Source organism: Chroicocephalus ridibundus, chromosome 2 (genome assembly GCF_963924245.1).
Source record: "Chroicocephalus ridibundus chromosome 2, bChrRid1.1, whole genome shotgun sequence".
In the NCBI taxonomy this organism is placed as follows: domain Eukaryota; kingdom Metazoa; phylum Chordata; class Aves; order Charadriiformes; family Laridae; genus Chroicocephalus; species Chroicocephalus ridibundus.
Window position 1 is genome coordinate 144,750,761 of NC_086285.1, and position 285,955 is coordinate 145,036,715.

Sequence of the window (285,955 nt, forward strand, 5' to 3'; positions counted from 1 at the left end):
CCCCAAGCCACCACCCCCGGCCCCGTGTGAGGCGCCGCGGGGTCTCCCGCCCCGGCCGCAGGGGCGGCGCGGCCCCGCTGCCGCTCGACCTCCGCCGCTCCCGCCCCGCTCGCTGGCTGCCACGTCGAGGTTGCTCTCCGCGCCGCCCCGGGCAGGGCAGGGCGGGGGAGGAGGAGGGCGCCAGGCGGCCGCTGAGAGGGCGGGAGGCGGGGAGCTCCGCGCCCGCCCTTCAGGCGTCACCCTCCGCCCCGCGGCCGTGGCGGCGGCGCGCTGCGGCAGCGGCGGGCCCTCGGCGGGGTGGTGACGTTGCGCGGGAGGTGGAGGGCGGGGAGGAAGAGGAGGAGACCCGGGCGCCTGCGGGGCTGAGGCAGCCGCGTCCCGCCGAGGCTCCGCTCGTGTCCTGTCCTCCCTCCCCCCCCCACCCCACCACCACCACTACTACCCGCGGCGGCTCCGGCTCGGGCAGGCGAGCGCGGGTCTCCCGAGGCCGCGATGCGCTCGGCCTGAGCGCTCCCTCGCCGCCCCGCCCGGTTTGGGCCTCTGCGGGGTAGGGGGCCGCGATGGCTGCGGGGAGCTGGCAGGAGGCGGCGGCCCAGCAGGCCGAGGAGGCGGCGGCCCGGGTGCGGGACGTCCTGTCGGGCGGCCTGGGCCTGCTGCGTGCCGAGCTGGGCCTCGAGCTGGGCCTCGACCCGCAGGGCCTGCCCACCTGGCTCGCCTTGGTCGTCCCGGTCTCCCTGGGGCTGGGGCTGCTGGGGCTGCTCCTGGCCGTGGCCTGCGGTGGCGGACTCCGTAAGAAGCCAGCGCGGAGCGCGGCGGAGAGGAAGGGCGACGAGACGGCCAGTGCCGGCCTGACAGCCGGCGGGGTTCAGGGCAAGGCGGCGGGCCCGGGCCCCGGGCAGCTGCACCTGAAAGGCGACGAGCAGAAGAAGCGAAACAAGAAGAAGCTGACGGAGAAAACGGCGCGGGTGAGGGGGTGGGGATTTGCGAGGGCCGCGCCGCTCCGGGAGGGAAGGGGTGAGGACGCGGTGGGGTGGGGGAGGCGGCCGGGCCCGGGCGCCGGCGGGGGAGAGGGGGGGATGAAAGGCTCATTGACAGCGGCAGGATGGGGACGGCGGCGGGGCTGGCGGCGGCACCCGGCCGGGCGCGGCGAGACGAGGCCCCCCGGGGCTGGGGGGAGGGGGGAAGGTCGCGTGTGGCGAGCGCCCCTTAGCGCGGCTGACTCTCCCTGGGGCTTGTCCCCGGTGCCCGCTGCTCGGCGAACGGCTTGCAAGTTAGATAGGCACCGGTGAGAAGGGGGACACAGGGTCTGGAAGCCATAGAGCATAGAGACCCTCCCCCCAACCCTAAGCCGCGGTGGGGTTCACCTGGGTGATATTTGCCTGTATGAGGAAAGGGTGGGGAGGGGGGTGTCCTGGCTGGCTGCTCCGGAGGTGACTCGTGTCGTCTGGGTTACTCCATTGCTTTGAAAACCTGGAGGAGCAGCGCGCACAAGCGGAAATTACACGTTAATAGTCCTGGGTAATGAGGAAAAAAAAGATCGCTCGTCTCTTTTTAGAAGCTTTTTAATTGAAACAATTATATGAAAGCATTAATTTTTTTTAATTATTATTAATCGAGTGCTTGCAGGGTTAGGAGCTGATAGTGGCGACCTTAGTGTGCGACCTTAGTATGGTGTAGATTTTCAAGCCAGGAGTTGCAGTCCAGGCAGGTACAGACTATTGGAAGTAGCATTGTAAGCCCCATAAATGCTGTGATGATTCAAACTTGAGTAAGGCTTTTCGCTGCGTCTTTTTAACAGAAGTTGTTAGCATCAGTCTTGTGGTGAGCTTGCCTCAGTAGGAATATGTCTGATTTAGTTGTTACAGTAAGGATCATCTTCTTTAATAAGGAAATCTGTGTCTTAGCAGCCCCTTAAAAACAGCTCATTCCGGTCTTTCTCTTTCTTTTTTTTTTTTTTTTTTTTTTTAAATCCTTAGTATGTGGTGTGGGAACCTTACATCTTTGACAGTATGCATTCACTTAATGAGAAAACTAGTAGAAATGCAGAAATTATCAACTGTCCTTTTGAAGTTTCCAGTTATCATAGTTTTGGGGTTTGAAGGGATTGCTTCTATAGCTTTTATATTGTTAGTGTGTTTGTAATCCTGTTTATGTCCAAATGGATTGTAGGAATGAAAGTGCAGCAGATGTCCCCTGCCTGTTATAACCGTGTCTTTTAATTATATCTTGCTCTATAAAATAGGAATTATTTACCTAATGACCAGAAAAAGAGAGAAAATGGGTCTGTACCTTTGTTTGAGTCTGTGACAGTATTGAAACTTGAGAAGTTTGGTGTGGTTTTTTTTTTTTTTAATGAGAAGTTAAGGCTAGAATATCTTAAAAACCTGTCTTTGAGCAGTGAATTACTGAAGTTGATTCTGGAAGTTGCAAGAGACTGAACACTGAACACCAAGAAGAGGAAGCATTGTGGTGCAGAATCTTTCCAGTGTAGCTAGGTCTCCATTTTGGAGAAGGAACATTAAAGATGCGTTGATTTTATTTTTTTTTTGCCATCTTGAACAGCAAATCCTTCAAGATTTAGTAGATCTGTTATGCCTTCTTGAAAACGAAGTCTAATCCTAGAAATAATTTAGATTTTGCTTGTTTTTTTTTCTTTAAACTCCAGTATGAAAACAAAGCATAAACTCTTGCAAGTCATCATTGAAGACATTAAAAAATGCCTCAACAGGAGATAGAGTGGGAGAGGTAGACACACTGTTAACTTGACAGTACTCTGTAGTGCAGGGCCTCATAAAAGCAAAGTTTGTATTTTATATAAAACTTAATTAATTGGCATCTTTGGTGAATATAAATACTTGTACTGTTTGAAGCTTGGTTTACTCAGGCACAAAATAATGAAAGTTAAGGCTATGTAAGAGCAAATATTTTCATAATCAAAATAGTCAAATATTTTTTCAGCTGTCAAGCTGTCATTCTGTATTGTTAAAATTTTTAAAGTTATTTTTATGGTATTTTGTATTCATTATTTCGGGGGGGGGAGGGGGGTATTGGCGGGGGGGGAGGGGGGTATTGGGGGGGGAACCCAAAAAAACACCTTTTCCATAAAGAAAATGCACAAACTGAATCATTGACTGTAGTGGAAATTTATACCAGTGGCAAAGTGTCATAGGCCTGCCTCATGCCCATTTTCCAAGATAAATTCATAGAGACCTGTATTAGCATGTCCCAATATTTTCCAACTTTCACGTGAAAAATTTTCAAAATAACATTGGAAATTTAAAGATGCAACAAAAATTCTTACTGATTGCTGCCTAGTCATTTTTGTCTTGTGTTTGTGTGTGCTGTGATGCTAATACTGAGGTCTGTGGAGGGAAAAGAGTAAGCCTATTATCAGTAGATTTACTACAGCGTTTGCTATGCCTGGGTCTAGATTTCCATTGCGGGCGTTTCAGAAAGCTTAGAGCAACTGGTCTGTAGCATTAAAGAGCACACTACAGATGTCTAATTAAAAGCTGTAGGGTTACTTTAATACAGAATTACTGAGCTCATCATATGGCAGGTGATGCGTCACTCTCATCATTCAGGATCAGAAATGTTCTTCCTTTCTGAGGAAGACTATTATTGCTTTGTTACTTGCACATGGCTTTATTCCGTTGCTGTATAGGTAGCAGTATATAGTATATAACTTACTGATATTTTAGTAAAATAAGTTTAGCTAAATAGCATTGTGTTGACTCAATATAGTAGCAGCTATAGGTTTCTGTTTATTTACTTGCTACGGGCAGACTGAGGGGAAAAAAAAACGAAGCTGAAGCAGTATAGCATTCATTAACACTATAGTTTACAGAGCCAGTTGTGGTTTTCTCCATCTGCTTGGAGCAAGGTAATATCATGGTACCCTTACTTTAGGTTCTGTGCAGTAAACCTGAAGTCCCTTTCTCTCTTTTTTCTTTCTGTTGTTGTTTTGTTTTGTTTTTTTTAAGCTCCTGGAGGGACGTAGCTCTTTCTCCTGTCACAATTCTTTGGCCCCTGTTGAGAATTTTTTTTCTTTCCAAAAATCTCTTGATCTGTGATTTTAATTCCTCTTCCTTCTGAATAATTGCTGTGCCTCTCTTGTGTACTTTTTAAACCTTCAGCAGAAAAAGGGGAAACTGTTCTTACATCGTTTCTGTACAATGTGCAAAACACCGTGGAAACTTGAGAGTGACCATCTTCTGTACTCTGTTACAGCTTTAGAAAGCAAGTCATACCATCTATTTGTAGATGCAGAAAATACCAAATTGACGATGCACTTCCTATTGTTTGAAGTACACCTGGACAGTAAATGCCACACATTTCAGTAAAAACATTTGCATTCATTTGAGAAAGTTTCTTACTTGATATGCTTGAAAGAACTTTTCATACTGTGACTGTTTGCACATAATGGTGCGCTTATTGCACTTAGAAATAGACTGCATAAAGACTTTTTCATACTTCCAACTGATATGTGTTGATTTTGTGTATATGTTAGTCAAATTACAGAAGTAGGGCTGTAGGATTCTCCAGTGCTCAAAGAGAAAATTCCTTATTTTCTTCCTTAAAGAGAAGCTTACAGAAAATATTGGCAAACAGATTCTTTCATTGGCCAAAGGTATGCTAAGTAGGCATATCTTTATAGCGTATAACTACAGACTTTGTCTAATACGGCTTTCGTAAGACTCAAATGATAGCAATTTCATTACCACCATTTGAAGTGTGAAACTGAGTTATCTGTTGTGCTGTATCATATTTAAAGAACAGTATTTTTCATTTTAACAGTATCAGCACAATCTTTATTCTATTTTCGTGTTACCTTAACACCCTCAAATTAATATGTGTGAAGAAGGGATTTTAAGGTCAGCAGGCAAGAAATGCGTTCAGAAATCAGTAATGTTATTGACAGCACTATTTTTGCCTTGTTGCATCTTCCCTATAGCTTTAAGGATGAGGAAAAAAAGATGGCAAATAATAAATTGCACCATTTGAATGCATTAATATTGTCAGTGGATGGTTAATATATTACCATGAAGTTTTAAACTTGGTCTTTTTGGCTGTAGTTGTCTTAAAATAAACATTTCTGAATACTATAGAAAAGCTTTTTTTCTTTCCCGCTTCTGTTACCATCTTTGGTATATCCAAAAATGGTCACATGAATTTTGGTTAAAATTCTATGATTCATCTGTGGGCAGAAAATAAATGTGGAAAGCTTCCACTGAAAGGAAACTACTACAATTCAGGGATGCATTCAGGGAGAAACGTATCAAAGTACAAGTTTTTCAACATATTTCTTATGGTGGTTGTTTACGTGATCAGATGGTCAGACAGCATTTTAAACAGTCATGTGGATGAATTTTTCCAGAGGGTTCTTAATGGATATGAATTAGTTTATTACTTCAAAGAAACATATGAATACTTTTTTTTTTTTAATTAAAGGTTAAAACTTGTATCTGTTGAATTTCTGAGAGGGATTAAGGTTTTCAATTTAAGGTATATCTATAATAGCAAAGAAGCAAAGCAAGTACAGAATTAAAAAAGTTGACTATAAACATTTTTTCACGCAAGTCCAATGATAGATGCAGCAAATCTGTTATCTAACTCTACTGCTAAATAACTTAGAAGTAGTGATTCTTTCTCCAGCTAAAGATCTTAAACGTCATAGGTACTAACCTGGATTGAAAGACATCACACCACTAATAATATGGCTGTGCGTAATCTGCAGAAAATACAGGGGTTCAAGAACTGATTTTTGGCAAGGGGTTATTTTCAAAAACTGAATACCAGGTCTGTGGTATCCCTGTGGAATCTAATATTGCGATGAGCTTTGTTGAGGGGAACTTTCAGAGAGAGTTTTGAGACGCAGATCTGTAAAAATATAGTTCGTGTTCGGAATGTTGAGGGAAATGTACTGCATCTTAGATATGAAAAGTCTAGTTTAAAGTTGACTGTTGCAGGAGAAGAGGGGTTAGGTGACCTGATCTTTCAATTTCTATTAATAGTTATGAAATAAGAAGTTGGCATGCTGGCTAACTACAGTAAGCAATATTATGTTGTGCGCTGGTGAAATCATGCCAAGGATGATTTGTAAGCATAATATAACATGGCAAGACTTCAATACCTGTACCAGTTGAACTGAGGATCAGTTCTGATATTTGAAGGGGTAGGTTGCACTAAGTTGTAATATGGCCTTTCTTTTACTTTAAAGCAATCGGGTCTGTGTGATGCAGAGCTACAATAGCTTTTGGTTTTTTAGTAACAAAAATAGCTGAAGGTGATATAGTTTGAACTTTATTTAAATAGAAATTGCAGAAATTAAAGCAACTATAAAGTAGTTACACTTACTGTCTAGTTTAATTTTCAGTCTTTATCTGACTCAATGTGAATCAGTATGAAATTTGTGTGGTCTCGGTATCAATTACTATTGACAATTATTTTTCACTCAGTGAATTTAATGGCTAACAGTAGTATAATGCTTTGCTTATTTTCATCTTTTCTGCAGTTTAGCATAGTAACTTCAGTCATAGCTTTTTGTTAACAAGAAACATGACTTAAAAATTATTACATTTTTGCAGAGTAAATATATAGGCTAAGGTGTATGCCTCTGCTGTCAAAGGTGATGATAAAGACCAGAGTTTTAACTTTGTATGTTATACATGCTAATTTTCTTTCCTTCATTATGTAGAAGTGAAAATGTTAAACTAATGTAATGCCTATAATCAAGTCTGTCTGAAAAGAGCAATGGGATGTCATGCTTAGTCATGCTTTGTGTTTGACTTCTAATTTCTGTTCTACTATGAAGTTTAACTTGTGAAGGAAGTGAGCTGTGAGGGATATGCATAGGTCGAAATTGCAAAAATTTGGTCAAGCTAGAAATGACTTTAAAAATTCAGCCCCTTGCTGAACCGCTACAAAGTGGTAAATGCGTTCATTTAGTTAGATATATTTTGGCACATAATTTATGGCACATACATACAGAGAACTGTAGCTGTTTTGAAAGTGGTAACTTTCAGCAATTTACCTTTTGATAAGCAAGTCCTGTGTTGAGTAGGATTGAGATGAAATGAGGAGACCTGTTCTCTTTCCTTTCTCACTTCTATGTTACTTTCTAAGTAAATATAGAACTGCAGTAGGTATTTTGAGCACCAGTCCATGATCCTGTCTGCTTTACTTAACAATCTTGTGAGCATTTTTCAGTCAACAAATAGTTGCATCTTAGTCATAGCATAATTTGAACTTTGCTTCATCTGCTTTCTCCAAATTTTTTATTATTCACACTTATTGTTTACACAGCCTAATGGACGGTCTTTCCTTGATGTATCTGAGGATGAAGTAATACAAAATGTCCGTAAAGAAAATACAAAGCAGCCTGTGGATGCAGAAAAGAAGAATGAAAAGGTCAGTTATGGATATGAAATTACAGTGTCAAAGTTTACTGCCTGTTATTTCAGTATCTAGTAACTCTACTTGTGATTTGAAATCCTGATACGTCAGTTAAGAGATATAGTTCTTACTGTGAAGAGTACTAATCTAATTTGTGTTGGAAAGAGCTAAAGTAGTATTTTCGTAACTTCTGAGATTGTGCCTTATCATTAAATGCTTGTATTAAGCAACCCCCCCTCCCTGCCCCCTGGTAAATACTGATATCTCTGTTCACCATGTGAAAATGTTAAGCCCACGAAAATTAGGTTTGTGTTTCATCTTTGCTGGCTTCTGTGGAGATGCAACATAATGATAGTATTGTTAAGTGACTTGTAAATGGTCTAACAATTGGGGGACTACTATTTAAAGGATTAAGACCATGTGCCTGTTTATTTCTTTTGTCAGATGTATCCATTAGTGATTAGAGATCTTAATTTCTGATGACAAATATGGGCTTTGAAGTCTGGTGTGAGCTTTTTGTTACGCAAATTGAACAGCTACATTAAAAATGTCTTTTTAAAGCTTGGTCTGTAGCTTTATCTAACAGGTAACCATACTAATGCCAATGTTATTTTGTGCACTGTGAGGACTAATATCTTCTAGCTTTATCACAAATGCTATCATTTATAGGCAATGTGGTTACACTTGTGATAGGTCTTTGACAATAATTTTTGGCTTGGTTCTTTTGCTAACATTGTGCATGAAATTTTCCTACACTCGTGGATGTCTGATTTATTTTCTTCAACAAAATGCATTTGTTCTAACCATACTGAGGAAAAATAAATGACTGTTCATAAATAGTCAGAAACCAGCAGTTGATTATTGTAATTTGTTTAGCTCATTCAAGCTTTAATTAACTTACTTGACTATCCTATAATAACATTTTCTTTTGCAGTTGGTATGTTGGATAAAAGACTGTATCCTGTTAGTTGGCTATAGGGCTTTAAACATCTTTAGGATTGGCAAAAAGGAAGACTTTTATGTGAAGTGGGTTTGCCTTAAAATTTCATATGGCACACTTCGTTCTCTTTACCATGTCTTGCATCAGATTGACTTTGTGGGTTGTTTTTCAATAACATAATAAAATGTGATCCTGAAGGAATAACTATATTTTTCTTCTTAACTTTCACTTTATTTCAAGCAGGTTTCCAAGTAGGTAAGGTGTTTAAATGCTAAACTCGAGCTTTACCTTAAAATTGCAAACATAGTGATCTGAATTTTAAAATGTTAAATTGAAACTGCAGCTCCAAGAAGTCAGTACCACTGCATGGATATGGATGGTTGTTCAACTAGTTATGTTTTTGTATCACTTTGGAGAGCCTTGGGCAAAGCATGATTGCCTCAGGAGTTGATTGTTACCCTTCAATTAAAAACATCCCAAGAACTACAGTTAACTTTACAGGCATCTAAGTATTTGGTTAAGCCTCTCAGGGCATCTGTTAAATTTGTAACATTGTAAACCTGCTAAGAAGATTGTAAAGGGTCCTGTGTTTGTGTCTTTGTATAGCTTGGGATGGGTGGTATAAGTCAATGGGTGGGATTTAAGAGGTACATGCGTGTGTGGGTGGGTGGGGTGTGTGTGTGTGTATATATATATATATATCTCATCTACAACCTGAAGGATATAGTTTTTTTGGGGGGAGACTTGAATATATGCTTTCAATCACACTCTCTGTGTTTCTGTATTAGCTGCTTCAGGGTTGTGAATTTCAGGCATGTTTTTTCAGGATGGTCATTTAGGTTGTGTTCTCTTGTTCTGCTTTGGGGGAAGGGAAGCTTTGGGTAGTGTCTGACTTGTGGCTCTTCATACACTTTGAATAGTTTCTTCCCTTTTTTCCATTTTAGTGACTTACGCAGTACAAGGTTTCTTTTTCGTTTTAGTGTAAGGGACTGTGTCTAAGAAGTGACCCTGTGGATGAGATTGCAGGATGTTAAAACTTCATTGCCTATTCTGTTTACAAGCTCTCAACTGCCTTGTCTTGAATAGAAATAGGCAGACCATTAGGGATGAGGAGAAAGGGTCTGTTTTTCTATTGTTCTTGGATGGGGGACAGTGCATCTTAAAGACTTGAAAAATTTTAGTAGGCTTGCTGAGTTCCACATGTGCTCTTTGCCTGGTGGCAAAGCCAACACTGGCAGATTTCTGTATTGCAGAAGGTGACGCTTGGAATGAGTAAGCTTCAGCAAAATGATCGGCTTGCCTGCTCAGTAACATTTAACATCTCTTGCTGTTTCAGTCAGTTTGTTACCGAGGTGACTGTTAGAGCACTAAGTTTTGCAGGTGGTGGGAAGATCAGATAACTAATTATGGTTCTGGTTTCTCAGATCATGTTCTAGTAACTCACAAAAGTAAATACATTTTCAAGATCTGAATTCTTGATCTTTTTAAAAACAGTGTTTGTTAGTAACAAATTTATTTTTAAAACTGTTACTTTGATGTTTTCATGTCACTATCTCTGTAGGAGCTAGTTATTTAAGAAACTGCAGTTACCACTTGGAGGAGCAGTCATCTTAAACTGCTGTCTGGGAGACTTCTGAAGTCATTTCAGGTGTTCTCTTAGTGCCAGAGGACAGTTAGGTTGTTACGGCTTTGTGTGTGGGAAATTCTAAGGCTGCAGCTTCCATTCTCAGTGTAGCTGAAAATGGGAGATGGTACAAATTTACTAATCTTTCCTCTGCATGAGCTCCAAGAAGAAATTCATAACTGTTTTTCCTGCTGTTTTTTGCTTTCCTTTTTAATCCTTTCCTTAGAAGGTGCACTGGCAAATAATTTGGCTAAGAGTATGAATTCTTAGAACCAATTCTTCTTGTGTTGCCTTTGAAACCGTGCCTTCTCTTTTGGAGACTTTTCAAAAGTTGCATAGCTGGTGTGTGGGTAAAGGTAGTCTACTGGGTAAATAAATGAGATAATTCAGTTTGGGTGTATCTGTGTTGTGGGTCCCCTAGTGCAGTAAACCATGAGTTAACTGTTCAAGTCAGCTCCTTAAGTATCAGAGGTGTGTTGGCACAGCATTGCATATTTTTTTAATTTCTGGTGCTGCACTAACAAGCTGTACTGCTTTCAGTACCCATGTTGAAGCTACATGGTACTTCTTGGGCATGCTAACCCAAAGGCATATGAGCTGCATGCCATTGTGGGCCCATAGAATATCTTCTGCAGCTGTGGTGGTAATTTATCTGCTACCTATTCTGAATTCCAGAGAGAATGTTGTACTTTCCTTGCACATCTAAGACTAGAAAATCATATAGTTTGAACTTGGGGGTAAAGCTGGCAATTGCTGGTCTTACTCTGGCAGAAGCATATATTCCAGAAGGACATCCAGCATTCTTAGAGTATCCTTATTCAAATATTCCAGAGACAGTGAATCACTGAATAGTTCCCCTTATAGCATTTGAGTGGATAACCATCTTTCTTTAAAAAGTCACTTTTTTTTTTATTTTTCATTCAGGTTTATCAGGTAGTCCTTATACCTTTCTTCACTGGATTGAAAAGCTTTTCAGTACTGTATTTTCTTTCTAAGAAGGTAGTCAAGTCAATTTGCCATAACTTTAGCTTATCAAAAGATGAAACACCAAGGCTTTGAGCTACACACTCTCCCAATATCTTGGGTCATTTTTCATCTTTTTTTCCTCAATATTATCTTTTAAACATTTCATATTGCTACCTGTTGCACCAAAACTGCTTGTAGAAGTAGTCATCTCCATTCCTCTTCGTTTACCTCTGCTTGTGTAGCCAGGAAGACATAACTGGTGAAACCTTGGAAGAAGAACCCTCTGTATCTGTTGTATGGACTGTAATCACAGTTCCTGTTTTGAAGTAGTTTTCCAAGCTGCAATTCTCTTACCCACTTTTTTTAAAGGAATCGCTGGCATTCTTTATTTCTCCATGTGTCACTTTACAACTGCTTCTGCACAAAACAGATTTTGCCAAAGTGGGATCTGCCTGCCAGACAGTTCATGCTTCTCTGTGACTGTGATGCCATCAGCATAGCTTCTTCCATCAGGCTTTGTGCTCTGTAGCATAAGTAATTGTTCCCCCCACCTTCCATTTATGTACTGCATAAGTTACTTCAATAGTCCTAACTTACATTTAGGAATTAGTATTAGTTAGTATTCCTTTCAAGAGACTGTCCATAGAGAGAGTTATTTAGGAAAATCTGTTTTAAATGTACTCCTGTATTTTGGTGGGGAGGAATTCTAAATCGCTGTGACAAATGATCACTAAGTAATTATTAAGATAATGTTTTATTTTTATTCTAGTCAAAGAAAAAAAAGAAATCAAAGGGAGATGCTAAAACGGTTCAGGATATGTCACGTCTAGATGGAAAGGAAGTTGATGAAGGTACTGAACATGAACACACACACACAAAAAATGCAATTAGCTTAAATGCTGTTTAAGATTTACTTGTATTTGCTTCATAAGGAAACACAAACTCATTTTGTCATAACTCCACAGTCGCATATTGTATCCGGAAATCTGATCTTTGAAACAGTATTTAGTAACTTCAACAGATTTTAAGTTAAACAAAAAATAAGAAAAGCTGTTAATAGCAGGGCCCTCATGTTGTTCACGTTTTGTTCTGTGAAGCAAAGTATTACTGCATTGCGTCCAGAAAAACTTAACTTTGGCCAGTTGTTCATGTGTTTAAACTAATGTTGAAGTTGACTGCCATGCCTGTGATTTCCGAGCTAAACCTGTACTCAAACTTCAACCTGATATGAAACAGGCTAAAACTCTTTCCTTTTTGCTCTCTGACTTATTTAGTGATGTTTTTATTTGGGGGATGTTTTAGGAGCCTGGGAAACTAAAATCAGTAACAGAGAGAAGCGACAGCAGCGTAAGCGAGACAAGGTGCTGACTGATGGTGGCTCAGGAGAATCAAATCTCCAAGGGGTGGAGAATACAGTTACTGTATCCATTGAACAACTGATGCCTACACCATCGCTTCCGGTTGGTCTGAGAAAAAATAAAGGTATGATAGTCGATAGGTCTGTGAACATGTTCTAGAAAGATAACTTTACTTGAATGCTTAAATAGTGACTGTTTGGGATGTATGGTAGGTATGTTTGGAGGTGTAACTCACAAGGAAATCATTCCAAGCTATGTAAAGGTACTCATTGTGCAAAACTCCCCAGTTTTTTGAGCCACAATTTTGGGGAAGCTGAGAAGAGAACGTTCTGGAGTAAGTAGCTGAGACGCTGGCCTCCATGGTGGTAGCTTCACAGCTGCACAGGCGTATGTCCTACTCCTTCACTTGTGCTTTGCTGACTCTGTCCTTTATGTTTCTGGAAATTTCAAAGGCACCTTCAGCACTGCTGCAGGCAGCACTAACTTCTTACCTTTTTGAACGCTTCCCTGTGGGAAGGTTATGCCCATGAGTTCTCTTTGCACATCATCCCCTGCTTAACATGTAGACATTTTTTCCAACATTGATTTAGTACTACCTGTGCTAAAGTGGTTCATAATGGTGGCGCACATCTGCCTGAGACTTAGTGATCAATTATTATAATGAAGGATTCAATAAGGCTTCTATGGCTGCTGCTGTTTAAGAAAAAAGTTGCATGGGTTGGTTTAAACCGTGTGTAGGCACAGAAATTCATATTTGGCTGCAACTGAGAAATGGTTTAAGAAGATGAAAGAATCTGAAGACACAGTTTAGCTTTCTGACATGCTTTTAATCTACTGATACACTTGGTGCTTTAATTAGACGAAACTCCAGCAAAGTGGCAAAAAGACCGAGCCTAGCAGCTGTCTGGTACCCTCTAACGATATATTGAAATTTGCATGCCTTGCCTAGTGTTTATATTGACACTTGTTTGAGTCTTGACTTGGGTGCATGGTTCTTGTCCTTCAGGACTAGATCAACTGTTTCCTCTTCCCCCCCGGCCCTGTCCATTTACACACATACAGCTTCACAAAATGGTAATTCCAACAGTCTACATACTCTGTGGCTAGCCACAGCTACTGTAACCACTCTAGCCAGAGTCCTTTGTGCATCATATGTTCTTATGTATCACCATGTACCAGACTAATCTGAAAAGAATTCAGCTGTATCTGGTGTTTTGAAGATAAGGTGGAAGTTAGAAATAGCTATATGTTTCTGAAATATTTGGAGCTGCCCTTTGCTTGAAAATGACAGCCTCTGTTTTAGATTTCTGCTCACCATTCTTGGGGAGCCTGCTAGAGTTCTTTGAAATCTGCAGTTTCTTGAATTATAGTTTTGAGTTCATTCTGTCTGCAAAATAAACACAAATAATAAAACATAGAGCACTTTAATTTTATTCTGAAGTTTTCTGGTAATGTGTTGATTTACTTTGAGGTATTGATGGCTTTTTTCTGAAAATATCAGTGATGGATACTCTTTTAGAAGATTTTTACAGGTGTTGCTTTCTGAAAAAACTTACTCTAGCTCCGTTTCCTCTTACTTCTTAATCAGGTGATGCACTTCTGAATGCGCAAGTTAGCAGCTCTAAGCCTGCAAAGGGGGAGTCATCAATTCCACAAGGTAAAAGGCTTTCATTATTACGCATCCTAATTAACTAGAAAAGAGTTTTACAGAAGTGAAAACACAAATTGTCAGTGCAGGTTTTTGTGCGGTTACTGATCTGGAACTTTATTACACAGCTGGCTTTTATGGCTATGCAAATGTATACTTCTAAGCTGTAGTTACTTTTTAATAGGTTAATAGGCGTCTGTTATATGTAGAAAAAGGATTCAGTATCTAGAATTTTCAGCTAGATTACCTATTATACAAATTGTTACTTACAGAACAGTAAATCTTATTCTCAAACTCAAGTTAAAAATTCTTTATGCTAGCTTTTCTAACTTAGTCACTTTTTTGTGTTAGTGAATTAAGTATTTGCATTAAGAAAAACCTTAATATAGATACCTGCAAGGAGCTCAAACATAGCAGGCCTGATTATTGTAAAGTTTGCACTTGTTTCAGATTGTATACACGAGTTAGTTCTTTACATACTCCTTTGAGAGGCATATTTTAAATACATTTATATTTACTTACTTTCAAAATGTATGTTTATAAATAAACATACATGATGTTATATGTGTCATACACATAATTGTTTAAATATTTGGCTATTTTTAGACTGTGTTTGACTAGTGAATCTTAGCGGTTTTCTGATAAGAGATATTACTACAGTAATACTTAAATTAATTTGGCATAATGAAATCAAAATGGTTGTTTCTTACTCATAGCCAACATTAGTGGCGTTGCTTTAATGAAAATTATTCAGTGCAATTGAGTAAGTCAACAAATGAGTTATTAAAAGCACCCACATCCAGAAAGTGAACTACTTTTCTGCTTTTGGAGAGCTCTGCTTCACGTGCAAAGTTCCTGGACCATAGCACAGAAGGAAGGAGCTGTATTCTTCAGAGATGTGTTATGGAAGGACAGGAGCTGATAATCAGGCTTCAGTGAGGGAAATTCTGACTGGCCGTGAAGAAAAAAGCTCTTCATAAGATTGCCCAGAGATGCTTTGAACTACCAGCCATTAGGATTTCCAGAACTTGAATAAAGCAGTGTAATTTTGAAGTTAGCTGTGGTTTGAACAGAAGACGGGGAACTAGGTGACTTTGAGAGATCCCTTCCAATCTTAAATATTCTGTGAAATCTTACTGGTCATATAGAAGGTAAATATTTGTGATGGGAGAGTCGTGTGATAAACACAGAATAATCAAGCTCCTGCTTAAGGACTTCAGCTGTCTTTTTGCAAGGTTGCAAAAGAGTTTTTCTATCAGCTACACTTTGGTTTCTGTCTCTGCTATTTTCTTGTTGCCTTCCCATAAGATGTGATATTACCCTTAAAGGACATTGACTGACACAAACAATGTTAGTGCTGTGGAGTTGTATAGAGAAAGGGCAGTGTTTTTAGCTACAGCAATAGTGACCTTACAGATTTGGAAATTATTTGTCTGACAAAATCTAGGCATATCTCACCTAATCAATTCCTTGCGGTGAGGCTGTCTTGAATATGGCCCGTTCATGCTGCCTGAGCTATGAGTTCATTTAAGGAATGAAGTATTTGGTCTGTAGTTTTTGTTGGCATATGATACCGACTTACTCATGCATCAGCATGTGCAGATATTTCTTAATCGTTTGTGAAGTTTTTCTGTTGTTTACATTGCATATATAAAAAGAGAGGCATATATAAAAAGAGAGATAAAGAGAGGATTTGATATACAGAGCCCTTTAAGAAAGATTTGTGATATATAGGAGGTCAGGCTGGGTGTACCAGGTGACCATTAGCCTTTATGTTTTATGGGGGCATAAATTAAAAATAATTAGAATTTTTGTAATGATCTTTTTGTCCCAATGTACTATTGACTCCCCTCAAAGTATACATTAAATTTGCTGCAACTAGTAATTCCCTAGCAGGGTAGACTGTTGCAGATAGACTTGTAGTCTTTTACCTTAATGTACCATAAAATATATTGCTTACGAATTCTTTTAGGCGTGTTAGCATGATTTTCTTTTCCTCTAACTTTGATGGACTCTATAGTCAGTATGATAGCTGTGCTTTTTGCAAGTACTGTGTAGTGTTTGGGAACCTCTTTCTAATTCTCTCTGCCTAGAGAACTGCTGTATGCAGCAGTGAAACAGAAATTATTCTTCATTTAGTGCTTTGAGCTTTCCACAAATTATCAACATACTGTGTAAGAGAAATTACCTGGCGGTGTTGGAAGCACCCCCACCCCCTCCTGTTTCTTTTTTTAATCTAGAGGGACTGGTTCACTAAGGTATCAGCCCTATAAAGAAGGGGATGCAGGAAGGAGAGTGCAGTTTGGTGCTGTTTTTTCCTCACTCTTCAAGTTAGTAGACAGATGGTGCATATCATCTGAACTGGAAAATCAGCTGAGACAGAGCGCAGCTCTTCTGTATCACACTGGTGTAGCAAAGCTGCTGTTCATTTGTACTTTTTTTATTGTTAAGTCTACATGCATGTAAGTAATATTTTAATTCTTCATTCAGTTCTTATTTTATATAATGCTTTCATTATGCTTGTGTTTAAGTTTCTCCAGCATTGAGTGAAAGCCATACAGTAAATGGAGGAAGCTGGAATGAGAAGTCAGTAAAAATCTCCTCACAGATTGGTGTAGGGGAGGAGAAATGGACATCTGTTCCCTCAACTGCAGCTGGGAAGAGGAAGACTGAGACATCAGCTTGGGGCCAGGACACTGGAGATGCTAATGGAAACGGAAAGGACTGGGGTGTAACCCTGGTGGGCAGGCCCTGGAAAGAGCGTTCTTTGTTCAGTCCTATTGGTAAGCTATTCCAAAGAAAACTTGCTTCACTTAAGCATTTTTTTTACATAAGTTTATTTTTTAGTAGTGAATCTCTTCAAGACTTTTTTCAATGTATAAACATAAAGCTATTTGAGTGGTCTAGTGAAATGTGAACTAAGCCATTTCTGTTTACTCTAAGTTCTGATGGCTTAAAATCTAAGTCTCTGTTTACAGTTCAACCGTGTTCTGGAGTTTATCTGAAATAAATTTTTTTCTGTGAAGGAATCAAATTTTTATATCACTTTCCTAAAATTCTGAAAGTAATTACTAAGTTGTTTTGAAATGTAACTTCTTTTTTAATGAATGTCTCAAAACCCAGGTCATAAGCTTATTCTGTTGATCCAACACAATGAAATCAACTGTGTTTGGTTTTGGCAGATACTTTTTTCGGCTCCAGGCATGAAGATTGTTCAGCTCTCATGACATTTAGTATTACACTGTTTTTTCTCATTAGAAATTGTTTGTAGTCTTCTCTGCTACCATTTTCTGCCTTGATCACTTGTACTGTCCATAATAATAATGGAGAAGAGAATTCTTCATTTCTGTCTAGGCAACGATCTTCAGCTTATTAGTAGATGCTGTAATTTGGTCCTTCCCACTGTTCAGTCTGTGATCCTAGTCTCTTCTGGAAAGCAGTGTTCCTTTGTAGTGAGCAACATTGCTTTAGTCTAGACCCCTTTAATTTGTCTCACGTATCTCCAAATGTGATTCCTGAGGCTGGACCTGCTATACTATTGGAAGCTTTACTGTTGCCAAGTAGAGGCAAAGGGCTTTTTTCATATTTCAGTTAGCTGTATGCTGCTGTATATTCTAATAAGGTAGTTGTTAGTGACTGTGACCAGCTTGTTGGTTTTGTTACTGAGAATACATCATGCCTGACTAGGCTGACCTGGTAAAATTACTAGTTTTGTGGGTGAGGGGAAGGCAGTGGACATCTCTTACGATGACTTTTGCAATGCTTTCAACATGGTCTCTCACAGTGTTATTGTATCCAAGTTAGGATGGCTGAAAAACTGGTCAGGCTTAAAAGGTAGGAATTAGGGAGTCATACTCTTCCTGGAGGTTGGTAACAAGGGGGATATCACAGGGCTCTGTATTTAGAACTGTCATATTTGTCACCTTTATAAATGACCTGGAGGAGGCAACAGAGGGTCATTCACATCAGATTCCCAGATTACACCAAACTTGAGTGGGGATGGGGGAACCAGTAGATACAGTCTGGATCAGGGGGCCATCCAGAGGGACCTAAACCAGGTGGAGGAACAGGCCAACAGGAACCCGAGGAATTTCAACGAGGACAAATGTGAAGTGCTGCACCTGGGTAGGAAGCACCCCTGGCTGGGGACTGACTGTCTGGAGAGCAGCTCTGTGGACAAGGGGTCGTGGTGGACACCAAGCTGGACACAAGCCAGCCATAGGCTCCAGCAGAAAAGGACACCAACAGTATTCTGGGCTGTATTAACAGGAGTCAGTAAATTGGGGGTAGTGGTTATCCACTTCTTGGACCACATCTGGATTACTTTGTCCGGTTTTGAGTGCCCACTCCTCCAGTTAAATAAATGTAATTCTAAATAAAAGCTACTAGTAATTTTTGTTTAGAATCACTTTCTAACCAGATATTTCTTTTGACACATTAGTGCCACTGATTATTTCTGCTTATTTTCTACCTTAGACTTAACAGTCAAGTATATCTTAATTTTTAAGCAGTATCTCCTACTTGTCAAAAACTGTTCTGAACTCAGGTCTGTTCTTTAACATATATGCAATTTGCTCCAAGCAAGGTTTCATCTACAGAGTTAATAAATAATACTTTTTAATAACTTAAGTGATTGCAATAACGTGAAGAAGAAGAATAGTATGGAGCTCAAAACAGAATTTTATTTTCCTTTGTGAGTTTATATATACAAAGGGCTTTAGAGGGAAAAAGATCTTAGAAAGCTTGAAATTTGTTTCAGGCTGAGTGTTTGTAGAGTCACATCTCTATCAGCACTAATTGTCTGATATAATAAGCAAAATAATGCCCTGAAGTTATGTGAAATGTTAACATTGTCAACTGTTTGGAATGTCCGCTGTTTTTCTGGCCCTATTCATAATTAAATAGCTAACTTTTTCAACATTGCCAGCAGTGTGAAGTTCTCTTTTTCTTTTTTTTTTCCTCTTTTTTTTTTTCTTTTTTTCTTCCCTCTTCCCCACAGCTGCTTGGAATGTGGATGCAAGGATTAATACCTCTGAACAGAATTCTGCTTCTTTCTCTTCTTTTGGATTAACTCCTGGAGTTTCTGGTATGTATGCCCTTCAAAAGATTTTTCCACTCTCTTCTGCTCCACCAGGTGGAAATAGGATTTGCCAAATGTTATTAAGATGTATCTTTCTCACTATTCTTTGAAAATAGTACCAGTAACTGGAAACAGGTGGAAGACACATTTTACGAAATCCTAGAAAGCTTTTTTGTTATGCTGAAATTATGCAATAAAGTAACTTTTGAATTGATGATCAAAAGCTAGATCAATAAGAAGGTGATACTTCTTGGTTAGCCTTCCAGTTTGTGTGTTGAGTCTAAATAACGGGCATGAGAAATTGCTCACTGTTGCTCAAGTTGGAGATCTGAAGATGGCTTTCTAGGAAAGTCTGTTTACCCTGATCATCCGGGAGATGTGTTATTCGACGGCTGGGTTTTTCCCCTTGAAGGAACTGAAGCACTACTTTCAAAGTATGCTCCATAGGCAGGATTTGAAGTCTTGGGTCTTTTTTCTGTATGATGGGTGGAAGAGCTGAGCTCCAGGGTTTTCTTTTTTTGAAGAGTGAAATTGCTATAGAGTGCAAACCTGGCTTCATAACAAATCTTGTGTGTTAAACTACTGACAAGTGCTACAGTGATTTATTATGCAATAAGGGGGTCATATGTCAGGGTTTCTGCTCTTGCTTGCTTACTGCAGTTATCAAATGAGCTTGGCACGTCCCTTTACTTTTAGGAAGTAGCTGGCCAAGTGCTTATGCACTTAGGCTGTGTTTACTTGTACTGCAGTTTGCGGTCTTTGAACGGTGGAACTCAAGCTCGGTGTCCTACAGCTCACAAGTACTTCGTTCTCTGTGCACATCTGAGCCAGGATAACAAAGAAGTTATAAATGCCAAGGTCTAATTTATCAGACTTTCCAAAGAACAGTTCACTTAATGAAACCTTGTCTAAAGAAAAAGAAACAACAAAGTCTTAATTGTGCAGAGTGTTTTAATAAAATAACATTTCCCAGGGAGCCACTTGAATTCAAGTTAAGTCTCTAGGCGAAAACTTAAGAAAACGTAGTTAATAAAGTAGGACGACTTTATTAACTGATATGAGATCCATCTGTAATACCACTGTTCCAACTTTAGAGAGAAGCGTGAAGACAGTGAAGTATATTTGTCATCTTTGCACATTAGCTAACAATGTTGTAATGCAAAGTGACCACGTGAATAAATACTTACTTCTTACTTGTGACTGGCTAGCAAAAAATTAGAGTGTTTTCCTGTCAAGTTTCCTGTCATCTGAGGTGTCTTTTGCAGAGTTGCTTATAAAATAGAGACACCCGGGTAGCTATGGTCCTATTTAAACTTCATTTCAAAAGTAACGTCTCATCATAAAGAAATGTATTAATTTCTTTAAGTCTCACAATTAAGTTTTTTTGGGTTTATTTTTTTATTATATGGTTTTGAAATGAGAATTGGATTCTTAGTAATGAATAATTCCTATATCTGAATGTAATTGACGAGGTTTCTTTCTAGTACTTTCTTCTTTTAAGCTTCTGCCTGTAAGAGTTCTTACTGATACAGGGTAATAATTTTACTACCCATAATATCTCATTGTATTTTTCAGTTTGAGGAGACTACTGCAGGCTTTATAGACTGCTGTTACTCACCCTTCTTATCTCTCTTTTCCATATTCTTCCCCTGACTTAGTTTTGTCTTCCTTCTTCAGTTCCCTTATTTTCTGAATATATCGCATTTTCAAGAGCCTTGTAGTTTTCCTGTCCTGTGCGGTCCTTAGAATCAGGCTTTTTTCCTTGAGCCCTTCTGTCTTCCTTTCCTACTTTGATTGGAATTTCTTTACCAAGAAAATTCAGAAAGCTTGTTAACTTACAAGTACAATTTTATTTATTCCCTTTCAGGATCCAACAGTGAGTCAGTTTCTCAGGCTGGTACTTCTGATTTTCAGTGGGATTTAAGTCATGCTCAACCCCCTGTTGATGACGAATGGTCTGGGTTAAGTATGTTCCTCTAAAATGTTCATTAACAAAATTTTATTAATTACCGTTACTTTAAAGTGTAGTTGCTTATATTAGCTACTTGTACTAGCCAGTTTCGAGCATCTGAATGAAAATCTAGAATGTTTCACTTCTGTAAGGCTAATTGACGGTTTGAAGAAAATGGGAAGAAGTATTTTGACGAATAATAGTAGAAAATGGTTAATTTTTAGGAAAAATACCTGGATATTGAAACTCAGAAATGAAAGAGCCCATACACTTTAAGGTAGTTCTGGCTTTTGCCAGAAAACCTTGGTAATCAATTAAAACAGTCTTACTGCAAATTATGAGAAATATCTACTGCAAGTCTGCAGAAGACGTATTTAGACTGTATTTGAGTCACAGAGTTTGCTTTTCCATGGTTGTACCTTACTGAAAACTTAATGTGATATAAGACTTTTGTATTCAGTGTAACTTACTTTCTCACTTAGCAAATGTTAGGAAGTTCTTACATGTATAGAAAGCAGATGCAGGATAGATAGAAATCACTGAAATTACTTGGGAACTGTAGTGGTTCTTACTCGCCCCTTTCCCTTCTCTACCAATTTTAAAATATTCTTTTAGTTTTTGCCACAGTCTCTCCCTAAACAGGGCTGTAGTATAGTAAAGTTACAGCCATTCCTAAATATTTACTAGCGAAACTGTACCCGTGAAGACGACTTTCAGCCTTAAAACTGCCTTGTAATTGATAGCTTTATTCAGTCAGATATAAAAATGTTCAAGAAAAACAGTTTAGTGCCTCTCATTACATCGTTGACCTGAAAAATTGATCAAAAAGTTGACCAGAAAAGCTGCTTTGCATGTTACCTTCTCTCTAAGAACAACTTCTTGTTTAATGACTGCAAAAGTGGAATGGAGTGATGCAGTCCTTGATTCCACCAGTTTTGGCACAGCTGCTCTGGTATCAGATCCTTTTGAAACTTATCTTTTGTCTTTCATCTGGGTTAAGGATAAGGGGAGCACGCTTAAGTTAATCATTTGAAAGTAATCAGTTTTACATATTATCAGAAGCATAATTTATTCACATTTCTGCGTGTATGAATGTTTATGGCTACAGCTTCTGTTAATAGACTAATTCAGTCATAGATGTCAATTAATTAAAGTGTACACTAAGAGAAGTAGGGAAATACGGAAGTGTAAGCCAATGTGATACACAGATACACCTTACTGCATTATCAGGTTCAAGACAAGGAAATAAACTGTATCTACAACTACTACTAATTTTTACTACTTATAAAAAAATTGATTTTTTTTTTTTCTTTAAGCAACTAGTGAGAGGGTAGTATATAAACAGTGAAGTGTTATGTTGGGCAGTAATTGTTTTTTCAAACCAGTAAATTTTAGTGTCGAAACTAAGTGTAATTAGGTAATATTTTTATATGAAAGCAAGAGGTGGAAAAGTATTACAAATAATCTTAAGGTCTTTTAGTGTATTTCTGGTTTTGTAATGTTTGCCAGTAAATTTAATTGGATTTATTACTGCTTTTCATTTTGACTTAATTTGCAAATGTTTAAGCTGAATCCCTCTGTAGTTGGCAGACCAAGTGTGCCGCTTCTCCTTCAGTTTGGCATATATTGAGGGTGAGAAACATTTGTGATGTTAATATAAATGTGAAATGAAAGATGATCTTTTACAAGGTGTTCTGTTTTAAAATGGGCTTGCTGTAATTTTCTACTAAACAGTCTAAGGCTCAGTTCTTCCCTTTGTATATTTTTAATTTTTATATAACTGAGCCTTTAAATCTGTCATTCCTTGTGTGACAGCATAAATACGTGCTGTCATAAAAAAATGATAGCAAAATGGAGTAGGGACTTAGAGTCTTAGAAAAAATAAGGTTATTAAAAGCGTCAGTGTTGCAAGATGACTTTTGGCTTGGTGAGATTTACACTTTCAGATATATCACTTGTAAAGGATTCTTACTAAGGTAAGATTGATCACTGTTACAGTTCATCTTAATTCTTTTCACAAACTAGGAAGGTTTAAGATAGAGAACAACTCTTAAATTTGTCCCAGATCATATAGTCTAGAAAAATGTATCTCAGAATGCTTTAATTGTATCTAGCTAGCTGCTGCTGTGAATAGTTTGTAATCTAATTTCTCTGTAAAATAACCAAGTCTTACTCACTGCTTACAAAAGTCTTCAACCTATCATTAAAATATTTTTCCTGTACTTCTGAAAAAATTAATGAATATCTATATCTTGATATCAAGAAGTGGGTTTTATGCATAGATATTTTTTTCTTCATTTTTAACCTGTCAAAGAGCACCTGTAAAGTAAGGAGACATTCCTGAAAATCTTTTTAATCTTTGCAGATGGACTTTCTTCAGCTGATCCCAGCTCCGATTGGAATGCACCAGCAGAAGAGTGGGGAAACTGGGTAGATGAAGAAAAAGTTGCTTCTGTTCCTCAACCTGAAGAGATATCTGATATTCAGAAGGTAAAAGGTGATATTTTCTCCTTAGCCCCAAGACTTTGCCCTTACCATTGCCATTTCTTAAAGTAACTAAAGGGTGATGATAAAGGTAATCTTGCATCTCTCTTACACTGATAAGAGTAGCGTGATTGTGTACACAGAGCAGGAAAATGCTGAATGTTGTAATTGAGAAACTAGAAGCCACTTAGCTCCATGTGAAATCTTACTGTCTCACCATAGTGTAAGGATTACCTTACCGTTGTAGACTAAGAGAGGATTTAGATCTGTTTTCAGAAATACTTCTTAACAACATTTAATTCTCTGTATGAAAAACAGCATTTCCATGCCACCAATACATGGTGCTCTGTTGCCTTTTTTTATTGCCAACTCCTGTACCTATATTACCAGATAGCATATAAAGAATGTGGACTTCTTAAAATGAACTGAACGGATAAGATTATGTTCATTTGTATTTTTATATGCAATTAAATTCCTTATAGCTGTTAATTTTTGCTTAGTCTATAGAAGGCATGTTTCATTGTCATCTTAAATGCTAAATACCTTATAGCTGTTAATTTTTGCTTAGTCTATAGAAGGCATGTTTCATTGTCATCTTAAATGCTAAATACCTTATATTCCTGTATGAAGGCTTCAGATAATGAAAGAGAAAAAGCAGAGCCAATTCTTCAGAGTTCTACAAGTGGCAAATCCAAGAAAAAGAAGAAGAAAAAGAAGAAGCAGGGTGAAGAAGCCAACTCTCCTGCACAGGTAAATTTAAGAAAATCTGGATACTCTGAAAGGCAATTGCGAACAATTCACAAAATCATCCTATTTTTGTATATTAGTGTCTTAAGCAAAAATTATTTTGGGGAAATGCGTTTCCTTATGGTGTTAGATTGTCTACTGTTGTTTCTCAAGAGTTAAAGTAATCCTTCTCTTACTAGTATTTCCTTTAACTTGGAAGTATTCCATGTTTGACTTGTGAACACATCATAGTTTTGCTGGATTTATGGAAAGCATGGAATATGTGGAAAGTATTTATCCTGAATTTTTTATTTTATAACAAATTAGGATTCTGTATTGTAGGGATGCTTTCAGGAGGAAGCATGGGAAGCCTTTTCCTCCTGTCTTTTGAAATACAGCTGCCGGGACGTAGTTAGCTAGGAGAACAGGAGAAATTGAAGTTTTCTCTTAGGCTGTCTTAAAGTATGATTCTATGAGATCGTAGTAATTTTCTGAAGTACTGTTGTAGCTTGATTTATGCAAAAAGGTAAGTATCAACGCCTTGAACTCAGTAGGTGGAGCTACTCTGTGAGTCAGACTTGAATGAGGTAAGTAGTATTTGCAAACCGAGGAGGGTTGGGGTTTTCTGTGTTACTTAAATAGCTTTTGAGGAATTACACTGAAACAGACTTGTAAAAATAGCAAAAGCAGATTGCACTTCGCTTGGCAATTGAATCACGTTTGAATAGATGAAAACAAGTACTTTTAAAGCTTTTAATAGCTCATGTTCAGAATACGTCCTGCTTCTGCTTGTAGTGACAGCCATTCATAATTTACATTCTTTACAAAATGTTAAGTGCTCAGTTGAATCGGACTAGGTCAGTTGGAGGGAAGGGGAAAGCGTTATTCTTGCTTTGGATTTACTTTTTATGATTATCATGTTTTCAGTCTGAGATCTTATTGAAACAATTTTAAAAGATTAAATTCCTATTACATAGAATTCTCTTAGTTGTCTATATTGAGGTGGATGCTTGTGTCAGCTTGCAGTGTTTCTTTCGAGGCAAATTCAAACAGAGTACCAGGACTGCACCATTTTTGTAGTTGAAATCTGTCGTGTTCTGATATCTGTAATGACTGTAAATGTAAGGCAAGATTAATAGGTTATGGTTAACAGGTGTTTGCGGAAGTCTTGAATGGATCTTATGGTCGTGGAGTGCATTCTGAAATTTTTTTTTTTTTCCCATTGCCTGTGAGCTGCCTTTTATGTCGTATATGTCAAATGGAATCCTATGGTCCATATCCGCATAATCAAATTCATTTATTCTTCCCGTTGGTCTCCAGCCATATTCTGATTTTGTTACTTTTTCTTTCGGTCCATCAGTCTGAGATCAACAGTTTAAAGATGAGAATTTCTCTGTATTAAATTTTTATGGAAAATTTGGCGGGGAGGGGTTGGTAATACATCACAGATAAGTTATCCTTGTAATAGCAGTTTAGTAATTTAACTTGACAATCCAAATTCGGACTCACTTAAAATTTGTATATTTATCCTCTGAAAATTGAACATGTTCATTTAAACAGCGTCATCTTTCTCATTGGTTATACTTAAGCGTTCACAGTCATATTTGTTGACTTCAGTGATTGTCAGGGCAGTGGAAGCTACCTTCAGAGCTAGATGTAAGGCAACATATATTCTTTCCTGTCAAGCATCAACACACTTAGGCTGTGAGACTGCGTTTTCACAATGTTCCAGGGGAAAAAAGTGAAGGAACAATTTTCCAGAGGTATTTCCAGCTTAAAATGTGAGACAAATGTAGTAGGACCTAGACTGAGCGTTCTATGTACTGTTCACCGCTACAGGGTTCTTCTTGTGCTGTAAACTAATGTAACTACTCTAATTCCTCATGTAAAATGAAAACTTTCCACCATGAGAGTGTTTAAGGAGTAAAGGTTGAGACTCTCAGATGCTTTGGATACACTTTCAGTTTCTGTAGCAAGAGGTTTATTTTACAGCATCATGGCAGACTAAACTGAATGGCAAAAATATTATGAAACCTTTACAGGTTAACATGCAGAGCTTGCATTTAAAAACATTTTATTCGTAACAAAGCACAGAATTGAGAGCAGTCAAGTCTCATCGTGATGCTTTTGCCAAGTTTTTGGAGTAACTTCATTTTAATTTTACAACCTTAAAATTTCACAGGACTGTGAAGCACAGTTCATTCAGAGATTGGGATTTTTGTTAGTAAATTGCATGACTAGTACTACTTTCTGGGCTTTATTGGGTTCTATGGGTATTTTCATGTTACATTCTATAAATTTTGAATGTTAGCATGGGCTAATATTAGCTCACAGATTTATTTTTTTAGATAGATTTTCTTAGTTATAGAAACTGATTATGGCAACAAAACAGATGTGCAGGGAAGAAGAGTCAGAACTTTACTGCAAACACAGGCTCTGTTTTTTTCCCTCCCACTTCCCCTTTTTGTAGGATGCTGAAGAACTGGATAGAGAAGCTGGAGAGGAATTTCAGGAGGATACCTCAAAAGTTCAACCACAGCAGGAAATAGCTTTTTCCTTGAAGACCATAAGTACTAGTGAACCAGCTAAGGTAGGGATACAAAATTTGGTTTACGTTACAATTTCTGATTTGGAAGTTCTCCAAGTCCATTGAAATGTTAATTTGTGTCGGTAAGGTTACAGTAAGAATACTGCTCCAGGCTATATGCTTATGAATATAAAGGTGACAGAGGTTGAATTTTAGATGTAGGTTGGTTAGGAGCTTTAAAAGGAATATCTACTCTGAAAAGCAGTATCTTCTAAATCAGTGGTCACTTTCATGCCTGTCAAATTATTTTCTTGTTTAAATATTTAAGCAATATTTAAAACTTTGAAATCTGGAAACCTAAGAACTAATAAGTTTGAGTGCAAGACTAATAGCATATTTTACTGTTTCATTGCAACTGAATGAGGTGTTACTACCGTTATACTCTGACTTAAATGCAGTCTAAATTTGGTTTGTAATGACTGTGCTGAGCTTAATGTTAACTGAATGAGAAAAGTTTTTATTTGAAACAATTCACAAACCGACTGTTTGCTTCAGCTCACAATTGAAACAAATATTCTAGAGAATACAAATTCTCTTTAATCATTCTCCAACTAGCAGCTTTTCTAGATACTGTTATCCTACAAGCATTGCGTTGTAGGAAGAAGTAAAGTATTTAATACTTCTAGCGGTATTGGTTTTGTGTTCCATAAAGAATGAACAATACAAGTGAGACAGCAGTTTGGTACAACAGAGTATCTGTCAGAATGTTGAGTTTTACTTCTTAATTGCTAAGCATTTGTTTTATAAAGGTAGTAGGTCTTAAGATTCAAATGAAAGTATCAATAGGGAATCTTTTATAAGAGGCTGCAGATCACCAAAGAAAAACTGCAGAAAGTGTTTATTTGAGAACACGTGCCTTGGAAAGCATATTCAGACATACTTTTAGCTTATTCTAAATATCCTACATTGAAGTAGAGCTTTTATTATAATTGTTTAATTTAGGTTCAGTTTAAGCTTTACTCAAGGTTAGCAACAGCTGCCTATTCTGACTAGTGCAAAGTTGGTTTTTGTAGGTTTTTTTGAAGCTGTATCTGAAAAAGACATCTGCCTGTGTGTGCAAGTAGCTTTATTCCTGGCAGTGTGTGTTTTTTAAAAAACTTAAATGTAAATACATGTTTTTGTGTTGGAGGCCACAGTTGAAAACATGTAGACAGAAAATTCATACTTGGGTTGTGACATCAAGGTGGTTTTTATGACATCTAGAAAGAGGTGTACTGGTGCATCCCAAAAGGCTAGCTTTTCTTGTTTAGACATATAAATTGATTTCAAAGATACTTTCCAGCTAAATGTAATGATTCTTTTGATCTGTAGTTAGATATCTTATTTTTTTTCTCATGAGATGTCGAGGTGTTGGCACTGCCAAAATAGCCCAGTTTCAGTATGATTTTGCTCAATTGTTTAGTGTTTAAAACCATACCAAACCTCCTAGGTGATTTGATGGCATCAGCACTGATGTAGACCTACACTGTGCACTATTTTGGGGGCGGGGGCTCGAGTGTTCCTATTACTCTTGAGTCTTAAATTCAGTCTGCTCATATATGTGCCTTTATAGATGTGTTAGTGGCCATTTTGTGAAACAAGACATAGTCTGTATTAAACTTGGTGTGGGGGAAAAGGACAAACAAAACTCTTACTAACAACATTCCCCGGGGGTTAGTTGGACTTGATAAAGGACAATTTGTGAATTGTTGTATCCGACAATGCAGATGGTGTATCAGTCTTTATCTAAAGTCTCCTTGCCATTAGATTGGGCTTTATTGTAATTTCACACATGCAGAGATGCCTTCTGATGTTGTTTGACTTGGCTGTTCCAAAAAGTTTTAGAAACAGTCTGTGACAGATGTGTGAAATGGGTGACTTAAGTTTCTAGGGTAGGTAATCTAGGCTTGAGGAAATGTTCCAAAACATGAGAACCACATATGAGGAAAAATAAACTGATCTTACAGTACAAATAAGTTCTTATCCAGAATATCCTCGTAAAGGCCAGAAACATCTGAATGTTGAAGACTTCTGGTTTTAATCTGGTGATGATGTTTTTCCTGTATTATACATTGGCTGTGTGGAAACCTTTGGCATTTTACCAGCAGGCACAGGTTTTAAATGAAGAGATGTCTTTGGAAACCCTTCATTTGTAACAGTTTCACAAATCAGTACTTCATTAACAAATTGTAGAATTATGCATATAACTGCTTACATTATCAAATAAGCTTTATTCATTGTTTCAGGTTTCCTTTCTGAACCAATTTGTTAACACAGAATATCCTAGCAGAGTAGTACGCAATTCTTAATGCTTGATACCACTATCTGCTTCCCCTCATCCAGAATTCAGACAAGTATGGTATTTGGAAAAATGTCCAGATAATGCTGTATGTACCTGTATCGTTGCAGTTGCAGTAATACTGCATGCTTTAGTATTCAAGCTGCAACATGTTTTGTTAGTCAACCTGAGACAGCTGTACGCCAGTTAAATCTTAATTGAGTTGCTTTACCTGCAGGTGGAGAGTGACTCTGTCCTAACAACAGTATGATACCATGACCTGAGTCAGCTCCCTTGCACAACTGGGAGCTTTAAGTCCTCCTTCTGTTTTAGAGGTCACATCCATTTTGCTAGAGTTCACATATTTATGTAGCTGATGATGGCTAACCAGTAGACAAAACAACATTAAAATTGGCTAAACTTGGAGATCCTGTGGGATGGGAATTCGTTTTATCAGCATGGATGATATTTTAAAAAAAAAAAAAAAATTCAAGATTACCTTATTTTCAGTAGGTTAAGAGGAAATATTGCAATTATAGTTATTAAAAAACTTGTTTCAGTTGATGTGTAAGGGCACAGTAAACTATTCATAAAAGGTTAGGGAACTGCTACCCTCTAAATGCATGTGTTGGGGTTTTTTAGCTAAAGCTGTTTAACTTCTTATGCAGTGTGATAAGATGAAAAAGAAAAGTAAAAAAAAAAAAAAGTGTTATCTTTTTGCTCTTTTGTGTATTCTGACTAGATTTTTGAGATGCTTACATTACAGTGATGGAAACAGTACAAATTGGCAACTACAGTGTAGGATCTGTGTACATCCCCATCAATGGCTGTAGACTTCGCTGTTTTGTGGTGATAGTTCCAGGTCCTGGCTGGTGTGCTACAACTACAGCCATGACTTCTTAATAACATCCTGAAGTTTGGGGTTTATTGCCTGACCGAGCACTGTTTTCTAATGCATTTTTATTTGAAGCCTTTTGTCAGTAGGTCACCTGCTGTGGCATCACATGGTTTCTATGTTCTGACTTTCCTATTGGAATGTCAAAATGTTTTTTGCATTTTGACTTCTGTTTTACTGTACTTTAATTCCAGTAGCAGTAAGTGCTACACAGTAAGCAACAGTTACGTCTTGTCTCTGTAGCGGGAACCTTCAAACTAGACTGGATAATTCAAAAATGCTAGGAGTATCTTTTACTTGGCAGTTCTTCCTACGGAAGTTTCCACTGAGATACTTTTTGCTCTCGCAAATACCTGTTGTGCGGTTATAAGCATACAGAGTGTAATGAGCAGTTGGTAGGAATGACTGCAAATGCTTTCTAAATACTATAAAAGTCTTGATTTATTTTGTCTTTTGGGTTGCATACCTGGACCTATTCAGCTTGCCTGTTTGCCTTGCAACCAAATGCATACTTGTCACCATTTTTCATCTATTCTGAATACGTATTCTATAACCTTTTTAGGATCTCGGTACTTTTTAGATTTTTCTCCCTTGCTTTGCATGTCCTATATTTTAAGAATTTGTGTGGTTTATCTTTGCTTGTCTGCAGCTAAAAGTTTTGGCACTAGATGGCAGTCATAGTCTTGCAGCCTCGATTCAAAATTTTGAAGGTTTTTAATATTGGCTTAATTTTTCAATGCCATCTTTCCAACAGCTGCTAAGTGTACTGCCAAAATAACACTGTATAAGAATGTTTTACTGTTGTATGACTTAATAAACTTTTGGATTTATTTTTTCTGTTTTTCAAATAGCCTGAGGAGGCTCCTTCGCTTGCTGTTTCTACTGAGCCATCTGTAATTGTATCAGAGAGCGATTCTGACAAGATCGCTTCCCAAGTGCCACAGATGCTGCAAGAGACAGATGTTTCTAGTCCCAATATTAAGCAAAACAGTGTGCCTCCTCCACAGAGTAAGTGTCTTTCGGTACAATTCATTCGTCTGAATTCATGGTGTACTTTTTTTCCATAGAGCCTCTATAGTCAGAATGCTTTGCCCTGAGGTTTGCATTTAGAGTGGCATATCAGGTACTACATGTTTCATTTATGTATCTTGCCATATTCTAGCTTTCATTGAAGTACTTTGACAAATGTGCTTTCACTATAAGGAAAAACTGGCTTTCTATGCTTGAGTGACTGAAAACGTCTGTTGGCCCTGTCCAGTCCTTAACAGACATTTGGACGTCCTCTTCACCATCAGGACTGGAGCTCCATGCTGTGACTAAGTAATTCTGCCAGTACTGTTTCAAAAGTCTGCTTGCGAGTCTTCAGTGGAACAGATGGGTACTGACATAGCAGTTGACAGGATGTTTAGCTACCAGAAATTTGGAAAAAAATATAAGCAATTCAATTTTCAACCTGCTGGGGGTTTTTTGGCTTCTCAATTTAGCTCATTAACATCTTCTTTTTCCATATGCTTCCATGAAATGTAGTTATGAAGGAAAACAGTTGCTAATACGGGAGTAGAAAGGTATTGGGTGATGCACTTGCTTTTGTTGTAGCCTAACAGCACATACGTTGGGCTTAACTACTGCAGGTATATTGCTTTTTAAAAATATGCCATGCCCAGAGAAGTCAAACGCATCCTCTGTTGTAGTCAGCAAAAGTGCTTATACTGGAGTACTCACCCAGTAACACGGAAGAATTAGAAGGGAAGTCAGGGTGTGAAAGGCATTGCCTTAAAAAAAAAAAAAAAAAAAAAAAAAAAAAAAAAAGAAAAGAAAAAAAAAAAGTTGTTTGAATTAGACTTTTTAATGAGATTAATAAATACTGACATTTCATAAGAAGTTCCTGGCTAAGTGTTGAAGTACTAAACCAGTTTTTAATGACTGCAGAAGAAACTATATGATTTCATAATTATAGTCTGCACTAATTAGCTTCTTGGTTTTGAATACATTAAACAACAGAATCTTTCAAGTCAATGTGTCAACTTGCAACTTCTTGTTCTGGTTCTAAAAATGAAGGCTTTTGTGACTGATTCGTGCCTCAGCAGTTGAAGTAACATCTCTTATGTTCAGCTTATAAGACACTTCACCTGATTTACCACTTCTGACAGCCAGCATGTTTTAAGGCAGTCTGTTCTAATAAAATAACATAGTGCTGCTTTATTTGATTATGGATTCCATGTAACCACATCTGTACGTAGTTCATTGTTTTTTAAAAATACTCTTCTGACATGTCACTTATCAGATCACACTGGTTTTAACCACTAAATATAAAAGTGAACAAGTAATGTCAATTGTGTACATGTATATTATTTCCAGTTAGCCAAAAAATAGTAATGAGCCTACTGTAAATAACACATTTACAACACGAGTGACCTTTGTTGTGTATCGCTCTTTGTGGTGTAAAAAAGTAGGTTGAAATTAGCAAATGTTGGTTTAGATGCAGTTCAAATTAGACTATTTGGGAGATGCAGGTAAATGCAACTCTCCTTCAAAAATCGTGCTAGTTGATTGTTCTAAATTACTTCATAGTAATATGTGGTGCACAGTCCAAGATTTTAGAAGTCAATTCTGTGTAAACTTTCCCAGTCCTAACACTGTAGTTATTTTCTGCTTTTAGCAAAGTCTGAAGAAAGCTGGGAATCCCCCAAACAAGTTAAAAAGAAGAAAAAAGCAAGAAGAGAAACGTGAACTTCCTGAGATGGACATGTGTTGCTGAATACTGTCATGAAGATTATGCTGTTTATGCAATAATTTGTGAACATGTACAGAATTTTATATAAATTGCAAACAATTTTTAAAAACAGAACTGCTGTGAACACAAACATCTTTAAAAAGGAATCAAAGGAAAGTAACTTTATGATATAGCAAACAGAACATGCTACATTTGAAAGACATTCTGAAGAGTCTGTTTTTCCAACTTTTGGAGAGAGATCTTAATTAAAAAAAAACTGGTTTTACAACACAGTGCCCTGTTTACAACAGATTATACTCTCATCTACAGCTGCGGATAAGATTGGTTTCAAGGAAGGGTTTTCTGTAAAAATAATTGTCTGTACAATAGTGGGTGTTTCTTGCCTCTCTTATGAGTGATGCATTAGAAGCACAGAATGTCAACCATTTGAATTTGTTTCATGCCTAAATCAAAGTGCTTTGATTAAATACATAATCTGCCATATCTTTACAGTAAGTTGGTTAGCAAGCCTGCTAGCTATTGCAGGAATCACAAGTGCAAATCATTAACCATTTGTACAGTCAGACCTTCATGGTTTATTATATGAAGTTAACACAATAAAACTGCTTTGGGTTAAAAGTTTGAGAATGTGATTTGAAACTTGAGTATGGTTCATGAAGTTATTTTTGATAATGTCTATTACCTTACTTGAATTGTTGAAGATAACAGTATATTTTTAAGAATGCAGTAATGTGCGTAAAATTGGTTTTTCTCCTTCGTTCCCTACAGTTCTTGGTTGATTCAAACTCCCATCTAAAACTGTATCCTTTCAACTTTTAAACTTATGGAATGAATTGAAATCGAATGTTCCCTTCCCTTAACGCTTTTTAACTTACCGTACCCAATTCTGTTCTGCCAGACCCAATTCTGTTCTGTTCTCTATTACTGAAACTCTGAAGAGTTATTTGGGATTTCAAAGATCTGTTGGAGAACTGGAGTGTCTTCAGACAGCTTTAATTGACATTGTCAAGACCAGTTATCAGGAACACATTTTTTTACTGCCTTAACCTGTAGTATGTAGAATGTGTCTAGACTTCTGGACAGGAGTTAGTGTTTTTATATAAAAAAAATAAAAATTCATGCAAGTATAGCAGTTGTAAAATAAAGACCATTTCCCGCTTGAAACTGTTAATTAAAATGGTGTTTAAGATGTGTTGTCATTTTCAGGCACTGTGTTATTACATGGTATCAAACTGGCAGATGTGTTTGTGTCTGTACGGTGCATGCTCGGCCATGTACACTGTAAATAGCCTTTACAAAAACTTGTTTGATAAGGATGGTAATTAACATCACCTGGTAAATTCAGGTAAAGAAGAGCCAAGATTTTTTTTTTTTTTTTTTTTTTAAATGACCGACTTCTGGTTTTTGTGGCACAAACAGAATTGTTAACAGCTGTAACACGTGGTACTGATCAACAACCGTGTACTGTCTCACTGTACTTGGCTGCAGTTCAACAGCGTTGCAAGGCAAGAATAGTTAATGCGGCAACCTGCTTTTAATCGTACTGAAAATGCACCTTGCTGAGGGAGAACTTTCCTAATAAATGGATACTAACTTGCACGGGTATTAACCCCTGTATGTCAGGAACATGTGAACACTCTGAATTGATTTGTTAAAATAAATTGAGCGTATTGGCAGTATTGATTTATTTACTGGGAGGGAGTAATGCCTGAGACTGATACCTGTCAAGATTAATGTAAAATAAATTTAGAGCTGAAGTACAGCTTTTCAAGGAGTATCTTAAGGCAAACACAAAAAATAGGATATTACAACATCATGCAGAACCCTTTGCGTGTAAATAAAATTATAATTTTACATGTCGTCTTCATAGCAAAGGTTAAAAAGAATACCCTTTGAATTCAGGTGTGTAATGTATGTCCCAAATGTCTGTTTCTAATCTGTATGTTGTGCTACGAGCCTCTTGTAGGAAATACGAAGATTTTATGTAATGAGAGAGACTGCCCCCAAAGGCTTTCACTGCATAAATTCTTTTTTTTTTTTTTTTCTTCTTCTTGAAGATAAAATTTGTGATATTTCTGGGTTAGTAAGCTCTAGCTCTTGAATAGCTTGTCATTCTGGAAAAAAAGAAACAAACTAGCTAACAATATAGGAACCCTGCTAATTAACAGCTACTGCTAAGCAGGATCGTATAAATACATAGCCTTCCTTCCAAAATGTTGTTACCTATTTAGCAGCACCTCTTACTGTTTTCTTAATGCGCAGTTTCAGCGTCTTAGAAAGTGAAACTTGCTTTATTTGACATTCATTAAAGAGGTAGTAACTGTATAGCATATTGTCTATAAATAGAAACTTGGTTATCTATGTACTGTCATGTTTCTAGGACTCAAGCAGTGGTTAGTCTTAATGATACACTGTATCCAGACTTTGGTACTTGGATAGAAAGAGAAAACACCATTTAAAGAAACTTAATCATTTTTTCTTTTTTTCTTTTTTTTTCTTTTTCTTGTTGAATGCATGGAATGGTTTCATAAATCAAATATGTTGGGTTTTTTTCTAAATACTCTGGAATTATTTGTATGTGTAATTTAAACTTGTGATGATGTGTAATGGGATAGTCATGGCATATTTTTATTTCTTTTGTGGGGTGGGAGAGGTGTACAGAATTCATATGTGCTTGTTACAAAGGTAACGACTGTGCATTGGTTTGGAGGGGGGTGAAAACTGTATTTCTGAAGCCCTTTTAGAAGTCTAAAGAAAAAAGTGCAAGAGAAAAGCACTACTTCAATATTTACTAAGAAAGAATGTACATATTAAAAACATTTCAAACTTTATAGAAATACTTCTAGTACTGTTGTGTTGTAACTGAATTGTATCTCCTTGGAAACTGCCTTACCAATCTTTCCTAGCCATGGGACTGTCCCGTGAATAAGGCCTTTGAGAAGCGCAGACATCAGAATACACAGTTTAAGCAGACTTTCGGGTATTATTAATCATAGTTGTTTTGCCTTTAAATGACTTCAGTCGGTTGCCGGTCAAGATTTCACTTGTGGGGGGGAAAAAAAAAAATGGCAAGTCTCTTACAGCCACTTGTACCTGTGCGTCGCGGTCTAGTGAGCACTGAGCACCAGGGAAGGACGGTTTCCGCTTTGGAGGCCAATGCTGAAAGATTTCTTCATTGTTCTGCTGTAAATGGAAGGGAAAAAAATAATTGAATTACTACTTAAAAGATACTGCTAAAATTATTTTACTGTGAACTGCTTCATTTAAGAGCATCCGCTGAGTCAGTTTGGGTGGGGGGAAGGACCAGGAAGGGCCACGTGGCCAGTAGTTCTTAACCTGAAAGTAGTGTGGGGTCACCACGGGTTTTATCCCCTGCAGGACTAAGAACTGCTGGTGGTTGGGGTGGTGGGAACAAAGTGGGAGAACATGTATTTTTGTCAGATGGGCAAGGTGGGGGGGAGAGGGGAGAAATTGTTGTTTCCTGTACTCAACAGCATGTTGGTATTGGTGGTTCACAGAATGTTCCTTGTGAAACTTGGTTGAACTGCTAAAATTGTCTAGTCTCCATACTGCGTCCCTTCAGTTTATGAAACTGTTGAACTGTTCTTTTAAATGTCTGGTAAGTTGTACCAAGCTGAAGGCTTCTGGTTCACTGGAAATCCGTTTCTTTACTGAAACTGTGGTGTCTTTAATTTTGGTGTATTCTAGAAAGGAAAAATGCCTCTAAAACTCTTAACACAAAACTCCTGGTTTCAGGGTTTCATACAATGCTCTTAATAAAACACACTAAGGAACATCTGCAGCTCAAAGCGAGTACATTTTCTGTGCTGATTGTAGCATCGAGTGACCTCTTAACTTGGCTTGGTATTTTTAATTCAGTCCATGGCAAGGGTAGGCTGTGGACCACTCGGAACCGGATCCCCACAATGAACTCATAAAACTGACTACTTCAAGACGGCTCCCTGTTTCCTCAGGGACAGCAAGTCCTTCACACGCACCATGTCTCCATTTAGCTGTTCAATAGGCCCTGACGTGGAGTTAAGTGGTTCCTTATTTCAAATATCTGATGAAGTTTAAACCAAATACTTCATTACTGAGCGCTTTGTTTCCAGAGGCCGTTCTGACTTAGGCTGCCCACAGCTTGTTTTTTCATGACTAAACTCAACCATCCTTATCGATGTAGCTGACGAAGGCAGGTTGTGCCTTGAGCTACATCTGCCAGTGAAGCTCTGGAGGGAAGAGAGCTCCTCTCTGCTGTGATACTGGCTCTCACTCGTTCTTGGACAGCCAGGCTTTAACGTGTCTTTTGAAGAGGCGTGCGGGGCTGGAGACCAGTGTCTTTCTGAGCCTTAGCCAGTGAGATAAAAGAAGAGGAGCTGTATCAACTGGTGGTCCCTCTGCTGTGGAGGGGCTGAGTGTATATCCAAGGAGACGCACCAGCTTTGCCTCTGCTCCCAGAAGCCTCCGAAGGCATCATGAAAGACGGGTCACCTTGGATTTTCTCCCATGCACGCAGGCTGCTGTTCTATGTGGGAAATACCTGCAGCCGTGCCTGAAATCACTACAGAAGGGGGTTTCTCAAGAAGTTGCTGTAGTTGGAAACTCAGATCTGACCCAAAACCAGTCCTTACACGAGCAGAGAGCAATCGTATGTGAAATCAATTTGATGGCTTCTCCTGGTTTATGGTCCCTGGTTTTACTAAAAACAAGGCAACATCTTTCCGAAGGCGAAAAAGATGATCCTGAAGCTGTCATTACAATTTATGAAGAGCTACAGGCTGGATTCTAAGTTGGCATGTAAGAGTTAATTCATTCCGATTTAAAGTTATGTATAGCTCAAATTAATTAATTTTCCACTCTTAGTTAGCTAGCTAGTTTACTAATGAACAGCTATGTTGAATTTCCTCTTTGTGTATACTGTGACTGGGTATTTTCTTAAGCTTTTCTTTACTGCCTTGAAAACAGAAAGAATTGCCTTGCAGAAGGCTGAGAGGAGCTCAGGCTCCATCTCCCTTCCTCTGAGCTCCCAAATGTGGCTGTACCAGTGTCTTGCCTGGGAAAAGAAGGGCTGCTTGAATAGGTGATGCTCCATGTATCCGTAATAATCCGTGCCTTGGGAGCCGAGGTATTTCAGAGTTGTAGCATGTGGTGGAACTCTTGTTTTCTTCATTCTCGGTTCATATTTTATTTCCTTATTTTAAACTGAAAGGCAGACTTTGAAGGTAATCCCTTCCTGATTAAGCTTGAAGTACGCCAACATCAAAATGTAATTAGTGAAACTGTGTTTGCTTTAAAGCTTCACTTTGTCCAATCCTGGCTGGTTATGCTTCCATATTGTATGAACGCAGTAAAATTATGACTAGAAAGCACAGACTACTGTAAAATTCCACATGACTGCTACCTGGCTTTCCCACAAGTGTTTGGATTTTTTCTATGGTATGCATAAAACATGTCTCGATAGTTGTATTTTCTGTCAGTCAGATCCCGCGTGGACTTTTCAAGGTGGTTTTCACCAGACATTTGGCTGAGGGTTTGGGAGGTCCGTGTGTTCTCCTTCAATGCCTGTACTGCTTTATATTCATGCAGTGTTAGACAGTGAACTTTTCATAGCCACCAACAGAGTCTAGGTACCTCTGAACTACAGAAGAAAGTAATCCATCACTATTTACTCTTCCGATGGTGTGGGGGGGGAAAACCTGTAAATTCAGTGAAAAAAGGGCTGAATCTTGGCCCAACCAAGTTTTGCCAGGGAGAGTTCAGGATGGGGGAGCTCCCTCAGGTGCCTATTTCAAGTGACACGGTGCAAGTAACTCTGCCGTGCCAGCATCGTTCTCATTTGACAGCAACGGTTTTGTTCCAGGTTTGCGCCTTAGTTACACTGGCCTTTAGCTTGGCTGGAAAGCTGGAGTCTTTCAAGTTCTTTGAAACTTTTTCAGGTAAATCTCTTTCTCCAGGCTTGCCAGCACCGTCTGAGTAGCCACTGCAAGAAGAACCAAACCTGAGCTTGCCTGGTGGCTCGCGCGTTCTCGCAGCCCAGCTGGCCACCACCCTACCGCAGCAGAGCCAGCTGCCCCCGTCCTGCGCTGCCTGTTTGGCTCACCTCCGGAAGGGGCAAGAGGAGCCCTTAAATAAGGCTGAGGCTGCGGTGGGGCTCCGGTGGTATTCCTACCCCAGCTGCCCCGCCAGCACCTCTGCTGTAAGTCAAGTCTGCGGCCCGTGTGGAGGGGCGTTAATATCAGTGTTACTTTAAGCACAAGACTTTCACAGTTGGTTTTAACGTGGGGATTTCGCCGCCTCGTAGATAACTTCCTTTTTTCTTTTTTTTTTTTTCCTGTCACAGTCATGCTTGGCCGATTATTTTTAAAACTTTTAAAAGTCTTAATCCTAGTAGAGATTTGAAATATTTTCTTCCTTTTTTGGTGGAATTCTTTTCTGCAGGTTCCAGGAACAGAGGTCCAAAGAGCAGTCTGCTCTGAACTAATGTAATGATTGAATTTAAAAAAAAAAAATTAAAAAAAGAAAAAGGAAATTTTGTTTTTTTAATAAGGAAAAAATAACGTTACATAGATTTGACCTAGGGATTGAATGCTTTTGAGCAGTAGTAGTAGTAAAATGCATTCAAGTGCTTTTCTGGAGTGGGCTCAGGATGCTCAGCACTTGGTAGAACCGAGCTGGAAAATCAATGCTGTGCTATTTCGTATTCATATACTCCAGAGATGTGGTTCAAAGTCATCCAAGTCATGCAGCCTGCTGTTAACCGCGGAACTTCTGTATGGTGTTTTCGGAGTGTGTCTTTTACTGCAAGTCCTTAGTAGGCATGCAGAACAGCAGATTTAGTGATTGGATTTGTAATGATTAAAACGCTTTTACTACCTTGAATATAAAAGGTACTTTGTGACAGAGGCACGTAACTGAAAGGTGCCAGGCTTTGGCATGTTGGTGACTGAGAGGTATGTAAAACATGCGGGTTTTACATACCCAAGGAGTGCCGTGTGTTTTGGATTTCTGTAGTCACATCATCCGAATCCCAGGCTATGGGAAAGCTGGGGTCAGGAGTCGTGTGTGTCACATCAGAAAGCAGCATTTTGCCTGCTCACTTCCAGGCAGGATGTCTGTCGTGCAGCACAAGGTCAACACGTGGTGAAGCGAGTGCTTCACTTTGCATTAATGATTCCATCACTAAAAATCTTGACTTTGTGCTAGTATGCCGCTGGGATTCACTGCTCTCTGCTGCCAGAGAACCTCAGGCTGGAACGCATTTTCTTATGTAAAGACTTAATGTAACGCTAACACCTCTTGAGAGCAACACACGCTGCCTTTCAAAAAATGTTTTACTTCTGCTTTGTGTTGCTGCTGCATGGAGGACATGATACAGTTTCAGGCTTTAAACTCTTTAGACTTAATTGTTCAAGACCCTTCTTGAGCAGCCCACCTCAAGGAAGGTATTTGGACAGGTTGACTGGGGGAAGAATTCCTAACTGCGAATTGTGTTCTCTATGTACGGCAGCCCAGCGGCTCAGCCCTGCCCCACATGAGGTGAGTTATCGGCAGCGTGTTCTGCCAGGGCTTTAAGGACATCTCCATCAGCGTGGTAAAAACTCTCACCAAGGGGTGCTGACTAGCGTGTAAATATTAAGGTGCCCTACGTGGCAGTTAGGTGGTTTAAGGGCTCACATACACTAAACATCAAAGGGGAAGGGGAAAAAAGGCAGATTTGCATTTTTCAAAGTAAGTTTGGCTTTGGAGAATGTCACGTTGGTGATCAGGTTTTTTTATAGAATCGTAGACTCGTCTAGGTTGGAAGGGACTTTTAAGATCATCAAGTCCCACTGTAAATGTTAGAGTCAAAAAAGGAAGTTGGATGCTGAGAAGCTGAGCAAACAGCGTTCGGTACGTCAGTAGCAGAGCATGCAATAAGGAGGCTGCAGGCTGTGTAGAAACGGCGTTGTGCTGTTACACACCTACCCACCCGCCCCAACAAGTTTGACTTAATTTCAGAGCACTTTCAGATTCAGAATCGGTTTAAACATTGTCCAAATGTTCATCGGTTCACAAATGGGAAGTGCACTGAGGTACGCTCATAATAAACCTCAGGCTGAATTTAGCGCTTGAAATCCCAAGTCGGCGCCTGTTATCTGAGCTCTAGCAGGAAGAGGGTGTAAAACACGGCTGGGTGAGATGCTGAGTCAGTACGGAACAGGAGGCGCTGCTCTCCCAAGTGACACGCGCGTATCGCTCTGATCTGCAGAGATGGGGTTTCCATGTGCCATGCCAAAGCCTCTTGTATTGCCAAGGTTTGTACGTAGATGTTTGACACTGAGTTGCAACAGAGATGACGAGTTAGAATTGTGTGTTATTGCAGTTAAACTTTCTCTGTACTTTTACCAGTCCATTACTGAATACCAATGTGAGTTGGAAGATCTCTGCAGCATTGCCTCAATCAGGATTTCCCAAAGTTGCTTCAGACTATAATCAAACATGTTCAGATGTGCATGCCTATAAAATGCTTTATAGTCACAGTAATATACTTTATGTTGATACCCTACATAGAGACACACAGCAGAACGCAGTATGTGTGTGTGACGTATTTGTGTGCTTTTTGAAGTGATGTTTACTCTGCACTTGGGGGCCAGTTGCCAAATAATGCTATTTCAGTAGAATGGATATTGGTATTTATGATACTATTTGCTATAATGTGAAGGATTAGACACTAGGATTGTTATTTAAACTATCAATCTTCTGGCATAAGGGATCCTAAGGGGACATTTTGGACATTTGGAGGAGCATATGATAAAGAGAAGCCAAGAGTATCCTTGGTTTCTATAATTAGAAGAACATTAGCAGCCTTGATCTGTCACTCTTTAGTAAAGACAATATAAAATATACAGGACTAGAGAGCTTCAGTCCCACACACATACACCTGGTACTGGTGGCTCCATCTCATTCTGATCTAATTTTCCTAGCTGCATTTCCCAATACATACGAAAGACTTATAAACTGGGACAAACTTCATCCAATTAAACTTTCTGCGCTAAGAGCACCCGAAAGAACTGTTTTCCTTGCTCATGGAGTAACGAATCCATCTGTGCTGTATCTCTGTACTTCATGAAGGACAGACCACGGGCCTGTAATATATACAGTGTCGGTGAGAGGTGTTACATTGCACGTATGCTACTTGCAGTTGGCCTCCCCATGGGCTGCAGAAAAAGGCAAATATGGGCCAACTGTGTTTGAATCCTTACCGTGTGCTCAGCAAGTCAACCATCGAGGGGATTCAGGACAGAATGCTGAAGGGGGCAAACCCAGCTGGCATTTTCATGGTATAAAGCCACCAGCTACTGTGGCACATTCTTCAGGCTTGGCTGGCAAGCAAGTGCTCTCCATTGGTGACTCCGTACCAAGCAGTAGATGGGTAAATTGGCAGAGGATGTGACACCAAGAGAAAATCAAGCGCTTTTCTTAGCACAGATAAAAAAGAATAGGGGTGAGGCTGGAAGCTTCTGTAAAGCTCCGTGGCAGACCTCTGCCTGCAGTGAGCACCCATGAGAACTGGATGGCGCGCCCTGGAGTTTGCGCAAGAGTCCAGTAAACTTGGAAGCGAGCAGGAAAAGAGGAATAACTCCATAGATACTCAAAGTAATGACGGTGGTGCTATTCAGTTGCTTTAAAATTGGCGGTAACTCAAAGCTTGGGTATTTGGTGTTTACCATGCTAAAGAACAACACGGACTAGGGGAAAATCTAAGCAGGCTCATGGTAAAGTGATGAGTTACTGCTTGAAACCTGACTAGCATCTAAAAAGACAAAGCTGGGAAGCATTTGCTGTGTAACTTACAGGCAGTAATAAATTACAGTCCTGGAAGATGTGTTGTTTTAATTCCTCTTGACTGTACTTAAAGATCAGTGTTGGTTCTCAATAGGATGGAAGAAAATGATTTATCACCAGAGTGAGATTGTTAATAAAAGTCAAAATGATCATGGCTTCTACTAGACATAATAAAAAAAAATCCAAACAAATATGTAAACAGAACATGCTCAACGAGCAAAACTGGGGGGAATATCTACATTTAAAAAAAAAAAAAAGCGAGTTTTTAAAAAAAGGAGGAGGAAAACCCATAATCACATAATGAAAAAGGGAATAAAATTTGGCCACGTTCCCAGTGTTGAGCCATGCTCAAATGATTCCATAAATTAAACATTAACTAATCTAACTAATGGAACTAAAAGGAAGTAAATACTATTTGATGTATATTAGCTTTTCTTAGAAGGTCTGCCTCTCCCATCAATCAAAGTCCTGTGGCCTCTCTGACCACAAATTCAACTAGGCATTAAAAACTGTCACTGAGATTTCCTTTGCTCAAGCAATCTGGCAAGCAGTAAGACGCTGCTGGCAACACGACCACCTCTTTATCCAACAGCTCCATCTCCTCCTCGTATGCTGTATTTCATGTTCTATAATTGGCTACAGACTATGGATAAAGTGTACCCATCTGTACCAGTCAGTTTAATACTGCGTCCAGCATAAGCGTTCAGGCCAAAAGGCCAGAAAACCTCCAAGCATGACCTTCCACTAGGTTGCTGTAGTAAAAGGTCAAGTATAAATCCCAGGATGTTTGAATCTGAGGAGTGAAGGCTTTAACAAAACTGGCTAGACCCCCACACTAGTAAGAGAAGCGATAAGCATACTTGAAGGACTGGAAGCGGTGTCTAAGTGAGGTTTATCAAAAAGGCTTGGAGAAGACTTCATGGTAGAGTAGAATTTATTAGGATACAAGGTGCTAAACGGCTCATTGCCCTGATGGAGGAAGAGATGATGACTTTCAGATGGATACAAGACACCTGTCCTTACCAACTTGGTTGATAACGGTTGGAAGCAAGCTACCGGGATTTGTGGTGGTGTCTCCACTTCCCAGTGTCTTCAGGCATGCTGAGCCAGCAGAGGGGACAATCCAAAGCTCTTCCCACCCCCTTGGTGTAAGGTGGGGCACAAGGTTCCCTACCTCTGTTTAGCTGGGAGAGCTAAAGTTGTTATAAAAATTCACAGACTTACCCCAGGTAAAAGGGGAGAGAATTGATGTTCTTTATTTATTGCGAAGGTACTGGTTAGTGGTATAGAAATGCTGCAGGGCAGCAAGTTTCAAAGAATAAACATGCTTTTAACACATCGTACTCCATCTTTAGATGTACTTTTCGGACTCTGTTTGACTTTATACACTTCACTTTCATGTATTCATCTCATAAGCATCTTCACTAACATCAGTTGGTACGTATATAACAAATACAAGTCATCTTCAGTCAAACTTGCATTAGCACTGGTCTGTTAGGGTGGTAACCTCTGTAGCCTGGTCAGCAGGGAGGAGGGATGGACTCCAGGGTAAGGGTATGTTCAATTTGTAGTAGTGCTGACTCCATCATCTAGTTCTAGGGGTGGAACGTATTGGGCATAAATTGCAGGGGTTTGGTAAAAGGGGGCTGCAGGGGTGCCCTGTGTGGGAGGACACGGTGCCCTGTGCTGGTCAGATGCCAGGTGGCTCTAACTCCAGTGTCAATGCCTTCTGCACGCCGAAACTTCAGTGAGAGGAGCCTGTGGCAATCCTGTGCCATTGTGCTTAAGAAGAGCAGGGGCAAGGGAGAGAAGAAAGGGAAGGGACACAAAAGAGCCACCTGAGGAGAAATGGAAGAGAAACGTGGTAGGAGACATTGTTGGGGACATGATGGAGCATGTACTTTTGTAAGGTGGCACTCCATGCTGGAGCAGGTATGCCTCTGAGGAGACCCCAACCCATGGACAGCATGGTGTATCTGACACTGAAGAAAGGCCTCCAGCACATGTTACCAAAATGCAGATCTGCTGCCAGGCAAATAATTAGATAATTGCCTACCCTGGTTTTGAGGTTTCTAGTGAATGTAGCACAGATGGTTTCTTCTCATTCAAAATGTTAAAATTAATCTGCGAGGCTAGCATGAATGGGAAGGCCAGAAGAAAAAAGGAAGAGCTGGATCTCAGTGTGGTCCAGAGCTCACCAGCCTTCTTCTGAGTTGTATATCTTCACAGCAAAACTGAGAGGCTTTCAAGTCAGAAAAGGGGAAAAGGAAGGAGACAGTAAGGCAAGCTTTTTCTTGGACAACATGTGAGCTCTTGGCTTTTCTGATTTACGAGGGCAACATATCAAAATATTCTAATGATACATTTTTTGAAATCAGAAATCATGAAGCTGTGGCCCCAGGGAGCTAGAGTTGCAAATGTAGTTTATCGTCATGAAAGAAAAGTGTAAGTATACCAGTTGTCTAAGAGATTAGAATCACTATCTTCTATAAGGTAAATCATGACAAAATATCCCAGAAGTGAGCTAAAAAGGTCCAGGCATTTCTCTCAACAATTTTTTAAAGGCCAAAACAGAACTTAAAAAGAAAGGGAAAGAAAAAAAAAATACGAGAAAATAATTTGTTGTCCATTTTTTGCTACAGAAACATGAGAATTTGACTAGCTCTGTGGAAGTGGTTGCACACCAAGCTGTGTCATTGCAATCACTCTCTTATAGGCTTCTAAGATGTACCCTGAGTTATAACATGCTGGAGAAAAATACTGCTCTCACTCTGATCTTTATTACACCAACCAGGAGAATGAATGACCTCTTGAGCCCCCTTTGAACTGTGGCAGCACTCGGATTTCATTGCACGTTGGCCAGCCTTTGTGGCAGAGATAGTGTCAGGTGCTTGTTGGGGGGTTACTTTTTTTAGAAAGCACAGGTGCTTTTTAAACTTTTTGCATTACATATTTCTGTAGCCCTTGAATCTTTTGTAGCCATCCTGAAACACAGGCTCTGAAGTGAGCTGAACAACTTGGACTCTTAAAATCACTCTTTACTACAATCCCAATTTCCCAACGTGGTCACTGCCCTGTGCCCAAGGACAATACCAGACCTTGGTTTCTAGACAATGTTTAACCCTTCTCTTATCTTCTCTTAACCCGGCCAAATACAAAACAATTAACAACTTCTTTGCTCACTCTGGAGCATGTGGCTAATCCTACAAGCAGAAGACATGGTTCCCTTGAGATGCCCTTTTGTGCATGTGCTGTAGGCAATGCTGGGTAACCCTGTAATTGAGTTATTCAAGGCCAATTGAACTGTGCTCCACCATCGCTGGGGACTGTGAGTACAGGCAGAAGGTGGGACTGGATCCCACTGAAAAGATGATGTATTTTTTCAGCACAACTAAAACAAGTGCTTCTGAGCAGGCTGTTTATTCACTTGTGTTTACACCACTTTCTGAGCAAGGCAGTGGTACTGGTCTGCTTCAAGTCTGGTGTATAAAGACAATAATCCAGAGTGTTTCTTGTACCTCTAGCAGCCTTGTTAAAACTCAGGTGTCTTCCAGTTCAGAAGCTGTCACTGCTGCATCTTAAATGATCTTCCACCATTCTGGTTGCTTTTGGGTGTAAGATGAGATATGACAGACTCACAGCCGCCTCTGTTAGAAGTGTGTGGTTTTTTAAGGCAAAGCGAATGGCACGGCGGCTTGCACTGCGGAGGCTGTGGTTGTGGCTCTGTAGCTGTGGGAATACTCAGGCTCTGAAATGATAGAAGAATAGAATCATAGAATCTTCATGGTTGGAAGGGACCTTTGAGATCATCGAGTCCAACCATACACACACAAAAAAAACCCCCTACAATCTCTGTCACTAGAGCATGCCCTGAAGTGCCACATCTACACGTTTCTTAAACACCTCTAGGGATGGTGACTCAACCACCTCCCTGGGCAGGCTGTTCCAGTGCCTGACCACTCTTTCAGTAAAGTAATTCTTCCTAATATCTAACCTAAACCTCCCCTGCCACAGCTTCAGACCATTTCCTCTGCTCCTGTCATTATTTATCTGGGAGAAGAGGCCAACACCCACCTCTCTACAACCTCCTTTCAGGTAGTTGTAGAGGGCAATGAGGTCTCCCCTCAGCCTCTTCTTCTCCAAGCTAAACATTCCCAGTTCCCTCAGCCTCTCCTCATATGGCTTGGTCTCCACTTCGTTGCTGTTGAATTTCTCGCTGGATGCACACTTGACAGCATACTTCTAAGGCCTTTAAAGGTGGGTGTAACAGTCCCAGTAAGTGGGTTTCCTTCTGCCAAGTGGTGGCTGCCGAATGCCATTCGGCATCGCTGCCAGTGGAGGGGCACACAGCAGCGAGGGGGTTGTGTTGGTGGTCAGGCCTGGAAGGAGGAGACCAACGTGGTGCCAGCAACTGCCTCTGGCAGAAACTGCTCCCTGGTGCCGATGTCCCACCAGCAAATCCTCCTTCCAAAGGGCTCACTCAGAAGCTGAGGCGAGAAAGCAGATTCTCCCCTGGATGAGGTTTTGCAGAGAAAGCTGCATCCTTGGCTTGCAACGGCCAAAGTGTCTTCTCAGAATCCATTTACCTGCATGGAAAATTGCTGTACTGTGGAGCCCAGTGAACCTCATGCTGTAACCCGTGTTGTGACCACCCCCCCCTTTTACTGCCCCTTGCGTCTTTTTGTTTTAATTCTGTTTGTGGCTATGTCTTTGCCTCCACAGCTGGTAGCAAGGGGAGTGAGCAGGGATGGGGGGTGGGTGTCCCCAAAGCCGGTGGGGCTCCATGCGAGCGCACAGCAGTGCTTGTGCTGTGCATGGTCAGCTGCTGAGGGGAGCTGAAGACTAGAAATGCTGCAAGGCAGAGACTAGGTCTTCCATCTGCAAAGTACATACTATGCCACAGAAATAAAAATAGAAAGGGGCAGATTGGACTTCATCCTTTCTCTAAACTCTGCCTGTGATTTACACTTCTCTGGACTTCTGGAGTTGGTTATAAATCAGGAGTGTGATACAAAACCTGATGCTTCCTGGTGTTTCCCATCAGGCTTTCTGTATGAAAATTAATAATTATACAGGAAACTACTCTGAAGTAATTAGTGTCTACCTTCTCATTCTTCCTTCCTTTTTCTTCTGAGGATATCCAGATGAAAGGCATTGATGGGAAACCATAAGCAAAAGAAGACATGCAGTTAATTTCTCCTTGCAGAGATGAGAGCTGCGTTGGGGGATGTTACACATGGCTGCCGCCTCCAGGGTTCCTCCTGCCCGGCTGCTGGAGCCCAGCTTGTTGCACCCATCCCGGGCTGATAGACGCGTCTTCTACTTTCCTGTTTGCAGGCACAGGACACCAGCGCAGATGGCCACAGACAAGGTGCTGCCTTCAGCTGTGCCTCCTGCATGTAGGATTTGCAGAAGACCTAAGTACAGACCACCTGGTCCAGCTTGACATTTGCAAGCAAATAACACACACACACACACAGTTTGGGGCAGGTACAGCCTCTCACCCCCCAGCAGCCAGCCCCAGGCACCCATGGTCCTACTCAGCCACCGGTGCTGAGCCCCTCGCTCCCCTCACTCATGCTGGTCCCCCCAGTAGCTGGCACTTACTCCTTGCAGCCCCCGCACACGCTGTGTGGAGAGTGAGAGCACACAGAGAGAGGGGTAAGGACGGATTTAAGAAGAAAGGGTCACCAGGCACTGGGCAGAGTCCAATAATGTACTTTACACACGACTGATCCCTTTTATACCCCTTTCTCCCTGATCCCCCCTTTGCTCCTTCCTGATCCCCTTCCCCTCATCATTCCTTCCTAAATTTTGCAGAGTCCCACAGGTTCCCCTTGAATATCCCAAATCCTTGTGTTCCTCTTGTTCACCCCTTCTTAGCACTCACAAAATCCAGGTGACTCTCTCCAAAGCTGCCCCTGAAGCTCCTCAATGACTCATCAATCAGTAACCAGAGGCTTTTGGTCTTTGGCATTGTCTCCGTTGTCCCTTGTCCCCAAGGTCTGTGTCCTTGTTTATCACTTCCCCCTTATCCCCTTTCCCTTGAAAAGATCAGGTCCTTGGTCAGATAACCTTAATGAAGGAGATGCTCTTACCTTCCCCGTACCCTTACAAGCCATACATACAAGTTTAGTCCTTCTGTCTTGGTCTCTCAAGGTTACCAGTGAGATAGTCCAGACCAGGTTGTTTGTGATTTTCCTTTGGTTTCTGGAATATTTGTTTTGTCAATATGGCTGTTTCATTTTACTAGAATTTTGGTGTCATTTTTGAATATGAATCTTGAAAATACAAAATGCAGTATTTGGCTTATGCTTATAATCTAGCCAAAATTATAAATTCAGGGCCTCATGGCTTTTCTCTTTATGCACAAAAAACAAACAAACAAACAAACAAAACCCAAAAAACCCAAAAAACCAAACCCCAACACCCAAAAAAACTTCCAACAACAAAAAACCCCCACCCATAAACAAACCCAAAACCCTGGAAGTTTTATGAGGACAAACTAAGAACAGAGGTCATGTAAAGCTCCTACTTAAAGTATTTTTAATTTAATTTACTATAGTGGCTTTACAAGTAGGGATAATGCATAGTTAGAAATGTTTCTCCTTGCCAAGTTAGCTTTTATCTTGGAGTTCCTGCTCTTTGCAGATGTATGTACGAAATAAAGAAGAGCCCCAAAGCAACCATATAGGGAAACATTTGAGTACTTTTCAATGTTACATTTTGATGATAAATTGTGGGATTTGGTAGGAAGCCAAGACAGATGGCAGTAAATAAATCATTCTTAGGGTCAGACTATGTGTACAGACCTCCCGGTAGAATTTTCTCCATTATTTTCTGTAGAGAATGATACAAATCTCAAATAATAGACTATGAAAAAGTCTGATGCTTGGTAGGAAGTTTAGCTTCTACCTGCACCAGTGCTTCAATACGCAGCACTGGGTCCTTCCTCCTAATGCTGCTTCCCGCACCACCATCAGGGCATTAATTCCAGGTAGTGTCAATGAGGTTAATGTCAATGTGTATCAGTTACGTGAGGCGATTCCAGCCTCCTTAATAGCCGCGACTTTGCGAGTGGATTAGGAGGGCACTGTGAAAGAAAATAAACGCTCATGGCTTCAGAATTTGTGGCAAATCCAGGGCATTCCGTGATCTCCCACGGTGTTCTCTGTCTTTACAGTGGAGTGTGCCGGTAAAGCTTTGAGAAGCTTTGCTAAGGAAGTGCCATGGTGGGTTCGCCCTCATCACGCTGATTCCAGGAGCGGCCCTGCCTGAGGAGGGGTGGGCAGGACCACCGGGAGAATGGCGCTTTCCCACCCCCCCGACATGCCGGGGAGCGCGGAGACCAGGCTGTCAGCCCGCCGCATCTCCTCGGTTTAGTATTTTAAAATCCTCCCGCGCTTTGGCGCGGTTGCTCCGCTGCTCTGGGCTTTCTCTCTCTTCCCGGGCACGGCGGGGTCGGAAGGCACGGCCGCCACCGGGGGACCGGCGGGGACCTCACCCCCTCCCGCCGCCGTCTGGGCTGGGTCCCTCCGCTCTGGGTCCCGCCCGCCGGGAGGGGCGGCCCCGGCCCCGGCCCCTGCCCCGCTCCGCGTCCCGCCTCCGCGGAGCGGCGCGGTGAGAGGCGCGGAACGGCGCGGAGCCCGCAGGAGCCGCGGAGATGCTGAGCTCGCCCTGGGCGCGCTTTTACTCCAACAGCTGCTGCCTCTGCTGCCATGTCCGCACCGGCACCATCATCCTCGGCGTCTGGTACCTGGTAAGAGCCCCCCGGGCTGTCCCCGTCCCCGTCCCCGCCGGGGGTGTCCCCCCGCCCCGCTCGCCGGGGCTGCTGCTCCGCGGAGGAGGATGCCCACGGCAGCAGCTAAGGCTGCCCTTCGCAGCCCAGGCGTTTTTTGGAGATAACCCCCCGAGGAGCCGTGTTATTATTAGCAGCGTAATGCCCGGCGAGTCCCAGCGCTTCCCCGCAGCCAGCCCACGGGCTGTCCCCCGGCGAGGCAGAGCCTGGCGCTTGGACTCTGTCTAAATTGGGAAACGAAGGATGTGCGCGTTTTAAGGGTCAGGGGAGTGGGAGCAGGAGGCACAGCACGGAGACAGGCTCACCAGGGGCTCCAGCGAAAAGCCGTTTGGGGGATGACAGTGTGACGAGCGAGTTCGCTGGTGCGAGGGGATTTCCTGGCTCCCCCAAACTTGGGATCAGTGTTTCCCCGGCCAGGGTTCACTGCAGCACTGGGGCCCTGCTGGTGCTTTAGCTCTGGCAAGGCTGCCCGGACCCTCACCACTCTGCAGAGAAAATCTTGTTTTATCATCTCTGGTCTCTGTTTTGTGAAGAAGCCGGGTGTTCTTGTCACTGCTGTTCCTTGTTTGTCAGATAATTTTTTGTCAGTACTATCTTGGTCCGACCGTCAGAGAGCTGAAACCTTTCAGGCAGCTGCTGTCAGGTACTAGAAAGGCTTCTTCCCTCCATCAGGGTTGTAGGACATGAGTGAGGAATTCAAGGCACAGCTTTAATGGGTTATCACCAGTCCCAGAGGCTGTTCGACACCCAGTTATTCAGCCAAGGGAAAGACTCGGTGAGGAGGAGGGGCATTAAACCCTCAATTCTTCCCCCGTCTTTGACAATCTTTTCTCAATCCCTTGGGTAGCGATGCGGGAAAAGCGGCTTTCCCAGAGCCGGCCCTGCCATAGTCGCAGGGTTTGCAAACGTGTCACAAGAATAAAAAGAGCTGGTTCGTTGCTTTGGGTTATGCAGATGCACTTCTCAGACTCCCCTGTTCCTTGGTGTGAGAAATCAGTCTCCGTCTGAAGCCAAGGCCATGCAGAGCTGTTTGCCAAGCATCATTTTTCAAATGATTGCAAACGGAAGCAGATTAGACCCAGGCTTATTTGCTAACTACTGAAATTCCCTTCAGAAGCAAGTGAAAAATGCAGGGCTGGCCTCCATTGTAGGACGGCTCATTAAATAAATTCAATCAGCATAATAAAAAGGCTAGGTTGACATTTATGTCCTAGAAATGATATAAAATGCTCTATGTCATATAAAATACATATTTCACCACTGAGAAAATGGTGCGTTAGTTGAAATATTTCTTGCTCCTGGTTTAATAAAATATGGCTAAATGCAATATCCACAGCTTGCGGTATCTGAAATACTGACCGTGTTGAAAAAGATGCTCCTCTTTGCCCAACTGCAAAGAAGTTTCAAGAAGTTCAAGAATGATCTGAAAGCTTTTGAACATTTCTTCCAGGGTGCTTGTTATTTCTTTCTGCCTTCAGCTGAATGAAGCCTCTTCACATTGTCTCCACAAAGACAGGGACACAGATATTTTAGCTGTTCAGTGGACCTAAAGATATTTGATGCAGTGGGAATTAAGTGCATCAGCTGGCCTTAGATACAAAGAAAAGCCTGACAGCTTTTTAGATTTTGTTACCTATTGAGTTACTAGCATTTGAATACCAGTGCCCCAATTTCACAATAAATTTTTCTGCAAAATCTGTTTTAGAGTTTTCTTTCCTAACTAGCAGATATGCATTTCTTCCTACTTTGCTTCTTTTGCTTTATAGATTTTTCAGGGCAGATTTCTGAATGCCTTCAAACTGACAATAACTCACAACGTGTCAGGGTGCACGTTTCTTTCTGTGCTTTCTACTTTACTGCCAATATTTAGGTTTTTAAGGTTAACTATTAAGAATAGAAATTTAGATGCACATTGATAATAAATGCTAAATCTTTTTGCTAGCTAAACCTTTTTGCTAGCTTGCAAAGTTAGGAAGCAAGAATTAAGGAAGGTGTAGCTCCTTGAGTAAGAAGCTACCCTGGTTGAAAGGTCTGGTTTACAAAGTCATACACAAAATATTGTTTTGTCTCAGAAGAACAATTATGATTTGACACCCTGTGCTATGGAGGGTTTACATAAAAATAGTTGCTGTCCTGGCAGCAAATTTTTTCTCTACATGCATTATGGGTGGTTGCACTATTCCAAACCACAGGTGAGCTATGAGCATTACCTCAAATAAAGTTCAAACAAAAGCCACTTTGATTTTTCACCACGCCAACATGTATTCTGTATACTCTTTGCCATTATGCTTTACAGGAGGAAAAAGCATCCCCCTAGAGAATGAATATTTTTCTTGTTTTTTCATATCTCTCTACCTATGAAGTACAAATTTTATTAATTCTATGACTATGAATGTAATGATTCAGGAGTAGCGGCTTCTGAAGGAGGAAAAAAATAGTAGCTTAAAAGTTTTAGTAGGTTTTTAAAATAACATTTTCATGTGTTGAACCAGTTTTGAGTTAGTATAATTTCAGGAGGCAGAATTTCATGTCTGAGTAAATGTGAAAAAAACAGTGCATGTCTCTGGGACAGTGTTTTAGCTCTTCAGTTTTAATGTTTTAATGGGATGTTTGGGATCCTACGAATAGTGGAGAGAGCGGGGAGCTGAGTGCAGGTGGAGTCACCAGGGCTGGATGACGGGAGCACTTTCCCACGTAGGTAAGGGGAAGGAACGCTGTGCGGACTTCCAACACACACCCAGCAGCCACGGACACTTACCACGGTCTCATAAAGTATCAATAGCTGGGAAATAAATATTTAACTTTGCTCTATTTTAGGACATAATGGATCTCAGAATGCTAATGTTTCTACAGCTCCTGTGTTTCAGTATTTTCCTCCTAGTGGAGCCGTAGTTACTGCATCTAATCTAATACAGCATTGCATGATATTGCAATATAATATACCTAATACAATCCACATACTAGCACAGAGCACTGAGGCACTTCAATGCAAAAAGTAACTTGTAAAGGATGGAGCAGCCAGAGGAAATTTCCTGAAAAGAATATGTAATCAGGTTGCAGGAGAGCCTGCACTTCAGGAACTCATGTGCTGCTTTGGGAAGAAAAGCTTAACAGGAGGTGCTGCAATGTTGAATACAAACATTATGCTGAAGATTAAAGTGGCGGTAATATGGCTGTCTGGGGGCTAATATTTATTTCAAAACCTGAGGACCAGTTTGGTTCGGCTGGTAGGTAATCTTTGTTTTTTATCCCGCTGGCATGGACTTTCCACTTCTCTGTATTACAGCATGAAATCAGAGGTCACAAGTAATAACACAGAAACATTTTTGGGCATAAGAGTCTTACAAGTGTCATATTTTGAAAAAAAAAAATTAAGGAAAACGAGAAAGTCACTTCCAGCAGCTTAGTTTTGTTCCAGAGAATTGTATTGGTGTTCTGTTGAAGGCAGTGACACCGCTGGAATGAGACAACTTGAGTTCTGATCTCCCCCGGGTGCTGGAATCCAGGGGAAAGCCGGCATTTTTGTCGGTTCCAAGTGACCCAGTCAGTACTGGTGAGTCAGAATAACATCCCCATTGGTAACTGCAGTTATAAACACAGCATGTCTTCTTCCTCAGTAAATGGACTCCCCTTTCTTTATCTAAAACACAAACAAGGAACAACATCAGATGTGCTGACAGTGTCACGGAAGGATTTCCCATTCTCCCAACACACAGAAGGGCACACCCTGAGGCTCCGCCGACACCATGTGGGACAAGGGGAATTATTTCCCATTGACTTGGGAGTGAGGAAGATGAAACTTTAAGGCATCATTTCAGGAAAAAAAATTCAAAATGTAAGTTAAAAGAAGGAGCTTTCCTCTTTGAGGAATGTGTGCCCAGTGCCACCTACTACCTGCTTCGCTGCAGCAGTGTCCTAGGCACGGGCTGCTCCTCCCCCGTGTCCCCATGGTCCTATCAGTCCCCCGGGAGCCACCATCGGAACTGCCCGCAGCTCAGCGCTGCCTCCCGCCGTGTTCCCTGGGGCCCAGCAGAGAGGGGCTAAAAATAAAAACTAATGGAAGACCGAGAGCCTTTTATAACGTGCAGTGAGCGAGTTGTGCGGCTGTCTCTGAAGGACGTGTGGTAAGGACACGAATAGAGCAAGCCAAAGCTTTTCGCCAGGGTGGCTTCCACATTTGTGCTGCTATTTGTGGAAAGCTCAGTGTGAATTGCTAGTCCTGGCATTTCGGTTCTGGATTTTTCTGAATATACAGTTGAAAGCGTGCATAATTTCTGTCTGCACCCCAGTCATTTTTTAATAAAAGGATTGAATGCTAATGGATGAAAAAAATGTACTAGTAGTGGCCATTTTATACTGTAAAGCAAAAGAAAATCACTGCTTGCTATGGCCTCACTGATTTACAGGTTGAACACCCTGCTGACATCAGCAGAGTGCACTTAACCTATGTCAAAAAGAGAATTAAGGTATACATTTTGCGACTGGGCCACACTTACTCCCTTGTCTTTTTCAAGCCCCATGCAAAATAGCATGTATGGCAATGGGCTTAAATACCAGCTAGAAGATGACTGAAATCTTGGCTTACTTGGCAGGGAGTAGAGACCAGCATGGCTGCTCATGTAAACAAAATATGCCTACACTGGGGTCCTCCTAAGCTGCTCTGTCCCCACTCCTGCAACTTTTGAGGGTCTGAGACTGCTCACAGCAACAAGGAGCTGTTAACTGTGGGTCCCTTGAACAGGGTGGAAAGGCCCTTTCAGGGAAAGTAAAGAAATTCGAAGAAAAGAAAAAGCTATTAGTTATTTTTCAAAGCTGCGAGAATCAGGAAATACTGATAACTGAAAAAAGAATTGAAATTGTGAAGAGGGGAGAAATTGCACCATTAGAAAGCCTGATGTTACAGGGACTTGGAAACTTTGTTATCCCAGTGCCAGGTTGTGGGAATTTGCATGGATACAAGTATGAGGCCTTGTATTTTGTTTAGAAAACTAGCTTTCTTTGTTTTTACATAGAGTGAAATTGGCTAAGAATAAAGTATATACAACTTTTTCTACATATGAATGGTCATAGTAGATCAGCCAGCTTACTGAAGGCTCTATTCCTTCATAACAGCCAGGGATGTCTCTTCCCATCTCATGCCACTGTGATTTAGCATGGGTGTTGGGTCAGGTTATCCTGCAGGCAACACCGCCTTTATCCCTTCCACTAATTGTCCAATACTGGTAGCACTGGGGAAAGAAGTCTTGCAGAACGGAGCTTGCTGTGGGTTCACCAGGTGATTGCCCCTCCATGGCCCAGACCTGGGCAGTATATTCAAAGGGAAGAGCTGGATGGTGCCAATGACACGGCTAATTCCCAGCCCTTGGTAGAAGATGGAGTGTCAGCCGCAGGGGAGATTTCTCCACCGGCAGGTGAAGGTGTCAGCATATGATCTGAAATCAATTGAGAATCCTGATTCTTGCAGTGGAAATGGCAGCAGCAACTAAATATTTATGTCCCAAGTGCCATGTCTATGGACTTATCATTAGCTTTTTGGTACTTCCTTTCATAAATTAAAAAAAAATAATAAAAAAAAAGCAGCTGACATTTAGATGAGATATCAGGAAGAAATTTTTCACTATGAGGTGAGACACTATGGTGAGACACTGGAACAGGTTGCCCAGGGAAGCTGTGGCTGCCCCATCCCTGTAAGTGTTCAAGGCCAGGCTGGATGGGGCTTTGAGCAGCCTGGTCTGGTGGGAGGTGTCCCTGCCCATGGCAGGGGGGGTGGAACTAGATGATCTTTAAGGTCTCTTCCAACCCGAACCATTCTATGGTTCTATGATCTTGGAAAAAATAGTGGTAGCATTCCCAAGTAACTCATTGGAGACTTGCTGCTTTGTGCACGTGCTTTCTTTTGAGGAGAGTAGGGAGGGTACTTGGAATTCACTATGAATAAAGAAAAAAAATGAATCCTACTTTCAGAGGCTTCCCGGTATGATTGATGTACATGTTGAATATCCAACTGAGACTGGAATCAGAGGAGGCTGAGGGTATTTGCTCTTGGAGTGGATGGCAACCATTTCATTATCTTCTTCAAGACCAGCAGGAAGTAAATGACAGATCCTGCACACAAATACCTGCTCAGGGCCTGCATGGTACTTTCTGAAGAAACTGAAAATATATGTATGAATTTTAGACATGATAGAGCAAAGAATAAAGGCCACCACTGATCATTACCATGAACAAAACATATCTTGTCTGAAGGACCATTTCAATAACTACGTTCTTATAGTAACTTATCTAGAATGACAGTAGTAAATAACATAACAATTAATTGTTTCAAAAATGGCTTCTGGAGAACTCCCTATATAACTCCTTCCTACCATGCGCAAACCCAGGTTGTGGCGCAGGACCTTATCCCACCTCCTTCCCTCCTCATCCAGTTCGTGTTTCAATGGCTCTTCAGTTAAATTACAAAATAAAGTACCATATGGGAGGAATTTGAATCATACAATCAATAAGACAGCTCGTGAAGACCCTAATCACTCACCTCGGTGTGACAGAATCAATCCATGAACAGGCCAGAAAGATTATCTGAAAAAAGGATGGATTCATAGGTTGTATTTGTGCTTTCTGTTCTGAGTGAAAATAGCAAGGTTTGGGTATTTGCTGTGTTGCATAGAGGAGCAGAAACAGCATTTTGTCAGTCCTCCGTCGCACATCAGTGTACTTGTTAATGTTCTTGTTTTAAGAAGTTTTTAAGGCATTGGAGGGCTAAAATTTCTTCTAAGCATCTTTTGGAGAGTCCATGCATTTACTGAACTGTTTATTAGTCTGTAACACAACACAAGGATTTCTGATAACTTCTTTAAGCTCTAATCTCCTTACACTTGCAAGTTTTCTTATATCCCCAAATACCATGACAGGATTTTTCACAGAGTATATTAATCATTGCAACTATAGCTGATAATCTGCATCAGTTGTCCAGGATAATGACACAGTTCTCTCTTCTAATCGGCACAGTTATCAATTCAGAAAACTTTTGTAAAATACCCTTTTTTTTTCTTGGTAAGGGCTTCAATTGGATAATAAATTCACTGTGATTACAAAGAACAGTTGTCTCCTTCCAGTGAGAAAACAGATGGTTTGTTGTAAGAGGAGCAAAGTTTACATAAATGCTCGTTAAAGGGAAGAAACCCATTAAGAGTCCAGTATGCTATAATTACATTTGTTTTTTATACAAAAATCATGAACATATTTATAGAAAGAGAGGAGGTATTACATTAATCAAGTAAAATGTGTTTAGAAGTTCTGTTGAAGGTTAATATGTATCTCCTCGTGAGCCAGAGGAGAACACATTAAGCTTCGTAAACTGATCGTTGATTAGACTGACGTCAGTGAAAATGCAATTAGTCTTATATATTCCTGGACATATGGAACGGATGTTGCAAAATAGCCAGGAATTAATTTCCTTGATTGCTTTATTTTTCTCTGGTTTTACTGTGGGGTTCATGCTTTGACTGTAGAGCTCTGGAAGCTTAAAGTGGCCAAGGCTTGAAAACGTGGACGGGAGTTTCTGTGACGTTCTGCAGCTGGGTTGCAGGTTTCAAGCCCCAGATCTCCAAAGAGCAGAATAGGAAGAGAAAAAAAGCCGTGTTCGTTGCCGAAGAGGCAAGAGAGTCCTCCTGGTTGATCTGAGGTGGTGCATCTGCCAGCAAGGCATCACCAAAGAAATAGTTTGGACTTGAGCCTAGTGTGCTGTTCCTGGACCTCCTGTGGGTCCGCTCTCTTTCAGATGTCTGCAGTCAGCTCTTGACTACTGTCATCCTAGTCCTCTGCTTTAGAAGAGATTTTAAAAGTGCTGTGGCTGTTTTTCATTTCATTGCTGGCTTGTGCTGAGCAAGGTCTTGTTCCATCAGGAGATATATTAAGCTACTTAAAACAGACAGGACAAATGCTTTTGGCAGAAACACAGGTTTGTGGGAGATTTTCACCTTGTGGAGGTGCATTTCCCAACTGTGAAACAGCTGTGCCCAGGCAGATCAGATACATGTGATCATGTTGTTTGCTATTTCCGTTACTATCTGCACTGTACCATCCTTTGCGGTGCGCCCGCTTCTTCCACGCATAACTAAATCCCTGCCTTGGGTTGCGGAGGGATGCAAGGGTGCAGTTTGCTACTGACAGCCCTGGTCCCTTGCATGGCTTCTGTGGGTATTGCCTGTGGTGACCACACAAGGATAATTATGGAAGGTTTGGTGTGTTTCGGTTGTGTCTTTCAATTCAGTGGGCATATGTCAAAAGTTGGGGCACACTCCTCTCACCAGCGCAGTAACACATGTCCAAAGAGGCTGGAGGTGAGTCTGAGCACAGACAGCATCACGGGCTGGCGTGGATAAGACACAGTAGCTGCTGGCCAGGGCCGGCTGCCTTGGGCAATCCAGCCCAGGTCCTCAGTTACAGCTGCGTTGACTGCCCCATTCTCTGTCACGAGCCCACACTAAGGTTTTCAGACCCAGGGGAGCTGCCACAGCTCACACCAACAGCAAGACTCTAGCGGGTCCACCCTCAACCTTTCACAGTCACCTGCAAGTCTCAAAAATCCATTTTTGGCAGTTAAGGACAAATGCAGAAACCAAGCAAATCCCAACTGACCAGCTGAACAACTCTTTTTCTAATAAGATTTTAATGCATACCGATTCTTTGCTAGCTCTCCACAGCATCCTGAACCAAGATGTGCTTTAGCAGAAACTGTGAGTTGGTCTGGCAACGGCATAACTTGAACATGGGTATATGATTACATTTCCCCCGGGCTGGGCAGAAAACCTCAGCAATCATTTTCAGGGCTCTGCTCAGATACAGGTTCAACTTTCTTCAAATACAATGTAAAAGTAAGAAAGAATCCACTGATAAATTTGCATACAAACATCCTATTTCCTTAAACCATGAAAGGACTAAGATTAAGTGTATAACAAATTAAACTCTGTCTCTAGGGAGGCAGAAACCTCTAGTGTGCATCCTGCACAGTCTGCCCATCTAATTTTTTTTTCTTTAAATTTAGTCATTACCATATTTCATTAATGACAGACCTCTTGTGGTTTGGGTTTTAGGACTGTTAAAAGGCTGGCAGGAGGCAGTGGTTGAGTCATTTGTATAGAAGAGTGCTGATAAATTATGCTGGACTTCCCATATCAATTTAATCAGCATAGCCTTTGAAGTTCAGTGCTTAGTGTCATTATAATAATAAAAGTTGAGATTATATATAAAGTCTGATTAAAATATTTTACACGGCTTTCTATTATATGCTCTCTATAGTATGTACTCTGTAATATGCCAGGCTGAGCCTCCCTGGATCATTCTTTGAATTCTCAGGAGTAATATGGAAAAATAAGCAACAGGAATTGCAAGCTCTACCCTGTCTTCTCCGGATTAAAGAACATAAAAACTTAATTGCTACTTTTGATCTGACTAATGCTCTCCCTATTCCAGTGGAGTATTTCAGGTAGCAGCTGGAAACACGTGCTTTAAGAAACCACACAGAGAAGTAAGAAAGAATGACTCGTGCAGGGGAGACATTTTATTTTATTCTACTATTATTTTAAGGTTGGGCAACAACTTGAAGCAGGAAGGCCTATATTTTGGTTTTAAGGTGCTTTGTAGTACGACTAGGCACTTGCGTTTCCTGAATAAACAGCTCATCGTTTTCTGTACTCCTCCAGCCTTTTGGCTTCAGTAATAATGTCTGATAATGAGTTTCACTGGTGAAAGGGGTGAAGGATTCCCTTTTAACTTAACTCTACGTGGTCATCTTTCTGTTTCCCTTCAGACTGTTATGTTTCATTGGGTGAAAAGACGACTAAGTGCAGCTGGGTTCCCTTCCTTGGACCATTCACTATTTTGTGCATCGCTAAAACATCTGCAGTTTTTCCCCCAGCGTTGGAGACCTGACACGTTTTCATTAGCATGAGGCAGAAGGCTTACACAGCAGAAAAAAAGAGAGAGGTATCTACTCTGACAGCCACTGTTCTCCTGCTCCTCCTTTCCTAGGAGTTCGAGCCACTCAGTGACGTGCTCAGATGTGGGTCCTGGGTTCTGTGTGCCCGGAGGAGGATGACTAAAATGTTGCCGTGAGATCTGTAAAGAAGCTTGGGCACACAGGGGGGACACCTCGTTCCTTCTCACATTGTTTGCCTGCTCTCCATGGCAGTCAGACTGCTGTAAAACCTTAATTGCTAAAATTGCCACCTCATTTCCTCTTTAATCAAAATTCAGGAAAAAAAAATATACTTTGCCTAACAGGGAGAGAGAGAGAGAACAGATAGAAAAATCTGCCTGTACGGGGCACAAACTTTAACTCGTCATCAGTGACAACAAAAGAAGTTTGGGAAAGGTGCCTCAGCACAAACCTACCCTGAACTACTGAGTTAAACTTGACTTCTTTTTTCCCTTTTGTAGGGTTCTTTTGGCCTCTTGATGAAGAAAAGTGTTCTTGCTTCCATGCTAAAGAAAAAAAGCAAGAAAAATGCAAAAAGCATGCCAAGTGGGGAGGCGAAGGTAGATGGAGAGAATTAAGGTTGTTGACTTACCTTAATTATATATTTTCCATACGTTCTTACTTTTCCTAACAGTGATACTGATTTCAAATACCCAAATATTCTAAAATACTTACAGACTTCAGCTGTTTAGTTTCAAGGAGCAAAACAGTTTAAGATTGGGGTTTTGTTTCTATAGGAAACAAACACCTAGAGTCATAAACTTACCTTGAGTTTTTGGAAGGGGGATGCAGGGTATGTGGTTTTGCTCGAAACTTTCTTCAGTTTTATTAATACCATTTAGGAATCCATACTAGCAAAATTAATGTCATCGGTGACTTGCTCCAATAATATGTCTGTAGAGGGCAACAAACTAAATCCTGCCAGTTTTGTGGGTTTTTAAAAATATGCTAGAATTGCATGCGCCAGTTCAAAGCCTGGCTAAGGTTTAGGAGCCTTGGTCAGCAACACCCTGAGGTGGCTCACTCTCCAAAGTCCTCAGAGAAATCTGCTGTTATTTGTTGTTCTGAACAAAAACCCATTTTTGTTCAGAAACGTCATCTCCTCTTTCATCTGGCAGCTCATACCATCTCAGGCTATAGAGTAAACTACAGTGAAGTTACAGAGTAGTTACAGTGACGATGTAAACTACTAGCTGCCTCTATCAATCCCAGTATTATAATTCGCTGATACAGATTACAGAAAACGGGGGGGGGGGGTTTACCCAGAATGACTGTGTTTTCATCAAATCTATTTTTTTCATTATTTTCTACAAAAACAAAGCTTCTCTTCGCAGTTTTCTGGTTTTCTCCCCTCATTGAAAAGTATGGGGGATTTATACCCAAGTGTTAGCGCGATGTTCACTGCCATTAAAACATCTCTCTGGAACTGTAAAGGGTCCCCGACAGGGAGCACAGGCAGTGACTTAGTGCTCCGCCAGCGCAGAGATTTAAGGAGCGTGCTTAAGTGGATCTCTCTTGAGTTCAGTGAGGCTGAAAACAGACCCAGAATTAACAGTGTGTGCACATCTTTCGCCGCATAGACAGCAGCCAGACGGTTACATGCATGGATTCAGTTATAAATTGAACCCTCAATATAAATAAATCTAGGGGCGTTTCTTACCTTTTTCCTATAAATATAAGGACCTCTCTTCACTGCATTAGAAAGTCTTGGGAGAACTGTAGTAGACTATTTATAGAGGGGACCCTGTGGACTTCAGTAGAAACACTGGCGTATTTTTAATGCAGTGTATCAAGTTAATGTAAGCTTAATATTTTCTCTTCTATCAGCAACCTGGTCTAGTGGGTGGCATCCCTGCCCATGGCAGGGCGGGTTGGAACTAGCTGATTTTTAAGGTCCTATCCAACCTAAACCATTCTATGATTCTAAACTCCTTTATCAGAGCAATTTTATTCCAACACTTGACTGTAAGCTGGAGGAGAGCAGGGGCAACTTAAGCCATTGTAACTCCTGAAAATTCTTTTAGTATTTACAGACATCTATGTAAGTTGCTGGCTTGGGCATTTCTCTGTCTGCTTGAGTTAGGAACCAGCAAAAGATCTGTGTTAACGACATGCTCTTAGGACCTACTGGAATTAATTTTATTTTAGACGAGCTGGGATAGATATCATGCAGCTGCACTTCTGTGAAGGGTCTGAAATTATAGCGGTACTCATTTTCTCATCACCTGTTGATGCAGTGGTTCCTGACACCTTCCCTCCCCTGCATTTTATCTCCATGGGTCACCACAGTTCATTGCTGGTCTCTGGAACAAATGATGGGAAAAGGCGGCAACTCACTCATTGGTGGCAGAGGTCTGAAATTTTAGCGCATGACGTAGTTTCTAAACGCTGGGTGCTGTCTGTGGAAGACATGGGGTTGCTTCCTTGCATCCTAAACGCTGCACGTTCCCTCTAGAAGAGCTGCCTCACATCACACATAAACTGCTGGTTCTTTATCAGGGTACAGATGGAAGCAGCAGCAGTGGCTGGCGGTGCCGGCCCTAGTCTCAGCACATCCCGCCTTTCTCCCTCGTGCCTGCGTGCACCTTCTCTCACACAGTTGTTGCTGTTTAAAAAATCTTCTACTCCAATCTGAAATTGTGTTTTGTAAGCCCAGAGCAGGAAATCCAAGTAATGCTCTGATATTTGGACCAGCTATCTCCTCCGTAATATTTCCTGTTTTCCCCTTTTGATTATACATTTCATTAATTCCACAAAGCAGAGCTATTTTCCTCCTCGACATTGGTGAGAAGGTGGATGTATCCCATCTGGATGCCAGAGAAGCAAGATTTGAGGATTTTTTAAATGATTAGTTTATTTCTGTATCAGGGTAAGAAATACCTGGGTATTTCTAGGACTTTCTGCGGGATCTTTGTCCAGTCTCTCATTAGGGCACTCTGGGCACCATCCTGCAGGGGCTGAGGCCAGGTGCAGAACTGAGGGCTGATAATGAGGGTCCATCAACAGCCCCCAACGTGGCAGGTGATGAAGCAGAGCCAGGGGCCATCTAGTCACCCCAACCAGGAACAAAAGGGGATAAGACCAGGGACACAACTAGAGAGAAGCTACAACACGCATTCAAGGGGTCCATCCAGGAAGCATGGCTGGAGACCAGCACTCCTGTGGTGCCCCTGGCGCCGGGACTGAAGACCCCAGACTGAGCTGAAATGGGGTCCTGCGCCATGGGCAGGGTGTGGGGAGGCCCAAGGTGAGGGTGGCAGGGCCACTAAGGCCTGTTGGTGGCCCTGGGGCTCCTCTCCTCTAACTGGGTAGCAGCAGGACCCGGTGGTCATAGTTCTGACTTGATAGTGCAAAATCTTGCATTTTATTCTTACCACTTAACACCACCCTGCTGCATGTTCATGAACGTTTTTCTGTTTCCCTATCCATAAACGGAGAATGACGTGTCTCATTGGGAACGTGTAGGGCTTAGTTGTTTGCTGAAACCTTGCATAACGGGTATGCTTCCTAAGCATTGTTAATTAGTTGTTACATTATTTGCTGCTGAAGGAATGTAAAACACCTTGAAGGAAATCTTGGCCTTATTGAGAGAGCAGGAAAATCTCCTTTGCTTTTCCTAGAACAGGGATTTCAACTCTCATGCCAACCGCATATATCAACAGAGAATCACTTAATGCTCTTGTCCTTGATTATGTGTCCTTGGAAGATGCTACATCAGTAAGTTTTTAGGCATGTTAAATTTATGCATTAAAGCATTTTTCAAAACTCAACGGTCACATCGCTTTCAAAACAAAAGAAAAACCCTAACAAATACAATACACCCAACTGTGCACACATTTCTTCTCAGAGAAGGAGGGTGAGCAAATAAACACATGGTGTATTTCACTTGTGCTGCTGACAGCACAGTTGGAAGGGGCTCAGAGATCGTTATGAGGATCTCAAGAGAACAACCTGGTAGAACAGAAAAGTGATGCAGTAAAGAGCATTAGAGAGATTCCTACTGACCGCAGCAGACTTCAGATCAGGCAAACACAATCTGTGTCTTACACAGAGACTTAAAGGCAATGCTGACAAACACGTAATCTGAATCTGGACATGTCCGTATGGAGAAATTAGAGTGCCCAGGTCAATATTTTATGAATCTTCCTGACTATATCTGTACAAAAGATTAAACTTGTATGCCTTTAAAATAGCAACACTGTATACGCTTATAGTTTCTGATTGCTTGGTTATTTTGAGTACTCTTCTTAAGTAACATGTTTATTACTGGCATCCTCTAGCCTCCTGAAAAGGAAGATCAGGCAAGAACTGGATTGCAATATAAAGCTATACATCATGTGAAAAATTAGTAGGGTATATAGAATGTAACTTTGAATCTTGACAGTCGTCTGATCTGTCTTCAAACCAGGACAAGACCATCTATGGCTACAGCATTCCTGACACAAAGCTGTTGAACTGTTCTATGAAAAAATGCGGTAATGAAGATCTCTAACCCCCTCCAGACAATCTCTTCTGCTGTCTGATTGTTCTTATTGTTCAGCAAGCTGCCTAACCTAAATTTCCTTTTGCTGTAATTTAAATCTGTTACTTTACTCATCTCCCAGCGGATCTGGAGAAAAGTCTGTTGCCTCCTTTTCCTCGCCTTTCTGCACGTAAGAGACTGAAAGCATCTCCCTCCACCTTCTCCTTGCTAAACAACTCCATTTTTTTCCCTATCAGTCACAGTTTCCAGATGTCTGATCACGCTCTGTTCTGTTGCAGGATCTTCCTCAGGGTTTTTCTTGGTACATTTTAGAAGGACTTTGACCTGGGCCCTTTCTGCAGAGGCCCTGGGGAGGGCAAGTCGGAGGATGACTTGTGCATCTAATACCCAGGTTTCAGCAGTACTGGCCACCACCATGTAGCTGCAAAGATGAGCTCATGGGGTGGCACTGGGTCATGTTCAGTTCATTGACTGTCATACCCAGGCTACTTTCTAAGGAACTGTTACAGTTATTTCTCCTCTTGTTCTTCTCCACTTTGTCACAAAAGTGATGCTCTATGCTTGCAGGTACTGAATTGTGCTCTGTTGTCTGAATTCTGCCATAACTGGTCAAAATCTTTTTTAATCTTATCTCCTAAAGTGCTTACAGCTTGGCATTGTCTGAAAATTAAAGAAAGGTATAAGTCACAAGTGACTTGAAAGCCCAAATCTTTCAATGATACCGGAAAGCCCTGATTAATTTATCTACTGTGCTGGCTGCGAATCCTTGACAACTATTCTTTCACTACAACTGTTCAGCTGGCCATGCACTCACCTTCCTGCACTTTCAACCAAACCCGGTGTTCCTAGCTCATTTATGAGAATCTCATAATGTCAAAAGGCTTGCTAAGATGCAAAGACACGATATTTACTGCTTTTTCCCTGTCCACAAGGCCTCTTCGCCTGTCAGAGAAGGAAAACAAGATGAATTAATTATCGTTTGTCCTTGACAAGCCCATAGTGATTGTTGGTTATGACCATACAAATTTGAAGTGCTAATGGGGAGACTGCTTGATTGCCTGTTCTCGGATTTATTTTGTTCTTAAACCTCACAATCTAGCTAGAAATTCTTTACATGGCCTTCCTGCTTTGAAGCGGCAAAACCTGTGCTTGTTCTTTCCCCATTCCGTGAACGCAATCTATTCTCAACTGTTTTTCAAAGATCATTGCTAACAGATGTGGTATCAGCTAAACTTGTTGGAATTTGCCTATCAAAAAGCATTTATCTTACCCAAGAAATTCTCTGGTCTGTTAGGTCTTATAATAGCCTTTGTTCCCACACCTTTTTGCTGCTGTTGGTAACCTGTGATCAGATTAGAGTGACTTCGAAGTGAAAGGCAAAGCAATAAAAATCCATCTTTTCCAGCATACTCTATCATCAGCTTTCTTCTCTCCGTTCTCCTGTTCATCAGTTATCCTCCTAGTTTTGTAGAATAATCTTTTAGCCAGGCTGCATTATTTCATGCAGAGCAATCTTCTTTTCTGCAATTAGCCCTCTTCGCTTCAGAGCGATACAAGCATTTTGCTCAGATTTGTTTTAAAATATAGCTCTTGGCTACCTCTGTGCCCCTCTCATAGCTGATACTTGGCAACCTGCTTCTACTGAAGCACCTGATACTATATCCTTGCATTTTATGCACTCATTGCATTTCATAGCCAAGGCCTCAGGGTATGTGAATGTCCATCGGTGCCATATGACACAGGAATGTGCGCATCAGACATCAGGCTCACGTTGCCACCTACTCCGGTCCCCTCAAAGACCTCCTCGTCTAATAGCTCATGTAAACCAGCTCATCACTCACGGCCTCTTAAAATTCAGCCTCTTCCAGCAAATCAGCCCCTCTTTGATCACCTAGCCATTTCACAGGGCCTGTCCCCAATTCTAGCTCTGCCTTGACTACTATAGTCCTTGACTACAGCACTCATTTGTAATAATCTCAAAATGATTGGTTTTAATTGATTTTAGTTTTTGCAACAGAACAAACCGAAGTGGGTGTGCTAACACGGTTTATAATCTGAAAGAGCAGCGGTAACTTTTCTGACGGTGCGGGAGAGAGTCAGAACGAAAAGGGGTAATCCACGTTTCGTTTCATTTTCCTGCTGCCACTCGGGGAAGAAATACGTCCTATTTACTCGGGTCCAGAGAAACTAATTGCAGTGTTAGTTAAATACTACAGTTATACAGTTGGAAAACAACCTCTGCCATAGTTGGCAGGGACCGTGGTGTGTATACGGTGCCCAGAGGTTTTTCACGGTTACTTTCACAGCCTGACCCTTTTCCCTTTTTTCTCTCTGCAGATTATTAATTCGGTGGTATTGCTGATTCTGCTGAGCGCCCTCACCGACCCTGACCAGTACCACCTAACCAGTGCTGAACTGGGAGGTGAATTTGAATTTATGGATGACGCCAGTAAGTACAAACTGCCTAAAAACTAGCACTCTTTGCTCCAGCGTTTATGTAACTCTTCTATCATTTCACTGATTACTGTCCTTTGGTTATTGCTTCCCCTTGCTATCTTACAGGTGCATTTTTATTAGTAATAAATATTAGTAATGTTAGTAATATATATAACACTAATATTTTTATTAGCAAGCCATCTGCTCTGCTGTGTCCTGGCTCGGCAGGGGCAGAGCCAAGCCTTGCCATGGAGATGTCATCCCTCAGCACGATGCTGAAAGCCCCAGGGGGATTTTGCAAGACACAGGGAGACATGGAGCCTCTGCGCCTCCCAGCACCACGTCCCGAATTGCCTGCACAGGCACAAGAACCCGTAATGCTATTTATGTAACTGGCGGAGTGTCTTCATTCAAGTTGTACATATTTACACACCCCCTCATGTGCACATGGCATGACTTGCACAAACCTGTTGTGATAGATGCAAGTATAAATATTAGCTGTATAGTCACAGGCGTATCAGTGATAACACAGGGCTGCTTCCTTCTCTCACCAAAGGACACCATAGAAAACCTTCAATACAATTTCAGGGAAGGGTGAGCCAGGCCATTTGTGTCTCCTGCAAAAACCTCTCCTTTGCAAATGCTGCTTTCTTCCACGACTGTTCCAAATTATTTGTTGATGTTTGGTTTGTTGATTTGCTTTAACCATTTAATTCCTATCCACAAAAGTTTTCCCGCAATGTGATTTCGATTAAAATGTCTGTTTATTTTCACTTCTGCTCTCAAGATTGTTGCATTCAACATTTTTCACAGTAATCTTAAACAAGGTCTCCTGCTAGCTACGCTGGTGCTCAGAATCACACCCACCCACAGCAAAAGGCTCAGAGTCATTTCCTCATTCCTGCTGAAGTCAACAAAAACATCCGTAAGAAAGGGAATAGCCCCACACGTGAGAAAAATGATTGCAGCCATGGTGTGTCAGAGCTGCTGCGTATCAGTTAGGGGATGCTTATTTCTACAAGGTCTTAAGCACAGATATGCCTTAAGGGTTTACATTTAATTAATAATAAGGGGCAATTGCTACTTTATTGTGTCTTCGTTGAAAAACCACCTACAACTTCCCACTAAAAATCTTTTTATATAACTGGATTTAAGAAAGTAAGGACCGTAGTAGATACAGATGGGCTCCTAGCTGATTCTGACATATTAAAACTGACTGCCTTGTCCTAATTCTCAGAGATTAACCTTGGTAATAACTGTCTGTCAGTGTGGTTTTATATAGCTGACATCAGAGGCCTGCCAGTGCCCAAGGCTTTAAAATAGTAATTCTGTTTTGTAATGCAATAGCTGTCAGATCAAGTACATTGGGGATTTCCATCTACACTTGAAAATTGTATTTTCTGTATTTTTTTTTTATCAAGGCTTCTGAAGTGAACCCTGCAAGACTGTAAAAGGATGGCTTGTGGGCCAAGCGACCTCATTTCCATTCAGTAAAGGGAACATTTCACAGGCAGTTAAATTACGAATGAACGTTTGAATTAATGTCTCCTTTTATTCTTTGACTCCCTCTGGTTTAGTACGTTACTGAGTAAAGGCAGCTCAATCAAGCTACTGGCTTTTATAGTTACTGGAAATAGCTGGCAGGAGATATTTTTTTTTCCTTCTTTTCTTTAAGTATGACTGTATTTGTTCAAATCCAAAGAAATGTTTTCTTACGAGATAAAACATCAGACAAACCTCCACATGCTCGTCTCTTGTCCTACTTTTATTTGTCTTTTTTGAAGAAATGTTTCCCAGGTTAACTGCATGTGCTGAAATTCCTAGATGTGAAACCATGTGTATGAAATACAGGAAGATACATTAATTTTTGCCCTAATTAGAGTCCCAAAGTTGTTATCTATATGTACTTGTGTTGATCAATAGTAATGATGGTAATACCAGTAGCCATTATTACTTATTTCGATGCTCCTATTGATAGCTAAAAATAAAAAAAAAATGCAGACACAGAGTTTGCATGTAATATTGTCACTGCCTTTCCCTCCCTCCTCAAATAGGCTTTTTCATAAAACAACTGAAAATATCAGCTGGAAATAAACTTATCAGCTGAGTCACAACAGTGGAATTATGGCCAGCCTGAAGTTAATGACAAATTTCTCTCGACTTCCAAGAAACCAGGATTCCCACAATATTAGTATTCATATTTATTTCTGGCCTGATTTATGGAGAATTTTCAATTTTCTGTTCCAGCAGCGGGAAAAATGCCTGCCGCCTGCAGAGCCAGAGCCAGTCTAGTGCAAACTGCTTGAAAATGCCGGTGCAGCATCCGTGCTTCCGTGAATGGCTGCTCAGCCTTAGCTTCAGGATTTCCTGTGGTGCCCGGGGCACTGCCAGAGGCTCCAAAATGCCTGTTTGATTAAACAGAGAAAGGATTTACCTGAGCACTTAGAAAAAGCTGTAGGCTATAGCTTTTCCCTTCTATTCTAGAAAAGGAAACAAGGGGGAAAAAAGGCTGCCAAGACTTGCCATGCAGCAGATGGAGGTACTGGAAGACACCAGCGTGTGCGGTTTGGCTGTCTCTCCGAGACATACACCTCGGAGCTGGGGAAAGCACTGGGCATCCTCCTGTGCTGGATATTCAGCTGAGCCCATTTAGTCTCATCTTTCTCTTTATTATTTCCTTAGGGCCCGAGGGAGTTCATGAACTAGAAGCTGCACTAGGAAAAATTAAAAACGCGTGAGCTGCCCAATGTAATACTGCTGCTGTTAGAAGACTAATAATCTCTACATAGGAGATGGAAAAACCCTATAAATCATTTTGAGTTCATGGAGTGTTTCACCTGAACCCCCTGCTCAGCTTCTCTAGATACACAGACCACAGTCCTGACAGGTCAACAGCCCAAACGAGCAGCGAGTGTTGCTTGGTTTTATTTACTGCCTTCACAGTGTCACAGATGTGCGTGGTACTTCATAAGCCACAGGGACTGAAATCCTATGTATGCCCTATAGAAACTGAGGGGAACTTTGACAGCGATGTCAGCAACTCAGGCCAAAATCCGCCCGTGTCGCTGCCCTGGGAGGGGAAGACGAGACAAGCAGAGGTCTCAGGGCAGGGCAGGATAATGTGATGGATGGTCTCTCTGTCATACGTGACATGCATCCAGGACTTAAAAAGATTAGTTCAAATAGAAAAATTTTAATAGAGAAATCTACACACAGCAGGCTTGGACTTCTGTTGGGGGGTAAGTGGGAGTGGTAGAGCAGACACCCTTCCTGCCCCAATCCATCAACGCCACCCGTGTAGCATGAGCCCCATGGCACAGGGAGGGGGTAAAAACTAGATCCCGGACCCAGAATAGCATATTCAGGGCTGCACCATCCCCTCTAGCCTTATCCTCTGGAGTAAATGAGCTGGGCTCAAAGATGCAGAAAGCTCCTTCCTTCTCATTGGCCTCCTTCCTTTGCCGGAGAGAAAATGCCACCGCGGCACAGGCTGCGACCCAGGAGGCTGCACGGTGGCTGGCAGCAGCGGCACCGAGCTTGCACAAGCAGCTTGGGAGGAGAGAGCGAGGCAGTAATCCTTAGCTGGCAGTAAGGAGCCCAGGCTGCTGCATAAATAAGGGTAGGAGGGTGGGCAAAACTGCCTGAGGATTGCAGGCTGCTGATCAGCAGCTTTCTGGCCCTTGCTGTTGGAGCTGAGAGCCAGCGATTAACTCCAGGGCTGGGGCAGGTGATGAGCTGGAGGATTTTGAGGTCTCCATCATTCCACACAGGTCCTGGTTCAGGGACTGGCCTCACTGGCTCCTCCTCCCTCTCCCCGCAGCACCCACCACCAGCCTCCTCTGCGAGAGGAGAGGGCAAGGCAAGGAAATACTTGTGAGATGGGTTCGAGGGAGCTCCAGCTGCAGAGCTTGCTGTGCACGCAAGCACCCCATGGCAGGAGCTCTGCCCAGCCCCAGAACCTTGTCCCCAGTGCAGCAGGAAGGTAGGACCTCACTGCAAGGTATAACAGGAAAAAAACCCAACTGCTTTCTTTAAACTCAAGCAGAAAACTCAAAAAGCCGTCTAGGACAATAGGCTGTGTAACCACCGCATTGGTCCAAGCACAGCCCTTCTAGCCACGGATGACACGCAAAGTACAGCATGGCTGGAAAAAAATTCACACACTCTTAGCTTCTCATTTAATGTGCTACATATCTAGTTTCATGCTGATTAATTGAAGCCGACACATCTCAAAAAACCCAATGAAGCCTTAAATGAGAAAGAACCAGCTTGAGCCAACTAGGACTTGGCACGGCGAAGCACAGCTAGAGAGACACGGGAGACGGGGAGTACGAGTGGGTCAGACCAGAACTTCAATGTCAAGTTTATCGCAGTTTGCTAAGCTCTGGCTCTGAACCAGTACTGCTGTGGTGACCAGCAAAGCGAGGCCTGTGACTGCTGCATCTGCTGCAAATGACAATGACAGCAGCTTCCCCTTGGATACAGGGAGTAGGTGACTGGCACTAAGAACAGACAGAACAAATACATGAGCAGTGCCTTCAAACTGAGGGTTAAAATAAAAATATAGATCCAAGAAACTCTTTTACAAGAGGTTCAATTGTGGTTAGTGGCTACAGGCAGCCATTTCCACTTCTCCTTTTCTTTCATTACCTCGATTGTACCTGGTCTATTCAAAATCATTTCAATTTCACAGGATGTATGTGGGCAGCCGGAGTAAATGGCCACACAATTAAGAATGTCTGAAGAGCCTGCAGTACCTTTTATTAGTAAAGGTTTGTTTTGTGGGTGCTTCTTCCTCTTGAGGGCAGAATTCGGATCACCTCTAACAGGCATGGCACAGCCTTACAGCTCCTAAAAAGCTGGAGACTGGTCATGGCAATGCAGCTCAGTCGTCTGTGGTGGACGTCCAGATTCTCTACGCAGTCAAAGAGGAGAAGGAGGTGCCTCTGAAGAGCAATTTGGGATGAAGAGCAATTTGGGATGCACTGAGATGTCACCCCTTCCTGAATTACCTCCTGCTACCTCCTGATGGTATTTCCAAGTGCCCACAAGCCGAGATGCATAAAGCCACTGGCTAGGAAGCAGTGAGCTGAGTGCTGGTGCCTCTCCTGGCTGAGACCTGCTTATTTTGACAATAAGACAAAGATGCAAGCACTTGCATTGTGGGTAAGAACATCTGGACTCCAGGCCCTCATCAGACTACAGTGGTTTAAATGTGTTCCTCCAAGTGCCCAGAAAAGGGGACCCATTCACTAAATCAGGAAGTAGCCTGCAACAGGGCTTCTTTGGTTGCATTTGAGTCCTTGTGCAATCACAAGGACAAAATCTGGGGCCAAGAGAGAGAGGGCAAGAGTTCTGAAAGCCAGGACACAGGCAGTGTCCTGGAAAAGGGGAGACCTAGGTTCCTAAGTCCTTGATCCTGCTGTTGGTAGGCACAGCACACAAGGAGCCTGTATCCCAGTGTACATAAGCACCCTCTGGACATGCCCTCACCAGCCAGCAACAGCCACTGCTTGATCATTTTTCCACAAGCTTCGCAAGTATCAAGTTCCTCTGTTCCCTCAGGTAGATGAGGATCAAGGACTGGGTCCTTTGTCTTCTACATGGATGATCATAATTGTAGACTGGAAAATATGACAGACAAGATTTAGTGTCTGTCCTTCCTTTTCAGCCATGACCAGGGTGAACCGGCACTGCTGCCTGGTGGTGGTAGGTGAGACCTGTCAACAGCTACCCGATCAGGACCTTTCAGGGACTTTGATGCAGGCTCCAGGGCACCTACCCAGAACCTCATTTTGATGCAGCCAGGGAGGTGGAGGGACTGTCCCATGCTGTGGGATGCTCTTCATCACATGCTGAGTTAGATGCTGTGGCAACTCTGTGATCAGATGGAGGCATCTTCACATTTTGAGTGCCTCCAAAGTCAAGCAGTGATGGGTAGTGAAGAGCTTGAACACTGTCATGTATTTGTGTGTCTCAAGTCCGCCAAATGTCTCATCAAGGCAGGTAGTTTAAATGCACTTGATGACAGCAATGCGATCAGCAGGTACCTCACAGACACAGACAGAGGTGGGATGTCCTATATACTTCATGTCCTCTCTCCTCTTTGTGCACTGGCTTAGCCTCAGAAAAGTAGTTGTAAACTTCAGTTGCGCTCCCAAATGCACTATAAGGTCAGGCTCAGAAATACACTTCTGATATCCTGACTGTGGCCTGTAATGGGAGATGTATACAAAAAGACCAAACATATGTAATTTTTTCCCCCAGGGTCTCCCTCCAGCTGTATGTGGCTTAGGAACTCCTTAAATCCAATGAAAAGTTATTTGAAATCTGAGCGGCAATAGAAGAAAAAGATAGGAGTTCTGTAATTACTCCAATCAAAACCTTAAAGAATATTTTCCTTCAATTACTACTTCACCTTTCCTGACAGTTAATATACTCATTAATAAACGTTATATCTCTGTAGTATTCTTGGTTGAAATGAAAATTTCCAAGATGTTATTTCTGCTCTAAGATGCCTCTACCTGCCAGTTTTGCTTTTAAAAATTCATTTCTCCTTTTCCGGAGTTTTGAGAGATATGTGAGCAATAGTGAGCAGCTATTAGTGCAAAAACAATCTGTAGTGCAGAAAAGCAGACACTTTCTGAGTATAGATGTCATTATCACCAGCAAAATAGTCTTCTTGTCAAGACTGCTTCTGATTTTTGAAAAACCTCAGAAAAATTAAACCATTCATGGTGTATCAACTGCCTCATAGAGGCTGCAGAGGTTTGAACGCTGTAATCACTGTCTGTGCTTCTCATATTTAGGAGGTTTCCCACAAGACCCAGAGATTTCCTCCAGCAATGGCTGAATGATGCACCCGAGCCCATTTCCACCCACTTCCCACCCTGCCCTTTGAGATGTTCTGCACGAGGTAGATGGCAAAATAACTGAACCAATCTCTGAATTTGTAAGCAATCATTTTGTGTTTCTCTTCCAGATATGTGCATTGCCACAGCAATTTCTCTTCTTATGATTCTGATCTGTGCAATGGCTACATACGGCGCGTATAAGGTAATCCATTATATTCGGTCAAGACAAGAATTAAGTGAACGATACAATCCCGTAGAAACAAAATTAAGAAAATTGCTTTCTAGCAATTTCTTGTTTAGTTGCTTAGCTGAAAACTGAGAGGGGAAAACAAAAATGTCCAAGAGGCAGCAGAAGTGATTGCTTAGATGAGTGGTACCCCACGGCCCCGTGCTGCAGGCAGGAAGACTGCCCGGTTGTGTTGACTGACTGCAGTTTCAAATATGAGTACGCTCTGGGCAAACCATGAATTCAGGCAACTAAATCTTGTTCCTACCAAAATTAAGGGGATTTTTTTCCCATTCATCTCCCAAGCCTGTGGTTTTTTGCAATATTAATCCTATTAATTAGGGGAAAAATAACTGTAATGTGGTTTCTAAATGTCCCAGTATAACAAGTCTTGGGACTTACACCACGCATATTACTGCCGTTCAGCAGCCAAGCTGGCTCGGCCAACCCTTTTGACTGAACGTCATATTTCTTTTAGCTGGTTTAACAAATTCTTTTCTCTTATGGCTTCATGAAATGTAATGCATTCTGTCCAATATTCCTTATATTTTAGTGCAGAAAGACATATATCCTTCTATTTTAACTTGTGGCTGATGAGTTTTTAATGTGTTTCCTTTTTAGCAACATGCAGCTTGGATCATCCCTTTCTTCTGTTACCAGATCTTTGACTTTGCTCTCAACACGTTGGTTGCCATCAGTGTACTTGTCTATCCCAGCACAATTCAGGACTACCTCCGCCAACTGGTAAATCACTGGATGTTCACAAGCCTTTGGGGGAAAAAAACTGTGCAAGGTGCACTGTTTGTCCTGTCTTTCTAGCCAATGGTTTATTGCGGACTTCCTATTGACTGAAGTCCTTGAAAAGTCCTCTCAGTCTTTGCTAGTCTGTGTTCAACACCCTTGCAAGGTTACATTGCTAACTTATTCCAATATTTGTGTAGAGCTCTGGTGTTTTGCAATGTTGTGGAAGCTCTCAGCACTACTTCATTTGGAATGAGACTTTTATTGCAAGACATAGATAATAAGTAACTGCTCTTGGATTCAGAGTTAATGTATTCATATCCAGTGGCTTATTTTTGCTGCTATTTCAAGGATGTTTTGTTGCTCCTTTTAACTTATTTGGTGGCATTAACACAGATTTCATTAGGCAGGAGTTTTTATTCAAGGTAGGTTTATCTTTGCTAGAAAATATTGTGTCTTAGGGACAATTAGAGGCTGCCTTCTTGCCACGGTCTACTTTGGCCAAACACACATAGCCCGTATTGTGCAAGCTTACAGGATGTGATTGCAACCACCTACAGCAAAGACAAGAGCCCATCACCCTGTGCCATCGCAGGACCATGTGCCCTGTCTGACAAGGTTCAGGTGGAGTTGCAGAGCTCTGGGAGAAGCAAACGCTGCTGCCGCATCTGAAAATCTGCCTTAAGAACCTGAATACAGATTAGCTTGGCTGTGAACTTTGTTATGTGGATGGAAAACTAGCTAGGGCAGTATAAATAACAGGTAATGAGAAACAGCAGGCAGATAAGTAGCCACACAAATCTGCGGGAAGAGGCAATCTGTCAAGCCAGCGAGAGCTGGGATGCATCAGGGGCCTGTTATCCTTTGCCTTATTTAACACCCGCCAGCATTCACAGCTGATGCTACACTGGAAGAGAAGCAGAGGAATAATTCAAGAGGTTCTCAGAGATATGAGTGGAAAAGAGCAAATTATGGCCATGGCTTGGCGAGTGCTTGTAGCTGGCACTGCTGCTGGCTGGAGCCCTCCTGCCCGTCCTTCCCCTGCAGTCCCTCGCTCCTGCATCGCTGCCAGCCCCGCTCTTGTGGCAGCACAAGCGTCTGTGTGGCTGCAGGAAGTCCCCCCCTTCCCAAAGCATCAGTCGCCACCAGGTTTTACTCAGCCTGGGTCACTGTGCGAGAAGGTGAGGGGAGCAGGCTGGGAGCTGCGCAATGAAAAGCCCCAGCTCTTCTGCTGAAAACCGGGTGCCACATGGAGCTGGCTCACCAGGAGGGCAAAGAGCAGCTAACTCTCTCAAAATGTCTGCTGAAACATCACTGTCGTTCCTGCAGGTAAAAAACCATAGTCCCTTCCGTAGCAGAAATACAAGGAGCAGACTTTGGAAGGTGTTGGGAATGGTGCAGCAGAGCAGTTTGTGAGCCGCCTTGCTGCTCTGGAGCATTAAAGCCTCTAGTCGCACACATCTTTGTCTTGCTGTTGTAAATCATTTTCCGGACTGGTAACGAAATGTCGCAAGACTTCAGGAGTGCTAAACTGTCAGTGCTCAAAAGGGCAAGGGGGATTTCCGGGATAATTATAGGCTGATTAGCCTGACATTGCTACCAAGCAGAATAACAGAAGTCCTGAGACGAGAGTCAATTGATAAAGGATTAGACCAGAGGAATATGAGTAATGGCTGCCAGCACAGTTTCACGAAAATCAGTCCTGCAGGCAAACTCATTTTCTTTCACTGACAGGATTACTGGCTTCGTCAATAAAGAGGTGCAGGGGCACAATAGACTTTTGTAAGATGTTTGACTTCGCAATGTGATGCTCAGAGCAACAATAAAGCGCTAGATCGATAAAGGATGTATCAAATGGATTAGGAGAGGGTAGCTGTCAGTCTCCAAAGGGTCGTGGTCAAGCCAACCATCTGCCAATGAGTTTCTATTTTGGGCAGAGGAAGGTCTCCCGGAATCAGCACTAGGTCTTATGCTCTTTTTGACTTCCATTAATAACCTTGGTACTCAACAGGCCATTCACAAAGGCTAACGTCAGCCTTGGGAGAGCTTCCCCAGTCTCACTATATAGAGGGATCAAGTCCTCTAGTGGGAGGTTGTGAGCAGGAGCTATTCTGTGTCATCCTCTGAAAGACCCTATTGCCCAAAGTGAGCACGTCTCTGCATTTCCCAGAAGCAGTGCTTGTGCCTTTTCCCAGCAAAATCACTTCTAATAAAACCTGTGGCTGACACAGAGACTAATGAAGAAGTAAATAACACTAAGGACAGAGCCATTAATCAGTGTGAGCTAGACTGACTGAGAGCCTGAGTTCAGTCATTAATGTGTGCTACGTTGCTAAGCGAAAAAAAAAAGTTAAAAAAAAGAGGAATATAAATGAGCATACAGTATGGCAACTGTACCTGGGATGCAGTGACCCTGTAAGCAGTCTAGGGAACCAAGTGCCAAAAGAAGGGTCCCCGGGTTTTTTGCTGTTCCCCAGAACTGCTCATGGGCTTTGTGGACAGAAAAAAACAGCAATGAACAATAACGGAGAGGACACTTCCCTTCTGGGGTGGTGACTAGATTTCATCTGTCTGTTTATGGGTATAAAGAACAATGCTTAAAAGTCCAAAAACATGCAGAAAAGTTCTTCCAAAAAGCTGGATACGTTGTAGCGTGATGAGAGACAATCGGCTTTTCCTGCTTCATTTACCAAGAAATGAGACCAAGAGGTGATGCCGTTAGAGTTTTCATATGCAGAATAATGAGGTATTTAAAGGTTGTTTAAGTTAGATGAGAGGCATAATGATAATGAGCAGCTAAAATCTAGTCCAAATTAAGTTCATTTAGAAAGAAGGAGTCATTTCTGTTTTGTCACTCACAGTGGAGATTAGTGATTGGCAAAAACTAGCAAGAGCTGTGATGAACTTTGCACAGTTAATGTCACCTGTTCGACAAAGTTTTGAAGCAGTTTTGAAGCTGTTCTGCTGCATCAGCTTTGAGGCTGTTTATGCCTCCTGTGTCTTAGCGGTGGTCCCAAGCACAAGAGGCTCAGCAGGAACCCCTCGTACCCTTACCCCGAAGGGCCACACCAGTTGGCAAAAGGTTGTTGTATTTGGTTCAGAGCAAATACACTCTGTCTGAGGGGGCAAAAGCAAAAGGGAGAGGTGAAGATCACATCCACTGGTGTCAGATACTCAGACACACGGCGCCATGAAACTAAAATCAAGCTTTTGAAATTTTTTGCTATTATGCCATCAGTGCAGTGCCAGCACTCAGATATTGTTAAACAAGCTTCTACCCACAGACCTGTTTCCCTGGCTTTTAATAATACTCATGTTAAACAGGTTTGTCATCTCAAACAGCATGTTTAGAACAAGACTGAAGTTAATACCTTTGTCCCTGTAGGTGAGACCTGAGTCATGCCACTTGGGTGTGATCCCTCCTGATGATTTATAAATAAGTTCTAAAGTCATCTTGCCCTCACCCCCTTCGCAGAGGTCTGCCAAGATAGGCAGAAAGCAAGCAAGGGGACTGTGTTTCTTCTTGGCATTCTTACAGCTTTTGGTCCTCTAAAATGGCTTTGAATTTGGGGAATAATATTTTAGGGAGCACAGGTCCATAAGGGAAATGAAAAATCCCAATTGTTCTTCATATCCATTATTGAATATCTGGAAGAAGGTATGCATTAGGTAATGGAATATATTTGGCAGTCTCAGAACATTTTTTTCTTGCTCTAAGGTGAAAACCCCATGTTTTTAACCATTTCTACTTCCCTACGCTAGTATCTGGAATTATGTTATCCCTTCACTTCGGTGCACGTCTGCCAGATTTCAGTCTACCAGTGATGAGTTGCAAGCTCCTGTGAAACCCTCCATGTACTTTTAGCAGGATAATAAATGAGCACCCATCAATAGGCTAGGCAGAGCCCTAGCTGAAAGTGTTGCGATTGTAAAATAGAGAGCATTGTGTTCACAGGGTATTTGGTAATGTCAGCCTATACTGGCTGCTTCTTTCAGAGGCACAAGTGTCTTTGGAAACTTCATGTTGCCTTTTAATACCCAGTCGCACACAGGTGTGCCACTTAATTCCCATAAATTGCAAGAGCATCTCGGCATGAAGGGTTATATAAAATAAGTAGATGTTACAAATCTAGCATTTGAAATGTTGGGTGGTGATCACATGATAGAACTTTCCAAGGGTCATGTTGGACATCTTGGTCATTATCATTGTCACTAGAAAAACAAAACCCTTCACATACAGTAAATCCAGCATGTGTAAAGTAAAAATCATTTTGGTTCTTGGACCAGTGTAGTGGTCTAAAGCAGTTTGACCTAGAGCACATTCCTTTTCTTTAGCCCCACTAAATCTTTGATATATGAGCTTTCTAAAGCCTTCAAATTAAACACTTCATCTTCTGTCATTTGATAACAGTGTACGAAATGAATTGAAGCGGAGGTGCAGAACAGGCTAGTCTGAAACTGAGTTATGCAAACTTGTTTTTTATGAAAGTACAGGACTATTACAGTTCACCTAAAGAAAATTTCAGAGTATATTAAATAGCTGTATTGTGGTGCTACCTGCAAGGCTGCTGTCTAACAATTCAGGTGGCATCAGTCACACTTTTAAATCCCAGGGAAAACATTTAGAGAACATAAAAGAGATTAAACCTTAAGAAATTATTCCCATAAATTAAAGCTTAGAAAAGGAATATTCTTTCTGATGTTTTTAATGCCACTTTGTAATTCCAAAGAAGAAGTACTATTAGCTCATGGCAGAGCTTTAAAAATTCTACGGACACATTACTTTTTCTTTCAGTTTTGTAAGATTGTAATATTTGGAGGTCTGTAACTATTGAATGAGAATCCACACCATCTTTTAAAGTGGATTTTTTGTTGTCCAAGGGGAAGGAAAACATGAAAGGTTATGCAAGCAGGCTGAGGGAACGAGAAGGGGCTACAGCCTTGGACTTTTTGTTCTTGTGTATTTGTACAATGTTGATGCAGTAGAAATATACTTTCATTTTAAGTGTCTAATACAGCTTTGCTACGTATAAGCAGGAATTTTTTTTTTAAATTGAAAGTTTACAGGACATATTATTATGTATGCAACCCGCTCCGTGTCTGTGACAAGGTTATAAATGACACTTTAATTATGACTTTAGCATGCCAGTGCCACACCACTACAACTACCTCTTGTTTGTATAGAAAATTTCATCATGTCCTGCTGCAAAATCACTCCTGTATTTCCAGCAATGGGCTTGATTTTTCCCCCCCAGCCGTATTTCAGTCTCAGCTTCATCAAACCTTGCACAACATTTGACACTGAGCTTTTCCCAGAAGTTGCAGCACTGAGCCTGGTGCCCGGGGCCTTCCCAGCAGCAGGATTTCAGCTGCTGGTCCCCCCACAGGAGAGCAAACCCCACACAAAGGAGCAGAATTTCTCTTCCCACCTCCTACATCCACATTGGTGTTCAAGCTTATCGCTGCAGACAGTGAAGGGAAATAGGAGTTTGATTCATCTGAGCAACTGTTGGTACCCATTTTCCGTGGGAGTGAATGAGACTTTGGGAGCAGCTGCTGCCCTGGGTGGACCCCAAGAGCAACCCGATGGCACCAGATCTGTGACGGTGCCTGGGCCGGGTGAGCCTGGAGCCACCTGAGATACTTCTCATCATAGAATCATAGAACTGCCTAGGTCGGAAGGGACCTTTCAGATCATCTAGTCCAACCATCAACCTAACTCTGACAAAAAAAAATCACTAAACCATATCTCTAAGCACCACGTCTACTCATCTTTTAAATACCTCCACGGATGGTGCCTCAACCACTTCCCTGGGCAGCCTGTTCCAATGCTTGATAACCCTTTTGGTGTAGAAATTTTTCCTAATATCCAGTCTAAACCTCCCCTGGCACAACTTGAGGCCATTTCCTCTTGTCTTATCGCCTCTTACTTGGGAGAAGAGACGGACCCCCACCTCTCTACAAGCTCCTTTCAGGTAGTTGCAGAGAGCGATAAGGTCTCCCCTCAGCCTCCTTTTCTCCAGAATGAACAACCCCAGTTCCCTCAGCTCCTCCACGTAAGACTCGTTCTCCAGACCCTTCACCAACTTCATTGCCCTTCTCTGGACCCACTCCAGCACCTCAATGTCTCTTTTGTGGTGAGGGGCCCAAAACCGGACACAAATCATCACCTTTCCTGCTTCTTTGACAAAAGCTCCAGGTTTTATAAATTACTTTTCCTACCTTGCTGAATTAATTTGTAGTCGTGAGTCAAGATCAGGCTGCTTGCAGGCCTACCCAGGCAAGCCAGCATTAAACATCTTCTGGTCAGCAGGTGCCACCATCCTGGTTAGCAAACAAAGGGACTTTCTTCTGTGCTGACCCAATGCCCCTGGGCTATTCATCACAGCCCTGGAAGCTTTCTCTCCCACACAGCAAGCCGGGAAGCTCCAGGAGGGGTCAGCTTCAGTTTTCACTCCCCACACCAAGATCTCCCAGGTGCCTGCGGTGGGGGTGGCCACCACATGGATGCAGCACCCACCACCTCGCTGGGGCTTGCTTACACCTCACATCTCTTCAGGACAGACACCCAGAAATCTGAGCCTGAAGGGGACAAACTGCAGCATTTGCTCCTCACGTGCTCTCCTGGCTTGCAGCTTTCGGTGCTGAATTATTGTCCTTTCACCTGAAACGCTGCTGGTGTAAGGGAGGGCCAGGCACTACCTTGCGGCACGTGCTGCTCCCAGCCTTGGCCAGGGCTCATGGTTCCAGCAGATCTTCCTGCTCTTCAGGGTAGTGGGAACTTTCTTGGTCATTTTCCTGCCCTCCTCCTGCCCCCATGCAGATCCCAGTTGAGTTGATGTCTGGAAACAGGCCATTAAGTTATAGCCAGGACCCCGGCATGCAGTCATCCAGTCTTTGACTAGTTCCCAAAAAACAGAGTGTAGGAGGATCAAAGCCTCACTAGGAGTTTTTTATTACATTTACAAACTAGTTTGACTAGCTTTTTAATGGTAGGTCAGTAGTAAAATATTGGTTTGGGGCAGTGTTACCGTAACTGTCCTTAACTGACTCGACTTTCTAACCACGGGCATGGCCTCTCTCCTGCAAGCAGGAGGGCAGACTGTGGCGTTAATACTTCAGTTTTCTGCACATAAGGCTTGAGTTTATTTTTCAGTGCATCTTTTCTTGGCATATACTCTTGCTTTCTTGGTCTCTGGGTGACCGCATCCACTATATTTAGCAACTACCTTCTGCGGAAAAAAAAAAAAAAAAAGCCATTTACTGAATTATAGCAATCTAGTTTCCTACAAAAGCTGTACCTTGACAAAGAAGATAGCGTGATAAAAACTTCAGCCATGAAATTCAGTGCAGGCACAGAAACATTGCTGTCAAGAAGCGGAAAATGTGCTTATGTAACGTTTTTCTGCAAACGGTTACAGCTGCTGTTGACGTTAACCACTCTGAACAGTTCATGGAAGCGCTAAATAAAGAGCTATTCTCACCAGCAGCTGTCCAAAAAAAAAAAAAAGAGAATTTCCTGATGCACTGGGCCGAGTGCTGGTATAAGGGGTATTAAGAGGTTACTCTGGATTTATACCATCATCACCAGAACTACAGTTATAGCTCGGTCTAGTTAATTATCCTGACAAGGATGCAGAGCTGGCCTGGTTAAGTAATTAGACCTGTAAGGGAAAAGGGGGTTGTGTGTGGAAGGAGATAATGCATTCAGTTATAATGAGCGAGCGTTGCAGCGGAGCTATCTTTTGTGGAGAACAGCTCCGTCTGTGAACAATGGTTTATTCTAACCAAAACAGGAACTCGTGCCTTGCAATATTTCAAAATGATTTGGAACATTCGTTCTAAAGGGTGTGTTTTCTTTAAGCAATAACAAATACAGGAAAATATTTTCAGAGGTTGTTTTTCAGCCAGTGATCCTAAACTGTTTCACAATTGTAAATCACTAGAGCCTATGCTAAGTAGGAAGATTAATTTTGTCACCTCTATTTCACGTATGGGATAACAGAAGGACCTGGAGCACGTTTAGGTTTGAAATCATGACATTGCTCTCCTGTAGGGCCCATGCCTTCACAAGGCACACGCTCAGCAGCACTAACAAGTGCTCCTGGAGAAGTAGCTCAAAATTCGCCAAAATAAGATAGAGCAAAATAGACCCAATATCTTTTGATCAAATATTTAGGTCCAGCTTTTCCTGCTTTGACTTTCTGGAAGGAGCTGCTACTGGCCTTTGGCAACCAGTGCCAGTACAAGATAATGATTAGTTAGTACGTACAGGAATTGCCAGCTGTTGCCCAAGATGGCAGATTTCCTGCTGCAAAGCTCCCAGAGAGATGTCCTTTGCTAGCTTGTGTCAGATACAAACCCAATGTGCACAGAGGGAAAGACAGCCCACAGCACACACAAAGAAAACGCAAACCCCCCAGCCCTCCGGTGAATGTTCGGCAGCTGAGTCTTTGCAATGCCATTTCCAGCCAAACTTACTGAAACTGGTTATTGGTGCAGAGAGCTCCAGATTTAGTAGATCACAGCAAGTTTTGTAAGCTGTTAATTATAGAGTGCACTAATTGAATGGCTCTTAAATGACTCGTGAGATTAACTTACAGTGGTTTTGCTTATTTTTGCTTATGCAGCCCACCAACTTTCCCTACAAGGAAGAGATTATGTCTGTGAACCCTACGTGTCTGGTTGTGATTATCCTCCTTTTCATAAGTATCATTTTGGCTTTTAAGGTAAGTGCGTTACTGTGTATAAAGTCTACTTCTGGTCGTGGGTGGAATGTCCCTTGCTGGGAAGTCTGGCTTTAGAAGAGATTTGGGGCACTACAGGCCAGGCAGCCTGACAGCTATACAAAGCAAAGTGATAGACATTGTGGAAAAAAAGCAGAAAATCTCATAGACAAACACATGAACATATAGACCACAATGGGGAGGCGTAATGCTTGTAGGGGGAACTCATGACACATAAATCTTTCAAAGGAGCGAGTCATCCAGTGGACAAGGGAGAGCCCATTGATACAGACTTCTTTGTTTTTCAAAAGGTGTTTGGCAGAGTCTCTCATTAAAGGCTTTAAAAAACACCCTAAGATGTGTAAGGACAAGAGGAAAGGTCATCTCACAGACTGTAGCTAGGAAATAGAGAATAAGGATAAATTATCAGTCTTCACAACAGTGAGACCCGTGCTGTTCGGTAAATTCATAAAAGATCTGGGAAGGGAAAGGAAATCTAGCAACACTTTTTTGCAATGTCATTCAAAATAGCTTTGCAGAAGGATCTCATGGCACTCATTGATTGAGCGATGAAATGGCAGAGAAATTCACTGGTGATAAACTCTAAGTGGTGGGCACAGAGGAAGCACAACCTTGCTTCACAGACACTGCAGTGGACTCCGAACTAAGTGTGACCACCCGAAAAAGGGATCTTGTAACAGTAATAGATAGACCTGTGAAAACATTATCTTACTGCTCAATTCTGGTCAAACAAGTAAATCAAATGCTGAGGATATTAAGAAAGGAATAGAAAACCCAGAAATCTAAAGATTTCTTTGCCAGTTTTGATGTCTACTGCCTCTGGAAGTGTGCATTCACTTCTAGTGCCCTATCTCCAAAAGGATGTTGTAGAGCAGGTAAAAAGATCCAAACAATCCCTCCTGGGAGGGACAACGTAAAGAACCGTCACACCAGGCAGCAAAGGGACCCAGGGAGTGATGATTTAGTTGCTGTTATGCAAACCTCACGGGTGAGAGGGCTGGAGGTGGCAGGTACCAGACAAAGGGGAGATGTAGAATCACCCAGCACAGCTGGAAAGGGCTCATGTGAAAGCCCCGCACCCAGGTTCATGGTCCAGCCAGGTTGGCCCCCACCCGCTGTGCAGGGCAGGAGTCCAAAAGGAGCTCAGAATAAGATCAGACAAATCAAGGTATGAAAAACAACCACCTGTGGCTCAACTAGTCCCCTGAGCCTTGGACCTCCTGGAAAGTATGCCGGTATTTTTGCCCTCTTCTTGCACCCTTCTGCAAGTTTCTCATGGCCCAGTGCTGCTGCTCTTGTATTTCTCGTGTTGGGTTTCATTTCAGAATAGTTCTGTCTCTTTCTCTGCAGAGCAATTACGCATAAGATCAGAGAAGTCCCAAAGAGCCACAGTGGCACCAGGGATGTTGGTTCCAGACAACATATTTGACAACATGAACAGGGAAAGTTATTGTGACCAAAGACATTGATTAGATTATTGAAACTACTTCAAAATTGAAAACAATCAAACAAACAAACCAGATAGGGTATTTTAAGGTGCTTTGGAAGCAATATCCACTTTTCTTCTATGATTTAGATATACAGTTTAGCCCTCTGGCTTTACATGTTCACAGCCATACAGTTCATTCTGTTTGCAGCTTTAAGAAATACGTATGAATGTAATAAATACCTAAATCTGTTAGGTGCCATGAGGGATGTGCCTTTACATTTCTCAAATGCAAACATTAGCTCATTTTTACCCCATGTATGGCTGGAGGAAGTATGATAAGGAAGCCTCAAGCTTATAAAAAAAAATGCAACTAAAGTCAGAATGGCAAAAATACTTTCTACAGAAAAAAAAAAAAAGAAAAATAAGAAATTAATAGTGCAAAAGACTTACTTTGTTTTAAAGCGGCTAACACATGTTTTTTCCAAGAATGTATGTGGCTCATATAATGCTCATTCTAGCAACATATTATATCGCAAATGAGTCACAAAAAATATGACTCACACAGAAACACATGCTAAATTCCAGTTAGCATTTTGATTTGAATTTCTCTTGTTTCCAGAAGAGCTGCTATGCAGATTTATGGAATCTGCTCCATGAAAAGAAAGCTGGACACTATCAGATGCATCACACTTTATCACTGATAGACTTAACAGATGGTACCACGTTTATATACTAAAACTGAAAAGGTACTGTGCATAAAAATATGCCTGAGTTCCCTCTCCCTCTGGAGTTTGACTAGAAATAGGGAGAGAAACCAAAACACTGTAACCTAGGAAAAGCTGCATTCAGATGGTGGGAAATATGAAACAGAATCACATAATTCCTCAGAAACATTTGGTGTTATGACACTTTTGTTTTGGGTGAAGTGACATGTAAAGCAAAACACTATTGAGCAGAAATCAAGATATAGCAGCATCAGGTGGTGGGTTTCTGCTTTGCACTCGTGGGATTGTGGAAAGGGAAGTGGGGGAGAAGAGAGGGGAGTAAAAAAGCGAGCCAGCTAACCACACGCAAGCACTTGTCTTTTTAGTCCTTAGGATTTACTTGGATCCAAAACAGCTAATGGATATTTCAGGTGCTTTCACACAGAATCTTTTTCAGAGTCGACCAAAATGTGCTATTCCATTTACTGTGTTTGTCTAGAAACTGAACCAGAGTTACATACCATGAAACATAGGTGCTTCCTATCTGGCTGAGGAAGGACATCCAGCAGCATAAATGTATTTATATATGTGTACACAGGACTTCAAATGGCATATAGCCAACACAGTGGCTTTCAAATCGCGCCCTCCTCTGCAGCTGGTTGGGGGAACAGGGCTTTGGCTTCCTCTGGCCAGCCCCAGCTGCTGAGACAGAACGGTTGAGACTTCAACTTCCCCACCATGGGCAAAGCCCCCAGGCCCAAATGAGCTTGGCTCAGGTGAGCATAGTCACAACCAGAAAAAACCCTTCTCCAAGCTGCCTTGAGCACTGTGCAGCCTCTTCTTCTCTTCTTTTTTGGCCTTTCTTTTTCTGGAAAGTAGGTAGAAAGAGGCAGTTGCCAGCAAGGCCGCTGAACAGTATCCCAGCTCAGTGAGACAGGCTGATCTTCAGCAAACTGAATATTAACCCTGGTCTCTGTGATATGCCCATAATCTCTGTGTATGAGGTGCTGAGCCTGGGAATGAGACCACTCTGCATGTCCTGGTGTCCTCAGCAGGTGGGGAAGGGTGATACAGAATGAAGTTTTATGACCCTGAGAGAAGTTTTATCGGCCTGAAAGATTTCGTGTCTCAGCCCAGGGGAAGCCTCCTGGCAGGGCTGACCCTGACCTGCAGCACATCGCCCCGGCATCTGCTGCCTTCCCACAGGGGTGATGGAGCAGCAGTCGGGACCATGAACACATCCCCAACAGCCAAGCTCTGACTCCCGCCCACAGAAATGGCCAGCACAGAGCCATGAGGTTGCCACCTGCTCCATGAAAGCCTGGGGCAGGTCCCAGCTCTGGGCTTGCTGGTGGCCAGGTACTTATAGGACTGACTTACCCCTCTCCAAAGCAGGGGTCACTCGCTTTAAATTGTGTGTGACTGTGAGCCAACAGATGATGTCCTGGCCCATATAAGGTGCCTTTTAAAGTGCCGCAGGCCAGTGGTTTGGTTTGACATCATTAATTCCTTTCAGTCACAGCATTTCTTTGCAGTTATAAGGAGTAATTCTTGTACAGCCTTTTTATGCTCAGAAGATACACATTCTATTGTGCTGAGAAGATGGATTTAATTGCAGATTTCATCAGCACAGCAACCCATTGTTTCTTCTCCTTCTGCACCGACATGTGAAACACACGTGGCTAACTGGTCCGCCATTAGCATCCCTCTGAAATCTTCACATACATTCCTGTTTGTCTAGAAATCTTTATCTCATTTTTACCAGTTACTGAAGACCAGCCCAGCTCTGTAAATAGAAAATTCAAAGCAGCTGGAGAATAAAACGGGACTCAGTGCAGACGGCTCCTGACCCGAGGGGGCTGTGTCGGGTCTGCGGCGTTCACCCCACGCTTGCTGCCAGCGAGGCAGCTGCCCAGAGGGCTGCCGTGACCCAGATCGGTGCCGACTTTTCCTTGCTGCATTATAAGAAACGGCAGGATACAGCGACCTTTAAGTTCCACAGACATGCCGGTCAGTCAGCTGGTCAGGCACATGTCTGATGAGCAGAAATTGCGCAGTACCTTACTGTTGTTTTGCAGCTTAACAAGCGCGTATGCAATACCAACGGCGAGGGGCAGGGTTGTAAAGTTTTGTGGGTTTCAGTTCCTCAGGGATTGAAGTCGTTTGCCACCATTCAGACGGGAAGACTGAAAGCTGGCGGAAGAAGGCACCGTGCCTGTTTCCACACTCAGTCTTGCTTGCGCACCCCTCCTATCAGGGGGTGGCTGTTGGGGCTGCCCCCCCCCAACGGCGTCTGTCAGCAGCCTGTGCTGTGGTATGTGGCAATACCACCAAGGGGGGGATCACGCTAAAGTGACTTTAATGCCTTTTACTTGGGACCTATTCCAACTGTGAACATTGGTCTCCTGAGAGAAAAATCGATATATTTATATACTGTGTGTCCAGCCACACATTTGAAAGCAGTATTGGAAACCTCAGCCAAGTTTTTCAGGAAAATACTGGTAACTGAATCAGCAATCCCATTTAACGGTGCAGCAGCATCAGTAGAAAACAGCAATTAGGAACAAAATTAAAGAAGAAGCTACAGGTTGAGGAAATGAGTTTCCATGGCTCCATTCACAGGCCAGCAGTACATATCCAAAGTGCTTGGACAAGGACACGCTCTGAGCTGCTGCCACTCTCAGCCATATGTGGGTCAGCGTCTCGGGTCCAATTACTTGGTGTGTGCTGGCTGATGACCTCTTTAATTCAAAGGCTAGAACAGACCTCACCCACTGAGAAGCACCCCGTGCATGCAGGAGCAGGGCTGATAAGAGCTAGGGCGCAGAGCTGGAAGAGCTGTAGGGGTTCACTGTGTGGTTAAATGTGTTTTATTCACTGCATGTAACAGAATTGGGAGCATTCAGAAATAAATCTCCGACTAGCTTCTCCCAGATAAGACAGTATTATCTGAAACAAAGCTTCCCTCAGTTTGGATTTTAACAGGAGGAGTATAGAAATTGGTTTGCAAATAGGTAGGCTTAATGTAAAGGGTTTCTTACAAAGATGGGTTGCATCCCCCAGAAGTGTATGTATATGCCTTTACAGCACTTGGTTCAGTAGCCTAGGGCAGGCTCGCATAGCCTGCAGCTCAGGCTGTAGAGCCAGCCTAACCTTCTCTTCAGACTCAGCTCCCTCCAGAAGACTTTTACTCTCCCCATTTTATGGTAGAAAGTATTACCAAAGTCTGCAACAGCTCCAAATCATCCAGGGTCTGTAAGATGCCATAAAGAAGAGGAAGCAAACTTACGGGATTTCAGCCAGCTCAGCCCCGGTGGAAAAAACTCTTCCTGCTCTGCAAGCGAGCCATCAGTCAGTCATGTGGCATCCCGAAAAACACAGCTCATGTGTGACAGCTCTGGAGAGGGAGGAAGCACAGGGCAGCTCAAAAGGATAAGAAGCTTTTGGAAGGTCATCAGTGCAAGTGAGTCACAAAAACATGACTCACCCAGACTGAGACACACATGCAAATCCAATCAGCGCTGGCGGTTTAATTTGCACGCGCTAGGTTTCTGAAAGAACTGCTATGCAGGACCTACTAAGTAAAAATATAAGTTGGGCACCATCTTGTTGTTCTCCTCATCGCTGTCATGTGTGACTATGTGGGAAGTGGAAAGCTCCAGAGGGAACTGCTTAGTCCCATCAGCCTTGTCCCTGGCATACTGAGGATCTGACTCCTGCACCTCCACAGGTGTTACTGCCTCCTGTCTTCCTTCCAGTCACTTTGCTCAACTCTGCTGGCCAGAATGGAATAAGTCCTACTGATGAAGATGATAGATGTGAGCACTTTGCCCAACCGGATCAAAAAAAAGGGGAGACAACTAGTTGTTTTCTCGGCAGCAGCCCTACCCAGAGCCAAGTGAGCTCCAAGAACAAAACTAGTGAAGTTTATGCTACCATGGTAGGACTATTGCTGCAATAACAGTTTATTCTTTGCGTTATACTGAAAAAAAAAATATTTTTAATAATGGTTTAAAGGTCAGAAATAATTTCATGTTTCAATCAAAACTTTTTCACTGGCAGTTTTCTCTAATCAGGCAAGAATAGGAAGACCCCAGACCATTCCAGTCACATGGAATAGCTTGATTTAATGTCAGATTAAGTGAAACAGAGTACTGAAACAATGCAGGTGATATATAGAATCATCACATAGTCATTGGTGAGGCTTCCACTCACAAGACAAGGTGGGTTTCCTGTGATTTGTTTGATGATTCTTCAGTCCCCAGTGTGCTTGTGCTCTTTATACTGGGTTTTGCTTCCACTTTCTAATGCTACTAACCTCCAGTTGATGATATTTAAACATCCTTACCATGGAGGAATACAAAATTGGTTTCTTTTTACTTTTTGCTGCTGTCCCTGAGACATTCTGTGTCTGCAGCACCTTGTCTTTTTTGCCACAGTCTAACTTGTGCCTTCATTTAATGTTGTAAAACTCACCCCTGCTGGGGTGCAACACCACCTGCACAGCAACAAGGTGTCCAACTGAACTCATGCCTCTATGTATTTCTAGAGAGGTGTAAGAAAGCAAGCCAGCATATGTGACCCGCTCATTTAAGTAAAATGGAGGTTAGATGCACAAAATGATATATCCAGGCCCAGAGAAAGTGTTTCTTTTCAAAACATTAAGTACGCTGTAATGTTAAATATCTGGAATAGTAAACTTCATTCAGATAGGTCTAGATTGCAGTATCTCTGCCTAGATGGAGTGGCTCTTAGTGCAACACAAGTATCCATAACCACAGAAACATATAATCACAGAATGGTTTGGGTTGGAAGGGACCTTTAAAGGTCATCTAGTCCAACCCCCCTGCAATGAGCAGGGACATCTTTCACTAGATCAGGTTGCTCAAAGCTCCATCCAACCTGGCCTTGAACACTTTCAGGGATGAGGCATCCATTATTTCTCTGGGCAACCAGTATCACTGTCTCACCAGCCCTGATCGCAAAAAGTTTCTTCCTTATGTCCAGTCTAAATCTACCCTCTTTCAATTTAAAACCATTGCCCCTTGTCCTGTTGCTACAGGCCTTGGTAAAAAGTCTATCTATCTCCATCTTTCTTATAAGCCCCCTTTATATACTGAAAGGCCACAGTAAGGTCTCCCCAGAGCTGCCTTTTCTCAAGACTGAACAACCCCAAATTTAACAGTGTGAGGAATGGTGTTGGATTACTCTCAGACCCCCTACACATTCTTACAGTCACTGCAACCAGCAAAGCGACTGTCCCGTGCTTCTTTCAGGCTCATATTCTTATTTATATAAGAATAGAAACGCTCTAAAAGAAAAATGTATATCGTTTATTTTCTTCACAGAATAATAAATCCCTTTTCTCTGCAGGGTTACTTGATAAGCTGCGTGTGGAACTGTTACCGATACATTAATGGCAGAAACAATTCGGATGTGTTGGTGTACATTACCACCAATGACACTGCGGTAAGGATGATGAAACGCAAACATTTGTCTAATGTTATGTATTTAATGTCTTTACGTTATATCAATTTCTGACTCCTTAGTTTACCATCTACTTATTTTGAGTCCTCATCTTTGGTTATGTTTAGACTTGAGATTCAACAGTCTGGTGTGGTACGGTTACAAATCACATTTATTGCTAAAATGCTGGTTTTATTTTATGCATATAGTCTGTTAAAGAATCTGTGCTAAACATAAACTACAGCTTACCTCGTGGCCTCAGGAATGACCCGCAGCTCTGAGCTCTCACCTGTGTGATGGTCTGGACCGTGGGGGGACTGATTAGGACCCAGGGATGCCATGGGCTACACCTGCTGTGAAATGTGGATTTAGCTATGGAAACTGTGATTTAGGACACTCAACATCTGGTGCAGTGCTTTACACACTCACAGAGAGGAGCTAAAAGGCAACAAAAGTTCAGTGATTCATCTCCCAGCGCACGATGGGTGTTGCATAGTCAGGAAACAGAATGAAACAAAGATCAACGTGAAAGAAATTAATAACCAGCCTTTAACCTCAAAGAATGGAAAGTGTCAGGTCACTTTATAGTAGTTTAGTGCTGACATGGACATGCATATGTGCAGGGCACAACTGCTAACCAACGTCTTGCTTGTTGCAGAAGGCACTGAAAGAATACAAGGAGAAAGAGTCCCTGGAAAGAGCCAGTTCTGTTTGCAGCGGTATCTCCATGGAGCTGCTCAGTTCCACCCAAACTACACAGTGAGGGCACTGTGCCAAATCTGTCCCTGGGGTGGCTCCACTGGCTGATGTAACGAGGGTCTTTACATCATTTACATAACAGAATGAGGAGCAGCATGAACTTGGTCCTTTGGATCATCTGGGTAAAATTTCACGATCGCCTGCCTCAAGTTTTCCTAATTGTGGGTGGTCTCCACACGCTGAGGTATTAGACCATCAACTTTAAACCACTGGTGTAAGTGTGCAGCCACAAGAGCTTAGAAAACTATTACTACTTTTACTTGAAAGTTGTAACTCTTGCAAAGTTATTTCTCTTCAATACCTGGAGCTTGAAGAAAAGCATAAGAATTTTTACAGACTATGATCACAGCTGGCAACCAGGACATTTAAGTATAAAAATATGAGTTTATTGAAAGCTGAGAAGTATAACTACTTTCTTTACTGGAATCTACTTTGAGTAAAACCAGGAGTTTTATGTGCAATAATTTTGATAGCTCTTTTGTTCAGCCTGTGGGTAGCTGTAACTCAGCTTCAAACATTGCTAACTCTACAACCGACAGAACTGGCAGTCTTGGTGGTGGGAGACTGTCAACTGGATTATCTGGGAAACCGAACTTATCAAGGCTTTTTAAAAGCTGCATTAAATCCACCTGCCCCACTGCTGCCTTTACAAAGCAGAAGACTTTGGTGTTCAGAGATGCCTGGTTGCCAAAACTCCTCTTGGTACTTTTGTATTTAGTAATTACCAAAGTGCTGTGAGCTGCCTCCTCATCTTTAAAGCACTTTTAAGTGTTTCTGTGAGGAAAGGAAGCCCTTTTATCCTGTTTACAGATGACATATTCTTGCACTGAGAGTTTAATTTAATTTTGCTTGTCTTGATCTTACAAGACAGCTACGTCAGAGGCAGGTTTTGAGAAAGGCTATGCATTACTAGCTACTGCCCTGACCATTGGACTCCTCTTCTTTCCTCAATATTTATGTCTCCTTAATTTGAATACAGTCAGAATCTTGTGCTTTCAGGTATGATGCGTTTGTTGTTCATTCATTCTAAGTAAGTTCAATGAGATGGTGTTAGATCGGGTCCTAAGAAAGAGCGGTTTGGGAATTTATCAGCTAACCAAAAAATTCACCCAAAAAGTCTTGTTCAGGAGTACAGAAAGGCCCAGGAGCAATCCTGCTGGGGAAGAGTTTCTCAGGCCCAGCCAGAGAGGCAGGAGGAGACAGAGTCACTAACAGCCTGGGGTTTGAATTATTTATTTGGAGTGGAGGCAAGCTTCATTCAAACCTACGTCTAGCTGTGTCTCTCCAGTCAGGCTGGGTTCCTGCATTCCTAGGTGGTGCAGTCAGTCTCCATTTCTTTCACATCCTTCCCTGACAAGATCCATGGACACCCACCAGCAGAATGCACTCAGCGATGTGATGGAGGAGCTGACGTGCTCCTGAGCAGCCCCTTTCTTTCTTCCGCTCATTGCTGAGCAAGGAACAACAGACTTTTTTTTTGTGTCTACATTGAGAGACATCAGAAAAAAACAAAAAACAAAAAAACTATTCACATGACTGTAAAAAAGTAAGCTCAACACAATTGGATAAAAATGGTTTCAAAATGAAGTGTGGAAGAATAGAGCTTTGACAGTTGCGTGCTGAGGACCTTTGAGAGTTTAGGACTCTTGAAGAAACCTCATGAAATTTTGAAATGCTGTGATAGGCCACTGCTGTCTGTTGAACTGGATAATATTCCCAACACTCAAGTGTGCTTTTGTATTAAAATGATGTTTTTTCATTCTTATTGATGCTGGGAAACTTCTCTCGGCAGGGGTCCTTCACCCCAACATCCCTTTAAATGACAAATTACAAGTTTCTTAAAAAATGTGGGTCAATCTCTTCCCTCTGCTTTGAAAGAAACGTGTCATTTTTAGAAGCAAACCTGCTACCCAAATTCCAACAGAGCTGCAGGTCATATCTGCAGGGCATATTCTCATCTTCAGGGATGGTTTTTGATATGTGCTTATCATCAGCATTAGCTGAAATAATACCAATCTGTACAAATGGAAGTGAAAATTTAAGCTTAAATATGGGACTGGGCATAATAGCTACAATTCAGAGTAACAAGTTTTAAATATAACCCAACAATTCCAAAATCTAGAGATCAGATCCCAGCTGCTACCTGCTAGTATCCCTTGTACTGCATAGTCTTTAATGCATCTCATCTACTCTCTACACACAAGATTATTTTTTTTAATGTTAATAGGTTTGCAAGTGCTAGACACTGCATTACAAAAAGCATTTAGTGTGGAGTTTAGATACATGCTAGAGTATGGGTTAGTTCATTGCCAAACTTAAAAGATCTGGTTTATATATTAGGATGATTAGAAATTCAAAATCCTTCTGCAGTTACATAAATATTTTCAATGAAGCTAAGAAATTTATAACTACAAACATTTTATTACCATGTCTTACATTTTTTTTGGTACAGCTGTCTGAAAAACTTCTTTAAAATGAAATTTATACCTTATTTCTATTATAATTTGCACTCGGGGGAAAAATAAATCTCTGCCTTCAATAACAAATCATCAACAAATTCATCCTTGAATTCAAAACTCTATATATCTGCAGTATTTGTACTGAAAAAGGAAAAGGAATATGTAAAACCCTGTCCTCTAAGAACTCTAATTACAGACAGTTAAACAGCCATAAACAATTGAATTTTTGTTATGATTACTTGATGATTGTTGTGTGCCATTTTTTGAAGGGAGGCCTATGTCTGTTGTAAGAGAAGGCATGTCAGCTATGAGAGTTATTCTTATCTCTGGTCTATTAACACCTTGGCAGAATCAAATTCTTGGATATTCCACTGCCAGATAAATACAAATTTACGTATATCTTCGTAAAGATCATTATTTGCCCTCTTCTAACTTTTGAACTTGGAGTTGCCTATTTTACCTGCTCAGAATCCTTGAAAAGTATATCTAAGAGTTTCAATTTAAATGTAAATATGACTTTAATGACTGAGCTTTTCTCGAGAAGAACAATCAAATCCTTATTAGTGGGGATGCTGTGCAAGAGAGATAGGAAGGGTCCACAGTTACTTACTGGCTGCAGCAGCTGTGAACCCTTCTGAGATGTTTGAATTACGTCTCCTTCTTAGGAAAGAAGGAAACTTCTTTAATATAGATCACTAGGATTGGTTCAAAAGAGTAAGAAGCTGTGATCGCATATTATTGGTTCTGCAATCCAGAAAGTTGTTCTGAAAATAATAATCAGATTATTTTTTGGTTTACTGCATTTCTTAATTTACCCCTGGCAAGGTGTGTAAGCACACTTACACATCACATCCAGATTCGATTAGGAGAAATGATAACTCCCTAAGCACAGCCATGCATGCCTGCTTCTTGTTCCTTGTTCCTTGGCTCTCTGCATTCAGGAAGTCCTTGCTGGGTCTCCCAATTAGTTTCCCCTGTTTCTATCTAAAGCAAGTCCATTATGGCTCTGTAAAATCATGTTGAGAGTGCACAGGTCCCAACAGCAGTATTCATCTGTTGTCTTCTTGGCTGGTCATGTGGTGGAAATCTACTGGTATGTCCTTCCAGGAGATGAGCTTTTGTGTTTTCTGTCCTCATGCAGGACTGCTCTGCTGGCACTCTCTTGCATCTGTCGTACCTTCTCTCACGCTCCTCGTGAGATCCTCTCTACAGACTCCTCTCTGTTACCAGCCCCCAATTCAGTAACACTTTATTTTTAAAAATATTCAGCTGTCTCTGCTTTCCTACTAACTGCCTAGTTTTCACACTACTAAAAGCCATAAGAACAACTTAAGTGTGCACTGATCTCCGGGGGAAGATTCCCAGCACTGAAATTTCCAGTTAGTTCCCCCTGATCAAGCTGCTCCTTATAAATAGTGCTCATAGACCTGAACTGTAACTAACCTGATAGCTACAGTTATCGGCTACCAGATAATCTGATTTTTGTCACTCAATGTAAGTAGTTTAAGCCATCCTTTTTGCAAGCCTGCCATCTGGAACAAACAAACGTCCTCCCCACTGCAGGCTGTGAACGGCTTATTCCTGCTGCCCCTGTTAGGTGAGAGGTCCTCCTTCTGTGTCCCTTCATTGAAGTTTGACACCACATGAATGTCCACAGCTCAGCTCCATGAATAAACTGCATTACGGGTGGGGGAACCAGCTGGTGCTGGGCTGGGGAATGCCCTGAACCCCAACTGGTGGGAAGACCTCACCTTCTTATGCTCCAGGAGCTGATAACACCAGGACCTGGGGATCCAGCTGTGTACCTTAGTCACGCCCGCAGCAGAGTCACTTGGGGATGTGTTATCATGTCCCTCTCAGTTTTTTTCCAGTACTTCTCTCCCCTCAGTTTCTGGAGGTAGGAGATTTTGGCACGGCAGTAAGGTGGCTCCCCCGCAGTGAACCATAGTAACCTGAACATTCTTTTTTCCACTTTCCCAATCTGGGATTGCTTTTTCCTGCCAACTGCTTCAAGCAGACCATAGAGGAAGATTAATTTTCTACGCTAATTTAAACTGTGACAGCAGTACCATGGAAATGTTCGTTCAATTTGGAAAAATTGCCAGCATATGAGTGTGGGAGATAACCCAAAGTTAGACATTTTGTACTCCGGAGCAGGAACAGATCCTTTGTGCTCTTTGATAGTCAGGGGATTTAATTTTGTTTATTTTTAACTCTCACTGAAGCCAATCAATGGAAGTTTCATCTCCGGTCATGATGCCAGTGGGGATAAAATGTAAAGCCGTAAATCTCTCTTCAAAGTGGGATTTACATCCTTGCATACTTTACCAAATCACTCCCATGGATCCTATCTGACACACATTTATCCACAATGGTTAATAAGTTATTTGTTTTTTCAGCACAGATACTTTCCTTCTGTGGATATTACACCAACTAAGTAGACTGTAATTAACCTGCCAACACTTTTGTTTACAGCACTCTTGGTTTTGCTTTCTCAAAGCAATAGGAGACCTGCTTGAGAAGTGCAGAGGCAGGTCTTTCATTCCAGCTGGCTGATTCCTCTGAGCAGAAGAGGAATATTCTTTGGTAAGGTCGGAAGAGCCATGCTTTGTGTTATGGTGTTATTCTACATGTGTGGAAGGTGACTAGTTTGTCTACAGCCAGAGAGAAGGACCCTTAGACTCATGCCAACTAAACAGCCTGAAGTGCAAGACAGAGCCCGGAGGCAGACAAACGATGCACAAAGCTCTAGTTTCTGATAGGTGCTTTGGGACCTGTGATTTCCAACTACTGAGCCAGTTTTGGGATGGTGCATGTCAGAGTAGAAGACAACTTGGATAAAAATCCTGGTTTAGAGATATTTTCCACAGCGTGGCATAAAAATCCTTCAAACATGGCAAAGTTCACCAGGTAGCTGATCTGGTGTGGCAGTTTGTATGCATAACGCTATTACTGGGCCACTAGATCAGAAGCATCTTTTTCCAGTGAGTAGTAACCATAAACATACTTTAAAGTGAGTGAACACCACAAATGAATACCCCTGGCATGACTCACTCTCTCACCCCTTCTCAGGGCCTCCAACGGAGTCCAGGCAACGGAGCTCTGACCTTCCCTAGTGGAAAGTGTCCGATAAAACCTGCAGGAGGGAAAGCAGTTGAAATGGGAGGCAGAGAAGAGGAAGAAGCAGCAGGGACAGGGAAAAAGGAAAAGGATATAAGCAGAACTCCCCAGCGCTTGAAGTAAAGACATGCAATAGTTTACATGAGACTCGGGAGTGTGGTTTAAATGCTGGATCTGTTTTTCTGCAGAATGGTGCTTATAAACATTCACAGAGCAATGTTTTTAATCAGTGAATCTTCAAAGGGCTCAGGCTCCACGTGGATGCCAGCGTTCACATCTTACCAGAGTGCACGTGCAGCGTCTGCACTTCCTCTTCTCTCTGATTTTGAGTAGCAGAGCAGCATCGTGTCAGTCTGTGTCTGCCAACAAACAGCTTTTCAGCTGCTCCAGCATTTCACATTTAACCTGCAGCGAAGTCCCATCTTTTGTCATTTGTCCTTTAATCTTACCAAAGAGATTGTTTTTTCTTCTTTTTTTTTTTTTTTAACTTCCCCATCTTGTCATCTATACTCAGCTCCTCTTCCACTGCTTCCTTCTTTATGGAAGGATTTTGTCTTAAAATTCAGCATTCCCTGCGGTCTGAATTGCTTCATGCTGCATGTTTGCTCTGTTGCCCAGTGCTATTTCCTAATCACACCTCTTGTTATAGGTCTCACCTATCACTAGGTGGCTGCTGTCAGAAGCCAGCTGTGCTGTTTGGAACGGGCTATTAATGATGTCAGTTTGGGGCAAATACCCCTTTAAGCTTAAAAATAAGATTTCCAAATCATTTTCACTTGTCATTACAGTCATCAAATTTACTTACAAGTTAAATTACAAGATCAAAATATACATGTTTATCTATTTTCCCCAGTAGATTTTAATTTTAAACACAAAGCCTGTGTTTATGTTTGCAGTTCATATACTGGAATTATTCTAATACACGACAATTCGTAAGAGATTTGCAATAGGAATAGACAAATCTCTTCTTAGTGTTCATAATTAAATTAAAAAGAAGATACGAAATGGGGATGTGTGATTTAAATCTTCCAAATCTTTTTGATTCACTAATTGGGAGTGTTCCAAAGTAGGAAATATCAGTGTTTATAAATTTGCAGTTTCCTTCCAGACCCTTTTTTTCTAGCAGGGTTGATTCATTACCATCTGACAGCTGCCGTTTTGTGGGCTTCAAAAAACGAGTCGAAGTCTTCAGTATAATTCCAAGAACATGTATCAGTGTGGCAAAAGCCGATGACAACTTAAATCCCAGTTGCCAAGGATATATGGGTGTATCAGCTGAGCCCTGTGTGGATTTTCCAGGTCAGGCTTAAGTTGTAGTTACACCATGCAGGGAAGGATGAGGGAGGTACTGTTCAAACAGGGAAATGCTGCAGGGTGCAGGAGGCCAAGTCCCGGCGGCAGTGAGCCACGCTGTGGCTTTAGAGCCATGTAGTTGGCCCACACTAGAAGCCTTGCTCTTCTGCAAAGTTGCTCTTAGAATCATAGAATTGCCTAGGTCGGAAGGGACCTTTCAGATCATCTAGTCCAACCATCAACCTAACTCTGACAAAAAAATATCACTAAACCATATCTCTAAGCACCACGTCTACTCATATTTTAAATACCTCCAGGGATGGTGCCTCAACCACTTCCCTGGGCAGTCTGTTCCAATGCTTGATAACCCTTTTGGTGTAGAAATTTTTCCTAATATCCAGTCGAAACCTCCCCTGGCACAACATGAGGCCATTTCCTCTTGTCCTATCGCCTCTTACTTGGGAGAAGAGTCCGACTTCCACGTCTCTACAACCTTCTTTCAGGTCTCCCCTCAGCCTCCTTTTCTCCAAGCTGAACAACCCCAGTTCCCTTGGCTGCTCCACATAAGACTTATTCTCCAGACCCCTCACCAGCTTCGTTGCCCTTCTCTGGACCCACTCCAGCACCTCAATGTCTTTTTCTGCAGTGCAGGGCCCAAAACTGGACACAGTACTTGAGGTGGGGCCTCACAAGTGCCAAGTACAGGGGGACAATCACTTCCCTAGTCCTGCTGGCCACACTGTTCCTCATACAGGCCAGGATGCTGTTGGCCTTCTTGGTCCTGCCTTCAGCTCCAGCACCAGCTCATCTGGTATCTTTGCATTGCATCCCCTTGCACAGCAGAAGCCTGGCCTTTGCCAAACAGAGGAGGAACTCCTTCTACGACCCAGTTCCTCCAGCCCCAAGCCTCTGCACCGAAACCTACCCAGCACCACAAACTACGCAGATGCAGAAAGATCAGCCAGCAGTTAGGTGGGAGGGAGGCGCTGCAGCTGATGGTTCAGTAGGTGGCATTGTTCTCCTACAGATTGCATGAAAGCAAAGTTCAGCTCCCTACCAGGGAGGAGCACCCAGCTGCCGTTGCTTTGCTGAGGGTGTGACAATAATCAAGAGGTCTGGCTTCCTGCAGTTATTAGTGGCTTCTGGTGATTTCTGGACCATTCTTTCAGTCTGATTTCAATTCACTTTAACAGCTCTGTGCTATTCTGTGCTCTTCGGATCAACTGTGCTCTTCCCAAGATTCCCTCAGGACTCCTTATGGACACAGGACTGACTGTCCACTGCAGTCTGTCCTGAGCTGCGCAGCACTTGTGCTTTCGATCCTCTCTCTTCTGAGCAACGAGGAAAGTGAGGTCTGCTTTAAATGAACTCTGTGACAAATGTTCCTTAGCTTCAGAAAAACACGTCTGAGTGGGCATTCATGTGCCAAATTTAGAAGATCTGCAGAAGTTGGTGGGAGTTTCAGGTTGACAGGTGCTTTGCAGATGTGATTTACTAACATTAACAGATTTTTATATAAACATAAGACTTTTCCTTCAAGCTGTCAGTTCATCACCTTTCATGACACTAGTACTTTGTAGTTTTAACACAGTATTATAATAATTAGCTTATAAACAAAGTCTTCAGCATTCACTAGGAAATGCCTAAATGCACTGCACAAGAAAAAACGTATTTTACATGACAATATTACATCCTACTTTTTAATACTGATACCAAAAGAATGTGTTTGTATAGAAATAAAAATTAGTGAAAAATATTTATGGAAGACGGAACTAAAGATTGGTCATGTCAAAATCCCAGATCTTACTGCTCCCAAACATTATGAGGCTTCAAAATTTACCTCCAAACTTTACAATTGGCCCATCTCTCTGTTGTGCTGCCTAAAGACTGACATTGGGTCATCCCATGTCCCTAAGCATACAGATAGGGAAAAATGGTCCATCTGCTGGGAAGAAGATAAGATGGAAACCTTTCCAGCACTATCTGTAATGAAAGCACAGCTGTGATAACCACACTCCTGGGAGATGAGCAGTCCTGTTAAACAATTTTGCTGCCCCATGTGAGCTATTCCTAGGTTCCTGTCTTGTTTATTCTTGAGCGGGATACACAATGTAATTGTAAAAGGAGATTAGGTTCGAAAGAGATGCAGGTTAGTAATTAAAAAGTCCATCAAAAGATAAACGCTCTATCACAGTCTCTGCACTCAGGACAGCACATCAACCGTTTGTTACACAAAGTATACTTCTGCGAGTCAGCAGTACTGATGACGTGCAGGCAAGTGCCCCCTGAGAAAGCATGTGATCATCCAGCAAATGCTTATTTTGAAAAAAAAAATGAAGGAAAAATTGAAAAAATAAATATGCTCTGTCCATACGGAATCATGATGCGCAACTAGAGATGCAGCTGTTGAGGGCTGGCCAAGAGGTAGGAAAGACTTCTGTGGCCTGAGGTGGACTATCCCTCCATGCCTTTGAATGGAGAGGGTAATTACACCATTATTCTTGATGACTTTTATGAGGTTACACATGATGGAAAAAGACAATAGCTTCCTGAATCCAATTTTCTTCCCACGCAAGGGTAATCACAATCTGTCCCTAAATATTGCTGTGTCCTAGTAATATATACATTTATTCCTCTATCTGGAGTGCTGCAAACATTGTGCTGCTTCATTACAGAAATCCATAAACTTGTGTAAAGTTTCTTAAATAGTGTCTTGGAGAGCTGGTTGCTTGGAATAAACAAGCAGTTTTATCAAAGGGAAACAAAAGATACCAACTTTAACTTTGTACAGATGATTGTGCAGCGTTGGGGCCTACTTCTTCGCTGAATGGGGTTATAATTTATTTCTGAGCTATTCTGCTTCCAGTTACTCCATCTGTAATCATTCTAGTGTGGTTTCTAAAGGAAATGCATACACATAAACATGAAAATACTTCCTGTCCATGTTGAGAGGAAGGTTTCTTGGGATTTATTTGACAGATAATATGTCATGAAACCCTCAAATAGTAATTAACTAGCACGTTTTGGACAAACTTTTCAAGCAAAAGCATCTGTGCCTAAAGCAAAGTAAAACATCTCTCATTTCATATTAAATATGATTTGGCTTGGATATGAAGCTTTGGCCCTATACCCAGGGCTTTTTTTATCTGGCGACAGGAGAAGGAGAAAAAGATGGGAAAGGTTTTTTGTAAACGTCGCTCTCTGACTTCTTCAGAAACAGTTGCTTTGACTGGACTTATTTGACCAGGGCAGCCATTTACATTATAAAAAGCAGCCTCTGAAGCAGATATTTATAAGAATTGATTCTGAAGGGCAGTTGATCTCATCTGGAAGAACATCTAATGCAGGTCCGGTGGATGAAAGTCCCTGCTGCTCTCCAGAGCATGAAGGAAGCTCCATCCAAATGGAGGTCAGCTCCCTCCCCGGCACTCTCCTGACTGTAATGCTTCTCCACATGCCTGGTGTTGGAGTTCTCTCTTCAGCTTGGACCCAAAACTGTTGAGTTGCTTAGTATGAAGAAACTAACTGTGGACTGCACTGCAGGGGAGCAGAGATCCTTAATGGGATGAAAGAGGGATAGAACAAGAGAGAATATGATAGAAGTCTTTAAAATCATGAGTGGCAGAGGAGGTAAGGAGGAACAACTGCCCACTGTCCTAGAAAAAGAAGTAGGGGACATTCAATGAAATAGCTAGGTTTCATAGCAGACTAAAGAAGGTTTTTCTCCACATAACACCTAGATTAGCTGTGGGACTGCTTACCACAGGACATTGCAGGTGCTAAAAGTCAACATGGGTTCAAATGCAGGTTAGAAAAATCAGCGGAAGAAAAATTCCTATACAACATGTCCAGTAACTCAGCAAGTCCTTGACATTCAAGTATCTGACAGTTTGGAGAATATTCTAGGCAAGTTGTGACCATATATGCTTGCACTGCTCTTTCTTCATTTCTTTTATTGTTCTGTCCTGCACTTGTCTTTCTTCATCATCCGTCACTAACTGCCGTGATCTGGACGGACCTTTCACCTGATCCGGTAGAGCTGTCCCTGCATGCATGTGCTCAGCTAAAGCATGATGAAAACTAATCCCTACTTCTTTCTCCAGTGCTTTGCTTGTATGCAACACTTGACTGCTTCTCACAGAATTATAATTATTCCTGTTTCTTCACTACTACAAAAAATCTCCCTCTTCCGAAGGCTGTCAGTTTTTTCATATAGGCAGTGTAAAGTGTGTCTTCATGTTGAGGGATTAAAGAGAAAACTCTGAATTCTCAATGGATTTAGTTTTAATACTTCCTAACTGTTTCAGTCAATTTCTCTCCCTTGATAATCTGAGTGTGCACGATCTACTGTTCTTCAGCGTCAAATATTACCTACTTTTCTGAAGTTACCTCAGAGATGACCAGATCAGATGATGCAAAGGTGCAGTTTGCACCTGCAGTTTATGAACTGAAATTTTAAAAGTAGTGGAAGATCTTGGGTGACTCATTTCTGAGAACACCTGAAAAGCCTGGGGCTTAAAAACTCTTGGGCACCCATTGTAGAAAAAACACATTTCTTCAGAAACTCTTCTGAAGAGTTCTACTCTTCCCACCCAATGTACAGAAACACTAGAAACTTTTGAAGAGTCTGCCTCAATAAAATCATATATATAGTAACTTCCAGTAAATTTTGTACAGGAAATAAAACATGTGCTACATTAATAGGCTTTTTCCCTTTCAAATAAAATACAAAATTAATTATATAATTTCCATATAGTCCAGTGCTGCAGTTGTCGCACGTAGTACTAAGGGAAATAGCTGCCGCTTGGTGCCTTGAGTCTCCACAACAGTGGTCTACTGAGAAGATCTGTATTTCTGAAAACTTTAATCAAAAAATACAGAGAGGGTTTCTTACCCTATATTTCAGACAGCTTCTTACCAAATATTTTGTATGCCAAACATGATATTTTCAGACAACTCTACTCAGTACACTAATAATCACCCTAAACCATCATGTTACCCCATCTTAATTTTACATTTTCCTCTGTAATATCAGACTTCTCAGAAGACAACCACATTGTCAAACTTCTGAGGAAAACGTTGCAAAGAGAGAATTATTCCCAAACTTTCCTCCAGACAGAGTGAAGCAATCAGCAGGCTATAGCTGTTTACGCACACATAAAACTTCTGTTTTCCCCAGGTGATCTTCATTATATGTGCATAGTCAAGAGCCCAACAGCAGGCGAGGGCTGTTGGGACTAACTTGAAGTGGGGAGGTGGCCACCTCGGCAGCCTTCCTTCTAGAGCTGTTTGTGAGCTCCCTCCTTGCTTCACCACAGCTGAGCATCGTTTAGGTTGCAGTTAATGGCTCCTCAAAGCACCACAGCTGTGGGAGGAAATTCCACTCCTTTTGGCTGGGTGAGTGACAGGAGAGCAGGGAAGTAAACATGGAATTAGTAAATGTGATTGCATACCATTAAACCCTCTCCAAACTGCACAACGGTATCAGATTGGTGCAAGTCGGTGGTTGGTCTCGGGCTGGAATCACTGAGATGAAATGAACCCGGAGTAGAGAACTGGTGCATTTAGGCATGTGCCACTTAAAACCTCTTCTTTCAATTCAGTTGTCTCTGAACCTAAGGCATCAGCACTGTGCCATGAGGAGAAAATTTATCCTGAATTAGGACAGGAAAGGCATGCAGTGACTGTATTTCAGCCTGCAGCTGTGTCAGTGTTCATCCCATCACCAGGCCAGGGGCTGCACGCTGGACAGAGGATCCCAGACGAGGAAATTCCTGTGGTTCAGCACTTCCACATGTGAAGCGGTCCAGCACTGGTTCTGGCACACTCTCACCAGCTGCCTACCGCTGTTCACTTTGTGGTTACTCTCCCTTTTTAAGTAAACAGGGAATAAGGCCTGAACCCACTGACACTTTGTATGTAAGCTGTCTGAAAGAAAAGGCTCCTTTTGGCACCTCTCCCTTTCCTCCCTGCGTATTCACACAGGCCTCCCATAAGGATTCCTGGTAGCGGTTTGGGTGTCTGAAATGTAAAGGTCACTTCTGCAGAAGAATGATATGTAATGCATACATAGCTGTGCTGAAGAGGTTGGGGGTAAACATTTCCAGGCATAGGTTGAAATTTCTGCAAATATATATTTAGTTTGTAAATATTTCCACAATTTAGTCCCCGTCTCATACAGTCAATATGCAAGTTTCATCCAACGGAGTTTTAAATCTGTCTTAAGGTTTCCAACACCTTTAAAGAAGTTTCGAATAACATCCCTGTTTTACAAATGGGAGATCTTCCTAAGACAAAGTCAAACAATTTGTCAAAGCTCGCAAGGTCAGCAACAGACCAGGATTAGATTGCAGTAGTGATGACCCTAATTCCACTCTACTATTCATTGTCACCTGTCCCTGTATTGTGTATTGATGCAATGTGAAGTCCTTCCGCATAAAGGACTGGAGTTTTTATTGAAAATCTAAAGTTTGAGAAAACATCCTGAATGCTCACTACAACCACCAGCATTTACCATAGACTTTTAATCTATAGGGTTTTTGGCATTATCAAGTGCATTTCTGTTGTAGAAGGTGTTAGAGAAAAGTACGTTAGAGCTATCTCTAACAAGATATCAACAAGGTATTTTGCCGTGGGAACTCACAACATTTTCTTACAGCCGCCAGCCAAAATGCTGTTCAAACTCAAAACTCTTATGTGACAATTGTACCGTTCCACCCAGTGGAGATTACAAATAGCTGTGGGGAAAAGTGATCCAAAGCTCTCTGGAGGCACAGAAAGATTTCTGTTGAGTTCAGTGAGTTTTGTGTGAGACCCCTAAGAATGCAGAAGTAATCAATTAATCAAATATTTAAGTTTACTCAAGGACTAAACACATCTTCTCCTCTAGAAATGTACTAGGCACCACACAGATCTAAGAGCTTGAGTTCAAACAGGAATAACTGCAGCAATATGAGAAAACTTGCACATATGCTGAAGAAAGAAAATTTTCTACTGAAAATTCAGGTAAATGTGGAATCAGCTACAAAAATATGGAGTAATAGTTGAAATGATGCAATTTTACCCCTCAAAAAACCACCTTCGGGCCATGATTAATTCCGAACTATTTGAATGTATAGATATTTGCCTGTGTTTCTTCTTAGGCAAATTTCTAGCAATGCCTTTAAAAACGTCTTCTCCAAAACCAGATTAACCGGGATGTAAAAAATAAGAAATGACATATGCTTATATCAACTGAATATGTTATAGCCATTGGCAAACTTGTGCAGTAATTATTTCTTCCAGAGAAGGTCATCCTGTATCATCTGCTTTACAATAGAGAGATGCTTATGTAATACAATTATCCAAACCGTTTGGATGACACCAGCTAAATCAGGACCCGGATTTCTTATGGGTCAGTTCTGGATTATTTCTGTGCATTATACAACAAGACTGCTTATCACAAAATGCTTAAATGGTATTGGGAGCAAAGCCCAGGACCCAGGACTCTCTGTCTCTCTTAAGCACCCTAACCATGGGGCTACATAGACATACTTTCTCCCATTTTCTTTCTTTACCCACAGATTCTTGCATACTTGGCTTCACTGTGACAAGAGGGAGGAAAATGGTCCTTCCAACCTAACTGAAAACCTTGTGTCTGGAGCATTCATATGGCAGATAGGAGCTCTGGGTTTGAACCCTTTTGTTTTGGGAGCCCCTAGAGCTCTGATATCAGAGTCCCTGTGCAATGCTTTTATCACCAACTATACAAACAATGAGTAATGTCACCTCCTCCTCTGTCTGTATATTAAAGGATGATGTTAAAATACTACATGGTTCTTTAATACAGTTACAGGGGTTGTGAAAGAAGTTAGGAGCTTCTGTCCTTTGGATTTTAGGCATCCTATAGTACTTAACCCTGCAACCATCTTCCAATCTCGCTTGTTGGTCTACCAATAAAAAGACCGAACTTCTTTTCACAGGATCACTGAGTTACAAAAAATGGGTATCCCTCGAACTTACTTTTTATAGCAACTTGTGAGTGACAATCTCAAACACTCTGTAAACATTAGTCCCAGGGGAATTAACATACATTTTTCTCAGTTCACAACAAACAAGCAAGGAAATGCTCAAATGTAGAGCCTAGGAAGCAAAATGCACCAGTTGCGCTAGTGCATATTCTGCCTTGGGGATACCATGAACCTAAAGGATGCATATATTTTTGACCTTCATGAATTATTTTAGACTGCATCCATTCTAATTAGGTTCTCAGATAAGACTGTACTGTGAGTTTCTGTGAATTTTTCCAGTTTCTGAATTCACCCTTTGGCTCAGTGACTGTCTTCCATTTTATGTCTCTGGAGAGTATAACATATTGCCTGAATAACTATGCTGTTTTATGTCCAAGGCACTTATCTGCTTCCATTAAACCATCTTGAGATTTAAAATTAACACAAGAGAAAGGAAAATTACTGTGATCCAGATTTTCATCTCAGCTACTTTGGTATAAATCCCATAGTTAAAATTCCAATGGAATTCTCTTTTCCTTGAGATTTTTGTAAACTGTTAACCATTTCAACAGTTAACAGTTAAAAGCTGAGGTAATTCATGTTTTATCATATTTCTCCCTTTTGCCAAAATAGACTTAATTGAGAAAATATGGAAAAAATATTAAGGGAAAGAAAGGGCCTGAAACTCTGTTCTTGTCAAAACTAATTAAAAGGTAGTCTTACAGAGGCAGAGTTGCAAGATTTGTAACTACAGAGTGGTTGAAGAGTTATTCAAACTGTCCTGGAAGCTGAAGGATGATTATTTAGACTTATAGTTGACAGATGATTAACTGTAACAGTAACACAACCACATTGACTGAAAGTAAAACAGGTAAATTAGCCTAAAGGATTTTTACTATACTAGTGCCATGAGGTACTTCGGGTCCCAGTCGGTATTCCACAAAATCCAAGTGTCTTTGTCCAGGTGTTGTCCATCACATTAACTCATCTTAACATTTATTTAATATCCTGCCCATATTTTCTTTGTCTAACTCAAACACTGCTAGGTACAGGTAGTAATTTTGAATTCCGCTCATTCTACACTCATCATTTTTTGTCACTATTCAGTTCCTGTCAGGGAATGCAAGATCAGGATATTTAAATATTTAAACACAAAAATGTGAGGGGAGTAATCCTGTAAAGTCGTCATGGATAGAACTGTTCAGGCAAATAACCTTTTCCAGCAATAAGGTCACCCTAAACCTTACAGACATTTGGCAAATACTCTTTAGCCTTCCACTGTAGATATTTTCTCGTGAAACTTACTTAGGAAACTTTTTTGTGGTCTCCTCAGTTCATACCTCACATACCTTGAATATTCTTATTGAAATCCATATGCCTTGGGATTTAGTCAGCGCCTTCTCCAAAATGGCTCCTGTAGGTAGTCCTATCTCCCCTCACTTCTTGTTGAAGTGTTGATAAGTGACAAAGTGTCTTCTAAAGGTTCCTTGGGGCCGTTGACCCAAGTATTAGTTTTGGGTCCATAGAGCAAAGGGGAGTGTTCACCTCCCAGGAGGTAAAAGCCTCACCAGGAGGCTGTTTTCCTACCAGAAAGGTTTTGTTTCATACAGGAGCGAAGGGAATGAAGAAGCTCACACGTATGAGCAAATAAATCCTCCAGGAGACCTACTGCAAATGACAGAAACCTCAATGCTGGAGTAGTAATATTGATTTAACTACAGTAGTCTTAGGACACATACATCTAAAAGAGGATCAGAGCACAAGAAGAAGTGTTGTCCTTCATTAATCAGCTCGTAGACCTGGAAGACAGACAGCTTTTTGGATTGCGTCTGCTGTCATTTCTTACCACCTCTGACAAAATGGACTCTGAACCTGAAAGGAATGGACTATGGTTTGGGGCTTAGCATTACAAGAGTGCAATAAAATGGCTAAATCTTCGCAAAGAGAACCTCATGCATTTTCGGAGTCATCTGTAGATCAGATTTTATTACTAATTATATTGCTTGATAATCAACCAATGAACGTGTTTCAGTACATTTAAGAAACTAGTGCCTTTTTTAGTAACACAAGAACTTTACTAGAAACCCTGTTATTAAACTAATGATCACCACTAGGGAGAGGATCTCAATTGTAGTGTTTTTCACAGTTTACATGCTTTAGCAGTGTTACTTACTGAGGTTACATTGCAAAATATATTTTTGATTTTTTATCACAATATTTATTTGAAGTTCTATATGTTGTTCTAATTTCACTAGATAAGTAGACTGCCATAAGATGTTTGCACCCTTTAAAGTTGGCATAATTGATTAAATGCTTTTTGATACAAGGCTTTTTAGATTATGTAGTGGATATATGCATAGTATATTTCATTTACAAGCTCAAACATACAGTGTTAATAAAGAGTGATGGCCCTGACAATTTCCTTTTCTAAATAATGAAATGTTTTGATTAAGGGATGAAGACGCCAAGGTAGCCACTCTGTAATCTAACAAGCATGCGCACGGATGTACTTGAACACATGGTCATCAATGCATGTCTGTAAACTTACATAAGTATAATGTGAATCACCCTCGGAACCATCCCACAAAAGCCTGATGCAAAGTCTATTTAAAACTATAGAAAGATTCCCACCGATTTTTTTTAACGTTGTGGACGAGGTCCAAAAGGGATGATTACGGATGTTTCTTTGCAGAAGACAGGTTATCAACTTCTTTAAGAACTGGCGAAATCTTCTCATGGCAAAACTTCCATTGACTTCATTGAGATCAGGATTTTCCCTATGTATGTTTAGACAATCAGCTTTATGTGCTTTTTAATGACTAAGAAGCAGTGCTGATAAATCTGGAGTTTCCATCATGAATAACTGACCTTCAGCTGCATAAAATATCCCTGCCAGTGTACTACAGCTGATATTCTTACACGATATTGAGATATTTTAGGCAACGTACACTCATTCTTCATTCAGACATCTACTTTATCCTCAGCCTCCGCCGGGATTCACAGACCACATGAACTTGCTTAAAGAAGTAGAAATCTTGGTTCAAATCCCTCCGCTGCCCTGTGTGGCCTGAACTTGCATCTCCCATGTCCAAGGAAGCTGCCTGGCCTCCTATGAATGGGGATGATATATGATTAAAGCTGTCCTAATTTCTATCAGATGTTTAAGTATTCACTGAAGGACTTATGGGAATGTAGGTCTTCCTTCTCCCAGCTGAGTGCCTCAGAAGCACAAAACTGGAGATTTATTTAGACATTGGGTAATTTGTTCTCCATTTGCTTTCTTTCTCCTCATCTCAAAATAATTATTAGCTATTCCAGGGAGACCTCAGAAAGAGAGGGTTTGGGGACTTTTCTCGCTTTGGCTTAGCAGTTTGAGCATTCCTCCAGGAGACATGGTTTAAGCGCTCTTGACAGAAGAGAGCTGCAAAATAAGCAGCTACTGTCGCTGCCAGATTGAACAAATTCAGGTCCCAGCAATGAATGGTTGTTGGCTGAAATCAAGCTGTCGCTGGAGTCAATAAGAAATGAGAAGAAATAATGAAAACAGGCACACAAATTGGAAAGGAGGAACTTCAAGCTAATACTGTTTCATTTTCTAACTATTCTGCTCCTGCTTACTAATTTACTCTTTTTTGTTATTTTTTAGGACAAGGCCTTAAGGGTTTTATTTGCTGTAAATTTTATCAGCTGGCTTCTTTTTTAAAAATATAACCTTTTTTTCCTTTCCTGCAGGTTCTGTTGCCACCATATGATGATCCTGCAAACGGAGCTGCTAAAGATCCACCGCCACCTTATGTGTCAGCATAAGTGAGAGAGTGCTGCGTACCTAGGGAGGATAGCTTTACTCTTCAGACGTTGGAGCAATAGTTTGATAATTTCACTTCCAGGATATAACCTCTATGGGTTATACATTGCTGTTTTGCTGACATATTGAAAACTAAATTCTATGATTAAAATTCTGTAGATAGTTTTAATAATTTGCTGCAACTACAGTAGTGTTTCAGAAACTAGTGAACTAGTTTCACAACAATTCTGGGTAGTGCTAAGGTTACGGTAGTCACTGAATAGCTTTTTCCACCACCTCTGACATGCAGTGCTAGAGAACATAGAACTTTGCATTCTCAACGATGTTCAGAGTGTAATATTTTTATTTTATTTGTAAAATTTCCAAAGCATTACAAATGTGTTTCTCAGATGCCCACTTTCACCTTCAAAATACAGACCAAGTCCAAAAAAGTAACATTCCACTTCATTCCTGTTCTGCAAGCATTTATGAAGTTATTATGCTAGGAAGGATGATCATTGCAAGAAGAATGAGTCTTACGCACTATTCTCATCAACCTGGCTTAGGGAAAACAAATTTAGTTGGGAAGAATAAGTATAGGGAATGAGAGCACACAAAGCACCCTGTGATGTGTAACAGGACAGAACCTGTGGTCTACACAGACTCACTTTGTCCCAGCCTGCAACCATTCTAACCATTTTAACACTCAAAAAAAGGAGTTCTTACCAACTTCTGGTAATTTTCTTTTCCTGCCTACACGCCTTTTTCCTCCCCACCAACTTCAGAAATAGTATTTTGAGGTCACAAAATCCTTGCTTTTAAAGTCCCATGGTTAGGTGACAAAGCTGTCTCTCTCAATATGCAAATGTTTTCCCATTGGAATGTGCCTGTAAATATTGCAATGTTCTGCTGAGTGTGAACTAAATTATGCAGATTCTAAGATATATGTTCCCAACCTATGGGAAACTTATGCATGTAACTTCCTCAAGCATTAGAAAATATGTTTTCATGTTTCTCATATACATCAACCTGGGGGTTTTCAATTCCTTTTATGACTGAACTGGTTGTGCTGAGAATCTTTCTCATGGGACTCATCCATCCATGAATGCTTGTGTGAGGTATTAATTCTTCCCTAGAGAAGTGCCTCCTGCACATGTAACTTTTTGTTGTTGATGAAGCTCCTACTCTTAACTGAAAAGGAACAGGAAAAGGGAATATAATGTTTGTCTCTACCTCTCATTGTTTTCCCCTGTGTTGTCTCCTCTGCATTTGGGGTGATTGAACAGGCTGAAGCTAGACTGATGTTGCTCACTGCCCCAGGTAAAGGGCAGTGCAGAGCTGAGACACAGTTTGGAGGGCCACCAGAAGAAACCAAGGTGCTGTCCATCCTGTGACTGAGTCCACACCCTTCCTAAGGAGGACACCCGTTCTCACCCTCAGTGCATTGACTCCATTCTGCAGACTGAAGAAGGGTGGAAATTTTCCTGCCTTTTTCTGGAAAAGAGCTTTCCAGGGGAACACAGGACCAACAACTTCTTTTCACTGAGGTTGCCACTGTGACCTGTCCTTGCAGAGGCCAGGAAAGGAAAGGACAGACTGTTTCTGCCCGTCTTTTCCACACCCCTGGGAAAAGACAGGTCCCTGTCTGCTTGTTGGAATTTTACTTTCATGTTCATCTACTCTGTGGTCAAACTAAGCAATGCTTTTGACTAAACCAGTCTTGAAGTCCATCCGTTGATCTCTGTCAGAGTCCTATTGCTTCCTTCATAATAATGTGTTATTATCTCATTATAGTTATGTTCAGGAATTAATCTGAATTTGGGGGTTGGGCTGGCTGGCTGGGCTTCTGAGCTTCATTTTCATTCATTCTTGACAGATTTGTGAAGGATTTTAAACAGTCTTCTGTTTGAGAAAAGCTGATTGTAAATACATCGCATCTATGTATACAAACTTCTCTACAATAAAAGGGTGTTTCCTCAAGACTATGGAATCATTTTTGCTGTTCTTCCAGGCACAAACGTTCACAAATTCCTATCCAGTCAATCTGGCATGGCAGGATTTTCACTGTAAATGACCTAAACAACAGTTTTTCACTCCACTCACTAGTCCATTTGCCAGCTTTCCCTCCATACTGTATAAAGGGATAATAGAACAGTAAGTTCTATAATTTATTGTACAATAAAAACAAGAGATAATTCAAGCTTTTGGTTCATTGTCCAGAACTGCAGGCAGTTTTCCATGTCTGATGAAGTGTGTAATACAGAACAGGGCTATACTGAGCTACACCGAAAGCTGGGGCTTCTTTCTCTCCACATCATTATAGGGATAATGTTGTGCTAATTCACATGAAATTTCTGTAGACTTTAGCTTGTCTTACTAAAGAATCAAGACTCCTTCACACACACCATACGTGCATAAGTGTGAGTGCATGTGTCCTGCCAGTACTCCTAAGACTTTTTGGATTTTGTCCAATTTGAGTTAAAGGAGGCAGGGAGGTTATGGTATCAAAACCATGGCATTTCTGCACATACTGTAGATAAACAGCTGGGTAGGAGGGAGCAGATAATGCAATATCAGTTCATCTCTGCTGACATATCAGAGGATCCACGTGGGAGGTGAGTTCCCCTGCTCCCAAAGAAAAACAAGATTCTCTGGGTTACATGAAGAGACACGAACTCCAGCTGAAGGGATTTTATCCTCAGTTGTTGAATTCATTCTCCATTTCCATGTCTAATCCTGGGGAATTTACTCCACAGCATTTCTATAATTCATTTTAAATAGTCAATCATCTGTGACACAGAAATCCGTTAAAAACGTGGCTTCTTAAGTTTCTTCACTTTGGGAACTGTCGGATCCTAACAGTGCTTTTTTTTCACTATTCCTTGCATTTTTTTCCTTTCTCCCAGATATTAGGAGCATGTGCTTACTCATCTTCTCTCCTGTTTTCTTATCTTAAACTCTAACATAGCAGTTTATTATTAATAATTTCTAGTAACTTAAGAGTGGAAAGAAAATATTTTCAAGGTATGTTGGCATGGAACATCGTAAATATGGGACGAAAACCAGTAAGCAGGAATCTAAACCTTGATAGTACCAGAAACATAAGTAGATCTTTCGCTGATTTTTTGAAATATCTGCTATAAGGTATTGCAGGCTTCACAAAGCCTACACATATTAAGGCACAAATCCCATTTCTCTCATCTGTGCCTGATGCTCTTATTCCTGATGGAACAATGCAGCTTCCTTTTGCCGTACACTCATCCATGCATCGTATTGGAGAAAGCAAAGAGGAATTCATAGTGGTGACCCAACAGCGTGGCACTCATGCTTGTAAGTACATTAGATTTTTTAAAACAATTATTAACGAACATTATTTTAGGTGTTAGCCTGTCTGTACTTCTTTGGGAAAACCTCTGGTTGGTAAAAACAATCCAGACTTGATACATTACCAAAAGGAATATCAGATCGATTTATGGCCAGAGAAAAGCTTGGCAAGGAAGCAGATGGAATGATAACTAGTCTGAAACAAACTCCAAATTCTGTGCTTTCAAAATAGTGCACTCACCACCACTACCCTGTTGGTCAAAGGATAGCAACTAGGGACGCCATGGACAGTTTTAACAAATTTCTGCTAATATCAACAAGCCTGCAGACTGATGCTTGGAACATGCAGGATGGAAGACTTAGTTACTGGTAAGGGCAGAATGGAGAGAAGAGCAGCAACGGGGACAGAGCATGGGAGGGGAGAACAGTCATGTATGTCCTTTAAACAGCACAGAGAGACAGATGTCGTTGCATTGACAGGGTTCAGCGCTACAAACCTGGTTGGCTTATGTGCTCTCTTTCTCCTGTGATACGGTCAGGAGGAAATATAATTGCTCCTGTAACTGGTTACGTTAGCTGTTATGCAGCTCCATTTCAGGCCTTTATCACTGGAGTGGGTGATACCTTGTCATACTTGTTATAAGGCAAAGACATCTACAGATTTATTTTTCTAAACCTAAAGGAGTATTGATTAAATTCCTGCCAAACTGTATAATTTGTCAGAAAACTCAAAGCTGCTTCTCTGGAGCTAAGTTACATCCTTAGAGGTTCTCTCTTTAGTGGCTACTGTCCTTAGAAGATGTTTCTCTGGAACTAAGTTATATCCTTCCCGCTTACACATCTCTATTAGCTGCAGAAATTGCAGTCAGGTACCATGAAAAAGCATTTCTTGCAAAATTTCAGTGTCTATGGCCAGAGAGATATTCCAGCACTATCTCTGTCACAGCTCCGAGAAGCCCAAAACAGCAGCCATAGCTGTCTAAAGGGAGGCTTGGCTCTGATAAATCAGGATTAGAGTTCTTTCAGGGAAGGACTCTGGTATTTGTAAATGATGTCTCCACACCCATGGATTTGACCCAAAATGGTTCTGCAACGTGGTCAGTTTTTCAGCTGAATAGCTCATCAGGGTGTGGAAGCCAGATCTGTGACCTTCTGCCTGCAGCCTGTGTCTACCTCAAGCAGATTAGGATACCAAAGCAACAGGAGTCAAAACTTCATTGTCACTCAGCCAGCAGATACAAAGTTTTTTTCAAAGCAAAAAGGCGGTTCTACAACTATATCCTCAGCAATGAGCTACAACAGTAGTTTATTTTAATGAAGAACTTACGTGAAATTTAATGCAGTGACTTCCTTTTTTTCTTTCAAATTATTCAAACCTTTCAAACAGGAGGGTTTTCAGAAAGTCATGAAAGGTATGTCCTTTGTAGCCATAGCTGGACTTAACTAGTTCGTCTGAGCAGAGAACACAGGGCCACTTGGAAGGCTGAACAAACAGCCAGGAGATGCAGGAGGGCTGGCTACATGGCTTTAGAGAAGAAGCAGCATGCTAGCCTGCAGGGACAGAAGAGCCGCAAAGCTACTCTGAGAGAGGGAGCTGCAGCACAGCAGGGTCTCTGCAGCCATTTCAGAGGACTTCTGCTTGCTCTCTGAGGTCAACATGACCAGCGACAGCACGGATGAGCCACACACATCTTCTTAGCCCAGAACCTGGGCTCCATTACAGTACCTCAGTGCATCCTGCTAACAACTCTGTGTAACAGATTTCTGTTTCCATATAAACGTTGACTAAGTATCCAAACACTTCTGAGTTTTTTCACTGGCTGAGAGATTTTTTTGAGATTTCTTCTACTTCATCATGAGGAACTCTGGGGAGCTGACCACCTGTAATTTTGAAACTGTTTCCCTCCAAAGTGCCCCATTTCAGGTCCCTTCATGACAGCACAGTCAAGGATGCAATTAGAAACAGAGGTCCAACATCAGTAGACTTCTAGCATCAAATGCTCTGAGCACATTCAGTGTCAGGATGAGCAAGGTGTTCTTAAAAATACAGATACCATCCCAATAAGACAGATATGTCCTACTTTATGGATGGCAGATGTTTCAGGCTCCTCTGTGGGCCTGGGACAAGCACAAACAGGCGTCCTGTGTCTTATGGAGAAAAGCCGCCTGGACAGGTAATTACTTTCATACTTAATTTTTGCAGATCACCAGAACACCAGTTTAAGACTGCTATATAAATAACAAATTGGTGGGACACTCTGGAAGATCGGTACTATTTATATGAGTGCAGTCATTCTCGGCAGTATCAGATGCACTCACCTGAGGGCAGCAAGGGAAATAAAAGTAAAGAAACAAAGGCAAGAGCTGGCAATTAGTTACAAATATTTATCTTTTGTGAGTTCATGAATTCTTCTCCCCATCAAATCGTTAGAAAATTGGAATGGGTTTAATTTCCTTCACTGCGTTAGAGCTGAGGATGAAATTAGCTTTATCAGTTGCACAGGCCAGCTTAAATTTCCTGATATTGTGTGATCCTGCTTCTTTGCTTCTCATAAAGAAAAAGCAACTAAAAAAATTCAAAATGCATTTAATGAACCAGACTACTCGATACAGTAGCTTTTGGTGTTTTGCTTTTTTTTTCCTCAAAAAGCATTGAAGTTTGCCCCTTTCTTTAATGCAATTGTTTTCCTTTTAAATAGAGATATTTAGTAAAGGTATCTGTGGCCACATTTTCACCTTAGGAACTGGCTGTTTTCTGTTTCAAAGATATATATTCTTTGTGGTTTTTTTGTCTTGTGAATTAGCAGAAAAAAAACCCAAACCCAAAGCTCAACATAATACATCGTTATCTTTTGGTTGCTTTTTCCTCTCTTTGAAATTCAGTTTTTTCAGCCTGGATAAAAATGTTCTGGCCCAGTGGTTTGAAAAAAATAAAGGCAAAGTATCATTATGCTGAACAGACACTGTAAACGCTCCAGGGATCTAGAAAAGCAGACCTCCTATGAAAAGGTGAAGCTCAGAACAAGTCGTCTGTAACTGTTGTACTCCTGTTAGGACTGAGCAACACAACATATGTTTCCATAATTGCCACTGTGTGGCTGTGCGGCAGCAACATTTAGGTGTGGGCTGTATCTATCCCCCGGAGCAGCCTTATCTGTGAACCTTGTATGAGAGGCTGCACGATCAGCATGGTCCCAGTTGAGCTGGGACCAGTTCATTTTGCACGAGCAGCCTGAGGATGAGCTAGAAAAGGGGGTGTCTGGGGAAAGGAGGGAGGTGAATGTTTGAGGAGGTATGGCTTTGCCATAGAGACCAGATAGAGTCACAACCTGGGAAGGTTTTGAGATGTGATCCCTGATTGTGTGTGATGTCTACATACACCCAGCATATGACGTCTTTTCTGGACATTTAATAGTTCCTAACTAGCATTATTGCATTATACTTACCACAGATAACAAAGTAGATAATTGATTCTTCTTTGCTTTTGAAGCAAAAAAGGTTAACTCATCTTATTGTGAGTGCAACTTTTCCCTTTGGGTTGGATTCAGTGGCAGTATTAGGAGTATCCTTCTATGACCCAACCACGTTTAACTCAGCTACAAACTGTACCAAGGTTACTACAGATCTTCTTTGGCATTTCATACTTTTTCTTTTACTGCAGTTTTTCTCTGATGCCTTTTTTGTTTGAAATACCGTCTTACATTTGGATGGATTTTCCAGATATTTGGGGGGAAGAAGGGTTGAGGACTTTTTTTTTAACATTACTAGGAACATATAAAATTAAGACATATCTGTAACCGTATAGTAGTATTTTCAAGACGTCTTTCATCCTTCATCCTTTCCCTGCAACTTCTTTTTCAAAGTTCTCTTCAGTCTTTAAAAGCACTGTGATCTGGTGCAGAGCCAAAACATTGGCACATGACACCACTGCCACCAGTGGTAATCAAAAAGCATGTTGTGGAGAGTTCCCAAATTAGAATTTTTAGACTTCAGGTATAACAGAAGATTCATCATAAATTCATCACACAAAGGGCTATAACTTTAAAAGCCTGAACACTGTCCCTGGGGATATTTTTAGGTCACTTCTATCTAAATTTTTCCATAATTCTGTCATTTCGTGCATTACACAGCAAACTGATTATAGAACACAGAACTGCTCGGAGAATCAGACTTTTTCAAACTATCCTTTTTTCTTTTTTTTTAAATGGGGTTAAGAAGTGGATCAATATGGGGTCAAGTGTAAATGTTATACACTTGGAAATTTCTTAGGCACTTTACCTGATACAACACAATATTTGACTAGGGAACTAGAATGTTATAGCAACAGCATTGCACATATGAAATAGATTGCAAAACAGCTGATAAATCTCAGCTGTATGTGACCAAAGAATTCTCAGTAAGTGAGTGTGTTTCAAGAGAAACTCTGCAAGGATCAGTTTTTGACTCCACGGTGCTTAAAATTCTTCATCTATGATTTAAAAAGAAAAAAGCATAAATCATCATTAAAATGGAAAAAAATATATATATTGCCTATACCTTAAAGCTGTGAGTAATTCAAGCAGAATGCTTAAAAAACCTTGGAGTGGGTTAGCAAAGAGCTGAAAGAACCATTACAGAGTTGGAAAATATGCCATCAAGCGAAAAACTCAGGAAATGCAATGCCTTTAATAACTCAGATTTAGGAGGTGACTTAAGGACACCATATAAGTAAGTACATAGGGAACAAAACTTTAATAAAAGGTGTCTTCAATGCAGCCAACAGAAGTGTAACAGCACCTAATGATAGAAACCTGCAGCTAGAAAAATCAGATTAGAAACAAGCTCGTTTTCTGCTATCCTACGTCTCTGTCCTTCGTATTTGGTAACATTTTATATGGGATTTTTTTCTCCTTGGCAATTTTTTGAATAATAAAGGAATATTATTGTAAGGCAACTCATAAATTAATTCAGGAATTATTTAATTCAGGGAAATTCTGTATCTTTTGGTATGTAGAAAGCTCAAAAAATAACTTGGATATTTAATTCTAAACCTGGTATCTAGACAACACATTCAAAGACTGACCAACCTTACAAATGCTTCAACTTGCTCGATGTTTCACTGCTCCCTTGGTGCCCACATTTCTGCGTTGTGCACTAGGTTTTCTCCAGCCTGTGGAGCTCGACATTCGCCTAGACTCCAGGGGGATCTGGTAAGGTAAAAGACATTATATTTATGTTTAACACACCACCAGTTTGGACAAGGCTAAGCATGCTGGTGCCCAGCTCATGCACAAGCTCCATGAAGCCGTACAGCCACCTGAGTCCCGCTGTGTGCTTTTACCACACACCCAGCACAAACCAGCAGAAATCTGCTCCTCACAAAATGCAGAAGTGGCTCCTACTGTCTTTTGCAGGACAGTCCGAGGTGCAGGTGTGGCTTGGCTGTAGCTAACTGCTGTTTGCACAGAGGCTTGGAACATCCGCCCTGGAAGTGTGCCCGAGAGCGAGCACAGGGTGACCAGCACAAGGACTCACGGAGGGCTGAGCAGACCTGCCATCCTTTCTGGGCTCCAAGGTCCTCTCAACAGCCCTGGTAGCAAGGACCAGACTTCTTGTCTTACGGGTGTTGGAACAGGATTGGCAACTAAAGGAATTAACATTAATCTACATTTCCTTATGCAAGGAAGTTACACCGAGTTTTCCAGGGGCCATTGCCACAAACCTAGGTGTTGCAGGGCCAAACACTCAGGAGTCAAATATTTTTTAAGGTGATGATTTTTTTAAGAAAACAGCAAAACCTCTTGTCATGGTTTAACCCCAGCCAGCAACTAAGCACCACACAGCTGCTCACTCACTATCCCCCAGCAAGATGGGGGAGAGAGCTGGAAAAGTGAGAAAACTCACGGGTTGAGATACAGTCTAATAGGTAAAGCAAAAGCCACACATGCAGGCAAAGCAAAGCAAGGAATTCACTACTTCCCATCAGCAGACAGATGTTCAGCTATCTCCAGGAAAGCAGGGCTCCATCACATGTAATGGTAACTTGGGAAAACAAATACCATCACTCCGAACATCTCCCCCTTCCTTCTTCTTCCACCAGCTTTATACTGCCAAGCATGATGTCATATGGTATGGAATATCCCTTTGGTCAGTTGGGGTCAGCTGTCCCAACTGTTTCCCCTCCCAACTTCTTGTGCATCCCCAGACTACTCGCTGGTGGGGCGGTGAGAAGAGCAGAAAAGTCTTTGACTCTGTGTAAGCACTGCTCAGCAATAACAAAAATATCCCTGTCTTATCAACGCTATTTTCAGCACAGATCCAAAACATAGTCCCATACCAGGCACTGTGAAGAAAATTAACTCTTTACCAGCCCAAACCAGCACACCTCCGAACACATGCTTAACTTGAAGACCATGAGTAATCTCCTTTTAACCTAAGTTCAGTACAGGCTATGGTGTCTCCTATTATCTTCTCAAGATGGTTCATGAGTCAGACTTAACTGGGGGTCAGCATCATAACTGTACCATAGCCAAAAGAAAAGGTGATACCAGTATGCAATATTTAATCAACACCAAAATGGTTCATAATAGCCATAGTCCTCTGTATTAATTTATACGCATTACCATAATACCCTTTTAACAGAATATATTTCAGCTGGGTCATTCAGAGGCAGGTAAGTTTCACTAACCATATTTTTTGTATTAACTTTTTTTTTAGATACAGACCAGCATAAGTGTTTAAGTAAGTACTGCATTTTTGTTGATGCCTGCTACAAGACAGTCTGCTTCCTTTTTAAAGTACTAATGTCATCAACTAATTTCATTAAAGATGAAATCAGGGTATATCTCAAGTCAGGAGCCACAGCAATGGCAGATCAGGCAGGCAGGTACTTCTGCTGCAAATGATACCACAAAAGCACCCGGGAATCTGGCTGAATTGGCTACCATTTGGTTACTTGGCATCTGAATCACCATAATTTATTTAAATGTTGATGTCATTTACTTTTTTTAACCTTGAGCTACATATTTCTGTACGAACATCATTAGGTGAAGAGCCAGACTGCCTAAATTCTGCCGAAGTTGTAATTCAGATGAAATTTGGATGCCTATTTTGAGCACAACACAGGCATTACCTAAGATTCATGAAGAACCTCATTATTTCACTTAAGATCCAGACACGGGTGAAAATTCAAACACATCGCTATGTTTAGAGTATTTTTCATTGTGCAAGGACTGATTTAGAGCTAGCAACTTGCACGCTTTTGGGATCATGTTGTAAGATATAAGTTCAGTTCATTGTGTATGCGATCTCAATTTTATCCCAAGTTTAAAAACGTTAAACTGAGTTAAACCAAGTAATGTAAACTGAGTAAAAAAAACATTGTCTTGGATTTTGAAGGAAAGGAGAGTTGAATTTAAGCATGACATGGCTTAAATTACCAAGGGAAATGCTGAAAATGCAATTTTACTGTCCACGTGTTGAAAGTTACAGCAAAAGTAAAGCCTGTGAATATACTTGGCAGAGTGGCAATACCAGGACAATTTTTCAGCTAGTTAAAGTAGATGAGTGCTGTCTGCAGATTAATTCAGTACGTGTTTTATCAACAGCATATAATTTCATTGAGTGCCACCTCTGATGATATCATACATCAATTGTTTTTCACCAGTAAATATTGTCCAGTCTTGACAGTAATCATAAGGTACCACACAATTCTTCTGAGGGAAATTAAGAAAGGACATAACCTACATATAAGGCAAATGCTTGCTTTTCAGGTACCAGCTGCAAGAGTTCTTATTTTCTTCTTCCAAAATATTTTGAAGGGTCAAATGGAGTTTCCAGGAGAATTTCAGTATGAAAACTTTGTTAATTGCAACATCTGGGCTTCAATAAGCAAAACTTTTTACTTTGGCCCCTTTCTCTGAGCCATTGCAGGTGACTTTAGCTGCTCTCCCTGGCAACCAGAAAAATGGAAGTCTGCAGTGGTACAGGGACAGCAAAGCAAAAAGGGCTGAACTGAGGCTGTATATTGTCTGGGCGTGCACACCAGTGACTTATTTGCCTTTTTCAGATGCCTTAAGAATATGAAGTGATTCTTAGAACTAAGCAGAGAGCCAGCCAAGATCCTAATCCTCAAGCATCTGTAACTAAGACACAGCAAAATCAACACAGAAGTGTGGGAGAAGAGTAAGTGCACTCTTTACCAATTCATAGTCCTTCAGACCCTTTGATCTGTTTCAGTTCCCCTGGTTTTATATATAATAATGAAGTCCACAAACTGTGAATGGAACCTTGCAATTCACGTATTATTGGTCCATCACTAACACTCAGGTGAGTCCTTTTTACCATAAGTGAGAAACAAACACTTTGTCATTACATCTGTGTTTGAATCTTTACTGATTTTTTTTTAACCCACAGCATGTTCCTGGAATTGTGGAAAGTGTCAGCTGAATGGAGAGGATCCATGTAAGAAAACAGTATCGGTTTTCAAAAAATATCTCTCTCTTCATTTATTTTTAGATGCTATACAATGTACTGTGTACAAATTAGAATCATGTCCGTGTCAAGCAGGTAGACATAGGAACAGGATAATGGTTTTGCAGGGATGATGAGATATAGCATATTATCTATCCTCTTCTTCAGGAAAACAGATCAGCCATAGCCTTGAACCCCATATCCCTATCTTTTATTAAAGTGATTTTAAGTGATAACAACGGAGAATCATAAAGTAATTGACAACTACTGACCAACTGTAAGATACCTGCTTTACATGACAGTAGTTTTAATCACAACAGACATCTAAGAAAAAAAAAAAAAAACTTTAAAAAAATCTGTTTTGCTGTAACTACAAGGAACTTGCATTGTATGTTTTTTAAGATACCAAGTACCTGCTGATCCAGCACTTCAGGAGTCAGTGGAGGCAGCTTCATTTCAGTGAGCACTGGACCCAGGAAAGAGTGTCTCTTCTAATTATATAACTAAGGATCATGCTTCCATTGATAGACTCCAATTTGCATATGCATTGGAAACTGTGCTTGGTTAATTGCAGTGCAGCATGGCTTATAAACCTTATGAGTTAGTATTACATGTACATTATAACATTTCCAATCATAAGGCTGTCAGATATAAACTTTTGAAGTGATTTTAAAAATATGGTTTGATTTCTCTATAGATGAATAAAGACACTTAATAGTACAACAGCTTTATGATCTTGTTTATAAGCATTTCAAGATTTGCATGTCGATAAATAAAAAGCTGAATTCCTCCACTGGCAAAAGCCATAGACTTTTTGTTGTATGAACAACAATTTTTATGCATTTATTTCAAACATATTTACCAAGGTATAAATATTTTCTTGTTTACAATAGAAACTAACAAAACTTTTATCTAGGCCTTTGAGAAGCCTGTCTTGCTTCTGCTTGTCTACACAATGTTAAAACTTTGCTATCTATAGATATTTTATTACAGTCAACACAGACAAAGGCAGGATAATAAGTGAGAGCAGCAGCAACTACAAGCAAGGGAGACATGAACCTTAAAACACATTCACATCAAGGGGAGCAGATAATTTCCATCTCAAATGACAGCGCAGGTATTTTACCAAATTTTCTTAACAATTGGACTGAACCAGAAATGGTGCCCAATGAAAAACGATTAATACCTTAGAACAACTTGATTTATACAAACGCCATCTCAGCTTTTATTCTGATCCAAGTAGTACTAAAGAACAAATTTGGAAGCAAAGAATAATTAAAGATGTTGTGAAACATGAGCAAGTGATAAATGCACCATTAGTTTCCCGGCATTAGGTTGTGCCCATCTAACCTGCTTTTTTTAGGCAAAGGAAATGCAGTCAATCTAATCTGTCTGCACTTCAGAAAAGCATTGCCACAGAGGAAATTACTAAGTGAAATAGGAACCAGGAGAAGGACTGTGAGTTAAGTATGGACACAGCTCACGGCAATAGGAAGATGGGATAAGGGAGAGTGTTCAAAGGGGAACATTAGATAAAAAGTTATTAGCAATTTACAAAAAGATCAGTTTGGGAATCTAATTTAACATTTAACTTTTTCATTCATTAAATTGGCAGGCAAAAGTGGAAGTTTTCTGATAAGACATATGAGAGTCAATAGGCATTGTAAATGTAAAGGAGGAGGATCTCTTTTGGAAAGAACTGAATGAAAGAACAAGAAGAGAGATGAAATACCAGAGTATAAAAGGAAAGATCATGTATTAGATAGGATTCATTCACTGGCAAACAGGTGCAGCTGCATGTGTAAACTGAACACAAAGATGACCATCGGCCATCAATGGTAATGCGGCCACTGAAAATGATAATGAAATCCTAGACAACAACTGGCAAAGTACTTTCAGTAAATAGAAATGTTCCGGTGAGAGCTCATACAGCATATCATGTTCAGTTCTGCCACATGCACCCACGGGAACCAGCTCAGCACATGTACAGCGAGAACTTGCTTATTGAGCAAAACAAGAGTGAAAGCTGAAAGAGAAAATGCTTGGTGTCACTAAATACACTAGCTAGACAAGCCCTGGAGAAGATAAAGAGCTGTTTAGGTTGAAAGACAGTGTTGGTACTAGAAAACAAGTATAAAATGGCCATAAATACATTTAGGCTGGAAATCAGTAGGAAGTGTCTAACTACCAGGAAGGTCTGAAACAGTCCCCTAACAGCAGGAGGAAAACCAATTCACTGCTGTTTTACTAAAGCACCTGCTTTTAAGATGGAACGTACTTTCTGAAATGTGTTTTTTACATTATGTGGTTGCCTGTGATAATTCAAAAGCAGCCTACATCACAGAGAGTTTCTTCCAGACTGAGAACTATCCTTCCAGGCACTGAGAGAAGCCAGGAAGGGAAAGAGGAGACTGAGAAAGCCTCTGCTAACCAGTTAGCAGTCTTCAAGAAGCTTAATAATTTCCTCCAGATCAAAGAATGGCTTGAGAGAAGCCTCCAGCTTTTTCTAACGTAACATCTTCCAACTGTCCTCTACTCATCCTCCCAAATGTTGGCAGACTGAACAATGTCTCTCCCAAATCAAAAAGAAGTCACAGCGTGGGAGTGAAGGACAGAAGCTCATCATTTGAGGAAGGACAAGTGGTGAAGAGACAGTGAGCCTCTGTAATGTGGGGAATACACAGAACTTCTGGTACAGTATTAAACAGCAAAGTTGATTAATAAAGTCAAATAAAAATTCCCCCTTCTTCTAAGCTGTCTCTTATGAAACAAATAGATGCCTTATTGTGCTGACTCACTGCCATCACGCCCCTTCCTCCAGTCTCCAGCTGGGATACCTTCCGTGTGTTCAACCTGCCAACAGCAGCAGGCTGCACAGCCTCTGGGAAGAGCTGGTGTTGGGATTTCTTATGTGTAAATTGGAGCTGGAGCTGCCAAGCTGAGCATTTTGCTGGGCATTCACATCATCTTCTCACCACCACACTTTCTCTCCTGCCTTCTTTCTTCCTCCAGCAACTCAGCTGGTACTTCAAGCTACAGGACAGTGAAATCCTCAGGGGTACAGATGCTGAATTTTGAGGTGATGGAGCATTAATTGGGACCGTGGCTGAGGCCTCGTCCTGTGACACATTATAAAGGATGAAACAGAATGGGTGAACTGTTCTGCACCTGGCTCTGCTGGCTTTGCTATAATGTCTATCAGTGCTTGGCTGCCTTTTTAATTTTTTCCTTTCCTCTAGCTACAGGAGAGGTTCAGGAGCCATTGCTCAGAGCGAAGGACAGGGTGAATCTGGACCTTTTCAGTTTGAGATTTGCTTGACACTTACACCCCCTTTTTAGGGATTAGATTTTGTACACCCTTCTCACAGACAATTAATTATGCCTTTCGAAACTTACCCAAATTATCTCTGCCGATTTCCAAAGTTTGCTCACCGTCCCAGCAACTCTGGGGGGTACAAAACTCCTCTCTCGGACCACGCCGGCACTTGAGGCACTGGAATTGGCAGGACTTGGTGATTTTATCCCTTTCTTATTGGACATGTCTCACCTCTGCATTTGGAATGTCTTTCGCTGTTGGGTTGTTTTTTCATCCAGGAAACAGAAATCACAATTGCTTTGGAGCAAAGCAGGAATTTTATTTTACTCCTTTTTCATACATAATAAAACTGTAAGTGATGATATGAGCCTCACACTCAGCTTCTTCCACCTGGGGACTACTGACCGCGCCGCTGCCCTGACGGCTGTGAAACGACGATCCCTTCGACCCGGCCCATTTATTTCACGCCTCGGGCAGCGTTTTCCCCGGGGGAGGCTCCCACGGGCTGGCGCCGGTGGCGGACACCCGCCTGATTTACCGGGGGAGACTGTTTGCCTTGGCCCCGGAGGTCCTTCGCGCGGGGAATGGGATTTCCATTCCCCGACGTTTCCCTTGGTCGCCTTCCCTGGAAGGGAGCGCGGGCCCGGCACGGGGAGCGGGGCGCTGTCCGGGGAAGGATGCTGCCGGCCCGGCGCTGAGCCGCCGGACCCAAACCACCCCGCTTTCCTCCAGCGGTGGCCCCACGGCCTTCTCCTGAGGGGACGACCCCCTCGACCAGGGCAGGCGCTTCTTCTCAGGGCTGCAGGAGCTCCCCTCGCCACCCCCTCGCAGCGCAGGGCCAGGTCTGACAGGGAGGAACCGGCGGCGGGGCCGAGGTGCGCTGCGGACGCGGGGCGGCGAGGCCCAGACGGGGCAGCCGGGAGCCCGGAGGGGCGGGAGGGAGCGGGGCCGGCAGCCCGCGTCCCTGAGGGGAGGGACGGGTCCCGCGTCCCTTGTGGGGCAGGCGAGAAGGCGTGGGGCCGACGGCCCGTGTCCCATGAGGGCCGTCGATCCCACTTCTTCCCTCACGGCAGACGGGGAGAAGCGGGAGGGCAGCCCGCGTCCCTCACACGGGGCCGGCGGGAAGGAGGGGAACCGCGTCCCTCAGCCGGGGCCGGCGGGAGGGAGGGGGGCGACAGCCCGTATCCCTCACGGGGCAGGCGGGAGGGAGCGGGACCGCGTCTCTCACACGGAGCCGGCGGGAAGGAGGGACCGCGTCCCTTGCACAGGGCAAGCGGGAGGGAGCGGGGCGACAGCCCGCGTTCCTCACGAGGCCGGCGGGAAGAAGTGGGACCGCGTGTCTGACGGCGGAGGCGACCGAGGAGAGAGGGGCCCGGCCACCCGCAGCTGCCGCCCGGGGAAGAGCCGCCTCTGGAGGTCTGGGTCCCAGGCGGGGGAACCCCCCTTTCCCTCCCCTCAGTCCGGCAGAGCCGGGCTACGTCCGCTCGGGGATGGGGCTGGCGGGAGGCGACAGCTCCCGGAGGGGCGGGAGGGGGAAGCGCCGTCCGGGGCCGCGCCGGGGGGGAGGAGGCGCTCCCGCGCTCGCTCCCGGCCGCCGCCGCTCCCCGCCGCCCAGCGCAGCGGCCCCGCCAGCCCCTCAGGTAAGCCCTGTTCTGCCGCCCGCGCTGCCCTGCCCTGCCCTGCCCTGCCCAGCCCTCGCCTCTCCCGCCCGGCCGTCACCCCCGCCCGGGAGCACCGGCTGGGCCGAGCGACCCCGGTGCCGCGGTGTCCCCTCCGGGATGAGGGGGGCGGCCGGGGAGGGCCTCGCGGGCGGCGGGGGCCTGACGGGGAGCGGGAGGCCGAGGCGAGGGGCCGCGGCAGGGTCCGGGGCTGGGTTAGATGGTCGCTTGCTGGGTCCTGCTGGAGTGGTTTGTGCCGCTGGTGTTTCAGCCGCAGGAGAAATGTTTCCCTTTCCTTCCGACTGCATGGGGCTGAGCAGACCCCCCTTATGTCCTCTTCCCCGTGCGTGCTTCAGTAACTCTTTTAACAGTAAGGAAAAGCCATGCTATGTTTTAAAATCAGTGCAGAATCGGAGCCAAACTTTAGCTAGAAACATTTGTTAGTGGGTAGCCTGCAGGTGTCTTTACCAGCTTCCAGCAGGACAGTATGCGGCTCACCCCGCTGCAGCAGGTACAGCCCTGCAGGTAGCCCTGCACTGGAGCAGTGTCACCTCTGTCACGCAGTGCGGAGCTGCCCGGACTCCTGAGAGCAGTGCATCTGCTGGAGACAGAAGGAGTGGAGAACAGTTTGCTGCATGTCATATACTTGCCCTGGAAACCCAACCTAGATGGTGCTCTTCAATCTTATAAAAATTGTTGTGGCATCTTTAATGACTGCATATTCCTGTTTCAGAAGACAGTTCTTTCTGTGTCAGATTGGCTGCTGTCATTGTTTAACCGTGGGTTAGTGGTGACTGAGAGGGAAGAGTGCAATCTACTGATTTATGTAGTACTTCCTAAATGTTTGGGTTTTCTTTTGGGGCCGTCATTCAAGGGGTGAATGATTCTGATAGCAACCTGCAAAGGTGACGTGGTGTGTTACGTGTTATAGATGTGCTACTGTCAGGCAGCTGACTACTTCAGAACAAATCATCACACTGAATCCCATCATAAATTCTTCTTAAATCAAGAGCTTAATAAAATACACATATGGCTTTTCCATACAAAATCTACAAAATAATTTTTGAATTATACACTTTTCATATAGAAGTGTCAGCTTTAAGCTCTGGATTTTTTTAAACTTTTCCTCACGTACTATATATCAATATGATTATAAATATATTTATCAAATTAAATTTGATTTATTTTATATCTTAAGAAAATTTAACAGTCAGTTACACAAGGCTGCAGCTAAGATCCTCAATCTTGCACTCAATATTCACACCTAATTACTTCATGTGAGTCTTTCCACTGACTTTGTAAGGATTTCTCATGAACAAACTAATGCACACTCTAGTGCTTATGAGCTGGGACCCTGGGACCCAGCTGTAATAGTAAAATATGTTTTAGTCTGGGCAAACTAGGGAAAGGCTAATCAGATCTAAATACTCTCCCTTGACTTATAAACTATCTCCATGGGAGAATAAAATGCTAAGCACTGCTATTTAATTATAATCTGGACATCATTATCAACCTCCTTTTATATAGCATACTCATTGCTAGATCATGTTTTCATTACGAGCAAGGAGTATTTGGAATGGAGTGGTTTTGATCCCCAAATTACTGTTTTGTGCTGGTGCTGGTACTGGGGTCAGTGTGGGTTTGCAAATAATTTTCAGAACTACTGAATCCTCTACTGTAGCCTTTTTTTTTTTTTGAAAAAAAAAAAGAAAAGCCTTTCTGCTTGCAATTAACAGTCTGTTATGGTTTGTGACTGTACTTCACAGACAAAACTAAGCAGCCCACATATGTATTGTATGTCATATAATATATGCTTTCATATAAATACCTACTCTTCATGGTAAAAGTGAAGTTTCTCAGTTTTCCCATGCTACTCTTCTGGGAACTTTGTGGAAACTCTGATGTCTAGATCAGATTCGGAACCAGAAAGTGCAAATGAGCCTTCCCCAAAAGAACAAGATAATGAAAAGGTCTATTGTCCAAGTGGCAACGGAAGAAAATCATAACATAGAGACTGATGCTGTCATAAAATAAGAATTCCCACTGCTAAAGCTTGCTGTCTGACCACTGGAAACTATGCAGAGTAAACCATACTATGGGTTCAGTGTTCTACAGCATCACCGTTAACTTTTATATGGCAAGTTTCTGAAATTACTGAAATGGTCGTCAGCTTCAGCTCTGAGCAGGGGTTGGACCTGGTGACCTATGGAGGTCCTACCTGACCTAAATTATTCTACAATTCTATGATTTAGTAGTTATTAGTTTTACAACAGCGATATCAGGAAGTCTATATGTGATTTAGATGAATGACTTAAAAATAACTAATAGATCCCTTAATGTTCTTTTATTTCATTAGAGTTGTAGAAAATCAAATTACAGATCTAGTGCACATACTCTAAGCCCTTTAGATAATGGAGTCCATTGTGTAAAAGGCCTACCATGATATTTACACCTCACAATAAAATTTAATGCTGATCTTTGCTCTTTCCGATACACTGTATGTTTTGGTGTGTATACTCATCAAGACACGTGTGTGCTTGTCTGAGCTCTCTGCTTGAATAGGCTTTTCTTCCCCCATCCCCAAGGCTCTTCTGATGGCTTCCAGAACGTGGTTGCCCTCCCATATCCTGTAGTGCCTTCAGCTACACTCTGCATACTGGTACTCATGTACAGTTCTGGGTTTGTGGGAATATTTGGCTGACTACCAAATGTCGTTCCCCTCCCTTCTAGGAACTGCTCTATAATACATTTTTGGGTCTTCCCTTTCGTGTTTCAACATGCAAGTTAATATAGTCCACTGTCACATTTGACTTTATTAGTCCAGGATACAGCTCAGCTGTGGCCATTTGTAGCAGCAGTCAGAACAGTTAGGTACTGATGGAGTTTTATCTGCAGCCCGATTGCTATACAAGTCAGGGGGACCTCTCAGTACAGAGAGCTCTGGAATATCTTTATAGCTGCCCAGGTAGGGATATGTGCTGGACAAAGAGAACCATATGAAAGCATAGGAAACAAAGCTGGAAGACTGTGAATCTGTGGTTGTCATCCTGTCCCCATCACTATGCAGACATGTCTGGAAAAGGCAGATTGCCATCGCATGTTAGGATCGTGTCCTTCTGCGGACACAAAACAAGGATGTGTGGCCCTAAAACTTCCTGTCAGGAAGTAGACCTTCATGGACCCATGCGAAGGATTTGTCCAGTCTCCTTGTGCTGGAGTACACAACTTCTGGTCCTAAGCCCACTGCAGATTTGTGTTACTCTTACTGTTTAGACACACGTTATTTTAGATTGATAAAGAACCGTTTCATGTTGCCAAGTCAATGGTTAGTTTTGTTGTCGTAGTTGCCTGCTGTGCTGTTAGGAAAGCTGTTTGCATTTTGGTTGTCTGCCTCAAAATACACCCCAATTACTAACTGACTTCTAGATAATTGGTTTCCCAGATCCATCTGATACTACTGACAGCATGAATAGCCAAAATTAGCCTCTTAAAAGGAGCTAATGAATGTGTTAACAAGGGAATACAGCTCTGCTGCTTTGCAGGACTTAGTGCAGTGGTGGATGGGTTTTACCTGCTTGAGTGCACATAGTGCCTGCCATCGGGTTTGGGGGGCAGACAAGGAATTTAGAAACTTAGAGCACCTGTAACCTTATTTCTTAATGATTTAACCATATCAGTGAGATGCAGTTGACAACTGTGATTTTAGGGGATTTCTACCTGTCCTGTGTTGCTGAGCCTAGTGAGGCCCTCCTTGTGCAACAAGGAGACACAGAAAATCCAGTGCATCATTTGGCGGAACAGGATGGCAGTACAGTGCTCCTTTTTAAGGATGAAGGCAAGATGGTGCTTTTTGTTGATGTGCTAAATATCATCCTCTTGATTGTGGGCAGCAGCCCCACACCTGCATAGCTAGGGACAGATATTTTACATTGTGGGACTCTGCAGGACTCTGTAGCTATTTTGCAGAGCTGGAAAATTCCCGTCTCAGCAGTCTGACCCAGAAAGACAGGGGAAATTATTGGTACTATGTCCTGACACTCATGCCACACACAGTGATTTTAATGATTAATGGACTAGTAATGCCTATGCTGGCTTGTGGATACTGAAATACCTTGGAACATGTTATAACTGATAGTTGACAGACTTTACAGTGCCTGCTCTCCTTGATTTTTTTACGTTCTGAGGTGATGGGATTAAGAATGAGATATTTTGTGGCTTTCATGTAATAAGAGCTCATTGGTTTTCCAAGTAACTTACGGTGCTTGCTAACTGGGGGACACAGACTCTGATTTTATTGATTTACAGAGGTCGCTTGCAGTTTCTTTAACTTCAGTAAAAGCTTTTGCTATAACTGCAGTTTTCTGCTATCTTAAAAATGGGTAGATAATAAGGAGTGCTGAAAGAACTTCAGAATGTTTTCCCTTTTATGCGCTTATGTTCTTTATAACTTAAAAACACTGAAGTTAGATCTGCTGGCAGCTTAATGAAAGTAAATGTCTGTCTCTCTTAACTATCAAACAAGGAAAACTGAAGACAGCCTCTATAGTGGTAATAACTGCTGCCTGGGGTGCTTTTTTTGTCTTCCCTTTCCTTCCCATCTATGATGAGAAATTATATAGGGTTCAAGAGAGGGGATATTATCTGCAGTTACTAAAGGTGTTGATGTTCCAGGTAACTGCTGAGAATTGCCCCTTCTGTGCATTGTGGCAGTTCTAGTGGCAGCTGGAGAAGGTGGAGAGGAAGGGGTTTGTGGAGTGCAGGAAGGGGTTTGTGGAGTGCATGTTTCTGATTTAGCCTTGGACTGCAAGATGAGGAAGAAGACCACCTAGAGGAGCAGTAAACATGAGCTGAAACATATTACTTCCGAATTTTTCCAATTTCTTTTTCAGCAAGATCTGCCCAGCAAAGACAGGTACGTTTTTAAGGTACCTGAATGAAAAAGAGGTAGCCTTCCAGGCCAGTGGAAGGGTTTCCCAATTCTGTGTGAAAGAAATTTCCCTGAAGTGGGGTAAGAGATGGAAGGACACTGACTTCACCATGAGCCACAGAGTATCTCTTCTCCCTTGACGTTACTTAAGAGTTATCACACTGAAGAGGACAAATCTTAATAACGTGCACCATGCAGTGGAGAAAGTCATTGATTTATCAGCACAGCACTGAATATTCAGTAGTGCCTCTGTCCAAAACAGCCATCAATCCCTTATGAGGAGACTTCCATGGAAAAATATTTGAAAGGGTAGAAACAGGCTTGTGTTGTTTGAGTGCTGTCCAACAAAGGAAGTAGGTATTTTAAAGATGAAGTCACAATTTCATTTTTCAGTATTCTTACACTGTAGTTCATGGAAATTGAAAATCCATAACAATGCATCAGAAAATTTATTTTGTTGCATGGTTATATGGCTAAGCAAGCACAGGTAAAATTGATAAGAAAACACCATGGAAATATTTAGTTCTTGACTAGCAGCCAGTTAGGGACCAAAGGAAGCCTGAAAAGAACAAGAAAGCCTGTCTATTTACTTGCCATCTTCTATGAGAATCTCCTTTATACCAAACATCAAGACAGCTGCAGATATTGCAAGCAGCCGTCTCCAGATTGTACCTCTGTGAGCAGCAGTTGCCTGTTTACTCTTAGGAGCTTCTTCACATGTCCAGCAGACCAGCGTGCTGTGCTGACTGCTCCAAGGTTGCTGTGAAAGCCCTGCATAGGACCCTCTTCTTCCTCTCTCTACGGGTAGAAAAATGGAGTAGAGGAAGCCATTGCATCTGGTGCTCAGCCTGGTGGAGCCCCATGTATTGCTCCTCTTGGTGTCTTTTGCTTTTGAGGTTTTTGGGATGTTTTCCATGCTGTGACTTGGTCTTGGGTCTGCCCGTGGAAGTTGGCTCCCAATGGCATAATGCTGAATACTCCTGCGGTGACAGCTGGAATTGAAGTGCTTGAAACATATTTTCCAGGTAGCCAAAAAGCCATGTTTGTAACATTGGTACTTTGGGAATATGTTCTCAGCTTGGTAGACCAAGGCTTAGCCAGCCTGGATGTCATGTGAAGCTGCAAAGGGCTGTGTCAGCAGCCTGGCTTAACCTGCTGGGAAAATGAGGTGCTAAATACCAAATGTGGTGCAAAACACCATCCAGCTTCCAGAGTGAAGACAAGGGATCTTGCAGAAGACCCAGAAAATCAACAGAGAACTGTGGGAGGACTGTATGCAGAGAAGCCATGCAACCACAATGCAAACTGGTCATGTAAAAATGCAAGCAGCAGTGGACACCAATAGGTACCTGGAACTAGAGCAAAGCACACAAGTCCAGACTGTCATCACTTCAGGAAAGCAGCACAGAAGCTTTCAGTGTGGATGAAGGGGCGGCAGCGGGCTTGGATCTGTGGTTACCACATACACAGCCTTTGGCTTTGGGAACTTGTTTTTTTCCTCATTGTGAATGGATGCAATTTCACTTTAATTTTTATTTTAGATTATCTTATACATCAAAATTGTAAGAGGCAACTAAAGCTGCCCTCTGTTAAGCATTGCTTTCTCTTGAAACAGCATTTTAAAATACTGTTTGTGAGGGTAGGAGTATGTCGATAATATTTTTTTTTTTTTTCAATGAGAATTGGATCTTTTTTGGTGGAACTGTAAGCAAACTTATTTTCTGGTTATCAAGCTGGTAAGGATAAGGAGATCTAAGGATCTAAGGTTTCTGAATCAAAATGAAGTACTGTTGAAGATAGAAGTTATGCTAAGTTTGAATAAAAAGATCCCCAGAAAACTAGGCACTGTTATTCAATGCTTTTGTTTCTTTAGTACCCCTTCCCTGTTACTTTTCAAAGGGACTGGTAAAATATTCAAAATTGAAAATTTACTGCGTTAGCATGTTTCAGAATTTGGTGACAACTAATGAATGCTTATGTAGGCATTTCGGTTTATATAATCGGCTAATTATAGGATATTTACATGCTCTATAACCATTTTTCTAACAAAATTCAAAGACTTAAAATCATAGCAAACACTTTTTTTTCCCTTGTTTCTGAAGTTGCTTGGGAATAGTTGTGAGCCCAGTGAATTTGAAAATTGCTACCAAATATCAAAAATTGCTGCAAAGTTATAAAATATGCTAAGTGCCAGAATGTAGGAGAGTATATTTTGGGATACTTTGCAGAGCTGGTAGGACTGTCCCGAGTTACTTCTTTATCATGTTTTTTTTTGGCATCGTCCTTTTAGTGGATGGTTCAGTGACATGTGAATGTGCTCTGCCACAGTATTGTTGGTTCTCTATTAGTGTGCCATCAGGAACAGGTAAAGTGGCTTTAGCCCAGTCCCCGCATCTGTTTAGGATGGATAGGAAGGAGACATGGGTTAGGCCGCTGATAACTAGGTAACAGCCAGATCAACCCTTTGAACAAGCTGTTCATGCTTGGTTCCTGTGACAGCCTTGCAAATAAGCATGAGAAATATTTCTCTACACTCCCTAGCGCTCTGAGTGTGGCTTCTATGTTTCTAAAACAGTGGTGCTAGAACCAGCATCTATCCTTGAGGTTCATCTACCTTGTGTGCTGGAGGAGCAGGCCAGAGAGAAGGGAGGTCTTGTATAGCCCTTTGTTGCTGCAGTCCTGAGAGGTGAGAAAACAACCTGGGAGAAGCTTTCGACAGTAATCTCTGGCAGTAACAGCTGTTGCCTCCAGATTTTCAGTGGTGTGAGCTGTTTGCAGTGTCCATCTGTTCCTGACTAGAGCACCAGAAATACTGGTGTATTATTAGTGTATTATTAAATACCAGAAAATTTAATTTTTGTTGCCACTATTTCAATCGTCAGCTATTTACATACATCTCTTTCCTAGTTTGAATGTCCTTAAATCACAGTTTACCTGTTACTGAATAGTATTAAAAGTTTAAGCAAGGCTGGGCATTTTGAGTGCAAAGATTTGGTTCATTTTGCTCTCTGGCATATACACCAGAACATGGTGTTCGCGTTTGGGGATGCTGAGTGGGATACACAAAAGGAAAAATAGATTGATAGACAGAAAAATAGAGCGATGTGTGATGGTCATGCTGGACAGACTGAAGAATGGTGTATAAAATCCCTATATTAGAGAGAAAATACTCAGAATTTTATGTTCTGCCAGTTCCTTTTCTTGCCTTAAAAATAATTGATTATTACGAATGACTGTAAAAATCAAGACATTTTAAATGTTAACTATGAACTTCAACTGAAAATACTTATAAACACTATGCAGGGTCTGCTAACTGCCGCTTTATTATGTAGATCTTTCTTGAAGGTGTAGGTATTGTTGCATGCCAGTATATCTGCATGTGTGTATGTGATGGGAGGGAAGCAATGCAGCTGGGTGGCTGATACGGTTACAGCGTGTCTTTTTGTGTAATCAGAGCTCTCATCTCCTCTTCTTTATTGCAGTTTCACATCCTTGAATGTCCCTCTATTTCTTGAAGATGAAGAAAATGATTGCATGCTTCTTTCTGCTATTCGGACACACTCTGATTTCCGCTGCCTCTGTCATGGCAAAAGATCTCCCTGGAGGACATTTCACCCGAAGACGGGATGTTAACTCACAGTCTCTACTAGGTAAGTTATAAAAAAAAAAAAAAAAACACCAACAAAAACCAAACACCACCACCTCAAATACAAATGATAAAGGGCATGAGCAGCTGACCCAACCTTGGCTGAGTTAGTTTATAATAAAAAGGAGGTTGACATTTGCAAGCAGGAATAGAGGAAGTTTGTTAACCAGTTAGTAGCTGTTGAAAGGTGTTTACTTTTGGGGTACTGGATCCACTTTATGTAAGTGGTACGAAATAAATTTTTGCTACAGGACTGTTGTCTTGGAAGAAAGACCTTATTTTCACTGTTTAGAGAAAATAGATATTGATTCATGGAGGTTCTGTCAAAGCTGCCTTTTACCATGCCAGCAGGTTTTAGCTGTCTATATGTATGTGCTGTGCGTAAGGATGACTGAACGGAAGTCAGTGGCTATTGAAATGGGGCTTATCATGACATTACTTTATGTTAATCTCTTCATTTTCTCAGGTTAATTTTATTTGTAATGAGTAGCTCATTTTTGCTGAGAAGAGGATCTGGCAGTTTTAGCTTGTGGCTGTCATATTTTAAAACATGAGGTTCATCTCTCTCTTGTTGATCGTTGCCTGTACATCATCAAGCAGTTTGCTGGTCAACTTTTTCATCTGCTAACAGTTTGTGACTTGGAATAATTTTCTTTTGCCCACTGTTTAAAGTACTTGTCAGATTATGAAAACATAGCATGGATGAGGTTTGGACATGACCCATCATTAGGGATTCACGATGCATATCAATAGTAGATCTCTCTCCTGCCAGAGGGAGATCTTAAGTGGCCTTCCTTGCCATAAAGGTCACCTAACCTAGGTGAACACGAGGAATGTGGAACGTCCTGCAGAAGGTGTATTGGGAAGAAAGAAGAAGAAACAAAGCCAGAACAGGGGAGAATGGGTGACAGAGAGGGGAGCACCGAGTTTTATTAGCGAAACTCTTCTCCAGACAAAACCTAATCCTTTAAATATGTAAAATTCCATAAAGTACCATTCACAACCTGTCCTTTGTTAACTTAAAACCATTGGTTTTCAATTCCTATAGAATAGATATAATCCAAATGACAATACGTTTCCCTTTCTTATTCGTATTTCTCAAAACTAACAGATGGGGTTCTGCAGCTGAAGGCTGAAAACCACACTGTGGAGATCTAGTCCATGAAAAAATGTGCATGTGGAACAGCAAAGAGAAATATGCACATTCACACCTTACTCAACAAGACTCTCAAACTTTCTAAAAATCCTAAATTCTAAAATGTGATTAAATAGCAGCCCCTCCTGAATATTTTAGGGCCCCCAGCAAATACCCTAGGTGAGCTTATTACTTTAAGAAATAAACTGTCTCTCTATAAAAATTAATGCAATAGCAAGGTGTAATGTGGAGAAACTGAAAGGTGTCACATTTCTCAGCTTGCCTTTTTTCCCTATGATTTTAAAAATTGCTTTTATAGCCTCTTTTTCATATTTTAAATAGTGGAAAATATATTAAAAGAATTAGCACTCAATATAAATCAAAATGTATAGATGAAATTATTTCTTCTTTAAAAAGGCAAGCGATTTGTGGTCCCTGTAATTTGAAAATTCTGGATCCCTATTCAGTTTGGCATGTGCAGGATGCAAACAATTCTTGCAGCTCTGGCTGAAAGAACCTTTTCAAGACATTAAATGATGCAAGAAACTTGGGACATTCTCTGGTCCAGCCTGGAAAAGTACGTGGCAGTTTGGAGTCAGACTCATGGGCCTTGCATTCTATTATAATAAATTAGGTCACCTGCTTCAAATTCAGCAGTGCATATAAACAGTGGCATGGTTAAAACGTGCCTCTCTATAAAGAACAGAATGTGTAAAATGCATGCCACTCTCTGGAAAGCTGTAGTGTTCCTTAAATGACATGAGAAAGAACGGAGCCAAACCATGATCTCAGTGACATCAAGTCTATTGACTTAATAAAATCAGTCCAGACTTACAGCAATTTAACAGGGATCAGAAGCTGTCCCATTCAATATAATACGTGTATTATAAATAGTGGTGGTGATGACAATCGCTGCTGTTGTGGAAAGACTTGGTTGGCAGGCAAAAGTGAGCAATAGAGCTGCAAAGAACCAACAGATACCTGGAAAAGTAATAAAAGCTCAGGTTGGGATTTTTTGGGGGGTGGAGGTCTCTATGTTTCTAGGGCTAAAATGAAGGATTATGCTATGTAAATAGTAGTAGTATTAAAATAATTGTATTCCTTTTTTCTTCATTTTACCAGTTTTTAAAACAAAAGTGTACTGCTGTGGCAACTATTTACTGGTAAAATACTAGTAGTGGCTATCTACAGAAGTAAAATTCCTTGTGCCAGGAAACTGACAGCATAAATAAACAAAATGGAATGGACAAAAAATCCTGTGGGATTGTCCATATAGAGATAACAGTACTTTGGGATCCAGCTTTAGGAGGTTTTAATTTTTCGGCAGCCATGCACTAATACTGCATAGATTTCTTAATCGTCTTGTTAGAACTAATAGCCTATCTGCTTTAACGAAGGTTTCAGAAGGAATGAGCTATCTTTTCTATGTTTTTCTTATCACCAGTCTTTCTGCTAAACCTCGGTATGTGTTGTCTTAATTTGGCAGATCTTTGCATCACTTCTTGTTTAACATGATACCTTTACAGCCAATTATATTTGTATATAGCTAATTATTTCCATTGAAGATCTGAAATTTTTTGTGCAAGGATCCATTGAACATAAAGTTTTGGAACTCTCTCTTTGGCCCTTGAAAGCCAAACTGCTTTGAATAGGTTTGACTTTTCAGGCTTTTCTTTTCTTAAACACTGAATCAAACTTAAAAGTATTTAAAACTTGTCAATTGTGCCAATTTAATTAAATTTCTTAACACTTCCTTAAATCTTGCAGCATATTAATTGTAGAACATATGTAGCTGGTTTAGTGTTAGAATATACATGTGTATTTCTTATAATAACAGAATTTGTATTAGATTGCTGGAAAATAATGTTTTAATGTGGGTGGTTTTGTGTTTTAAAGGATCGTTTCCATAGTCTTGCAAAATCTTGTGAAGTAACAGAACGAAATAACATGGTCCATTTGTCTTTCCTGTGGAAGAGGGCGGTCACCTCTCCCCTTAAGCGACATATGAATTAAATTTTGCCTTCTCTTTCCACTCATCAGTAATTTGATCCCAAGTATTAGATCTTTGGCTTTATCCTGATTCTTTAAAGGAAATTAATCTTTTGGTTTAGCATCTTCTCTTTTAAAGGCTTTATCAGAGCTCTGAAGAGTTTTTACTGAGCTCTGTGACAAAACCATAGTTCCTGCTGAGTGCAGCTGCTTTGTTAGATTACACACAGATCATTGAAAGCACAGTTTGGCAGCTTAGCATTAGGGTTTGGATACTAAAGAAAAGCAGTAATGGAAATATAGTTGGCTACATGGTTTTAAATATAAAATTATGTCTATTACGTTAGCTAATTCCATTCAGATATAGCTGAAATGGACTTCAGCACCTAAACACGCTAACCAAGAGCTGTGTCAGTTGCCGAGAGTGGTGAATCCCATACTGTGATTTCAAGGCCACGGTCAGAGGTCCATGGCACCTTTCAGCAGGTTCCATGCTCAGAAGCAACAGGTACCCAGTCCTTGAAAGATGTAGCTTTTTTGGTGTTTGATGATGTGGAGTTTTTTTGGTGGAGGGGATTTGGGACCTACTCCCTACTGTATCTTAATAATTTATTATAAAATAAGGCAAGGCAAAAAATCAACACTGTGGAAAAACCACAAATTTTTGTGTTTCGTTTTTTCTTGGTGAACTCTGTTCTTGTAAACTGGGCATGTATTTCATGTCACATGGGCATGTTTCTGTGGTGGAGTGGATGCATGGGAATAATTGAATAAAGTGTGTAATATTCTAAGCAATAACATTTCTTCTGTGCCTTAGGAATACAAAACATGCACCTACCTGGTTTTGAAAATAACTATTCATGTGAGGAGAAAGGCTCATTTAGAGAGCATTCGTTTAGATACTACATGATATTAGAAGAAAGAAACTACAAGAGATTAACTGATACGCGCAAAATTGAAACAGAGAGGGGAAGGGCGGCCAAGAAGGAAATGTACTTGGCTCCTGTTCAGTAGAAACTGCTGCTAAACACAAATGTCCCTGTCTGTGTTAAATTATATTTTGCAACAAAATCTATAATGATTTATCTCTTGGTTGTATGTATATGATTCCACTGATAATACGGAAGGAAGAAATATGAAGTACACTGAGTGCTCACTAAATTTATGTGCTCACTCACTACAGTCAGTTAAAATTATTCCAAACATTCTTGTAACCAACCTAGTTTTTAAACTCGTGTGTATGTAATTTTAGGGCTCAAGATCATTATCAGGTTAACCATTCTGGGTTAAATTTTAGCTGCAAATCAGAGGGGAAAATATGTGACAAAAGGGAGTCTGGTCCATGATGCTACTGAGGAGCGCAGGTAAGATTTCTGTTTAGTTTTGGTTGAATTAATTGTACATTTATACACTAAGAGCTGGCCAGAGATCTCCAAATCCTGCTAATGTGGACTGATGAACCGACATGAGATGATAGCTGCTGTAAGAAACTCATTCACAGCTTCAACACATGTGTGTATGCGTTATTTCTTTACAGACGTACATCCCTGCCAGGTTTTTTTGTCCTCAGAGACATTAAGTAGACTCATTGCAACTGAAGCCTGCATTGTAATTGAAGTCAGAATTGTGTCATGGTAACTATATAACGTGTTTGACATACTATGCTGGTATAGTATTTGGAGAGATCAGAACTGTTCCAGGCAACACATACAGGTTGGAAGAGGCTGCAAATTGCATCTTTTGAATGATCATGTGTTTAGTTAAAATATAAGCAAAATCCTTTTCCAATTAAAAGATAACTAAACTTTTATAAGGATACAAGGTAATCAAATATATATCAATTTAGACCCTCTCTAATCAAAACATAAAATTGCCGTATAAATATAGATGTCATATTTGGAAAGAGAGAGAGCAAAGCATTTTACAGTCTGGTAAATCACCTGTTTCTTCCTTCTGAGGTGCATAGGTACGTCTTAGAAACATTGTACCTCAAGGCATTATTAGCAGTTGTATGCTTTGCTTCCCAGTAGTGATTGTCTCAATAGCTGAGAGATCTCCTGTGGACTTTATGCCAAGTCTTTAAACTGCAGCTTTCACCTTAGTCTCTCAGCTGTCAGCCTCTCCTCTGCAATAGCTGTTGTCTGTTATCTGCCTGGCTGGGGTCTAAAACAGGAGCAGGAAGGTTGCACTTGCTCAGACCACCCCACTCTTTCAGATTTCTGGGATTTGTTCACAGTGGGAGACCCTCTCTCTATGGCTCTGAGCCTTGGTAGCCTGGCTTGTGCTGAGGCTGTGCCTCCCAGCCCCTCACAGGGATTCTGGAATCCAAGAAGATGAGATCTGAATGGTGATCGTATCTCTGCCTGGCCAGTTGTTCCCTGAAGAAGCTATAATCCCCTAAGCAGGACCAACTGATGAGCTATGAGGGCTAACTGAGACCAGGACAGACCCAGGGCTTTGTGTCCTATTCTGAGTACACTCATCTGCAGCCAGCTGTCATGGAGATCAGAAAGTCTGGATTTTGGTCTGTGTTGGCAATTTTTAACCTCATAACAACATTATGTTTGCTGACTTTGTATTTAGTATTCATTATTAATTTTCAAGTCATGTGTCAAAATAGTATTCACTTTTCAGCCACTTAAAGGGCAATTCAGTAATTAATGCTATCTGAGATATAATTCTATGTCTAGCAGCGCAAGAAATTTTCTGTTTCAGCAGTATTTCTTTAATGTGTGTTTCCTCTAGCAAAGCCTTTTCTTTTCCCTCCTTCCTCCTTCCTCTCTTCTCTCTTCTCTTTGTTTTCATATTCCTTTATCTTTTCCCCCATTTTTTTCCCTTTTCGCCTTCTCCTTTTTTTTTTTTTTTTGAAGTGGTTTGTAAGTTTTCCACAAGGAGGAAAGAGTACTTGCTGGTGCAGAAAAAACTGGGTCATGTACTAAACTGCAAATGCTCGTTGTGTTTCTGAAATTCCTACAGCCCCCACAAATTACTGTGAAATACCATTTCTGTTTGAAAAAGAGTTTGCCTTTACAATAATTCAGTGAGTAAAATTATGAACTCTGGTTATATGTGTATATTCTCAAAGCCTCCGCTCTGTGTTTTGTCTTGAAGGAAGATGAGGCCAAAAGAAAAAATACTGAGTGTTCAAAAGTGTGGTGGTTTTGCCTTCATTGCGGGTACTTTTAACTTAATAATTAAAAAAGCACATATGTGCAAAATTAACTTGAAAATCCTGGAAACAGCATTTACATAACTTAAGGAATGTCTCATTTTATAGGCATGAGTGGGTAATCAGACACTATTGTGATGGAAGACAACATGCCTTTAAATTGATTTGAAAACTAGAAGACACCGTCTGCTTATTTAAGTACTGATGAAGTGGTAAAAATAATGGAATGCCAGTGGGCATGATGTCCCACATATTTTGGGGAGCAAAGAGACATGGTATACGGCACTATCCCATGGTGCTGTTTATGAAACTGTTCTGGAAAAGAGTCTAATACTAAGACTGTTACCAATGGATAGAAATATTTTGTTTCAGGTCAGCTGATCACTGAGTAATGTTGAGGTTGCTAACAGCTTTCCTCGTAAACAAAGACATGAGCGGCTTTAAAAAAAGTATGGATACAAGTTTTTAAAACATTAAGTTAGTGTCCTGAAAGGAAACAGCACAAACTCATTAAGGTCACATTTTTTCACTGTGTTTGCTACACTACTACTAGCAGCTATTTACTTTTTCTCTTTGTTTCTTCTCTAATAACTTGTGTGTCCTTCCAACAGTGCCCCAGGTAGCTCAGGCAAGATGGGAGTTTCAGATCTTCAAGAAGAAAGATACAAAGATCATCTTCCTCCATGCAACAGCCACCTTTTTTTGGTGTTGGTTGTGATTTGTTCTTTTCCAGATGTGTGCAGGAAAAGACAAGAGTCACAGGCACAGTAAATGCCTCCAGGCTGTCTGTGGGAACTGGATTCAAAGTAACATTAACTGTGTGTACTAGGAGGCTTCTCCATCATGGCACAGAAAATGAATTCCTCTCCTCTCATGGGTGCGAGCTGCGCTCAGCTGAGAGCATGTAACATTTGTTTTTCTTGGGAAGAGGTGGGTAGATGTTGATGCTGCTGGGCCTGGCGTGGGAATATCAGGATGCTTCATTCCTCTGTCCAGGTGTTCCCCCTGCCTGCAAGGGAAAGCTGCCCACTCCCTGGTCCTCCTGACCATGAAAGAAGGCTTCACTCCTGTCAGGAAACCGAGCAGTTTCCATCTCAGAACACCTGAAATATACAAAAAGAACTAAGAAACTTGAGAGTATCCTTACACCATAGTCTGGCTTCATGCCAGAGACAGCACCAATCTCAGTAAAGAAATGGAGAAATACTAGGAGTCAGTTTTTTTGGGACTTTGTATTAATAATGACCTTGATATTTTGTAAGGATGACAGGAAAGGAGTAGAAATAGTGAGGTGAAACGAGAACAAGGTAATGGACCCTCCTATAGTGACTGATAATGAAGCGTTTGCATATAAAAGGAAATGGAAATCTTTGGACAAGAGCCTACTGCTGTACAGTTCTCCCAGAAATTTTGAAAGTTCAGAAAAGATTTTGTCAGAGGCAATAAAGAAATATCTGGAGGCTGTGTTGCGTTTAGAGAGCGTTCCCAGATGAAGAAATTTGTAAGGAGGAATGGGTGAGCTGCCAAACTCATAATGAATCTTTGGGTTGGGGCCAGAGGCCCATGAGTTTGGGGAACGGCGCAGAGCAGGGATGAGGCCAGGGAACAGGGGAGCAGGTCTTGGACCCAGGGTATGTCCCAGAGACAGTAAGAGGTGGAGTCACCTGCAGAACGGAGTGCCGTACATATGTGTGCCAGGAAAGAGGTACTGAGCAGTTTCTCACATTTACTTCAGGAACTAGGTGTGATTATATCTGAAATGCACTATACCATCCTTTGCTCTTCTTTGAATTAAAATTAAAAAAAAATAGGAGAAGTTAACTTGCACAAAATGTCTCATTAGAGTCAAGAAGTGCTTGGAAATACTGCTATTCTTCATTTACTGTTGGCAACAACCACAGAGTGTGTTTTCCAAACAAAACCAATGTTACAGTCACTGCTGTGTACTTCATGCTTGGTCTTTGCAAATGAAGCTACTGCAGTTTCCTAGAAGGTGTATGTAGGTAATAAATAGATATATCTTTCTTCCCATCAGAGTATTTTGCTCTTGGTATATTTATGAATGAATTCCAAATTTGAGTATCCTTTATTTGTATGATTGTATGGCAAGAAGGAGTTATACCAAGATTTATAAAGAAAGAAGTTGTAAAGAAAACAGAGGCAAGTAAGGGTGAGGGGTAGAGGGAAAATCAAATAATAAAGTGGCAAAGAAAGAAGAGAAATTTCGGAAGCAGTTTTATAATGTGCTAGCTGGGAGAATCGTTTTCTCCTCTTTTATTTAATTCTGAGTGAAGACTTTTGTTCTGTTGCTCAAAGATAAAATCTAAAAATAAACCTGGTATTATTGCTGGCAATGTCGCAGGATGTGTAGTTTTTTGTATATACATTACTATGGAGTGAGCTAAGAAACACAATATATTGAGTCTTAAAATTGCCATTATTGCATTGCCTGCTCAGGCAATAATTTTTCTGTGATCTCATTTTTTCTTAGCTGATCTCATCCTTCCTTTTTGCTTAAATTGTCTTAGTCTATAAGAAAAATCTTCATGGAACTAATATTTACTTGTTATAAATTACTTGTTCAATGTCATAACTTTGCTGTAGTATTTACCAAATTGAGCTAACCTCCTTTTGCTTTGCATACAGTAATAGCCTTCTTTAACATTTATCCATTCTCATGTATTAAGATAAAGACCTACATAACCAAACAAGTAATATCCATATTTTTAAAAAACTATTAAGGAGTCATAAAGATGTAGGGCAACAATAGAAAATAAAGAACTCATTTTTAAACAATCAATCTTTTCAAGGGAGCTGGCTTGCAAAAACTTTTGAAAATTTACCGTCTAAAATTTGTGTCCTTTGAATGTGTTCGGTTTGAATATCCCAAAATGGAAATGTCTGAAGAAATTAAACAGTGCCAGGGGACATTCTTGGGCACTGGGACTTCACCATTATTGTTGCTGTTAAATTGCTGGAGCGGTCTCTGGCCCACAGCAATCATCACTCCCTAGGCAATCTCCATGCATGGTTCAGAGGCTACAGGGGACGGGGATTATCCTCAGTAGGCAGTTTGCATACAGCCACTCTGTTTTAGTAGGAAGGTGGGTTTCATACCGTGGATGCAGGCAAGCTGGCCTCTGAGCTTAGCTTGTAGCTCTCTGGCACTGAGACCAGTGGTATGAGACGGCCTGCTTCTGTACTACTAAATACCCTGAGTTTACAGAGTGGTTGCATCCACACTGCTTATTAGGATGGGCCCCTGGCTCATGAAACTTCCCATATCGTGCCTGAGGATTGTTTGAGAAAATGTTAATTGGCCTAGGCCAAACAATACCAGGAACTGTTCTAATGATTTAGCAGCTCAGAAGATTCAGTTCCAATGCCCATAAAAACTCCCTGGCGCTGCTTTAGTTATATTAAGGCAATGTAGCATTAGTTAGAAATAAGCTGAAAGGGTACAAACATACTCTCAGAGACCCTGGGTGGGTGAGCTAAGTCAAAGCAGTGTGTGTCAAAGCCAAAGTAGGGGTTCAGGACTGAGCATGATTTGCTTTGAGAAAGAAGCAGAGGGAAACCTTCAGGCATCAGTGAAAATAATTTAATGGAATTTTCATCTTTAGAGGAAACTAAGATGCTCAATGTGAAATATTCTTTTAAGCTCTATTTTATGTGTCTAGGTAATTGGATCCCAGTTGGATTCTACCAGGGAGAACTGAAATTTCATTTCACTGTTAATTTTGTGAAGGTGGCATCACTGTAACTGTCATTTACAGACAAACGGGATATTGAGTGGAGGAGGAGAATATATTTACTGTTGACTTAATCTTCTAAGAATCATAGAATATCAGGGTTGGAATGGACCTCAAGGATCATCTGGTCCAATCTTTCTTAGCAAAAGCACAGTCTAGACAAGATGGCCCAGCACCTTGTCAAGCTGAATCTTAAAAGTGTCCAATGTTGGGGAATTCACCACTTCCCTGGGGCGATTATTCCAATGCCTGATTGTTCTCATTGTGAAAAAGTTTCCTTTTGTGTCCAGTCTTCCCTTCCCCTTCCTCTTCCCTTCCTCTTCCCTTCCCTGGCTTTGGCTTGCCTGTCCTTGTCTTGCCTTTGGATAATACAACTCACATTGAGGGGTTTTTTAACTTCTGTGTTGGCAATACAAAACCTCTGCTGACTTAGAAACAGGTTTATGGATGAGTAGCTCTTTTCAATGAGTATGTCACTTTTCATAAGAAGAGTGGAAAGGAATTACTTTTGGGTATGAGGATGTTTGCCAAAGTTGTGAGAAGTCCTGTGTTTAAATGTGAGAGCTGGTAGGAGGAAGAGGTTGTAGTTTACAAGGCAAGTGCAAAAGCATGTGACCGCTAAAAAAGTATCACTCAAAATTTATCTGAGGGAATGAGTGTTCAGATCTGTTAGTCATTACAGGTTGCCACTCCTCAAAATACCACCCATCTGGAGTTTTGCTTAGTAAGAGAGTTACACTTTATTTTTCATTGAGCCCATCTCACCTAAATCAACATTAATAATTACAAGGTTATTAAAAATCCCCACCAAGTCAGAAGACAGAATTTAAGTACATTTTAATTTGGTAATGTTTAGTATTTCTATAGACAGAATTTTGCTGGTGAAAATACTTTCAAAATGTACTGTTACATTCAGACTGATAGGTTTTTCTTAAGTAATTTAGCACAATGTGGTCTGTTTCTGGTAGTACTATCCACTAATGCCGTCCAGGTTTTTTCCCACCAAGACTCATGCCTGACTTCAAAATACATAACAGTCTCTTCAGACTGGGATCCAAATCTTTATATTCAGATTAAAAAGATTCAAAACCATAGGTCTAGTTTTGAATTGTTTTAAGGGAAATAAAATAACAGTCATTTTACCCTTCTCCCTCCTCTGTCCTGCCCGTCATGTATACGGAAATATTCTTAGCCTTTTTTCCGTAATTACCTTTCTTTCCACTTGCTCTGCTCCCACAAATCATATTATAGCGTTTTCTTTGTATTAGTTTGTATTACAACTGGAATATTTCATGTTATATTAGTAAAAATAATTAATAATTAGATATGCCACTAAGATAATAAGATAGAAAATAGTTAATATGTCAGGATATCTGTATCCCATTAGAACTGGAATTTTGTTTCTGCTCAATTTGGCTTGCATTCAACATCCTCTGATTTTGAAAGAATAAGCAACTCGAGCATATTCCTACGCTTATGAATAAAGCCAGACTGTAGACTACACATGAATAAATCCAGGCAGTCATTTATATTGTCATCAAAGAGCATTTTTATTCTATGCCCACAAATGTTCTTGGTAATCTGTGAAAGAGGCCTCTGAGTTAACAAGTGAAAACAGGCATCTTTCTCACCCCATGCCTTGGCAGAAGCACATGGTTCGCATTCATCAGCAGTCACAAGTGAACTCATGTAAAGGCTTGTCTGCAGACAGATGTTTTTCCAATTGAGTCTTTGATTGGCCCACTTCTACTTGTGCAGTATGACATGACCTTTAATTATACAGTCAAATACTACTTTTCCACCACCCATTTGCCTCATTCAGTGCACAAGATGGGTGAGAGTGCACCGGGAATTGAATTGGGTTGGGCAATAGGAGAGATTACTGATTAGGGCTATCTCAGTTTAGTAAAATGAGGATGCCACTGCAGTTTGATGATCATTCTTGCCACAAACGGTCAACTAGCTACCTCGCAGTTTTATTCATAGCCACAGGAATTTAAGAACATGGGCAGACACACTGATTGAAACTGTAGCAGACAGTGTCCTGTCTGTGACAGTAGTCAAAAGTGGATGCATAGAGAAAAGTTTAAGAACAAGACAACACTACCTACAGGGTATTCCCCCAACTGACAATATTTTTGTGGCTCAGGAGTTTCCTAATCTGGAGGGGTCTGTAATGTAGGTATTGAATCTCCGTTGATTTCTCTTCACCAGCATCCCATAAAGCTCTTTAAAGTCCTTTTCATCTCTTGCCATATATTTCCTACTGTGGCAAGGCTTGTGGTTCACCTCCGCCTGCTCGCCTTAAGCCTGCCAGGTGCTGGCTTTCTGTGAGTGGTCAGTCCCTATCCATTCTCATCATGCAACTCGCGCATATGTCTCATATTCTTTCCAAAAAGAAGGATGCTGAGCAGAAGCCAGAGGATCTATACCCAGAGTCCCAGAAATCTGGTAGCATGCCCAGAAGGCAGACAGTGTTCACTTCTACTGTTATCCATGACAGCTTGGCCTGATTGTGCGATTGTCAGATATAGACATACTCTGTGGTATTTCTGCTTCAGAGGCTTTTGGAAAAAAAGACTGTTGATAGCTGAAACAGAAGATTTCAGGAAGCATATGAGTGGTCTTTTGGCCAAGTTGAGTGCCACTGTAGACAACAGGATTTTCTCTCTGATGCAGCCACAGAATTTCTGTGTGATGCTGAGCTAGTCCAATAGACGAGACTTTTCCCAGATGGCCATTAATTATGCATTTGAAATCATGGGGTTTGATTTGCAGAAGTGCTGAGCACTCACAGCTGCAGTTGACGTCATTGAGAGCTGTACTTTCTACATGCAAAGTCCTGCTTAATGCCAAGTTCCCTGAAAAATCAGTCCCTTCACGTCTCGTATCAGTCACTGCAATTAGCAGATGCTTTTGACCTGAATTTGTGTTCTGTTTTGCCTGTTTGAAATGGAGAACTGGTACCCCACTGCCTCATTGGAGTGTTAGATTTCTAAATTCTCAGGCATTACCACAAAAAGCATCACAGTGCAACCCACTTGAATAGTAACTACGTAATTCAGAGGGGGTTTCCATCCTACCTGGGGTTTGAGGTCAAAATCTCAACAGCACTGACAAAACAGGGTACAGCACAAGTATCTACCCACTCCACTGCCATTAGCCCTTCTGAGCACTGATCTCACACAAAAAAATTAAAAAAGTATATATATACTGATCATGTATAACAGGCAGCTTTTATTATTTACTGGAGGCCAAAGTTATATTGTTCAACTAGCCTTGTTCTGGCATCTCCTATTTTTCCTGTATTTTCCCAGCACTTGTCGGGGTGTTTGTTTAGACAGCATGTTTGAGACATCAGGTCAGCCTGAACCGATTTGCATTTTTAAATTCTTGTAAAGTATTTTTGTTTGCATTTTGCCTTCCAGAAAATACTTGCAACAGTAAACGTTTGGACCTTGTCTTCATCATTGACAGCTCTCGCAGTGTACGTCCTTATGACTTTGAAAAAGTGAAGGAGTTCATTTTAACCATCTTGCAGTTTCTGGACATCAGCCCTGATGCCACCCGAGTAGGTCTGATTCAGTACGGCAGCACAGTCAAACAAGAGTTCTCGCTGAAGACTTTCAGGAGGAAGCAGGATATTGAAAGAGCAGTGAAGAGGATGATGCACCTGGCAACTGGCACCATGACTGGCCTGGCTATTCAGTATGCAGTGAACATCGCATTTGCAGAGTCAGAAGGAGCTCGACCTCTGAAGCAGAATGTGCCCCGAATTATCATGATAGTGACGGATGGGAGACCTCAGGATCCAGTGGCAGAGATTGCTGCTAAAGCTCGTAACTCGGGTATCCTGATTTTTGCCATTGGAGTGGGAAGAGTGGATATGAACACGCTGAAGTCCATTGGGAGTGAACCGCATGAAGAGCATGTGTTTCTGGTTGCTAATTTCAGTCAGATTGAAACACTGACCTCTGCCTTCCAGACTAAACTTTGTGGTAAGGTTTTTTGTCTATAGATTTGAATGCATAGATGAAAGCAAAACACAGAAAAAAATAGGCATTATAATTACATTTTTTTTTTTTTACATGGAGCCTTATCTGTTATAATATATATATTGAAAAAAAGGGAGACTGGCCAGACAACATTCAGAACAGCAGTCATACATATGGGGAAAAACTAATTCCACTGCTAAGTGCCATAAAATGTGATCTAATTCCTAGTGGTCATAAGCAGTGAGGCAAACACACATACCATGATTTTCCTATTCATTGCATAATAGCAATAAATTTACAACCCTCTGCAATTTGAATATTATACAAGTTGTTTCATCTATAGATTTTAAATGTGGTCTACCTTAGTACCGAAACTTCAAACTGATAAATAGTATTTTGGTTATTTAAAAAATTCTAGGGAGTTCCTGGATTCCTCTTCCAAAACTTACATGTTAATTCTGCGCAAATAATTGTCTCTGTGCATGCCTTGTGACTGGAGGTGAGACACAGAGACATGGTAGTGTTTTTTTCCATACCTTTTAAATACAGAAAGTTAAAAAAAGCCATTACAGTGATATTATTCACTCATACAGTAAAGTAAATATTTTAATAGACCATAATTTGCAACAGAGAAATCACTTCCATCTGTAATTCCCTGATAAGAAATTACCTTTTACAAATATTGTGGCATACATAATTTGTTTTATTCCAATTTGTGTACTTAATATAATTTCTTTTTTTTAGTTTTTCCTGAGATAAATATGAAAGATCTTCATCCAGATTTGGCATTAAGCTCAGGCATTTTCATCAGAGTCCAGAAAAAAATGCATAGTGAGATTGAATGCTCACTCATCTCTAGGGATGCTTTTGCCAGAAAAGAACTGAGGCTTATTGTCAGGATAGTCTGGAGAATTTTCCTTACTTGGTCTTTTCCAAAATTGTTTCAAAGAGCAACAGGGCTCCAGCTGAACCGCATCAGCAAAAAACACCATCACAGACATTCATCAGATAATAGATTTTTTCCTCTTTCTTCCTTGCCATATTATTAGCTGGCGTAGTAAGATACATTTAAAAACCAAGAAAGAGTAAACTAAACATGGATTGCGAGTTTAAATGGAATGAACAGCAAATGCTTCAAAGCTTCATCTTACTGGATTTTTTTAATTGCATTTTAGAAACAAATCCAGTACGAATAGCACTTAATAATTTTTTTTTCTGACTAGTGTTCAGTAAATGTATTAGAGTTTTATAGCTCACTTTTAATTCAAATACATGTGGTCCTCAATAAAACCATCCCTCAGCAGATGGATAAGTATAGAAGTGACAAAGATTGCTGCTGCCTCATTTTCTCAGGAATGCCTCCACAACATTTGCTGTGTCAGGAATTGAAGGTGAGATCCAAAAATGCACTTAAAAACCCAGGCCCAGATGCAACAGAGAATTTGCACTGTTAGATTCTTACAGATTTCAACTTAAATGACTAAATTGCAGATAGATCCTTAATATTTTATTGCGTCTGGGCTGTGAAGCAACGTTCAGCTTGCCGAATTTCAAGACAGCAATCTAAACATCCATAGCCTCTGCTTCCTAGAGCATCTACATTCCTCCCAGGAAATGTCGTTAGGTTTTTTAAGTCCTCCCCAGTGTGGACCAGAGGCAGTATCATTGCAGCTGAGTCGAACATATGGACACCTTGTTTCTTTGCTTGAGCAACTGAAGGCACCCCTCTGGTCAAGTCTCTTGGTGTGCAGTCTGCTGGGCTTCAAGCTGTGGTAAAAGATCTTGGCACCTGAGCTATCCATGTGTCTGGATTGCCCTTATGTCTGTGGCAATGTGTCTTCATGGACCCTGTGAATATAGGAGAAAAACCTGGCTAAGTGATGAAGCTCTGTGGGGAAAATAAAGAGTAAACCAAATTAACCACTTTTACCCATGGATGGCAGAGATTACCCACTACCTAGTAGATATATTCTCAGAAGAATCCATACAGAATCATAGAATAGTTTGGGTTGGAAGGAACCTTTAAAGGTCATCTAGTCCAACCCCCCTGCAATAAGCAGGGACATCTTTCACTAGATCAGGTTGCTCAGAGCCCCGTCCAACCTGACCTTGAATGTTTCCAGGGATGGTGCATCTACCACCTCTCTGGGCAACCTGTTCCAGTGTTTCACCACCCTTATTGTAAAAAATTTCTTCCTTATATGTAGTCTAAATCTTCCATCTTCTATTTTAAAACCATTACCCCTTGTCCTATCACAACAGGCTGTGCTAAAAAGTTTGTCCCATCTTTCCTGTAAGCCCCCGTTAAGTACTGGAAGGCCACAATAAGGTCTCCCAAGAACCTTCTCTTCTCCAGGCTGAACAACCCCAACACTCTCAGCCTGTCCTCGTAGAAGAGGTGTTCATCCCTCCAATAATTTCTGTGGCCCTCCTCTGGACCTGCTCTAACAGGTCCATGTCTTTCCTGTGCTGAGGATTCCAGAGCTGGACACAGTACTCCAGGTGGGGTCTCACCAGAACAGACTAGAGGGGTAGAATCACCTCCCTGGACATGCTGGTCACAGTTCTTTTGATGCAGCCCAGGATATGATTGGCTTTCTGGGCTGCGAGTGCACATTGCCAGCTCATGTCCAGCTTTTCATCCACCAGTATCCCCAAGTCCTCTCAGCAGGGCTGCTCTCAATCCCTTCATCCCCCAGCCTGTGCTGGTACTGGGGGTTGCCCTGAGCCAGGTGCAGGACCCTGCACTTGTCCTTTGTTGAACCTCATGATGTACATAGGGGCCCACTTCTCAAGCCTGTCCCTCTGGATGGCATCCCATCCCTCAGTAAACTGGCTGTGCTCCATCCTCTGCTAAGTCAGACTTTCCCTACAGTTGCTGCTTCTGGATGCTAAAGAATTGGGGGTGTCAGAAACAGCAGTTGAAGCCAAGGAATCCTTGGGGCCTCTTTTTATTACCAGTCAGCAAGGTAAAAGAGAATCAAACAGTATCCTGGAAAATCAGAGGCATGAGGAGTGAGGCAAGAGTTGAAAAACAGGGACAGAATCCAGGGAAGGAGGTGCAGATTGAATAGAAGAGTGAGAAAGACAGAAGTTAGGATGGAGCAGTCAGGAACAAATATAAGTCTTTATTATTCTCCTGTAAAGTAGATGGTGGTGTCATCCTCATTTTACATTGGAGGAATGGACGCACAGAAACAGGTTTAAGACTGTCAAGATCGCACACTAACTTTAAATATTTGATTCAGTGCAATTCCAGATGTGATTTTCTGGGACATTTAGCATTTTTAAACTAATATAACATACCAGTCACAGCTCTACAGCCTTTGCTTGCAGCTGAGAGCCCTGCTTTCTTGCAAATCCAGATTCAGGTGTCTCTAGCTGAACACATGCAGTGTGGACGTTGCTTAAAGATTACGATATTGGCTTGCCCACAATCAAATAAGGACCCTGTGACAAAGAGATAAAATCTAATTCACAAGGTTCACATTCAAATTCCTTAACTATCAGATCACTCTTTCTATTACTTCAGTCCCTGGCTGTGTCCACCAAACACCTCCTGCAACAAATGAGGTTGTAGAAATCATACAGACAGCAGCCTCCTTCACCACAGAAATTTGACTTATGACCAGAGTACCCCTGATGCTTTGAAATGGGTGCAACAGAGACACTTTGGGAAAAATTTTATGTGATAGTATATCAGAAGATCGGTAACAGATGGTAACAATATATTCTCAGAAGGGACTGAGTTATTGGAACACCTATCATTGAATGCTGCTTTTTTCTTTTTCTAGTACTCTGTTTTGCAACCTTATGTTCTTTTGATATGGGAGGACTGACTGTTTTCGGAGTAGCGTTCTATAGATTCACATTCTGTAGCATTAGTATATGGTAAGATATTCTGATGCTTAAACTGCTGAAATGGTTATATTTTTCCTTTGTCGTATTTGAAAGTTCTTCTTTGGTCATAACGAGCTATACCTGATGTTGAAAGCTAGTGAAATATAGCCAGGAGAAAACTTCTTTTTAGAAAGTATCAGAGGTCATAAACTTCATTTCCAGAATGACAGAAAGAAGAAAAGACAAGAAGTCCAAGCAGGTCTGTATTCACATAAATACAAGTACTTGAGAAGTTTTATTATGGCAGAAAATCATGAGATCCAAAAAGCTGATTAAGAGATTTGGGTATTGTGGTGGTTTGTATATTAGTAATAAATACATAATTCTGGTAACCATTCCAAAGACCAGATATGTATTATGTATCTTAAAACCATTTTTTTTTTCCACAAGTACCACACATACCACTTGTTAAGCTATTTATCAGGCTTCTGTTGTGGCTGCTAGAAGATTACTGTTAATATCTAACCCATAAATTTTGAGCTTTGTCGACCTAGGACAATAAGGAGCACATAAATCTCTAATTGTTGTTGAGCAAAATATATTATTTTCCATACAACATTCTCTGAGAAGTAATTCACCTATGTATTGTAGAAATTACATACAAGCAATGCTGCATTGGAAAGAAAACATCAAGGAGATTTCTTAATTCCCAATTACTGATCTGGAGAAAAATAGTTCAGCAATGAATTTGACAGAATGGGTCCACTATTCTTTTTCTTTCTTACTGTCTCAGTCTGTTGCATTTTTCTATTTACTATTAGAGACGTAAATTACGATATTTAAAGATTAAAAATAGACTTAGAAAGACCTATACTCTGGAGTGTAGCTCAGCTCAACTCCCACTTACTGACTCTTAGAATCATAGAATCATAGAATTGTTAGGGTTGGAAGGGACCTTAAAGATCATCTAGTTCCAACCCCCCTGCCATGGGCAGGGACACCTCCCACTAGATCAGGTTGCTCAGAGCCCCGTCCAGCCTGGCCTTAAAAACTTCCAGGGATGGGGCTTCCACCACCTCTCTGGGCAACTTGTTCCAGTGTCTCACCACCCTCATGGTGAAGAACTTCTTCCTAACGGCCAGTCTGAATCGTCCCATCTCTAGTTTTAATCCATTCCCTCTAGTCCTACCATTACCTGACATCCTAAAAAGTCCCTCACCAGCTTTCTTGTAGGCCCCCTTAAGATACTGGTAGGCCACGATAAGGTCTCCTCGGAGCCTTCTTTTCTCCAGGCTGAACAACCCCAACTCTCTCAGTCTGTCCTCATAGAAGAGGTGTTCCAGCCCTCTGATCATCCTTGTGGCCCTTCTCTGGACACATTCCAGCATGTCCATATCTTTCTTGTAGTAGGGGCTCCAGAATTGGATGCAGTACTCCAGGTGGGGTCCCATGAGAGTGGAGTAGAAGGGGAGAATCACCTCCCTGGACCTGCTGGCCACGCTTCTGATGCAGCCCAGGATACGATTGGCTTTCTGGGCTGCTAGTGCACACTGACGGCTCATGTTGAGCCTCTCATCCACCAGCAGCCCCAAGTCCTTTTCTTCAGGGTTGCTCTCAAGCCAGTCACTGCCCAGCCTATATCGGTGCTTGGGATTGCCCCGACCCGATCTTGGAGATGCGTGACCTCAGTGTCGTCATGTATTGCTTGTATGTTCCTCAACAGTAATAACTAAGGAAGCAAGATTCTTCATCAAGCTGTTTTCTAGTCATTCTTCTTTAGTATTGTGCTGTGTGTTGATTTTCCTCATTCAAGAAACTGAATGTCCCCTAGAACAGTTTGTACTTGAATTCCATTTATTTTCTAAATTTGAATGTGGTGGGTTTGTTTCATTGTCTTCGTGGGGCCACCAAGTAATTAGTGTTTCCAGATACTGTATTGTATATATTGTTTTGTTTATATCTCCATTCCACATGTAATTTCATGTCCAAAAACATGCCACTAATGTCAACCAGACAGAAAATATCTGAATTCCTACTTTTTTTAGGAATAAATAGTTTGTTAAGGAATTTTTTGCAGTTTGGCAGGCTTTAGCTTCCATTTTTGTCTTTATTGTCAACAATTAATTTGAAATTTCTAAATTATTTCAGTAAAATTTTATACATCTTTTTTTTTTTAAGTTGTGACCACAAGTAAGTGAGACCAGCAGTTAATAACGCTTTACTTTTTTTCTTTCAGTGCCCCATATGTGCAGTATAGTTGAGCATCGCTGTGATCACTTCTGCATAAACATCCCTGGCTCCTACGTATGCAGATGTAAACAAGGATACATTCTGAATGCTGACCACAGAACTTGCAGCAGTATGTTGTCTTTCTTAACTTTTCTCTTTCATGCTCCCAAATAGTGCTTAACATCACATACCCTTTTTATTGGGCTCATAAAGAAGGACTGAACTCAGTATATAATGAATGGTAATCGTCAGAAAGAGTCTGAAAAGGTGAAGTTGTAATTCTTTTTCTTGTTTTCTGTAAATGAAGTTCTTATAAGCCTTTCTGAAATACATCAAGTTCATTTTTATACACAGCACTGCAGAGGCACACTGTAACTACATAAAATTGCGTTCAAATTTTATTGGTGTACTAAGTTCAGCAGTGAAGCAACAAAGAAAAATCTCACATGAAGTGAATCCAGCTGCTTTAGTAACTTGTCTAGATAGCAACCAGTGCTAAATAGTACAGAAAGGTGCATTAAACCCCGTACGAGAGAACTGTGAAATAACTTGCTGTTCTGAAAAGCTCTTCCTAACTGCTGCTTGAAGTATAGGGGTTTTCAATCATTTAAAGAATAGTTTCAAAAGTCTTGCTTATACTCTCATTTCCTTCTTTAAAAGGGTTGACTTTTTAAGTAATTGGCTTTATGGTTTATAATAACAAACTGTATTTCATTTAATTGTGATCTCTGTAAGCAGTATTTCTTTGTCCATTTTAACTTGCTTCCTAGTAAGTAACAGCAGACTGCATTAGGTGGGTATGCCAAATTTATTTCTGTATCCACCATTATTTTAAAGAAATTATGTAATATTATTTTTAATTACTTGTGGAAAACATGCTTGCTAAAAATTCGGTTTCTTATCTTGTGACAGTGCACGGATTCAAGTGAAATTTGCCAAACTGATTTTAGCCAGAAGAAAAATTTTGGAAAACGTATTTTCAAAAAGCTGGAGGAGACAGTCATGGTGAAAGTATAGGATGTACCCTTAAAATTGATGATATAGAATTAAGGTGAAGAACGCAGGCTCAGATCCTATCCTTGTGTTTGAACTCACATATTCCACATTTGAGGAGAGTGCTGTAAAACAATCAGGTTCAATTAGAGGGTTCTTAGTCTCTCTTGCTTAGCGTTGTATTTTATATCAACTACTTAATGACCACCAAAACAGCAGGAGTATGTCAGTATTTTAGACAACTCTACAGCTTGGGGATTAAAGTCCTTACATGTGCAGTGGGACACATGGTTTCAGTCAGAGCCACAGTAAATAGGAATGGGAACAAAAGAATGTCAGCACCGAAGTGAAACGGGCATTCTCGCTGCTGCATGACCTACAGTGGGAAACTCCTTTTGAGCTGTTCACCTCCTATGCTGTCGAGCTATGGGATGAGTTACTTTTAGGAATCTGTTTTCTAGACCTTCTCACCAGCATCCTTCACCAAATGTATACGTTTGTCATATGCATGTGTGTGAATTATAGGGGAACGTTTTGTGTTAAATGGAACAAATTTAACACTTTTATTTGTGCTTTTGTTTCCCCAAGAAGATGAAAATTCAATCCAATATGGAATATTTCCTAATTATTTTTTGGTTTAGCAGCTAAGCCAAGACAAGAATAGTGAAAGGAACAATTTTTCACACGGCTTATTTTCTCTGCTCCTGCATATTTGCTATAGCTCTTCAGAAGGAGCGTGGTCAGAATCCCAAGTGACAGCTCCAGCTATGTAATCACATTTCAATAATATTCTCTAACCTATTCTTTTTATTGTGTCCCTCTTAAAATGCTTCTCATTTAAAACTTTCGTATCCTTTAAACCTTTCCTTTAAACCCTCCTCATGCTATTAATTTTCTTAAAGAATTTTTAAGAAAGAATTCTTTTGCTTTCAATTTTCTGGAAGTTATTTGAAATTCAAAATTTCTCTTTTTTTTAATTTCCTCTCACACATTTTCCCCATCCTCACCTCTAACATCAATTTTGACAATTGAATTTTTTTGTGAGTCAATTAAAAAAATTTTAATTACAAGTATGAAAAATTCTTTCTTTATCGTGTCTTCTTTTTTATTGTGTTAAATTTCCATTGTTTTTATCAGCCACTAGTTCAGCTTTTAGGTACTGCACTGCTTCAAATTACAGATTAATTTCCAAGAGAGTTTTGGAATTGTGTGTAGTTTTCCTACTGGTGACCCATGTACAGTAGACCTCAATATTCCCTTTCTACCATTTTTGGATGTCCATTGCTGCATTGCTTTACTTTTTTTAGCTATGACTCAGTCATATTAGTTTTCCCCACGTACCTGTCACACATGATTTGCTTGACTCTGTACTTGCTTTGATCATCAGTTAGATGATACTAGATTGCAGTTTGCTAAATATGAAATGGAAATGAGTCATTCAGTGTGTTTGTAGCCTACTTCTAATGGACTTTTTTCAACATCACCAAACTATAAACTAATTTTAGCAATTAGCACTGGAAATCTAATATTGAGAGCCGTCAAACTGGCCTTAAATGTGCTAGGATGGTGCAAGTCATTGGTGAAGGAGGGAGATGATACGGTAACAGTCTAGACGAGGTCAGACCATTATGTCTGAAAACTCCCCAGAGAAATAACAGAATTCATGAGGAAAGGGGACCAAGCCTGGACAAACTGGACAGCTTGTTTCTGGAGGTAAGGGGAAGCATGGCGATAGAAAAACCCATAATCTGTAACCGTTTTAGTTACCTTCATTGGCGGCTGATTGTCCGCAAGTGCACAGAGACAACATGTTCCTCAGTAGACATTGAAGTAAAATAAATCTTCGTCATGTTTATGTTTAGTGCAATACATGAATACAACATAAAACAGATGTATTTATCCAAGGTTTGTACATATTTGTCAGCTCATCAACAAATTCCTTACATACATATTTTAACACTTTCTAAATTAAACACTGCAAAAAAAATGACTGGTATGTACCTTAAGTTATACTTTCTTTTCATTCTTCTGTACCTAAAGTTATACCCTTTTTTCGGTCTTCTGTTCCCCTTTTTTTATGTTATAAGAATACATCTTATCAGTATTCAGTTCTTAAAAGCCCTTAACCAAATGGCTTCAATCAGCAGCGAATTGACAACTTTGCTTTAGGCTGGAAAAGGGTGCATTTTTCTTTTGAATAGAAGATAGTTTTGTTCCTTGATACATTTCATTATAACATTATTTCTAAAAAAAGTATTTCCTTGCATTGAAGGAAGAAAATCTGCCATACTTGTGATTTGTTGCTTTCTATGTGGAAAAAAAGAAAAAGCAACTTGTCTAACTTCCAGAACAAAACTAGGGGAAAAGAAGTTCTTGTATTTAATTTGAAATATTCTTACATTTATTTTATTAAGATGGTTTTGCATCCATACAAAGGACGCTCCTTTCACGTACTCTGGTCTAACTTTTCTAGAGAAGGGTGCTTGTGTCAGATAATGGCTATTCTTTACTCATTACACTGCATTTGTTTGTTTAACTTAATCTCTTCCATTCTTCTCTAGAGATGTTCAAATCTTACATTAATACACAAAGTAGTACAAAAGAGGAAATGTAGCTGAAACAAGCTGGAAAATTATCTATTTGTGGGTGTTTATACTGGAATAAGAGAGTTAAACGACTGTTTATACTGTTCATCATGCCACTTGATATGAAGCAGACAGCTATAAAAGAAAATTCGTATTTGCTTGGCTAGTTTCCTCAAACATGACCCAAAAGCTTTTTTTATAACTGTAAACAATCATTATGTGTTGAGCAGTCTTTGGGCCTGATCCTGAGCAATGCAAAGTACTCTGCTTTCCAGAGATTTCACTGGGGAAATCTGGGGTTCTCAGAAAGCCTTAGTCTATTGAAAGGAAAGTCCGTTGTGCTTCATCGGGCCACGTGCTGAACTGACATAATTTGTCATAGTAATTTTTCTAATGAGATCTTTTGCTGGGGAGGGGTAACTTGCTATGCTATTTTGCACAAAACTGAAAAAAAACTCAGAAATTAAATGCCCCCAAGTCAAAACAGCTCTAAAGAGCTGTTCATTACTTCCTGAAATTTATTTTTGATCTGTAGTGTAGCCATGCATTATAGAAGGTCCAAGGATTTCATATTCATGCAATTATGTTTTGTAGCTCAGGACCTTTGTGCTGTGGAGAAACACGCCTGTGAGCAGATTTGTGTGAACACACCTGGGTCTTACGTCTGTCAGTGTTATGAAGGGTATGAGCTCGATGCAAATGGAAAGAATTGTGTCGGTGAGTATGAGTTTAGCAATTTGCATTTATCTCTTGACAGAACCAAAGGGAAATTTAATGTGAATTAATATCCAGTTTAGCCATAGACAAGGATGGGAAGTTCTCTTCTTCTATATGAGCAGCAGATAAGGAAGAATACGTATTGGCGTGTTTGTAGGCCTTTACTGATAATGGTGACTTGGGAAAATTGTTCTGACTAATTTCACACAGAAAGTAACATTGCTGTTTTGAAACAACACACCAGATGTTTTATTCTGGATCCACTAAGTGGCCAGCACGGTACTGGCATGATATATGTGGCCATTAAAAAGCAAACAAAGCCAGACAAACTCGGTAGCTCCTCTTCAGACAGAATTTATACATGGAAAACTTGAAAGTGGACAATTTTTTGCCATTTCTCACTTGGTTTTCTGGTCATGCTGGGGGAGATTTCAAATTCCTTTTGGGAAGATGACTTTAAGGAAAGTTTAGCCCTCCTTAAGAACCCATCCACTGTGTGCCTTTTATTTTCGCTATGGGCAGTAAAGAAGCAAACATCAGCTCTAAGAATTGCAACTCAAAAGAGTGAGTGTGGAAATACAGTATAATAATTTTTTAACACAAAACATCCTTCCCTCTCTATTACCATATAAGTATCTGACTGTTCTTCCCCATTTATACACAGTAAATACTTTTAGGATAATCTTTTTCACTAGCCTATTAGCCTTCTTGTAAACTTTTCATCCTGTGCTGCATTTTGGGAAAATACTGTCTTCGGGTATCCACCACAAAAAACCCCTAATGAGTCCTTGAAAAAAAAATTGCCTTATTTGTTAGGTATTCTCTTCAGGCATGCACTTAAATGCATGCTTAATTTCAAACACATGCTGAAATCCCATGGAAGTGAATCTTTGGCCCCAAATCTGCCACAGGCTGCCACAATGCTTTTGTCCAACAGCTTACTCTTTCTTGCCATCTTAAACAACTCTAACATAATATAATCTGTCTCTTATTACCTTCACGGAGCTATTACCTTGCAGGATAATCCTATTTTGAGATGCAAAATAGATGACAGTTTATGGAACTGAACTTTCTGCATGTAGTTCCACATGGGACTCACAAATGAGGTTTGGAGGTCTTTTAGATCTAGGACAACATGCAGTTTTGAAGAACACTTACTTTGTACTTACTCTTCAGAAATGTTTCCCTTACTTGTAGGAGCATTCAAATTTCTCCACGTAATTTATCCTCAGCATAAATTGGCAGCTAATATACCATTTTCGTCCCTGCTTACTGCAGGGGGGTTGGAGTAGATGACCTTTAAAGGTCCCTTCCAACCCAACACATTCTGTGATTCTATGATTTTAAGAACCTGCTTTCTGAAGTTGACTTGTTTTGAAAACGCAGCTAATCATGGCTATTTAGGCAAGAAGGCCTGTGTGTTCTGGCCCAAGTTTCAACATCTAACACTCCACAGAAGTTCATCCAATAACCTTAGCTAATCGTCATGACCTTTACCTATGTTAGGATAAAGCATATATTTCTCTGCTATTGATTTGAGTATATCCTGAGACAGAAAATCCATTACTCATGTTGATAGGTTCTTTCATCCCCAGTTCTTTCCTACCATATATTCTAATGCAAAATATTCATGCTTAGTATCATCAGCTGTTGTTACTATTTTCTCTGTATTAGTTGAAGGGTCCTTTACAGCACAAGATACTCTTACCAGGAAGGTAGCTACCACCGCATCATAGGGATAAAAATAAATTTTGGTGAAATTCTTTGTATGTCAAACATAATATTAGCCTCTATAATAAATACAAAGTCTATTTTTCTTATTAAAAGCTTCAAAATATTTCTATGCCATTTATTAAATTTCTCAGTGGCACTAGTTTTATGCCTGTTAATAATTTGTCTGCAAAGTCTGAAGAGTGCTATTTGGAGGCATGGTACATATTTAACATTTTTCTTCTACCTCCTCACTGACCCTGTTTGGCATGGAGAGACACAGGCCTATTAATAAGCTCTATTGATGACATTTGAAGCTTTCATAGTCTCAATTATTTTCAAAATACAGTTCATACATGGGTTCGTTGTGATATCTTGCATTTTATAGCTGTCTTTCCTCTCCTCTTGATTTCCTAGTTTAGCAAAAAAGCATGAACTCCTGCTATTCATACCACTGCAGGAATTAGCAGTATCAATTATGGTTTTAAAGCACATTATTGGAACTTCTATTTTTCAATTTTGTTTTGCGTTATTTGACCATTTAACTTTTTAATTTCTTACTGATGCACATGAATAGTTCAATGTTTATTAATTATGTTTTACCCATGCAGAACATAGCCTCTCCACATTTCCTGAACAGGAAAAGATTGTCTGGGTAATTTGTGGTTTTGTTAATAATTTGTCTGCAAATCCTATTAACTGCCAGTCTCCAGAATTTGCCTTTTTATATTTGAACAATTTGAGATTTTTGAGGAGTATGCTACTACCAAGAATGTACAGCTTCTGGGATGTGATTACCAATGGATAATTATCCTTGATGGAAAATCTTTTAAAGGAGACTATGTATAGTACTGAATCAGTAGTGATAACTTAGTTTTCATTACTCTTAAGTTAGTTAACCATTCTTTTCTGTGAATTATTTATTATCAAATGAGCAGGATACCAGAGACCACTAAGCACAATTACAATTTCACAAAAAGCAGTGACTTCATTAAGGTTACTCTCTCCTCTTCATCCAGAGAATGAAGAGAGAATTTCAGTAGGACATACACATTGTGGTTCTCTCAAAGAGCCGAAGGTTTCTCTCTAAGATGTCGAAGACTTCTAAAATTTTAACTCCAGCAAAAGTAAATGAGAAAGTGCAGAAAACTCATTTCACAGGCCGTTTTATTAAGTTTTCTTCCTCTTTTCTGATGCACTAATTTCTCTGGCTAAGGATCAAAGGCAATAATAATTGCTTCGTTGACACATGTGTCAGCGAGTTACTTGAATGGTAATAATTAAATAAAATCTCACAACCAGCAGCTCACAACATATCCATTAAAAGTGACCACTGAATGGCTAACCTCTCTGAGTGTTTGCAACACACAGTTTATGAACAAATTTGTAGACTAAACAGTATTTGAAACTGCTCAGTGATAAGTATGGCTGGCAGAACACTATCACTTTGCCTTTTTAAACAGCTTTCTATGTTAACTGCCCTCCTTTCACATGAAAAAAAATACACCATCAGTTAAAGTTTAGTGATAATGAGCCATTCTTTCTCCATCACGCTGCTGGACATTCAGTCTCTCCACTTTCTTGGTGTTGCTGGACGTGCTGTCCTCTCTTTCCTGGCTCTGGAGCTACGCTGTCTCTGTATTGCTGCAGCTGTTGGGCTTGGGACCTCTTCTCCTGGCAGTGGTTTGGCTGCTGGCACCTCTTTGCATCCTGGCACCGCTACATTTTTTTGGCTGCTTTCTAGGTTCTTATGAGTCTTCCATAAGTCTTCTCTGCTCTTTCCCCATGTTCTTTTTCATCCTCCTTATGCCTTTACTTATTCTGTCACCTTTTCTTCCTACCCTTTTCTTCTACCCTTCTCCTGAACTTCCTTTGTTCTCCTAAGCCTGAAAAACCTATATAAACATCACAGGAGTAAAACAACAATAAAAGTGAAAGATGACCCATGGTGTCCACAGTTCAGAGAGGCAATGTAAGCACCTGGAGTGCAGAACTGGTAACTGGAATTAAAGATGGCTCTAATCACTTAACCAACTAATTCCAGGCAAGAAAAACAGGGTGGAACCAACATCAGGAGATAACAACTGAATTAATTGCTTGCTCACTAAAAAGGTCATTAATTCATCCTTTAGAAAAGTTTCTTATTGACATAGGCATGGGCTAACATTTAAAACAGTGAGATATCTAATTTTTCACATTCCAGTCTATATCTTGTGACTCGGTACAGAAATATGAAAATAATAAAACTTAAAAAAAAATAGAGAAATATTATTGTGCTTTGCTCTTTTACAAATTGTATATATTTTCTGCATACCAACTAAAGGATTACAGTACTTCAATATAAGAAACATAGATTTATAATTTTTCTCAGTTTTTTCAGGAAGATTTAACTCCATGGACAACTTGCCTACTTGCTGACTGGAATACTGCTGAAAAGTTTCCCTTCTAAGCAAGTACCACAGAAATGAAACATGATACTAAAAGTGATACGAATTTGTAGGTCAATTACTAGTGCCAGTTGCAAGACTAAGCCTGCCTGGAATTAGGGCAATTTGTATACAAAAATTATTGGGAAAAGGCAATGATACTTATCTCCAAAAGCAACTGTCACGTGAATGTTCTCACTTCTTAACTATGTTAGTGGAAAGGCATTATTTAAATTGATATGCTCATTATTCTTACAGGCCAACAGACCTAATTCTGTGAGTAAGAGGTCTCCAGAATGACTGTAAATGGAAAAAAGCAAATGTGGAAAAATTAGTTATTTCGTTGGGTTTTTTTCCTTTCCGTCCACAGTACATTAGCAGCTGCATAGACATAAGAAGGCACAGTTCCTCCCTCAAGAGATTGTCATCTGAAAGTGCTTAGGATCGTAGTTGCTCAGATTTTGGTAATAAAGCATTCTGAGACATATTCAGTTGTCTCTCAAACAGCAAAGCTCGTGAAAGGGCTGGAAGGAATGTCCCGTGAGGAGCAGCTAAGGTCTTGGGGCTTGTCTAGTTTGGAGAAAAGGAGGCTGAAGGGTGATGTTATTGCTCTCTACGGCTTCCTGAAGAGGGGAAGTGGAGAGGGAGGTGCTGATCTCTTCTCCCTGGGATCCAGTGACAGGACGCGTGGGAATGGTTCAAAGCTGCACCAGGAGAGGTTTAGACTGGACATTAGGAAGCATTTCTTTACCAAGAGGGTGGTCAAACACTGAAACAGGCCTCCTTGAGAGGCAGTCGATGCCCCAAGCCTGTCAGTGTTTAAGAGGCATTTGGACAATGCCCTTAACAAAATGCTTTAACTTTTGGTCAGCCCTGAAGCGGTAAGGCTGTTGGACTAGATGACTATTGTATGTCCTTTCCAACTGAAATAGTCTAGTCCTGTTCTATTCTATTCTATTCTATTCTATTCTATTCTATTCTATTCTATTCTATTCTATTCTATTCTATTCTATTCTATTCTCAGCTTTATAATTATTAGTTGGGCAGTTGCAGGTGTTATGGTAGAAATGCATTTTGTTAGTGTTTAAAGGAGAGGTTAAGGCAGAGGAGGAGGTGACTTTATGGAGCAATCCGTATGGGCTGTTTCCCAGGTATGCTAGATAGAAAAAAAATATATATTCTTTGGCCTAGTTATTTCTTAATGTGTCTTTTGAAACACTTGAAAATATGCATGTGGTTAGAATTAATTTAAGAGGAAAGCTGACTAATTGTATGACACATTATATCCTTGAAATAAATACTCAGTAAATACGTTTTTATGTAAAGCTATTCAGTCTGGAAACAGAAAGGTGCTTGCCAGGAACATGGTCTCACATAGTAGCCAGTAAGTAGTCTAATTTGACTTGATTCGACACAAATATTCTGAAGGGTTAAAAGAAGCTCTTTCAAAGTAACTGAACGGATTCTTCTTTTTCCTGACTAGACAACCTTGACTAAATATCTTAGCACACCTGAGTATACACACGATTTGCAAAGGCAGGGCTATCGAAGGAACCAATTTCATTAAAATGATTTACTGTCTCTTAAAGCAATTTGGGAGGCTCAGCAGTATAAAGTAATAAAAAAATTACTTATTTGGCAAAAAAGGGGAAGCTGTCTCCTTAAATGTCTGTGTGAAGCAAAGCACATTACTGTCTTCTTCAGACAGAATCAGCTAAACTTGCCTAATGTGGGCCTGGCCACTCTTTGGGGACAGAGCACCTGCTTTGTGATTTATCTTTAATTTATTCTAAGACTTTTTTTGTGAAGAAACATCTTAACCTGCAAAGAAATAAAAAAACAAATCATTTCACTTCTTTAGCACTTTTGAATGGGCTTGACTGAATAAAATCTAAAGTATTACCTTATTACCTTTGTCAATCAATCTTGTAAATATGGGTTTGTGTAATAGATGGCTGGACTAATGAAATAAGTGACTGGACTAGCTATGGTGTTTTATTTCTCTCATACAAAAGGCATTATGTAAGCAAAATATCAGTGGTGAGTATCAGCCTGAAGCTCTTAGGCTTCTTAGCTGCAGCTGCTTTGTACAGGATGAATCCGGAGCACGTTAGAGGGAATGAATGTACTGTGACAGTAGAAGTTACTGCCATGGGTCTCCTACATACTCAGGCTACAGCTGAGAGGGAACTAAGGAAAAATAGAGCAATTCCAGGACTGGGACTGCATAGACAGAAGACAGAACTAAATCAAACTTTGCTATGCCCTGGTCTACAGTGTGAACATCTGGACAGAGTTACTGACTGAGGCGTGGTTTCCAGATCCGAGAAAACATGTTGAGAAGGCTCCTGATTATCCGAGCATTTAAACATTCAAAGGGTAGGAGAAATGATCTGGGACTCATATAAAATCTGGTGTACCAACTGGTATTGAATGTGCACTACTTTTTGCAGAAAGGCTCTTCAGGACATAACTTATGTCAGCTTTTCCTTTTTTTATAGCTGCTGTTTGTAACTAGTGCTGTAATCTCTATGCATAATAGTTCTAATTTTGTTTTTCTAATTGTATACATGTTGGTCTTTTTCAGTTGTAGACTACTGTGCTTTGGATAACCAAGGTTGCCAACATGAGTGTGTTAACACTGAGGACTCCTATTACTGTAGATGCCACCCAGGGTTCATATTAAATCCAGACAAAAGAACTTGCAGAAGTAAGTTGTGGTAAGGTTTAATTATGAACAGTTTGTACTTCTGTCTTCTAGTTCTCAGCAGTGACACTCCCACTGGTCCTGGGAACACTGAATAATGCATCAGGTATAGAAAATGTTGGACTGCCCTCGAAGCCAAAGCTCATGAAAGCAATGAAAGTTCTTTTGGGGCGCAGTTTGGTTTTTGGGGAGAGGAGGTAGAGGTAGGGGTCCTTTCTACGAACGAGAAGCTCTTAACATGAGACCAGGCTCCTTTTTCAATAGTAAAAGCAAGCTTTGTCTTGCATAGTCTCTTTGATTATCCAAATTTTTCATAACTCACTTTTGGGAAATGTGAAAGGAAAACCTTAATGTACATTCCTAGTTACCTTTCTTCAAAAATATGTATCTTGGTAAAGAAACGTTACTATTGTGTCTGGAAGCAGACAAACTCCATTAGTTTTAGGTGAGTGGAACTGCTGATGCCAGTGGTGAATTTACCCCGTATTATTGAATAATGTCTACAAGCATTATTTCTCAAAAATGCATCAATATAGTACTGCAGTTCTGTGCTTTTTTTGGCCTTGAGGGCATTTCAGTCTTTATGATGACAGACTATGTAAAACCTATAGACTGTGTTGTGTATTATGTTTGGTATCTATTTCACTTAATTTAACATTTAGAAAGAAAGCATCTAATCCAGGCTGTACATCTGACCTTATGATCAAGGGAAAGAGACACATACTTGTAGACAGTGATTACTCACAGCTTTGACACAAATTTATGGAAGTGTCTGTATTTTCCTTGACTATGCAGGGAGCCTGGATGACTTGCCAGACTAGACACCTAATTTTAAGATGGCCAGAGTCAGGGTAGATTAATTTCCCTCCTCCCCAAGGGCCAGAGTACAGTTCATACTGGTTCACGTTGCTTATAGCTTGTATGAATTCACCCATTTGTCAAGCATCCATCAGCTGAGGGATGACTAAATTATCTTACTCTTTTGTATATACTTCTACATACATATATTTTTGAAATCTTACTATAGTGTAAGTGCTTTCCACTGCCCAAGCAAAAATTCTTGTTAATTCCTTCAATTTAAGAATGTGGATTTTAAGCAAGGTTTTCAGTTTGAACTGAACAAACACCCTAAAACTGCACAAACATTTTATATGACTTAAGTGGTTTTTAGCTTATGATCTAACTGTATGAATCATTTTAACCTGTTTAAATTGATGATCCACAGAATGATGGAAGCTGAGAGTGTGTTCTGGGAAAGTGGTATTTCAGGCTTGTCCTGTCTCTATCCTCTGACTTAGGTATCTATTGCTTCAGACAGCATATTGGGCTGCATAGACTGTCAGTCTGACCGTGAGCTGCTGTCTATATGTTGGAAACACGAAAGCTTTCAAATGCTGGTTGGACAGGATCTCTGGAAGTCTTCTGTAGCCTCCTTCAAAGTGGAATGTCCACAAGCTGTGGATGGGGTCAATTTATGGTTTTGTCTAGCTGAGTCTCAGAAAGCTTCAATGGAGAGTCCACAGCCTCTCTGGACTACCTGTTCCACTGCTGTACTATCTCTCTAGAGAAAAATTTTCCTTATGTCCAACCTGAATCACCCAAACAGGTGGTGGCCATTGTTCCTTGTTATATATCAAAAGGGTTTAGCTCAATCACCTTTGTAATGACCTATAAGAAGTAATTGTAAGCTGCAAGTAGACGGACACCTTCCTCTTCAACAAACTAAATAAGGCCAGATCCCTCAAGCTCTCTGCACAAGTCACGTGGACGCAGTCTTCATAGGTCTCTGTTGAGCCCTCTTCGGTTTATCCCCCTTAACTGGGGGGAGAAGGGGAGAGATTGTTCCAGAACTGGACAAAGTATGTCAAGTGCAACCTCAGCAGTGCTGAGTAGTGGGGGATAGTAAATTCTGCTTGCTGTGCTTCACCTGTGTAGTCCAGTATGAGGTTTGGCTTATTTGTAGTGAGAGCACACTGTTGGCTCAGATTAAAGCTCACACTCTGTAAACCCTAAGGGACTTTCCATCCATCACAGCTGCTACTCATCCAGTGTCAGGGCCACGAGGACACCAAGAGGCTTCACCAGCTCTGGACAGCCTCCCTGGGGCTTCTCACCCCTGCCCATGGCCCAGGTGCCTTATTTCAGCTCTGCCTGGAGCATTCAGTCTGTGCCCCAGGAATGCTCTAGAAGTGCCAGTCTCCACCTGGGCCTGGCAATAGTCCTTGTTGATCCAGACCCTGACCTACGGACTGACTTCCCAGCTTGACTATGGCCTTGTCCTGACACTGTGGACCTGCCCAGCAACGATTGGCCTGTGTCAGACCCTGGCTGCCCTCATCCTGACATGCATGCTGGCTTCCTGGCTTGACCTCAGACCTGCTGCAGCAGCATCTACTTGTCTGATGATCTGGACTCCTGGTTAAACCTGGCTGCCATTTCCAGGCCTGCCCTGCTCACCTTGCTTGGGTACTGCAGGGTAGTCCCTCTCTGGCAAGGCCCCTACCCTGCTCAGCTGTATTATCACCCTTGGCACCTGGCTCTCCTTCCCTGCAGGAGCAGCTTGCCTATGCTGTTCCCTGACAGCAGGTCACTTTCTCAGTCTGTACAAACTATGGGATGTTTCCCACCCTCGTGCAGAACTTTGCAATTCTTGCTGAACTTCGTAAGACATCTTCCGGTCCAGTCGTCAAGTTTGTCAAGGTTCTGCTACTTGCTTTCAGTCATTGTCTGTAATTCAGTCATTGTCACTGCAGATTTGCTAAGGGTGCACTTCGTGTCATCACAGAATCTTAGAATCATAGAATGGTTTAGGTTGGAAGGGACCTTAAAGATCATGTAGTTCCAACCCCCCTGCCATGGGCAGGGACACCTCCCACTAGACCAGGTTGCTCAAAGCACCATCCAGCCTGGCATTGAACACCTGCAGGGATGGGGCATCCACAATTTCCCTAGGCAACCTGTTCCAGTGTCTCACCACACTCATAGTGAAAAATTTCTTCCTGATATTTAAGGTAAATCTATCCTCTTCCAGTTTGAAGTCATTACCCCTTGTCCTGTTGCTACACTCCCTGATAAAGAGTCCCTCCCCAGCTTTCCTGTAGACCCCCTTCAGATACTGGAAGGCCGCTATAAGTCTCCCCGGAGCCTTCTCTTCTCTAGACTGAACAACTGCATGTATGTCACTGATGAAGATGCTTAGCAATGTGGCCCCCAGTACTGTCCCCTGTGGTACTCCATCATTATCAGCAACCAGCCAGAAAGGAAGCCATTGATCACTATCCTTTGAGGCTGGTGGCCTGACAAATTTTCACGCCACCTAACAGTTCTTTCTTCCAGGCTGTACTTCCTCAGCTTCCAAATGAGAATGCTGTGGGAGACAGCATTAAGAGCTTTACTAGTAAAGAGGTGTTATTACATCCACTGATCTTCTCTTGCCCACAGATGCAGTCGTTTCATCATTGAAGGTGAATGTGTTGGTCAGGCATGGTTTACCCTTAGTAAATCCTTGTTGACTATTTCTGATAATCTTCTTGTCCTTCATATATTTGGAAATTGATTCTGAGAGAATGTGCCCTGTGATCCTGGGACTGAAATGGTGCAGATTAGTTTATAGTCCCCTGGTCTTTCTTCTTGCATTTTTTTAAAGATGAGTGTAATGTTAGCCTTTTTCAGTTATCAGGGACATCTCTTGGTCCCTGTGAATTTTCATACATGGTAGGCAGTGGTATCACATCGACTAGCTCTTTCAGCACCCGCAGGCTGAAAGCCTTCCCATGAATCTGTGTATATCCAGTTTCTCTAAGGAGGCATTAACTGGTGTTGCTAGCCTGTCTCCTTCCCAAACTGTACTAGTACCCATAGAAATCTGGGAGCTGGCTTTGTCTGTGAGAACCAGAATAAAAAGAGCATTATTTTTTCTGTGTTGTTCATTACTAGACTGTTCCCCCAGCCAGCAGATCCACGTTTTCTGTAACTTTCTTTTTGCTACCAGCATATTTGTAGACTCCCTTCTTATTACCCCTAGTGTACCTCAGTAGTCATAGATCCAGCTGGGCTTTGCTTTTGTCCCAAAGTACCTAAGCAATGCTTTTTTTCTTGGTCCTTCTTTCTCCCTCTACTGTTTTCCCTCTTTGTGTTTTAGTTCAGTGAAAAGCTCTTTGATCATCTAAGCAGATTTTCCAGTATGATGGAATCATTTGTTCCTGAGCTCTTAGCAAGTTTTCTTTCAAAATCATCAAGCTCTCCTGGGCATCCTTTCTCTTCTTGGCTCTTTCCCAGGGGATTCTTCCTAGCAATTCCCCGAATAAGCTGAAATTGGAGCTTGTAAAATATGGACTCTGAATTCTGCTGTTTCCCCTTGCAGCCTTCTGGATTGTGAACTCAGTCATCTCAAGCAGCAAGCTTGAGATGCAAGTCAAGCAGCAAATCAAGAACATCACCCCTCAAGAATTTGTGTTAGGGACTCGTCACCAAGTCTGTGCAGAAACCTCCAGCCTGCACAATGCTGTCTTACCCTCCCAATAGGTGTTTGGATGGCTGAAATTTACAATATGAACAAAAGCGTATGAGTTGGAGGCTTCTGCTATCTGTAGAAAGCCTTATTCACTACATCCTTTTGGTCAGGTGGGGTCACAGACTCCACAACTGCATTCCCATTGTCATTTTCCCTCTGATCTTGATCCCTCACATCTATGGTTTCATTTTGGATCTTCATAATGGAGGAGACCTTTAACATGTAACACAAAAGTACGCTGTTCTGCAAGGGAGTGCAAGCTGGGAGCCGAGGATGGCTACAAGGCAAGCAGGGTCAGTAATCTCTCTGTCAACAAGGGCTTTGGTCCCACAGTACCCCATGAAGAAGAACAAAACAGGTCCTATGGCAGTAACCAGGCTCAGCCAGCTGTCCAGTGATCACCAGACAAGTCCATAGTGTCAAGAGAGGTCTAAAGTCAATTCAGGAAGCCAAGGGTGAGAACCTGACAGTAAATGCAGCTCCCAAGCCATGGGGCAGAGGCCACAGACAAGGCTTCTCACAGCTCTGTGCATCTCTGCCACATTGTGTTGGAAATGCTTTGAATTAGTTCAAAATTAAGGGAGAAAATTCCATCAGGTTGCAATCAGGGAAAAATCAAAGTGACTGGAAACCCTAGGCCATAGAGGTTGATTCAGAAGGAGTAGTTGGGGAGGAATGAGCAAATACCATGTGAAATCATTCTCTTTCATGATGCATGTCCTGAATCTAAGCATAAATAAAACTTACTAAGCCACTTTTCCATACACTTGATATCTTTGAGCCTTGCTAATAAAATAAAGCATGAATGAAAGAACTGTGTAGCTCTTAATGCTGCAAAAGTCAAGACAGCATGAGCACTCTTTAGAGCAGAAGTGTCCCCTAGCTCCCATATGTTATGAATCACGCTGCCTTTGAGTCAGCATGAACATGAAGAAACAAACTTCAGATCGCTGGATTTAAAATGTTTGTAAATTTAAAACCTTTAACATAAATTTCTATGTATTTGGCTTATGTACTGAATCTCAGGGATGATGGCCAACTAGCCAAGCCTCACACCCACGCCAGACCAGAGCTCTGCATCAGCAAGCAGGCCTGGGCCCGGGGCGCCAGCTCCCAAGATCTTGTGATTATCTCTGAATCCTGGATTTCCTTTCAAAAACAGAAAGTAAGCTTTCATGCTCATGGCTACAAAGAAAAGCTTGAAAATGTAAATGTTATCAGTGTGGTCATGCATATCTGACAAATGTTTTCTCTGGGAATTACTCCAAACTTCTCAGAATGAAATACAAGGAACACGGCTCATGAGGGCAACCCTGCCAATGCCGGCAGAGTACTCTATGTGTGGCAGGAAGAGACGAGAACAGCAAATTCAGATTATCAGTGAGGCAGGTAGAAGTAATTCCTAGCTACTAAGTTAACTATTAAGGGGACTTTTGACACTCTTGCTGCTCCCTTGAAGAGGACAGATGGTAGTCTCTGCTTGTACTTAGGGGTGCTGAGCCTCAACTCTTGTTCTTTTGGGAAGGCTCAGGTTTGAGTTGTGGGTGGATTCACGTGAGCTGTAGCTGGTAGAGGCTTTCTGTTAGCATCCTTAATCTGGAGCGTGTTAATGAAGCCCTGTGAAATGTGTTTCTAGTTTTCCCAACATAATAGCCTCAAGGTTTCAACAAAGATAATAATACATATTTTTCAACTCTTGTGGTCATCTTCAGAATCAGTTACACAGGAAAAGTCTGTACTGTGCACTTCAGTTAGCAAGGATTTGAGCAGATAAATGCAACTCAGCACTGAGTAGGACTAGAAGGCCTACAGCTATATTCCTCTGGTGCACACACGTGGCTTTATGGTTTCTGTATCTTTAGTGCAGTCTTGAACAAACCATGTTTTCTAATTATTTTTTTAGTAAACAGATAAGATATCCCTGTGTCGTGCATATGTGTATGTGCATATGCTGTCATAAAAACCTTTGGTAAATGAAATGTTCTATAAATATATGAAGTGGAGTTCATAAATGATAAAATACTCCTCTCAGGTTTTCTTACAAAGTCACATTCCACTTTGCTTGTCCTGAAAATATATTATTATTATTATTATTACTATTATTACTACTACTAAGGCTCAATTGCATTAGTCTACCACACATACAAGGAAAGAACAGTTCCTGCCTCAGGAAGCCCATTACCTCTGGGAATAATAATTAACTTCTGAATGTCAGTTTTCTGATTGTGTAATGAGGTGTTCAAAAGTGCGTGAATGTCTCTAAAAAATGTGACTTAGTTGATTTGTGACTTGTTTATTTTTAAGAGTGCTGAGGAGTTAAGACCTTTCTTTCATTAGTATAAATTAATTAACTCCACTGCTATAAAAATAAGTGATGGCCAGACACTACATCTAAGCGAATGTCAGTTTCTTTGACTTCATCAATAGTGGTAAATACTATGTGGTAAATATCGCAGTGCTTACTGCGCTTTCCTTTTTAAGGTACTTCATACACAAGTACTAGCTGTTTCTAGAATTTGCTTGTCTTCCCTTTCATGAGCATTTAAAATGTAAGAACCAGGTAGCAAACACCCAGAGCTGTTAAAAAACCAATGCTCCTGATGACCTGATTGTCCTGCTTTGATCTAATGAACAGCATTCAAAAGCATATATACTTATTACAGATCATGTCTAACTTGCTCTGAGTAAAATAAAGATGCAATTTTGAGGTGGCAACGTATAGGACTTAGCTGCAAAATGTTAAGAAATATTTAAGATTCTAACTTTTCTACTGCGTGTAGTACATGTGTTCTCAAAGAATTCATTGAAGTATACATATCTTATATGTATACCTATAGGTATACCTAAGTATAGCACATATTTGGAAAAAAGGAACATTTTATTTTCATAGTATGAAACAATATGGTAAAAAGTCAGAATGATGCCTTGGGGAAAAAAAGAAAAACGCTAAAGAAAAGAAAACAAAGTAACTGTTATTTACCTAGCTTATTTCTGAGGAATTATACTTCTCACTGGCACAATTTTTTCCCCATTTAGGACCAGACTATTGTGCTCTTCAAGACCATGGCTGTGAACAAGAATGTGTTAATACAGATGATTCCTACTTTTGTCGATGCCAAGAAGGGTTTAGACTTAATCCAGATAAGAAAACATGCAAAAGTGAGTAATCCTTTGGACATACTGAAGTTCATCTGCTTTTATTTCTTAAACCTGCTGTGAATGGCTTCCTTTCTGAAAGGATGAAAGTTTTTTCTATAATTAAGGTTGAAACAAATGTTTCTTTATAAACTTGAATTTTAACTGACCCAGTCATGCTGGAAAATGCTGTTTGCTGTTTTGTAGACTAGATTGTGTATTAGACGTTTTCTGAAGAGATTTATGGAAACCTGAGCAGTATTGTAGGAACCAAAGCGGCTCAATCAGTTCATCTGAAATTTTGTGACCTTGTCTTGTAGTGGCATAAACAGCTTTTTTTAAAAAAAAATTCACCTTGCTTTGCCCAGTTCGTTTAGCCAAGGACAGATGTATTTCACTAGCTTGGGAAACTATTAGACAGGTAATGTAGTTATTAAAATCAACTTAAAGTCACACGTGAAACCCCACAGTTTCCTAAAAAAATTGGAAAAAGAGCCTCAGCAATGTCAGGGTTCTAAACCAATCGCACATGCTGTTTACTTTAAAAGACTTTGGTGTTATAGCTCTTCTTGAGTTGGGCCATGGAATCACAGCAGATTTTCAATGTAATGTTGTCAAAGTTTAAGGAGAACACATTCAGCAAAATGAACTAGCCTGATCTGGTGACTCAGTTCTTGGTGGGGAGAGTTGTACTGCCGATGTTTTATGAATAGGAAGCTTGCCTGCAGCAACATGATTATATTTCTAGACGCCTATAAAATTTATCTGGTTTTGGAACTGAATTTTCTTTTAGTCTTAAAGAGACGTTCTCATGAAGCACCTTTGTTGACACACTATCATTTTTACAGCAATCATCTGTGCTATTCTATTTTTTATTCTCTATATGGTATTTTAATACATTCAGATTTTTATAGATTGGATGTACCTTGGTGAGTATAGGAGCAAAAGAACAGCATTGTGTAGAATGTGTAATTGTGAATTAAAGGCAAATTGTAATTCCCATTTTGGGGTATTTTTCCTTAACCTTAGGGGGTTTTGGATTTGGCTGTAAGCCTGGTGACATTTCCAGGATTAAGCTCCTATTCCAAAACTTGTTATAACAAGGCTCGTGTTAGATAAGCTTGTAAAATAGAGCACAACATTTGCATATATGCCCTCTTTATAAATCAGGGAGAATGCATTGCTGGTGAACAGTACCAGCCATTCCTCCTTCACCATGATGCATGACTTCTGATGACTACAGGAGCAGGTCTTTGAGAGTTAAAGCGAAGTCTTGTGTAGCCAGTATTTGCAACTTCCTCTCAGGTCCTCAGCTCACTGTCAGGTGTCCAAAGCACAGAATCCAGTATCACTTAAGAAAAGTAAGCCATTAACTTCAGAATCCTCATGGCTGGCTTGAATTCTTCACCATTTTTCTCTCCATGGAAGTAAACTTCTGTGCTTTAGGTCAGCATGACTGTGAACACGAATGTGTTAACATGGAAGAGTCATTTGTGTGCTAATGACATCCTGGATACGCCCATCGCCATGATGGCAATATGTGCAGAAATGGGGGTGTCTCATGAACTGCAGCGACTAGTTACTGCAGTCGGGCGAGGTGTGAAGAGAATGAGAAAACGCTCATGGGTCCCTTCGGAGATCTTTCTGACCTGTGCAGACCTATGTTACTGTAAAGTCCACCGCGAGCCAGGCCTGGTGAAGTAACGCTATAGTGAGATCGCTGATCCAATAGAGAACTAAAGCATCATCTCCAATCCAATAACTGGGAAAATGTGTTCAGTGAAGGTGTCTATCACAAAGGCAGTGCTTACTGTTGAACATCTGCATCATTGCTATGCGCTATGTAAACTGCAGCACACCTGATACTGATGTATGCTGATATGTAAAGACTTCTCTTTTCCATACGTGTACACTTGCAGTGAACTGTTTGATAAAATGTCCTCTTTTAATAAGAATGTTACTAAATGAAGGATCATCATTGCACCAGAAAAACCCAACAACATTGCCCACTTCACATCACCCAGTTTTCAGAAGATACTTTTATTGCAGAGAACCATTTTGTACATCATCTAAAATATTGGCAGCATTTTCCCTGATGTACTTATGACATGTTTTTCCAAAGGAACACTCAGTCACTGAAATGAAAAAAAAAAAGGTGATAGGCCAGGGAGTAATTATTTCTAAATAAACTGTTTGTGATAAAGCCATATTTAAGCAAACTTGGATGCGTTGCAAGAGCTCAGAACTTTTTAACAATTATGGTTTTAGCCTATTGCAAGTTGAATATGTAAAAATATATCCCAAGACACTCATTGTTTTTAAAAATAATGACCCTTCCCCTGTCCCTTCCCATTCTTACTTTTTTTTTACACATGTAATGAAGCGCACATGATGACCAAATTTACAGTTACTAATTTCTAAAGCCCTTTCTAAAGGTAATTAGCAGCTTTGTGATTACTCCACTCTTTGAGACAATGTGTTAAAAGATTCTGTGTGAGAACCCAAAGTGTTTAAAAGTTAAAATTCACATTAGTGTGGGTGTTTGTATTGTAAAAGAGGGTGCCAAACAGATGCAATTTTTCACAGAGAATACTGGGGGGGGGTGGGGGGTGTATTTTCTTTTTTTTTTTTCCACATTTTGTATGTGCTCTGAGAAGTTACACAAGCCTCTTCATGGTGATGTAAACTCTTGGAAAAAGGAGAATGTTCCAGCTGGAACTTGCTTTAGCTAGTAAAAACTGACACCTCAGCTTCACTTGTTCAAGCCAACGTTATCTCTGTCTATGTATAATGGTAAATCTGGACCGCTTACTGCAAACTCGATGCTTAGTTAAATAATAAACAGTGATATTTAGAACTAAGTAATTTTACATTAAGTACAGAATTTTTTTTCTGCAAACAAACAGCTGCAGACGTGCCTGTTCACATCTGTAAATGATTTGCAAACAGAGACATATGAGACCGTGTTTGTGTCTGAGGGAACTCCACTATTTTTGATCAAGTTAAGCTAAAGTGATTTGGACCTATATAACTAAAAATAGCCATTAACAAGTTGGCAATAAAATATTATGAGGAAGTTCAGTATAAAGCTTTTTTCCTAAAATGTGCTTTTTCTATACTTACAGAGTCAGCAGATTACATAGTACATCTGCAAGTGCACGTATCTCACCCTACCGCTTTGCTGTCCATTCTAGGAGATAATATGATTTTTAAACCCAATTCACACCTTGCTCTCCCTTCCACCACCCTTCATCTTTCACGCAACCAGCTGCATACAAGACTTAAAAAAAATAATCCATTTTATCGTATTTGGAATAGGAATAGGAAAATCAAAGAAAAGGAACATATTAAGACACTTTCACACTCACAATTTTTATCTGTCCCCCACTAGGCTTTAACTGCTTGAACCTGTTGGCAGGTTTGAATTGGTGATTTCTAATCCTGTTGAAAAAGAATTTACTGTTTATGAAATAACCTGAAAGCCATAATTTCTATTTTAAGAGTCACTAATATTCATACTTTATCTCTGAGAAAATTTATGGTGAACAAAAGAGAGAGTCTTGCTTTTTAAAGAAAGAAAGCCTGATTCTGCAGGTAAGACCAGGTGGGACTTCAAGGTTCTTCTTTCACTCCACTTTGTATTAGTTTCCCTTTGTGGTTTTTGGCAAGAGATCTGCACTATCTGCCAAGTGGGGTTGTTGTATTAGTTTCATGTAGGTGTTGTTAATTAACTAGGGTTACTCAAATAAGTGGGAATACTGCATAAATAAAAAGTTGTACTGACTTTTTTCCCTTGCTCTGCGAAGGCATCGTGTACTAACTGCAGTGTCATAGCATATGTATCTACGGCTGAATGTGTTTAAGACTCGTTTAGATGTAGTGTTAAGGGATATGGTATAAGGGAGAACTTTGTAGAGTGGAGATGATGGTTGGACTCGATGATCCTAAGGGTCTTTTCCAACCTAAATGATTCTATGATTCTAATGTGATTTCTTCAATTATTAACACAAATCAATAGGAGTGGACCACTGTGCTGAAAGCAATCATGGCTGCGAGCAACTGTGCCTAAATACTGACGTCTCCTATGTCTGTCAGTGCTCTGAAGGATTTGTTATCAATGAGGACCTAAGAACCTGCTCACGTAAGTCTTATGAGAACCTCCAAGATCTCAGCTCACCTAGGAAAGGTTTCTGTTTTCATACAGAAAAGAGGACACATCTTCGATTTATTCTTACAGTCTGCATTTCGATAACACTTTAATAACGACTTGAAAGCAGAAACAGACAGAAAAAGGATTTGGAAAAGGATGCTTGTCAGGATAACTGTAAATCCTCACATATTCAGAAAAGTTTTGGAAGATCTGTTCATCCACACGTGTTGAGGACCATTTTTCAGTCACATGATAAATGTGTCTGACTGACAGGTCATCTTGACAGCAGTGTCCCCCAGGCAAACCGCATCAGTTGACCTGGAGCAGGAGGAGAAGTGAGTCCCCCACACTGAGCTTTACATTTTGCATGGGAACCCTTAATAAGTGAAAGAAGTTGTCCTGACAGCTCTCCACCCTTTATAAATCTCATGATCATGGAGAATCATTGCAGTTTCATAAATAGCTGAATTGCCTCCCTCACTGGAAAAATAATAAGTAGAAAGGGCTGGGAAAAGAGGAATGTGAATGCATTTTGCCTATTGACTTTTCATGGACCTCTTCGATGAGAGGGTTTTGGCTACTTTTTCTACAGATTTTGGAGGTACATTATTTTTGAAGCTTGTTGAGTGTTGGAGCTGCTCCAGAGTTTGCTCCGTTTCTTGCACTCAGGCAACACAGTTTTAACAGAAGTCAAACTGCAAGTACTCAGTCAGAAAAATTATCTACGGAGAAGTGAGACAAATCAGCCAAGGCGATTTGTCTTTGTCTTTAACGCTGTCTTTGCTGCCATACTAACTCTTTTACCCCCATCCAATACTTTGATAGAGTTTGCTTCCGTCTGCCACTGCAGCTCTCTAGAAAGGGCCAGACAGTAATGCAAAAGTAGAACTAGTGTACATGTAAGAGCGACAAGGTCTACTAGAAACAATTTATCTAGACATTTATCTAAAAGAACCACTGGAAATTTAGAAACAGCCAAACTATGGAGTTATATCAACTTGCAAATGGAAAATCCCTTTTCCTTTGTAGTAAAAAGAGGTGGATATTTCACTCTTGAGTTATTTTCCTCCAGGCCGTACTGTGCTGTGTTTTTTGGCATCCCTATATGCAATGAAACTGTGAGCCCTTTTGAATAGCTCCTCTTCTTGCCAGCATACGCCTCTCCTCATATATATTTAGGAAAGAGATTTGTCCTATTCCTGAGCTACAGATGGGTTGTTGAAACCTCGTGGACATTTCTAGGCTATCATGAAAAGAGTTTTGGCACTTGGATTTCCTGAATGAGCAGTTGAATGGAAGGGATTAGCATTTAACATATGCCACTCCTAATGGGAAAACATGTGGGAATTACAGTTCTGGTGTGATATACCCAGCGCAAGTATTTTAAGACAGCTGTGGGAACACCTGAATGGTAAACAGATTTCTACTCTGACAACTAATTACAAAAAAATGAGTGACACTGTGTGTGTAGCCAATAGACAGTAGCAAGTGCTGCCTGCAGGATCCCAGGGGTCCTATGTCTTCGTATTACAGAGAAGAAACACATAGGAAATTTGAGATGAAAAATGGACCATATTTGACAGTCATTTTCAAGTCTTTGCAAAATCTTGAATAGTCTAAGCTAAAGCTCAGTGAGGTCCCTGAGAGGTTTTCTGCTTGCTGCTGCACGCGGCAGCTGGGTCAGGCACGCAAGTGGGTTCTGGGGACTGCCATCTTCACATCAGGCCATTTAGAAACTGTATTTAAAGAACGTTCACAAGGTAGCTTTTATGTCTTTGCCACTGTCATATATAAAATCACTGCTGAAGTCTTTTGTTTTGTTTTTAAATTCAATTTGTAAGTACTGAGACGTGGACTCTGTTGAGCTATGCTAAGCATAGGAAAGTATGATTTCTGAACTCTGCTTAAAGTAAACGGTGGAAAGTACACCACAAGACCCTTTTATATTTTATTGAAGCTATATGTATATTATCACATAAGGAACTGGATTGTTGTTTAAGCAGTTCAATGTATTTATATTTACTTGCTTATTTGCCATGCAAATACTAGAGATGAAAAATAATTGATTTGTTCTATTTTTTTAATAACTTCAATTGCTCCTGCAGGAGTTGACTATTGTGCTCTGAGTGATCATGGCTGTGAACATTTGTGTGTAAATGGTGACAGATCTTACACTTGTCAGTGTTTTGAAGGATACAGGCTTCGTAACGACGGGAAAACATGTAAACGTAAGTTATTATTCAGCAACTCAGAGTTAGATTTTTATTACACACTTAGGAGAAATCTGTAAGGTAGGATTTGATTGTCTAAATGTTGATGTCCAGTGTCATTTTAAATGCTTGAGGATTCCAAAAGTTCATAGTTTCCCCTTTGGTCTGATGTTTGCCAGAAGTATGCCAGTATCTTGGATATGCTAAGGCATCAAAAGTGGTACATACTGTTGGGCACCTGAATCACACCCTAAATGTCTGTGCCATTTAAAAAGTAGCCCTGAAATTTGACTGTTGTGAATACAAAACTATTTTATTCTCACTTACATCCTTGTATGGGACAAATGTAAATTTCTTATGAAATCAAGGCAAAAATATAGGATGTTTCCAAAGTCTTATACAGCATGAAGCTTGCAATATTATTAATGGAAAGTTCATTTTGTCCAGCATGGAATAAGGAGGATTGCAAAAGAGATATCATAACTGCATTACACATTTGACTACATTATGCAGTTATGATGAGTGGCTGATATCAAGAAAAATTTCATTGCAAATTTTTCTCCATTTTTATAGCTTTGATCGCTAAGTGATGGAAGAAGAATCATGGATAAGTAAGTCTCTGAAAAACACACAGGCATTAAGTATTTTGTAACTGTAATCCCAATAATATCCATAGATCTCATCAATATCTGCTGTTAAAAAGCATTTACGGAAAAAAAAAGTAAAGTCATCCAGACATTACCATGAGAAATGAAAAGCTCCTTATTCTCAGTTTGTGTATCACAGCCACACCCTACTTTGTTATTCCGTGGAAGCAGAGACAAATTCTGCTTGTTTCAAAAAGCACTGACACCCTAAAAGCAAGTGAAATGTTCTGTCCATGTAGAAGTCTAGAGGGATTTCAATAGATTGGAATGGAATTAAATTTAAGAAGTCGAAATGCCAGATACTGCACCTGGGACAGAGTAATGCCAGGCACAAGTATGATTTGGGAGAGGAGTGGCTGGAGAGCAGCCCCGCAGAAAGGGATCTGGGGATGCGGGTGGACAGCAGGCTCAATAGGAGTCAGCAGTGAGCCCTGGCAGCCAAGAGGGCAAACCTCATCCTGGAGTGCATCAAACACAGCATAACCAGGCAGTCAAAAGAGGTGATTATCCCGCTGTATTCGGCGTTGGTGTGGCCTCACCTTGAGCCCTGTGTGCAGTTCTGGGCCCCACAACTGAAGAAGGATGTGAAGGTCCTTGAATGAGTTCAGAGGAGGGCAACAAAGCTGGAGAAAGGGCTGGAAGGAATGTCCTGTGAGGAGTGCTTGAGGACTTTGGGCTTGTCTAATTTGGAGAAAAGGGGGCTGAAGGGTGATGTATTGCTCTCTACGGCTTCCTGAGGACAGGAAGTAGAGAGGGAGGTGCTGACTTTCTCTCCCTGGGATCCAGTGACAGGACGCATGGGAATGGTTCAAACATGCGCCAAGGGAAGTTTAGACTGGACATTAGGAAGCCTTTCTTTACCGAGAGGGCGGTCAATCTCTGGAACAGGCTTCTTAGAGAGGTGGTCGATGACCTAAGCCTGTCAGTGTTTAAGAAGCATTTGGACAATGCCCTTAACAACATGCTTTAACTTTTGGTCAGCCCTGAATTGTTCAGGCAGTTGGACTAGATGATCATTGTATGTCCCTTCCAACTGAAATAGTCTAGTCTATTCTATTCTAAGTCCTTGCAGCAAAATAAAGGGCGTGGGGAAGAAAGTGAAAGCAAGATGTTAGTTTATCTAACATTAATTAATAGATTATATTTTATTTTATTTTGAAATATTAATTGTGTCTAAATTCTGTATCAGAAAAGCCCACAGAACATCTGCTTGCCCAATTATAGCTGACAATTTTTGAGAATTTCACAGCAGGATTATCTTTTTCTTTCTCACTAGTCTTAAACACTACAAATGCGAACTTTTGTAATCCTACTTTACAGAAAGTTGACAAACACCGTCTGAACTTCAGCACAGAGGAAGAAAAAACCTAAATAATTCAGGTTTGAGCAGGTTCATTACTGAAGATAAAAAGATGATGATAGAAAGATCTGTTTCTTATCAGAAAGTTTTTATTGAAATGTGGATGTGGGATCTAGGTGCCTTTTGAAATCCCTGTGGGTCACTAATCTACATGCTAGAAACACGTGAAATTCTACAAACTCTAGAACTGGAACAGTGCACTTTCCCTTAATAGTAAGGCTGTAAAATTTGCAGGACAAAGATTTACCTTTTTGTTGCAACAACAACAAAAAAAAAGACAGTGGGTGCTATAAAAGATTTGGAGGACTGAGTCCAGCGTACTCGCAAGGAAAAGAACATTCAGCAGCTGGGAATTGTGAGACTTTCAACATCTTGCCCTTAACTAACACAAATTTTTATCTATTAAATTATTCTCAGGTAAAAATGTCTGCAAATCAGTCAACCATGGCTGTGAGCATATTTGTGTTAGCGCTGACAATTCCTACATCTGCAAGTGTCGCGAGGGATTCATATTGAGAGAAGATGGCAAGACGTGCAGAAGTGAGTGACCAGTATCTATTGAACACTTTTGCATGTGCATCAGGCAAGGAAAGAAAGGGATTTTTCACTCTTCTTGCTGGAAAAAAAGAAAACAAACAACCTTCCTATTGATATCTACATTTTTTTAACATGTTTTCATTCAAAACCTATGTTTATATCAATCATTTCCAGGACGAGACATCTGCAAATCAGTCAGCCATGGCTGTGAGCATATTTGTGTTAACGAAGATGACTCGTATGTTTGCAAGTGTCATGAGGGTTTTCTGCTGAGAGAAGATGGGAAAACATGCAGAAGTAAGTACTCTGATAATGAGTCATAGACTTCTATCTACAGTACATAGATTTGTGGAAGTGTTCTAACAAATGCAACAACAGTTTACTGTTATAATGTAAGAGTGTAGTATTATACCTGCCTGAAGCTTGTAAGAGACTCTGTGGGCAGAAATAGTGTATTTTAGTAGCCAAACTGATATGACTGGAGACAAAAGTGACTCACAATTTTTCAGGTGCCAAGAGTTCGAAGTGTTTGCTGCCTAAATTTTTGCCCATTTCTTCCTGTGATACCAGTAGACCTAATAACATCTATTACTTCTCCCTGCGTGATACATTTGCTGTAGGTGTGATTTAACCAAATATCATCAACTTTTCTCAGATAAAGACATTTGCAGTTCAGTTGACCATGGCTGTGAACATGTTTGTGTTAATGCTGATGAGTCGTACATCTGCCAGTGTTATGAGGGATTTGCCCTAAGGGAAGATGGAAAAACATGTAGAAGTAAGTATTCTTATCTTTAATAGAATATTTCCTTTATAATCTGTGCATTCGTAGACATGTTTTAAATACCGGCAACCGTATTTTTTTTCCAGATAAAGATGTTTGCAATTCTGTTGACCATGGCTGTGAGCATGTTTGCGTGAATACTGATAGTTCATACATTTGCCAGTGCTATGAGGGTTTTATATTGAGGGAAGATAAGAAAACGTGTAGAAGTAAGTTATTTTATTTTACTATATTTTTTGCACTCAGGGACTCAGAGATCTACTGAAGAAACATACTGTGTTAGAGGTAGGTCTTCTTACAGGGGATTTTGCCTGACAAAAATGAGGATAAATTCTTTATTTACTAGGAGTTTATTACTTTTAGTCTTTAAAGTTTTGGAAATGTTCTTATTCATCAAACCATAGTAAATAAAATCTAAATTATTCCTAGATAAGGACATCTGCAAATCAGTCAGTCATGGCTGTGAACATCTTTGTGTTAATAATGACGATTCATACACTTGCCAATGCCATGATGGATTTGTACTAAGGCAAGATGGGAAAACATGCCGAAGTAAGTAGCTTATGAATAAAAGAAGAAATTTCATTTTCCTTTTATTAGGGCATTATTCACTGATTGATAGCATTCAGAACTGAATATTGTTCTCTATAGATCATAAGACTTTTATGAATTAATTATTGTTTGAACTAAAAATACATTTCAGAAAATCAGACAGTTCTAAGGTTTGAATGTAGCTTTTAAATCGTGAACTTAATTTCTAGATGAAGTACGTTGAATTTTAATCTTGAGCATAGGATGTTGCTGCATTTTACTTTGATGGGTTGAAGTTCTAATTGCCATTGTGTTGTTCTGTGTATATTCATGCAGATCATGACTTAATCTGTTCCTTAACCTCTTAACATGTTCTTTTGTAAATGATAAGCAGATGAAACTCCTTCTGGCTCTTTATATGTTTTCTAGTCTCTTCATAAGTCTCTTCTTCCTCCCCTAAAATCTCTGCTATTTGTTAGCATCCTGAGCTGACCCTCAGTCACACAGTTGTCCCACAGCCTGTAAGAACAGCTTTCATTCTTAGTTTCTGACTGTATAAGCCTAATTCTGGCTATTTTAAAATACAAATGATTGATTGGCTGTTATCCAGCTTGCAAAAAGATTCATGTCTCCTTCTATCAGCAGCTGCTGTATTCTGGAGTAACCTACAAACTTTGTCAGTGTATACAGTGTATACACTGTATACTTTGTCAGTGTGTACAGTGTTTTGTATTTTCTTTTGGGTTGTTCATAAAAATGTTAAGTAGTAGAGGAGCAAGGCAAATTCATCTAAAGCAAGCCACTTCCTGTTCCCCCGTTGACAATTTATTCTGAAGACTTCTCTAGCCAGTGTTAATCCATATAATGTTCGTTCTTTAGTCTGTTTTCTTAATCAAAAGAAATACCAAGACTGCCACCTTACTGAATGCTCCATTGTATGAATAGCATGAGCTTTATGAACCAGCCTCATAATCAATTAAAAAAGATATCTATTTAGTTTTCCAGGATCTACTTTTCCATAACACCAAGTTGATTGATATTCGCTTTCTGTGATTTTACTCTGAATCAAGTTCCACATTATCTATTCCATTACTTTAATGCAGATCAACGTCAAGCTGACAGGTTTACTCTGTCTACTACTACTCACCCTTTTCAAACAGTAGTATTTTTTTAGTGTGCATGCATACACTGGGGATGGAGGCTGCTCAGTGTTTTGGGGCTTCCTCGGAGTTCTAAGTTACTGAAAAATAACACTAAGCATCCAGGGCGTTCTTTAGCCAGGTCTTTTACAACTTTTTGCTGCAAGTTATCTGGAGCTACTGATTTAAAAATATGTGTGTGTTCGGTAGGTGCTCTGTGACCTACTTCTCAGCTGATGAAACTCTTCACTCCAGCAATATCATGGGTAGCCTGTTTCATAAGTTCAGATCTGAATTCACTAAATATCTGTAACATTTCTGCATTAAGACTGGCAATTCTACCATTTCTATGTATTAATTAACAATACATTGTTAGAATTTTTTTTGTTCCTAATAGTCTTTGAATAACTTACTTACCCACACTACCCTTTATTTTGTTGGCCATGCACCCCCTTGTCTTTTATCTTATTATTTCAGTGTTTTCAGATTTGTAATATTTTTATGTTCCTTTCTTTTTATGTTCCTTTCTTTCAATCATTATTCGAATCTTATAGCTGTTCTCAATTTCTAGATGAGGTTGCTTTTTTAACTACTCTGGCATTCTTTTTAGATTATGGGACTACATTTTGGGGGGGTATCTAGCAAAATAACCTTAAATAGTGCAATCATTCACTTCTTTTATTATTTTTTGTATTATTTCCCCCACATCCCAAAATAGTCTGGCTCATATTTGCTTTCAGCTATGTAAAATTCATCCTTTTGAAGTAATAGCCATGTCTGCTGCTGGTTTGTATTTGTTTCTATTTATAAACAACAAATGTGTTTGAGTTGCACACAGCTATGTACAAGCTGATGCTAATTTTTACTTAAATGATAATTTCTTGTTTATCTGCTATAATGGGATCTAGTTTAGATTGCTATGTCTTAAATGTAATACTTGTTGAGTTAGAAGATTGTCTTCTCTAGTAGGTTTGGGAATTTTTGTATTGGCAGCATGAGACCTCCAGGTAATTTGGCTCAGATTGAAGTTCTTGTAAAAATATGGTTTTCTTCCCTACACATTAAACCTAAGTATTTTGCTGCAGAGTCAATGTAAACATGGCTGTCAGTACTGTTCTACTTCCTGTGGAAAGGTAGTTCTCCATTAGCAATTGAGAAGATTTTCTTTTGTGTGGCAGTGAAAAAGAAACAGGGAATGCTGATAGATGGCTCCACTTCTGTACTTTCTCCCCATCTGTCCTTCTTGAAGAGGTTTTAACCAACTGGTTTTAACATTGCAGTCATACAAATCCTCCCATCAATTTTCAGCAATACCAGTTAGATTTTATTTATCCTCTTAAATGAGTAGTTCCTATTCTTCTGGGGTTTGTTTATTCAGACTCTTGGCATTGATGTAAGGATGTTAAAGAATTATTTTTCTTCGTGTCCTGTGGTGTTTTGCTTAGTTTTGGTTTTAGCAGCACGAATTTGTGCTAAATGACAGTACTAAATTATTCCCTCCTTTCACTCTTACTGCTCTTAATGTAAACTCCTCCTTAATCTAGTCAGATTAGTCCTAAAATGATTTATTGTCAGTGGGAGGCCATCAAAACCATGCAATTCTTTCTGCTCAGATGGTAAAGAACCTATGCTCCATGTACGCTAAGCTGTCTATCATTTAACTAGCCAGAGATTTGCTTTCAGTTTGCAGGCTTCCATCTTTCTTTGCTCCTGGGATTACCCCTACAGTCTTTGTACTTATAAAAAAGTTTAACTAGCAAACCACATTAAATATTATCTAACTATTCCAGGCAAGGATATTTGCAAATCAGTCAACCATGGCTGTGAACATGCTTGTGTTAATGCTGGTGATTCATTTGTTTGCAAGTGTCAGGAGGGATTCCTGCTAAGAGAAGATGGAAAAACATGCAAAAGTAAGTAGTCTGATATTTATCAGCATACTTTTTATCTGAGGCTTATGCTTGTGTAGAAATGCATTAACCAGCAAGAGCTGTCATGTGTTTTCAGATAAAGATCTTTGCAAATCAGTCAACCATGGCTGTGAACATGTTTGTGTTAATACCGATGATTCGTATATCTGCAAATGCCATGATGGGTTCCTACTGAGAGAAGATGGGAAAACCTGCAAAAGTAAGTAGCATGAGAACTTAATTTGATGAATTACACATATAATCAAGGCCTCTGATGATGTATGTTGACTACCAACTCTTCGGTTTGCAGACAAGGATGTTTGCAATTCAGTCAACCATGGCTGTGAACAGCTTTGTGTGAATACTGAAGATTCCTACGTCTGCAAGTGTCGTGAAAAATTCATACTGAAGGAAGATGGAAAGACATGTAGATGTGAGTAGCCTGCGCTATAAAAGTATGTTTTTATTTAAGTATGTATGTGTTTATTTTATTTAAAGTATGTATTTATTTTATTTAAAAGTTGAGCCACAACTTTTAAGTGTTGTGGCTGTGAGTGTTTGCACATGTGTACATTTGTGATTTCCAACTATTTGAGCTGATTAATAAAGGGTATTATCTCTCCCTAACGAACCTCACCTCACAAACGCCATCCTCTCGTCTCAGATAAAGATGTTTGCAACTCAATTGACCATGGCTGTGAACATATTTGTGTTAATACTGATGATTCCTATATCTGTAAGTGTCATGAGGACTTCACACTGAGGGAAGATGGGAAGACTTGTAGGAGTAAGTTGTTTAATCTTTGTTTTGTACTTCCTGATCTGTTAATGAAACACAGTATGCAACGGCAGTGTGTTATTTGTGTCTTTAATATAGAATCAACTTAATGGAAGTGAGCTCCTTCATGGAAGATTATTGCCATAATTTTTACATTTTGTGAAAGTTATTTACCTAGCTAACTGTGCTAAATATAATTTTCATTATTCCAAGGTAAAAATATCTGCAAAACAGTCAACCATGGTTGTGAACATGTCTGTGTTCCAACTGGCGATTCATACACATGTCAGTGTCACAAGGGATTTATATTGAGGCGAGACGGGAAAACATGCAGGAGTGAGTAGCTGAAACTTTTATGGGGAATATGTTTTTTCAGTCATAAAAGAAATAACAGACTTAATTTCTCTCAAAGCTTGTGCATGCCTGTTTTGCATTTGAGAAATTGTCTAATAAGGAAATTCTCTTAAAAATTCTCAGATAAAGACATGTGTAAATCCATTGACCATGGCTGTGAACATGTGTGCATTAATAATAACAATTCATACAGCTGTCAGTGCCATGAGGGTTTTGTCCTGCGACAAGATGGGAAAACATGTCGAAGTAAGTAACTCAATATGTTCTTCTCTGGCATTGCTACGTAAATGAACAAAGATGTTCTACTCCTTTGTCACACATTCTTCAAATATCATGTTTGGAGTCTTTGAATTTATAAATACGTTAAATAGAATACATATAAATATTTCAATTTTTTTCTAGATAAAGATGTCTGCCAATCGGTTGCCCATGGTTGTGAACATATTTGTGTTAATAATGACGATTCATACATCTGCAAATGCCAGGAGGGATATGTACTAAAAGAGGATCAGAAAACATGCAGAAGTAAGTACATTTTATTTAGAAAGCATTTGTTTCTTTGATTTCTAAAATTAGTTGACCTCATGTCAAATACCTCACTTCAAAAATTATATAATATTTGAAAGCCCAAACCACATGTGAGTGTGATGGAAAATGCCTTGAACAATTAACTTGATGCTCTCGAAAGCAAGAAACAATTGGAACAAATGGAACAGTTGTTTTGGTATAGCATCAAGTACGATAATAATTCTCTCCAAACATCAGGAAAAAAGCCAAAGTGAAATCTTATTACCAAGGAATGTGCACTTTAATCAGATTCGTATACTGTGGAGCTTTTATCTTTATATACTCCATTTTAAAATACCATTAATTCTGTTTGCTTATCTTCTAACATGACATGCTTAGAGTATGACATGCATTTATTTCATCACCCCGTAATACTTGGAGGAGAAATTCTTCTGCTAGAACTCAGTAAAAACATTTATTCTGCAAAAATGGATGCCTTAGTTGGGGAGACTGTTATTACCAAAAGAATGGCCTTTGACACCGTCCCCCACAGCATTCTCCTGGAGAAGCTGCCGAATCATGGCATAGACAAGTGTACTCCTCACTGGGTTAAAAACTGAATGGATGGCCGTGCCCAGAGAGTTGTGATTAATGGGGTGAAATCCTCTTGGCGGCCGGTCACCAGTGGTGTCCCTCAGGGCTCAGTTTTGGGGCCAGTTTTGTTTAGTATCTTTATCAATGATCTGGATGAGGGGATTGAGTGCACCCTCAGTAAGTTTGCAGATGACACCAAACTAGGTGGGAGTGTTGATCTGCTTGAGGGTAGGAAGGCTCTACAGAGAGACCTGGACAGGCTGGATCGATGGGCCAAGGCCAACTGTTTGAGGTTTAATAAGTCCAAGTGCTGGTCCTGCATTTTGGTCACAACAACCCCAAGCAACGCTACAGGCTTGGGGAAGAGTGGCTGGAAAGCTGCCCAGCAGAAAAGGACCTGGGGGTGCTGGTGGACGGCCAGCTTGACATGAGCCAGCAGCGTGCCCAGGTGGCCAAGATGGCCAACAGCATTCTGGCTTGTATCAGGAATAGCGTGGCCAGCAGGAGTAGGGAAGTGATCGTGCCTCTGTACTCAGCATTGGTGAGGCTCACCTCGAGTGCTGTGTTCAGTTCTGGGCCTCTCTGTACCAGAGGGACATTGAAGTGCTGGAGTGGGTCCAGAGGAGAGCCACCAGGCTGGTGAGGGGTCTGGAGACCAGGTCATATGAGGAGAGGCTGAGGGAGCTGGGCATGCTTAGTGTGGAGAAGAAGAGGCTGAGGGGAGACCTCATTGCCCTCTACAACTACCTGAAAGGAGGCTGTAGAGAGATGGGTGTTGGCCTCTTCTCTCAAGTGAATAATGACAGGACCAGAGGAAATGGTCTGAAGTTGCGGCAGGGGAGGTTTAGGTTAGATATTAGGAAGAATTACTTTACTGAAAGAGTGGTCAGGCACTGGAACAGCCTGCCCAGGGAGGTGGTTGAGTCACCATCCCTGGAGGTATTTAAGAAATGCGTAGATTTGGCACTTCAGGGCATGCTCTAGTGGCAGAGATTGTAGGGGGGGGTTTTGTGCGTGTGTGGTTGGACTCGATGATCTCAACCCTAACTAAAACCATTCACCATGAACCGCTGCCCTATCTTGACTTAGGCAATGACACTGAGGTGGTTCTGATATTCATGTTCATTGCATTTCCGTTGCCTTCGTATGCATGAGACATCTTTTCCTCAAATGACTGCAGAAAGGAATTCTTGGACAGCAGTTTTAAAACAGATCTATTGTCTAAGAAAAGCCCAAGCTTTAAAGCTAAAAAGTCCTTATTCCTATATTGACTTGGTAACAGACGTCTTCAGTAATTTCTGCAGTCTAAGTAACATCTGCTGTATAATTCTCCCTTGTATAGCGGGTACAGCATTCTTACTATACAAATATCAGAGATGAGTGGAGGTCAAAGATCATTTGGTCCGGACTAAGATGCAAATCTTACCTTTCTTAGTATGGCAAATTCTCCCTGGAAGTTACATTGATCAAATCAGAGCTGAGCATCTCTGCAGCCAGACCCTTGCACAAAGCACAGCAGTCTAATGCCTGCTGGGGCAATTGCTTTCCAGAATAAAAAAAATACCTGGCAGAACCAGTCTGCAGCTTCACAGACATTCTTCAGTCCCTAAATTCCCCAACCTTGTCATGGATGCATGGTGCCTACAAACTGCTTTGATTTTTGCATGTGCACTTGCCAAAAAGTATAAGAACTCCAAATTTGTCAGTCTCCTGACAAACTCCCAGCTTTAATGGGTTGTCGTGGTTTAACCCCATTTGGCAGATAGGACCACGCATCCACTCGCTCACTCCCACTGGTCGGGATTGAGGAAAGAATCGGAAAAGTAAAAGTGAGAAAACTCACGGGTTGAGATAAAGACAGTTTAGTAAGTAAAGCGAAAGCCTCGCCTGCACGCAAAGCAAAACAAGGAATTCATTCACTGCTTCCTGCCAGCAGGCAGGTGTTCAGCCATCTCCGGGAAAGCAGGGCTCCATCACACCTAACGGTTACTTGGGAAGACAAACGCCATCACTCTGACTGTCCTCGCTTCCTTCTTCTTCCCCCAGCTTTATACACTGAGCATGACGTCATATGGTATGGAATATCCCTTTGGTCAGTTGGGGTCAGCTGTCCCAGCTGTGTCCTCTCCCAACTTCTTGTCCACCCCCAGCCTGCTCACTGGCAGGACGGTGTGAGGCGCAGAAAAGGCCTTGAGTGCTTAGCAACAACTAAGAACACCAGTGTGCTATCAACACTATTTCTCATCCAAAATCCAAAACATAGCACTACACCAGCTGCTAGCAAAAATGTTAACTCCATCCCAGAGGAAACCACGACATGGGTAAACCAGAAAAGGTTAATTTCAGCAATACATAAGCCTTCTAATTACAAGAGCTTTAGAGAGCTACAAGCAAAAAAAAAATTATATAAACAACTCTGATCCATGTTTAGCAGCTAGGCACGTTTCTAGCATTTATTCTCTCACCTATAGTTTTTTAGCTGGTTTTCTGCCACTAGAGGTTTACGTTTGTGCTATGAAAACATGTGCATCATCTGAATTTCATCTCCAGGCTTGAACCTCATCCTAAGCTCTAGGGCAGGCTACCTAACCCTTCTCTTCTGGCTCAGCCTTCCCCAAGCTCTTTAGCGTTTGCCTCACTGTTCCCTGTCATTCTAAATATGACTCCTGGATTTTCACCTTATATTTTCACCTTATATATTTCACTGACTCATTTCTTTGTACCACCTTTACTTTTTTGCTACTTCTGCAACACAAATGCAGCTCCAATGGTTCTCTTCCATTTCTTTCAGTGCTGGTCATCTACACAAATGTAAAGTTAGCATACTGGCCTATGCCTGGAAGAAAATTATGGCAACTCTGTCTCTATATCCTAGCTATGTTCAGTTATACAGTTCTCTCCACTTAACAGTCATTCTTAAAATTTGCTGATTGTTGCTGTATTTTTAAGAGTTGTAGTATTCTGCAAAGTAGTATGTCTCAGTAAGTATTCACTGTGATTATATTTTTGTTAAACTCTTGGTCATAGGCACACCTCTTAGCTTTTGATATAGACTGTACACATCTTTAGACACACTGGCAAAGTCGGATGAGCCAGGAACAAGGTACTCTAGATGATCTCTGACTTTATCCAGTCCCTGGGTATCTAGGTCCCTTTTTCAGCTTGTGGAGTTTTTTCATGATCTGGACACTCTGCTGCTTATTTCACAGGGTGCACTGAAGGCCCAGTTGACCTCGTGTTTGTGATTGATGGATCAAAAAGTCTCGGAGAGGATAACTTTGACATTGTAAAACAATTTGTCTCGGGAATCTTGGATTCACTTGAGATTTCACCCAAAGCTGCTCGAGTTGGTTTGCTTCAGTATTCCACTGAAGTTCGCACAGAGTTTACATTAAGGCAGTTCAGCTCAGCCAAAGACATGAAGAAAGCTGTATCACAAATGAAATACATGGGGAGAGGTTCCATGACAGGACTGGCTCTGAAGCAAATGTTTGAGAGAAGCTTCACGGAAGCAGAGGGAGCAAGACCATTTTCAGCAAACGTCCCTCGAATCTCCATTGTGTTTACGGATGGACGAGCCCAAGATGAAGTCTCCGAGTGGGCTGCTAGAGCAAAGCAAAATGGTAAGTGGAGATGGTTTTGACTCATTCTAAAAGGCAAATATTGTTAGAAACAAGATGTGGTAGGAGTATGGATGTGCTACAGTATGTGATAATCAAGAGAGGATTTGCCATAGCACCCTGGCTAGTACAGTGACCACTGTAGCAGAACATTGGATCTTTGGTGTTCAGAGGAGCCTTTGCTAGAAGGCACGTATGTCATCCCTAGTGTGGGACCCATGATGAGTGTCTCACCACTGGGGTTCCGTGACACCCACCTTGCATGCCATACAGTCCCCTGAACAGACCCACTAAGGGTAGACATTTCATACAGAGATTTGGGAACACTGGGAACTTCATCAAAAATTTTAACAATAAAAAAACCCCACCAACCTGTCTCTTCAAAACACAGAAATCTATCCTCCTGAGAAATACTATGGTAATAATTGATTATGTTATATTTTTATTTACATATATTTTGTATTTTTAGTCAATTTTATAGTGCCGATGGTGTTCTGGAAGAAAGATGGGTCATCTTTACAAAAGGATACAGCTGTAGTGCTGTCTATCTTTCTGTTTCTATGTGCCTTATCAGGTGATATGCTGAAATGTGACTGAAAACTGGTGATTTTCAATTTAGAATATGTCTGGGCAGAAATCCATCTTCTAGGACACCTGTACCAGAAATCAGAACTTTTTCAGATGTTTAGCAGTCAACTGTAAATTTTCAAAACTTTTCAAGAAAATAAAGGATACATTTTCTTTGCAAAACGTTTTTTATTTTTTATAAGAAACTGCTTTAAGAACCATAGCGGAGAGCCCACCAAACAGAGAAAACAGCCAGACTTTAGAAGATGCTGCACATCTTTTTGCTGTTCTTGTTTTATTGACTTATCAATCATAACTTGATACATGATTAGTGTAGTGTTGGCCAGGACTGATACCTCTCTGTAAGGAGAAAAGGGAAAAATGCCCAAGCATACGAGAAGACCGTGTTCTAAGAAGGGTGACATTACAATGAGGTAAAAACAAACTTTTTTTTTTAAATATTAAAAACAAAAACAAAGATGTATACACTAACTAGTGAGATCTGGGAAAGTACATGGGGGATTTACAGGACTGAAGAAGGAAAGAAATGCAAGCCAACCTTGCTTACTTGCTGAATGAAGCCTCAGCTCCGGATTGCTTACACTGATATTTGTAATGCTACAAGCCAAATCCATCCCCTGTGTAACTGCAGCGTAGGCAATGTAGTAATGCTGAATATGAAATTGGCCTTGAATGCTTTATCACTGATATCTCCAAGTCTTTAAAAAGCAACAGACCTCAGCATGAGTGGCCCATTCATTGAACTGAATCAGCTTCTGGTGGATGTTTTACTTTCCTGGCTAAAGTGCAATGCTAGGCAGATTCATGACGAAAAGTAAGGAAATGCTTACGTTAAATGTTAAAGAGTTGGAAAATGCGTGTTTTATGATGTTATCAGGTGCAGGATTCTTCAGCAAAAAGGTTAAAGTTGCAATTCAGTGAGTGTGTAGCAGTTACTACCCCATGATAATAAAGAGTTACCAAACATCCTCATCCCATTTTATCTGAAACCAACTAGCTGAGAAGGCAGCTTCTGCTCTTGAATCCTATAAAAGAGCTTGAAATACCATGAAGCTAATAGTTGTATTGTGAATCACAAAATCAGTAATAGTTCTGGACAGTTTCTAAGCCAGAACTGACATAAAGAGAAATGTTATATCAGATCATATGTTCACGAGAATAAAAACAAATAACTGCCGAAAAAGGCAATATTGAAGATCACTGTTTTGTATTCAATGCTTGTTTAAAATCTGCCCGGTGAGAGGGCTGTGACCCACTTCTTCCTTCCCTGCTTTCAGAGGGAAGAAAACTACAAATCCTCACTTACTTTCTCCATAGCACCTCTGCTGGGGAAATGCTTGTCCCGAGCATCCCTGTTGTGAGGCTCTTTCTCTGGTAGCCCCACAAATCAGCTGTTTTCCCCTGTTCTTACCCTCATAGGTCTGGGCACTTTGCAGTGCCTCCCAGCCCACTAGTGTCCCTTAGAGTGCAAGAATATTGTCTCAACGTGCTCTGAGGATTTTGATGAAACACTAAGTATTTATATTTTTCTAAAAAAATTACTGCCATCTTTCAGGATTCTGCCCCATTTTCTAATATATAACAGGTCTTCCCATCAACCCAGTAATTAGCTTTATTGCACACACCCTATGTATCCAGACACACACAAACCAGGAACTTTCCGTGCAACTGTGAGGCTGTCTTGTGTGATTCTCTTCGATGTTTTGCAGTGCTCTTTCTGGCTTCATTTACTATCAGTAGTGGCCAGGCAACTGTCATCTCTTTAACTTAAAAACGATTAAATTACAGCAAAGCAGTGAGTGTCTACACATCTCTCAATAACTTACACATATTAAGCCTGTTCAAAACCTATTTTGAAGTTACACGGCACATACATTTCTTGTGCTCTCCTTTCTCTCTTTCTTTAAAACGACTAATGCTCATATTTTCCTTTTGTGGAAGAACAAGGGTTTAGAACTGCTGATGTAATAATTATGTGCAATTTCTTTTGAATCTAGGTATAATTATCTATGCCATTGGAATAGGAAAAGCAATTGAGGAAGAACTGCTGGAAATTGCTTCTGAGCCATCATATAAACATCTCTTCTATGCTGAGGATTTCACAGCTATGGAGGACATCAGTGAAGAGCTAAGAGCCCAAATCTGTGAAGGTAACAGTATTCTGCTTTCACTGAGATAGAAGAGGAATGAATGCTTATAGGTTTTCTGCAGGCCTAAAAAGACAATTAGTGTCATACCGTAGGTGATAGATCATTGGTGTCAGACACTGCAAGGCATAAGTCATTCATGGTACTTTTTCTGCCCTTTAATATGTGAGGAATATTGACCCTTATTCTATCACCAGGTAAAGGTATATAATAATTGTCTTTCCTCTATTTTCATAAAGGTTGCATAAAACGTACACTTCTGTGCCCAGAAGAATCCATTGCTCCCTCCCCTTTCTGTTTCTACAGTTAAGTCAGCCATGCACCGAACCCCACCCCGCCAAAGAAGCATGATCTACTTCATTAGGAATGTGGAAAAATAATCAGGGATTTAAAAATGTCTTAATGAGAATAAAAAATTACTCTTAAGACCAGTGGCAAAAATCTAAACCACAGCAAAACAAATAATCAAGACCTGTTGTGCATATTTATGGAAGACTAAAAATAGTTCCCTGAACATACATTCACAGCTACAAAGAGCGGATCTCAGTTATGCATAAGCTCCAAGTTTTACTCCACAAATGTGGGAGGTTCGTTCCAGAAAGCACCCTTTCTCACTCTGGCACAAGCAGCCTCTATATAAACATTCCCAGCTGAAGTTTTGCAAGGGGAAGGGGGGATGTGAGCTGGGACGAAAGCTGTTCAGCCAGAGAGAGGACAATAAGTCTCTCCCACTCACACGTTCCCAGGACTCAGTATTATTTGTACATTCAAATTGGTACCTGAAGTAAAATTCAGAAACGTCGCTGTGAATATAATAGTAGTCATAGCACTAGAATTGTGCAAGATGATTTGATTTTCACTAGATTTTATTTGGTTGTTTTTCTTGGAATTAAATGCAAACAGGTTTTATTTTCATCTTTAACGTCACTGTGTAAAATTGGCTGGCAAGCAGCAGTGCATTTCTTCCTCATACACATGTCAAGGAACAATCTGGAAAAAAAATTTGAGAATGTTTCCTAGCTTGTATATTCTTTGTTATTCTCTCTGTCCTAAGAAGTCCTAGTTCCATCTTTCTGAAATTCAAAATACCACGATAACACGAAACTAAGTCTGTTAAATTAACCTTCTTATTAGGCAGATAATCTGCTGATGACAGCATGTCATCTTAAAAGCCTGGGGAGACGCCAAAGCCAAAACTATCTGGCAAGCGGTATAATAATTCTCACTCATTAGCAAACCCCAGAGCTCGGTGATGGAAATGCATCCTTCAGGTACCCACGGCAACATTTAGCAACCATGCTTTTCTTTTCTTTCTCTTTTTTTTTTTTAAACTACGTTTCTTACCATATGAAAAGTAAGTAAATCCTGCCCCTTTGTGGCAGTTTCTAGACTGCACCTCTAGTAAGTGGGCAAAGCTGGTGCCTCAGCCTCTGTCCTCCTCTTCCTCTCTCACCAACCAACAGGCAATGCCTCACACCTGCCAGCTCAGGACTGACCCAGCCTTGTTTTTCTGGACACTCCAGGACTACTTGTTGCTCATCAACTCACTCCAACAGAAATTCGGCCTCCAACACTGTTACACAAGCTGAAAGTTCATTATTTTTTTCCCCCCTCTGTTTTGGTTTACAACCAAAATTATTTCCTTCCTTTGCAACAGCAGTAATTTCATTTTTACTCCAGCCTTGGTCCTTAACTGAGGACTTTGGAGGCTCCAGCCTGTGAGGGCAGTGGGAGACCCTCTGAACCTCATGGACTCCACTGACAAAGCTTCTCATCCCCAGTCCCAGCTGTGGATGGGCTGCATGTTTCCAAGCAAAGCAGGAGCCCTTCAAATCTCTTTAGGGGTAAGGTTTTTTCCTTTCATTCTGCAAGAAAGCATCAGCCTTGTAGAATAGCTGCTGATTACTATTAATTATTCTTGATGACCAGTAGCAAAAAAAAAAAAAGGTGTTTTCTCTTTTGCCTCTTATTGAGGGGAATTCAGTCGGAAGGTTCCCATTCATTGCTTTGGTTAATGTTCATTTCTCATCTGAGTGGAAGCACTAACGAGGCTACAGCAATGTCATATATAATACGCACTCATCATGATTGCCTCTTCACCCCTGTTCTGAGCATGTGCATTATGGAAGCCTTTAATTACATGGTCACATACTGTTTTTGTCACAAGACCCCATTCCTGATCAGATGACAGTACTCAGCAGCCTGCTGGTTAACATTCTGTTCTCCTTCCAAACTGCGGATCGTTTTCACTGCTCAAATAGTCAGCCACTGCTTTTGAAGACACGCTTTTTTGAAGACACTTTCTCACAGGCTTTTCCTAACACAATACTTAGGTTTTGTTAGAAAACAGACCACTAAAAACAAACACGCAACTTCATCATTGTTTCCCAACAAAATTGAATATTTACGTTCATGGCACTGACTGCAGCAAGGGACTCGGTTAGAGTTAGCAGCCTTTGTTGCTACTTGTCTGATTATTCACAGCTTTACAAAGCTGATGAGATCAGAAATCTTTGGGCCCCAACCAGTTTCTGAAGCCTGAAGAGGAGGTTCTGAAATGCCCAGTTCCCATCCCCAACTGGAGACCTTCTGCCACACCTCTACCAGTGTATCCATCAGACTTCTCTCCTGGCCCTCACAGCTGAATCCCAATTACTTGTCTATACCAGCCCAGTGTCCAAAGCTCAAACTTTCCAGGTCAGTTCCTTTTCTCTTCCTAGACAGCCTCTAGACTTCTGGAGCAAGTCATTACCCAGGGTCAAATACTCAAGGTTCATCTTAGGTTTCTTCCCTCCTACACTGGAAATCTCACCATCCTTGTTCCCAGTTGATCATTCTTCTGCTAGACTCCTCACCCAGTTTGTTTCATTCCTTACCTCATGATCTTATCCCACACCTCTCTGCCCTGAACTCTTCTCCAAAACCTGTGTTCCTTCCACCAGCTGGCTCCCGCACAGACTTTTTGATGTATCCAAATATTGTAGTTCTGTCCACCGAACTCTTCTTACTCAACCACTCACTCATCTCTGTTCATTCCCTGTTCCTCGTGCTCAGGCATTCCAGCCCCTAGCCCGGAGGGTCTCATCTCCTTCCCAGTGCACCTTAGCACAGCTGCATATTATTGTGCATCTGTCAAAATCCACCAGGCCAACAGAGATCCCAATAGCTATAACCAACCTGTAGGGCCCAGAAGCACCTTCCACCTCTCCACTGCATGTTCATGGCGTATCAGCAGAGTTTGCACCACCACCTTTTACCCTCACACGTTCACTTTCAGTGAAGGAACTCTGGGTATATTTGCAGGGAGGGAGTCCCACATGCTCCATCCACCCCCTGGCACAGTTGATCAAGTCGTGCAGTTGTTAAATGTATGTTCTTCAGCTCATCTGGGCCACTGAGGGCTCCACAGTTAAGTGAGGGTGAAGCATTTATTTTCTAGAAAAGGAGCCCATTCCTAAGGAACCAAAGCTGCCTCTACATGACCCTCTTGCGGCAAGAAAGGGATAGTGCACAAAATGACTTCTACATTTAAAACATAAATATATATATGTACATATGTACAAAATAGGTTTCCATTTCTCTCTGGATACCCTTTGATTAAGAAGATGGGTATGTGGAGTCTGAAATAAATTCCTACATTTTAAAGGCCATACTTCGTGAATTAGAAATTTGTATTCTTGCTTATAAGTGTAGCGCATCAAACAAACTCTACTGCACCCCTCTCACCTACACACTCCAAACGCCCTGATCGGTATTTCCCATTATAAAGGGGAAAACTGAAGGAGAGCAAGAAATTTCTTCCTTCTCCAAGCAGTTTTTATTCTTATACAGTTCACCCAAAAGGACTGACAGATGACAATGAAACATGCAAGAATTTTCACTAAGGAACAGAGTAGGTTGCTGTTATTTCAGATTGCTTTACTACTGATTATCTATTTGTAAAGCACTTCTGGTTTAGGAAGAGCTCCTCTGATAGTCCGAGTTGAAGGGCGTGTCCTGGAGTTGCCATCAACACTGGACCTCTTCTAAACTGCACAGGTATGGGGCATTGTCCAAGTGTTATGAGAGACAAATACCAAGTTACTGGTGAGAAACATCTCCATTTCTAGGGAACGTGAACATTGAATACGAACATTTTTATTGCTCCTTTTGTGATCTCCTTTCTTTTGGCAATTTCTTTCTACCAGCCTTGAAAGAGTCAGCTCACCAGCAGGATCCGGCATCTGGGAGGTTTCACAAGACTGGTCCACAGCCTTCAGGTTGGCTGTTTTAACTCAGTGTCCTGCTGTCTCCCCAGATGATTGCTAAGTTGCCTCTTCCTGCTGCCTTCTATAGAACCCTAACAATTAATCTATGAGATGTGTTCGTCCCATTCCCCTTCCCACCCCACTCCAAGCCACCCTCCTTTCTGCAATTCAAATCTACTTTATACAAAAAAAATTTGAGTGCCACTGTAACAAATGCATGGCCGCATGCTTCTTACACCATCCAAATGAATTACTTCATGGGGAAACTTGTACTTCAAAACTGTGCTTGATATTTTAAAGCATGTTCAGCTTTCAATCACTTCTGTTTCTCACAGGAACCTTCACAACTCCCTTTCAGTTCTGCAATCCACAACTTAAATCATGTATACAGTAAATACAGCCTAACGGCTAGGTTCCTTCACATGTTTGTATCCCTAGTCCTCTCCATGAATGATCCTCACTGCAATCAGTGAGATTACTCACTAATTAAGGAGAACTCTGTGCATGTGAGTAGAAAAAGAAATGCTGTATAATTAAGTGAAGTGGGTTTGATTTTTAGACTTTTGGGGGGTTTCCTGCAGGACCTGAATCAACCACAATAGCCATCACAGATGTCATTGCCTGTCCCAATCTTGCAGTACACCACAAGTATCTTTTTGAAGACAGTCACACTCATTCAACAAGAACAACAGGTAATCAGGTGACCTTTGTTTAGAATCATCCAGACCGCTTTTTGAATATATAGCCCTCTGTGTTGTGTGCTGTTTTATGCTATTTACAAAGTCTGCCCCAGAGCATTCCTTTGGATGTTGACCTGTTTTGAGAACAGGAAGCTGTATTAAACCTGCTCTGCATTTACAAGTCCTTGTCATTTCCTTACCCACCCCATTCGATTTATTCAGCATTTAGTCTATGCTTGACTGTTTCTGTTTTTCAGCAAAAGCTTCAAAAGATAAAGATCAGTGCAAGTGTGAAAACTTCATGACATTCCAGAACTATGCGACCAATGAAGTACAAAGACTCACCCAACGATATATCCTTTCAGAATAATTGTTTCTTACATATGAGACAAGGGGGGCAGGTTAAAAGAAACAATAGTTATAGCACATCAAGTCTAACCTGTCTCCATAGCTCAAATCAGTCTACTATAATGAAAAGCTAAACTACTTAATAGATAGCGTTAAAAGCCTTGCTTCTTGGAGATTAAGACTTGAAATCTGCCTCTCCTTCATAGTAGGGACCAAAACATCAGGATATATAAGGATCTTAACTTTTAATAATCCCTAACAGTAAACACTTTCAGGGACAGCAAAGAAATGACTGCTCAAATTCAAGACTAATGTTCTTTGCTTTGGATTAGTTCTTCAGATGGTACCAAAATAGCATTTACTGGTGGCAGGAGTCAGAATACAGGAGATGTTTCCCTTCTGAACTGCCTGGTGAAGCACCAGATGCAGTGAGTCATTTAAAACAATACTCCAAATAAAGAGGGATTCTGAGGACTGATTAATTTTGCATAAGAAAATACACAGATAAAAATTAGCTATGTGCAGATCAATAGCTTTTTTCCCCCCCACAAGTTAAGTTTGTCTTTTTGAGGGAGCTGTTAGTACAGTAGCCTTTACACCATCTGTAACATCCACCAGATGTCTCAGGAGACAACAGCAGCAGATTGGCAATACAACTTTCTGCAATATTTTGCATCATGCAGTATTTATGCAGGAAATTCCTCTATTTTCTTCATGAAAGCTGCTTCTGCCTAATCAAATAAACAGCAAGATGACATCACATCTTCTATTTAAGTTTTGTAACTGTGTGCAAGATCAACAAGTACTTATTTTCTGCAAAGCAGAGTGCAGTGACACCAACAGCTCGTAACAGTGTGTTTCCTAGACAATAGCAGCTTCCGACTGAGGAACCTGTGGCATTAACAGTCTGTCCAGAGTAAGGGTAACAGAGCCCTTGGTGGTCATGAGAGCAGGCAAGACCAGAGAGCACTCTTAACCTGATGCAAAATATTGCCTACCAGTTCGGACCTTACCTCCAGCTATTTTGTATAGCTGCAGCAGCCAGCCTTACTATATGTTCCACCTTCCCAAGTGAATCCTTCAGTGGGTAGCTTAAGGAATCATGTTCTGATGACTTGAGTCACGTTAAATTGTTTGATGCAAAGTAGAATTACTTCATAAAGGGGGAGAAAGCTATTGCATAAGGTTATTGCAAGGTGCTTCAAATGCTCATCAACATTTATACTTCTCTGAAAGGACTTCTCCAAAGTCTCAAAATGACTTTGGAGAAAAATCTCTAGGTGATTTCCCACATCCTTTAGAGCGTTATCCAGACATGTGCAGTTCCAACCTAGCTGCTGACAAGAAAGGAGACCACTCCTTCCCCCTTCAGCAGAAGCATTAGCCTCTTTATTGTAATCTCCTGCAGCAGGGCTATGAGGAAGTCTGAGCTTACTCAGAATCAAAGAAAACAGGTTAGCAACACGTGCCTTTTTGCTTTCCAATTTGAGCAGGCAAACCTGTGATTTTTTTTTTTGTTAGAGTCCAAGAAAGACTCCCACTCTTGCTCCTTACTAGCAAGGGGATATATTCTTCTGCTTTCAATGCGATGGGAGTCAGGGGCAGCACAAGGCTGAATTCAATTTGCCTGTCTACCCTAACCAATTTGTAACAGCCTCTTGTCAAAGATCCCACTTTTGTATGTTCAGGTCTCCATTTTGCCTCATGTAAGACCTTAAAACATTGAAATCAAGACACTAGACAAAAAAGCAAAGAGTGGGGTGGAGCAAGTTAGTCCTTTTAAGGTGGGCCTTCAGTTCTCATGCTAGGTGCCCTCTTCCTCTCAGCATCCCCTAGCTCCAGCCTTACCATGGCTCTTGGAGAGGTGTAAGCAGTATGGATCTAACCTCCTCCTGCAGCACATAGCATTCCTGTCAGCTGAAGGTGCTTACCGGGAAAGCAATGCTTATCACTGCTTTGCATTGCTACAGTTTACTTCCAATGGAGGCAGCCCTAGGTCCCATGGAGCTTGTTGTGCTCTACTCCACATCTGTCTGTAAACCACTGGCTTTGTAAAAACAGTACCCTATGCTACACCACTACAGGGCAGGAATATAAGATCATGAGCAGACATTCTTGCTGCAGTCATGGAGCTCCATACAGTTTTATAATCTACTATTAGCTTACATGTAGTTTCCATGTGATTAAGTGAAACATTTTTTAAACAGCATTACTTAAGATAAATATTCAGCTTCTCCTTTACAATAGAGGAAAATGGGCGGTTTACAGAACCACCAGCCTCTTTAATAAGCTGCAGCCTGAACGCCATGTCAAGGTATGCCCATTAATGAATGGGGCTTCACATAGCTTTCTCAAATCAGCTGATCAAAGCAGAACAAGAAAATACAGGGGAGTATTAGATCAGAAACTACCGGGAGTCAGAGAGAGTAACAGAGGAGAAACAAGAGCAAGTTTATGGAGCATAGCAATCAGGCAGCTGACACTGTTTTTCTATTAATGCCTGCTGTCAGTAGCTGTCTTTCCTTAACTTTTGTCTACTGGAAGAAATGACGAAGAGAATGGAAGACTTGGAAAACAGGCTAAAATACTGATCAAAATATATACTGTATATTTATACACACAAACTTGTCAGAGCTATTTTCTTAAACTGGTTCAAAGTAAAATAACAAATCCTTGTGTCTGAGACTGAAAAGAGTATTTTGGATCCCTGCATCTATATACTACGTGTTCTGTCTTTCATTGATTGCAGATAATAATGAATTTTTTCTAAATATAAGCAATTTAGTAACTAGCAAAAATTCTAACTAAGCAGAACTAAATAACTGAAATAAGCTACGCAAAATAATAAAATGCTGTTATTTTTTTTGAAGTGAAACCTCCATGTTTTGGAGTACTTTGAGGGTATGAATTTATTTGGCTTGCTTTTCTGTATTTCCCTCCTCCACTCTGCTAGCATTTGAAGCACTGTGTGGATACATACAGTTCTATATATACATACACATATAAAACCAGAACAAGTTGGGACAGCATTCACAGCAACTAGGTTTCACTTATATTCTTCCAACCAGAGTAGACTACTGAAATCAGTTGGAAGTAAAAATAGACATTTATATATTTGTGTCGGAACTGTGATGAAAGTAAGCGGGCAAAGTGGGAAGTTTGCTGGATTATCACGGTATCAGAATCTGATGTTTCAAGTACTTTTCCTCTTACCACATCCAGACAATGTAACTTCTCCCTACTGTCTTTGTCAGCATGCAGCTATTCCCTAACTTTCCTGAATGCAACTAATATTTTAATTATGAAATCATTCTTTGGGCAATACAACTAGCTATACGCCTGTCTGTCAAACACAAACGAAACCAGCAAATTGCTTCCAGCCATTCTGGCCAACTGAAGTGCCTTAATGTTTTACTCCTTCCTCTTGGCAGCAACAGCACTTTGCTGCTAACCTTCCTTTCACACCAAGAGCAATAGCTGAACTATCTCTTGAACTGACCCACACCTGTGGCTGAACAGGTAGAGACACCAGCGCTTCCTCCTTTGCTGTAACACACATTGGTTTGCCTCTTTATTATCTCTAAATGGAAATATACAACTTCATCCATTCTGTACCAGAAACAGAAGTAGTTGCAGCAAAAATCTCAGATAAGCTAATGAGAGTGAATGGATACATAACGGCAAGCTTCAAATATGCTTCAGCATACTTTGGCAAACAGAATGCAAGTTCTGCAAGGATACTGGTACATATTGATTTTCATTATGTGTTTCTTTTATTGCATGTCAGCCAAGCACTGGCACCTCAATTAATAACCACTAGTAAGAAGCAACATCCTGCAGTCATGGTCTCACACAGAACAGGCTCAAATCTGTAAGATACCAATGTCTTCAGCAATGGTAACTTGAGAACACCAACTTATCTGTCTAACATAACATCTTCAAAAAATTTTTTAAAAAGAGGACTAATTTAAAATCAGCTGAGAAGTTAATTGGTATCTTATTGAAATGTTACCATGTCTAGCAGCTATCCTATTTGCTATCTGACAGATATATATTCTCTTGGAATGAAAAGACAAAAGGGATAATTTGCAGCAGTAGTACTGTGTAATTGATTTGGTAAAAGTAGTGCAAATATTTTTAGTGTAAACCCTTTTGGGTCCCTCCACCAACCTCCCAAATTTGCTACTATACCTCACATTATGACTTGTTTTTGCATTAGCACTCCAAAAGCAAAAACTAAGGAAGCCCTAGCCTGTTGAGATTTGGCACCATACTTGCCATGATCAAGCCTTACTCCACTTACCTCTCAAGATCCACAACTTCTAGAGACAGAAACAGGCAAGTTTTGTCCTGTGAAGGTTATTTCTAACAGAACAGGAAACACAGCAGTAGTAACGAATCTTCATTTATATAGTTTGTTCCCTAAAACCAGCAAAGGTGTAATACAAATTTTTCTTAAAACAAATCTGTAACCAGTTTTATTGCAGAAATAACACCTTTACAGCATTTACTTCTCACTGGCTTGTTCTGGCATGCTTCTAATGATGTCAGAGTCACCTGTAAAAAAAACACCAAAAAAACATTGTTACAAGAGGACCCACAGAAAGGTCTCTTTTCAGGAATAAGTCAAAGAGTTAAAAAAATTAATCAAAATACAACAAAAAACCACCCAACAACAAACTGATTCTACAAACAGAAAACAACTTAAAAGCAATACAAAGACAGTCTGTTTAGAAAAAAAGCAAGTAATTTTCATGGCTTGATAAAAAAAGTACTCGTAACTGTATTTTGCTAATCCATACACAGTATTTTTACAATAATTATGTACCTGTCACTAGCATTTACAAAACCAGTACTAGAGGAACAATCTAGTCCTGGAGGACACAATGCATAGTTTTAATATAGCGAATGTCTAGCCTCCCCTGATCACGAAAATATCAGGACAGCGAGAATATTCGCATTACAGAGCAATAATATTTACTTGCACACAGTTAGCCCCCCTTGCCCAACCTAAAAGTAACATTTTGAAAATTAAGTTTACAGCTGGTATTTGAATACAAGCAAGCTAAATAAAGTCTTCTGAAGAAACAGTGAATTCAAGCTGACATCACTTGGAGAACATTCTGTGAAAGTTATTACAGACATCATTAAATCCCTGTGCATGCATTTTGGTCAACAAACAGAACAAAAGACCGATTCTTCTCTTAGAAGATTTTGGAAAGAGAATGAGAAGTCACTTAATTAGCGATCTCTGTGAGGAACTCGAGCAACTTTCTTGGACAAAGAGTGCTACTGAATCATAATATTTACACGCAGATTTACAGTTTTGAAATGTTTAATATAGTTTTCAAGCCTGCATTAGTATCCACCTGCATATATTATTTTTGTATATAACACCCTGGGAAGCAGAGCAACTCACAATCCTTTGTCTTAGATTAAGACCAGTCAAACAAGGTTGATGCCCACAGCATGTTGCACAAGCCCATATTCAAGCTGTTGGGCTCAGAAACACATACCATGAAGTTGCTTTCCAGCACTGAAACCTCATTACAGACCGAAAGGCAGACAAAATGCACGCTTACAGCATTTAGCAATAACGGGAGCTATGCGCAAATATAAGCAGCAGTAATTCCAGGTTCTAAGAACCTAGGACTCACAAAAGAACTGAATCTTTGTCAGAGAAAATTACAACTAAGAATTAAACCCAAAGCAAAAGGACAGCAAAGTATGTCATCACCCCTGCACATTACTTGCTCAGTTCAGTGCTGCTCCTCACAGGTGAACAGAGGAACCACTGATCCATACCCATTTGGTCACTACCCTGCAGAAGAGACATACCTGGGTCGATGATAGCCAGCGTGCACACTCTGTAGTATTTTCCACAGGCTGTGCCCAATTCAATGTTGTTGCCGCTATAATGATGGACACCAGTTTTGGCAAGCATAGCGTAGTACTCAATCTCCGATTTTCTGAAATTCAAGAACGAGGTGTTACAGTACTGACAAACAATTCTGACTGACTGTAATAACAGCAAGAGCAGCTTTAACTCCAATCACACTTAAACCTTACAGTTTTCCTTCCCACCCAGAAAACCACATTTGTTCCTTCCCAGGCAACATCACTACTGTGCTGTGGCTCAAGAACCCTGATCCGGAAGTATGCTGAAGGTATGTAACAGCAACCCACTTCAGAGCGCAACTTAAGGTTGCTCCTACGCATGCTTATTTCTATAGGAAATAAGGGGATTCAGGACTTGCACACTTCCGGAAGGTTGCAGGAGCTAAGCCAAAGTGCATAAACAATGCCCCTTATTAATGCTGATACCCAGTGGCCAGATGCTGAACTGAGATCTGACTGCTGCTAGCTGTGAAAGAAACTGAGTCAATCTATACGCCCTTCTCTTCTGACTTCCATCAGGAGACTCTAGTGGTCAATATAGTTCCTCAAACATTTTTGGGATCCCCACTAATGTGTTGCCTACTCTAACAGTCCTGCCATTTCTCAATTATCTGATTTTTGGTTTTCTGCATTTGCAGTTTCCTGAATCTGTCAATATCCCTTGAAGACAAAAAGGGAACAGAAATTCAACAAGGAAAACGTAAGGAAGGTAGTAAAGATTTTTCCCCAAAAAAAACAGTTTCACTGGCCAGGAACTTATACCTCAGGTCAGGAATTTATAACTCAGACAGCAAATTTTGTGTGCTTCAAATATTTTAAATCAGTGTCAATTGCCAGTTTTCCTACCTGTAAAATTATTTTCCAATATACTACTTTGAAAAAACACAGGAATTCAGCCGAATGCTATCACAGTGTGAATAGCTACAGTATAGCTGAATAGTTACAGTATCTTTGTTAGTGCAAACTCTTTGAATTAGAAAGCTAGAAAAACACTGGGAAGCATTTCAACCCATCCAGACCTAAAATCATTATACACCAAGCAACCCATCACACTTATTTCATAGCACTCTGGAATATGCCAGCAAAGTACTCTGCATTAATCATTCACTGTAGCAATTAACATGAAGTATACACGGTACTTGTACAAAGAACCGGTCTTAGTTTTAAAAGGAATTGTTTTTTCATACATCTGCTTACCTCAAAGCAGGACAGTTGTTGGCTAGGATGACCAACTTGGCTTTGCCCTGCCGAATCATTTTTAGAGTCTGTTTGTATCCTAGCACATATTTACCGCTTTTCATAACCAGCTGAAGCCTAGAGTTTATGGACTCCAGGGACTTTTTCTGAAAAAAGAAAAAAATGTAGAAAAACATTATTGGATATTACTTTACATTTCACAAAATGGCAGAGAATATAAGAAAACAAAGGAATTCCAAATACAAGCAATCTCTTAATAATTTCCCTATGATTTGCAATGCAGAATAAGAAGAGTCAGCCTACCATGAGTATAAGAAATCTTGCACAGAAGGGGACTGCTGATACTACATTTTCCCAACTTCATGAATATACCTCTTACCCACGTGTCTTACAATAGAAAAATACATCTTAAAGGACTGTTGCTGCTATCTATGTTAATCAGTAATATCTGGATGTACTTGACAAGCCTTTAACAAAGCTCAGCTAGTCAAGTCCAAGTAAAAACTACCACTGCCTTGCAAATGTAAGCCAGATTTGGGGTATGTCTATTCCCGGGGCGCACACTACTAGCGTTATATCAGTTAGCAGAAACAAGCAGATACATGCAATATGAGCCGTCATTCCAACAGAATAATGTGGTGCTGATGGCAACAGGTAAGTGCACTTGCAAGGAGGCACACCACCATCTTACAAGAAACCCACAGGTGCCAGAGTCGCTCTAAGAAAAAGGCCAGGAAATGCAAAAGCCGACCTCCACCCGCACTACGAACTCAGCACCAGCTCCCCCTTCCTCCAGATAGCACAGGGGCCCTGTAAGCAGCCCGGGACAGTACACAGGAGGGAACCGAGGACAGAGAAGCCGGGGGGAGGCGGCCGCAGGGCGCGGCTGGCAGCCTGTGCCAGAAGAGCACGGCGAGGGCCGCAACAGGCCCCTCCGGCTGTGCCCAGGCCCTCCCGCTGCCCTCTGCCCCTGCCCCGGACCTCGCCGGGGCCCACTCTGCCTCACCACCCCCCTCCGCCGCCCCCTCCCGCGCAGCGCCCGCCGCCGGCCGAGGCCGGGCCGCCGCCACGTGAAGCCGGCGCGGCCGGCTCCCACTCACCGTCTTCTTCGCGGCCACCATTGTTGCTGCCTACCGTCGGGTCGCGTCGGACGGTACCTGGAAGAGAGCGGTGAACGGGGGGAGGCGTTAGCAGCCGGCAGCGGCCCCTCCGCGCCCGCCCGCGCCGCCCCAGCCGAGCCCCACTCACCGAAGACGCGCCGCCAAGATGGCCGGGCCGCCAGAAAGGACCGGGCTCCCACAAGGCATCGCGGATCACCGCGCCGCAGGTCTCGCGAGAGCCGCGCGCAGCCTTCCCGGCGCGGGGGGCGGGACCAGCCTGACGTGCCGCGGCGGGGGGCCGCCATGGCGGCGCAGTAGGCTCTGCGGGGTTGTGTGGCCGCCCGCTTTTGTCCGCCCTCCCCTTCCCCAGCCGCGTCAGTCTCCCGTGTTTCAGGGAGCGATTTTAAATGCCCCCTTTTCCCGTCACAGCCATGTGGGAGGCGTCAGGTGCTGGTCAAGGAAGGCCCTTACGGGGAGAGTCTCAAGGGTCCTGAGTCTCCCGTTCCCTGTGGAGATGTCACTGCTGCCACAGGGCCGGTGTGGGGAGTTACAGCGGCCTTCCACTACCTAAAGGGGGCCTAGGGCAAAGATGGGGGAGGACCCTTTATCAGAAAGCGTAGCGATAAGATGAGGGGAAACAGCTTTAAACTGAAAGGGGGGAGATTTGGATTAGATATTAGGAAGAAATTCTTTATTCTGAGGGTGGTGAGGCACTGGCCCAGGTTGCCCAGGGAAGTTGAGGCCCCATCCCTGGAAGTGTTCAAGGCCAGGCTGGATGGGGCTTTGAGCAGCCTGGTCTAGTGGGAGGTGTCCCTGCCCAGGGCAGGAGGGGGGGGTGGAACTAGATGATCTGTAAGGTCCCTTCCAGCTCAAACCATTCTGTGATTCTATGACACTGAGTTTGGGAATAGCTCTGAGCCTGAGGCTGCCTGTATTAGCAGATTCAGGCTCGGCTCTGAAGTCTTGGAGTCACGGTGCAGAGAAACCTTCTCCTGCCCCCTGTGGGCTCTGGAAAGCATCAGCTTGAAAATCACCTCGCTGAACACACACGCACTAGCTGTGAACATGGCTATGACGGGAGGTTCTCAGTTTCAGGCTAAGAACAGTTGATGCCACAGTGGTGTCCGGCCTGGGACAGCCACCCCGGGTGGGTGCAGGGAGGAGCAGCGAGCACCAGTTCAGTTGGCGCCTGCCGGGGCATTGTGGGGGTGAGCAATGCAGGTGTTTGGGGTGTGGGTTTGGGGGGTTCCCCTGCGACACCCACCGAGCAGGAGGCTCAGGGGTCCACCCACAGGACAGCAAGTCTTCTACTGGTATGACTTCATGTTCTTCATGCTCAAAATACTTGTAACAGGATAACCTTCTCAGCGACAAGCAACCTTTGGTGAAAATGCACACCATGATCCCAACTATTTTTTCTCTGTAGACACTGGCTAACAACCTTAGGTTTTGTCCAATCTATTTCAGCACCTAGATTAAGATCTAAGCTGCTAACACTGAGATAAAGATGAGATAAAGGTATGTTAGAAAAAATATCACCAAACTCAAGTGGAGCTTAAATATCCCAGGTGAAACTCAGACATTGGTCCATCTCTAATTGTAAAGTCCTCTGGGAATAATTTCTAGATTAAGCACATAGAAATAATATATGTAATATATAAATAATAGTATAAAAATGTTACATTTTGGTCTGTCCCTGAAGTCCATTTTCACTTGCTGAAACAAAATAATTTTCAGCCTTTTACAGAGTATAATTAAATCAATTTTGAAGTGTAGTTCAAGCTTTTATTTTCTTTGGCAGCTGAAAAGGAAACTCCATTCTACATCTCATTCTTTTCTTGTTCTGCTTCCTCTCTGTGTCCCAGCACTCAGGTGCATTGCTGCTGTTATATTGCTACGATCAAATTGTGACTTTTAATTCTTCAAACTTTTACCTGGTTGGATGTGATCCTGGCAAAAGAATATAAAGCTCAGGGGGCCTGCTGAAGTCCTCGGTGCGCTTCCTTTCAACTGACTATGCCAGGTTTTATTTTATCTTGCAAAATGTGGGAGCCGTGCATGGCTCCGGGAGAGGGAGCTGTTTTCACGGGTACCCTTGCAACCTCTGCTCAGATTAGGGGAGAATGCAGTACGTTCCTTAAGAGCTTCTAAAACTAGTTTTTTACAGTGATGTGTTTTTTAAAAAAACCCCTGTATTTCCTGACAAACACTTTGGTCATTGGACCCCAAATTCTGTCCCTAAGTCTGGGTGGAAAAAGAATCGGGGGGAGGAATACATGCAGAAATGGGCAGTATTGTCTCTCACCCCCCAAATCTCCCTTCTGTTGTCATGACAGTCACTCCTCGGGTCTGTGGTCCATAAAATGTCCTTTATAAAGGCAAAGGGCCAGTCCGAGTCAGCTGAAAGCAACACAGAAGGAAGGAAAAGCTTTGGCCCCACCAAAGGTCTTTAAACGGTATTTTACAGCCACTGTTTTGTTAAAAATCAGCAGCTGGGAGTGGATGGGCATTTACCATGCAGGTGTTTGAGAATTAAAGCATGGGGGAAGGCAGGTCAGGCAGAGTTTGGCACCCAGGCACCCTCTGCAGGGGATGCTGAGCTGCCCTCCATGGCGAGGCCGTGATACAGCAGGAATAAGAGGGAGAGAAGCAGCAGACAACGTCTCCATCTCCAACAAACAAGTCTCAAGATGGAGAGATCCAGGGAGCAGCTGGCAACCTCAGGAAAAGCAGCATTACTTCTGCCTGCGTGAACAGCAGCCATCATGGCCACGTCCAGCCCTCCCGTCTGGGTGTTACCTGGCTCAGGAGCTGCTGCTCAGTTCAGCAGTGAAGACGAGCATATGGGGAGGGAATGGGGGGGAAAGCAGGGCCATTCCGTCCTCACTGCTTCTCCCACCCTGGCCTTACTCTGTGCTTGCCTAGTGAGAGGGCGGGCAGGGGCAGGGTTTCCAATGGAGAGGGAGATAATTTAATTCAAATCTGGAGAGTAGTGGGCTTGAAGGAGGTCTCTCACCACCTTTTCCACCTTAAAATGCTGATAAGGTTGTATAAGAAAGCATCAGTTAGAGGCATGAATTAGGAGAGTGAGAGCAGTGGGAGAAAAGTCACTGGTGGAGCATTGCCCTTTCACAAAAATTGGGATAACTTCATCATTTTGGGCCTGGAGGAAAATGAAACCGGTTCAGTGTATCTGAGAAAATCTGAGAACAATTATGTTCTAGAAGATGGAAAATATCTAAGATCATAAAAAAGCCTTATTTTCTTTGAGTCTGGACATGTGATCACAGATTCCTGAGTCATGACTGGAGTGTCCTGGTTTGAGGTCCCAAACCACAACACTGGGGTAACAGTCTAACGGCCATCCTTTAGCTGGGGCCACAACTTCATGATATATCGACTTCAGTAAAGGTGGTAGCTGAAGGAATTCCCACCCTGAGCATTTTTTTTTTCCCCAGAGCTGTTTTTAAGTCAAGTCAGTGCTTGGTTTGGTAACACATCCCACAGCAGTACTGACACAGCAGGTGGGAAGTCCTGCTGGGGGTGGCAATGGGTGGCCGGGGAGGGGGAGGCGGAAGGGCAAGGCAGGCAGCTCCGGCGGCAGCACTGACACCAACACCAACGTATCCGCAAACAACAGTGCGAGCCATGGTGGCCCGGTGGCCTCAGTACTCTTACTTGAGGACAGAGAAGCAAGTGCATGTGTTTTCCTCCGCAGTTGGGGTCACCCGCGGGGTCTCTTGCAGCAGTTGAGCTGCAAGGAGTAAGCACTGGGTGTACTGCGGGTGCAGGGCTGTCCGTGCTGCACAGGCACACGCGTTTCTGCAGAGAAATCCCAAAGCAACCTTTCCTCCACATTAGAGAACCCCAAACGTTGTCCCTTCAAATGCAATGGTACTAATACTTATTAATAGGGTGGTCTTGTTGCTCACTGAAAAATGACATGATGACAGTAAAATGAGGCACTTCAGAAAAGAGGTACACGTGCCAATTACGTGTGCTGTGTCGTTACCTGAGAGAAAAGAATGGAAAGAAGAAGAGAAAAAGAAGAAAGAGAAAAAAGTAATACTGAAGTCTAAAAAATGAGCAGTATATAGATATCCTGTGGCACAGCCTGGAATGGATTATTCTGTTAAGTTCTCTGAACTTATGAGATCTTTATACCGCTGAAGCGGCAGCACTGATGACCCTGAGAGAAAGTGGGATCACCCTGACAGCCGGGAACACCTGAAGCTGTACCCGCCTTCCCTGAGCATCGGCAGGTCATGGGTAGAGCTCAGGACTTGCTCCTTGCTGGAGTCGCTGGGTGACTGAGAGGGTAGCGGGTACTGACCATTCCCTTACCAGCAAATAACCAGGAAATGTGTGATGGGATTCAGGGGGAACTTTTGAGTCCTAACCTCCAAAACCCCCTGCAAGGGGGAGGCAGCGTATCTTTATCTGTCCTTCACCTGCAAGAGGACCTACACTAACCCTGAAAGATAAGATTCGTTTCAAAAAAGAAGAGTGATCTTCTGAAAAGCTAGGCATACATCTTTATTTTACGGATATGACCAAAACATGCTATTTTGATAGGATGAAAATATGCAAAAATACAATCCTGTTCTTACTTACATTTTTAGTCCTGTCAGAACCCCTGCACAGTTACACAACAACATTGTGTGAACACCTGCAGCCATTGTCTTCTCCTTTTGCACTTGTCAGGGCTATTAGAAGTGACAGACTCTGTTCTCTGATAATCATCGCATTTACAGCAAATGCAAACATGTTCAGCCGATTTTCACAGGGTCATGCACCGAACTATCCCCTGTATTTTCAGGCAGAGAAATGCAGCGCGCTGTTTCAGATTGCTGGGAATTTGTAATCCCAGTAACGCACAGGTCTGCTGGATCCAGATGCAGACCTCTCCTCCGACACCCTTCCAGCAGCTTTGAGGAAGGGAGGAAGGAAAGAAAAGAGCTGTAGAGGAAAATGGTCCAAATGCAGAAAGGTTATCTCATTAGGGAAGCGGGAAAATCTTGAGGTTAAATACCGTCTATCATGACCACCTGGATATCTGCACACCTTGATACACTTTCAGTAAAAGAATGCTAGGGAGTATGTGTGTATGAACATACATAAATCTATACATATATAATACACAGATATGGGTACGTACATGTGTAACAAGCTTAAAGATAGTGCCAGTACAACCAGATATTTACATTTTCTAAGGTCCAAATTGTGCAGAAATCCACAGGTGCAGATTTCTAAAGATAGTAGTTAGTCTGATAAGAAGATCTTCAGATTCTCACCTTTCCTGGAAACTGCAAGGTAAGTCCTAGCAGCTAAGCTGCCATCCCCAGCAAAACAGAAATAGCAGTTTCAGAAGGCAGTTCTCTGCAGTTCTTAAATCAGCATCACAGAGCAGCCTTCACCAGAGCTACACAAATTCACACCAGTGGAACATTTAGCCCAAATTATTGGCCACAATAAACAATTTAGAATATTTTATTGCTTGGTCACTACTGGTCTTTTTGTACAGAATAGCCAAAGAGTTGAGAAAAGGAGTCACAGTTTAAAAAAGAAAGCTCATGCTTAATACAGTGTTTGGAAAAGTCTACTGTGACTTGTTAAGTCCCAGGATTTGGGTCTATCAGAAAGCAGATATAAATTTAATAGCTGCGGTAGGAATCATATCCGAAATATGCAAAATTATTAACAGCTACTGAGGTCTGGAATGAGTGAAACCAGCTTGGTCATGTAGTGCTGGACTGGGGAACTTAAAAATTGCCAGGACCTTACAGAAATCTTCACGAAGTTTGCTTTTGGAAGTGTATTTCTGCTTGTGTATAAAAGGACATAGTTTTTTGTTGCTTTACCTCTGGAGATACAACTATCGCCGAACAATCTCAGTTTACATTTTATTTTAATTTCCCCATTTATATAGCTGAATAAAATAAACTGTTTTCCTTTGTAAAAATAACTAGTTCAAGATGATTGTTTAGTTTGTTTGTTGTTAAAGGTCATTTTTTAGCTACTTCAGTACTCCCTTCATTTGGGGCAGTACCGGGATGGTTCAGGTTAGAGAAGGCAGGGAGTCTGTGGAGAGGTGCCCGGCCCAGGGGAAGGGATGGGAAGGCTACCAAGGATTTTCATCTGCCAGCATCATGCTGCAGCCACTGGATGACTTGCAGTAATTTTCTGGGGACTCTGTGGAAACACGAGGCATGGCTTGTGAGTGCCGCTGCTGTAATCCCTGCTCCCATACCCTCTCTGCTCCCAGCCCCTGCCTTGTCCCATCGCCTCTCACCCCGTAACCTCATTTCATTTTCAGTCTCATGCTGGCGTCTCACTTCCCGAATCCTGAGACTCCTACTTCCAAAGCCCCTCACCTTGTGTCTTCACTAGAAAGTGCGTGTCACTACCACTTACCCTGGCCAATAGGTGAGCATGCTACCACAGGGATACAAACTATCTAGAAAGTAGAAATAAAAAGTTTGAGCCAAACTGGCATCGGCCCCAGCCCTGTCCTGGCCTCAGTGGTGTTTGCTTGGACTTAGAGAGGCTTAAAGAAGGGAGCGTGCACCAGTTTGTGTTTGCACAGTGAACTCTTGCCCCCATGGTGAACCCATGGAGTTACCGCTTTTGGTGGAGGGGTGACCATCTTGGTGCTCCCAGCAAGGCAGGACAACAGCACAGAGGCCACTGTGGAGCAGCGCGTTATCCCACGGGAATGTGTCTGTGCTGAGTGATCTGCAGAGGGCACACGTTGTCCAAGCCTGACGTGGTACGTGGCAGTACAGCTGATACAGCCCGCAGCCTTGTCCTACCGTGGCCCTACCTATGTCCAGCTCCAGCACTGGCCCTGTTGTGTCCAGTCTTCCTGCTCGAAAGATGCAACCTCTCCTTTAGGCGTGGGAGGAGGGAAGACGACCATGAAATTGTTATCTAGCGATTCCAGGAGTCACCTGCCAAATGGCCCTTGGGTTCTCATTCTTACTGCTGTGCCTTATCCAAGGCCTGTTTAAAGAACGTGAAGTGCAGCACAGCCCTGGCCCCCCCGGCGAGTGCCCTTGGCTGCCGATACATGCCCACACGTGTTCCCTCTCTGGCCTCGTAAATCTTGAATTCCTTTCTCCACTGTTTCAGTAAGATGGATGGTGGGTGCACTCTGCACAGCTCACCCTTTGATTAGGACACAGAGGGAAGAAGGTACAAAGCTCCGCAGGCAGAAGAAGGAACTGAATGTAGCTTTCCCTTTTTTATTTTCCTCAGTGCCCAGTGCCCGACGAGTCTGTCCTGGCGGCCTGGCCACCTTGCTTTGTTCTCTGAAAGAACACCATAGAAGAAAAGTGGGATATCAGATGTTTGCCATCTCTCTCTGGCACATGTGCCATCTGCAGGCACAGACGCTTCTGCTTTCATACCTGTGGCAGCAGAGCCCGTCTCCGTCGGTAGGCAATTGGTGGGTGCCTGGGTGCCTTCACACGCACGTCCACCTCTGACGCTGAGGCACCCGCATCTGTGCTGTAGAGGGAACCCCCAGGTGCTGTGTAGGGAACCAACCTACCTCCCACCACAGAGCCGGCAGGATTCCACACCAGAAGCATGAAAGATTATTTCTGAAATTAACTTTTAAGTTGCTAAGCCCTTTGTCGCGCTTCTGCTTTTGTGCTTACATTACACAGCAGCATGCTTTGCTAATGCTAAAGTTACCAGCATTTCAGCTTCCAGTGTCTGGTAGAAATCTTATATACAGCCACAGACATATCTATACAGCCTACAGTTGTTTTATTTTTAAAAAGCATCCTAAAAATGAACTTAAGCTGAGGAAGCAGGAGAAGTTAATGTGTTTAGGCTTACGTGGTGTATTCCCACCTGTGTTGCTCCTCACACGTTTGCCAGGTGATTCCCAAAGTGACATGGATGCACTGCACATGCAGTGGGTCTGGTGGCTCCAGGGTACACCTCATATCCATACAACACATACCTTATCTCTGTCAGCCTTTCCCAGGTGTACCAGAGTTTCACGCTTGTGCTACAGCGATAGTACACGTACCATACACTATACCGCACGTCCAGGATTTCCGTATGTCCTACAGCCTGGGTGCAGTTATTGCTACTGCCCCACCTTGGCTGGAGGACATCAACAAACCCTGGGCAAATGTCCAAAGACAATATATTTTGTCTGGACAAGTTTCTGGATGGAAAAAACCCATTTATTTAGAAGAATGGATGATTACTCTAAATTTGAAGGACATAACAAAACATGTCTTGGGTGCAATAAATAACATACCCTGGACCTGTTTATGCAAGCAAATATAGGGTTCTTATAGGTTAAAATATTCTTCATTTTTAGTCTTTGGAAAGTTTCTAAGCCACCTAGACTTCCCTGGACATCTGCTGATTTGCCTTTATGCAAATGTAAAAATCATATTAGCTTTATTTTACCTTTAAGGGATGTTACAAGTGGCTGCTGGATCCAGAGGACTCTGCAGCCTGGGGATTCTCCTTCCCTTCCCAGCTGCTGAGACCCCAGAGGTCTCCCCATCCCAGTCCTACGGATGCATCCGCTGCTGTTCCCATTTGCAGGGAGGGCCAGTAGCGAGGCTGAGCCCCCTGCGTGTGTACAAGCAGACACACACGGAACGCTAAGACAGAGCACTGCATTTCACAGCACCTACATATACCACATACACCGTAAGTGCAGACAGCCCAGTCCTGATGCTCTTCTCCGGCTGGTCCAGACTGGGGTTCCCTATAGAAACCCCACACCCCCCGTCCCAGGTTCACAGGCACAACCGCATTCACGGACCCTCAAACACCAGCATGGCCTCCGAATCTGTCTGTTCATAGAATCGTAGAATGGTTAGAGTGGGAAGGGACCTTAGAGAACACCTAATTCCAATCCCCCTGCCCTGGGCGGGGACACCTCCCACTAGACCTAGTATCTAGACCACTAATACCCTGCCCAGACCCTGGACCCTCTCACCCGGTGCATGGGTCTCCCTCTACTCGATGCTACCCTGGCCTGCAGTTTGCTAGCGAGCTCTACCTACACCTACACGCACCCAGCACCAAATTCACGGGTCTCCCCCTGCTGTCGCGCAGACCTGCGGTCCCTTTCTCGCCTGCTGCCGCTTCAGACCTTGTGGCAGCCGCACGCAGCACAGAAACGCCTCCAGGGCAGGGATGCACAAGCCGGGTGGCCCGGGGGGCGCGGGGCAGCCCCGCCGGCCGCGGCGGGGGGGTGTTTTAAGGCACCACGTCCAGGGCCACCCCCGCCGTCCCCCCGGCTCCGTCTCTCGGCGCTGCGCGGCGGCACCTCCAGCCCCTCCTCACCCCGCCCCGGGCCGGGCAGTCGGGAAGCGGCCGCAGCCCCGGCCGCCGCGCCCCGCCATGGGCTGCTCCAGCAGCGCCCGCAGCCGCCCCCCGGACCCGCCGCCCGCCGCCGCCGGGCCGCCGCCGCGGGGTGAGCCGGGGCCGGGCGGGGGGCGCCGGGCGGGGGCTGCCTGAGCAGCTCGGGGGGAACGGGACGGCGGGGGATCCCGGCCGCGGGTGGGGGGGCGTCCCGCGGTGGGGCGGGGGCCGGTGGGGTTTCACTCGGGTTTTAGTTCAGTCCAGGCTGCAGATGGAGCTGCGCCTCCTGAGTGGGGTCTTGGTAAAGTGCTGCTTCGTGGGGACGAATCAGTGACTAGCTTCTGTTCCCAGCCGCTGAGTTTTTGGGGTTTTTTAAATTTAAAAATTTTATAATTTTGTGTAATACCTTGTAAATCCAATGCTCCCCCCCCTCTCCCCTTTAAAACAATAGTCAACTGGCAACACCTGACCTTCCTTTTTCTTATGAAAACCTGTACACCCACCCCAGCACAGTTTACAGCACCGGCAATACTCTCGTGCCTTTGATTTGGCTCAAGTCACAGAGGATTAATTGTGGGTGCAAGGCATATCTGTAGGATGCTCCATAAGAATATCCTTGCTATTCAGTGGAAGTTAAGTAAAACTTTGTTTCCGTATTCATCATAGTTAGCTCTTTGCTCCAAGAGAGATTTGGAAACACTTTTACATGAACCCGAATTCTGCAGTTACAGATATTGGCGTCTCCAGAAAAATACGTCCTGAAGACAGATACATGAAAGTTGTTTGTATTTCATTTTATTGCATTTATTTCCTGTGTTCTTGAGTTATAAGGATCATCTGTAGCTGTTCTTCTGGCTGCAGCATCCTGTGTTTTTTCTGTTTGTTGTCTTGAGGTGTGGGTTGTAACTGCAGAGAAGGTGGCAGGTTGTATGGGTGTTGGGTAGTGGCACAGAGCGTTGTCTGTGCCACTCTAGAGCCAGCAAACTGAGGAGCCCCATTGAAAATATCAGCATAAATCTCTTTATACTGTACCTGCTCTCTTGTTCACCTGGTCAATGTGCCGAATTCCTCTGCCTTTCCATCCTCTATTGAAAGGTGTTTGCACAGGAACCCTGAAGAGCTCAGGGAAACAACTGAAGTTACTTATTCTGAGTATTTTAGGAATTCTGTCTGAAGCCCTGTTCATGTTAGGATAGGTTATGAAATGTACTAAATACATAAACTAATATCATGATAATGATAGAGTGCAGTTTGTAATTACAGTAATTGGGCAGTTACCAGCCAGATATGTTAGTTATTTTCTAATTTAGTTCAGTGAGAGGATAATTTGAAAGAAACTTCTCTAAATGTGTTAATAGGGAAAAAATGTATTTAACTTCATTCTATTGATGTGTAACTCACAAAGAGGTGAGTCTTTTCACAAGGAAAGAAAGAAGGCTAAGATAAAAATATTGTAGCCACGTCCCACTTAATTTCACTGTGCTTTTCACTGTTTCTCCAGATGAAATTGTCTACAGCAGGGAAAATAAAAATTATAAATTTAAAAATAAAACAAAACTGGAAGGCATCCTAAGAATGTCAACTGCCACATGATGTTCCTTCTTCCTGGGGATAAAGGTATTGAACAGATTACTGGGAGGATTTATTTTTTCCATATTAGAGAATTCTTTGCATTTCAGATGAGAGCAGAGGAATGCTTCCAGGGTTTCCAGCAGTGCAGGTCTCGCATTGCATGGCAGTATTTTGTAATCCAATTTATATAAAACATCTTGATGAAGAGAGAGCTAGATGGAAGTTACAGGGCTGATGTTTACAGGAGCTGCAGGAGATTCCTAGCAATAATGGGTTTGAGTTCTTTCATTTCCTGGTAATGCCAACTGAAAACTCCATACAAGATGCTAGTTTTCATGGCTCATTTATTTCTGTCTGTAGGTTTTCAGTGCTCCCTGTCCACCTCGTACTAGGCAAGGTGAAGGCATGAGAAGTGTCTAAAGGATACGAAATAAAACATGAAAAGATCACGTCTGTGGTCTCTGAGCATACACTGCCTTTATTTGGTCACTGCTTAGAGTAGTTTAAGTTTAAGATTTGGTGTTATTCTGATTGGGTATTTGTTTCACATCGAGCTTCATGTTAGGAACAGGAGTGCTTGGAAGACAGGGTGTGATAGAGATCTGGAGAAGGTCAATAGGGAAATGTATTTGCTCTTTCTTGTAAGACAAGAACTGTATCGCTTGACAAAGTGACTAGCAGCAGGCTTAAAACCAGCAAGAATGTGTTTTACAGGGGGTGTAAGCGGGCTGTAGACCTCATTGCCGCTGGTCATGGTGGAGGCTAAACGGTAAATGGATTGAAAAGGGGCTTGGGCACGTTCACAGAGGAATGTCCACTGAGGGACTGAAAGCCGCCCCCGTGGGCTGGGTCCCTCTGCCCTTTCCACTGCCCCGCGGCAGCTGTCAGAGGCAGGGTGCCGCCCTGGGTGCGTCTGTGCTCTGCCCATGTCACTGAGTTTCCCTCCTTTTTTTTGAGTTGCGTTATAATAGCTATACCTCTGTGAATTTGGAGGGGTTGCTTGGACATTGGTTGGTTTTACAGTTCCTGGGACAAGTGAGATTTTACGTGTCCCACAGTCAAAGTTGCTTCCTGTCTGTCGTGACACTCCAGCGTCCCTGTTCTTGCTCTTCCCCTGGCTCAGCCGTCCTTCCCCAGGTCTGTGGGCACACGCTAACTAGGTGACGCTTGCTGAGGAGGTCTTTTGCTTGAACGCCTTGAAAGAGCTGTGAATTTATCTTAAGAGCAGCAGTATTCAAGCAGCTGTTTTAAAGGCAGGATGTATTACGTTTTTTCGCTGTTCATCTGTCCGTGTATGAAGTGTCATCCAGCTCTGCACGCTGGCTTTGACACGGCAGTCATCATTTTCTCAGAAAATACAATTTGTTCAGATTTTGTAATTATTATATAAAAAAATTTCGTGCATGAATCCCCAGGGTTTTCATCTCGACATTCCTTCAGAGAAAATTAAGTACAAGCTCTTGTCAAACTGAATTTAATCAGAAAGTTTTTAAGTCAGTCTGATAGGTAGGTACAGCTCACTTTGTGTCCTCAACTGTTATCCTTAAATACCTGTCAGAGTAATTTTGCCATTTCTTTATTCGTAAATTTTGTCTGCCAAAAAGGCCCATTGCTTTACTTAAGCCAGTAAATTGATGAAAGATGAAGTGGAAGTTTTAATCTGTTTAGGCTTTCTGTTGTTGAATGTTTTATTAGACAAAGTGTACTATGAGTGATAGTTTAGTATTTAAAAAGGCAGACAAACTGGGTTTTGTTTTAAGAAATGGGCACTGGGATGAGAAAGTTCTTTTCAGTGTTTTTCCTTCAGCCCACCCAGAGGCAGCACCAGCAGTTTCCCACGTGCAGCCCAGGGCAGCAGCTCCCTCCTACTTGGAATATTTATTCTGTGCCTGGTTTGGGGCAGGAAAAGGTGCTTCCTTGCATAGCATCCCCTCACCAGCAAACCTTCTGCACACTTCAGATCCGTAAGGCAAAATGTAATAGGACGTTGGCCTATAAACAGGTCAGCTCACGCCACATAAAAACGTATGATGCATATCAAGCCAAAAGTTTTTTAATGTAAGAGCAGCACCATCCTCTACTGGATATGTGCAAGAGCAGCAGGCCTGGTGAAGGAGCATTGTCCGTAGCCAGGTGGGAGCTCTTTGACAGGTAGTGCTTGTGCGGCCCCCTGGGGGTCTAGTGCTCATCTAGCTTACATGCACACTCAGCAGTTATCTGTAATTCTCTTTTTTCTTTCCTTTCTCTGCCATAACTAAAAGCATCATCAGGTGAAAACGCCTCAACTGCAGACAATCATGAAACCATAGCTGACCAAACACAGTTGGAGCCAGCGGAGGATGTGAGTCTTGCCTCTGAGGAGACAAACCCGGACGACCATCTGCCAGGAGAGGAGGCTGCAGCCGTGATTCTGGCCGTAGAGGGAAAGATCAATTCAGTCAGTAAAAGGGAGGAGCCGGAGGGCACTGAGCCCCTGCCTGCAGGAGTGGAGGAGAGCTCTGAGCTGCCATCTGCTTGGCGAGAGGAGAGCAATGGGCCTTCACCTCCAGCACCAGGAGAAGATAAGCCTTTCCCTCCAGCACCAGGAGAAGACGCAGAGGGCAATGGGCTGGTAGAGGGCAGTGACAGATCTGTAGTGGAAATCATCAAGAAAGTACATATTACTGAAGAGGACCACCTCATTGAGGGTAATATTTGTGCTTTCATAAATTCAGGAGACCAAATTCTGCCTCCAGGGACTTGTGCGTGGGTCCTTTTGACTTTACTGAGAGCCTCTCATAATCTTCTGGAGTCAGAGTTTGGTCCAGGGAGTCTGTACAATGTGGGGCATAGAAGAACATGGCTGGGGAAGCCTCAGACTCACAAGTCCAAGCTGTAATAAATTTAATCAGCATTTCCAGTCATTACCTCTGCTATTTCATTTCATTTTGTGCCCTTTTTGTTCTTAGCAGGTACAACGTCCCACCATACCCCTCATTTTAAATGTTGCATTTCTGTGTAGCTCAGACATAATCCTTAATATTTACAGAGACCAAAGGCTGTATTACTTAGTTACATGTATTAATTATAAAGCTACTGTCCCTGTGCACACGAAGTTGGAGGGGGCATATTTGGATGCAGAAGAAGAAGCATCTCTCTGATGCACCCTTGGCATACCCAGCCTGTCCTAGAAGGTTGTCTACTACACAAGCAGAATAGAAGTGAAGGGACATAGGGATGGGCTTTCCAAAAATGTTTGGAGCTGCCTAGCTGGGGAGGAAGGCTGCGTGAGGGAGCAGTGGTGAGTCTCTGAGGTGGCAGGTATTTCTGTGTGGTGTGAGAGGGACCTTGACTGGGCGGTGTGGTCGTTGCCAGAGATTTCAGGCCGTGCTCATCTTTGGGTTAATGCCCAGAGGGCGCGTGTGGACTGCACACACAGAAGGTGAACGCTTCACAGGAGGAGTCAGTTTTCTTCTAAATGGTACAAAGCAGCTTGGTGAGCAATCAGATACTTCCCGGGGGAGCATTTCTTTAGGGAATAAGCAGGTGAAGCATATGAGAAGTATTTCTCTGCAGGGAAAGGTGGTATCAGCAGCCTTCCTCACACCACACTTGCCTCGAAGAAGTGTGAGATGCAGGAGAAGGACTGATCTGTGTGAAACCCAGAGCCAGTTACACGCACCACCACTAACCCTGACGCTTTGCTGTCTCTCAACTGGCTATATAACTCTGACTCTCTGCATCCTGGTAGCTGAGCGTGGGGATTGGCTTGTCCTCTCCTATGTCTCTTCACTAGAGTTTTGATGTTTCCTCTACATAAAATGGGCACCTATCCTTTGGAATGAAGTCTCGGTTTATGTAAGCAGTAAATGACTGGGTGGTCACCTGTAAAACACGTAGTCTTGCCTAGCTGGAAGCTCCAATTTCATTAATCACCATTTCTAAGCTTTGGGGCATAGTGCTGGAGGCAGAGCAGCATGCCCTGAACGTTGCGGTATGACCTCATGTCCGTGCAAACACATTTACAATTGACTGTTTGCCTGAAGATCAGTTACGGGGCTCGGACCACCAAGCAATTCATGTTCCTTGCAGGGCAAGTGAACAAGGCTTTTGGGAAAAAGAGTTTTGTTCCTATTTGTTCCAAGCTAGAAGTAATATCTTAACTTGTGTGCATTAACTTTCTGTGAGGTATGTGATAAAGAAGGGACCTTCCATTTTTATGCTGTGGTGCATATGCTACTTGGCACTTGTTTTGCTTTCCTTTATTCTTCAGTAGGTTTGCAAGTAAATTAATTAGGTAGCAGCTTCCCAGGGAAAGCACTGTTCAGCCAGCCTGGCATGTTACCGTGTTTTTTATTTCTGTTTTGTTCCAATTGCAAATAGAACTGCACATATATAAAATAACATCCAGGAAAAATAATTTGAACAGAAACAGGACTCATGATGTGTCTTGAATAGAGCGTCAAGGGGATTTTGTGAAAGCATCAGGAGAACTTTACGGGCATGAGGCATGCATGTAGCTGGATGATGGAAAGTGGTTGGGAGCATCCTGTTTGTTCCCTACGGATTCGTTCAGGGGGTACCTTGGTCAGGGGCACTGGAGAGCTGGAAAAGTACAGTCAGGTTTATGGAAAGGAGCTGGGGCACTTGGAGCTTTTCTCAGTGGATCCTAATTTGATCTCCATGGTTACTGTTCCCAGGTGAGACGGGAGAACAGGTGGAAACTGAGCTGCTGAGTGAGATAGTAAGTGGAGGGCCTGAAACAAAAGAAGAAACAGGAGAAGCTGTGGATGGTGCAGCAGCGACAGAGATAGGTATGTTGACAGAGGAGGGAAGGACCACATGGGTTATTGTTTAGGAGGCAGAAAAGACTGTGCCATCCTTAATGAGCACCTCTTGTCATCCCCCTGCCGGTGTACGGCTGCTTTCTGCATTTTAACACGAGAGAGAATCATAAATATTTTTGTTTACATTAAGGGATATTTTTGGAAGCAATTAATTGGAAGTCATGCTTTTTACATGGGTTGTCTTTATGTAATACATGAGTCTTACCAGTGATAAATTGCCCCTCTCTGGGGAGAATGCTAGACTGTAACATGCAGTCTTGGAAAATAAAAACCTATGTTAAAACCATGACTCTGCTCATTATTATTTGCAGGCTTGTTTTTATGAGCTAATGCCTTAACACCGCTTTGTGATTTCCATTCTATGCCAGACGGTCATTTTAGATCCTCTCGTTCTCCTTATCACCTGAAATCAGCAGTGTAGTGCTGGGATGAAAGCACATTGCGCATCAAATGCAGTCACATGGTGGGAAGGAAAAAAAATCACAGGCCAAATAAAGCACCTTTGGAAAATCGTCACACCAGTGAAGAGAAGAATTTGAGGAGACAGAACTGTCCCTCTATCAGACTTGGAAGTTATGTTCACAGTTCAGACATCACAGTCTTTCTGCAAAAGTTATTTCTTCTCCCACCACATTCACTAAGAATCCTCCGCTCATTTATTTTGAGTCCATCACATGAGGTATTTGCGTGCCCCAGAAGGCAGAGGTTACCCCGTGGTACTGCTGGAATGTGGAAAAGGATGAGCAGGCAATGCAGACACCTCCTCCCTTCCCCCAGCCAGTGGTACTGCAATGATTGAAACCGCTTTTCCCCTTTCCCCTCCCTCCTAACCACTGGCCGACGCACCTGTGCTCCACATCTCTCTGGGCTAGTGAGTATTTCTGTAATTCAGAAGAGAAAAGGTCCAGCAGGAGGGGTGGGAGATATTGTACACCAGCACCTTCATGACTTCCAAATGAACCTTTTGCATCTGGGATGAGAGCTCTTTGGTTCCTTCCCGGTGCAGCATATGCTCCAGCCTTTGAGCTGACAGCAGCAAGGCAGCGTGTTCCTCTTGTGCTGCAGCATTAAGGAAAACGGTTTGCAGCATGAGCTCTGCAGCCCGGCAGACCAGTAGGGTGGTGTCGACCGGTTTGGTCAAGGCGTATATGCCTTTATGACCTTGTGACTACTCAAGTAGAATTAGATAAGCAGTGATCAAAAAAAAGCACTCTCCTCCCTTTAATTCTCATCCATTTAACAGTTGATCACCTTTATATTGTTATTTTTTAAGCTAGCCTGTGAAGACAAGCCACTGTTGGCCCTTGGCAAGCGTGCTCTTGCAGGATCTTTAAAATTTTGCCATATAGCTTTGCCCATGAAGCCCAAAAAAGTTTATTCACTCAACTTGTTTTTAATGTGTTGTCCCTAAGCTTTTTCAGAGAATTATCTGTCTGTGCTGTGACTTCAGCAAAGCACTTAACTTGCTTCTGGGAAACCTCAAAGAACAGCATCCTGCTCCTAAAGAGTAAAGGATTTCATCATGTAGTGATTACAGCTTTATTGAAAATACTTATTTTCTGGAGTTACCTGCCTTGACAATATTCTCCCCAACAGTTTTGTAAGGAGCCAGAAAGAGCAGCCCTGCTTCTATGCCCGTAATACATTTCAGATGACAGGAGCGTACCGACGCAGATAGCTCAGAGAACAGCTGTGGGCAAGAAAAGCAAACAATGTTAAGAATGGAACAGTGGCCATTTAAATCTGGGATGCTGTTGTGTAAGGGAGTAATTCTTCCATCTTGAAAGGATATTGAAGAACTAAACCAAGATTCTGGGCAGGGAAGCAAGATCGCTAAAGGGAATGGAAAAATTCTTACTTTGAGAGAGATCAAAAACATTCAGAGCCTTGTCTCTGAGAGGGTACGACTAAGAGGATATGAGCTGCCCTAGTCCAAAATAGATACTGCTCTAAAGGTGGCTGAGGTCCACCTCTGAACAAGGGAGTGCTCAGTAACACAATAAGCGTGTTGAATTCGAAACCACTAAAGGGTATTTTTTTTCCACACTATATTAGCAATGTTCATGCAAATTAACTGTCAGACTCTTTGTCACAGAAAGTCACTGCAGTTGGACGTCTCTCCCGAATCGCCTATATTCCCCTGCAAAATTCCCACCTTCCCTGTGTTCCCTACTCAGCCCTGTGGTAATACCACCATTCGCTACAAGGAAATCCCGTGTTTCCGTGTTCCCAACCTCTCCTTGCAGGGTCTTCTGTCTGGCAAAGAAGTATCCTGAGCTGGAGTGGTCCAACACTACAATTTCTGCCACTCATTCCCTTGGGCACCATCTTTTAGCTATCAAGCAAGCCAGCGAGACTCAGAGCTTCTCAGCTGCTGATGGCCAACGCATACAGTTTCAGGGGCTGGGTGCAGTTCCTCAACCGTACTTCATCATGGAATAGTTGCGTTAGGAAGGTACCTCTGGAGATTGTCTAGTCCCACCCCTCTGCTCAAAGCAGGGTCAGCTGGAGCAGGTTGTCCTGTTGGGTTTTGAATATCCTCAAGGATGGAGAGACCACAAACTCTGTGGGCAGCCTGTTCCAATTGGTCAGTTCCCCTTACAGTAAAAGAAAGGCATTTTTTTACATTTAAATGTAATACCCGTACTCGAATTATGCCCTTTGTCTCTTGTCCTTATTTAAGATTTAATGTCGACGAGACCTCTGGCCCTGTGTCAAATATGACTGAAATTATCTAGCGATTTCTAAAGTTAGGGGAAAAGGCAGCAGGGTGGGGAGGAGCATAAAGGTGTTGCAGCGTAACTGGATTTCACACAGGTGGTGTTACTGTCTGTAAGAGGGAGACTGTGTACGAATGGGATCGGGAAGAGGAAGCAGAGCCAGTGTCTGCTTGCAGCTGCCGCAGATCCACATAGAACATCCTTACAGATCTGGGAGAAGAGCGATACCCTCTTCATCCTGTGATTCTTCCAGGGAACTTTCACTTTGAATTCCTGTAAGATTTAGTGAATATCAAGTTGTACCCTCAATTAATTGTTAAACTGATTTTTTTTCCATGTGTTTCAGAGACAGCTAATAACAAGGAATAGAAGTTATGTCGCAATGAACATCCTCTTCTTGGGCCTGCTCTTCTGTCCACGTGAACATTTTTTTAATTTTATTGGGTTGGGAAAATAGAAAAGCTTTTATGGATTGAGCCACAAGCTACAGACATGAGTAAGAGGCATCAGAAAATGTTTTATATAATATATATTTTTTGAAGTCAAGCTGCCAAGACTTCAAGTGTTTGAAATGCCTGAACTTTCACCTCCCTGCCACGGAGTGCCTTCTGTACATGGCTAGCACAGCGGGATAATTTTCCAACAGCAGTACAACCATTCAGCTTTCAATTAGGATTTTTCCCAGGTTCAGATAACTAACCTTTGAAACCTTCAACCAGAATTATATAGGATAGAGAAGATAGTGCAGCTTTTTTCTTTTTTAGTGGCAGTATGCAGGCGATTTTTCCACGTGCCTGCACTACCAGTATATGGAGCTGCTGAAGTGTGTAGCACGTGGAGGACTGGAAGATGAAAGTGCCCGTTTTCCAGGCTGTAACTAAATGCGGAGGTTAGTTTTTCGGAAAATGGAAGATAGAGAGGGTGCAGTGTCCAGGTCCCAAGTGGGTGTCTGCTACTCACTCTCCATTTTTAAACAAAAATTTATTGCAAGGCTAGTAGTACAAAGTATGTGATGACTCCTGCAAAAACAGGGAGAAGAGGGCATTTTTAACTACGAATACAATGTTTTAGTCTTATAAATTCTAGCACGCTTAAAATATAATGATAACTTCACAGCTGTTAACATTCATGGTGATTAATAACTTCTCTTTAGCTGTGTAGCTACTCATACGCGTTTGTGTCTTCTAAAATAGACTTCTAACCAGAGACATACCTAAGCCTGTTCCCAAAGGAGACGTCATCTAGTTTCTTTCCCTGTGGTGCTGTTCTCCAGAAGAAGTATGCGATCAGGGACTGTCTTGGTTATTTTCCAAAATGCTAAATAATCATTTTGGAGCTGAAGCTGAATGACAAAGCTTTCAAACAAATTTCCTGTGAAAACGGGCCCTGAATATAATTGGTGTTACGGATCTGATAGAGAGTAGAAGTTTGTTCTGATGGTGAATGTTGCAAAGGGACTATATGTTATCATTGAGGACTCTGCAGGGTTCTCTGACATAAGGAAGCAGAATACAGAGAAAAGGTCAGTTATCTGAAAACGGCAAGCACATGTTGCTATTTTATTAGCTTTATTGTACAAAAGGACTTCACAAAAATTTTGCTGTCGCTAGCAAATTATACAAATCCCCTCTAAGAGCTAAATTTTGTGCTGCCTGTGCACATCTGACCCCAGTTGACTTTGGTTTGTGTTAAATAATCTAACTGATATCCCTGACCTATCAGCCTTTTGTGTAAGCTGATTTTCCTTGGGTAGACCACTAAAGCTGAGGTTTTCTGCTTATCGGCACTCTTACAAACTTGTCAGCTTCATTTATTGTCAACTTTGTGTAGGCAATACCATAAACTTTTAGAACCAAAATGCATACTTTCTGGTTTTTTAGGAGTTTTTTAGTAGGTGGATGTTGTAGAGTTGTTTTTTTTTTTCATTTTTACTAGCCTTCTATAATAGAGAAGTTAAAACGAGCAGCTAGTTCTATTAAAAATCTATTGACATTAAAGTGGGAATTAAAAATGCAGAGGTAGACAAACTTTTTGTCCATGTGCCCAAATTACCCCATGACAAAAAGCCATGAGAAACACACCACGCACTTGGGAGAGCCGAGGAGTGGGGGAACAGGTACTGAGCGGGAGGAGGGCTCCCGGGGTGATACAGGACTGGGCTGGGCGTACGGCCAGGGTCCAGAATACCCCAGGAATTTCCACTGTCAGCTCCTTCTGGTGGCTGGTTTCCCCCTGTGAGCTGGGAATTCGGCACCTGTGCCAGTGCAGTCCTTCTCCCAAACACAGGAGATGAAATCGGCGGGGGAGCCATGCTGACTACTTGCAAGTTGTGTGTTAGATCATGAGTTGCAGGTTGACTGGCTACATTGAACAATTTAAAAGCGTAAACCAAGAGGAGTTCTGTGACAGAGATCCGTAGCATTAACAGCAACAGAGGATACTGCACTTGGAAATAAAATATGAACATACAAGGGAGTCAAGATAACCTGCTCACCTCAGAGTCACTCTTTCTACCACTGCTGTTTCAAGGAAGACAGGTGACAATATATGTCCTTTCCTCACCATTCAACTCTTTCAGGTCATTAATCAATGCTAATTGGAAACAAGAGAAGTATAAGTCAGTCAATGACTCAACAATATCAGCCCTTCTCAGTCATCTTCAGTGTTTATATATTCTGTGATCACAACAAATGAAAGCTATTTTTCCTTTTCCTTTCAAAATGATGAAATATGCTTGACACTGTGCTAAACATGAAATGTTAATCACTTCAATTACCACGAGATCAGAAGTTAGCTGCTAGAGGTACGCTGAACATCCCTACCTTGAGAAATACACTGGGGCCTAGAGTTCCCAGTGTGTAAACTACCAAAGCATGTTCTGTGCGTAAAGGGCCAAAATATGTGCAGGTCTTTGCCTCTGCAAACCTGGGATGTCACAGAGATTGCCAAGGGCAGAAATAGTTCTGCGGATCAAAGAGCTGTCTCACAGTTAAAGGCTGAGAAGACGATATGCTCCAGTGTCTCTGTTTGCAAGACATAACTCCGGAGACAGGGCAATACACTTCAGCTTTTCTTTTTAGCGTAATCAAAATACAAAACAATCTTCAGAAATGTTTATCAAAAGCTAGCCAATTTTGAGCCCTTAACTTCATCCAAGGTGGAGATAATCATTCCGTGCCGGAGGGAGTGCTGGGCAGGACACTGGAAGGAATAAACTCAGCTTCCAAGCTAACGAGAAAGTTCTGGTAGGAGTTTTGTTTCAATTCCCAATAAGCACATCTCTAGAGGAGGTTAAATTTGCACTCTGTCAGCTCTTTGCAGACACATACGCACATTGTGTTGGGATCCCAGAAAACACTTGGCACTCTCGCTGGCTAGGGCTGGCTCTGGCACTCGGTGCGGAACGGCTTTCAGGTAAAAACTGCAGCAAGAGCAAGGCGCTTGTAGCAGAAGGGTCGAGTGGTTTAAGTTTGGATGTGTGTTTTAACAGAGAAAGTTTTAGTAAAATTATGTACTGAGCTTTGTTTTTGCATTGTTTAATCTGTAGAAAATATAATCTTTTGGAGAAAAAAAACCCCAACAACTACTTAAAAGAAACCTGGTAGAACATGCACATTTGAGTGTTGTTCTACTTTCACAGAAACAGAGGATCTGTTCTGTTGCTTTCTTAAGTTACACGTGATAGAAACAGATTTTAAATGGTGAAATTAGTTTGCCGCAAGATGAGTTGCAACTTCATATTTTGCATGCTAGAGGCTCAGTCTAGCAAACAAAAGAAGCAAAGTTTAACTTAGCTCCAGTTAAAACAGGATTTAAGTATTTGTGTACTTTGCTGAACTAAGACCTGAGAAGTATCCACACTACTTGTTTTTTATATTGGAGAATTATCGGGTTTAGCCTTTTTGTCTTAAAGAATAGAATCAAATAATATAACTCTGCTTAAAAAATAAAAGTTTTAAACTTCTCTATGGAAGGCTGATTGTTTATGTTGAGATTATAGCTGTAAATAAGAGAGTTTATTTCAGTTACTCTAGAATTCTGGTACCTGAAGAATACATATTTAGATCTGAGGCATTCAAGAAACTGTACAGCTGGTCTCCAGCTAAAAGCTAAAGAATCGTTGAGCTAAAAGTGGATTTTAGTTCTTCACTTTTTGCAGAATGGCACCTGCTTACTGACACAGACATTTTTAATGGAAGTAACGTGTTGTGGCTTGTTAGCTGCATCCAGCAAGCTTTTTTTTCCCCCCCAGGTGTTTCACTTGCGGAAAGCAATGGTATATTCACACCCCTTCGCACTAGTGAGGACCCCCGGAAGAGTTCTATAGAGCGCTTGTAACAGCAAATAGACAAGACAGCACACACACCCCAAAAAAATATAAAATAAAATCAAACCTGCCATCTAGTGTTAGGTTCGAGGTTGGCAAAGAAGCAGCACAGCACAAGTGAGGCGGTTGAGAATAACGGCAGAGGTAAGAAGGGATAACCGTCGCAATTACCGAAGACTGAAAGTAGCTCGTGTTCAACACTATTGAAATCTGCTGAAGGTGAACTTTAACTAAATCTGCTACAAATAAGTGAAATCTATTCCAACAAAGTACTTATATCTGAGCAAAGCCGTGACAGAGAACCACAAATATAAATTAGGAATCTGTTTAAAGGTAACTCCATTCAATTATGCTATTCTTAAGTGACAAAGTGAAGGAACATTTGCTCCATGTTCCCTAGAAAGTCATATTCGTGTTAGCACTAGCTCCTTCCTAACAAGTCGGGCATGTTTTTTCGTAGGTGGGATTGCTGCTTGAGTCAGAGCTGTCAAGTGTAAAAGACATGAATAGTATAGCCAAGGAGAGACAAAGAGCAGAGGCCAAGACTAATAAAGTTTATATGTAGGACGTTTGTATGCAGAAAAGTCAGGTATTTGTCAAAGGTTGTTGCTTGGCAGTTCACTGTTTGAAATAGTGAAAGCATTATCGTTTTGTCAAGGGAAAGCGAGATTATGCTGTAAAAAAATCCATACATCTGTACATGCATCTATTGCTGTGACAACCTCATTATTAATCTTTTTTCTTTTTTTTTAAAGATACAATTTACAAGCTCAGGAAAACGCAGGAGAAATGTCCACTTCACACCACATCTAGAAGGGGTAAATAGGGTTGACTGTTCTCATAGCTTTCCAACTGCCCTTCTGGTGTATGCTAAAGCGATACCAGGAGTGCACGAAACATACAAAATATCGTTACCACGGTAGTGGAACTGCAGTAACAAGAGCTGGGAAGCACGGCTGGCAAGCAGGAACGTAAGAAACCACAAGCGGGACAATTACAGATTATCCAAGGATGGAAGATGATTCACACAATGTGGCCGTGGCACTGAATGCAGGCAGATTTTCAGACAAAGCAATATCTGCATGTGCCATGCAAAGGCATACAGCAACACGGCACTGCCAGATCGGAATTTTCTTGCGTACTTATCCTATGAAAACCATTAACCGATTGAGGGAGGTAATCCTGCCACTCTGCTCTGCTCTTGTGAGACCCCACCTGGACTACTGTGTCCAGCTCTGGGGCCCTCACCACAGGAAAGACATGGACCTGTTAGAGTGGGTCCAGCAGAGGGTCACAAAGATGATCAGAGGGCTGGAGCACCTCTCCTGTGAGGACAGGCTGAGAGAGTTGGGATTCTTCAACCTGGAGAAAAGGCGGCTCCGGAGAGACCTTATAGCAGTGCCTAAAGGGCACCCACAGGAAAGATGGGAAGGGACTCTTTATCAGGGAGTGTAGTGACAGGACAAGGGGTAACAATTTTAAACTGGAATAGAGGAGATTTAGATTAGATATAAGGAAGAAATTCTTTACTGTGAGGGTGGTGAGACACTGGAACAGGTTGCCCAGAGAAGTTGTGGATGACCCATCCATCCCTGGAAGTGTTCAAGACCAGGCTGGACGGGGCTTTGAGCAGCCTGGTCTAGTGGGACATGTCCCTGCCCATGGCAGGGGGGTTGGATCTAGATGATCTTTAAGGTCCCTTTCAACTCCAGCCATACTATGAAAAGTATGTGAGATGATCAGTAGGCATTATACACAGAAGACAAAGGATGCGCACAAAGAACTGAGGTGTGATTGCAGTTGTTGGACAGCTGAACCCACAGCATTGTGACTTGACTTGTGGCAGACCAGCATTATTCTCTCTCCTTGCTATACTGCTGGTTTTGTGGCTTACCAACATCGATGACATTTCATGACACGAGATGGGACTAGAACCTGATCCCGAAGTGCTCAGTAATGGTACTCTCACATACGAACAGCAGCATCCAGGATTCCCTCTCACAGTACGTTTGATAAAGCAGGTACACGTTTCTACCACTGAAATGGTACATTCTCCAAGCTGCTGTATATAGCTATTTTTACTTTCTACACAAAGAAAGTGAAGATACAGTGACAGTAGCATCCCCCATGTAATTGCATGGCCATCCTCACAGAAGGGAGCAAAATGAAGATGTTGAGGTGGACAGACTATAATGGAAAAGAATTTCTGCGCATTTCCTCCCAAATAAACCAATACCGTGCTTAGTCATATGGCTGCAGGGAAAACAGGGAATCAACTCTTCCATGAGGTAGCTGACTTTCAAACTAGTTCCTTCAAAACATGGTATCCGTTTCCACTTGGTTGGAAGGTAAATGCAGAGGGATGGGATAACTTGCTAGCATCACCAGTCTGACTTCTCAACACAGCTTCATCACCCCATCAAGCAGATGCTTCAGTCCTTAATGGCAGAGAGAAAAATGCCAAGAACTGCGATGCCACGGTAGCTGAAAGGTTCCTGTCTTGGAGGATTATTTTCATCCTTAGCTATCAGGAGATAGCTAAAAAACCTATTTTTTTTGTTTGAATTATTACTTATTTACTTATTCACTAAGTAACGGAGTATCAAAGCATAACCAGGAAAAAAAAAATTGTTCCCAGAATAGACAAGCACAGTTTTACAGATGCAATTATAATTTATTCTCATGAAACAGGATTATTTTCTGGTGGTTTTTTTTTTTAAACAAAAGATATTAAGAGTTGAATTGCTATGAAAAGGATTACAAAAGAGGTTACAGGTAGAGATTCACTTACAGCTGATTTATAAAGTTAGCACTTTATTTCAGAAAAGCATAATTTTCTTCTTTCTGAAATTAATATTAACTTTCTTAAGCAATTGCTTCCATATGAAAAAAAGAGTCCCAACAGTAATCTATTCTGTAAAGAAAGTTTAAGACAGTTCAGAGTCAAATACAGCAAAATTCCCCAAAACACGTAAGTGAAAACGTACACTAAATGTTCTACCGTTTTCCCCATCTGTCATTTTTTCTTATTTAAAATTGTTACTTAAAACCTACTATTACAAATCATTACAGTTTTCCCTGTCCATATTACCCATAGTATAACTGTCATGTTCACCCAAACCTGTACTTAATATCTGAATATCCAGTCATCACCACAAAGTAAGGGCTCTGTCCTGCAATCGAGCTCAGCTGATTTTAGCAGGACTCCTGGGGGTTTCAGGGTTTAGAACTCACTGTGAGCTTGTATTTTAGAGAATCCAAGGCCACCATCCAGAAGAAAGCACCTTTCCTCAGTAAGTTTAGTGATTTCAACTGTATGTAAATGCTGATAGTCGATTGTAGGAATACAACGTAAGGGAGAAGAGTTAAATCTAAAACTGCTGTCGGAAGATACTCAGTCTCTATTTATAGTCAGGCTGAAGCATCTTGGAGGGGTCCCTGAATGGCAATAGCTTCAATCTCAACTCGGGCACCCTGTGAGAAAACAATGAAGAAACCTATTAGGAATTTCATAGATCTATTTTATGAAGTAAGTGGATGTATAAGACAACCTTGTAAGAACAGAGTGACATTTGAGGGAGATTATACTTCTGACAGTTGTATTACTAATTTAGCAATGTTAATACTGAAAATTCACTTTACTCTTACTTAAGTATCATGACCCCATATTTCTAGTGTTGTAGCCATCATCCACCATAAAGAAATTTCTCTCTCATATTCAGATTTCTTATCATGTGTAGGAATAAGACTAGTATACTTGGAAAAAAATTAAATACTTAGAAGTCTTCATTAAAATAATTGCAATTGAAGCTATTCCAGAATAAGAAAAGCTGTCAGAATGCTTCAGAAGTAAGGAATTTCAGAAAATTCATTTTTCTGTAGGCAGAAAAGTGACACTTACTTTTGGCAAAGCAGCAACCTGATAGGCTGCTCTGGCTGGGAAATTTGTCTTGAAAACTGTAATTTAAACAGAAACATCCACCAATCACTTAACTTTGCTTGATAAAACACAGTTCAAAGTAATCAGTATAAAGTGTAGTCATTGGAACAGTTTCAAGTTCAAGGCTACAAGACAAACAGTCTTCTGTGCCAGCTATCATTTCCCCCTTTCTTCTGGTCACTGACTGGTCTAACATCTCAGCAAGCTACCATTCATCATCAAGAAGGCAGCTACAGTTGTGACCTAGCAGTCAGTGATAACTTGCACTCTGCTGACACTGCCTGGCCTTAACACCGACTTGGCTGAAAAACAAACACTAAATCAGAATGGTGATCACCCAATTGCAAACACCACAGAGCGGGAGAGGGCTCTTTCACAGACAGAGCAAGAGAGAGAAACAGGCCCCTGCCAAAAGAGCCATGAGCAAAGATCCCAGATTTGCCTAAAGGGACCAACCTTACTCATATCAAAGAAAGGCAGTTAAAATAGCCCTTTCCTCCATTCACAATTAGGACTGGCATTCAAGGATATTAAAGGAATAGCGTGGAGAAAAAAGAAAAGGGAAAAAAAAAGGTATTGGTCAAGATATAAGAGCTGAATGTGTAGAACCATAGACTAGTTTGGGTTTGAAAGGACCTTTAAAGATCATCTCGTCGAATCCATTCCCCTGCCATGGGCAAGGACATCTTTCACTAGCGCAGGTTGCTCAAACAAACTCCCATCCAACCTGACTTTGAACACTTCTGAGGAATTTGAATAATTAAATGAAAGTTTTACTAATGAGAGTTAACACTAAGCTCAGAAATGTTAATTTCAGGCTCCTGCACTGACAAGGCAGGATAATAACCCACAATCAAAGAACAGAAACAACTGCTTTCTTGAACTACAAGTAGGAGGCAGCAAGTAACTAAGCATCCAGCTGGTCTTTTTAACCCTGCTTAAATGCACACACAATTCCATTTTGACATGCAGAAGACTATGTTGATAGCTCATAAATGAAAGACTTCAATCAAGACCAGATGTTGCTATCTAATTAAAACCCAAAGCTATATAAATAAGGAACTCACGTGCATACTCTCCCAAATTCTTCTGCACAATATGGCTCATTGGAATCACCTATTTCAATCTACATTCAGTTTTGTTAACCAAGCATTAGCCTTTTTTTCTAAGTCCAGCAGTGTGGCTCATCTTTGTATAAAAAAAAAAGAAACAACAAAAAAAGAGCCCTGTCCCACAGCAATAACCCACAAGTCACTCAAAGATACAAACAGACTTTAAAGAAATGGAGGTACAAAAATTAAGCATTTAAAGACTGCCTACAGTAGAATTACATTAGGGACAACACAGCATCAACACAGTAAAGTGTCATGGAAGATCAACCTGTAGGGATAGCAGGAACTGATCTTCATGTGACAGGTAGTGGGATGGTAGGACACAAATCCACAAGAAATCAGACTGTGCTTGATCTGGTGCTTGCAAATCAAATGGTTTGGGTTTTTTTTTTCTATGTTAGATTTCTACTGGAATCTCAAAGAGTCTGTAACTACATCATCCAAGTCATTAAAATACTTTGCTTACTGTGAATATAATTTGTTCCACAAGCCATACTGGTAAAACAGAAACAAAAGATCTACTTACATTGTTTGTAAATATCATTAATATCATTGAAGTCCTTCATGTCTGCCATCAAAACTGTAGTCTTCACAACTAGAAATTACATACCAGCAGTTATTTTGGACCTCTGACTTTTATAGAAAAGTTGAAAATCTTTAGTGCATTTCTTGCTTTGATTTCATAAATTTCTCTCAAATATTCTAAACATTTTGAAAAGTTTTGCAAAGAGATATTGACCGTTAGAGCTACCACCTAGAGAACCATCTAAAAAAATCTGAATACCTAGGACATAATAAAACCTTAAAGAATTAGACGTTCCTGGACAGGTCTGAAAATATACATTTTAAATTTTGTTCTAAGCCAAATTCTTCCAAGAAGCACAGAACTGATAAGCATGTCAAAAAAAGCTGTTGTAAGCCAACTGTTGGCAAAAATTACACCATATATAATATTTGCTGCCAAAAAAAAAGCCTGTAAGAGGCCTGAAGATATAGCCTATGCTAGAATTTCTTACCCGTGACTGCCCAAGCCAACATTAATCCTGGTTTGGCTCCACTATTAGAGTCCTCCTCAAAAAAGGCACTGAATATTAACACCATAGATATTGACCTTCTTTTACCTAGAGCAAAGTCTAGGATGCTTAAAATGCCTGTAGTCAGTTGCAGCTCTGTCTGTACCTGAGCTTCATCAGTTAGAATTAAAATATTAGGAACTACACAGAACTACACAGGAACTTATGGTTAAAAGCAGTGTCCCATTGATACCCATCACACACATTTGCACATTGATTTCTTTCTTTTCTTTTTTAACCCAGATTCATGATTTCTTTTGTCTCCTTCAGCTATTGATAACAACTGAATGTTTAGCAAGCAGCTTTTTTTTTTTTCTTTAAAAGGTCACTTAATTATTTTTTTTTAATCCAGGCAGGTAAAAACAACCACTTGTTTGCCACCATCACTGCAACACTCACCATTGCCATAGTCACAGCCTGCAGCTTTCAGGATTTCTCCCATGTTTTTTAGAGCCTAATGAAAAATGAGACAAAAATCTTTAACTATCAGCTGGATTGTATTTAGGTACATACGTAAATATGAATTGTAATCTGGTTACATCCAGGTTATGCTATAAATTCACCCAGCAAATCCTCAACTGTCATAAGTGAGTAAGCAAAATCAGAAATAGATTAAAAAGTAAATTAATAAAAGGGAGCTTCTAATAAACCACAAATATTAAACTATCCATTCATTAGATGTAAATGCATGAAGCAGCACTGTCTCATCCTACCTATTACCTCACACAACCTCTTTGCTGCCAGGGGAACAAAGCTTACCCCATCTCAAAGCCAGGGTTTTTACTAGGGTCTGAACCTTTGTTACAAACATTGATTCTTTCCTACATGAAATAGAGATTCCTCCACATTGTTTGGGTGGAAAATGACAGGGATAGTATGGAATTACATGCTCCTGCTTTTCCCTCCTCTTGGGGGATGTGAAATGCGCTCTCTAGGGATCTTCAATTTCTCCTAGGTCCATATTTAACAAAGTACATGCCAACTGCATTACAAGTTTATTGCTGGAAGACATCTTACCTGCTTAGCTTCTTCCTTTGCCCCTCCAGAGACGAGCTGCCCAGTGGAAGGCTCTATACCTATCTGTCCTGCGATGTACATCGTCCGGTCTACTAGCACTGCTTGGCTGAAAACGTAAGTGACATTTTAGGTTTAATGTTTCCCCATCAAAACATTTAACTATCTGAAAGCACACTTCACATATTCTTCAGTAGTTTATAGTATCTCAGAAAGATAGAGGACTTAGGTTATGCATGCACAAGTCTGCACACAGTCATATGTTCGATCTGCTTACGCTTTGGGAGACCTGAAATTAGATCACCTATGGAAAGACATAGCTACATTAGTACAGCTCTGTTTTTGAGATAATAAACCCTGTTTCTTGGAAAGGGAAAAGGCATGAGTGCAGCAACACAACACTAAACACAGCTACGCAGCTTCCACACAGCACAGAGGGGAGGCAGAATAAACATTTTTTGTACCGGCCCAGATAAATATTCCATCCCAGTTTGATAGGTAGACAATACCTTTCATCTACACCTCAGCTGCAGAGCAATGAAGTTTAAAAAATAAAAAATAATCAAAAAAGAGCTGATTAGTAAATGTACCATTTTCTTCTCAGATGGGCAGCATGACAAATGAGTTACAGCCACAAGGTGAAGCCCTGCACGCTAGTTCTCTAGCATTATTCCTCCAGTCATGAATTTGGCCCATATGCACAACACCTTGATCACTGCATTACCAGATCGCTCTCCTCTCACAAAATAACCTGGATGACCTGTTGGATGGGTTAGTTTAGAAGAACGCAGAATTCAAGCTACTTGCAAAACATTTTTATATAAATGTCAGGTGTGTTTTTGCTGAAGTAGAGTTGGCAATTATTAACGTCTCTAATTACCACAAAGAGATTAAAAGATTAAAACAAAGATTTAAACCACCTAGCAAACATTATGCAAGAGACATAACTTTTCTTCAGCTGGTAATTAAAAATTTTTTGCAAAGAAATTAAACAAAAATTCTTTTGAAAGTGTTTGTGGTGTGTCAACACTGTTTTTCTTACCACTTCCCATTCCACAAGAAAATGCATTGTTCTGACAGTTCAACAAGCCTCTCAAGTTACTTCAGGGAGGTGCCTGACTCCAGTTCGTGTATCTAAATTAGGAGGTTAGTTTCCCTTTAATGTTAATGGAGAAAGAAAAGGACTCTTTCAGAGAACATTTTTATTACATCTCTTCTCTCAATTGAGATTGACTCAACTGGATTGGCTCAATCCATTGACTTCACAGGGGAACAACCTAATTTAGGGACTCAGTAAAATGATTACGGTTAGGTAATCCATACAGTGCCATCACTCCCATCTTTCCTTTTACCCTTGTCCTACATTGTCCTGTCATTTCATAAGGGGAAAAAAGAGCCAGTAACTTATGTGATGATTATTTTCTCTATCATCAACTACAAAACGAGTAAATCACAAAACTACCCCATTTAAAGAAGAGAAACTGGTGAATGAAGTAGCTTTCTAACTTATGCAGACTTGTTGATATAAAATGTGCATATCAATCACATGCACATGCTTCTTTAATTTTATTTTCTTTCCTACAATGTCCTGCTTTGCTTGAGGCACAAGTCCCCAGGCAACAAACTTCTGTTTCTGTCTGAAGCACAGAGAACCATGCAACAAGAAGGTATGAGCTCTCTACAAAAAGAGATTGTCTTGTACCGCTTATTATAAAGCAAATGACACAATAAAACATTTACCCCAACAGAGGCCTTCAGACTATCCTAAATCACAAATAACCAGGGAAAAAACAAGCTGAAGCCTTCTGATACCACTGCCAGATCAACATCTGCAGCAGTCTTATTGGGTCCCCTTCTCTGGCTCCTCAACTTTTTTCTCTTGGTATGCTTACCAGTGGAATCCTCCATTCAGTGAGACTATTAACAATTTACCAACTAAAGGGTATACTTCTACCACAGTCAAATGCATGAGTGAAGCTCAGAGAAACTTCAACTACACAAACCCAAATCACACTGTAACTGCAGATGTATACTATAACTAGGGTCAATCTTTCATCTCTGATTCATCAGAGATCTGAGCACATGCCTAAAGTCATTCAGGTTTCAGTATGCCTACTGGACAGACATTATGACCTTAGAAGAACATCATCCGTCAGGGAGATGGTGTTAAGAAGCATGCTTTTTAAAGACAAGGACTGCAAAGTTAATCAGATCTTCTTTACACAAATGATTGTTGATTAATACAAGAACAGTATCTCTACTGTGTCTTTTTAAAAGTTTAATATCATTAATGAGATCTATCTGTGTACACAGCCACATTCACATCTAGGAGTCTTTTTATGTATCTATCCATCTATCTCCCTCCCTCCCGTAAGGTACTGGGATTTGAATGCAGTAAAGGAAATATAAAAATACATTAAAAATATGTCACCAAAAGGCACACCAAAAGGGCTATAGCAACCAGAAGTGCAGCCCACACATCCCAGTTCTTCATTCCGTATTAAGCCCTCATTCCTGTGTTACCATGCTCAGACTCCACAGCGGAGATCTAACAGTTATTTCTTGTGCAATTTTTGCTCACTGGACTTTGACACATTTACTGAAACCTGATAAACTAAGTTAGTGATAAACTTACTGATGTTAGACCCGTCATACAATTAACAGGCTGCATAACAAGCAGTATTTCACCAAGAACTACCAATAAGCACAAAATGTCAGAGTGCAGTTAATAAGTGGAGAGCTATGTTGAAGGGTAGTTGGTGTGTGTGTGCGCACACGTGTGTGCAGTTGAAGAACTGTTGCCTTCCCATGTCTCAGATGTTTTCTAAGTACAAGCAATGCCAGGGCCCTGGCTGCAATCCACCAACAGTTTATTGTTTACAGAAGTTAACGTTCATGTTGTGTTTCTCTGCTTATACACTTTGTATTTGTCCATCTTTATAATTCCTATGAAGAACACACAGTTTGAAACTCAGAAAGCTCAAAGTAATGGAGACAAATATGGATCTGAAAGGTACTAAGATGCTAGAAATGAAAAAGTTAAAACCTGAGGTGCCTGTTTTCATATTGTGAAAAAAAAGCCTGAACACAGAATTAAAAATTCTTAGAAAATGTCCTGGTAAAAATACCTTGGTACCTTAGATATAAGGTTCTACTACAGTTGTTGAACATTTTTTTCACATCCAAATAGCAAAGAGAAACTTTTCTCCAATTCAAATTGAGAATATTTTTTAAATTACATTCAGAACTGTTGCAACTAACAAGGTACTTGTGAAAACACAGAACAATATCTTATATATTTCTACAGCAGTTAGTTTTTAGACTGAAAAGCATTTATAACCTGTTGGCAGCCACAATTAAACAAGAAAAGATTTGCAATTCCCAGGCAGTGAACTATCCAGCTGCCAAAGCACGTCCTGGATCGGGCCCAGCCTTCACTGCGCATCGCCTCCAGTCAGTATTCACTGATCACTTGCCTATGCAACATGCTGTTTTCTAAGCAAGCATTTTTTTCCCTTGAGAGGGATCATTCCTTCTCTTGCATTATTTTTTTTTTCATTCACTGCTTATCACTAACTTCAGAATTCTGTTCCCAAAAACGACTTCATAAGGGACATTTCAAAAGTTCACCTAAAACGATGAGGCCATCCACCCCCAGGTCAGGCTGAAGTTCGCCGCTAGCACCGCAGACCCACTGGTGCTGTAGGGCCCCGGGTGTTCCTGGGGGTTACCGGGGAGGAGACCGGTCCCTGCTCAGTGGAAGGGGGGTCACCCTCACCACAGCCCCAGAGCCGCCTGACAGACCCCCCCATTCCAGGGACCTGCTCGAAGCCCTATCGGCAAAACCTGCTCCCGCTTCTTCCAAGAGACCTCCCCCTGGCTAAGGCATACCTGTAGGGACCCAGCGCAGCGGGGGCCTTAGCAGTGCTGATTATTTTCTTCACAAGCGAAGCCATAGCTCCTGCTGCCACCAACCCCCTTCTGCCCTCTCCTCAGAGCCCCGCCAACGGCTACCTCCTCCCTCCACCCCACCCCCCCCGCAAGGGCTTCTGGGGAATGTAGTCCCGGGGGGAGGGGGTATGTGTCGTTGCGCCGTGCGCATGCGCGGTGCGCAGGCTGGGGCGGCCGCGTGTAGCGGGCGGAGGCCGCGCAGGCAGTGGGTGACGGGCCGCTGTGAAGGGCGGGTTGGTGAGATTCTCCCTCTCCGCACCCTGCCGGAGATGTCCGGTGCGAAGGAGAAGAAGCGGGCCAAGAAGATGAGGAACCAGCCGGCCAGCGTCACGCTTCCCGCTGAGCCGGGGCCCTTCCCCGACGGCGGGAGCAGAGCCTGCCTGCCCCCAGGTACGGCCGCGGCACCCCCTACCCGGGTCTGGCGTGGGTGACCGCGGAGGGGGTGTCCGTCCCCCCTCTCTCAGGGCCGGGTATCCCCGTGTCCTCAACGCCGGGCTCCCCTCAGGGTCGGGGTCTCCTCAGCCCTGGCGGCCGGCGAGGCGGGCCCGGTGTGGGAGCATGGCTGGGTCGCGTCCCCCGTCGTTGGCTCCTCTAGCCGTGGTTCTCCTTAATACACGTTTTTCTGCGACATCCCTTCGGTTGCACAACAAATCCCTGTCACCCGCCGCGGCTACTCGTCTTAAAACGAATTTGAACGTTATGGCCCGTCCAGTGACCTCCCTTCTCTTTCTGCCGGGCCTGGGAGCCGCAGGAGGCGCAGGTTTGGCCTGCTGGGCCCGTGATAAATGATCTGATGTTTTCCCATCAGATCGGCCTGCCCAAACAATTTGCCTTTTGACGCTTGTGGCTCCTGTATCTGCGGAAGAGGTGTTGTCAGGAGGCAGCAAGGCATTTCCCTAAAAGGCAGTGTTGCTAGGTCATTGCTGGTGCTTTTTCTATACGGGTAACGTTTGCAGCTAAAGACTGAAGGATCCTGTCAAGCTGTATGCCTTTTTTCATCTGTGTGTTTCGACCCGAATCCTGTATGCTTCAATTGGACTTTGATTTCCACACCCACCCACCTCACCCCTATTCCATGTTTTAATTTTGTTACTTGTGTTTTTTGATCTCTTACCCCATTTCTCATGACACACAGGTTGATTTTCACTAGAGGAGCTCCTTGAACTGTATGGTCCCACGTTTCTTCAAGCACTCATCTTCATGCCATTGGAGGGGTGGTGGGAATGGCTGTCTTGGCCCTTTTTAGTCCAGTTGTCCAGCATGAGCTGCCTGAGAACCATATCTCAAGTTGTACTAGAAATCCTAACCAAGACTTAACTGAATAGGTTGAATATAAGCTAATCTTTAAATATGGACTCCAGTGCCCTCTTAAACTTGAAGTACTGTTAGGTGCGTATCACTCTTGAAAGGTATTTCTGTACCTTAGGAAGCTTACTGTAGGCTTTAGTTATTTAATTTCAATTTTGGTTTAAATACCTGCACCGGAAAAGTAACTTACTGAGCCAACATACATGTGTCATGCTTACCTTATTTATTGCTGTAACAGAAATACATATCAGTGAGATAAGAATTCATTTCCTTATGGAAAAAAAAAATCGGGGGGCAACAGGGAAGATATTAACTTTGCTGGTTTGGTACCAAAACCCTGACTGGACAATAGTAAAAATCACTGCTGATATTGTATAGACCAGTTTTAGTCAGGTCTTTCCTGTTGGGTCTGCTAAAGTATTGGAGGCAAAGTCTAAATTGGGTACCATTTTCCAAATGTGCAAAAGTTATTTAATTTACTGCAGGCTTGCTCCAGGACAGTGCAAAATTTTTATTTCTTCCATTAGAAAATAACTTAGTTGTGATACATATATGAAATATAATAGGAGGAATGTGCAGTGCAATCTTATGAGGAAAGACTGCGTATAGTTATCAGTTACTCAAACTGCTTTGCATTTCTTTTACCTCTTTTCATCTCTAAACCCTCCAGGAGACATTCATTGTGAGCAGCAGTATCAGCAGCAGAAATTTTCAAACCAGTCATCTGGGCCTTCTTACAGGAAAGACCAGTATTTTCCAAAAGGGCAAAATAGAGGAGAGAGAGGGAGAGGAAGAGGAGGATGGCAAGGAGGACGCCAGAGTGTTTCTGAGGAAATACCAAAATACATAACAGGTTTGTATATAAGAAAAAGGTCATAATGTATATGTGCAAGGCAATGTGCTGGTGATTTAAGTTTGCCATCTGTCTTTGTTTTTGTACAAGAGCAAAAATTAGAACTGATGCTATGTTCTTCCGTTTTTCCTGATTTTCTCCGAAATACAGAAGTAGTTGTGTACTGGAATGAATGACCAGCTGTTGTTCAATGAGTCCTTTCAGACATCTGAGTTGAAAAGCTGCACTTGGTTGTAATGAGGGATATGGATTTAGGTTTCTGTTTGCCAGCAAGATGAGTACTGACAGTCATCTGCTTTTAGTGTAGCCAATGGAACTGTTTTTGCCTATGATGTGAGTTAAAGACAACTTTTCATCTAACAGAACGTTTGTTTAGGAGAGCAGATTAACTTTTCAAAATGTGGCGATGCTCTGAATGTAGATACACTTCCATAAGCATAAAACAAGACCAACCACTGAATTTTTTTATTTCATCATTTTAAAATGGTCTGTAATATGATTACTGCTTGTGTTTTTTTCCCTGCTGAAGTTTATTTCATCTCTCTGAATACCACCTGAAAAGATTGCTACAGTAATTTAATAAAGCAGGACTTAATGCAAATAGGACTTGTTGATTATGCCACGGCTTTCAGATTCATTAATGTGTAAGTATTTGCTTAACTATATCTGTAAGCTTGAGAATATCTAAAGAATTGAAATTTCTTCAGTAATAGTATAGAGTATTTACTTTTGTCTCAAGATGTAGTAGGAGTACTCTGCTGGAATTCAGTAACGTAGGTAGTGTCCCCTTCTTTGAATTTTGCTGTTTGTCATGCTCTGATGCAGTTCTTTTCATTCCAGTGTCTGCCTTTGCTCAAGCTCGTGCTGCTGAGATCAATGCCATGTTGAAAGCAGTTGCGCAGAAGTCTTCAAACTCTTTGGTTTTCCAGACTCTACCTAGGCACATGCGAAGGCGAGCTATGAGTCACAATATTAAACGACTACCCAGGCGGCTCCAAGAGATTGCCAAGAAAGAGGTACAAGTGTGTTCTATAGTATTTGATAAACTATATAGTGTGCATAGCTAATGCACAGTGTTCAGCTGTACATTTGTTAATGAGCTTATCTGCAAAACCTCCCTGCGTACACAGGTTCTCAAACCTCACTAACCACTTGGCTTTGTGGTTATCGGACATGTTGAAAAGTTACTAGAGTAACGATGATAGAAACCCCCCACTTCAGCAGGGGTTGTTCAGGCAGTGTGTTGGTCACAGGAGATCCATGAGTCCCCAAAAACACCTGTCTGCCTTGCACCCCACCACAGCTGTCAGGTGTGACCCTGCGTGCCTCAAGCCAGCATAGCCCATTCATGACCGGCACGATGGTTCAAGTGTTGTAGCTCAAGCGTGGGAGGTACACTGCAGTTGCTGGTGGGCTGCATGCAGCTTAAGACGTGTGAATTGACTGTTCCTGGCTGCTCATGAAACTGAACATTTAGTCAGAATGCTCCTGTGGAGTTACTTGCTTCTTACCTACTGTGGCCTTCCCATAGGTTTAAAAAAAAAAAAATAAAAAATGGTTCAGCAGGATTTTATTGTGAAATGATCTCACTGTCGTTTGGCATTGATCACTTTATCATCTCTAGATACTTCTTAAAGTGATCAAGTGAGTTTGCTTGGTGAGTTTTCTGTGGATTAAGGTTGACTGATTAACATATTTCTTGCATTCTGTTTTCACTTGCATTGTCTTTTTTAAGTTCTTTGAGATCTTACTCCTTCCACCCCTAGTTCCTGAAGATGATTGTTCATGATTTGGAAATTGCTTTGGGTCCTTCCACGCACGTTCCATAGGGCATGTTTTATTGGATCTTCCTAACCTGTATCTCTTCTTTTAGTGCTCTGGTTAGCATTCTTTTTGCTTTGTTAGTCATGACAAGAGATGTAATTTGGCCTGTTTTCTGAGAACTGAGGGAAGAAGGAGTGGGCTATTTTGCATAGTTGGTTATGTGCTTTATCCTTATTAAATAATCTAGATTTCTTTAATATTTATGCTTGGTTCTTTTGTGTCCTGCTTTTTTAACTCCTTTCACATGATAGCTTTTCTGACTTCTCTGAACATGCTCACGCTTATTCTCCTGTACTTATTTCCACTCCTTGTATGATTCTTGGATTTTTGTGATTATTTAATTGGCCCTGGTGCAGCTGTATTTCTTCTGCTATGTTTCCTCTCCTCAGGTCTTTTGATGTAGTTTGTGTGTTTGCGCAGGCTGTTTTGTTTCGTGTATTCTTGCAGCTTGTCATATCTCTTGAACTATTTCCTTTTGCAAAGGTTCTGCCTATTACTTTTCAGTGTTTGAAGTCTGCTTCTTTAAAGTTAACTGTTCCAATTCTGCTGCATTTTCTTGCATTTTCTTAGATCCTTTATCATAACCATTTTCATCCAAACATTTATCTTCACTATCTCTCATTTCTTCAAAAGCTTAAAGGTTCACATTCTTCATCTACAATACACATCCTTTTTGCTCTAATTGTCTTTCTGAAGCAGTCAGTCACATACCATTGATCCAGTGGCTTATATTGCCTACTCTGCAGAGGAATGATGGGTCTGATGCGAACATATTTTATTTTTTTCTGCATTTCTGTTTTGATGTCGTGGGTTGCTTCAGTGTTTTCCGTGTTTGTCTTGCTAGTGATGTTCTATCATTCTCATTCCTGTGCGTTTCTTACAGCCAGTGGTCTGTTGTCAACTATTCCTTGGTGAGCTTACAAAGGACGTCCAAGAATTTTTTTGTGTCGTACAGTCCCTATTTCTTTCTACCACTTCTCTTCACAAAGAGACAAATCAAACATTGATGAGAGAGTCAAGCCTTCCTCTCCAGCCATGCATTCACCCATAATAATTTAGAGCTTGACTGGGTATTTATTCAGAATTTGGTCAAGACACCACCACAGTCCTTTCTTGTTCGCTTCTACACATTGTAGAATCCTTAGGGTCCTACCTGGCAGTCTGAGAGTCTGTACTGCTTCTGTACAAGCTCAAATCTCGAGGTGTTCCTAGTGTCATGTTCATTTGTTCATATGGATATATTGATGTCGGGCTTCATGCAGGAAGTAGCAGATCTTACTGTTCACTGGGAAGTTTCTGAATGTACGTGGATTTTGGTTTACCTATGGGTTCCAGTCAAACCTTGATGCACTTGTGTGGTTGGGGCTTGTGTATAAAGTTTTGAAGTGTTAGTCAGCCTCAAGTATTATGGAGAACTAACATCAGAATAAAGTATAACTTAATGCTAGTGCTTCCTGTATCCTTATGTATGTCAGCATTTTTCTTTTACAGAAGTTTGTCCTTTTGAGATTCACTTCAATATCCTCTCTTTTAAAAACAGGCAGAGAAAGCTGTACATCAGAAAAAAGAACAGTCGAAGACTAAATGCCGCAAAGCTAGAAGGCGCCACATAAATTTGGTAGCAGAGTTTAATCGTAGGCAAAGAAAGAATATTTGGCTGGAAACGCATATTTGGCACGCAAAGAGATTTCATATGGTAAAGAAATGGGGATATTGTTTAGGAGATAGCCCTACGGAGAAGTGCTACAGGGCTTGTTACCGAGCCATGACAAACCACTGCCTTCTTCAGGTATCACATTTACATCTTTTTTAATTTGTTTTCTTTGTTATTTTGCCAAGGTGAAGTAATCAGCAGTTCAGTTATAATGAGTATTTCTGTCTCTTTGAAGTACTGTTGTGTCAGCTGTTAATAACTACTACGTATGAAATGAGTGATTTCATAATTGCAGTGAAGGGCGGTGAGTATCAGAGAGAACAAGCTGAACCTTCAGAAGAGTCTTACGGTAACTATGACTGAAGTACTGCATCTTCAGTCTTCTCAAGAGCTAAGAGATTCAATGAATCCCTGCGTCATCTTCCTGAGCAGGATGCTATTGAAGACAGGTGCTTTGTTCCATGTCCTTTTTGGTCTGTTGGTTTGAGAGGCAGGTTGGCCCTCAAGTAATAAATGCCTGACAGCTCTCCTGTAACAATTTTAAGTCAAAAAAGAAAAATTGTTTCTCTTTGAATGAAAAATTACTAATTCAGTGTAAATTGTGAAGGTCCTGTCTGGTCTTTCCTTGCTAGGCTCACTTTCAAGAGTTATTCTCACTGGGCCACTATCCTGTTTTTTCAGGACTTATCATATTATTGTTGCCTGGAGTTGACTGGTAAAGAGAATGAACTTCTGAAGCAACTTGCTCGAATATGTAGCATTGACACAGGTAAATTTTTTGTAGTTCAAAATAAAGTTAAGATTCTGAATAGACTAAAGGATGAGCCATCCTTTTCCTTTTTTAATATTTTAATCAATCTCAATAGTAGTAACAGAGTTGATACTGAGTTGTGATTTTGGTTGAATAACATAATTAAAACCTCTCATACTAGGAGGAGATGTTCTTATTTTCAGTTGCTTATTAATAAACTAATTGCAACGCATGTTCTTTCTTTGATACTCTCCCAACAGCCAGACTGAATTTCAATTTTCTTTTTTAAATGAAAGATTACTTTGTTTTTCAATAAATATCATCTTCTTTAGGATTAACATTTGAAGAGGCTTGTTGTCTGTCTGGAAGATTCGAGGGTTCCCTGAATCTTTACCAAGCAGATCGCTATCCTGAGGATATGCTTGGTCCCGTTACATTTATTTGGAAACCCAGGGGTGTCTCTGAAAACAGACAGTTATGGATCTGGATGCATCCAGCTCTCAAACAGGTATCTTTTTCATTACAGTTGAACTCTGATTTCTTTATGCATTGTACATTTTTTATGATGAAGATACCTTCTGAAACGTGTAGAAGAGCTAGATATAGTAGATGGCTTTAGAAATTAAAAGTTGGAAGACTGTTTCTGCTCTAACTATATTTTTGTGCTGCAGTTTGTTTTTACAAAGCTTTTGCAGAAGCTGCGTGCCTCTGAGGTTTGGGGTTTTTTTTAGTGTTTGAGCTTGTTAAAAGGTGTTTTTTTTGTGTGCCACTTGCTTCAGGATACGCTTGCAATATGATTTTGCTTGATTCACATCCTTCCCACTGGCACCCCCAACAGGCTGTTTGGTCTCATCACAGATAATCATAATTGATACTTAGCTATGAACTTTTTTTTTAAAAAATAACAATTTTGTGCACTGGCAATTTTTCTTACATTAATTTGAGTGAGAATAAATTCTTAGCAAAATTCAGCATTGCATTCAGGTCTTAATAGTAAGCCCTGGACTTCAGCAGAATGAAGTTTATTCCCTTAAATCGATATAGGAAAATAAATAGTAGGGTGTAATTCTTAAAACTGTACTTAAGCTTTGCAGTGCACTGCCTATCCTAATCCAAACCTTTAATTTTTCTTAAGGACATACTGAGAGAGTTAAAAGCAATTTTTCAGTGTACAGAGCCTCAAGACATCTATATTCCTGAGCCTGTTACAACATCAATTCAAGAGGAAAAACAAATGGATGTTGTTCTCAGCCTTGGCAAGAAAAGGAAGAAGGAGGATAAAGAAGGAGAAAGAGCTGTGCCAGTGAAAAAAATAATTGGTGATGGCACTAGAGATCCATTCCAGTCCTACTCTTGGATCTCGCAGACTACTGGCATTGTGATCAGGTTTGTTCACAGCAGAGTCAAAAACTGTGACCTATAACCAGTTAATATAGCTAAATTCTGGCTTAACAGTACTAGGGGAAAAAAAATATTGTGTACTGTACGATTGGACATTCACCTGAAATTTTCCTCTGTTTCAGTGATAGAACTATGGAGATTCTCAGATACCGTCTGATTGGCCCATTATCACACTCCATCCTTACAGGGACCTTGAAAGCTGCTTCTCTCCAAACAGTAAGGAAATTGGCAGTTTGGATATTACTGTAATTTTAATAAGATTTCTAGAATGTGCAAGCTTGTTTATGCTAGAAGGAATCATAAACTATCAAGCCTTGCTTATTATAAAGTGTAACCTGTGTATTTCTGCTTTGTTAGCTTCTCTGTATTGAGCCACCTTAATAACGCTGATCTTGGGAAGAACTGCTGTCTGGATTTTAAGTGGGGGATAGGAAGAAAACAGAAGCAGTGGTGCTGTTGAGCAGGCTGTGTAGTTTCTGCTGTAGTGATGTATTGTGCTGAGAGGTCCAAAACAATTCATATTCTCTTTGACCAAACATAGATGATGTTTCTTGAGCGATGAGCCAGAGCGAAAGGGCGAGACGTGTAAGGTATAGAAAACTTTTGTGTTTTCAATCAAATATGCAATTTCTCCAGGATTTAGTATTTTGTCCACCTCTTGGTACATAGCATCACTGTGGTTTTAGTGTGGGGTTTTTTGTCTCTTGCAGCAAACATGACTAGGCGATGAAATCTCTGACTTTCTGTAAGAAACAATGACAGAATTAGAAAGCATTGTGGATTGCTTTGTTTATTTTTGGAACACAGGTTAAACTGAACAGTTTATTGGGGATTACTCTAAGATGGAGTATAGGAATAGACTGCATCAGGAAAATAATACTTTAGTTTGAGACTTAGGGAGGAAGAAAACAACCATAGCGATTAAGGGAAACTGAGAGTGAGTTCATACTGATAGAAAATACTGAGTGACTACTTGAGTTTAATTAGATGTGTTGTTTTCCAGGAGATGGCAGATTCAGAGACAGAACTGAATAACTGGTGGGTAGAAAACTGCAAGGACTCTGAAAAAGTATCTCTTCATCAACGTCAAAGCGCAATCTTTGAGCTATTAGAAGGTATTTGGGCATGTGGGTGCTATGGGAGGAAGGGGAGACTCCTCAACTCTAGTGGTCAAAACTGGCAGGCTATTAAGTTGACTTCACTTTGGAAGTTCTTATTATTTGCTTGGTCAAGAGAGTGATGCCATTGAGCATGTGCTTAGGTAATTACTGTGGCATGTCAAAGATTTGAGAAATGTCACATTAACTTTTTCAAGGGAATTTTAATCCTTTGTGTAGTACAAACTCTTAATAGATAAATTGAATGTTTTTTCTTTATGAACTTATATTTGAGATTGCTGATGGGTATACAGTCTGTTGTGTACTTTCACTCTGTTCCCCCATACACACCAAATTAAGGCAATAAGTTGTACACAGATAAAATGGTAGGCTCCTACCCAAAGTGAAAGTATTATACCTTGCTTTGTATATTTTTGTCTCTAATGAACATTGGATACTTGGCTCAGTTGTAAAGTATCATAAAGTTAATAACATCTCCTCACTTTCTAGCATTGAATCAGGTAAGGAACTGGATTTGGTAGATGTAACACCATACTTGAGCTATACAATGTGAGGCAGTTAAGCAGAGATGAGGTAAAACTTTTAAAAAACTCTTTTTATTATCCTTTCTATGGAAGGCAAGTATAAAAAAAAGGTTGTTTATTCTTTAGGAGATGTGCCAAATGTAAAGGATGAATTGAGTCTGTGAGTTGTGAGAGTGACCTCACTTCTATGTTAAGCATAAATGTAATTGCAAGCTAAGTCTTATTGTGGTCTTTTGTCGTGGGGCATTTAACAAGCATTGGTGAGTTTTCAAAACATGTTAGATTGAGTACTCTGCATTGCTTCTCTGGCTTACAGTGGTGTCACATCCCTGCAGGCAAAAATGCACAAAATAGTAGTGCAGAAAAAGATCACAACTTAATTGGTGGTTTCATGGCAACGTTCATCTGTGTATTTTTAAAGGGATAAGTTCGCCATCAGAATTGCCACCAGGTACAATACTGGGCCTCACTGTTGGAGATCCTCGAGTGAATTTGCCAAAAAAGAAGACAAAAGCCATGCCAGACTTTGAAAAATACCAAGGTAAAATGCCTTGCCTGTATTATGCTTCTCATGGAACTGCTAAAGGCAAGAGATTCAATTTCTCTCTACACTTGTGTTTTCATTTACTGTCACCTTCTGCTGATTGTCTCTTGCTGTTTTCCTCTAGCATTTGAATGATTCCTTTGCCTTTCCACAACCCTTAAAGAACAGAAACAGCTTGAAAGTTGCATAGGTTTTAGAACAGCAGTTGTGAGGCAGGGACATGCACCAAAGCTGGTCTTGTGCTCAGTGGAAGCCTCTGTCTGACCATACAGATGATCCAGGTTCGAATCCTGGCAAGGCCAACCAGGTGCTAAAAGCTACTTAGTGAGTTTCTGTTTGGTGTTTAGTTTTCCTGATGCTGTTTATCTCTGCAAGAAGATACCTGCTGTTGCTGGCTTATAGTCCTACAGCGATGAAAGTTGCAATTCCACTGGAAAAAAAAAATTACTTTTGCAAGATTAGCATTTCAGATGGCCAAGATGCTGGTTATGTTAAAAAATCAAAGATGCATGCATGACTTCTGAAACTTTCACGTCAATGCTGACTTACACATTTTAGTGCAAAATTCAAATTCATTTGGATTTGAACATCCTTAAAAAATGTGCAAGAGCATATACAGTATACAATGGAGTTTGTGTACAGTGCTCTGTAGGCATTTCCAATTAGGTTGACTGGACACAGACTGCCTCGCCTAATATGAGAAACATAATAGCCAGCTAGCAAACAGTAGCAAATAGGACAAGTTGAAGGCTCCAGAGGCTTGAAAATACATTTCCTTGGTGGTGTGTTTGCAAGACACTAGAATCTGGCCTCACCTTTCACTTACATCAGCTTGAACGCCTATTTTACTTACTGTCTTTTAGCTCTCTGCACAACTCTGTTGTCTGCATTTTCTTACATCCTCCTATTCTACCCTCCATATCTAGAACAGCCTTTCTCCTATTAATTAATTCTGCTCAGCTAACTTTCTCATCATTAATGTTCCTGTTGGAAATGCTACAGCATACATGACCACTACTTTGGTTCCTTCCTGCCGAGAAGTAAGGTGAGCTGTGTAGCACTTGTTTACAGATACTGGTTGGAGCTAGTAAAGGAGTTAGCAAATACGAGAAGTAATTCGGCCTGCTTCATTCTGCTTGTCATGTCTGGGAAGATGTGTTCAAGAAGGCAAGATCAGCAGGAGGCATCTAGGCATTGGAAGTGTCTCATAGTAGTTTCTCTCCCACTGCCAGAGCTGGTTGTCCCTCAGGAAGGAGGGCCATGGTAAAAAGATAATGATGTAAGATAGGGAGTCAAGGAGAAGAAAATACCTATGCCTTTTTTCTTTTGGCTGGCTGGAAATGTCCATTTTCAAGATCTTTTTACTTGGGGTTTTCCTTCACTTGCAAAAAAATCTTGTAAACCACAAGCATTCAGAAAATCTGGTGTTGCTTTCTGGTTCCTTTCTGAGTGGTTTTTTGTTTTGTCATGAACTTAAAACTGTACCTGCCCTCTCTGACTTTTGTTCAGGAGAGGGAGAAGGTCCTTGATCGGCTAGCAAGGAAAGCCAGACTTCACAATACCTTCTAATTTAGGTTCTGCTAAAGGACTTAATGTTACACAAGCGTGTCACTACTAAAGAAGTTGAGTAGGTGGAAAGCCTACAGCTTCCTTCTAGTAGAAAATATAAAGGACATCATGGTAAGGGAGCAGAAAAGGAGGGGCCAGCGTTCCTACAAGGAGCAGTTAAGGAGACAGTATGAGGAACTAACGGTTCAGCAGGGGGAGCCGCTGCTGTTTTCCGTGTTTCCCACCTGAGTGACTTTGTAGGAAGAGTTACAGGATCATTCCCAATCTCCTGCATACATATTACATGTGCAGTGGCGGAATCTTACGGCATAGTAGTTCATCTCTCCTACATGAGAAACTCAAGACGGAGGTCTAACTGCCACTCTCCTGTCTCCCTCATTGAGTATTCCAAAGCGTTTAGTTGGAAACAGAGACTGTTGTTACTCTATGAGGACTGTTGTTCCTAAACTAATTTTGTGGTTGGCTATGTGACAGCTGCTACCTGTGTTATATCTCTGCCTTAATGGGCCTCCTAGTAGTTAAAAGCAGAGAAGCTACCTTTTTTTAAATACTTCTAGAAAATTAATGCATGTTAGGCTATTAAGATCAGATATTTTTATAATTTTCTAGTCAGGGGAAAGCATTCGAGTGCATTTAATTCTTGGTATTTTGAAAGAAAAAGTAAAATTGCATATGTATTAATAAAAGGAAGCCTAGACATAATCAGTTATTTTGCAGAATGCATTTTATGTCTAATCTGTTCTCTCTATGCAAGCATTATGCTTTCTTGCCACAATGTAGTGTTTCAGGAGACCTATTATAAGGTCATCCTGAATTCTGTCAGCTTAGTTTATAATCTCCTTGGAGTGTGGCGTCTTGTTGCATATTTCACTGCCTTTATAAACCAATTGTTTTCTGACCCTTGGTTTTGATGTAACCTTACTCAGATGTGATAATATAGTGAGCTGATCTTTATTTAAGAAATGCTAGCAGTCATTTATTTGCCTTAATGACGTCATGTTGATAGAGCAATTAAAAGGAACTCCACACTTTTTTCCCGTTCTTACTTCCTGGACATTTAAATACTGTTAGGGTTAGTATTAGTAAGGTTGCAATGGCACTGCATATGTTAGCAGATTCTGTCTGTGCTTTAGCCTCTCTTGTTCTTTAATGCTATGTAAAAGCTAACTGATTTTCCTGGGAAATCTTTACTAATGTTTACTACTATTCATTGTTTGTTAAGTGCATGAATAGTTTAAGTTACAGCCATCATCTTTGCCTGTGGATTGTCATACGTGCAATCTGTGAAATGATACACATCTGTCCATATCCCTTTTTTTCCAAAATGCTGTTCTAAGATATGCCTCTGTAGTTTTTCCCTATCAGTGACATGCTAACCAATCAAAGGTAATTTCAGTCTTTCCCAGTTACTCTCACTCCTGCATGCATAGCCATGTGTGCAAGCTGTGTGTTACAGATACGTGCTGATGGGATTTAATGAAAGAACTGCCCTCATTTTTTCAGGCTGGGGGATAGAAAGTTTGTGAATAAATCACTTTTCACTGCCTTCTCAGCAGGTTTATGCCTTCTGAAAGTCAAGTTTCCCAGTAAGCATTCAGTGTTTATGTGACTGCAAATTAGTGTTGTTCTCCATTTTAGAGTATGCTCCCGACATTTTGATATGCTTTTATTGTCTTCTATGGGAGAATGCAAATTCCGCTGCCTTAAAAACTGCTCAACATATGGAGTATGGTGGAGCTTTTGAACAGTCAGTGAATGAGATGCATAGAAGGAGAATGCATCGTGGAAGATAAGTGAGCTGAAGTTCCTTCTGCATGCACAAAGCCTGAGTCTTTGCCTGTAAATGCATCTATTGCAGAGGTTTAGGTATCCGGCATCAGTTGTCCTGGTATGCACCCCTAGGTAGATATGTCTCTCAGACTGCTCCCTAGCAGTGCTTATATTTTTGCTTTTTCTGCCATTTCCTCGCAGAGGAAAGGAGAAATTTCAAATAGAACTCTTACTCTTAGGCCTGTCTTCTAAGACTGTTAAGATAATCAGCAACGCAAATCAGAACAACAGCTTACATGGAACAAAACCTTCCTCTCTCTGTATTGTCTAGGCACCAACCATTGACACCATCAGAAGCAGATAATGTGCTGATTGTCGCTGAGCTTTGTGTGCTGAGTGATACAACTCTCTATTTCCTATACTGCCTCTAACATCTTACTTCCACTATCATCAGCAACTTGTTCATCAGTAGAGTTACTTCCCCAGCAATCTTAAAATGTGGACTGAAGAAAACAGAAGAGCAGTAAGAAAGAAAGAGAACTAGTGTGAGGATTTGGGATTATAATTTGAATTATAGTATGTTTAGCAGGGAGATTAAATTATCCAAGTTCAATGGGGATCAAGGAGAAAGAATGTACCAAGTTAGAGAAGGGTTTTTTAGGGCAGTGAGGGGGATGTTGTATGGACTGTGGTGATGGAACGAGACTCACTTAAAAGGGCTCTCTAAAGTGGAAAAAAAAAATACTCATGCCATTATAGAATATAGGAATTGTAAAGAACTCCAAGAATATGTCAGGGATAGACTGTCTAAACTGTGGTAATAGAAAGAAATGATTAAAAAAAAACGGAGAAATTTACAGTGAATAATTTCCAGTTGAAAGAACTAGAATGTGTTTAAATAACTTAACATAAAGAGATTCTAGTACTCATGAATGCTTTCTGTACAGAAGAGGGGAAAGTCACTTCCCTTACTGTATGTTTTCTTGTAACTATGTGCCCTTCCCCCTTGGTTATGTGTAAGAGTTAGGAAGGAATTCCCCACCACCACTACACACAGTTTTGTTGCTGTTTTTTTTCTCCTTCCTTTGAGACATTGATATTTGCTGTATCTCAAGACAGAATCTGATAATTTCTTCCGTATTTCTTCCTCTTATATAAATGTAACTCATCAGCAAGGATGCATAGCAAGCATCATCTTAACGCCATCAAACTGTCAGGAGTGCTGCCGTATTTAATATTTTTTTGGATGATTTTACAACTCTTAATAATGTGGACATCTTGAAGATTACAGATTTTAAATAATTATTGCAGTTATGTTCAGCAGTATTGTGTTAGTACCACTGAATAATCCATATCTTCTGTGCTCAAAGTCTTTGTCAATGTTAACTGGAAAAATTAGCTGAATCTTCTTTTGAAAGGTTAAGTGATTTAAAAAAAATGAAACACAACACATTATATTCCTTTAATATGTAAGACCTTGTAGATGACAAAATGAGCAGCAATCCCTGTAAGTTTTAATCACAAAACTCTTAATGGGTTCATTGTATTGTTTATTGGTAAGAATTATTTTACTTAAAATACGAATCATCATGGATTACATACTGTACACTGAAAGCTTTTAATACATAGATCACGAAAGGTAGGTATATATTTTCTCTGCTTTGTTTAGATTGTGGAGCTGAAGAAGAGGTAGGTTATTTAATACCTCAACGATCGATTTTAAAGTTAGAAGTGTTATTTATCTTCAGTAATGCACGCAACTGTTGGTCTGTGTAGACATAAGCAAAGAATAATCCCTTCCTTGAAGTACAAAACCTGAAAAGATCCAGAGTGGGAAGCTGGTGCTCAATAAGTAGTTGCATGCTAGTCATACATAAAAGTATTTCCTGTATATACATTTCTTAAAGGTCATCCTCGCTTCTCTTACAAGTTTACTTAGACGGACTTATTTTAGGCTTTGTTGTGTTGCTTTTTCTGACTTTCACCAAACCTGTTAAGCTTTACACTCTGCCTGAAAGGCCAGATTCCAGAATATTAAAGGTGGCATGTGAAAGATGTAACTTACATTGCCAAAGGACATGTCATTTGTAATAATAAATGCCTGTTTGTAAGAGAATGCCAGGTTAATGCTTCTAAAACTAACAGTTTATTTCATATTTTGTATTTGGAAAACCATGTGGTAGTAAGATATTGCAGAAGCAGTGATGCTTTTTAAGCTTTTAGTAGTCTCTTTACTTAGTTGTCTGCTCATTGTACTTACGATAGTGGAGTGGTTTTGGTAATTTGATACTTAAGCCACAAAAATTGCTTGAATTTTGTTTGAAGGTTCTCTTCTTTTGTAGATAATGATAAAGTTAGGCAGCTGTACCTGGAGGGTGTGCCTGTAGACTGTGCTCACAGCTTTATCTGGGACCAGGACATCTGTAAGAACGTCACTGAAAATAAAATCTCAGAGCAGGTAACTAAGAAGGTGGATTGCCATGGAGAAAAGAGCTAACGGTCCATAGAGTCCATTGAGTGAGACTCTTGAAACTTGTATAAATCCAAGAGCAGTAGTTTCCTAATGTCATAGTATCTAGCTGCAGAGCTGAAGTGTTTATTTTGTGGCCTTTACGTAATGTTCTTGCACAACCATTGTTCAGGATTCAATTAAAAGAAAGCTTTATTGGATTGTCTACAGGACCAAGTAGTTGTAGGTTTATTTAACAGAAGCATTTGGAATCGGATTTTCCTACATCACCTTGACTCACATAAAGCAGATAAAAAGGATGAAGTGGCACAGAGAGGCCCGGGTGGTTCACTCCTCTGTCATAGCCAGGACAATTCTGACAGAAGAGTCACGGAAGCTGGAAGGAAAAAAATCCCTCTGGTTCTGAACTGCAGCACACTGTTGTAGGGGTTCTGGGCAATACTTGTGATTTGTAGAGAGCTTTAAATGTGCTGTTACAGGTTTGAAATACATCTTGACATTTCCGTTGACAATGGAGGAGCAACCCATAAAATGCATGGGTAAAATGGTGATTTAGTCACAAGATGTGATAAACTTTTGGCACCATTGTAATCAAGAAGAGAAAATATTTGCATGGCAGAAACATGTCTCTAAATATGCTCTATGAAAATTAGTTTCGTGCTTTTCCGAATTGGCTGCCATAGTGTAGAAAAAGCAGAGTACTTAGAAAATACTGTATTAGCACATAACAGTTAGCAGCACAGTCTTTTTGTGTTCTTAATGCTGTCATGAAATGCAATGTTTACCTTATAGAACAGCTGATGCAGAAGGGACATGTAAAGAGTCAGTCTGATAGTCTGTTCTTTTTATACGTGTATTCTTAATGTGGTACAATGAAATATAACAACTGGTGATTGACAAAGCCTTGGTGCCAGCGTGCTTTATGTGGAACTGTTTCGTGACCAAACGTTCTTCCCATCTCCCTGGATGTAGTTCAGCTTTGCTCTGTGTATTGACAGACTGTCTGAAAGCACCTGTTCAGCCTAGTCTTGTGCACAAATCTATGAATACCAAGTTGCAATACTTGTTTTTCCTCCTTCATCTGTGCTGTACGTTTTTGCTCTGAGTTTCAGTACCTGCCCTCCATCAAGGTCTGTAGAAGTAAGAAGGGGTGAAAAAGGGTTCTTAGTACTTTTTTTTTCTAAAACCATATTTCATGCCTCGCTGAAGGTCAGTTCAAATGTATAGCATATTACTAGTATATTTTTTCTAGTTATAAGATCACCTCCTTTCTGATTCTTGGAAGGGTATTTAGAAGAGAGAAAAATGGGTACTAACTTATGGGAAATGTTTCCTCCTTCTCAGGATTTAAACCATATGAGAGCTCAGTTACTGGTACCTGGATCACACCTTGATTTGGGCCCTCGTGAATCTAAGATTCCCATACTGTTGGTGCAGCAGCCAGGGAAAATGGCTGGAGAAGATCTACCAGGATGGGGGAGCGGCTGGGATATCTATCTCCCAAAGGGCTGGGGCATGGCCTTCTGGATTCCTTTTGTAAGTGACTTTAGTTGCAAATTGCAACTAAATATGACAAATTGTATAATTTGTTTCAAAACAGTCAGTTTTAGAGAGTATACTTCACATTGTGTAACCAGTTTGTAATTACAGGATCAAAATCCCACTTTAAAAGAGGGTGTATGAACTGGTTGATGACAGAGCCTTGGTCTTAAAATCTTAAAAGTGAACAATAGCTTTCCATATCTTCTGTTGGGTATGACTGTGCCCACATGGCAGTCTAAAGCAGGAAATCAGAGTGGGGTAAGGAGACGCAAGCTGATGCTATAGCTGTTTGGCTTTGTGTTTCTAAGAGCATATGTCTCTAAAGAGAAATCATTTGGTGCCTGCTGCTAATCCATTTCCAGCTTGGCTATTTCCACTGCTGTGTCAACAAATTGGTTGCCTCTGATTTGGGAGAGAGCTTAAAACACAAAGTTTGAGTTAAGCTTGGTTACTTCTCTGGTGCTGTTTGGAGTATCCTGCTTTGAATGTTTAGACGGCAGTTTTAATGTCTTTCTGCAGTTAAATTTATGTTTTTGAATGCGCAGGGAGTTTAATTGCAGTGATACCTATTGTACAGTTAAAACAAGTTGGGCAGTGACTTATTCGAAGTAATGTGACATTCCTGGCAACATACAAGATCAGAACCTGTGAAATTCTCTTCAGTTCTGCTGATAGCTTTTTCAGAATTAAATTTAAAGAGCATGACTAACATTTTTGTTGAAATGAGCATCTAGAACTGTGAAAACCATACTTAAGTTTATCTTTTTTGAAAGCTAAAGTGATAGACTTTCTTTTTTCTAAGGCAGTAGCTTCTGGAGCATTAATGTGGTTTTTTTTTTTCAGTTAGGAACCCGGAATCAGTATCAACATTGCTTTTTTGGGTTTTGGTTTTTATAACAGATATATCAAGGTGTACGAGTTGGTGGCTTGCAAGAGGCTTTAAAGCATTCTGAGTATCAAAGAACACCTCACACTCCAAATGATTTCCCAGACTGCCAGGCAGGAAAGCAGTTTGCCAAAGAACTGGAAACCAGTCTTCTTGAAAAATTCAAACGGTAATATTAACTTCAAAATTGATTGCAAGAATGAAAAAATTGAATACTGCTTGAAATATTCCCTTAATTATCTGTTGTGTTCATTTTAACCTGGACTTACTTTAAGATCTTCCACTAGTGTTTTAAAGCCCAATATTCTAAAAAACAAAAGGATCCTAGATGTATTTAACAGAAAAGCTCTGCTAAACAGTGCATATAAATTAACTAAAGCCTTCTATTCACAGAGATATGCTCAGTTATAAGGCTGTAACAAGGCTGCATAACAATAAAATAAACAAAGCTATTTCAAGCTGCCTTAGCAGCCAATGAGGGAGGAGAAGGCAAAGGCAAACTGTCAAAGTATGTGCTAAGTGAAACAGAATAAAGCGAAGGAAGAGGTATATGTCAGTGTCCACTTTTTAAATGCCAGGTATTCTGAAGTTTGCCTTCATTTTCACTCCAGTAAATACAGAACTCCTAACCATGAGTATGGGGTAGCTGGAAGTGTCCTCTGTACCAACTGGTGTTGGCTCCCCTTCCAGCAAGGACGGGGAAGTAGGGGAAATTTAGAGGAAAATGTAGTGGTGTCAGTCACAGTACACAGAAATGTCCAGCATGGCTGAAAGCATATGGTGGTCAAAAATGCAGCAGTGTTGTCTAGAAGTATAACTGTAAAATTCTTGCTAAACAAAGGGAATGCACAGTTAACTTTCTGTTCTAAACACCTGGTTTTGAAAACAGAAAAAGTTATTAGACCAGCAGGACAAAGTAGACAGTTAACCTTTTGAAGTGACAGGGACTGAATAAGGGCCCAGGAAACAAATAGTCTTACCTACTTGATTTATCGTTTAGACGTCCACCTGCAAAAAGGGCAAATTATGTCAAGCTGGGCACTCTGTCCCCTTTCATCTGTCCTTGGGGACAGCTGACGAAGAACTGGGAAGGGAGAATGAAAGCTTCAGGAGAATCTGTACATTCCCCACACGCTGAGTGCTGTGCAACTGAAGACCACCGCTTTTGTGACCCCAAAGCAGAAGTGGTCAAAGAAGCTTCCTCTGAGACTGGTGAGATAGAGGAGACTGTTGGAATAACAAGCTCTGAAGCTGTCCTAAAGACAGATGGTGTTACAGGCGCCCAAGACTTTGGTGAGAGAGATGAATCTATGACAACAAGTGACTTTATTGTTCTCAGGTATGTCAAAATGATACATATGAAGTGTTATTTCTTCATTGGGAATTACTAAATTGGGGAAAGGAAGACCTCAGTCTTTATTATTAAGATGAGAGAATTATTTGATACAAATACAGTGAGGAGATTAAATAGTTTTATCTTGGGTCAGAATTTGCTGTTGAGTGGAAGTCCTTCTCCTGCTTTCCCCAGCAACCTTGCTGACTAGATGAAGTAAATTTCTTAAATTATCTTAAATTTAACACTCTTGCGTTTAGCGTGTTCTTGGAGTTGGCATATTCTGTATACTTCGAGGTAGATGAAACTTTTAGAGGCTCACATTTGTGATTCTTAAACTGTTGCTGTGTAAATCAACTTGCATTCTCTTTTCTAATATATCGTCACAGGTGGTTCTTGTGCTACTTAATAAGGTTTATAAAGAAAATAGAGAATCCTCTGCATTCCAGTGCAACGCATGAGGGCAGCAACAGTGTTTGGAAAGTGCCTGAATGCAGGTCTTTCATTTTTGTGTAATTATCAGGGGAAGAAAACATTGGCAGTTCTGGACTGCATTAATGTCACTGAAGGTTTTACAGCATTTGTGATTTAACAAGTTTTGGCGTTTTTAACAAGTAATGTCTCCTTCTAAAGAAATAGTTTCACACATGAATTCCACTGCCCCATGTTCTTTTTGTGCTCAGCATGATACAAATACCAGTTTGGAAGGTTACAAAAAGCTCTAGGGTTTTTTTAATCATCTGTTGTACTACTTGTTAATAACTATCCTTGATGTTTATTTTTAAAAAATTTTAATAGGAGTGAGAAACTACTAAAGCAGTTATCAGCCTGGTGCTATCCCACTGCTGGAAAAGATCGGCGAGTCCGCCTTATTTCTCGACTGGGACAGAAGGAAATGACTCAAGATGTCTTTTTGCCAATCTTGATGAGCTACCCAAGGGCTCTTGTATGGGTCAAGTTGACCCTCTTGAGAAAGGGGAACCCAGAGTTACATGCCATGATTTGCATCCCAACAGAAGATGACTTGCTGCATCTAAGCAAAGACAAACTCTTCTGTGGTCCTCAGGAACCCACACATCATGACATATTCAAGCATAAGGTACAGAAGCTAAAAGAGGAGAAAAAGAAGAAGAAAAAGGATAACACAAAGGGTCTAGAAAGTGACCCCCTGAGCGTTCCAGATAAAGAAACAACTGAGGAACATGAAGACCTCATTCTTGGTCTTTGGTCAGATGTTCTCCCAGATGTTACTTCCCACTGTTCGAGAACTCTCTTGGGATATGTCAGTCGAGGGGATTTTTCGTTGGCTGTGGGCTGTGGAGAAGCACTGGGTTTTGTTAGCTTGACGGGGTTACTTTATATGTTACACAACCAGCCAGCAGATAAAAAAGGGCTTGTTTTGTTAAGAACTCCAGCATCTTTACAGTACAGATTTGCAAGACTTAATATTGAGGTTTAAGTATCATTGCAATGCAGTAGAATGCCAAAAATACCAAAGAATGTCGGTTTTGTCTTTTGTGGCCTTTCTGTCTCAAATTTGAGGTGATTCTGAGCCCCAATAACGTCCGGAGGATTATGAAATAATTAAAAAGCTTTGTAGCATTATTCATGAAAATAACTAATGCATAAACAGACCTAGTATTACGTCTGATGTCCGCATTGCTAAGGATTTCTAACGTGAATGCATCCATTATTATGATCTTCTTTAGAGATAAAGAAGCATATTGTTCATTTTTCACCTTAGAGCAGTGGATGCTATAACAATACACAGAAAATCATTATTTTCCTTTTAGAAATCTTTTGGTCAGGTGGATTCTAACTTTCCAGTGCATTGTTCACATGTAAGTGCATGCGATGTGGTACGGTGTATGTAGCAAGTGGCTTTTCCCGATTCTTCGTGTCTGAATGCATGTGGCTGCAGTGGAACGGAGCAAAATGGACAAATCTATTAAGAAAGCAGAAGGGTACTTACTTTGGTGGAAAAGCGCTGTGCTTAAATGAAATGCAAATAAAATATAGCCTGGCTGTATAATCTTGAATTATAGCAATTGGAGCTCTTAAATTGGAAAGCTTATCAGTCTCTCTCTCTAGTCTGAGAGAGAAAACCCTATTTTTGAAAAGTAATAAGCCTTTCAGATGCAAATTGCTGTTGGTGGGTCAGCATACATTCTGTTAATAATGGGATATTTTGGTTCCTTAAAACATGAGGTTATTTTTGTATGGAATGTGCTAGGATTGAAAGTTTCTTCATTTTACTGTATGGTTTAGGAGTGTTCGAATTCGTAAAACTTGTATGCTGGAGGGGTGAGGGGAGAAAGGTGTTTGATTTGACTGGGGTGAGGTGGGTTGATTTGTTCGTTTTGGTGTTTTGTTGGGGCTTTTTTAAATGATAGCCTTAAGCTTCTAGCCATTCTTGAGTTAAGCAGCCTGAAAACAAGTTTACAATAATACACTGTAGTTTAGCAGCAGCATGATACAAATCTGTACCAGTTGGTAAAATTACCCTGAAATGATCATGTACAAATAAAAATCTAATCTATTCTTGATTCGGGAATCTACTGATTTAGCTTGATTCTTTTAAGAAATTAAATATGGATCAGTTAATGACTTAGTCTTTCTAAGTATCAGTCTGCATATTAATTCCCTCATTCACGGTTTTGTTTGAAAAAGTCTTAGGTGAATAGGTTAATGTTGTTTGAAGTTGTTTGTTGGAGGAAGGATTTAGAGTACCTTACCTCCACAATTATTAAAATTTAGGGTCATTGGTGGATTAAACGTGGCACACACATAGAATCATAGAATTGTCTATGTTAGAAGGGACTTTCAGATCATCTAGTCCAACCATCAACCTAACTCTGACAAAAACCATCACTAAACCGTATCTCTAAGCACTAAGTCTACCTGTCTTTTAAATACCTCCAGGGATGGTGCCTCAACCGCTTCCCTGGGCAGCCTGTTCCAATGCTAAATAACACTTCCAGTGTAAAATGTTTTCCTAATATCCAGTCTAAACTCCGCTGCTGCAACTTGAGGCCATTTCCTCTTGTCCTGTTGCCTCTTACTTGGGAGAAGAGACCGACCCCCACCTCTCTACAGCCTGCTTTCAGGTAGTTGTAGAGAGCGATAAGGTCTCCCCTCAGCCTCCTTTTCTCCAGGCTGAACATCCCCAGCTCCCTCAGCCGCTCCTCATAAGACTTGTTCTCCAGACCCCTTGCCAGCTTCATTACTCTTCTCTGGACCTGCTCCAGCACCTCAGTGTCTTTTCCAAAACTGGACACGGTACTTGAGGTGGGGCCTCACCAGTGCCGAGTACAGGGGGAAGGAGGGAGACCATCTCTGATCACAAGGGAAGTATGAAAAGTGGAGCTGGATTATTTTTTTTGAAGTCTTCTGAAGTCCGATTTAGAAATCACATGCCAGTTGGAGTTATGGCAGCATGTGGGACGGAAGGACGCAGCCTCCAACACAGCTTGGACCGCAGCTCCATGAGAAATCATGCCTAATGGCTCCAGCATCGCTCACCTTTGATGCACCTGATAAAGCAATCATCGTGCCAGAAAGGTCCCGAGAAGCATCTGCGCGAAAGCCGGCAGATGGCCCCAGAGGAAAAAGCTTGGTGCTGCGCGGGGCTGGGATTCACACGCTCCTCGCCCGGTGACTGTGAGCACGGCAGCCTGGAGGTATCTGTGAATAAGGAGCCCCTTAAACATTACAGCCTGGCTGCTCCGATCCAGTTCTCTCGTGGTAATAATCCTGTATTTAATGAACATTTTGAATTGTGAGCCTGATTGAAATATTTCTAGGATCAGAGTTTCCAGAGCTCTGCTTCATGGGAAGAAAGGAGGGGAGGTGATGTTTATATGGCTTTTTCCCCGCTTCGCCTCCCTCATCTTCTTAGTAGATGCATATTTTCTTGCCTCACTAGACCTGGCTTGTATGTGAGAAAGAAAGAGGAGAAGCCCCCCACCCAAGCTATCATTTTTTCTTTTCTGCTTGTAGATCTTTTGTCCACTGAATCTTTCCCAGGTTTTTATTTTTTTAAAAAACATCTGGAGTCTTTTTTCTTTTCCTCCTATTGGTAATTTCTGCCAGGTTTTCATTTCGACACTTCCTGTTACTTTTCTTTGATTTCCATTCCCTATTTCTGATTTATGATCCTTCTCTCTGGTGAGCCAGTGAACAGAAACTGGAATCCAAGTGCATCCTGTTCTGTATATCTTGTAATATTGTTACACAGTTGTTTTCCTTTAAGTCAATGATTTATGCCTTAAGACTTCACTCTCCTTGTAAAATATACTGCAAGCCCGATAAGTTAAAAATGCTCAAAACTCTCAGCCAAAGTTTGTCAGAAAAATACTGTGACTTTATGTAGCTGCAAGGAAATTTTTATCTGTGGTTGGGATTTCCAGATTCTGAGTGTCTCAAGGGTGACTTGAGTCATAAAAACTGTGTCAACACCAGATAATCAAACTGTGGGTAATTAAACCTGTGTTATCCGTGCATCAGCTGGACAGTTTGTCTGTGTTCATCATGTTGAACCAGGTGTAGTTTGCAGCACACATCTGTTCTTGGGCTGTATCTCACTGCAGTTATTACCTGTTGGTTAACTACCCCAGAGCATCTGGATCAGCTCCTGTGGACTCTGATACATGAGCATTTTGGGGAACCCAGGAAGCTCTCGCTCAGTGAAAGATGCTCTCCCAAGCTCTCTGGCTCCCATGCTCTTCTCCAGAGAACTGTCTCAAAATGGATGCCAGCACGAACCCTTAGCTCTCGTCCCTTGCTTGGCAAGAGCTTTTGGAAGCTGATGTGAAGCCCAGAAGGCAATTCTGGTATTATCTGTAGCAGTGAAGAGCTCAAATGCTACTGCGCTGCTCCTGTAGCTCTACCTACGGCTCCCTCAGAGCAGCTGAATAAATGCTGTACTTGAGACTCACCTGGTGAAGGGTCTTCTCCCAGCCTGGACCATGACTTAGATGGTAGTTGCCCGCTATATTAAGACAGCCACAGTGACTAGTAGACCTACCAAGCTGAGGGTCTTATGACTTTGAAATGCACATTCTTTACCATTGCAAATCCAGAAAATGAGGTTGCGGAAGAGGGTGGTGATTACTCTGTGGAATAAGGTGAAGTGGGACCCTGGCCAGATTGTTCTGTGTTTGTTAAAGACGTTCTAGCAACATGCAAGTAATGGAAGAAGTTACCCGGCAGAAAGGCAGCTGGGGTTGTTGAAACAAACCTGGGAAAATAATTGGCAGGCTGACAGACCTCTCGATGAATGGGGAAGCCTGGGGGGATCATGGCACATGCAGACAGAGGGTAGTCAAATGCAGCATGACGGTTTTCTTTCAGTGCTCTAAATCTGGAAGAGCCTGAGAAGTCAAACCTGATCCATTCACATGGGAGATAGGTAGTAGGAACAGAGCTCGGGGGAGTAAGCTACCAAAGGCAGGTTTCTGAAGTGCTAAAAACTGAGAAAAGTAGAAAAGCATTAGTGTTTTATTTTCCAAAAATACAACACGCAAAAAAACCCAACCCCAAAATCAGGTGCTTCTAAATGCTCTTCCCAGAGGTCAACAATCTAAACAGCACCCACAGTTCACCTCTTGCAAATTCAACTCAGCTGTACTAAAATTCTTTGTGAGCACTGGTCTCATCAAAGCCCTGCAAGAGCAAGTAAACTTGTACTGAATAATGAGATCTCTGGGAAAGGACGGGGGAGATGGGCTGAAACCATTTTGTGGCAGCTTTGAAAGTCAGAGCCTGCTTGACCCTGGACAAAATAAAATTAATGAGTTCAAGGTAGTTTGCAAAATAAGTGAGGTGGCAAAAGAACAGAACACACAAAACACAGCTTTCATTTGTCGCATTGGGTCCCTTCTTAAAGAAATACAGTTTCTTCTGTAGTAGGAAAAATGCCTACACAGAAGGTTTTATTTTTAATGAATTTTTTTAGACACTCCAAGATGTGCATAACATGTACCAGCATCAGCTTACTTGACATATTTTGGCTGTCTTTTCATCATGGGCTTGCAGCAGTGCTGCTAATCTGACAGCCTTGCACAGCTAAGCCTGAGTCTTAAGAAATAGAAATCAAAAAGACATCCAGGGCACAGGAAGAATAAAGCAGAGAATGAAAAAGCGGTCTGAAGGAAGAAAGCGGCTCAAATTTCATGATCCAAATATGTGAGGATTTACTGTAATTTCTAGAAAGGATGGTGCAATTCAGCATTTCATTTCATCTCGTGAAGATCAAATAAACAGCCAGGATGAGAAAGGCTGTTTGTTTCAGTTCAGTCCTTCTCTCAGCATCCTGTTTCTCAGCCCAGAAGACTTTTTCTTTTAAAAAGAATACAATGGTTGTGACAGACGGGAGAGCTCATGCATCTGTAAATCTGTGTGCCTGTCAGGGCTCACTCTCACACATCACTTCTCTTAATTCCTGGTTTTGTTCTTTTTTTCATTGGGCCTTTCAAAAAGGCTCTTCTTTTTTCTTCTTTTTTTTCCTTCTCTTTTTTTCTCTTTTTTCTTCTCTTTTCTTCTTTTCTTTTTTCTTTTTCTTTTTTCTTCTCTTTTTTCTTTTTTCTTCTCTTTTTTCTTCTTTTTTCTTCTCTTTTTCTTCTCTTTTTCTTCTCTTTTTCTTCTCTTTTTTCTTCTCTTTTTTCTTCTCTTTTTCTTCTCTTTTTTCTTCTCTTTTTTCTTCTCTTTTTTTCTTCTTTTTTCTTCTTTTCTTTTCTTCTTTTTTTTTCTTTTAGCAAAAAGATGAAGTGAAAGCAAACTTTGACAGGCAAAACCTGAATTAGTTAGAGCTTTAGCACTCAAAAATGAGTTTAAATGCCACTTGAGAAATACGCCACCTCGTCCTCCCCATTTGGGACACCCCAGTTGTTTTAATTGTGGCTCTAGTGACAAATCCTATGTGTCTACAGTTGTGATTAATTACAAATACCACACATGTACTTCTGAAAAATATTACCCGAGTTGTGCCAGGTGTCACCCAAGGCAGCTTCACCCACGTGCGAAGCCAGTTGCTCAGAATGGGTTGGATTGGGTGTGAAAGAGGGACCACACACGTCAGAGTCTGTTACTTTTCCTTAGCACTCAAAAAATCCAGAGTACATGCACAGAAGAAGAAACTGTAAAGCTGAAATTAAAAGTACACTTTCCAGATTAAAAGTTGCTTAATGCAGTGATTTTTAATTATTTTTTTTTTAAGATGCATGTAGAAGTGGTTTGATACACACCAGCAGGGGTTAAAGGGTTAACGATAGATAATTTATTTTCCTGTAAGACAAAACATCTTACAGGAATCATTTGCATACAGGTTTTCTGGAATATTTTTACAATGCAATGATTTTTGTAAATTAGTTGGCAAATATATCAAGGAGGTTCCAAACGAAATCACAAAAGGGTATGAAATTGGCTAAAAACTTCTCTTTTCAAAGAGAATCAAATGAAAATAAGCATTAGTGCATCGATAAAGTAGCAGGCCGGGGAAAGTCTTAGAAGAGAATTAATTTTTGTTTCTATTAGTACTTTTATGACTTTCCCTGTATTTTGAGGCATTAATGATTCATAAGAATTAGAGTAAATTAAAAAAAAAAAAAAAAAAAAGCTGTAGTTTCTATTCGTGTCTTTAAGAACTTACCTTTATGCTTACAGGTAGCACGCAGTGGCAGAGCTAAAGCTCACCAACGATACGCGATGTTGCTGTGCAAGCATTTGCACGTGGGCAACAACACGTGACGCTCATGGTAAGAGGCTTCCTGATGACCGTACAGTTAAATTGCTTTTTCTCTTGGAGGAAATAATTTTCCATGACTGCCTGAGGAGCAGAAGAGGCTTGACACAACTTTAAAGCAAAACCTCCAAAGCCAGAGACGTTTTTAATCTCTCCTGGTAAAAGCACTATGGTTTGAAACTTGAGTTTTCTCTTTATTTAGAAAGGTAATTTGAATAGCATACTATATTTTAACTTGTAAAAATGCCTTAAGCTCAGCTCCTTTTTCTTAGTGGAAAGCATCCTTGCAGCCTGTTGATGTTGCAGAGGCAGTAAAATAGATCGCATCAGAAAAACAGAAGTCCTGGGAAATGCCTCCCTGTTATATAGAGCTTATGCTCTATATAATTAAAATCCTGCAGCAAGATAACGTTTGGGGAACATGTTCTGTCATTCACATTTTTAAACAAGGCAGAAAGATGCACCAAGTAGTGTTTTCTGGCCCGCCTGCAATGCTCGGGCATCCTCACCAGGGCTAGAAAGGTGGATTCAGTTCCCACCTGGATTTTTTCCAAGACCTGTACTCCCACAGGACAGCGAGGAAATGGATACACGTGCCACCAGCAACACAGTCTTTCAGCTGTTTCTCTGGACGGGCACTAAATCTGATTCTTAGGAGTCTGCTGTGTGAACAGTAGCAGTCATCCATTCGCTGTTTTGATTTTTTTTCTATTTAATTTCTTATGATTTTAGAGTACTTCAGTTTTTGAATTGTAAAGCTGCACCCTTGGGATTATTTTCTATAGCATGCACGCTTTAACGTGTACGTTAAAACACATCAAATGCGGAGTTAGATGTAGTAAGTCCACAGCATTAGCACGTGTCTCAAATGACGGATCTCTTCCAGTAGTTAAAATGCTGGGTTTTTTAAGAGCTGAGTGTTTCGACCCAGCGCTGTGCAGCTGGGCAGCACCCCAAGGGGACCTCAGCCCACGGGGGGTTTTGGTCCGCAGCCCCCGCTCTGGTTCCCATCACATCCTTTCCTGAAGGAACTTTGCTGAGTTCCCCCCATGAGTCCATACCCAGTGCCCTCGCCATTTGGTGTGGAACAGTTTATTTTTTGACAATTTTCCCTTTCCAGTGTAGCAGAGACCATAGAAGAGGGAAAGGCTACATTTATGCTGTATTTTTCTTTTAAATTCCGCTTTGGTTCTATTCTGAGCAAATCTTGGCCTTCATTTTGAAATACTGTGGGGTTCTTTTTTTAATTCAGATTTCCTTTTGTTAAAGGCCATCAAAGGCTGAAAGATTACTGTCCCACAGTACAAGGAGGGATGCTGTTAGTCTGGCCAAGCAGCTATCAAAAATATGCAGGAAATACAACATAAATTCATTTTTCTCCAAATGTTTTCTACAGACAAGATCCCAGGCTATTAGTTTAACTCCAGGGACTACAGAGACAATAACTTGAAGTCCCAGGACAGTAGCCAGGTTTCATGTGATCTTCAGGGATGGGAACAAAACACCCTACCAAAAATAATAACTTCCTTTTCACCACCGAAAACAGTGAACTCCACATCAGCTAGATTTCAGAGTTTATTAAGAAGCAGGAGAAGTGACCTCTTCTGTGTGCAGGGCCATTAAATTGATGATGAATAAAAACTGATTCTTATCCAGATCCATTTGTAAAATTAATTTGCATATTTTCAATCATATAAATTAGTCTATGGGGACCTATACTCGATACAAATTGCAGTATCTGTTTCTTCCTTTTCAGTCCTCAAAATGTTAAAACCACTGAGTATTGAAAGATATGAAAAGCTTCAGCCAACCTCCTGGCTGAAGTCTGAGTCTCCTTCCCAAAGAGGAGCTAAATGGGGTTTCTGACCTCACAGACAGGATACACTTCTATCCCATAACATAAAATTATAGAAAACCCTTAAAAGATTCCCCTTTGAACTTTGATTGCTAGTATTAAAATTTCTTTCTTTTTGGTTATCACATATCTTCTCTCACAGACCGCAGTAACCACCCTTCAATTAACTGGATGTATTTCCGTATGCACCTTGAGGTTTTGTCACAGTAAATTTTTTTCAAATGGAAAATATGATGGGGAAGAATGAAAAAGAGACATTTTCTCTGACCTTTTAGACATCCAGGTATTTTTTTCCCAAATATGAAGCAATATATCTTACAGAAAAATCTATAGGATCATGGTTTTCCAATAAATTAAAATATTAATTTAAATGAAAAAAAAACCCAAATATTTTTAATCAAGTTTTCTGTTTCCACTTTCAAGCCCTGAAATACCCTTGGATAAACTTGCAGGGCACTTCTCTCCCCTAAGTCTCCTTTGGGCACCGGCCTGCACTCTGAATTGATTCCTTTCCTCTAAAGAATAAAACCACCAGTCTCTGTTTCCTGCCACTTCAAATTTAAGCCGGATCCTGCAGGAAGAAAAACAGTGATTGGCAGAGCTTGGAGAGGGAGCAAGGAGGAGTGAGGAGTGCCAGCTCATCTAGCAGAAAAACTCATGCGAAAGAATTCCTGGTCCAAGGAAACCAGACCAAAACTCTCACTATAACATCCATCATTGATAGAAACAAAAGCTGTCGTGCTTCTGAGCGCGTTCCAACTTAATGAAGGGACAAGCAACCAAAAGGAAAAAAAAAGAGGAACCCCCAACTGTGACAGCACATATGAACAACATCTCTTCACGAGGGAAATAAAGCACTGAATTAAAATTTATGGCTTCCCAGTAGCATTACATACCCTGGGAACAGCGAATGTTTTGTTCCTTCCCAAAATGACAAGTGTGAAGATCATAAAATCAAACTCAACTGGAGTAGCAAATTGATTCTAGACTATCTAGTTCTTCCAGGCTGTGTCATGCCGAGCGGAGTCGGTGGTTGGTTGCCTAGGGTAGCAAAATATTAGGAATAACACAGTATTTAGTGACTGCTCCTTACGAGCGTGCCTGCGAGAGGGGAGGTGTGTTCATGTGTTACTGTGCTTAGCACAGCAGAAACCCTAGAACTGAGTCAGTCCCGAGTCCTGCCTTTCCAGCCAACTTTCCAACAGCAACGAACTAATAGCATTTCCAAAGGTTAACAGTTCTGTAACTTTGCCAAATGGTAGGGTCATGCCCTGTTTTTCTGCTAATACAATTTACTTCCCTCGTTTTTTTTTCTCATGACCTTTTCCCCACTATTTGCCACCATCCATTTTGGCCCTTTCCCGTAGTGCTACAGGCCTCTAACACACTGCTGAAATTAGCAGCTTCATATTTGTGTTTTGCTCTGTCTTTCCTGCAGAACTGCTGCAGCTGTAACGAATATGCCCAAGCCTTAGCTGCTAGTCATTCAACAGACAAGGGGAGACTCTTAACTTCAGATGCATGCAAGTTTACTCACATGTCAAGTGTCTTCAAGGCTTAAATCTGGTTTTAATGGAATATCAACTTGTCCGTAGTAAGCACATAAGCACGTGGAGACATTACCCTGCTGTTTACCCTTACAATTTGGTGGCACATCCTCCCCCCTCGCTTTTTTTTGTTGTTTCAACGAGGCAATGCTGTGTTCATCCTAGAAGAATGTGTTCCTAGAAGCCTGGACTCTTGATAAGGAGACCATCAACACTTTCACCCAATGCACAATTACCGGATACAAGTGTTCCTGCCCTTTACTCTGGCACCACCTGGTTGTGGCCGGAGGTGGGATAATGATCTGGGTGCATCACCGGTATTGTCTGATGTTGCATGTCTTTTGTAAGTTCAGTAGTCCTTCAGTGTTGGAGGATACCCAGCACGTGGTTCTCAGCCTTGGAAACTCTTCCTGCTGTGCCTGAAACTTTTTCTTAACAATTTTTTTTTCACAAATGTGGTGTTTAATCTGTTCCTCTTGGATGCTACATGCTATTCCTGATACAGCTGCCTTGATGTCTCAGGGGCCCTGCAAGAGATCAGGGCTTCTGTGCCCCTGTGCCATCTCCTGGCTCAACAAAGCCGTTTAGTAGCATAAAATGCAGTGAGGACAGATGAGGTATTTATGAAGAAGAGATGCCGTTCTTAGCCAAAAGAAAACAAGAGACACAAATAAGAGACAATCCCTGTCCAAAGATGTCACTCTTCTGTGCCAGTTTCTCTGAAGAGTAATACTAGCGGCTAGCATTCACTGTATCCTTGTGTTGTTTATTGGGCACTATTATTCCCTGGTTCTCAGAGAAATGGGTATTCTCTAGTTAGATGTCCAACCTGTTTGCATTTTTGGAGTACACTACGTTTTTGGTAGCCCAACAGCATCTGCAGGTGGGACTAGCAGAAGAATTTACACGGTGAGCAGGAGCTGGCCCACAAGCTTTGGCCAAACGCGCTGGACTGAGGCGTACAGTGGAGACACTACTGTACAGTTTCATGATCTGCAGGAGCTCGCCCCGAGCATGGGATTTGTCCTTCTCACCAGACCCTTGGCTTCCTCAGGCCATTTATTTCTGGAGATGGCAGTTCTGCACATGGCTGTTTGCTGCACAGAAATGCACCAGGTGCGGGTTTAATGAGTGAGTGAGACGGTAACACCCTACCCCACGTGCTCATTAGGTGATTTCCAAACCCTTGTAAGTGCCAAGTCAACAACAAAAATTTCCTCTGGGACCCGGCCTTGTGCTGCACTCCATGAACATATTTCCACACCAAGTGTCACTGCCTGAGACTGCCTTTTGCTTTGAAGCCTTGCTTGGAGGGTGGGGGAAGGCAGGGAAAAGGTCTGAGTATATTTTTACAATGCGGAGAAGAATTTTTTTCTTCACTTCCCGCTCACACGGTAATGGCTGAACTTTGCTTCCTTTCTTCTTGTGAAGGAATTGTTCCAAAATAAACAAAACTACTGAGTTGCAAGCAGCTACCACGTCAGGAAACCTGGAACCGGGAGACAGCAGCTTTCTAAAGTTAGGGACCAAAAGTGAGGTTACAACCAAAGCCTTTTTACTATGTCGACCTCTGTTCTCACCCTAGTTTTTCATACAAACCACTGCCTAAATAACTTACATGAAGCCAACATGAAGAGAAGCAACAGAAGGAGAAGAACATGTTGTCAAAAAAGGGCTATTTTGGATACCCCAATGGTGGGGTGGTCCAGAGAAGATGCAGGAGAGGCAGAGGAGCTGTGTGGTGGTGCCGCGTGGTCATCTTCTGGTGCAGAAGGATGAAGGGACCGAAAGGGAAAAACAAGCTGAGAGGCTAAAGGAGCTGATGTGGGTTTATGTGGAGCCTCATGTGAGGAGGGACTGTGAGATAGCTGGCGGAGGTTGGGCCTCCGAGACCACGGGAACGTGCCGCTCCGAGATGTGAAGCTGAACAGAAATGAGGTGAAGGAGGTCCCTTCCCGCCTCCTCTCAGGACCGTCCCAGCTGACCTGCTGGCGCTGGTCCCGCCTGCGTGATGCTCTCAGCCTGGCCCATCTACCCCCGGCTGCGCATCAGCTCCTTACCGGGGCCAACTATTTTTCAGCTGCTTTTCAAACTCAGGCTTGGGACCCGTATTTTAGCTCGAAGATAAACATTTTGAAAGCTGTCCTCTTTCTCACAGTGCAGGCACGAGGTGTTTTTAATTATCTTAGGAAAGCTTTCCTTGGCCAGGCCAATTTGTTCACTGTTTCTCTTGCGTAGTTGGTCTGTTTGTCTTGTGGAGCTGGCCTATAAACCAGCTATTAAGGGTGTATTGTATAACATTATCAAGAAAGTAATCTTTGAAAAAAAAATGAAATCATTTTAACAACCCTTTTTTTTTTTTTCCTTGCAAATAACTTCATAGAAGCCAAATGATCTCCACAGATGACCACCCAAACCTGCTGGAAAATGCTTGCTCCAAATGAAAATGTTTAGGTTTAGTCATGTTTTAGTCCTCAAATGTTTTAAGTGATGATTTGGGCAGGAAAAAGTAAGTTCTTCCAGTAGGGAGATGATATGGGAGAAAGAAGACTTCTTTATTTTTCAGAATGATGTGTTTTTGAGTCATTAATGCATGATATGTGCAGAGACAAGCGAGTCCTGCTCTTTGCTAGATTTATGTCTGTTTTACACACACACACACACGCAGACTCACTCTCATACAAAGAAAGCAAGCGATGGGGAGAGAACAGCAGCAATTATTACACCTACTGGTTTTATTATTGGTTTTGCTGTGCAGACTGAACCACGTGGGTGTTGATGGTTGACTTTTTAAGAGACTTAATGAAGGTTACCCTTGGAAATTTTGACATTCTTGATGATAAATCTGCTACTTACTCAGAGAAATTCAGTTATCTTAAACAGACTATAACAAAAATTTAATTTTCCCTTTTTTTTCTTTGACATACTTCTGCATTATCCCTTTTGAGAGGGATGCCAGTATTTTTCAGATGACTGTAATTTTATTGCTTCCCTACTGACAAAGGGAAAAGAGGTATCTTTCTTAAGTGCTCCTCAAAAGGAACAGAAAAGCAAGGCCCTTGTAAGTACCAAAAGGAGACTCCTCAATATTTACATTTTATTACTATTCCAAAGGAAATTTGATGGGAGGGAGGCACTACTTATTCTAGTCAGACTATCCTTTTACATCTCATCTCTGAGGTACCTCTCATTCACTGAGAAAATGTTTCCAGAATCTTAAAAGGCTACTCCTCAACCTGGAAAATGAAAGAAACCCATAAGGAAACCTGCCTCTTTTCAGGGGTCTGTGCATTTACTGTCCGTGTCTTCTGGAGCCCACCTACCTTTCTTCCTTGGGATGCTCTTACACTGGTAACAACTTTCCTTAAAATCTATACTCTCAGTTCTTGCATGCGTAGAGAATACAAGGTGTTGAATGTATCAGCTCTGATTTCGTACTCTACTTCATGGGAGCACCCAGGAGATCTTACATCTCGGGCTTTCCACGCATGCCTGCAGAAGAACAGCAGGGGTTACATTTGCATTGGGGTTTAAACATTTCCTTCGCTATGACAACAACCAGAGCGCTATTTTCTATTTTGCTCTAAGTTAGAGATGAAAATAACAATGGAGAGGTCTAACCACCCCTGCTCTCTGAGCAATCCCTCATGAACTCAGCAGCTTTGGGGAACAGTGCAGATTTGCTCTCAGATGTTATTTTGTCCTTGGGACAGTATTTCTCAACCTGTGCCCTGGGGACCACTCATGGTGTGAAAGACTTCAGAGAATGGTTTGTGAGATCACTCTAAAACAAAGCAGCTCTCCCCACCACCTCCCCCCACCCCAAAACTGCCCAAACCCACATACACATATTGTCACAACTTTCAAAGGGCAGCCTAATTTTTAGTTGATTATTCATGAAGACCACTGGATTAAGACTGCTCAAGCAGCCTGCAGCTTAGTCCTCCAAAAAGTTCAGGGATCTTTGTATTAAAAAGCATGGAGAAATACTGCTTTGGAGAAGCGTGTCCACTATTTTACTTATTTGGGAAGACACAAAGCATCCACCTTGTGCATTGTCTGTACTCTTTGGAGTCAATGACAGATTGCTGCATCAGCCTTCCACCTTCTACCAGGTGCTTAATACTCATGAATGAAGCATACCAGATGCAAGAGAGCTACTAATAAAACACAGCAGTTTTATATTATCTTACTCTACTCCTTTTGTCTCCTGGACACCACCTCAGATGCTGCTGGAGCCCTTACTACCGCTATTGCAGTAGGCTGGGTTGGCTTTTCCAGTATAAACATTGCTCCTGGAATATCTCGGCTACTGCGTAGCCTCGGCTCAAATGCAAGTCTTTTCCCTTCCTCACAGCTCTGCTCTACGGAGAGGAGGTGCTCTCTGCTACGCACAGAAGTTCACAGCAGCAAGAAGCCAAGGCTGAATGTAACAGCTACATCAGATTGGGGAGCTTAAGACGGGGAGAGACCTCCACATCAGAGGTTCCTGGGCTATTGCAGACAAACAGATCATACGCTTTGCAGGCTCCATCCTAAGAGTTAGTTAGGTTTCTTGCTCCCGCTGTTTCTACTGGAAAGCTTGTTGCAGCCTTGTTCCAGAGCTTGTTTCTAGCAGCGTCTGGAAACTTCGTAATCTCAGGCACATTTTTATGGTATATGGAAGTGTATTTATTCTTGAGCTGATGCTGCCTTTTATCTTAGTGAATTATTTGTACTGCGGTCGCACCCAACAAACGCTGCAAGTGGAGCTGACCTGAAAGAAGACACAATGAGACTCTAAACAGAAGATGCAAAACACAAATGTGGAGTTGACCTGGTCTCCTGACTGCTGACAGCTCTGGTGCCTCTTCCATCATAGGGAACAGAAAAATACCCCAAAGACCTGCTGCGAAAGGCAAATGGAGGGAACGGGGGAGAGTCAACAGGAGTGGCTGCTCCAGAGAGGAGGAGGCCAGGTTTTATGGCTACACCTACTTCACCTGAATTTGATCAGAAAAAAAGGAACCAAAACATTGCCACAGCCACGAGCACGCAGGGATTCAGGATTATCTCTTACCTGTGCTGGGGCACGGTCTGTTGTAAGCGCAGGCTCAAGGCAAGGGGCTGAATGGCTCCCAGGAACCCCCCAGCGCACCCCAGCAGTTTGGGTGTCAGTTATTAGGCAGCTGAAGGAAAGCACAGGGACTCTGGTGTCCGCCGTGGCTTCTGCCATCTATGAGCACCGACATTTGCTGAAATAGACTTAGGACCATCTTGCAGAGCAGAAAATGTTCCTGTCATTTTTTAGGACAACTGTATTCTTGTAGGTGGATGTTGAGATCATCTTAAGCAGTGCTTTACTGCAGTGTGTGTGTTGCACATTTTACCCTTTTTTCATACAGGCCCAAGTGCAGCCTAGCTCTGCTCATGGCTGGGTGCGTTTAAAGCCACCACTTGGCATAACAAAACAAATTAACATAGGCTTGAGTTTTGGCCAGCCAAACTAGATACATTTTTAAGCTATGATTTTGTTCTGGCCAACAGCTAATGATGACATGTTTTAAAGCTGTGATTTTATTTTGCAGTAGAAGACTTGTAACAAATAACTATTTTTTCCAGTCTTAATGATATTAACTGCATGTTGCACAACTCCAGTCTCTAAGAAAGAAAGAAAAAAAGGTGCACTCAGAGCACCGAGTGGCACAGCACATTGGATGCTAACAAAGATGTGGTAGGGCTGGTATCAGTGAGATATTAATCTATGCCACACAAGTACCCAGTTAACCGGACATACCCACAAACACTTTTTCCTCCAAATGACACTGTTTAAGGCAAATGTCCCGGTCTCGGGCACAGCTGGCAGCACTGCTTCATTCCCTGCTCCAAGATCCCGTTTTGAGCTGATCATAAACCTCTGCCAAATTTCTACTTGAGTTTATTCATATGGGGTGTTTACCTCTGAGCGCTGCTGCTGGTGGTTTATAATCAGTTGGTTTAACAATATGGTTTAACTTCTTCAGAGCAAAGGTAGTGAAAAGCATTTATTTCTTAGCAAAACAGCAGCACTGAATTTCTTTGAATGTAGGAGGAAAGAAGCATCTTGTGTGTGTCAGGCATCTGACTGCCACATGAAGTGCCACCACAGCACCCTCTGGACTGCAGCAGCAGGGTCAAGGCTGAGCCGAAATCCGCATCCCCCAATAGCCCAATTCTCCCATTTCCTATAGGTGCAGCCAGTGGTCTCCAGTTCAGACGGGGGAAGATTTCAACTCAGACTTTTAAACTTCACATTAATGTTTTGACCACTAAGAGATACCCCAGAGCAGTGCATGCCCTGAACTCGCTTAGGCTGTAGGAGCCATTTGTTTTGTAAAGCGCTGCATCCTTTGAAGCCGTGCCCACCTCCACCCTCCCGGTGTAGCTGGTGGATGGGGCTACGCGAATGGTCCCTAATCTGCTTCGAGCAGTGAGGGTGGGATTAGTGGAGGCCTCCCTTCATCGACAGTGAAGGCAACAGGAGGATGCTCGGTGTGCACTGTGTAAGGGCATTGGCTTTGCTCTGTTCAGCTGGCAGAGCTGTGGAGCGTGAGGGCAAGCCGCTGGGGGAAATGCCGTTTCTTACTCAGCACAGTCTTTGCAAAATTACAGTTTGTCTGGGCTGTAAGTGTCTACATGAAGTGTCTAGGAAGTACATGTCCGGCATAATTCTGGAATTCACATGAGTGCTTGTTTGACCTAAATGGGATTCATGAAAGGCCCAGCTCCATTAAGCATCTGCAGCACCAGACCCCGAATCAGGGAGGAGGGGGCTGACGTTCAGATCAATCCTTGGAAAAATTGCCCCAAGACTTTTTCTCTCTCTCCTTTTCCTTCATTTTCAAGGGTGCCCTTTCGGGTTCTCAAGTGAAGACTTTGCCGACCGCAGCTGGAGAGCAAGGCAGCCCAATAAACAGGAAAGTAAGAGTCTATTTATCTCTGGCGCAGCCTGCCTTTTTCTGGGCTGGATGGAAAAGAAGACGAAAGTCCACGGAGCACTTGAGTGAACAACAAATGGCACAAGAACAAATGCAGCAAAAGGGAATGCCAAGGTTGTCATCCCCCGTCAGCGGCTTGGATGGGTTTCCTGCTCGGAGCGGCGCTGGGGAGGCTCGAGGCGGGACCCCGCGCAGGAAGCAGGTGGTTTGCTTTACCGAGAGCCGTGCGTAATGGTCAGGGAGCTGCGCCGCGCGTCGGGCCAAGCTACAGCAGATGGGCTGCAGTTCGCTCCGCTCAAGGATATTTTTCATGTTATGTGTGGAAAAGAGCAGTAACCCTTGTTTGTTATATGAGGCCTTGTAGGACTTTGCTTGGAAAAAAGCCATTTCTGAGATAAAAAAAAAGCCATTAAAACTATGAGTCACTGTAATCACATTCAAAGTACTCCAGCATGGCCTTTTATTTGCAAAGACTTCACTATTAAAAGCAGCTTTTTTTTTTTTTTGATGAAGAATTCCACCACAAACTACCTCAGGCTAATTGAGGTGACATTACTGAGCTGTTCATTTGAAATTACTAAAAAAAACCAAACCTGAACACCGCAAAGCACTGAATTCAAACTAGTCACAGTGCAAAGGGTACCAGCAAAATAGCTGTGCCTCCTCTGTGGTGTAACACGAGACCTTGGGCTGGAAATGCACCACAACGTTCTCTCCAACACAAATGCATTTCAAAACCTAGATCCCTGAAAGGGCTGGGGGAGACTCGTCCCATGTGCAGGGACAAGAAGCAGGACAGAAACACAGGATCTATCCAGAAGCAGGACCCTGTGGGGAGCCTTGGGCACCTCAGGGTGCGGACATCCACAGACTGAGCACATTGCTGGTCACCCGATTGAGCCAAAGAGGCCAGGGCTGGCACATGCGTGCCGCTGCAGTTTGGGGTTTGGATGCCCCATTCACCATCAAGAGGTGCTTGAGTCCTCTCAGAGGGGAGATGTCCAAGCTGCTGCTTTCAAAACACATCCTCTCCAAGAGGCTGTGAGCAGCAAGGGGCAGAGGGAGCAGCAGCCTGTCGTGCATCACAAATATCAACACCTTTTCTCTCCATTGCACCATCACCATCCTTGAGAAGAGACCAATTGATCTGGGCAGGGTCTCTTCTCATCCAGGCACCCCTCCCAAAGCCTATTTACTTACCGCACCTTAAAAGGCTGCTGAATGAGTCACCGTCCTCTCAAATCCGGGCTGAGCCCTCAAATCCCACAGGTGTTGGAGAAAGGGCAGCTCAATGAGGTTGCTTACGACCACTGCCAGGTGCCACCGTGTCTGTGCCAGCCCCTGGGCCAGAGGGTTTCAGTGTCTCCTGCTGTGCTGGACCTCCTGGGGACCTCTGACCAGGGGCACATACCCTTTGGACCATTGCCGAGCTCAGCAATGAGTCAGAAGTCAAATTGCTGAAAATAATCGAGGCCGCTGCATCTCTGGGCATGCAGGACAGCCACCGTTAAATTAGCGTTAAATTAGTGTAAAACCAGAAAGCTTTGGCACCTCCAGGGAGAGGTGGCAGCTGAGCCGGGTGCTGGGCTGCAGCCTGGGGAAGAGGGGAAGCCACGCACCTCATCACAGCACGCTGCGTCTGGTCCAGTTCCGGGCTACTTCTTCAGCGCTCCCAGGATCTGATTTTTACTCTGTATTTGCCCAACTGTGGACTCTGGAAAAACGGAGAGAGAGCAGAAAACAACCACAGAAAACAATTTGAGGGCTGACAGAAATGTCTGACGGTGAGAGACTTAAAAGGTCCGTCTGTTTGGCTTAGCACGTAGCCCAAGTCATCTTACTGTATTTTACTAGAGGGACTTACCGAGTGCTTTAAATCACTGGCAACAGACAAATAGCTGCAAGTTAAATCCAGACAAGTTAAAATAGACATAAGGCACAGTTCAAAAGCAAACAATGAGTCATTGCTAGTACAAATTGCTAATGGCATTGGTGGATCCTCTACTTTGACTAGTAGGAGAGGACGGTGTGCCTTCTTCTGTAGATGGGCCAAAGGGTTCGCACAGAAGTGCTTGGAGGAGGTTGTCTGACCGTAGCTGTGCAGGAGGCCAGGCCAGATGACATCGAACTTCCTTCTCATATCAGCAACCTGCCGTTACTCACACCGCTGCGTCGAATCCTGCAGCACATCCACGCACCCAGCATCCCCTCAGTATGGTCAGGATGTGCCTGTTAGTTAGCTGTTAAATATTGTCTGGAAAAAATAAGCACATGGGTAACTGCAATGCTTAGTAATAGTAAATCATATTCCTCAGATCCTTTCCCTTGTAAAACACAGAACAGCTGTTCTTGGAAAACTGAATAGAAGCCCCAGACTTTGTTGTTGTACTCTATTGCCGGATGATGTGTTACCAGCAGTAACCTTCAGTGACAGGTAAGAACTGCCTTATTAGCAACCTCTGTGCCATGCAAGCTTCTCTCTTACTCTTGGCTGAGGGCATTACAGAGCATTAGATAGCATAAAGCTCTGGGCCTAGTAAACATTCTATTGAAACTCAAGAAAATAATTAATTATTTTTTTTTAATGGAGACAAAAGTCCTGATCTTGTGTTCATGCTGCTCTGGATTTATGCCCACCAGCTATCAAACAGAAGAAAAATGACAGTGCTGTTCTTTCAACCAGTTTAATGATTCTGGCAAAAGACCTGGCAGCAGATTCCAAAGTTTTCATCTAGGCAAGGCAATGCCTATTCCAAGAGTGGAAATCTCCAACTGGAGAACTGGCAAGCGCATGTTTGTGCTGGAGGCTTAAATCAATCATTTCTATTTTTCCCAATGTGATCTAGCAAAGTACAGAAATTGGCTCCTTCATCAATGGCCACAGGCCACTTTTCATGTTTAAGGTATTAGTGCCATGGGCTACAGTGATACATCGACTTCATGTAAAACAGTCATGTTAGAACCACCCGTCTAATCATTCCTTTACAGCAGCTCTACTTTGAAAACTGTCAACAAATGCCTTGTTGACGCTGTCAACAAGGAGTCCAGGAGACCACTATATATTAGTCATCCCCTCTGTGTTCATGCAAATTTCTCGTGCCACCACGATACATTTCTGATTTAGCTGCCGAGCACCATCGCCCTCATCGTTACCTTGTGAACTGACATGAAGTCCCCTGACACCGACGCCCAAGTCCATCAGCAGTCACAATGCTACTGCAGATTTATGCTATTAAATGCACTTTCTCCCTGAAAGGCTTGGACAAACTTTAGAGGCCTAACTGAAAAATGAGGATTTAGATTAAATAAGAAACGTACTCAGCAGCCACTTAACTCTTTATTTAGGGTCCGTCGGTTGTGCCTGGAAGTTCCAATAATTCTGCTTCTGTGGACACCCAAAATTACCCTTGTTTACACTGGTGCCAATCACAAAGTAAAGGGAACATAATCAAAGGCTGTAGGTTTGTGCAACTTCCTTTTAGGGCACTACATAAACACTTCCCAGGTCAAGGGAAATGCCCTGGCAATACTGAATCTTCTTATCAGAGTAAGACTTTGGTATGTACCCACCACACGGTCTAATTTCCACACAGGGAAGACCTGGCAAGAGCTCTGCATGCGAGACAGTACATGCCAAAGAGGCATCAATAGGATGCTCAAGGCGCCCAGACCCCAGAAACCAGTTCAGAATGTTTCAAAAATACATTTATGTGCAGCCTAATGGGACGGATCAGCTACACGTGCTCTGAAAAGATCTAACACATGACAAGACAAGCATCCTTTCTAAATGGTCATGACTGCTTAACGTGTAGCGATGTATTAGTCAGTGCTGTCTCCTTGTATAGCTCAATGGTTACTTTGGCCAGGGTGCTTGGAAGGTGCCTCTACACTTCTCACAGCTTTAAAAGGCTGAAACATCTCCTATCTGCCAAGGGAATGTCTAATTTCCTCTCTGCTTCTCTAGGCAGAGAATAGTCATCCCTCACTCCTAAATCAGTTAAAAAAAAAAAAAAAGCCAAGCTAAACTAAAACCACGTACAAAATTATATGGAATATATGAAATTTATTCACTGATGTCCCTAATTCTATCCCAGAACTCAGAAACATTTCAAACGCACGATTTCTCAAGCTCCTGAGAACCCAGAGCACTAAACAT

General features: G+C 41.4%; 7 protein-coding genes, 1 long non-coding RNA gene and 1 other non-coding gene across 15 annotated transcripts; 5 read left to right on the forward strand and 4 right to left on the reverse strand.

Annotated features, from left to right (window-relative positions):
• Positions 1-408: 408 nt before the first annotated feature.
• On the forward strand, positions 409-35,689 carry MTDH (metadherin). Of its 2 annotated transcripts, XM_063327245.1 has the most exons (13): positions 409-965; positions 7,306-7,410; positions 11,695-11,776; positions 12,228-12,407; positions 13,872-13,940; positions 16,463-16,714; positions 18,931-19,017; positions 20,879-20,977; positions 23,328-23,452; positions 24,077-24,196; positions 26,643-26,762; positions 30,763-30,919; positions 32,571-35,686. In XM_063327245.1, exons 1-13 carry the CDS (start codon positions 561-563, stop codon positions 32,639-32,641), a joined length of 1,872 nt encoding a protein of 623 aa, XP_063183315.1. In that variant the 5' UTR covers positions 409-560; the 3' UTR covers positions 32,642-35,686. The 2 variants fall into 2 exon arrangements, with proteins under 2 accessions (XP_063183315.1, XP_063183316.1); XM_063327246.1 differs by lacking the exon at positions 26,643-26,762 and having other exon boundaries at positions 32,571-35,689.
• Positions 35,690-45,593: 9,904 nt separating this feature from the next.
• Positions 45,594-48,390, reverse strand: LOC134510808 (uncharacterized). Of its 2 annotated transcripts, none has more exons than XR_010069737.1 (3): positions 48,361-48,390; positions 47,575-47,863; positions 45,594-46,218 (listed from the first exon to the last, which is right to left on the reverse strand). It is a non-coding gene; the product is annotated as an uncharacterized LOC134510808 (long non-coding RNA). The 2 variants fall into 2 exon arrangements; XR_010069736.1 differs by lacking the exon at positions 48,361-48,390 and adding an exon at positions 48,078-48,133.
• Positions 48,391-49,921: 1,531 nt separating this feature from the next.
• LAPTM4B (lysosomal protein transmembrane 4 beta) lies at positions 49,922-112,715 on the forward strand. The gene is made up of 7 exons (XM_063327248.1): positions 49,922-50,229; positions 67,065-67,176; positions 74,146-74,219; positions 74,865-74,987; positions 83,615-83,713; positions 91,238-91,333; positions 110,682-112,715. The coding sequence occupies exons 1-7, from the start codon at positions 50,134-50,136 to the stop codon at positions 110,754-110,756; spliced, it is 675 nt and encodes a 224-aa protein (XP_063183318.1). The 5' UTR covers positions 49,922-50,133; the 3' UTR covers positions 110,757-112,715.
• A 13,764-nt stretch (positions 112,716-126,479) lies between these two features.
• MATN2 (matrilin 2) lies at positions 126,480-205,927 on the forward strand. 4 transcript variants are annotated; one of them, XM_063327249.1, is made up of 27 exons: positions 126,480-126,699; positions 135,892-136,059; positions 149,529-150,098; positions 156,172-156,294; positions 160,337-160,459; positions 167,183-167,305; positions 174,852-174,974; positions 178,969-179,091; positions 181,206-181,328; positions 183,735-183,857; positions 184,029-184,151; positions 184,510-184,632; positions 184,725-184,847; positions 185,068-185,190; positions 188,099-188,221; positions 188,316-188,438; positions 188,529-188,651; positions 188,883-189,005; positions 189,210-189,332; positions 189,474-189,596; positions 189,753-189,875; positions 193,661-194,074; positions 196,657-196,809; positions 200,994-201,065; positions 201,635-201,745; positions 201,991-202,086; positions 204,620-205,927. In XM_063327249.1, the coding sequence occupies exons 2-27, from the start codon at positions 135,906-135,908 to the stop codon at positions 204,670-204,672; spliced, it is 3,837 nt and encodes a 1,278-aa protein (XP_063183319.1). In that variant the 5' UTR covers positions 126,480-126,699; positions 135,892-135,905; the 3' UTR covers positions 204,673-205,927. The 4 variants fall into 4 exon arrangements, with proteins under 4 accessions (XP_063183319.1, XP_063183321.1, XP_063183322.1 ...); XM_063327250.1 differs by lacking the exon at positions 126,480-126,699 and adding an exon at positions 127,398-127,464; XM_063327251.1 differs by lacking the exon at positions 201,635-201,745.
• Positions 205,928-206,472: 545 nt separating this feature from the next.
• RPL30 (ribosomal protein L30) lies at positions 206,473-210,552 on the reverse strand. Of its 2 annotated transcripts, XM_063327254.1 has the most exons (5): positions 210,425-210,552; positions 210,277-210,333; positions 209,177-209,322; positions 207,920-208,050; positions 206,473-206,638 (listed from the first exon to the last, which is right to left on the reverse strand). In XM_063327254.1, the coding sequence occupies exons 2-5, from the start codon at positions 210,295-210,297 to the stop codon at positions 206,589-206,591; spliced, it is 348 nt and encodes a 115-aa protein (XP_063183324.1). In that variant the 5' UTR covers positions 210,298-210,333; positions 210,425-210,552; the 3' UTR covers positions 206,473-206,588. The 2 variants fall into 2 exon arrangements, with proteins under 2 accessions (XP_063183324.1, XP_063183323.1); XM_063327253.1 differs by lacking the exons at positions 210,277-210,333; positions 210,425-210,552 and having other exon boundaries at positions 209,177-209,352.
• On the reverse strand, positions 206,908-207,042 carry LOC134512359 (small nucleolar RNA SNORA72). The gene has a single exon (XR_010070095.1). It is a non-coding gene; the product is annotated as a small nucleolar RNA SNORA72 (small nucleolar RNA).
• A 9,072-nt stretch (positions 210,553-219,624) lies between the features above and the next one.
• ERICH5 (glutamate rich 5) lies at positions 219,625-229,105 on the forward strand. The gene is made up of 4 exons (XM_063324090.1): positions 219,625-219,730; positions 223,452-223,877; positions 225,870-225,983; positions 229,083-229,105. The coding sequence occupies exons 1-4, from the start codon at positions 219,658-219,660 to the stop codon at positions 229,103-229,105; spliced, it is 636 nt and encodes a 211-aa protein (XP_063180160.1). The 5' UTR covers positions 219,625-219,657.
• A 6,752-nt stretch (positions 229,106-235,857) lies between these two features.
• RIDA (reactive intermediate imine deaminase A homolog) lies at positions 235,858-244,228 on the reverse strand. Its single transcript, XM_063327255.1, has 6 exons — positions 244,094-244,228; positions 240,206-240,311; positions 239,588-239,642; positions 238,642-238,710; positions 236,965-237,020; positions 235,858-236,537 (listed from the first exon to the last, which is right to left on the reverse strand). Exons 1-6 carry the CDS (start codon positions 244,156-244,158, stop codon positions 236,475-236,477), a joined length of 414 nt encoding a protein of 137 aa, XP_063183325.1. The 5' UTR covers positions 244,159-244,228; the 3' UTR covers positions 235,858-236,474.
• Positions 244,229-244,323: 95 nt separating this feature from the next.
• POP1 (POP1 homolog, ribonuclease P/MRP subunit) lies at positions 244,324-268,120 on the forward strand. The gene is made up of 15 exons (XM_063327257.1): positions 244,324-244,543; positions 246,132-246,314; positions 247,155-247,330; positions 249,679-249,927; positions 250,474-250,561; positions 250,876-251,051; positions 251,679-251,929; positions 252,067-252,160; positions 252,948-253,059; positions 254,008-254,127; positions 259,812-259,927; positions 261,284-261,475; positions 262,382-262,536; positions 263,368-263,706; positions 264,499-268,120. Exons 1-15 carry the CDS (start codon positions 244,423-244,425, stop codon positions 265,157-265,159), a joined length of 3,033 nt encoding a protein of 1,010 aa, XP_063183327.1. The 5' UTR covers positions 244,324-244,422; the 3' UTR covers positions 265,160-268,120.
• The last annotated feature ends 17,835 nt before the right edge of the window (positions 268,121-285,955 follow it).

What these genes read in the sequence shown, in the direction of transcription:
- MTDH (XM_063327245.1), top strand. Translation starts at nt 561, where the DNA reads ATGGCTGCGGGGAGCTGGCAGGAGGCGGCGGCCCAGCAGGCCGAGGAG. An exon ending in TGACGAATGGTCTGGGTTAA is followed by an intron (nt 20,978 to 23,327) that starts GTATGTTCCTCT and finishes TAATCTTTGCAG; the next exon opens with ATGGACTTTCTTCAGCTGAT. An exon ending in CAGTGTGCCTCCTCCACAGA is followed by an intron (nt 30,920 to 32,570) that starts GTAAGTGTCTTT and finishes TTCTGCTTTTAG; the next exon opens with CAAAGTCTGAAGAAAGCTGG.
- LAPTM4B (XM_063327248.1), top strand. Translation starts at nt 50,134, where the DNA reads ATGCTGAGCTCGCCCTGGGCGCGCTTTTACTCCAACAGCTGCTGCCTC. An exon ending in AGGACTACCTCCGCCAACTG is followed by an intron (nt 74,988 to 83,614) that starts GTAAATCACTGG and finishes TTGCTTATGCAG; the next exon opens with CCCACCAACTTTCCCTACAA. An exon ending in GTATCATTTTGGCTTTTAAG is followed by an intron (nt 83,714 to 91,237) that starts GTAAGTGCGTTA and finishes TTTTCTCTGCAG; the next exon opens with GGTTACTTGATAAGCTGCGT.
- MATN2 (XM_063327249.1), top strand. Translation starts at nt 135,906, where the DNA reads ATGTCCCTCTATTTCTTGAAGATGAAGAAAATGATTGCATGCTTCTTT. An exon ending in TAACTCACAGTCTCTACTAG is followed by an intron (nt 136,060 to 149,528) that starts GTAAGTTATAAA and finishes TTTGCCTTCCAG; the next exon opens with AAAATACTTGCAACAGTAAA. An exon ending in CGACGGGAAAACATGTAAAC is followed by an intron (nt 181,329 to 183,734) that starts GTAAGTTATTAT and finishes AATTATTCTCAG; the next exon opens with GTAAAAATGTCTGCAAATCA.
- RPL30 (XM_063327253.1), bottom strand. Translation starts at nt 209,352, where the DNA reads ATGTTTTTCTACATTTTTTTCTTTTTTCAGAAAAAGTCCCTGGAGTCC. An exon ending in AACAACTGTCCTGCTTTGAG is followed by an intron (nt 208,051 to 209,176) that starts GTAAGCAGATGT and finishes CTTGAATTTCAG; the next exon opens with AAAATCGGAGATTGAGTACT. An exon ending in GCTGGCTATCATCGACCCAG is followed by an intron (nt 206,639 to 207,919) that starts GTATGTCTCTTC and finishes TTTTTTTTACAG; the next exon opens with GTGACTCTGACATCATTAGA.
- ERICH5 (XM_063324090.1), top strand. Translation starts at nt 219,658, where the DNA reads ATGGGCTGCTCCAGCAGCGCCCGCAGCCGCCCCCCGGACCCGCCGCCC. An exon ending in CGCCGGGCCGCCGCCGCGGG is followed by an intron (nt 219,731 to 223,451) that starts GTGAGCCGGGGC and finishes CATAACTAAAAG; the next exon opens with CATCATCAGGTGAAAACGCC. An exon ending in AGAGGACCACCTCATTGAGG is followed by an intron (nt 223,878 to 225,869) that starts GTAATATTTGTG and finishes TACTGTTCCCAG; the next exon opens with GTGAGACGGGAGAACAGGTG.
- RIDA (XM_063327255.1), bottom strand. Translation starts at nt 244,158, where the DNA reads ATGGCTTCGCTTGTGAAGAAAATAATCAGCACTGCTAAGGCCCCCGCT. An exon ending in CAAAGGAAGAAGCTAAGCAG is followed by an intron (nt 239,643 to 240,205) that starts GTAAGATGTCTT and finishes ATTTTTCATTAG; the next exon opens with GCTCTAAAAAACATGGGAGA. An exon ending in AGGTTGCTGCTTTGCCAAAA is followed by an intron (nt 236,538 to 236,964) that starts GTAAGTGTCACT and finishes GTTTTCTCACAG; the next exon opens with GGTGCCCGAGTTGAGATTGA.
- POP1 (XM_063327257.1), top strand. Translation starts at nt 244,423, where the DNA reads ATGTCCGGTGCGAAGGAGAAGAAGCGGGCCAAGAAGATGAGGAACCAG. An exon ending in TGCATCCAGCTCTCAAACAG is followed by an intron (nt 251,052 to 251,678) that starts GTATCTTTTTCA and finishes ATTTTTCTTAAG; the next exon opens with GACATACTGAGAGAGTTAAA. An exon ending in AATCTTTGAGCTATTAGAAG is followed by an intron (nt 253,060 to 254,007) that starts GTATTTGGGCAT and finishes GTATTTTTAAAG; the next exon opens with GGATAAGTTCGCCATCAGAA.